This window comes from Carcharhinus amblyrhynchos, chromosome 16 (assembly GCF_965287045.1).
Source record: "Carcharhinus amblyrhynchos chromosome 16, sCarAmb.v2.hapA, whole genome shotgun sequence".
Classification (NCBI taxonomy): Eukaryota; Metazoa; Chordata; class Chondrichthyes; order Carcharhiniformes; family Carcharhinidae; genus Carcharhinus; species Carcharhinus amblyrhynchos.
Window position 1 is genome coordinate 16,466,517 of NC_137339.1, and position 235,978 is coordinate 16,702,494.

The 235,978-nt window shown below is 43.7% G+C and overlaps 1 protein-coding gene across 2 annotated transcripts; it reads right to left on the reverse strand.

The window, feature by feature from the left end:
* Window positions 1–33,233: 33,233 nt before the first annotated feature.
* LOC145353860 (proto-oncogene tyrosine-protein kinase Src-like) lies at window positions 33,234–219,868 on the reverse strand. 2 transcript variants are annotated; one of them, XM_080204760.1, is made up of 12 exons: window positions 219,374–219,863; window positions 129,633–129,902; window positions 101,171–101,270; window positions 90,248–90,346; window positions 79,939–80,042; window positions 61,036–61,185; window positions 56,912–57,067; window positions 55,476–55,655; window positions 51,696–51,772; window positions 47,540–47,693; window positions 42,997–43,128; window positions 33,234–36,572 (listed from the first exon to the last, which is right to left on the reverse strand). In XM_080204760.1, the coding sequence occupies exons 2-12, from the start codon at window positions 129,892–129,894 to the stop codon at window positions 36,364–36,366; spliced, it is 1,623 nt and encodes a 540-aa protein (XP_080060886.1). In that variant the 5' UTR covers window positions 129,895–129,902; window positions 219,374–219,863; the 3' UTR covers window positions 33,234–36,363. The 2 variants fall into 2 exon arrangements, with proteins under 2 accessions (XP_080060886.1, XP_080060887.1); XM_080204761.1 differs by lacking the exon at window positions 90,248–90,346 and having other exon boundaries at window positions 219,374–219,868.
* Between the last annotated feature and the right edge of the window lie 16,110 nt (window positions 219,869–235,978).

Genomic DNA, 235,978 nt, shown 5'->3' on the forward strand with positions numbered 1-235,978 from the left:
AGCATTTGGCTGCTTAATGAGATACAAGATTTGACTGTGCAAAAGAAGGTGGTGGTTGTCCACTGCAAAGGATGTTGATAGGTTTTCAACATGAATCATTTATGCGTCATAAATTATAATGCTATGTTTTGGCAGTGAGGATGGGTGTTTTTCTCCTCCAGTGAAATTAACTTGTTACTTGGCGTTTTCCTGTCATTTTTTTCTCACGGTGATATCTAGATAGTGTTCAGTAGTTTACAAGTGCCAGCATGGGTGTTGCCTATACTCATTTGTGCATTTTCTGCTCCAAAAGATGAAGCGTCCACTCCAGGAGGTGTAGGGTAGACTATTTTTTAATTAGATATTAGATTTGTGGTTTCTGATGCCTCATGGATTTGCCTCTAATATCTTTTAATCTCCCTTCTCAGAATAGAATTATTTTATTGCTGTTACTGAGCACTAACTGCTATGACCTTTCCTTATCTGAAGCTTGTGTTTTTCATCAGTGTATCTGCTGGATGTGCACCTTTGATCTTTTCAGTGTGACGTGGATTGCACAGAAGAGGAGATAGTGTTGCAAGCACAAATATGGATGTTTGGAGGCATTTTGGTCAAGATTGTACATTCTGTCAAGAGGGTTCAAAGCAGACTTGGGACAAATCCAAATACGTTTAGCCTTTATGTTGCTGGTGTACATAACAACTATAGCCGTTAAAATTTAGCTGCCCTCGTGGCACTCTGCATCTTGTGGTGATGATTTTGAGTTGGTAGCACAGACAGCTGTGTGTAGAATTGAGGCTTTGAATGTAGCTTGACGGGTGCATGAAATAACGATTAATTTTGCAATGGCTAAGCAGTCAGCTGCAACATACAGATCAGGAAGTTTCAGCTTTGATTCTATTCGTGTTGAGTTACATACTCTCTCAGTTATGGTCATAATGGTGCTGAGTCAAAGGAAATAAATAGGTCCTGTTCACTTTCAAGCTTATCATCCATTCAATACTTCCTGATTTTACTTTGTCTCTTTCACTGTTTGAAAACTATTTGGTGCCCTACACTGTGATCCTTACTGCTTTTATCTTGGTCTCTGAATTTAAAAAAAATAGACTTTCAAAGACAGAAGATAATATTTTTTGTGAAGCTTGCATCTGACTAGCTTAGTAAGAAGTCTTATTAAGACTTAATAAGTCACAGTAAGATTTCTTACTGCGCTTACCTCACTCCAACGCTGCCATCTTTAAACTCTGACTAGCTTGCCAGTGGCCACCACCTAGCCTCATGTGATTTATATAGTCACTTTCATGAAGGTGTTTTGTAAATGATGCCTTCAGAAAGGGAAGGGAGAACATTGATACAAAAATTACACCAATGTTGCTCTGGTGACCATTTTTAGTGTGATGGGCACTAATCTCAATTCTTCCTTTACCTTTGGAAACAAATGTCTAAATACACGTCAAACCTTGTCAGTCTCTCCTACTTTTGTCCACATGTTGCCAAAAAACCTCATCATGCATTCCTTGCTCACGTCCCACCTTCCATAAACTTCAACTCATTCCAAACTGACCCCAGTGGTTGCTGATCTACATTGATTCGTGGTGAACCATCCTTGCCCTGCCCTGTTAGATTACTTCTCCAGCCTTACAATACTTCCAGATCTCTGGATTCTTAAGATTCTGGCCTCCACTGTACCCTCCACTCCAGTGGCTGGCACAGTGGTTATCACTGCTCCCTCACAGTATTAGGGACCTGGATTTGATTCCTGTCTTGGATCACTGAATGGAGGCTGCACGTTCTTTCCATGTCAGTGTGGGTTTCCTCTGGGTGCTCCAGTTTCCTCCTACAGTCTGAAAGACATGCTGGTTAGGCGCATTGGTCATGCTAAATTCTCCCTCAGTGTACCCGCACAGGAGTGTAGTGATTAGGGGATTTTTACAGTAACTTCATTGCAGTGTGGATGTAAGCCTACTTGTGACACCAATCTATAAACTTTAAAAGATTTTTTTCTAATTGAGTTTCCTCCCTCAAATCTGAAAGACATGCTGGTTAGGTGCATTGAGCAAGCCAAATTCTCCCTCAGTGTACCCAAACAGGCACCAAAATGTAGCAACTTGGGGATTTGCACAGTAACTTCATTGCAGTGTTAATTTAAGCCTACTTGTAATAATAAATAAACTTTAAAACTTTGGAGTGTCAACCTTCGCTCCTGTCTCTGAATCGTTGTGGATTTGAGACCTGTTCCTGTTGAGTATGTAATCTAAGCAGCACCAGGCAAGTGCAGCACTGTTGGAAATGCCATATTCTGGAGAAATGTTACATCAAGTCCCAGGTATTTATTATTCAGCTAACATAACTTAAAACACGTGCTCAGTAAATATTTCATGGCTGTTATAGGGATTTTGTGTGGAAATTTGCTATCATGAGTTGAAAATTACAGTAATGTCCATACCTCAACGTTACTTGAACTGAAGTGTTTCGGAGACGTCTTGACCTTAGCAAAGACTAAAAGGGCAAATTGGTCGTTTCAGTTGGGGAGGATTGCAAACCCATATTCATAAATTATTTAGCTAATGGTCCAATGGCGTACATAAAAATTCTTAACTGGATCAACCACAAAACAAGAGTTGTCTAATACAGGCTTAAACACAGTAAAAAGTCTGACAACACCAGGTTTTAGTCCAACCTATTTATTTGATAATATTCTCACAAGCTTTCGAGGGGACAGCCTCTTCGTCAGGTGAATGGAGAGTTCTGGCCTCAGACAGAGCATATAAAGCACAGACAGTTTAGAGATTACTGATTGTCTATTATTGCATTGTCTACCTGATACGTTGCAAGAAAGGATGTCCCGAAGCATGGTACATTGGGGAGACCATGCAGACGCTACGACAACGGATGAATGAACATCGCTCGACAGTCACCAGGCAAGACTGTTCCCTTCCTGTTGGCGAACACTTCAGTGGTCACGGGCATTCAGCCTCTGACCTTCGGGTAAGCATTCTCCAAGGCGGCCTTCACAACACACGACAGCACAGAGTCGCTGAGCAGAGACTGATAGCCAAGTTCCGCACACATGAGGACGGTCTCAACAGGGATCTTGGGTTCATGTCGCACTATCTGTAACCCCCGTGACTTGCCTGGGTTTGCAAAACCTCACACTGTACTGTCTGGAGACAATACACATCTCTTTAAACTGTGATCAGTGCTCCTACCACTCACATTGTCAGCCACTTCAGGTCTTGAACAGCAGGTTAGGTGTAAGGATTCGCATTTTAATCAGTAATCTCTAAACTGTCTGTGCTTTATATGCTCTGTCTGAGGCCAGAACTCTCCATTCACCTGACGAAGAGGCTGTCCCCTCGAAAGCTTGTGAGAATATTATCAAATAAATAGGTTGGACTAAAACCTGGTGTTGTCAGACTTTTTACTGTGTTTACGCCAGTCCAACGCCGGCATACCCACATCATAATACAGGCTTGCCCAACCTTTGGCCGTGGGCCAGATGTGACCCCTGAGGCTCTTAAATGTGGTCGTACCTGTTGTTTGACTCAGCAGTTTAAGGCTTCATTGATGTAATTTTGAAAAATACTGCAAGTATGATCATCCCATGGTAGGCTTTTCTAATCATGATTTTGTGGAACCAGTACAAGGAGGAACCAGCCTATGATTGGACAAGCCAAATGCAGACAGTCACTAGGTAAGTGATTATCGGTTGCTGCATGGGGAGCTCCAACAGATTGGTGGGGAGCAGGGTGATAATGTATGTGGTTTAACTGGATCTCGTAGACATAAGTGGCCTCCGCTGTAATTTACTCTCAGGCAGAGTAGGGAGGTAGGGTGTTGAACTCAGGATGACATAGGTGGCCCAGGTCATCTCAAGACCATAAGATGTAGGAGCAGTTGTAGGCCATTCAGCCCATTAAGTCAGCTCCACCATTCAATGATATCATGATCACTTGGAATAATCCTCAATTCCAGTTTCCCACTTTATTCCCAAACCCTTGACTCCTTTACTGATTAAAAATCTGTCTATCTCAGCCTTGAACATACTTAATAATCCAGCCTCTACAGCCCTCTGCAATAAAGAAATCCACAGATTCATGACCATCAGAAATTTCTCCTCATCTCTTTTATGCCCTCTGGTCCTAGACTCTGCCACAAGAGGAAACAACCTCTCAGCAGCTACTCTGTGAATCCTATAGGTCTCAATAAGGCCAGCACTCCATCTAAATTCCAATGAGTGGTGGTCCAACCCCTTCAATCTCTCCTCATAAGAAAATCCTCCTATACTTGGGATTAACCGAATGAATCTTCTTTGGACTGCCTCCAATACTGGCATATCTTTGCTTAGAAGAGGGACCAAAATGTTCACAGTATTCTAGGTGTGGTCTAACTAGCGTTCGTGTAGTTTAGTAAGACTTAGCTATTTTTTATACTCAGTTCCCAATAAAGGCCAACATTTAATTTGCCTTCCCTATTACCTGCTCAACTTTAATGCTAGCATTTTGTGATTTATGCACAAGGATCCCCAAATCCTTGTGTGCTGCAACTTTCTGCAATCTTTCTCCATTTAAATAGTATTCAGCTCCTTTTATTCTTCCTGTCAAAGTGAATTAGTTTACATTTTTCTACATTATATTCCACCTGCAAAGTTTTGTTCGTCCATTTGTGTGTATATCCCCCTATAGATTTTTTTTTCTGTTATCCTCATCATTTGCCCTCCCACCTATGTTTGTATTACGATTCCAGTTGGTGTTATGACTGGATAGGAAGGTCCTAAAATTGAATCTTGGCTCAGAAGATCGTAATGTTTTACATTTTTAGGACCTAGAGAACCGCTAATTAGTTTTGGCCAAAAAATTGAATTATGCTACAAAACTCCTTTGCTACACTCCTTACCTTAACAATCACACCCAGCTTTTAAGGTTAACACATTACAAAGTACATCTTAAGCTACAATGGTCTCATGAACACCAAGACCCTTTAAGCATACAGATGGTGGTGAAATACACATACGCTGCTCTGAACCCAAGTTAGTGTGGATTTCTCTTCAGAATCCACCAGATGATTATCAGAAAAGAGTTTCCAAACTCCACTCCCAAAACATGCTTTAAAATCATCTCTGATAATTTTCCTGCTCCACTTCTAACAGTAAATCCAATCAAAGATCTTACACCACCCCATTTAGGATTTCTTTGTCTTGACTGCTGTACAAACTGTTTACAATTACTTTAACTCTTAAATCCCAGTCTCGAGTAAAATGACATCAAATGTTTAATTTACTTCTGAAGTCTGCTGTCCAGTTACTGCAATTGACTCTTTAACCTTGATCAGTTTGTTTGCTCTTCCTTGAATTCTACTCCTGTTGTCTCGACATTCCATCCAAATTCCCTGGTATGTGGACTGTAAATTATTCCTTAGGAAGCCTGCATCTTTATAGTGCCCATCCTGTCCAGTCTTTCTTCTGACAGAATTGAGAGATGTTAACTCCCTTGTGTCGTGTCTTCAACTGCAATATAATCAGCTGAAACTCAGAATGGAAAGCTCTCCTGCCTTAAAGGTGCCTCTGGTTGGTAAGCAATGTGGACATGTTTGTGCCTTTTATTCTTCATGCCATAACCCCCTCTATGCACAACAGAATTACAATTAGAATTGAAACCAAACCTCTTACATACAAATACCTTTGTCCAGTATGAATCTAACTATATGTTTTGCCCTTCGAGACACAGAAACATGAAATTATACCCACTTAATCCTTCAGCAATACACCTTGCTTCATAAGCTTGACAGCCCTTGTGGATGAGGCAGCACCAGGTAGGGTGGTTTTGTGCCAGTGTTTCCCAGGTGGTTGTGTCTATATCAAGCAACTTCAGGGAGGCCTTGAGTGTGTCTTTGTAATGTTTCTTCTGCCATCCATGCAAGTGTCTTCCAGCAGAGAGTTCCCCAAAAAGGAGCTGCTTGGGTATGTGCTCGTCTGGCATACGGATGACATGACCTGCCCACCGGGTCTGCGCTCTCATCAGCAGTGTGTGGACTGATGGTAGACTTACTGTAGAGAGAACTTCAGTGTCTGGTACTTTGTCTTGCCATCTGATGCGTGATTTTCTGCGAAGACAAGTCATGTGGAAATGATTGAGCTGTCTTGCATGCCTTCGATACATAGTCCACATTTCAAAGGCATACAGGAGGGTAGTGAGTACTGCAGCACTGTAGACCTTCAGTTTTGTTGCTGGGCTGATTCCATGATGTTCCCATACAGTGGAGCGCAGTCTACCAAAAGCAGAACTTTTATGGTCAGATTGTAGTGATACATCGTGGTTTATTCTGCAGTAGGATTAATTTAGCTTGGAAGACAAGGATGAATGTTCCAAACTGGCAAAAGATTTTTTTCACCATGTTTGCAGAAATGAACCTTACTAGTGATTGGGTAGGACTATGCACAATGTTGTAAAATCTAGTTCCACAGCATGTACTTGATGGTCTTTTCACACTTCTTTTGCAGGAGCGAATACCTAAGAAAATCAGAATTGCTACTTGTTTAAAAATGCTGTGGGCTGCCTGATACACAATGCAGCAATAGCATAGTCTTTATCAAGTGCAGATTAAGTTGGATGCTCTTAGAAGATGACGATGGTTTCTTTTTATCTGAACTAACTTTACAGGGCAACAGTTTAATTCAGCTAATTGCACAGACTTTCTGGAAATTGGTAGCAGTTTACTGGTTGGCAGCGACTCTGATTGAAGAGACTACTTGGAAATTAATAAACTGAAGTGGGGTTTTATTTCTTGAAGAATAAGCCAAAATTTCCTCTGACAGTTTTTTTAAAAATTCATTTGCAGCATGTGAGCATCGCTGGCTAGGCCAGCATTTATTGCGTATATGAATGGCCCTTCAGAAGGTGGTGGTGAGATGCCGCCTTGAACCGCTGCAGTTCCTGAGGTGTAGGTGCACCCACATTGCTGTTAGCGAGGGAATTCCAAGATTTTGACCCAGCGACACTGAAGGAATGGTGATATATTTCCAAATCAGGATGGTGAGCGGTTTGGAGGGGGTGATGTTCCCAGGTATCTGCTGTTCTTGCCCTTCTAAATGGTAGTGGCTGGGGGTTTGGGAGGTGCTGCCTAAGGAAGTGAGTTGCTGCAGTATCTCTTGTAGATGTACATGTGGCTGCCACTGTTGATTGGCGGTGTATGTATTGAATGTGGAGGGTACAGTAATCAAGCAGGCTGCTTGCTTCGTTGCGAGAGGTTTCAAGTACAGGTGCAGGGATGTGTTGCAATTATATAGAGCCTTGGTGAGGCTTCACCTACAATATTGTGTACCGTTTTTGGACGCTTTTTCTGAGGAAGGATGTTCAAGCCCTCGAGGGAGTGCAGCGAAGGTTTACCAGGCTGATTCCGGAGATGGCGGGACGGATGTATGAGGAAAGATTGACTAGATTAGGATTGTTTTTCACTGGAAATCAGACAAACGAGGGACGGAGCTCACAAACTTAAAATTCTAACAGGACTAGACAGGCTTTATGCAGGGAGGATATTCCTGATGGTGGGGGAGTCCAGAACCAAAGGTTCTGAGGATTCGGGGTAGACCATTTAGGATGGACGTGAGACAAGATTTCTTCACCCAAAGAACGGTGAACTGTGGAATTCATTACCACAGGAAGTAGTTGATGCCAAAACATTGAATGTATTCAAGAGGCAGCTAGATATTGCACTTGGGGTGAACGGGATCAAATGTTGTGGGGAGAAAGCAGAATAAGGCCATTGAGTTGGACGATCAACCATGATTGTGATGAATGGCAGAGCGTGGCCGAAGGACGAAATGGCCTCCTTCTGTTCCTATCTTCTATATTTCTATGCTTGAAATATGCATATATTTTTATGACCTGGATGATGTTCAGCTTCTTAGGTTCAGCTTCAACTACCCATCTAGGTAAATGCAGTGTGTTCCATCATGCTCCTGACTTGTGCCTTGCAGATAGTGGGTAGGCTTTGGGGCGTCGTATCGATAAACATAATACTACTATTTTTGCCTCGTCATATATTCCATTTCCTTGTCATTTTCTCATAAATGGAATTAAGTAACTTCTGGACCCATATCAGTGTTGATTTATGAAGAGTTGGCGGGGGGAAATGGAACATGAAGTATTATCAAGATCAGAAAGCAGCAGCAGGTTAAAAATTAAGTGAGATCTTGCACTGCCATTTTTCCAAATATGTTGATAAAAGCAGTCCCAGCAACAAAATACTGACGCAGGCTTGAAGCTGCAAAGTCGATGCAATAAATCTCAAAAGCATTCCTTAAAATGCTTTTGCTAAATTTGTTTCTGGATTTCTTTCCCTTTTGTAAAGCACAGCTAAATTTACACACACCAGCATCCTGAAAGACCAATGGTCAGGTTTTGCATGCCTGATCTGGATGTGTGTGTTTAGTAGTGCAACTGAGGCGTGTAAGAGGTTATTGCAGAAGGTAAGGGGGCATGGAGTTGGGGGTAGGGTGTTAGCGTGGATAGAGGATTGGCTGTCAAATAGGAGGCAGAGAGTGGGGGTCAATGGGTGCTATTCGGATTGGCGGTTGGTGACTAGTGGAGTGCCCCAGGGGTCGGTGCTGGGGCCTCAGCTATTTACCATTTATATAGATGATCTGGAGAAGGGAACCGAGTGTATGGTGTCGAAATTTGCTGATGACACCAAGATTGGTGGAACGGCAAATTGCGCGGAGGGTGTGGAGAGTCTGCAGAAGGATCTAGATAGGCCGGGCGAATGGGCCAGGAACTGGCAAATGGAATTTAATGTTGGCAAGTGCGAGGTGGTCCACTTTGGTAGGAATAATGGTAGGAAGGACTATTACTTACGTGGCGAAAAACTGCAGCAGGCGACGGTGCAGAGGGACCTCGGGGTCCTTGTGCATGAGTCGCAAAAACCCAGCTTGCAGGTGCAGCAGGTGGTCAGGAAGGCTAATGGGATGCTGGCCTTCATAGCGAGGGGGATTGAATATAAAAGTAGGGAGGTCTTGTTGCAGCTGTATAGGGCACTGGTGAGGCCGCAGCTGGAGTACTGTGTGCAGTTTTGGTCGCCGCACTTACGCAAGGATATTTTGGCCTTGGAGGGAGTGCAGAGGAGGTTTACTAGGCTGATGCCGGAGTTGAGGGGGTTGAGCTATGAGGAGAGGCGGAATAAACTAGGCTTGTACTCGTTAGAGTTTAGAAGAATGAGGGGAGATCTCATTGAGACATATAAGATGATGAATGGGATGGATAGGATAGAGGTGGAGAGACTCTTCCCGCTCAGAAAGGACAGTAGGACGAGGGGGCACAGCCTCAAGATAAAGGGGGGGGCGGTTTAGAACTGAGTTGAGGAGGAACTTCTTCACTCAAAGGGTGGTGAATCTCTGGAATTCTCTGCCCGTTGAAGTGGTGGAGGCTGCCTCGCTAAATATTTTTAAGACGTGGGTTGATGGGTTTTTGATAAGCGAGGGGATTAAGGGTTATGGGGAGAGGGCGGGAATGTGGAACTGAGCCACGACAGATCAGCCATGATCTTATTGAATGGCGGGGCAGGCTCGAAGGGCTAGATGGCCTACTCCTGCTCCTATTTCTTATGTTCTTATGTTCTACTTGATGAGCTGATGTCTGGAGGGAACTCGGAGGCAAGTGCACACACCCTAGCGCAGCACTCTCAGACCCCAATTCAAGGAAGTGTTCCACATATTCAAGCAGTGCCACAGGCAATTCTCCCACATTTCCAAGAGTGCTATGTTCAGCAGCATCGTTGGGTAACTGAGCAAGCTTAAAAAGGTGGCCGTGGACCACTGATGAGGATGCATCCCTAATTTGTTGCTTTAAACTTAAAGTTCACATTGACAATTGCTCCTGATGATCCAAGCAAAGCAGCAGGCCTTGTGCAGGTTAGGATAATGCTTGACTCTGAGATGAGACCTCAGGATACAATCGAGTGAGTGAAACTATCACCACTCGATCATGTGCTGTGGGTTGATGGTGGGGAGGTTTTGATCAACCATCATGTGCACTAAGCATTGGGGATCCGTGTGGTGACCAGGACTCTGCAGTGTGAAGAAAGGTGCTTTGAGAGGTAGTCGCAGGCAATGACTTGACAAAGAGTGATCCTGAACAGACAAGTGACAACCTGTTGTGTCCCTCCCTTTGACACTACAGCAAGGAAGATGGAGCCAGGTGATCTTTCTGCCTGCTTCATTACTTAGAGACAGCAGAGAAGATGGAGAAGTATGTGAAGTTGGCACTCGGCTCACCAAAGACAGGAGCAGAACACTGTCTATTTTCTTAGGTTTTGCTTAAATGTCATCTTTTGTCAGCCTTTCTTAAATCAATTTCAATTTCCAATATTTGTTACTCAAGATTGCAAGAAATACTTTATGTTGTTAACTGAATCTTAATAAAACTTTTTAACTGCAAATATTTTGGAAAGTTCAAACTCAGGCTTATCTTATAGTTTGGGAGCAAACTGGTCTTCACAAACTGAACAGAATCCTTTTGATGCCTAGCACGGTTTGAATTTCTTGTAAACAGAAACTCAGCTTTGAATCTACACCTGTGATAATGCTTGCGAATAATACCCCGCTTTAACAATGACTTGACTCACATGTATGACATTCCTTCAACTGGGCAAACATGTTTGGAGTTAGGGTGCAGAAGTCATGGCTAATTTCACATACCCTTATCACACAGGAGAGATAGAGGAGAGTAGGGAGTGCTTTCAACTATCCTGGTTTTGGAGACTAACTACATCTGCTCACTGGTGATTGATTAGTATCTCAGCTTGTTTGATTTTACCTAAACACGGAGTGGTCTGCTTCAGGGGAAGCACCACTTTGTGGCTGAATTCACTTCCAAGTCCCCATGGCATCTTCTAATTCTTCACTTGGTCTGGTACTTTCTGACTTTAACTCAGTATCTTCTAACAGCAGTATTTTTTTTCTTGGCACTACACACTCTTACATTGGGAACAGAGGAATGTGATACTGATTGTTCAGGATGATATGCTCTCCTGCAATTGACAAGTTCCATTCTGCAGCTTATCTGCTATTTCCCTCAACTCTTTGCACTTTTTACAAAGTTGCAAGTTATGCAAATGTGCACTTTAGGCTAAATTATTCCAGACTATTTCCAATTTCCAAACTCTCTAGAAAACCTATTGAGGATACAATCATTGGCTGGAATTTTACCAGCACACCTGCCCCGATTCTGGGCGGTGGACTAGGCTTGGAGAATGGTATTTAAATAAAGTATACTCACCTGGTCTGCAGAGCCTTTCCCATGATCTAACATGAATATCCTGCTGATTATGCCAAATCGTTATGGTGGACTTCCTCCAACTAAGCACAGGAGACCCAGAGACAGGTTATAATAGTTATTCATGATTCAACCATGGAGGGAACTAGCCCAGAGAAACCTCTGGAGGAGAACCTTCTTGTGATAAAGCTCGAACAAAGATCACTAACACAGCAATCACAGACACAGCATTCTAATATTGCTCTCAGCTCAAAGACACGTAACTTACACTATTATTCAATATACAGAACATGTATTTAAAATTCCAATCTTGCCTATGTAAAAGCTTGTCTGGAATCCAGCTAGCTTCAACTGTTCATCAAACAAGTAGCCAACCTTGCTGGCAAGTTCTGTTCAGGACCTTGAGATGTAAGCATTTGACTAGCATATGATTTGACTCTAATGCAGAGATGTTAAATCTATCCCTCCTTTACTAAATCCATTAATTTACTCTAACACTAGTCAGTGCTGCTGCTGGGGGCTGGAGTCCAGGACCAGGCTCTGTGCCTGTGAAGGAATTAAGAGATAATTAGTACATGGCAGGGGCCTGTGAAACAGGAGATGTCACTCACAACATTGTTGTCCAATGGATGTTGCAGTGTAGGATCTTAATGGGTTGGGTACTGCCAATCTCACTGTCAACACAGGAGAGGTCCATGTCCTCACTGCCCTGCTGAACCACTCTGTCTCCAGTCTGTGAGGGATGAGGGTAACACATGCAAGGAGCTGAAGGAGTGTGTGTGTGAGAGAGTAAGCAGTGGTATCCCATGAGCTGGCATTGGATGAGATCCCTGTGGGTGTGATGGGTCGGTGAGTGGATGGTGAGGAGAAGAGAGACTAACCCTGAAGGAACGGAACATTCATCCTCTTTTGGCATTATATGGCCGTCAGCTCCTGGAGGCTATTGGTGCTCACCATTGCTGCCAGTACTTTCCATGCTGGATTGGTGTCCTTGCTTGGTGGTCTTTGCCTAGAGCAAGTGGGGGATAGAGGACGTTGTAGTGGACCTCCATTGCGTCTAGTAGGCACTCGAGGGAGATATTGCTAAATTGTGGAGACAGAATGTTTTCCAGCTTTGGCAGCCATCAATTCTCAGCAACTTCCTCGCCCTTAGACAATACCAGCTCTGCACAATGACAGCCTTTAAAGAAGGTGCCCAGATTAATGAATTTCTAAGGTCGCATAAGAGTTGGCGAATAGGAGATGGTCCCACCAGTGATACAACATGAAACCTATACCAGTTCATTTAGCCTATTAAATGCTCACAATACAACAAAAAAAATGACAAGGCTGGGTCCAATGCCACTTTCCCTATCCAACATCTAACATTGCTGATTTCTAGCATGATTCCACCCTATGATTTGAGTTTTGTGCTACAATGTACGTCATGCCTTTGGAATCAGATGAATCATCGCAAAGGTGCAAGAAACTACAAGCATTAATCAACAAGCTGAAAGATGATTTAAGGGAGCTTCATATGTTTTCATGTTACAAAGCTATGGAGGGGGAATATGACCCAACTTGTTTAATTATGACAGGAATCACGAGAGTTAGCTATTAGACCATAACTTTCATTTGCTCGGGCCCAGTGAATCACAGACACTGGAGCATTGCCAGGTAGCTCACTGGCAAAGTGAAGTTTAATTTTAAGTTGATACATGCAGATAGGCCCTGAGGTAGGAAGAGGGATCAAGGGGGCAATGACTTCGGACATTTGAGTGTATGGTGTCGAAATTTGCTGATGACACCAAGATTGGTGGAACGGCAAATTGCGCGGAGGGTGTGGAGAGTCTGCAGAAGGATCTAGATAGGCTGGGCGAATGGGCCAGGAACTGGCAAATGGAATTTAATGTTGGCAAGTGCGAGGTGGTCCACTTTGGTAGGGATAATGGTAGGAAGGACTATTACTTACGTGGCGAAAAACTGCAGCAGGCGACGGTGCAGAGGGACCTCGGGGTCCTTGTGCATGAGTCGCAAAAACCCAGCCTGCAGGTGCAGCAGGTGGTCAGGAAGGCTAATGGGATGCTGGCCTTCATAGCGAGGGGGATTGAATATAAAAGTAGGGAGGTCTTGCTGCAGCTGTATAGGGCACTGGTGAGGCCGCAGCTGGAGTACTGTGTGCAGTTTTGGTCGCCGCACTTACACAAGGATATTTTGGCCTTGGAGGGAGTGCAGAGGAGGTTTACTAGGCTGATGCCGGAGTTGAGGGGGTTGAGCTATGAGGAGAGGCTGAATAAACTAGGCTTGTACTCGTTAGAGTTTAGAAGAATGAGGGGAGATCTCATTGAGACGTATAAGATGATGAATGGGATGGATAGGATAGAGGTGGAGAGACTCTTCCCGCTCAGAAAGGACAGTAGGACGAGGGGGCACAGCCTCAAGATAACGGGGGGGTGGTTTAGAACTGAGTTGAGGAGGAACTTCTTCACTCAAAGGGTGGTGAATCTCTGGAATTCTCTGCCCGTTGAAGTGGTGGAGGCTGCCTCGCTAAATATTTTTAAGACGCTGGTTGATGGGTTTTTGATAGGCAAGGGGATTAAGGGTTATGGGGAGAGGGCGGGAATGTGGAACTGAGCCACGACAGATCAGCCATGATCTTATTGAATGGCGGGGCAGGCTCGAGGGGCTGGATGGCCTACTCCTGCTCCTATTTCTTATGTTCTTATTACAGTGCGTTATACAGCTTTTAATTTAAACACCTTTCAAGCATTCCGGTTTAATGAAACAAATAAGGACATAACATTCAAAAAATTCAACAGTTTCTTTGTTTAACACTTCTAGTACCAATTCAAACATAAACAGTTGCAACTCATTAACTCTTCACTGAACTTTAACTGAACAGCAACTTTCAACTGAACTTTAACTCTTAAACGGCATATTAACTTTAACTGAAAATAGATACTATCAAGTTTAGGAAAACCTTGGCCAAGAGATATCCTTGATGTAGAATCTATCTCCTTCTTCTCTGAAGCATCCTTCAGGGTACAGATCACTTTGAGTTATCGCTCAACTTAACTCAAAGAGACCTGTACCCTGAACGATGCTTCAGAGGATGCAAACGAAGGACTGCAGAGTCTTTTATCCACAATTCTCCACTTGCTTCCGGAAGATTTTGTCATCCAGCCAATTGTGTAACCAGAAACCAATCACATTGCTTGAACATCCAATGAAATTACTTTTCGACGACGCTATTACACTTAGTTCATTTGAAATACACCATTCATAACAGCCAAATAAATCGAAGCCGCACTGTCTTGGTTAATGTAAACAACTTCCCTCATTCAGGAAGCTTCAGATCACAGCTGTCAGACCAGAGAAACTTTATGACCTGCATCTGGTTTTAATCTATAAATAGACCAAAAATCTCAGCATTCTTAACTCTCAGCCAAAACAGCCATTTTAAAGCCACTGTTGTCATTATAGTTGTTAAATCATTGTTACAGCCATTCTTTCTCCACCCACAAGTGGAATCTGGAAGAAGCAGGATTTATTTTACAAAATGTACCTTGCAGATACGTAGCATTTCTCCCAGCCTTGGAACGCCCTGAACTACTTTAGTGAAGTACTTATGAAACATAGCCTTCTCAAAGCAGGTCTATTAACAAACCACCTTGCCGCTAAAATCTACCTTAGCTTCATATACCACGGAAACAGGCCCTTCAGCTCACCATGTCTATGCCGACCATCAAATACCAATCTATAGTAATCCCAATTACTAGCATTTGGATCATAGTCTACTATGTCTTGGCAATTTAAGATGCCTTAAATCCTTAATTCTCTATCAGAAAAATCAGCATTATTACGGAAAAAAGGAATCACATTTGCAGTCATAATGTAATCAATTTGTTGTTATTTAAAGTTCTTTTAAACAATGATGTTAGAAGTGAGGATCTACCCCCTTGACCCCATACATAAGTCTTACTTAAAGTGCTAAGTATTATTTTTCAAAAATAGCCAAGATGATTTCACACACAATTAATTGATTTTAAGTTTAGTTAAATGGACAGCAAGGTGGCACAGTGATTAGCAGTGATGCCTCACAGTACCAGGGACCTGGGGTTTGATTCTCAGCTTGGGTCACTGTCTGTGTGGAGTTTCTACGTTCTCCCCATGTCTGTGTGCGTTTCCTTCGGGTGCACTGGTTTCCTCCTACAGTCCAAAGATGTGTGGATTAGATTGATTGACTATTCTAAATTTCTCCTCAACATCAGGGGAATGAGCTGGGTAAATATGAGGGGTTATGGAGATAGAGTCTGGGTGAGATTGTTGTCGGAGTAGGCTCGATGGGCCAAATGGCCTCCTTCTGCACTGTAGGGATTCTATGTAACTGTCATGTCGGCAGACATGGAAACAATTTTATTCACTGTAACATCCTACAAACAGCTATAAGAAGAATGGTCAGTTAAAAACATCTACACAAGTTCCAATCCACATTATTACTAATTCCAGTCAGTCAATGGAAGGGATTGCAATTGCAGAACCGGTGTAACACAGCACAAGAACAAAATGCTGCCAATGCTGAAAGTCTGAAATAAAGACGGAAAATTCTGGAAATCTTCAGTAGGTCTGGCAGCATCTGTGGTGAGAGAAACGGAGTGAAGCTTAGCTGGCTGAGAGGTACCAGCAAGGGCACTGGCAAAACAGCACTGTTGGGAGGGCGAATGCTGTACTCATAAGAGGACAGCAGGTTTTGGGACCAGTATTACTCCAGAGAGTTGATACCTTAACAATTTTAATGATGTGTTGTGCGTTCCTTCTCCTGGTTCTTGAGGCCATTCGGGCAGCAGGTCTCGGATATCTGAAAGCATTCAAAGAGGAGGGAGGAATAGGGTTTGAGGTGATGGAAGGGTTCACAGAATCATAGATCCCTACAGTGCAGAGAGAGGCCCTTCGGACCATCAAGTCTGCACCAACCACAAATCCACCCAGACCCCACCCCCATATCCCTACATATTTTACCCACTAATCCCTCTAACCTACACATCTCAGGACGCTAGGGGACAATTTTAGCATGGCCAATCAACCTAACCCGCACATCTTTGGACTGTGGGAGAAAACTGGAGCACCCGGAGGAAACCCACGCAGACACGAGGAGAATGCACAAACTCCACACAGTCAGTGACCCAATTAGGAAATTGAATCCAGTCCCCGGAACTGCGAAACAGCAGCGGTTGGACAAACTTTGATTGTTTTCACTGGAGTGTCGGAGGATGAGGGGCGAACCTGATAGAGGTTTACAAGACAGGCTTGGGTAGAGTGGATTGTCAGAGTCTTTTTCCCAGGGTCGAAGAGTCAATTACTTGGGAACATAGGTTGAAAGTGAGAGGGGGAAAGTTTAGAAAAGATATAAGGGCAAGTTTTTCCACACAGAGGGTAGTAAATGCCTGGAACACGTTGCCAGAGGAAAGGGTGGAAGAAGATTGTATAACAACGTTCAAGAGGCATTTGGATGGATACATGACTAGGCAGGGAATAGAGGGATATGGACAACATAGAGGCAAGAAAATATTAGAGAGGCATCTGTGTCTGAACAAACTTGGTGGCTGAAGAGCCTGTTCCTGTGCTCAAAGATGGTATTGGAAGTTGTGGTGGGTGAGGTGTAGTATTTCTCATGTCCTCCTCAAGTGAAACAGAGTTTCTCATCCTGGTGTCCAACTTACTCATGATGTGGAGATGCTGGCATTGGACTGTGGTAAACACAGTAAGAAGTCTCATAACACCAGGTTAAAGTCCAACAGGTTTATTTGGTAGCTTTCAGAACGCTGCTCCTTCGTCAAGTGAGAATTCCCACTCACCTAATGAAGGAGCAGCGTTTGCTAACAAATAAACCTGTTGGACTTTAACCTGGTGTTGTGAGACTTCTTACTGTGTCCCACTTACTCACCAGAGCCTCCATGGCTGCATTGTTGAGCCAGGGAACTTTGGTCTTCTGAGCCATTGTCCTTCTTGCAGTCATTTCAAGTTGATTTTCCAGCAGCCTCAATTCAGGTGCACACTTTCCCTTTAACAGGGAGTGAGCCTTTTAGAGAAGCAGATTGCCTGTACCATGTAGGCTACAAACAAGCCTTCCTGGGTCCCCTGCAGAGCGGAGAGGCTGCAGGCAACGTGAAAGAGGCAGAGGTAGCACACACAAGCGAACGTTACAATCAAGTGCACCAAGCTTGCATGATGCCAACCTCAATATGAATGGGAGCTAGCATGTCACAAATCATCACCCATGCCCAAAAATAAACCCAGCACACCAATTTCTGACCCTCAGTCTGTAATGTTCACCTGGTTAGACACTGCCCTGAGACGAATTCATTAAAGTACCGCACAAACAATTAGAATAGCAGAAAATTACAAACAGATGCCTCTAAGATCTGAGAGAAGCCACATGCCATTATGTTAATCTATTTAACCAACTGTTGCCAACATTCTGAAAATCTAATTATAATGAGCCAACAAATTAGATTTTTGGAGGGTAAATAATAGAGAGAGCTTGACGATGTAGAATGTACTGTTGAAACAACACCCTGGAGAATTGTTGCTTTATACTTGGAGTGACTGTCAACCGCAACAATTTAGCCCAAGGTATCATATAAAATGTTAATACTGGGATGATTTATTGTTCAATTTGACATTTTACTGTAAATAATCCATCTTTGTCAAATGCTAATTCATATACTTAAAATCCATAACAGCAGCACTAAAAATAACAGTAATCTCAAGGTTTGCATACTCGGAGAAAGGCATTCAAATGTCTAGACTCATTATCAACTCTGTTTTGTGAAGAAGAAGAGTAAATTTAAATTTATTTATTAGTGCCACAAGTAGGCTGCAATGAATATTCAATTTAATTGAAATTACCTAGTTTTTATATTATAGATTGAGAACTATTGCAATGAACAGATAGAGCAACAAAAGATAAGTCTTTTATCGGATCAAACACAGAACAAAAGGACAGCTGAAATCACTGATGTAAAACTGACTGGCGCTGGTAGAGCAGCCTCAAGCACATATTCCTCCGATATTCATTGATGCGCATGTTATATTAACAGAAGTCCTTATTCTACCATCTGTTTGCATCATGTTTCATTCAGAAGATAAGTTAGAATGTTACCCTAAACGAAAGAAAAGGTCACATTAAAAATGCATTCCACCAGTGCTGAGAAATAATGCAGAATGATCTTTTGATTTACAGAGATAAATATCAGTGCCAAAATGCACAAGGAAAGCAGAGACACACAAAGCACTACATAGTAACAGTCGTGGTGGGTATTAGATGAAGGGCAAAGAACAACACAGCACAGGAACAGGCCCTTTGACCCAGCAAGCTTGTGTCAGTATGTGGTTTCTATCCCTCAATTTGCCTCCCATTCACATGTCTACCAAGATAGTAAGAAGTCTCACAATACCATGTTAAAGTCTAACAGGTTTATTTGGTAGCACAAGCCACAGGCTTTCAGAGCACAGCCCCTTCATCAGGTGAGTGGGAGTTGTGTTCACAAACAGAGCACATATAGACTCAAACTCAATTTACAAGAAAATTATGGGAATGCGAGTCTTTACAGGTAAACAAGTCTTAAAGGTACAGACAATGTGAGTGGAGAGAGGGTTAAGCACAGGTTAAAGAGATGTGTATTGTCTCCACCCAGGGCAGTTAGTGAGATTTTGCAAGCACAGGCAAATCATGGGGGTTACAGATAGTGTGACATGATTTCAAGATCCCTTATGAGGCCATCCTCATGTTGCAGAACTTGGCAATCAGTTTCTGCTCAGCAATTCTGCGTTGTCATGTGTCGTGAAGGCCACCTTGGGGAACACTTACTCAAAAATCAGAGGCTGAATGCCCGTGACTGCTGAAGTGTTCCCCAACAGGAAGAGTGACTCTTGCAACTCGACCAATGTTGTCTATCTGATATGCTGCAGGAAAGGATGCCCCAAGGCTTGGTACATTGGGGAGACCATGCAGACACTACGACAACGGATGAATGAACACCACTCGGCAATCACCAGGCAAGTGTATTCTCTTCCTGTTGGGGAACACTTCAGCAGTCACGGGCATTCAGCCTCTGATCTTCGAGTAAGGGTTCTCCAAGGCAGCTTTCAGGACACACGACAATGCAGAATTGCTGAGCAGAAACTGATAGCCAAGTTACACACACATGGGGACGGCCTCAACTGGGATCTTGGGTTCGTGTCACTCCATTTGTAACCCCCATGACTTGCCTGGGCTTGCAAAATCTCGCTAGCTGCCCTGGATGGAGACAATACACATCTTTTTAATCTATGCTTAACCCTCTCTCCACTCACACTGTCTGGACCTTTAAGACTTGACTACCTGTAAAGACTCGCATTCCAACTATTATCTTGTAAATTGAGTTTGTGCCTAAATGTGCCCTGTTTATAAACACAACTCCCACTCACCTGATGAACAGGCAGTGCTCCGAAAGCTTGTGGCTTGTGCTACCAAAAAAGACCTGTTGGAACTTAACCTGGTGTTGCGAGACTTCTTACTGTGCTTACCCCAGTCCAACGCCAGCGTCTCCACATCATGTGTATCAAGATACACCTTGAACATTGTTAATGTGCCTGCTTCCGCCACCTCCACTAGCAGTGCGTTCCAGGCACCCATCACTCTGTGTGAAAAACTTACCCAGCACATCTCCCCTAAACTTACTGCCACTCTGACCTCTGCCAGCGGGCCACAGTGTCTGTCCTGACGAACTCTGACCTCTGCAAGTGGCTATGGCGGCCGTCCTGATGCACTCTGACCTCTATCAGTGGACCACAGCAATTGTTCTTACAGCTGGTTGAGCAACATGACTCTGTCATCCATTGACTCTGTCTATACGTCCCGCTGCCTCAGCAAAGCAACCGGCACAATTAAGGACCCCGCGCACCCTGCACATTCTCTCTTCTACCTTCTTCCTTTGGGAAAAAGATAGAAAAGTCTGAGGTCACGTACCACTCGACTCAAGAACAGTTTCTTCCCTGCTGCCCATCAGACTTTTGAATAGACTTATCTTGCATTAAGTTGACCTTTCTCTACGCCCTAGCTATGACTGTAACATTACATTCTGCACCTCTCTCATTTCCTTTTCTACGAACGGTATGTTTTGTCTGTATAGTGCACAAGAAACAATACTTTTCACTGTTTACTAATACATGTGACAATAATAAATCAAATCAAATCAAATCAAAATGGGAGAGCAACCAATGAGGTAAAGTAGGACTTTTAATAGAACATTGAGGCCTCATTTCCCAAATCAGTTTTCCAGTTTCTGGAAAATTCATGCCTTCCACCCTGGGAAAGAGCTTCTGACTATCCACACTTTCTATGCCTCTCATAATTTTGTAGACTCCTACCTTTAGTTTCTGTCTTTCCAGTGAAAACAATCTGAGTCATCCAACCTATCCTCATATCTAAAACCCTGCAGACCTTCTCTGCACCCCCTCCAAAGCATCCACGTCTTTCTGGTAGTGTGGCGACCAGAACTGCATACATATTCCAAATGCAGCCTAACTAAAATTTTTTGATGTCTCATAAAAATAATGATTTAATTCCCTAAAGACTGGATTTCCAATGACTTTCCACATCAGAAGATCAGGAGAACCTAAAGTTGGCAGCTGATGCATAACGTCCAGATACACACATAGGACCCCATCTGGAGTCTTCTCAATTAAAGTTCATCAGCTTTCACATCCCAAGTGGTAGCCACTGGGAATACATTTTGTTAAATAATTCAAAGTAAACAAAAACCATAAACAAACAATGTATCATAGAATCTAATGGCAAGACATCTATTGGGGTGAATCTCCGGAATGGGTGGTGAATCTCTGGAATTCTCTGCCCATTGAAGTGGCGGAGGCCACCTCATTGAATATGTTTAAGTCACGGATAGATAGATTTCTGATCAATAGGGGAATTAAGGGTTATGGGGAGCGGGCGGGAAAGTGGAACTGATCCCCTTCAGCCACGATCTTATTGAATGGCGGGGCAGGCTTGAAGGGCTAGATGGCCTGATCCTGCTCCTATTTCTTATGTTCTTAAGGCTCCAGATGGCCTTGTTACAAATGCTTAGCTGAGCTCCATAATTCACTGATGAATTTGCTCAGCAGAGAGCCTGTCTGCATGGGCTGAGGTGGTGTATTTGATTTGATGGATTAATTTCTGCCCCTCTACCAGTGGGCCACAGTGACCGACTGTCCTGATGAACTCTGACCTCTGCCAGTGGACCACAGTGACTGTTCTCCGCAGCTGGCTGAGCAACGTGCTTCAGTGGGAGAGCAGCTAGTGATGTGAAGCAGGACTTTTACCAGAACACTGAGGCTTCATTTCCCAAATCCGATTTCCAGTTTGTGGGCTTTAGTTCAGCCAGGCAGTGCCCTACAGCAACTGTTCTCCATAGCAACATTCAGGCCCAGCAAGTGAAGGGTGCAGGGGATCGGTGAGAGTTTTTTCAACTTCCCTAGATTTGTTTAAAACATGCCAAATTTGTATAAATATAAAAGATGTTTTATATCGCAAAGTCAAACCTATGCCGTAAATTTGATACAGGTTGTCAATTTTTAAACAGTAAGTGCCGTTCATCATAACTTGAACATCGTAATGTCGAGGACAGCCTGATTTTTAAGAGGGTTCTAAGTGCGGCGGTTATTTCAAAGCAGATTTCTGAATGGATTTATTTTTAAATGCATTTCAACCCTGCCATTGTTATTAAATGGCTCATTGCTTTTTTAGTACATACCGGGTGAGTGGGCAAGGGATCATAGAAGTGGCATGTGGGGGACATGGAGGTGCATGGGTAAGACTATTTTTTAAAGCTATCTTTCAAAGGGGTTCTAAATCCAGGATATATTCACGAATCCTGGTTTAAGGTGCAAGGGGCAAGGTTTAAAGAAGATGTAGTAGGCAAGTTTTTTTTTTACACAGAGGGTGGTGAGTGCCTGGAACACGTTGCCAGGGGAGGTAGTGGAAGTGGATACAGTAATGACTTTTATGGGGCATCTTGACAAATAAATGAATAGGATGGGAATAGAGGGATATGGTCCCCGGAAGGGTAGGGGGTTTTAGTTCAGTTGGGCAGCATGGTCAGTGCAGGCTTGGATGGCTGAAGGGTCTGTTCATGTGCTGTAATTTTCTTTGTTCTTTGCTCTTTTTGAATCCACTGAGTGCCTGTGAATCAATTGCACTTGAGAAACCGGCAAAAATGTGACCAAAATTGCAGGGTATAGGGGATGTCCTTCACCACCACAATATATGTTGCAGGAGACGGGTGGGGGGGGAGCTGGTGGTAAAAATCCCACCCCTGTATCTGTAATAATAGGTATAACCCAAAAGAAAACTCTCCCCTGCAATCTATCCCCACAGCAATGTGGCACACCTGGGACCTCCCAGTTAGTGATTTTCATCAATTAACTTTACCTTTGAAACAACCTTTTGATTTGGGAAGTCATATTAATAATTTAAACCCACTATGAAAACAATTGTTGTCATCCTGTCTCTACCAAGACTCAAAACAGGACTGGCCATTGTTTGATGTTTTCCCACTTCCAAATCCAATCTTATTAAATAACACCAGGCAATATAACCAGAATTGTAGTTAATGCACATCTGTTTACCAGCTGCTTCCACAATCTTACTTTTAAAAATTTCAACCCCCAAACGAAATGTTCTATTCTTACAACATGTGAATCATGAAATTAGACACTTTTGCAACAGGCTGTCTCATCAGGAAACAGCCTGTCTATTGTGAAAGTAATCCAACTGTTCCCTTCTGTCATTGAGTGAAATGGTAACCTCCCTGATACAATGGTGAGCAGCAAATCAAGAGACGTCACCCATACCACCTATTGGAATGACTCAATGACATAAAAGTCACATAAAATGCACAACAGTCTAACTTAACCCAATGATCAATTAAATTGATCTAATTAAAATTCAGACTGTGCTGTGCATTCAGCTTGTCCATCTAAACTGGGCATTAGGGTAATCAGCATGTGTAATATAGCTCTTAATGGGGCAAATTAAATGTTCTTCTTTTACGTAATTAATTTCCACTTTCCCATGAAAAGGGTTGTGGACGTAACCCAGTCCATCACGCAAATCGGCTTCCCATCCACTGACTCCATCTAAATTTCCCGCTGCCTCAAAAAGGCAGCCAGCATAATCAAGGATCTCCACGCACCCCGGTCATAGTCCCTTTCATTTTCTTCGGCTTGGAAAACGATACAGAAGTCTGAGGTCACATACCAACTGAATCAAGAGTAGCTTCTTGCCTGCTGCCGTCAGACTATTGAATGAAACTACCATATATTAAGTTGATCTTTCTCTACACACTAGCTTTGACTGTAACACTAAATTCTGCACCATCTCCTTTCTTATTCCCCTATGTACTGTATGAATGGTATGCTTTGTCTGTATAACGCACAAGAAACAATACTTTTCACTGTATCCTTATATATGTGACAATAATAAATCCAATCAAATTATCTTTCTAATGGTGATCTTTCTTCACATTTTTTCTCAACTTTTTTAAAATATAATTTTTAGATTTCTTATAATTTTCCAGTTGATATGAAAATAGAATATTTCAAAGCATCAGAGATCTAGTTGTAATTGATGAATTTACAAGAATTGAGCAGAAACAGAGCTTGTAAAAAGGAGGGATAAATAAAGGGGACTCTTGCCACACATTTCTCACAAGGTCTCACAGGAAAAACAGAAAAACAAAGTGCAAGGTGCGTCTGGCACATTTGCCAAGCCAAGTTACTGTTAATGACGAAGTTTGGTTTTAAAATGCCCCACAGACAGTAGTTTGTAATTAAAAATTGAACAAAAAGCACATCAGGCACCAGAGCTGACTGACCATTTAGCCATCAATAGTAGCAACAAACTGGCTCATCCATCTGGTGATGATGGAGGGCAACTAACCAACTCCTCAGGTTCCAGATGAACGCAGAGCCAGCTGTACAGCTGCATCGTCAACCCCACAGATATCTGTTGTCCAACATGCAGCATAGGAATGGCTGTTAAAGGTCTTACCTGCAGCTCCTTCCCAAGTCAACGCTGGAGTTGTCTGCAGTAAATCTGCTACTTCTGTCTTAAGCATCTTGTCACTGTGGCTACTCAGAAACTTCATTGTTACTCCAAAAACAGAACTTTGGCCAGAGGTACAAACTGGTGAAAAAAATAGTAGCATCCACAGTCTCAGGGCTCCCAGACAGGAAAACCATTGATATTGGAGACCACAATTTGTGCTGTCATTTGTGAATGCTTTCTTGCTCTGTTTATTCCAATATATGTAATCATGTTACAAAAGACAAACTATAAAATCTATTGAATTTCAATCAATTACATTTAAAATCACAAAATTCATCTTTAGTGACACGAAATGTATCACAAAAATAACACGCAGTCAGCCAATTTCTAGAGACTATACCAATGTCTCAGTTTTCTTTCCAAAACATGATGCAATTCAATATATCCACAAGCACAAACCTAACATTAATTCAGGTACACACAAATTCAATGTCTTCTGAAGAGCCGGAGCACTGCATGTGCAGTCCTTATCTGGATAATCTGATGAATAATCTATATTCACTCTTATTCATGTGATAAAATCATAGAATTTCAATTTATAGTATTCTTCAAAAAAAAAGCATGGCTGATGCATTTCTATAGCAAACCTTGTTTCAAACTCTACACGCCAGTCCTGCTTGATGTTTCACCATAACTGATCATTGTCACAAGGTAGATGCAGATGAGGGATTCAATCTCAGGTCATTTGCATAAAATGTTAAAATGTCAGGTTATGGGTAGCATGGTGGCACAGTGGGTTAGCCCTACTGCCTCAGAGCATCAGGGACACGGGTTCAATCCTGGACTTGGGCGACTGTCTGAGTGGAATTTGCACATTCTCCCTGTGTCTGTGTGGGTATTGTCTAGCTGCTCCAGTTTCCTGCCACAGTCCAAAGCTGTGCAGGTTAGGTGGATTGGCCATGCTAAATTTCCCCTTTGTCAGGGTAAATATGTAGGGTTACAGGGATAGGACCTTGGTAAAATTCATAGAATCATAGAAACCCTGCAGTGCAGAAAGAGACCATTTGGCTCATCAAGTCTGCACCAACAACAGGCCCTATCCCTGCTTAGTTACCCTGCTAATCCCTCTAACCTATCACATCCTGGGACACTATGGGTTAAATTTAGCATGTCCAATCAACCTAACCCGCACATCTTTGGACTGTGGGAGGAAACCGGAGCACCAGAGGAAACCCCTGCAGACATGGGGAGAACCTGCAAATTCCACACAGACAGTGACCCAAGTTGGAATCAAACCCAGATCCTGGCATTGTGAGGCAGCAATGCTAACCACTGTGCCGCTCCCACTATGCCACCCCAGAATTGAACCTGGGATCCTAGCGCTGTGAGGCAGCAGTGTTAACCACTGTGCCACGGTGCTGCCTGTTGAATGGACCTACTTTATATTTACATTGATCTTTCTCTTTGTTGTCAATACAGCTTCAATGGGCCTCCTCCTGTACTGTAGGGATTCTATGATTCTAATGTTTTTGCTTCCAACCCATCAGAACACCAGACCAATTGACAATTATATGCTTTACAAGTTTTTGCGGATAGCAGCTTTATACTTTTCTTGAACCAGGTTTAAACTGTGGTTTGTTGCTCTCCCATTCTGACGCAATTTAAAACAGATATCAAATTCTCAGCAAGTGTTCTCATGCTATTTCTCAAACAGCTTTAATCATGAACTTCAACTGAATTATCCACAAAAAGTGTCAATTATAAGATTTCATATGATTATTTATAAATATCACTTTGGTGAAGTGTTTGCTAGGTTTCCATGGAGTGATAAGATGCCTTTAACATCAACTTTTCAGCAGAAATGGTTCATCACTCCCAACAAATGCTAAAATTGGGAACTGATGTGGGAAAGCACATTATGTGTTGGCTGGACAGGATTCAGAGGATGTCAAAAGAATGATCCCAGGAATGAAGAGTTTGTCATACGAGGAGCGGTTCAGGAGTTTAGAAGGGTGAGGGGGAAATCTAATTGAAACTTACAGAATAGAACATAGAACATTACAGCGCAGTACAGGCCCTTCGGCCCTCGATGTTGCACCGACCATTGGAACCAATCAAATGACCCTTAACCTAAACTATTCCAATGTTATCCATATGCCTATCCACTGACCATTTGAACACCCTTAAAGTTGGCGAGTCCACAACTGCTGCAGGCAGGGCATTCCACGCCCTTACTCCCCTCTGAGTAGATACTGAGAGACCTAGATAGAGTGGATGTGGAGAGGATGTTTCCACTAGTAGGAGAGGCTAGAACTTGAGGGCACAACCTTAAAGTGAAAGGAAAATCCTTTAAATCTGAGTTGAGAAGGAATTTCTTTAGCCAGAGGGTGGTGAATCTGTAGAACTCACTGTGACAGAGAGGTATGGAGGCCAGGTCATTGAGTGCCTCTAAGACAACGATAGATAGGTTCTTGATCAACAAGGGGATCAAAGGTTACAGGGAGACTGCAGGAGAATGGAGATGAAAATCACATCAGCCATGATTGAAATGCAGAGCAAACCTGGTGGGCCAAATAGCAAAATTCTGCTCCAGTATCTTATGGTCTAAAACACGTGCAACTATTCACTGTCCACAGAATTCCCAAACATAATGGAATATATACATTGAGACAAATGGGCGGATTTTCCCATCCCGTCCCCCTCCCACAGGAATTGTAGTGGGTGGAACATGGAGCACGCAAAGGTCCATTGATCTCGTGTGGGATTTTCTGGTCTTGGGGTGAACGCGGTGGGAAAATCCAATGACAGTCACTACATAAAGAATGTCCACACATTGAATGAATGAATATTACTGTTCATTTGTCCCAGCACAATAGGTCAATCAAAATGGGCAATGTCCTTAATCAAAACCATTAATAAGGTTCAGTTTATTTTGACAAAACACATTAAAATTTTGAAGGACAGAATTCAATGACCCTCTGGAACTGCGGGAGCTGGGATTTGCATCAATCAGTTGCAAGATAGTACAGGTACCAAAGCTGAAACCTGGATATTTCTTGTTTTCTAGCAGAGATAATAAACAATTTTGTATATTTGTCTGTCTGTGGGCATAGTCCACTTCCACGTTGTCTTTGTAAATGTTCTCCATTTGTTTTAGTGATTTTGTTTCCTTGCCAATTCCCCCTCCTCCCCCTCCCCTCACCTCCTAAGGCCATTGACTCTTGGCTCAGGTGCCTAGATACCAGGCACCTTTAGTCCTTGACCCAAATGATCATTTTTAAGTAAGCATAGTCAGCAGGCAATAGACTACTCATAGTGGGAGCATAATAGAGTCATTGAGGTCATAGGTGTTTACAGCATGGAAACAGGCCCTTCAGTCCAATTTGTCCATGCTGCCCTTATTTTTTTAAACCCCCTAAGCTAATCCCAATTGTCCATATTCAGTCCATATCCCTCTATACCCATTGTACCCATGTAACTATCTAAATGCTTTTTAAAAGATAAAATTGTACCCACCTCTACTACTGCCTCTGACAGCTTGTTCCAGACACTCACCACCCTCTGTGTGAAAAAATTGCCCCTCTGGATACTTTTGTATCTCTCCCCTCTCACCTCAAACCTATGCTCTCTAGTTTTAGACTCCCTTTCCTTTGGGAAAAGATATTGACTATCTACCTTGTCTATGCCCCTGATTATTTTACAGACCTCTGTAAGCTCACCCTTCAGCCTTCTGCACTCCAATTAAAATAGTCCCAGTCTATTCAGCATCTCCTTATAATTCAATCCATCAAGTCCCGGCAGCATCCTAGTAAATCTTTTCTGCACTCTTTCTAGTTTAATACTATCCTTTCTGTAATAGAGTGACTAGAGTTGCACTCAGTATTCCAAGTGTGGCCTTACCAATGTTTTATACAATTTCAACAAGACATCCCAACTCCTGTATTCAATGTTCTGACCAACGAAACCAAGCATGCCGAATGCCTTCTTCACCATTCTGTCCATATGTGACATACAGCAAATCTAGATTCTGTCTTCTTCAAAACGTCCATGCACATATGCTTGCTGCAATTAAGAATAATGGAATAATTTACTTCCCCCCTTCCACCAACTGAAGGTCACTGAATCCAAATGTAGCAATTCTAGCAAAACCTCATAAGGAATTAGCTAACTTAGATAAATAAAGTAATAAATAACATTTATTTATTAGTTACAAGGCTTACATTAATACTGCAATGAAGTTACTGTGAAATTCTCCTAGGTACCACATTCCAGTGCCTATTCAGGTCAATGCACCTAACCAGCACATCTTTCAGACTGGGAGGAAACCCTAGCATGTGGAGGAAACCCACGCAGACAAAAATATGCAAACTCCACACAATGACCCAAGCATCCCTGGCACTGTCAGGCAGCAGTGCTAACCACTGCGCCACAGTGATAGACTGAGCCTTGAGCCCAGGAACATTCCAGTCTGCATGGTTCAGCCAAGTCATTGTTTCTTATAAAAATATTCAGAGCACAAAAAGTCACCGTTGGAAAAGATTTTGGGAAGTAGCGACAGTTGGAAACCCAACAATTTGTTATAAAAGATAATCGTGTGAGAGATACTACATTGGTGCATTCATGGCACAATGGTTAGCACTTCTGCCTTCCAGCACCAGGGACCCAGGTTTGATTCTCAGCTTGGGTCACTGTCTGGAGTCTTCCCATGTCTGGGTGCTCCAGTTTCTTCCCACAGTCCGAAGATGTGCAGGTTAGAAGGATTGGCCATGCTAAATTGCCCTTTAGTGCTAGGGGAACTAGCTAAGGTAAATGCATGGGGTTATGGAGATAAGGTCTGCGTGGGATTGTGTTCAGTGCAGATACGATGGATTGAATGCCTCCCTCTGCACTGTATGATTCTACATACAACAATTATTTGATTTAATCTGCTTGTACTCAGCTGATGCTTTTTAAGCTTTACATATTTAGTTCTTAAAACATTGCTTGAAGATTTTTAAGTTGTCATTTCAAAAAATTAAATCCAGAGAGAAAAAAATGGAATACTGGATTTTTCAGAATGCTGATTGTGGGAAGTGCTACATCAATGCACGTCTTTTCTTTACAAAATATAGTCCGTGCATTTGTCAATCTATGGTTCACAAACTTCCAAATGTAATGTTAAGTTAGCTTTTGCTTGTGACTTACCTTTTACAATGTGTTGGGAAAGAGCTGATGTGATTCCACACAATCTCTGCAGCTGGATAAAGGTGCACAAAAAATCTCAAGAGGAATAACAAAGTTTAGGAAATCTACCAACTAGCCAAGGGTTCCGATATGTGAAAATTGCAAAAAGGTGGAATCCATTTTACACATTCAGCACTCTCTCCTTTCCTTCTTAATGTCTGTATAGCGCGCAAGAAACAATACTTTTCACTGTGTACTAATAAGATGACAATAAGAAGTCAAATCAAACATGTAAGAAGTTGGCAATAAAATTTCTTAAAACACTCAAACAAAACTTAAATATATTAAATTTCATTAATTCTTTCATTGTAAATTGGATGTTGATTTAAGATGATAAGACAATGCAATGAAACATAAATTATTCTGCTGCTAAGATCGAGGCCATACCTAAAAGTGGCTTTCCCTTTAAGGTCACCAAGTTTAATCACTGTTAATCCTGAGGTCAATTAAAGGTTGATGTGAGAATTCTGCAAAGTGGAAAGCTTCAGATTGTGGGTCAAAAGGAACTGGCAGAAAAAGACAGTTATTTCAAAAGAAATTATTTTGGCAATTTATATCATGATATCTATAGTGCGACAGTTACAGATTTTTAAAGACATAGATAGAGTTGTTGTGCTAAAATAAGCTGAGTCCTGCAATATGACAATGCACCAAATAAATTTTAAAATACTATTCAGAGTAACACAGACATGTTGTATACACAAAGGAGAGATCCAAATCGGCTCATTCAGTCAGTATTGTTACCAAAACATTGCCCTTAAAATCTTCAATGCAAATAAAGAAATCACATTAGGCTCTTTGTTGAAGATAAAGTATTTCTTCCCTTTTCTCTTTGAGAGGAGGAGCCCCAGATTTGTACAACATGCATGGATAAGATGGGTATAGAGGGATATGGACCAAACGCGGGCAATTGGGATTAGCTTAAGGGTTTCAAGGAAAAAGGGTGCCATAGACAAGTTGGGCCGAAGGGCCTGTTTCCATGCTGTAAACCTCTATGATTCACAGAATGTGCCATATCACTTCACAATCCATGAATTACTAACTTAGTCACCAGTATGATGTAGGCAAACAGGGCAGCTAACTTTGCCCACAGCTTGGTTGCAGGAACAACAAAGAGATAATTCCTACTAATTTAATCATTTTAATCAATTTATTTAAGAAGGAACAACATGCAGGGTTACAGGAAGAAGTCAGGATTTTGGATTTGATTTATATTATCACATGTATTATTATACAGTGAATTGTTTCTTTCGCGCTATACAAAGCTTACCATTCATAGAGAAGGAAAGAAGAGAGTGCAGAATGTAGTGTTACAGTCATAGCTAGGGTGTAGAGAAAGATCAATTTAATGCGAGATGGGTCCATTCAAAGGTTTGATGGCAGCAGGAGAATAGCACTGAGTGAAATGAGCCAGTGCAGACATATTGGAGTGAATAGCCTCCTTCTACATTGTAACAATTCTGAGGTTTATCAGCTGCTCCACTTTAATAGAACATAGAACACTACAGCACAAACAGGCCCTTCGGCCCACGAGTTGCGCCGATCACATCAACGCCTACCAATCTATAGACCTATCTATAACCCCCAATCCCATTAAATTCCATATACTCATCCAGAAGTCTTCTAAAAGACCCCAGCGAGTTCGCCTCCACCACCACTGACGGCAGCCGATTCCATTCACTCACCACCCTCTGAGTGAAAAACTTACCCCTAACATCACTTCTGTACTTGCCTCCCCGCACCTTCAATCTGTGTCTGTTCAATGATATCGGTTGTGTAATAAGAGTTGGTTTGAACACTGGGGTACTTTCCTTTGAATTCTGAGTGCTATAGAATCTTCTACATTCACATGAACATGGCCAAAAGCCAAACCAAACGCATACATGCTAAAGTGCTACCCTCAAATATTAGCCTAGATTACGTGCTGAGATCTCGGGAGTTGCGATTAACTCCTTGCAGTGGAATTTTGCAAACCCACCCGCAGCTGGCATTGTCATGGGCAGGATGGGAAAATTTGGAAGGTGTCCTTATGACTGGTGGGACTGGAAAATATCCCCGGTAATCTTGTTACAGAGGAAAGCGTTCTAAAACTGAGCCCAGGACTTTGAACCTCTGGACTCAGGAGACTGAATGACGAGGGAAGCCGCAAAAGAGGATGGAATGTTATTGAGATACAAATAAGTGTGTTAGAAAAGGTTAACATTGAGCACTATTTCAGTTTAAACCACGGCTGCAGGGTGAGAAAACAAATCGGTAAAGAACAGGGTCAGAATTGATGTGGGGTAGCATTTTTTTTCATGCACATCTGGAATTATTTCTCAGATAGAAACCATAAATTGGAGATGCTGGTGTTGGACTGGGGTGGGCACAATAAGAAGTCTCACAACACCAGGTAAAAGTCCAACAGGTTTATTTGGAATCATGAGTTTCGGAGCGCTGCCCCTTCATCAAACCTGTTGGACTTTAATCTGGTGTTGTGAGACTTCTTACTGTTCTCAGACAGATTAATAGAGACACAAACTATCAAATTATTCAAGAAACAATTAAATGCAGTGAATAATGCAGCCATATTGTTTATACAAGGATAAGCTAGATGGGCTGAGTGGCCTCCCATATGTGTACATTAAAAACTGTACAAATGCAAGCAGTTATGATTAATTTGGTCCTCACTTCCTGAGTGCATTGATTCCTTGCTAGAGGAGTTCCACAAACATTGAAGACCTCCCACTACCCTGTGCAAATAGTCATCATTCACATAAAAAGCTTATAATCAAGGGCCAGCAGGTTTTTCGGACTCTCTGCTCATACACGCTCACACTTCTGATTTTAACATTGGGTATTCATCAGGCTTGGTACTGCTACCTAATTTTCTTCTCCCTAAATCAGGGGACTGAAGTCAATTATCAGATTCTGCTGCCATTCTGGTTCAGAGCAGTTAATTTAGCAAAGGGCAAGGGCAAGAATTTCCAACAACTAAAAAGTGGTGATGCCACCGTTTATTCTTTGGATGCAATAAGTGGGCTGCACAGCGGCACAGTCGTTAGCACTGATGTCTCACAGTGCCAGGGACCCAGGTGTGATTCCTGGTTTGGGTCACTGTTTGTGCAGATTCTGCATGTTTTCCACGTGTCTGTGTGGGTTTCCTCCCACAATCCAAAAAATGTGCTAGTTAGGGTGCATTGGCAATGCTAAATTCTCCCTCAGTGTACCCGGACAGGTGCCAAAGTGTGGCGACTAGCTGATTTTTACAATAACTTCATTGTAGTGTTAATGCAAGCCTACTTGTGACTAATAAATAAACTTAAAACATAAGTTAAATCGCATCTTCCTCAGGCCGGGTAAACGCAGTACAACAGATGCAGGCACTGCTGATGGCAAACATGTGGCACATCAAATCACAAATCAACATTTCATTCACAACTGCAATTCAACAGGGAAAGAGTTATCTCAACAATCAGGTACAGAAACACTTTGTGCTTTCGTTCGTTTGGAGAAAAATGCAGTGATCTCACCGATAAGTTTAATCATTTTTGTTTAATTGCACAATAAAAGGAACATGGACTTGCAAAACGAGCTTCTTTCCCCACCTCCCCCCAACAACCCCATCCACAAAATTACAAAAAAAAGACTCCATTCTGAACATAAGATTTATACACAGCAGAAAGGTGTGCAACTACATACAAAGGTGACTTTTATTAAGGTTTTCAAAATGCAAAGATTTCGTAAAAAAAACTAACAGAAACCAGAGCTGAAAAATCAATATATTCTCTGCTTAGGCTGTGGGAATGTGTACACCATGCCAGAAGTACCACAGTAACCAAACCATTTTGTACACAGTTTCATTCTTTTTAAAATGAAACAAAAAAATGGTATTTCAGTATATAATTTGGCAATAGAAAAATCAGAGATTCAAAGGAAAGAAATTATTAAAATTATCAGTCTGCTAGCTTTTTTGTTGGTTCACCCAGCCTGAATTTTAAAACTTGAACAGTATATTGTTAACCTAAAATCTTGTAATACTGTATATTATATACAATGGACAAATTGAAACCATTCCACTCCTTGACTCCAGTGTCTTTATATTAATTTGCCCAACAGATTCTTCCCCCAATTTTTTTTTAATAAAGGAAGAATGTTCCACCCCCAATCATTTTAAACATTATCATTCCTTCTCCTCGCACTCTGGCTTTATTCTGTACACCTCCTCGAGATGCGACACAGTCTTGTATTCACAGTGAAGGAAGGGCAAGTGAAAGGTCTGTGATTCCTAGCAGGAGGCATTGGCCAAGTACAGCCTGCGGCTGTTAAATAACAAATTCATTTTGCACAAAATTGCTTATTCACACTCATTAGGACTTCACAGGAAAATACGAACAAGTATTTTCAGTTTTACAATTTCTCACCCGCTTCCCCAAAACGTAAACTCATGCAGTGTTAAATGTTCGCTCACAGTCAGAAGACGGAATAAAAGCCTCTTGAAATGCATTATTCATTTCGGTGGCTGTGTGCTGTTCAGACTTAAACCCTTATTAAAGCATGTAAGCTGGTGTTCACTTTCAACTCGTTAACAGGCAAGATTGCTCAGTTGAAATGGGTGAACGTGTTGACAACATTAAAGAAGTTTGGAATTTTCATTTTCAATAGGAACAATCCTTTCTCAGGTTTCCATTTCAGCTACGGATCCATCCCGTTTCAAGCGCTGCACAACCGAACAAGTGAATATTACACACACCTAAAGAGTTAAGGGTAAAGTCTGCTCTTCCCAACCTACGGCCAAAGTTGCTGAAAATATCTTCAATTTTTAAGATGATAGCCATTAATGCAAGTAATACGTTGACACTGGTGTAGAAACTTATCATCAATAGTTAAAAATCACTGCTAGAGGCACACATCATCCCTCACATGAGTTAAGGGCAGAGGAATTCAGGAACTTAATGCAACCCAAGTGAAAAGGAACCAAGTAGTTACCGCTATAAAACTGCTGAGTATTTTTACTGGGAAGTTTTAGGGTCTTGTATGTTTTTTTTTCCTGAATTATCACAGCATCCAAAATGATAGGGATGTTGCTTATATAAATGCCATGACACAAGTAACAGACAAATTAAAGGTGATTTCTTAAAGGGACAGAAGTAAAGCTGATCTCTACATTGTTGAGTTATAAAAGATCTTTGTTTTCGTGGCGCAGCCCAATGCATCTTTTGTACCGAAAACCAATAGCGTCTAATTGTCCTTCCTTTTCCCCATACCTCATATTTAACAGCAGTGAGTGGGCAATCATAAAAATATGTTGTCATAGCCTATCCAAGAGACTGACAATCACAAGCAGAAACCAATCCTCATCACTTCGGGAAGCATTTGTGAGAACATCCTGCATGAAATAGAAGGGGAGGGGGTGCAGAATCTTAATATACAATTCTAGTACAATGTGCACAGATCCTGTGAAAAGGTTTAACATTTAAAAATGTATAGCTTCGAAATTCCACTGTAAATATTAGTGCTGATTAATTAATTGATTTAGACAAAATTTCTTGTCTAACTGGTTTAAAATAAAGTGGCTAATATCTCCATTTAACCACAGACACGTGGCACAGACGAAGGAATTTCATACAAATGCACAACTTGAACATTCACCCATTGAAATTACAAGTGGTCAAAACTTGACACAATTTGGCTTTAAAATAGGCAAAATAATAACTGGAGGCTGGATAGTTTATCCAATAGTGCTCTGTAAGTATCTCACATGTATAGTCACATTAATTGTGTATCAAGGATACACACAAGTAATGGCAACCCAGTAATTCAGCCGGGGAAACAGGGCAATTTGTTTCATATTCAGGGTGGCCACCAGAGGGAAGCCCTGAGGACAGGTAAATACAACGGGCTAAACGCAAGACCAATAAAGTGAAGTGTGGCATACATCTCACTGTTGGAAAAGTCACCTTCTATTAGCCAACTGGAATAATACTAGCAGGAGGAAATTAACCAACCCACTTTTCTCTTGCTTGTTCACATTATTGCTATATCAAGTCATTAAAGATGGCAATTTAACCAGTGTTTCAGTTCCTCTCATCAGAACCAAGAATTATATACACATCAGGGGAAACACAAAACACTGAAATGGTTCAGGTTTTTACCACCATACCGATCAGAATTAATTTTCCGCCATTCATATCAAATGGATTAAAATATAAATAATGTCAGATGGTAATAATGGCAAATTGTACCACGAGTTATTGAAACGGAAATGTGCAAAGTATCTGAACGCAGTTGCAATTTCCAGTTAAGGTAAATGGTAGATAAATACGTTTTTCTCTTTGTTAAATTCTAGATGAACTAACCTAGCACCACATGCACGAGATATAATTCGGGTTCGTTTTAATCCTAGGTAGGGTGATTATACTTCCTCGAACTACAAGCTTAATTCTTAAAAAAATAACTTCTGGGTAAGACTTGCATTGTTTTCGACTTGCTTTTGTTGTTAAGGTATGGAAGGGACAGTCAAACTCTGGGCACGGTCGAAGAGTATTTACTGAGGCAGAATTCCTCACTCACTGTTTTGCCTTCGTCTACACCAGAAAACTCTTCATTACTCTTTCATTGGAATCTTACCAAACAAAAGGTGGGTGAAATGCAAATTAAATACCTAGAGTGCCTCGTCAACAACATTATCTATACAATCTGTGGAACAATATGCGGGAATGAGTTAGTGCACAGTGTACAGGAATTCCAGTTATTAAGCAGACTTAAGGACTGCGTGCAGCTAGGCCGAGCATACTTCTGCATTCGACAGCCCCACAATGTCTCTGAGGTCGCCTGTATTGGCTGGACCTATAGGTTTTCGCCAGGCTGGTACTGAGGTTCCGTGGAAGTGAAGTAATCTTCTAGGAAGGACTGCAGATACTCAAAGGTCGGCCTCTCTTCTGGCTCCTTCTTCCAACAATGAAGCATGAGCTCATGAAGAGAGTCGGGACATTCAGGCGGGCACGGCATTCGATAACCACGTTCCACCTGGTCCAGCACCTCCCGGTTCACCATTCCTGCCAATCAAAACAAAGTATTAAGAATGGAGAGTTCAAGAATCGAGGACTTTGCTATTGGGAAATAATCTGTCTTCAGAGGGAAGAACAATAGTTACATGAGCTTGCTTTGAACAAGACTCTGGATGGCATGGTGGCACAATGGTTAGCAATGCTGCCACACAGCTCCAAGAATCTGGGTTCAATTCCCGGCTTGGGTCTGTGTGGAGTTTGCACATTCTCCCTGTGTCTGTGTGGGTTTCCTTTGGGTGCTCTGCTTTCCTACCACAGTCACAAAGATATGCAGGTTAGGCTGAATGACCATGTCAAATTGCCCCTTAGTGTCCCAGGATCTGTATGTTAGAGGGATTAGCAAAGTAAGTATGTGCGGTTTTGGGGATAGGGCCTGGGTGGGATTGTTGTCAGTGCAGACTTGATGGGCTGAATGGCCTCCTTGTGCACTGTAGGGGTTCTATTCTATGTAAGGCTTGAGTATTCATAGAATCTTGGAACAGCCACAGTGTTGAGGGGAGATCTCATTGAGACGTATAAGATGATGAATGGGATGGATAGGATAGAGGTGGAGAGACTCTTCCTGCTCAAAGGACAGTAGGACTAGGGGGCACAGCCTCAAGATAAAGGGAGGGCGGTTTAGAACGGAGTTGAGGAGGAACTTCTTCACTCAAAGGGTGGTGAATCTCTGGAATTCTCTGCCCGTTGAAGTGGTGGAGGCTGCCTCGCTAAATATTTTTAAGACGCGGGTTGATGGGTTTTTGATAAGCGAGGGGATTAAGGGTTATGGGGAGAGGGCGGGAATGTGGAACTGAGCCACGACAGATCAGCCATGATCTTATTGAATGGCGGGGCAGGCTCGAAGGGCTAGATGGCCTACTCCTGCTCCTATTTCTTATGTTCTTATGTAGAAGGAGGCCATTCAGGCCATCAAGACTGAACCAAAAACAATCCTACCCAGGTCCTATCCCTGTAACTCCATGTATTTACCTTGCTAAGCCCCCTGACACTAATGGACAATTTAGCATGGCCAAGCAACCTAACCTGCACATCTTTGAAATGTGAGAGGTAAACGGCGCACCTGGAGAAAACCCACACAGACATGGGGAGAATATGCAAACTCCACAGAGGCAGTGACTCAAGGCCGGAATTGAACCCAGGTCCCTGGCACTATCAGGCAGCAGTGCTAACCACTGTGCTGCGTATTGTTTTATAATTCATTCACGCAGCCCTAAGGAAACTCAAAACCACAACTCCCCTGCCCTTCAATACGGGCTGCATTCACCTTGAATCACCATGATTTATCTGAACTGATTGCAGTGTTTGTATGCAATGCCTGGCCAGATTCAGTTCAGTGCCCATTATTAAATAACCAGCCCATCAAAGTGCTTAGTTTTGTTTCATTCATAAAATAAACAGAAGATGTCCATCACAGGTTGATCCAAAACTGATGTGAATCACATGCTTCACTGCTCAGGCTACCTGCAAGGAGAAGAAGTGAAGTTCAAATTTCACCCAGTGACTGGAGAAGGAAGACATGGGACCACTTTACAGTCAGCTGTGTAACTAGGAAATTCAACTGTATGCCAAAAGTCTGCTGGGTTTATCCAAATAACGGTGACGGCTTTTCAAAATAATATGTAATTGCATATGAAGCGCTTTGCGATACCGTGAGAGATGCGAGAAGAACATTGGGTGAGATTTTCCAGCTGTTCCCGCCGGCAAGATTTACCAGTCCCGCTAATGATGATGCCCCGAGCGTGGGTGTGAACATTGGAAAACCCCTCTGACAGCAAAGGGACTGGAAGAACGTGCCATTGGCCAATGGCAGGCCACCTCTGTCACCATAAAACATGCTTTGTGTGTGTTTATGTGTGTGTGTCTGTGTGTGTGTGTGTGTGTGGGGTGCAGGTGGTGAAAATCCCACCTATTATTTTTAACCATAAACTGGAAATTCATAAGTGCAAATTTGCATCAGCAACTTAACAATAATTATATTCTTCCATTCATTCAACTTATCTCAACTAAAAGATTACTTTTGGTCAGCTATGAAACAAGGCAACAATTTCGGGTTGAAGCAGTTAGCAGGGAACTCAGATTACAAATGCAGAGAAAATTGGGCACTGACAGCAAATAACACCAAGTCATTATGGAGCGTAGAGGAGCAGTGAGCAAGTCACTTGTGCTCTAATAGAACATAGAACATAGAATATTACAGCGCAGAACAGGCCCTTCAGTCCACGATGTTGCGCCGACCAATTAAAAAAGCAATGACCCTCTAACCTAAACCAATCCCTTTCCATCCATAAACCTATCCACGGATCTCTTAAACACCCCCAAACTAGGTGCATCTACAACTGCAGCAGGCAGGGCATTCCAATCCCTCACCACCCTCTGGGTAAAGAACCTACTTCTGACATCCGTCCTATATCTACCATCCCTTAATTTAAAGCTATGCCCCCTCGTGCTAGCTTTCTCCATCCGAGGAAAAAGGCTATCACTGTCCACCCTATCTAAACCTCTAATCATCTTATATGTTTCAATAAGGTCCCCTCTTAGCCGCCTTCTTTCTAACGAAAACAACCCCAAATAATGTTACCCCAAAGGTGCTTTATGGTTGAGATGCAGCCCAACCATGATCTCCCCATTTGACTGCGTGGGTTTCCTCCCCCAGTCCGAAAGATATGGGGAGAAAGTGTGGACAGTGATCCAAGCTAGGAACCAAACCCGGGTCCCAAGCACTCTGAGGTAGCAGTGCGAACCACTGTGCTGCCATGCCAGGTATGCCTAATTACTTCCAAGCTCACCACCAGCAAAAGATTCCATCCATAACATGCTGACTTGAAGAGGATGATGGATCTTTATTTATTTCACCAACTGTAAGCCCAGGTAAAACCACTGGTCCCATTCCTTCCCTCAGGAATCTTCTGTGAATCACATTCTTGATTCATATGGCTATTGACACAGTAAAAATGCATTCGTGTTGCTGGTGTGAGAAGGCTGTTGGGAGAGGTCAGGTTCTGGCCACAGATTGTTCACAATGACTCAGATTGATGTGGACTGCAAATGGGAAACATCTTGGACTTAATCTATGCAAGCAGTCTGCCCAGCATCCAGGAGTGGAATGACTCACACGTTCATTCCCTTTAATGACAATGTTACTTCTTCAGATTTATTGCCGGGAACATATGTGATGCCATAAAATGTGTATTAATGTTAACAGCAACAGGGCTGGCACAGTGATTAGCACTGTTGCCTCGCAGTGCCAGGGATTGGGGTTCAATTGTGGCCTTGGGTCATTGTCTGTGTGGAGTTTGCACATTCTCCCTGTGTCTGTATGGGTTTCATCTGGTTTCCTCCCACACTCCAAAGATGTGCGGGTTAGGTTGATTGGCTAAATTGACCCTTAGTGTCAGGGAGATTAGATGGGTAAATACATAGGGTTACGGGAATAGGGCCTGGGCGGGGCTGTGGTCGGTGCAGACTCGATGGGCCGAATGGCCTTTTCTGCACTGGAGAGATTCTATGATAATAAAAAGAATGGAACTGAAAACCACTGACTGCAAAGATACATGAGAGAGTAATTCAGGATAACTCTTCTTTCATTCACGTGCTTTCACAGGCCCCTCGAACCTGAATGAAGATTGCACAGCAATGGGCTTTGACCATTACTGCTCAATATGTGCAGACTCTCATGTGAACACAACACAATTCAGAGCGACTCAGACCAGAGTGTGTGACATGGTTGCAGGAGGGTGTGTCAGCTGTGAGTCATAATGCTCAATTCATGGTTACCGTGTGGGGCAGGCCCGATGGATCGGCTAGTCTTTCCTTGTCCAACTTTTTTGTATTTTGGTCGGTGCATGTTTTAAATTGCAGCCAAAATATTTTTTAAAAAAAACAAATATTTTTCCCCAAGTAATATTCCACCTACTACCACAAACTGCACTCTGTTTTCTATCCATTAGTAAAATGCTGGAGTATCACTGCACGGGTGACGAGTTGATTACGAGCACTATGTCATTGCTCATTTGACCTTAGCAGGAGAGACAATTGGAATGCAGCTCACAGCCAGAAGCCACACAAATGTGCACCAGCAGGGGTCACTGTGTAACAATCCAGACTGGGAACTCAAACAGAGACTAACATCTCCTTTCCCGAGCTCAGGAACTCATAGAATGCCTACAATGCAGAAGGAGGCCATTTGGCCCATCAGATCTGCACAGGGCTCTCCAAAAGAGCATCTTACCCAGGGCCACGCTGCCCCATCCTTGTAACCAGGTGTATTTCCATTAACCAACACATCTTTGGGGACACTAAGAGGCAAATTAGCACGGCCAATCCACATAGCCTGCATATCTTCAGAGTTTGAGAGGAAATCAGAGTACTCGCAGGAAACCCACACGTATGGGGAGAATGTACAAACTCCAAATAGGCAGTCATCTGGGGCCAAAATTGAACCCCGGTCCTTGACACGTCAATGCGGATGAAGTAGGAATGGTTGAAAGCTTCAAGTTTTTGGGTGACTGGATCACCAATAACCTGCCCTGGTCCCCACATGCAGACACTACAGTTAAGAAAGCCCACCAACGCCTTTACCTTCTCAGAAAACTAAAGGAAATTTGGCATGTCAGCTACGACTCTCACCAACTTTTACAGATGCACCATAGAAAGCATTCTTTCTGGTTGTATCACAGCTTGGTGTGGCTCCTGCTCTGCCCAAGACCGCAAGGAACTACAAAAGGTCGTGAATGTAGCCCAATCCGTCACACAAACCAGCCTCCCATCCATTGATTCTGTCTACACTTCCCACTGCCTTGGCAAAGCAGCCAACATAATCGAGGACTCCACATATCCCGGACAATCTCTCTTCCACCTTCTTCCATCGGCAAAAAGATACAAAAGTCTGAGGTCACGCACCAACCAACTCAAGAACAGCTTCTTCCCTGCTGCCATCGGACTTTTGAATGGACGCACCTCACACTAAGTTGATCTTTGTCTGCACCCTAGCTATTACTGTAACAGTGCATTCTGCACTCTCTTGCTATCTTCCCTATGTACAGTATGCTCTGTATAGCATGCAAGGAACAATACTTTTCACTGTATACTAATACACGTGACAGTAATAATCAAATCTGTGAGACAGCAATGCTAACCACCGTGCCACCCAATTCATTCCAATTGTAGCTCTGTGCAATGAACTTTAGCATGGATTTCAGGACCTTTCCACAGACTGAAAAGTGGGTCCAAACCGACACTTTCCAGCAGCTTGGTGATTTTGCTATGGGCAACCCGCAGGCTCGCTGGCGAGCTCCTGATACTGCAGGCCCAATCACAGAGCCATCAGCTCTGAAGCCCAAACAGACTCACTACAATTGGTGGGCGCTGCTGAGGCAGGTCGGGGACCTCAGGAGTGTGTCAAAATGGAAGCGCACTTGATCAGGGCAGCAAAAAAGTTAAAATTTAAGGAGCCAAGGATGGTGAGGCAGAGGGCAAACGTGCCTGGGGAATCACTGGGGGGTGTGGGATCTACCTTTTGGGTCTGCAATCCTGACCTTGACCCCTGGAGTCTGATGCCCTCCCACACCCCCATTTCCATAAAACTGGTGACTTGCCCATGTGACAAGGAACAGCTCTGCCATCAGCACAATGCCAGTGCGGCATTAATATAGCACCTGATTATGCAAATTAACCTGACTTCTGACAACCACTTTGAAAGCACCCTGGCAGTAGGACACTGTAGGGGAGCCATTCCAACACAGCGTTTCGCTGGTTTACCAGCTCCCAACATTTCTTCACACTACCCAGGGATTGGTAAAATTCAGGTCCCTGGTTGCCAACCACAACTGTGGTGAGCTAACCCAATAAACATCAGAAATGTTTTGGCCAGAGCCATGGTATAAGCAATACAAATCAGTCCAGATGTCATTGCTGTTCTGCTATTTTGTTGAGTTGGCTCTATCCAGTGGGTTTAGTGGATAGCATTCTATGGAGATATAGATCCATCACCATCCATACTTAGCATAGGCAACTGTCTGTACCAAGCAAGTAACATTAGCTCATCTAGACTCAAAAGAATGGCTCTATTCTCTCTGCACAGATGCCATCAGACCTGTTGAGATTTTCCAACATTTTCTGTTTGTGAGCACTAGCTCAGTTGGCTGGACAGTTGGGTTTGTGATGCAGAGCAACATCAACAGAACGGGTTCAATTCTCATACCGGCTGAGGTTATTGACAAAGGCCCCCACCTTCTCAACCTTGCCCCTTACCTGAGGTGTGTTGATCCTCAGGTTAAATCACCATCAGTCAGCTCTCCTCCGTTAAGGGGAGAGCAGTCTGTGGCGACTTATCATCAGAGCCAATTAAATAGGCACTGCTTTCAAGATTATCGTGTGAAAAAGCAAGTAAACAATTCTGGAATTTGGAATTTACCTGGATATGGCACTCTTCCCTTTGTAGCAAGTTCAGTCATGAGAATTCCAAATGACCACACATCTGATTTTATGGTAAAACGCCCGTACAACGCAGCTTCCGGGGCTGTCCACTTGATTGGGAATTTTGCACCTGCATCAAATAAAACCAAATGAATAAAGATAATGATTGGAAACGCACCTGTATTTTCAATATGGTATTCCACGTCTAGCTGAAATTGACAAGACAGGTGTTGATTTAACATTTGATCCAAAGGACAGCACCTTGGAAATCCAGCACTCCTCATTACAACATGTTAACTAATATCCTCAACTTTGGTGAGGCTACAGCTGGATGCCTATGTGCAGTTCTGGTCGCCACATGAGAGTAAGGATGTGTTTGCACTGGAGGGGGCACAGAGGACATTCACCAAGGTGTTGCCTGGGATGGAGCACTTGAGTTGTGAAGAGAGGTTGGATAGGTTTTGTTGGTCATGATGTGGAGATGCTGGTGTTGGACTGGGGTAAACACAGTAAGAAATCTCGCAACACCAGGTTAAAGTCCAAAAGGTTTATTTAGTAGGAAGCGCCATCCTCGGGTAAACGTTCTCCAAGGCGGCCTTCACGACACACGACAGCACGGAGTCGCTGAGCAGAAACTGATTGCCAAGTTCTGCGCACGTGAGGATGGCCACAACCGGGATCTTGGGTTCATGTCACACTATTTGTAACCCCATAACTAGCCTGGGCTTGCAACATCTCAATTATTGTCCTGTCTGAAGACATTACACATCTCTTTAACCTATGCTTAATGCTATCTCCACTCACATTGTCTGCACTTTTAAGACTTGAATATCTGTAAAGACTCGCATTCTAATCAGTATTCTGCAAACTGAGCGTGTGCCTTTATATGTTGTGTTTGTGATCAGAACACCCCACTCACCTGACGAAGGGGAAAAGCCCCGAAAGCTAGTGGCACCTGCGACCAAATAAACCAGCTGGACTTTAACCTGGTGTAACCTGAGACTTCTTATTGTTTTTGTTGGAGCAGAGAAGATTAAGGGGTGATCTGACTGAGGTGTACGAGATTATAAAGGACATAGACAGATAGGGAACAGCTTTTCCCCTTGGTTGAAGGGTCAGTCACAAGGGGATAGAGGTTCAAGGTGAGGGGCACAGGTTGGGGGGGGTGGTGCGGGGGAGGTGTGAGGAAAAGCTTTTTTACCCAGAGGGTGGTGACAGTCTGGAATGCACTGCCTGGGAGGCTGGTAGAAGCAGGTTGCCTATCTTCCTTTAAGAAGTACCTGGATGAGCACTTGGCACATCAAAACATTCAAGGTTTTGGGCCAAATGCTGGTAAATGGGATTACGTGGGAGGTCAGATGTTTCCTGCATGTTAGAGCAGACTTGATGGGCTGAAGGGGCCCTTCTGGGTTGTATGATTCTATGATACTAGGTCAGCATTCAAATCCATGATCTTCTAGCTTAGAGATAGTCAACCTGCAGTCCCCAAAACAGGTAACCTATTTGCAGAATATTTATTTTGTCTTGTTTGAGCATCACCTATAGGGTTAACTGCTGATATAGTCATAAAGGTTTACAGTATGGAAATGTGCCCTTCGTGTCCATGGCTCCCAGTTTTTACCACTAAGCTATTCCCAATTGCCTATGTTCGGTCCATGTCCCTCTATATCCATTTTACCCATGTAACTGCTTAAATGCTTTTTAAAAGGTAAAATTGTACCCATCTCCACTACTGCCTCTGGCAGCTTGTTCCAGACACTCTCCACCCTCTGTGTGAAAAAATTGCCCCTCTGAACACTTTTGTATTTCTCATAGAACTCCTAAAGTGCAGAAGGAGGCCATTCAGCCCATCGAGTTTGCACCGACACCAATCCCACCCAGGTTCCACCCCGCTTAACTATTCTGCTAATCCCGCTAGCTTATCACATCCCAGCAGACTAAGGGTTAATTTAGCATGCCCAACCAAACTAACCCACACATCTTTGGACTATGGAAGAAAACCAGAGCACCTGGAGGAAACCCACGCAAACATGGGGAGAACATGCAAACGCCACACAGAGAGCGACCCATGCCAGGAATCGAACCCAGGTCCTTGGAGCTGTGAGGCAATAGTGCTAACCACTGTGCCACGGTGCCGGCCGAAAAGACAACTGCATGTTGTCCCTGAGTCAGATCGAACCACCATCCTTTCAGTAACAGCCGAACGCTTCAAACCTATGCCCTCTAGTTTTAGATTCCCCTAAGTTTGGGAAAAGATGTTGACTATCTAGTTGATATGTTGCAAGAAAGAAGAATGCAGCTAACTTTTTTTATTTGAGATTGGGCCCATTTTGGAATCAGTTTTTATTGGCTGGATATATAGACTTTGGAATAGGGCACAAGGTTCAAATACGAAGGTTCGTGAACACCAAAGCTGGGAAGAAAGAAATTCTACAATATACTGTTCAGACTCTCAATGTATACTTTGTATCAATGATTTATCATCCTTAAATGGAGACCAGCATTTTTACGTTGGTTCATACAACGCAATTTGATTTTTTTTCCCGACAATTGCTATCATTTTTTTTGGAGAGATTATTTGAGCTTATGTGAAATATAGTTGCAGAATCCACAGGTTTTTAATAATTCATTTCATTTTACGTAGTGAAATCTTGATAAAGATCAGGTCATTGGAACAAGACGAAATTGTGGCTTGAAGCAATGTGTGACTTTATCTAGTTTAGTGCCTCGAGGTGAATGGGAATAAAAATTCAGCTTCTCCATCTGGCATATCAACCAACCAAATCCGATTAAGCACAGAGCACTCGAAAAATCGCAACAGAAAGAAAGAACAGAGGGGGAAACTGAGAGAAAGAAAGCAATATGGGGCAAGACTGGTTTAAACCTCTTGTGGGGGGGGGGGGGCGGTCAGAGTTCGAATCCCAGCCAGATCCCTGGAACAAGTGAGAGTTTTCCTCTTTCTGATCCTATACATGAGCTTACCTCATAGCCTCAAACACGTGGATATGGGCAAGTCCAAAGAACAATCTTGCTTATCATCAGTAATAAATTGAGAATCTCATTTAAGAATGCCACAGTGGTTAGCATTGCTGTCTCGTAGCGCCAGGGACCTGGGTTTGACTCCGGCCTCGACTGTATGGGGTTTGCACATTCTCCCCATGTCTGCCTGGGTTTCCTCCAGGTGCTCCAATTTCCTCCCACAGCCCAAAGAGATGCGGGTTAGGTTGGTCGGCCATGCTAAATTGCCCCTTAGTGTCACAGAATCATCATAAGAACATAAGAACATAAGAAATAGGAGCAGGAGTAGGCCATCTGGCCCTTCGAGCCTGCCCCGCCATTCAATAAGATCATGGCTGATCTGTCGTGGCTCAGTTCCACTTTCCCGCCCTCTCCCATAACCCTTAATCCCCTCTCTTATCAAAAACCCATCAACCCGCTTCTTAAAAATATTTAGCGAGGCAGCCTCCACCACTTCAACGGGCAGAGAATTCCAGAGATTCACCACCCTTTGAGTGAAGAAGTTCCTCCTCAACTCCGTTCTAAACTGCCCCCCCTTTATCTTGAGGCTGTGCCCCCTAGTCCTACTGTCTTTTTTGAGCGGGAAGAGTCTTTCCACCTCTATCCTATCCATCCCATTCATCATCTTATACGTCTCAATGAGATCTCCCCTCATTCTTCTAAACTCTAACGAGTACAAGCCTAGTTTATTCAGCCTCTCCTCATAGCTCAACCCCCTCAACTCCGGTATCAGCCTAGTAAACCTCCTCTGCACTCCCTCCAAGGCCAAAATATCTTTGCGCAGGTGCGGCGCCCAAAACTGCACACAGTACTCCAGCTGCGGCCTCACCAATGCCCTATACAGCTGCAGCAAGACCTCCCTACTTTTATATTCAATCCCCCTCGCTATGAAGGCCAGCATCCCATTCGCCTTCCTGACCACCTTCCTGACCATAGAATCCCTACCATGCAGAAGGAGGACATTCAGCCCATCAAGCCTGCACTGACAACAACAGGGCTGTCAGGGAGATTAGCAGGGTAAATACATTGGGTTACAGCCATAGGGCTCGGAAGTGGGGGGGATTTTTGTCAGGGCAGGCTCGAAGGGCTGAATGGCCTCCTTCTGCACTCTTCTATGATCCCAAGCAGCACATCTGAGCAATGGAAAATTCATATTCTTAGGGGTTTTTTGGGGCGGGGGGGGGGCGGTGGTGGGATTGAAAGCCAAGATCAATGAAATATCAAGGCTGGAATTCTCCAGCCATTCACGTCCCTGCCAGGGAGAGCAGAGAATTGGGGGCTCAGCCAAATCTCCATTTACTGCAGGGGGACCGGAGAATCCCAGCCACAAGTGAAGCCGGAGAATCCAGTCCCATGTATTATTATACGTGTCAACATTCGGGATGTTCGTAACTGAGTTTGAATGTCTCAAAGCGGGAATGCCCAATCCTTGTTACATCAATAATCATCCTAAACAACGAACTCAGTATATGATCCTGATGGGACCTTTCAATTACACCAACTTTTAATCATCTGGCACGAACCTTGCCGAGCTGTGTATTCATTGTCTTCAATTAATCGAGCCAGGCCAAAGTCAGCCACCTTACACACCAGGCTTTCACCCACGAGAATGTTAGCTGCTCGTAGGTCTCTGTGAACGTAATTCATCCTTTCTACATACGCCATGCCAGCTGCGATCTGTAAAGTAAGGAGCAATGCAGCATTTAATTCAACACAGAAAATGGAAGGGAATCAAATTTGTGTTTGCTTTCTGGTGTCGCTTCCAATGTCCCAGAGAGGTGGCAACTACTGTGGTGCTCCAAGACCTGAAACACATAAACCAAATGTCCTTCCCTCACTGGACCAAGTGTACCTCCCTCACTGGACCAAGAGTCCCTCCCTCACTGGACCAAGAGTCCCTCCCTCACTGGACCAAGAGTCCCTCCCTCAGCGGACCAAGAGTCCCTCCCTCACTGGGGACACAAAATGAAAAGTCTGATACAAAACAAATCTGTGTATCGATGTGCAAAAAGAAGAATTGCTATCACATTTTGGGTGACAAGATTTCAAAACATATCGGGAAACGTGTGCAGTTCATGGTCTGAAGTTTAGTAAACAATCAATTGCTGTGCATATCTTTGTTTTAGACAATGAGCAGCAACAAGAAAAATCTTGTGACCAGCAAGTGATTAAAGTGGGAGGTGGAAGTGAAGGCATCCTTGGGGTACATTTAGCATGGGGCAGGCATTGGAAAACAGCAATCATTTTTGGCAAACATATTAAATAATTCCAGCTTTGATGGAGGAGGCAGAATGATTTGCTGATGCGAAGAAATACCTCCTGCTTCGAGTGCATAGCAACAAAAAAAAAGGAACTAACTGGCCTTTTGCTGAGCTATTTATTCCGTCTCTTCTTCTCAGGAATATTTTGTGTATTATTGTTATGATCCTTGTACAAGTGCATCTCAGTATTAGCATAACTGCAGGGCTGGAGAACAAACGTTTTATAGCTCCACAGTTTATGAGAGTATATTTAGCACTTACGGGCAATTGATTAAACCATAAACAAAGCTGGGCTCTGCCGTACCTTAATGCGTCTCATATCACCCTTTGAATAGCAGTATTTACTGGATAAATGTGACACTTCTGCTTCCAAGTTCCCAACTTGCTGATTCTATTAATGCCCGTTGGTGAATCTAAGGGCAGCTTTCCCCTTTGAAATCCCAAAGTGGCTCAAGTCCATTTATTTCAGAAAACATGACAGTTATGATCTCCCCACCAATCTGTTAGTTGGTAAATCCTGCAGCTCATACAGACCAAGAAGCCTGCACTGTCTGCCTTATTCCACGAGCCACGACTACCTGCCACCAATCCAAATGGTCGAAAGAGTGACTGTTTATAGAAAACATTGAAGAAAAGTCTGTATCCTATTTTTAATTAATGCCAAGAGGCAACTTGGGATCCTCTTCCTTAGATTGACTCAAACCCAGTTACAGAAGAGGATACCACTTTATTTTTGGAATGATTTGGTTCATCTCACACACAGCTGTAGTTAACTGTAATGGATGCAAATATCAAGCATAGAAACGTAGGAAACAGGAGTAGTTGGCCATTCAGCCCATCGAGCCTGCTCCACCATTCAATATGATCATGGCTCATCCTCCATCTCAACACGATATGCCCCCTCTTTCCCCGGCAGCATTGCTCCAAGCGGGCCATTGCGTATGTGCCGATCTGTCAGAATGTCAAGATCGGCACACACGCAGTAGCCCCACACTGCTGGCTTCCTGATCACTAGCCAGCACAGCAACCCTCCATCGCTGGTCGCAGACACCCTCCGCCACCAGATCACTGGCTTCCCAGACATCTCCGGGCCCGTCCCGACACCCAACTCCCCTCCAGCTCGATTCCCCTGCCCCAGGCAGTCCCGATCTCCTGATTCCCCCGCCGTCCCCACCAGCATCACTGACCACCCCTCTCCCCCTCCCCATCTCCCCCTCCCCCTCCACCCTTCCTCCTCTCCCCCTCCCCCCTCCCATTCCCCCTCCCCCCCTCTGATTTCCTCCTCCCCTACTCCCCTTCCCTCTCCCCCCTCCATTCACAGGCTGAACAGCACAGCAGGCTGGAATAATCACCCCCATGATTTCTCTGATCTTCAACAAGCGTTACGGATCGGTCTGGCCATATTTTCTTTCCACCTGAACTCATCTGATGTCTCCCCCTGGAAAACCCTTCACCACTTAGCTGCACTTCGAGATAAACAGCCGACATTAGATATCCAAATGGCTTGACACTGCTGTTTTGTGATTCCACTGAACCACACAGGCATCCTATATTCCAATAGAGGGCCAATTAAATATGTGAAAATGGTTGCAAATGAGAGAGAATGGTTTTTCAATTTCTGAAGCATGAATGATGGCTGTTAGCTTGACTCACAATAGAACTGATATTTTTGTTCCATTTTAGAGATTCCTTGGTAACTACACCCAACATTTTGATGGCGTTGTGATGATGGGCAGCAATGTCATTCTGTGGTATATTGGAGGAGGAACATTCAACGCAGTTCAATGGGTTGATAATCAGCTCGGAAATCCTTCCACCACTTCCCCCCCCATTCCCCAAAGGGTAACAGGAAACACTATGGGTGTGAAGATAGAACAACAACTGCACTGGCGTATCAGCCTCGATTCTTGTGTTCAAGCCCTGGACTGGGATTTGAATCTCGAGACTCAGGGACGAGAATGCTCCCAACTTGCCATTGCCTTTGGCTGTCCCTCCACTCAAGGATGATGTTTACCCAGGTTCCTAAGTTTCTGCCATGGGTCTTTGACTAGACTGGATAGGCCAATTCACAATCTTTAGGCAGATGGGTGGGATGTTCCATAAGGCAGTGAGACCCAGAGTGCAGGACTTTCTTCCTTTTCTTTCCCTCCCTGCCTGCCTCAGTTTTAAGACATTGCTACCAACCAAGCCACAATTGACACTCAAACTACCTTTGTACCCCCTAGTTTCATAGAAATGAGGTGAGATAATTAACATTCTCTATGAAACTAGCCCATCTTTCAAAATCACGGGCTCACTGGGATAGCGGGGACCAAATGCAGGAAAGCCATGTTCATGAAGCAAATTAGATACTGTTTGAAGTCAAAGTCTTCAATTTTGAGGTAATTTGCACTGGAATCATGGGAGGGACTTTTCTCCCTCTCCACGGCTTGTTTCACGGTGGTGGGAGGTGGCACGCCACTTGCAGGCGTTGGGAGGTTATGATCCCACCATCATCAATGGGGTTTCCCATTGAACACACCCTTCATTGCCAGGAAACCTGCGGCAGGGGGTGTGCCGTCGGCAGAACCATAATATCCTGCCAGCATGAATGGCAGCAAGATTTTGGCACATGTCTCTGAAACCATGGAAGCCAGGTCACTGAATCAGAGGGCCAAGCCACTAAATATACTCAAGAAGGAAATAGATTTCTAGACATTAAAGGCATCGAGGAGTATGGAGAGAGAACAGGAGTGTGGCATTGTGATGGAGGATCAGCCATAATGATGCTGATTGGTGGCGCAGGCTCAAGGGGCTGGATGGCTCACTCAGAGAATCTCTACAGGGGTGAAGGAGGCCATTCAGCCCATTGAGCTGCACCGACAACACCCAAGCCCTATCCCCGTAACTCCACGTATTTACCCTGCTAATCTCCCGGACTAAAGGACAATATAGCATGGCCAATCCACCTAACCTATGCATCTTTGGGACTATTAATCCTGCTCCTATTCTCTATTTTTGACATTTGCATCCATTACATTTAACTACAGTTATGTGCAAAATTAACCAAAAGCAATGATGTTTCAAATATTAAAAAGAAATGCCAAATGGTGGCTTCAACAAAACAAAGTGCACTATTTAACATGGATGCTTGAATTCAGGAAAAAACATAGTCACATTCATAGGTATTTTTTCCCATTGCCCCAGTAACAGCAGCTGGGTGGGAGAAACTGAAGCAATAAGCCCTCCAGCTGTTTTTAGATGCGTAGGGCTGATGTCATTATTGGTGAATTGACCTCAAAATATTGACGTCTATTGTAAGAGATGCTTATCAATCGATCATCAATTTCGATAATATTATGCAGAAAAAAATACCCAAGAGGTTCTTTAATACCTTCAGAAATTATGCATTTCTTGTTGGTAATAAGTTAGCACTAACCTGAGCAGCCATATCAACCAGCTGTGGAAGCCTCAAATATTTTCCCATCTCACCTTTAAGGAATTCCAATAAACTTCCTGTAATAACAAACCATTCAAAAGATAAGAAAGCAGTAAAACCTTCGGTTCCAACTCAATTACTTTCTATGATATGTTCTAATCCTGCATCTGTGCGACTGGCAAAACTGTGTTATCGGGCAACAAAGTAGATTTTTATTAAATACTCAGAGGGGTGTCATTGTCGCGCATTCCCAGGAGAGGCAGAATAAGTACATCTGGACAGAGTCAGGTTTCACTCCACATTTCTATCAGATGTGCTTCAGCCCTCAAACCCAAGAACCCCACTGCAACACTTCCTTCTATGACCCCACACCAAACAGCTTGGGGTCTCTCAGAATATGACTGCTCATCAGCATTCACATTAAGCCTTTATAGACAACAGATTAAAAAGACTTCCATTCCATCACAAGCAGCCTGGTGGCACAGTGGTTAGCACTGCTGCCTCACAGCTGCTGGGAACCAGGTTCAGTTCTGGCCTCGGGTGACTGTGGGGAGTTTGCACATTCTCCCCGTTTCCTCCCACGGTCCAAAGATGTGCAGGTTAGGTGGATTGGCCATGCTAAATTGACCCTTAGTAACCCGAGCCAGGTAAATATGGGGGATTACGGGGATCGGGCCTGGGCAAGATGCTCTGTCGGAGAGTTGGTGCAGACTTGATGGGCCGAACGGTCTCCTTCTGCAATGTAGGGATTCTGAGATCAGCCTAGACTGGATTTGAAACCATTTCAGGAGTCATCGGCAGAAGCAACATTGCACAACCTGGCGGGCATGGCACAAGCACCTTCTTGGCTACGAGCAGAGATTTATAAATGCAAATCCTGCCCCACCTTCTGTTGTTGTTGCCAATATGCAATAATCGCAGAGGGTGGGGGCGCGGTTTCCCAACTCAATGTACCCACCTCAGGGGCAAACATCCAGGCTTAACTATTCATATCCTGCTCCACATCTTAGCTGAACAGTAATAGGCAAAAATACTAGAACAAAATGAAAGTAAAATCATGACATTTCCTAGATCAGAATCATTATGAAAATCAGTTTTGTTTCATGAACGGGATATTATATTCCTAGCTATTAAAACCAAGGTGTCTGATGCAGCTCAAAGGCCCCCAGGTAAAATTTAAGACAGGAGTCAAAATTGATAAAAGACTATTCGATAATTTCAGTCCAAGAAAAAAAGATGATTTAATTCTTGCCTTCCTCATTGTCTTTGGCCTCTTAATTGGTGATCATCAGCAATCATAATATACTCCTAATTGTTCACACTATATGGGACCTAGGCATCAATAATACATGAGCTCTCTCTTTTTGCAATCAATTATTACGTTCTTCAGACGAACTAAGGACAGCAACCATACTTTTGCACTGAAAAATCCAATAAATAAAAGTTGCTTTTACGTTGGATTTAATGAGGCACTAGGGCGGAATTTTCCCATCCCGTCCACCATAGGGATCATAGTGGGTAGGACATGTACCGTGCAAAGATCCGTTGACTGTGAGGGGAATTTTCCAGTTTTGGGGCGAGCGTGGCCAGAAAATCCTGCCCTGGTTTAACCAGACACCCCGACTAAAGGGAGGGATGGGTTGGTAAGTTTGCCGACGACACGAAAGTACATGGGATTTAATAGGATTGAGGGTTATAGGTAGGCCTAGTAGGTAGGGACATGATCAGTGCAACTTGTGGGCCGAAGGGCCTGTTTGTGCTGTAGTTTTTCTATGTTCTAAAGCTTAAAGTTAAAAGTTTTATTTATTAGTCACAAATAGGCTTACATTAACACTTCAATGAAATTGTAGTGAAAACCCCCCAGACTTCGACGCCTGGTCGGGTACAAGGAGGGAGAATTTAGCATGGCCAATGCACCTAACCAGTTTCAGACTGTGGGAGCACATGGAGGAAACCCAAGTAGACACAGGGAGAACGTGCAGACTCAGCACAGAGACCCAAGCCAGGAATAAAACCTGACTCCCTGGCTCTGCGAGGCAGCAGTGCTAACCTCTGCGAGGCAGCAGTGCTAACCTCTGTGCCTCTCTGACGCTACTGACCTTAGTGAAGCCAGCAAGTTTATTTTGTGCTAGATTTGAGTTCCGCGTGCCAGAATCAGGCAACCTTGGCACCCCATGAAGTAAAGAAATGGTTTTAAACCCATTTATTCCTTCCCAAGCATTTAGTATATTTCTCAGAAACATACTCGGATAGAATATTTGCACAGGCCTTACGAAAGAAGAGGCTTGCAAATTTGGACAATTTAAAAAGATCTCTCAGCACTAAAAACATTTTGTGCTTCCCCCACCCCCCACAATCAAATCAAAATTGACTCTGACATCAACAGCCACCATCCCGCCAATACTTTTGCTCCTCACTGTGGTGTCAGGGTTACAAGTCCGACACAAGACAATGAGTTCAGGCTCCTGCTAGTTCATGTTTAATGCATGGCTTATCACTGCTTTTACCATGATCCTCCACGAGACTTTATTTGAAGCGAACCCGCTTTACATATTCATACGCAAAGTATAATCAGGAAATTCTGCTGGTTGCAAGGACAGAACAGAAGCTAAAGGCAGGTGAACTGCTCAGGGCACAGAACTGAGAGCAAATCTTTAATCTGAACAGCATTACCATATTCAGCGAATTTCAAAGCATTTCTGTGATGCCATATTTCTGCAATGTTCATTAAAAAATAATTTCCAGTACACAGAAGTATATTTTCTAGGTATACGAGAACCAAATAAAAGGGGTGCAAGTTTGGAAAAGAATACTCAAGATCTCTTCATAATGTTCCAGCCTCATTGATGCTTGTGGACGATTCTCACACGACCCATCACAGATCCTTAATTAAATTGCCGGATTCACTGAGGCACAATTCAAATTGAAATAATCTTTAGTGGGCTTTTTCTTAGCTGCCAGTTCGAGTGAATTGGAAAAGATTGTGGGCGGCACATTGGCACAGTGGTTAACACTGCTCCTCACCACGCCAGGGACCTGGGTTCGATTCCAGTCTTGGGTCACAGTCTGTGTGGAGATTGCACGTTCTCCCCATGTCTGCATGGGTTTCCTCCGGGTGCTCCGGTTTCCTCCCACAGTCCAAAGATGTGCGGGTTAGGTTGGTTGGCCATACTAAATTGCCCCATTGTGTCAGGGAGATTAGCAGGGTAAATATGTAAGGTTACAGGATTAAGGCCTGATTAGGATTGTTGCCAGTGCAGGTTGGAAGGGCCAGATAGTCTCCTTCTGCACTGTACGGACCCTTCTCCCTATGATTTAGTTCACTATAGCCAGCATGAGTGAAACCCAGCGCCACTATCACAAGAAAGATGCTACAATAACAATGCAATTTGATAAATGTAGATTTTCCTCATCACTCACTTAGTCTGGTGTGCAACCTATATTATTAATGTAAGATATTTTTCATATGATAAACATAATCATGGCCAATTTTGTCTTATTTTAATATTGTCACTACAAAGGAGCACAAGTTCAAAATTCTCCACAGGTAACCATGCCCATTTTCCAGCGGATTTCTATACGAGCAAAGGTTCATAGAAAACATTCAGTGTTTTTTCTCCGAGGGAGATTATCAACTTAGATTTTACTCTCAGACTCCATACTTACTTCAGTTTTGACAATGGATTTTAAAAAGACGCTCGCTCTTATCGCACTGATGTTAAATGCACCAGTGTTTAACCTTTATTGATCCAGATCCTGTTCAGTTCCGTATGTAATTACCTTTGCTCATGTACTCGGTAACAATGTAGATCGGCTCTTCAGAGACGACTGCATACAGCTGTACCAGCTTGTCATGCCGTAGCTTCTTCATGATCTGGGCCTCCTGCAGAAAAGCCTCTGGAGACATCGTGCCAGGTTTCAAAGTCTTAATTGCGACTTTTGTGGTTCCATTCCAGGTTCCTAGAGCACAGCAGAGTACGTATAAAGGGCTGGCACAAACTGAACACCAACTCATACCTTTCGCTTTTTATTCTCCTCTCAACCTTAGTCTCCTCTGCACGCAACTAAAGCTGTACAGTACCACACAAGCATCGCTCCTGCCTTTCCCTCTCACAAGGACCCCTTTGCATGATGAGTTTAGTAAGCAGGGCAGACTTCAATTACTCTAAGTGATTGATCTAATGACAAAGAGCAGGCCATTAACATTCAATGGCCAGATTCAGAGTCTGCAATCCCCAAACCACTGCGAAACACAAATCACAGAATCCCATGTGTTTAAACTGGAATTTCATATTCAGGCACCATACGTTATTCATGGCACCTTCTCTGCAATATATCCAACAGTCCTCCACTTAGTGGCCCAGTGAGAAAACACAAAGCAAAATCCTCTTTTTCCAAATATCCCTTACTTTTATTGCCTCAATGCAAACCACCCCCCCTCCTTACCTGTCACACCAGGCCATTTGTCTTTTGTTTTTAAAGTTGCTATGTAGGGCAGTGGCACAGTAACACAGGGGTTGGCACTGATGCCTCACAGCAATCCTGGGACCCGGGTTTGATTCTGACCTTGGGAGACTGTGCGGAGCCTGTATGGGTTTCCTCAGGTGCTCCGGTTTCCTCCCACACTCCAAAGATCTGACAGGTGGATTGCCCGTGCTAAATTGTCCCTTACTGTCCCAAGATGTGCAGGTTAGGAGGAATTAGCAGGGTAAATATGTGGGGTTGCCGGGATTGGGCCTGGGCTCTGTTGGAGACTCATGATGTGGGGATGCCGGCGTTGGACTGAGGTAAACACAACAAGAAATTTCACACCAGGTTAAAGTCCAACAGGTTTATTTGGTAGTAAAACCCACAAGCTTTCTGGACGCTGTTCCTACATCAAGTGAGAGGAGAGTTCTGTTCACATGCCCTGTATCTGAGCAGAACTCTCCTCTCACCTGACGAAGGAACAGCGTTCCAAAAGCTTGTGGGTTTTACTACCAAATAAACCTGTTGGATTGTAACCTGGTGTTGTGAGACTTCTTATTCTGTCGGAGAGTGCAGCTTGTTGGGCCCAATGGCCTCCTTCTGCTCTGTAAAGATTCCATTCAAAAAGTGACTCATGTAAAATCTGAGACTGAGACAGTGATAGAGTTGAACAATTGTCTATATTTCCCTGTCAATGGAATCATAAAGTACACCATCTCTACGATCAGGCAGAATGTCAGTCCTCTTACCCATCCACACTTCTCCAAAGCAGCCCTGTCCAAGTTTCACTTCCAATTTCAAGGATTCCCGCGGGATCTCCCAAGCATCTTTAGCTAATCCCTGGGTCTGTGGTCTCACAGTCGGACAAACAGTTGTCAACCGATGACACAAGCCATCAGCATGCTCTGGAAAGAAAAACCATAATTCAGTATCAACATCTCATTAGCCTTCAAGGCACTTGACCCAGCACATATTTTGCTAATCCTGTCCATCTCCCATCATTCAGCACGAGTGGCCAAGCTTTTCAACTTTGTGGGCTTTTTCAGACGATACTGAAAGATTTCACAGGTCTTGTGTAAAGTTTAAAATCACCGTGGTCATTAATTTCCATATATAGCAAACCACAGCGACTGATAAAGCCAAAAAAATACCATGCCAAGATCGGTGTCCCCAGGCAACAGACCCTTCAAAGCCTTATGGCCCATGGAAGTTCCTCTGGGTGCTCTGGTTTCCTCCCACACTGCAAAGATGTGTGCATTAGCTGGATTGGCCATGCTAAATTGCCCCTTACTGTCCCAAAATGTGTAGGTTAGGGGGATTAGTGGGATAAAAATGTAGGGTTATGGGGATTGGGCTGGGGCGGGATGCTCTGTTGGAGAGTTCAGGCTCAATGGGCCCAATGGCTTCCTTCAGCACTGTAAGGATTCTATTCAAAAAGTGACCCATATAAAATCTGTGACTGAGACAGTGATGGAGTTGAACAGTTGTCGATATTTGAGATTCAAACTGGACAAGAAGCAGAGAGTGGTTGGGGTGTGGACTGCCTGCTGTGATAGTGGAGTCGGACACTTTAGGAACTTTCAAGCAGTTATTGGATAGGCACATGGAGCACACCAGAATGATAGGGAGTGGGATAACTTGATCTTGGGTTCAGACATAGCCTGGCACAACATCGAGGGCCGAAGGGCCTGTACTGTGCTATACTGTTCTATGTTCTAAGACTCCAAGTTAAGAAATATGGGAATAAGTTTTACGATTTAATGCTTTCTGCAGACAAGAGTTCAAAGTGGGAATTTGAACAGGAGATCATGGAGTCTGAAATTATTGATTACTTTGCTTAAAACCATTTTATGGTCCGACACAAAAATCTACCGGAGGTAGATTCACATGGATTGGCGAAAATCATGCGAATTGGGCCTGGCAACCTCAGAACCAGAATTCCCAAGTAATTCTCCCGTCACTGAATGCTCGGTGAATGTTAAGTCAGAACATTCACTCCATTATAGTGAATGGGAAAGCAGATTCCTGGGTGAAGCGGGCTGAATTACCAGGCTACATGAACTGCATGCAACCTGTTGGAGCCTCTAGACTGCAGTTCAGTAAAGGAGACACAAGATCTGCTTCTTCATAAACTACCTTTATTTCCTTGATCCAACTGCTCACATACAATTGTCCATCAACACCCAGTGCCACCTGTAGCCCCTTTATATATCAGTGACTTCTACTGAATAATTGACATCAAATTAGGACTTAATTAGAAGGTCTGTTCAACTGCTCCTTACACCACCCGCCAACACGGTCATTCTCCATTTAGCAGAACAACGGTTAACAAAAAAAAAACAAAAAGTAAAGAATTCTTACAAAGTAAGGAAACCAGAGCAGCTTTTCTTGTTCTCGTGCCTGGGCATAATTGCACTTACTTAGTGGGGCGTGCAGAGGAAACTCAGGTGGCAAGGTGCCATGACCAGATGTCACCTCCATGTACTGCACACAGATGATCCAACATGACCCACGCAGGAGCGGGGAAATAGATTTTAAGATTTAATTATTGGGACACGCGAGTGTTCGGAATGAGAGATAAACTGCCACGGCATTCTTTTTTCTAAAAGCAGCGTTCTTTCTGTGACAGATGCATGCACAGGAGGGGGTATTTCCTGGCTTTGTGATTTCAGCAGGGGGTCTAACCTGTTGGCAGCATGTAGCGGAGATTTGGATGCACACCATGCACTTTGCCACCAAATTTCCGATATATTCACTCACAAACTTCCTCTGCAGTGAAAGACATACACGTGCACATTTTAATCCACTCTGTTATCTTTCATTCTCCGTGGCTCGGAGAAATGGGAACTCTTTTTTCATTTTTTCTGACAATGTCTTCAAAGGCGGGAGGTGGTGGGAGATTGGGTGGGGGGGGGGGGTAGCGGGGAGCTCTCAACATCAACCACCCTTCCCGATGCAAACTCCCTCAATCTGGCACTGTATTCCTTTGAATAAAGGATGAAGGACTCCCACCCACTCCTTCTCATGCTTACACATGGCAAGCCCCCACAGCGGCAAAATGAGGATCTTGAGTGGGCATTAATCTGGGCAGTGGTGGAAAAAATCGGCCAGGCCCCATTGCTGCCTCACAGTGCTAGGGACCTGGGTTCAATTCCAGCCTCGGGTGACTGCCTGTGTGGAGTTTGCGTGTTAGAATCATAGAAATCATCATAGAAGCCCTACAGTACAGAAAGAGGCCATTTGGTCCATTGAGTCTGCCCCGACCACAATCCCACCCAGGCCCTATCCCCATATCCTTACATATTTTACCCACTAATCCTTCTAAATTACGCATCTCAGGACACTAAGGGGCAATTTTAGCATGGCCAAATCAACCTAACCTGCACATCTTTGGACTATGGGAGGAAACCGGAGCATCCAGAGGAAACCCACGCAGACACAAGGAAAATGTGCAAACTCCACACAGACAGTATCCCAAGCCGGGAATCAAACTCAGGTCCCTGGAGCTGTGAAGCAGCAGTGCTACAGTGCCACCTCTATGTTCTCCCTGTGACTGTGTGGGTTTCCTCTGAGTGTTCTGGCTTCATCGCAGAGTCCAAAGATGTGCAGGCTAGGTTGATTGGCCATACTAAATTATCCCTTAGTGTCCCTAAGATATATAGTTTAGGGGCATTAGCAGGGGTTACTGGGTAAGCCTGGGTATGGGTGGATATAGATTCGATGGGACAAGTGGCCTCTTTCTGCATTGTAGAAATGCTACGTTACCCTCCTGCCTAATTAAATGCTCCCCCACCTCGCCAGCAAACCTGCCATGGGGAGGAAAGTAAATTCCTTCTCACTTCTCAGGGGATGGATAGATGTATGGGTTGACTCGTCATTTTGTAGCAAAACTCGAGAGGGTAAGCTTTGTGGGAGATTCACTTTTGTAAAAACATTATGAGTTCTTATTTTCCTTTACCGATTGTTAAACTGTTAGAAGCTCTGAAATGAAAACTGAACATATGTAAGGTGCTATTAAAAACGATTTTCTTTCTTCAATTAAACATCAATATTGACGTACACTATTGCAGGCAGGCATCTGTCTGCAGTATCAGCAGTCCAAGGTGCACAGTGCATGAACAATGCACTAAACTGGTGCAATATTTTATTCTGACTGCTGTTTACTGCTTAAAGAATAGTTGCAGCAATTTTCTTCTTCTCCTGCAGGTAACATCCTCCAACAGCAGATTATCCGAGGATCACCAAACCAAAGCTTGTGCCACGATATTACTGCAAGGCAAGATGTGGAGATGCCAGCATTGGACTGGGGTGGGCAGAGTAAGAAGTCTCACCTGATGAAGGAGCAGCACTCTGAAAGCTCGTGATTCCAAATAAACCTGTTGGACTTTAACCTGAAGTTGAGAGATTTCTTACTGTGACTATAAGGCAAGACAAGGCACAGTCCTGAGGCTACCTTTGCCAGAACAGACTCCATGCTGTTAGTGTTATTCAGTAAGAAGTCTTACAACACCAGGTTAAAGTCCAACAGGTTTATTTGATAGCATAAGCCACAAGCTTTCGGAGTACTGCCCCTTCATCAGATGATAAAGGGGCAGTGCTCTGAAAGCTTGTGGCTTGTGTTACCAAATAAACCTGCTGGACTTTAACCTGGTGTTGTAAGACTTCTTACTGTGCCCACCCCAGTCCAATGCCAGCATCTCCACATCATGGTGTTATTCAGAACCATGCACAAGTCATCTAGCCAATGGAGTCAACTAACCAGCCACCTGCAATAAATTTCTAACATGAAAATACTTCCTCCATTTGAGCTTGCAATGTCGCATGGAAGGGCAACTCCATCTCTATATTCGTACAGCATTTCTCTATAACTTACTTGAATAGTGGAGTACCAGCTGCTGCAGGTTTTCAAACTGTGTTCGCGAGGTAATGTAGAAGCCACCTTTATCCAGTTTCCGAATTTTGTAGTGCTTCACATTCAGTCCTTTTGCATTGTCGTAGTCAGACACGGAGAGGCAATAAGCACCTTGATAAAAGAAACTAAAATATTACCCTGTAACATTTGAGGAACTTTGTATAACACTACAGTTCCAGTTTAATGTTCATGAGATACCTGTATCATAGAATCCTACAGTGCAGAAGGAGACCATTCAGCCCATCAAGTCTACACTGACCACAATCCCACCTAGGCTCTATCCCAATGACCACATGCATTTACTCCAGCTAGTCCCCCAAACATCAAGGGGCAATTTAGCATGGCCAAGCCATCTAAAACACACATCATTGGACTGTGGGAGGAAACCCACACAGACACGGGGAGGATGCGCAAACTCCACATAGACAAGCCAGGAATTGAACTCGGGTCCCTGGCGCTGTGAGGTAGCAGTGCTAACCACTGTGCCACCATGCCTCCCTGTATGCAATCATTGCAGCTACCAATGTGAACCGAAGCAGACAAAGGTCAGCTTGATTTTCCCATTTTTGTCCACAATGAGTTTCTGGCTGGTCATTTGTATATTTGATATTATATTGCAGCTCAGGTCTTCAAAGAATGAGTTAATGGAGACAGTCTCCTTTATTGTTGATAATACATCCATTAAACAGGTGCACCAGGAATTAACCATTCTGTGTGAACGCAGACTGCCAGGATCCTTATCCAAGGCACAGTGACACAGTGGTTAGTGCTGCGACTTCACAGCGCCAGGGATCTGGGTTTGATTCCCAGCTTGGGTCACTGTCTGTGTGGAATTTGGACATTCTCCCCGTGTTGGCGTGGGTTTCCTCCCACAATCCATAGATGTGCGGGTTAGGTGGAATAGCCACGTTAAATTGCCCCTTAGTGTCAGGGAGACTAGCTAGGTAAATGCATGGGGTTATGAGGATAGGGCCTGAGTGAGATTGTGGTCACTACAGACTCAATGGGCTGAATGGTTTCCTTCTGCACTGCAGGATTCTATGATTTGAGCATTTCCAGTGCTTAAAATGAGAACATGAGCTCACTACAGAAAGAATGGCTCTGTGTGTGTGTGTGTGTGTGTGTGCGTGTGTGCGTGCGCATGCTGGTGACATAACATCAATTACACATTGGTAAGTTGACTGGTCCCAGGAAGGCCAGTTGTCCTCGAGAAGTCCTAGCTTTTTAAAAAAATTGCTGCTCTGAAAAAGAAAATCCAGAGAGTACATTGTGCTGTCATCAGCAGCTGCAGGCAGCCAGCACTCGGAGAGAGCCAGGGACCAACACAGCAGCAGGCCTGGGGCAATTTAACTTCCCGTTTAGCCGTGCTAAGAAATAAAGGAATCTGTCAATTTGTGAAGAAACTCCTACTTATTTATTGATTGCACTTCCTCCAATCTTCTCATTGCTGTTATGGCAAACACTCACTACGTTTCAAAGTTAAGCAAAGTATATGGAGTCATTTTATGAACCTGAACACAAGCCTTCCTTTATTATTGGTTTATTTATTGTACCTCACCATGTGCAGATTGTAGCTCTTCTCCCAGCCAAATCATAGAATCCCTACAGTGTAGGAAGAGGCCATTCAGCCCATTAAGTCTGCACCAACAACAATCCCACCAAGACCCTAACCCCATAACCCCATGTATTTATCCTGCTGCTCCCCCACTACTAAGGAACAATTTAGCGTGGCCAATCAACCTAACCCGCACATCTTTGGACTTAGGAGGAAACCAGAGCACCCAGAGAAAAACCACGCAGACACGAGGGGGATGTGCAAACTTCTCTCTCTCACTCACACACACACACACACACACACACACACACACACAGTCACCTGAGGCCATAATTGATCCTTATTTGATGGCATTGTGAGGCAGCGGTGCTAACAACTGTGCCACCCAAATGATGAATTCCTCATCAATACCTCATGTTTAGATCCCAGGTTCACCATGTGCTGTTATTAGATGAAATTTTACCTGCGCAAAATCATTAGATACCTCAGGTGCCCTGGGCACTACCTGCACAGACAACCCAACAATTTACTGCCCACCACACTGAAATGTATTTCTTGCCAGCTTACAACCAACTTAAGAACTGGGGAGACTACACACTGACTAAAGCTGCTTTTCTTCCTCAATATAACTGGTTAAGAACTGTAATTATACATTAGGATCATTTTTAACATGTCCATGCTTGATCCAAATTCCAGATCTGTGCCAATTTTTTGTTTATCAACTGAAATCTCTTGCAAACGCAACATTAAGACACTTTTTTTTCATTCGGTCACAGCAAGTGGGCGTTGCTGGCTAGGTCAGCATTTATTGCCCATCCCTAAGTGTCCCTGAGAAGGTGGTGGTGAGCTGCCTTCTTGGAACTGCTGCAGTCGCCCAAATACTAACAATAAATTATGCCGGACAGTCACACTTCCTCACCTTGAAATCATCCCCATCGCTAGAGTGCTCATTAAAGAATGTGCAATTTATAAAGAGACATCACGGAATTGAACAATTCATTGCCAATATGAACAATGTTCTGCTTTTAATGCAGCATTTTAAACTCAGCATGTATTTACAAAGAAGCTGTTCTCAAGAGCATTAAATTAGTTTCAGTACAATCTGTCTGCTGCTACATTTTACGCGATCCTGTTGATAGCTTTCCCGGGATCATTGCAGAATCCAAAACCGAAGCCAAGATTCGTGACAGCACAAGGCTTTTTGCCTACCGGGTTTGTAATACTAGACGTTCTTTCAGTATTTCGCAGCTGTTGTCATTCTGCCGATTTTGGGTTTCTTTTATTGAAAAAAGCCAAGAGAGGCTTCCTTTCAAATATTCTCCAGAGAAGTTGCCTCACCTTTCTTTCTCCATGCTCAGTATGTTTAAAAGCTTAAGCTTCATTTCAATTCTTCCCCTTCTCTCTTAAAGGACACAATAAGTTGTTGGGTTCAGGTCCATGGGTATTAATGCCCCACAGGTATCTCAGTCAAGTAGATGTTGTGTAACAGGAAAGTAAGGGCACCGTAGTCCCAGATTACCATAGGTTGCTCTCCCCCTTTTGAGGGAGACAGCTGACAGGTGGTGATTTAACCCGAGGATCACCACACCTCAGGCGACGGATAAAGTTGAGAAGGCAGGGCCTTCATGAATAACTTCAGCCAGTGTGAGAACTGAACCAATGCTGTTGGCATTGCTCTGCATCACGAACCAGCCATCAAACCAACTGAACTATTGTGTATGCCTATAAAAACTGCCAAACTGCGATGGCCTAGTGATATTATCGCTAGGCGATGAATCCAGAAACTCAGCTAAATGTTCTGCCGATCCAGGTTCAAATCCCGCCACGGCAAATGGGGGAATGTGAATTTGTTAAAAAATATCTGGAATTAAGAATCGACCGATGACCATGAAGACATTGTCGATTGTCCAAAAAACCCATTTGGTTCACTAATGTCTCTTCGGGAAGGAAATCTGCTGTCCTTACCTGGTCTGGCCTACATGGGACTCCACAGCCACAGCATTGTGGTTGACTCTCAGCTGCCCTCTGAAATGGTGTAGCCAAGGCAGCTATAGATAGGCAATAAATGCTGGCCAGCCAGTGATATCCATGACCCACGAATGAATAAACAAAACTGAGGGAAGAACAACATTACAGGCAGACTGCATTGTGTTCCCAGCAGGTGGACTTAGACAACAGGCAAAAGCAGGTGCCTGGCATTCACAGCTCTTTTAGACATGTTTTGTTCCTTTGCGTGTTCCATTACAACTCCATTCACTCCTGCATCAAGAAACCTTTTGCCAGTTAATCTCTCCTGCCCTCTACTTCATCACAGACTTTCCCTGTGTTATTTTTCTCCATCCTTTCCACTTCTGCAAAACCTATTGCATTTCCAGTTTTTCCCCCGCTCTGAAGGGCACAGATCTTAAAACTCTGCACAGATGCTGCCAGGTATTCCCAACACATTCAGGTTTGAGTACCAGCATCTGCAATTTTTTTTTTAGAAGAGCAGACCCCTGGTTGGTTTCTTCCCTCATGGCTCTCCCCCAGTTGATAGTGGCCATGTTGTCCCCCCAGTTTGAGACAACTGCAGCCTTTGTCACTAACTGGCTTAGATCAGGCGAGTGCGGACAGATCAGGAACGGCACTTTGGTAGCTATCTGATCTGTACAACTGAAAGCTGAAATGAGCAGCAACTTAATTGAAACATATAGGATTCTTAAAGGGCTTGACAAAGTAAATGACAAGAGGATGCTTCTCCTCATGGCAGAGAATAAGACCAGAACGCATAGTCTTAGAATAAAGGGGAGTCAATTTAAGACTGAAATGAGGAGGAATTTCTTTTCTCAGGAGGGTTGTAAGTCTTCGGAACTCCTTGCCACAGAAAGCTGTGGAGCCAGAGTTCTTGTACATTTGGGCTCTGGGCAACAGAAAACTAAACTTGTAACTAAGAGCCATCTTCCTAATACGATCGCAAAAGTAAAATCCATAAGACTGTACATGAAAATATTTTGCAGTGGATATCCAACGACTATTTACAGGAATTGAATTTTTTGAATTAGGCCAAACCACAAAAATTGCTGCACAATACAAACTCTGCTTTATTGCTCACATGCTAAACAAGCATTGTTGTTGTGGGTCTCTCTTTAGCTCTGTCAGGGTGACAGCACAAGCACTTGGAAACCAGGTTTCTGTACCCCAGACTATTCTTCCCAATGCCGCTCTGCCCCCTTCCCACCCCCTTAGAATGCATGGAAGTTTTAATGTGCAGAGCTTTGCACACAATTTGTCACACAGAATTCTGCCCATTAATAATTCACTTGAGAGGAGAAGAAATACCAGGAAAACTACAGCACAGCAGTACTTATTACATCTCAAACCAGCATTAGCCATGATCCATTTGAGATCTAATTTTGTGGTGCAAATTGCAATCCGCGCACAGCTCAATATCATCAATCGTTTTGGAACTGGAAGCATGCACGGCTGTCGATCAGATGTATCAAGTTAAACCTCCCACCTCCCGGTGGCTTAGTTACAGTGAGCCATACAAAAAGGAAAGAGCTGGAATAAATATAGAATCCCTGCAGTGCAAAAGAAGGCCATTCGGCCCATCGGGTCTGGACCGACTCTCTTGACAGAGCATCCCACCCATGTCAAAACCAACCCCCCCCTCCACCCTATTCCCTTACCCCCAAGCATTTACCCCACTGATCCCCCTTACCCACACATCTTGGGACACAGAGGCATGGCCAATCCATCTAATCTGCACATCTTTGAACTTTGGTAAACAAGTGAATTGATCATTGTCCAGCAATCACTGCTGGAGACAGACAACTTGGTGTCAAATTGGGATGTTGCCAAATTTGGATGTGATGCCCCACCCCCCAACCCCCACCCCACCCCCTTCACCCCCACAGTTTGCTAACATTCACTGTCTAGTTTCAAATATATATGGTTGGTCACTTAGATGAGATATTGGGCAGCTTTCCACAATCATAAGTGCATATCTTAGTGAGATTAACTGGGCGGCACGGTAGCACAGTAGTTAGCACTGCTGCCCCGTAGCACCAAGGACCCGGGTTCGATTCCAGCTTGGATAACTGTCCGTGCGAACTTTGTACATTCTCCCTGTGTCTGCAATGGTTTCCTCAAGGTACTCTGGTTTCACCCCACCATCCAAAGATGTGCAGGCAAGGTGGGTTGGCCGTATGAAATTGCCCCTTAGTGTCAGGGGAAATAGCTAGGGGTAAACGGATGGGGTCGTGGGATAGGGTCTGGGTGGGATTGCAATTGGTGCAGAATGGGCCAAATGGCCTGCTTCTGTACTGTAGATGATTCTACAGTGCAGAAGCAGGTTCTATGATTCTAATTAACTGACTCAGGAAGGAGAAAAGGTGAGGGAAGTAAATTGGTGAACATCTGCTTACATCGTTGTCCAAAGCCAAGCATCATACATTTCAAGTGTCAGGTGTACAGCATTAGGCGTCTCTGGGCGATATAGCAAAGGCACATTTGAGGAGCTGAGAGGTAGTTTGACCAGGCAACCATGCTAACTACCAAATACTTAACTCAGGTACTTATGGTTCGAAGGTTCCAACATGCTTCAAAAGAGAAATCCAGACTAAGTGCAGCCGTGTTAAGGCCCATTAATACCATCTGTGCCAGACTCTAATGACTATGGACAGACATGACTTGCATACTGGAGGACCAGCCTCACCATAACATAAAATAAACTGGGACTGGGACAAACCTGTGATGCAGACTGGGGATTTGACCTGCGTACAAATTAACTGCACAGTTGGATTGGCAACCTCTGCATTGTTTGAGAGTTCCAAGGCCTGAAATGCTAAATTTCACGCTATTTTGATTTGGAGCCCAAACTAATTTGGTCTTTAAAAAAAAACAACATGCTGCATCAGTGAGAAGGTCTGTCAGGGACGAATTATACAGGCTTGTATATTCATGTTAAGAAGGAATCGATATCCCATGGCACTGGTCACTGTAAGCAACTTTTATAATACCGAGTTAACCACTTAATGGAGCGGCACGGTGGTTAGCACTGCTGCCTCACAGCGCCAGGGACCCAGGTCCGATTTCCGGCTTGGGTCACTGCGTATCTGTGCGGGGTCCACACATTCTTCTCGTGTCTGCATGGGTTTCCTGTGGGTGCTTCGGTTTCCTCCCACACTCTAAAGATGTGCAGGTTATGTGGATTGACGTGTTAAATTGCCCCTGACTTCAGGGGGATTAGCTAGAGTAAAGTGTTGGGACCAGGGTGGGATTGTGTTCGGTGCAGACTCGACAGGCCAGGTAGCCTCCTTCTGCACTGTAGGGATTCTGTGATACCCAATGTAATGTACATATATGTTGCAACGTATTAACCTTCAGCAGCAAGTATCTAATTTCATCTATTGTTTCTTCTTTCTTTAAGATTAATTTGATGTGTTATTTATAAAGAGAAAACTTATGAAAACTTAATATGGAGGAACCTCTCTTCACATTGTATTCATACTGGCTTTACAGACCTCCCACTACCAGCGTGTGTGATTCTGATAGTTACACAGGCACAACTATTTTTGCTGAACGACCCATGTGATCTGTTTGTTGATAACCAGTTTGAATTATGAGATAAACACACTTTCCCCTCTGATTCATTTCCTTTCATTGATAGTCGACTTGCCTCAGGCCCTATGCTTGAGACTATCCAGAGTCTGACAGCCAGACTGATATTGGACCCGCTTGTACCATGTCTTTCTTAGTGGTGATTAAGCCTTTGTCTCTCCCACCTTCACATTTTAGTCCTCAATTTGACCTCTGAGCATTCGTATTCATTAACCTCCTTCCTTCCCCCTCGAAACTCTCCTCTCAGCAGCCAACCATTGTGCTAACTAAACCAGCATTGAACTTGACAAACATTATTGTACATCTACTAACATAATAGTATCAACTCTTTCTGAGTATGGTAGAATAGTGGTTATTTTACTCAACTAGCAAGCAAAACGCCTAGTCTAATGATCCAAAGACACATGCTCAAATCCCACTACATCAGCAAGGGGAATAAATTCAATTAAATAAGTCTAGAATAGTATCAGTATTGGTGACCATGAAACTACTGATTGCTGTCATGACTAATCTCGTTTCCTATTGTTCTTTAGGGAAGGAAATCCACTGGCCATACCCAGTATGGCCTATATGTGACTCCAGGCACTCAGCAACATGGTTGTCTCTTAATTGCTCCTTGAAATGGCCCAGAAAGACACTCATTGTATTCAAAAAGAAATAGCTTCAACTTCTCAAGGGATGGGTAATAAATGCTGGCCTTGCCAGCGATATGAAAATCCAGTGAATGTATTAAAAGCGAAATGCCTCAACAAATGAAACTGAGTCAAAGAGGCAAATTGAAGGTCTAGGTCTAGACTTAGGGAGAGAGATATGTCTGGGCAAAGAAAAAATGGTGTGGAGGATTTCATAAGAACATCAGCACCGGGTGCAGGAGTAGACCATCTGGCCTCTCGAACCTACTTGTAATAAATAAACTTTAGAAATGGTTAGTTTAATAAATGGTGGCAATTTGAAACACTTAGGCTGTGATTTTCCAGCCCAGCCATGAACCCACTGCATCAACAATCCATTGACCTTTGGAAGGACCAGCTGACCCTGGTGTCGGGCAGGGCGAGAACATCCTGCCCTTGGTTTTTTTGCCTCATGGATAATGTGGCACCTTTGGATTTGGTTGGAACACTACAGCCATGTGTTATAACACAGAATTTTAATGATTTAAATAATTAATTTTAATAATACTCAATAATTATTTAATTTTAAGTTAGATTTTAAATAATCAGTGGAATAATTTATTTATCTCCATTCTTTGATATACCCTTATATATAAAATTAATAGGGCACATCCTTTTTCCTTTGTTTGCTGCACTTCATGGCAGTGTCATTAATACTAATATATTAATTGTGCTGCAAAAGTGACATCCTGCTTTTTTTGCGCTAAAAGCAATTATTATTTTTTAATTACTTTACAGAACTGCTAAGGACACAGTCATGGAACCAGGCCCAACTTGTCCATGCCGCTCATTTTTTAAACCGCTAAGCTAGTCCCAGTTGTCCGCGTTTGGCCTATATCCCTCTATATCCATCTTACCCGTGTAACTGTCTGAATGCTTTTAAAAAGACAAAATTGTACCCAACTCTACTACTACCCCTGGAAGCTCCCGTTTCAGCACTCATCACCCTCTCAGTCAAAAAACTGTCTGCCTGGACCCTTTTGTATCTCTCCCCTCTCACTTTAAATCTATGCCCTCTGGTTTTAGACTCCCCTACCTTTGGGAAAAGATGTTGACTATCTAGCTGATCTGTGCCCCTCATTATTTTATAAATCTCTATAAGGTCACCCCTAAGCCTCCTACGCACCTGGGAAAAAAGTCCCAGTCTATCCAGCCTCTCCTTAACTCAAACCATCAAATCCTGGTGGCGTCCTAGTAAATCTTTTCTGTACTCTTTCTAGTTTGATAATATTCCTTCTATAATAGGGTGGTCAGAGCTGTACACAGTATTCCAAGTGTAACCTTACTAATGTCTTGTACAATTTCAACAAGACGTCCCAATTCCTGTATTCATGTTCTGACCAATGAAACCAAGCATGCAGAATGCCTTCTTCACCACCCTGTCCACCTCTGCCTCCACTTTCAAGGAGCTATGAACCTGTACCACTCTTTGGTCTATAACTCTCCCCAACACCCTACTAGTAACTGGTATAGTATCAAACATTATCAAACTAGAAAGAGTGCAGAAAAGATTTACTAAGATGCCACCAGGACTTGATGGTTTGAGTTAAGGAGAGGTTGGAAAGACTGGGACTTTTTTCCCAGGTGCGTAGGAGGCTTAGGGGTGACCTTATAGAGTTTATAAAATAATGAGGGGCACAGATCAGCGAGATAGTCAACATCTTTTCCCAAAGGCAGGGGAGTCTAAAACCAGAGGGCAAAGGTTTAAGGTAAGAGGGGAGAGATACAAAAGGATCCAGATGGACAATTTTTTCACGGAGAGGGTGATGAATGCTGGAACAAGCTTCCGGGGTAGTAGTGGAGTTGGGTACAATTTTGTCTTTTCAAGCTACCAAAATGCATCACCTCGTCTTTGTCTAAATTAAACTCCATCTGCCATTCATCAGCCCACTGGCCCAATTGATGAAGGTGAGGCTGGCAATGACAACGTATGAGAATCATCAGCAAAAAAGTTAACATATAGCTTGGGTTAATTCGATGGATCAGTACATTGTATTGTTGTTTGAAAGAACAAAGTCCATTATCCTTTCACCTCTGCAAAAACCATTCGAAGGCAGCACAGACTACGGCCGGATTTACTGTTCACTGGTCATGGAGGCACCTTGTCATTGGAATCTAGTGGGACCTTTTGGTCTTGCTGAAGTCTATAATGTTTTGTATGGCTCGTCAATCCTGCTGCCGTGGAACCCGCGCAGGGTGGAAGGGTCATCTTTGGCAGGATCCCACCCATGGAAACTGCTGGAAAATCTCACCTTATACCAGTGTCCTAGTTCCACTGAATCCTTAAAAACCCTACAGTGCAGAAGGCCATTCGTCCCATCGACTCTACACCGAATCTCCAACGGAACATCTCACCCAGGCTCTATCCCCATCACCCTGCGTATTTACCCCACTACACATCTTGAGACACTATGGGATAAATTAGCATGGCCAGTCCACCTAATCTGCACATCTTTGGACCGGCATTCCCAGCCAGCCAAGAGAAAGAAGTCCTGCACGTCAGATGTCATCCAAAGTATCACTGTTGACAATTTCCAACAGACTAACGCCCTCATTGCACAACTCCATTGTTCTGTCAGTGAGTTCAGTGGGGGCCTTCTATTGGAAACTGGTAAGTTGGGATTCTGCTTGGGGACTCGTCAGTTCACATAGATCAATGGGACAAAAACCTTCCTATCTTCTGATCACTGGCAGAATTCAACATAAAATCAACCTCAAACTGACTATGATGTAGAGTTGCTGGTTTTGGACTGGGGTAGGCAAAGAAAGTAGTCTCACAACACCAGGTAAAAGTCCAACAGGATTTTTTTTCTTTGTTCTTTAATAGAGGGATATGGTTCCCAGAAGGGTAGGGTTTTTAGTTCAGTTGGGCAGGATGGTCGGTGCAGGTTTGGAGGGCTGAAGGGCCTGTTCCTGTGCTGTAATTTTCCTTGTTCTCTTTCTTCTTTATTCTTTTGTAGAGGTTTATTTGGTAGCATGAACTTTCAGAGCCTGATGAAGGGGCAACGCTCTGAAAGCTCATGCTATCAAATAAACCTGCTGGACCTGGTGTTGTGAGACTACCTACTGTGTCAAACTATCAGGCCATAATAGGAAACCATCCCTAATTTGACAGCCTTACTTCAAAAGGCTGGTGTGGAAACCAAACTGACAGTGTAACAGTGCCCTGAGCAGATAAGCTTTACAACTTACCTGCCCTCTAATGGATGCCTGAAATAAGGAATCATTCCATCTTTCAGCACAAACACCCATCATTTTCCTAAGCCCAGGAATTAAAAAATAAAACAACAAATAGTAACATGATGCAAGCAGATTGAGGCCTCCATCTGTCCAACTCTCAGTTTGGTACACAAAAGGTTGCCTTTGGCAATAGAACAGTTGCCAGTTGATTACGGTGACCTCACTGGGTTAACAGTTGATTAAGAGGCCAAGTCAAGAAACCATGCAGGCAGAGTGGGGACTAAATTAACTCTACTCCGACAATCTTTATACTCTTCAAGGGATCTACTTGATCCCAGCTGCCTGTGCATGTCATATGCCCCCTCCTTCTTTATGACCAGGGCCTCAATATCCCGAGTCATCCAGGGTTCCCTACTTCTACCAGCCTTGCCCTTCACTCTAAAAGGAATGTGCTTACCCTGAACACTGGTTAACACACTTTTGAAAGCCTTCCACTGACTGGACATCCCTTTGCCTGCCAACAGACTCCCCCAATCAACATTTGAAAGTTCCTGTCTAATTCCATCAAAATTGGCTTTGCCCCAGTTTAGAATTAATTGGCTGCTTGCAGCAGCTACTGGCTCAAGATTGCAACTAGTTCTTAAAGCTAAATTGTAGTGCTTACTACTGTCGACTGCATTGCTTAATTGGGTGGTGCGTTGTGCCTTGGCAGTCAGGCAGGAAGTGACTGAGAGCTGGTAAACAATGGTGACAAATATGGGAGAGAGCAGGCTGCAAGGTATTCAACTGCTGCACCTTGGTAAAGGAAATGGAAAATAGGGTAAAACATCCTGTATCATTCCCCCCATGGGTGCGGAGGCTCTCTGGACATTAATCAAAAAGGCAATGAGAATGATAGCCATGGAGGTCAATGCCAGAATCTAACCCTGAGGAGCTGGAGTAACAAGCAGTAACAAAGAGGATCACTGACTTTACACAATTGTTCAAGGTCAGTGAAAACACTTTCAGCTACTTTTTCCTCTCAACTGCACAACTAGCTGCACATTCACGTTGAATCACCACACCCTCACCATTCGCCTAGCAACAATCCCTATCAGGACTCATACCTAACATTCATATGCATCACCTCACCCTCCTACGCTCAGCACTGCTGCAAGTCTCACACCCACATCCCACAGCTTGGACACACTGCTAGTTATACAATTGAGGCAGTCACATCACCCAATTTCATTGCACCCACACACTGGCACATTTCCCTCTCTCTCTCTCTACTGCAGGAGGTGGTGGTGGAGCAACAGGAACTAACTGGAGGCGAACAGATGTGTCTGTATATCTTCACCCTAATGGAGGAGGTGGAATTGACCATTATTAGAATGACAACCACTGAACCCCATGCTCAGTGGCAAGACTGAATCAACCAAAGGTGGCACTTCCTCACTTCTAATCTTCCTGCCCCCATCTCACTTCCTCCTCGTTCTGTAATCTCTGCTGATTTACAAGCTGCAGGTGGTGTTAACACCAAATACTCCCACCCAATCCCTCATCACAACCTTAGCCCCATAGTTCAGTGGAGAGTGCAGGAGGGCGTGCCAGGCTCAGCATGCTGCATACCTAAAAATGGGGTGTCAATCTGGCGAAGCTACAACACAGGACGACTTGTGTGCCAAACAGCATTAGCAGCAAGTAATAGAGCTAAACAATTCTAAAACCCAATGGATCGGATCTAAGCTCTGCAGTCCTGCCACATCCAGCCATGAATGGTGGTAGGCAACTAAGCAACTCAACAGAGGAGGGGGCTCCCCCCACGGATATTCCCATCTTCGATAATGGAGGAGCCCGGCACATGAGTGCAAAAGATATAATTTGCAACAATCTTCAGCCAGAAGTACCAATGGATGATCCATTTCAGCCTCCTCCAAAGGTCCTCAGCATCACAAGTACCCATCTTCAGTCCACAGGATATTAAGAAATGGCTGAAATACTGGATACTGCAAAGGTTATGGTCCCTGATGATGTTCTGCCAATAGAACGGAAGACTTGTGCTCCAATGTCCCTAGCCAAGTTGTTCCAGTACAGCTATAGCCCTGGCATCTAACCGACAAAGTGGAAAATTGCCCAGGTATGTCCTTTACACAAGAAACTGGACAAACCCAACCTGGCCAATTACTGCCATATTAGTCCACTCTTAATTATCAGTAAAGTGATGGAAGGTGTCATCAACAGTGCTATCTAGCAGCACCTGCTCAGCAATAACCTGCTCAGTGAGGGTTTTGCCAGGGTCACTCAGCTCCTGACCTCATTACAGCCTTGGTTCACATATGGACAAAAGAGCTGAATGCCAGAGGTGAGGTAGAGTTACTGCCCTTGACATCAGGACAGCATCTGATTGAGTGTGACATCAAGGAGCCCTAGCAAAACTGGAGTCAATGGGTATCAGACAGAAAACCCCTCCACTAATTGGAGTCATACCTGGCACAAGGAAAGATGGTCATAGTGGTTGGAGGTTAATCATTTCAGTTCCAGGAGTCCCTCAAGGCAGTGTCCTTGGCCCAACCATCCTCAGCTGTTTCATCAATAACATTCCTTCCTTTATAAAGTCAGAATTGAGGATGTTGTTGAAGATTGCACAATGTTCAGTACCATTCGCGATTCTTCAGATACTGAAGCAGTCCACGCCCAATATCCAGGCATGGGCTGACAAGTAGAAGTAATATTTGCACCACACAATGCCAAGCAATGATCATCTCCGACAAGAGAGAATCTAACCATTGTTCCCTGACATTCAATGACATTACCATTGCTGAATTCCCCACCATCAACATCTTAGGGGTTTCTATTGACCGAAAACTGAATTGGACTAAATACCACGGCAACAAGAGCACGTCAGAGGCTAGGAATCCTGCGGTAGCTAACTCACCTCCTGACTCCCCAAAGCCTGTCCACAATTTACAAAGCAGGAGTATAATGGAATATTCGCCACTTGCCTGGATGGGTGCAGCTCCAACAACACTCAAGAAGCTTGATACCGTCTAGGACAAAGCAGCCCACTTGATTGCTATCACACCCACAACTGTTGACTCCCTCCACCACCGACACACAGTAGCAGCAGTGTGTACCATCTAGAAGATGCAATGCAGAACTCACCAAGACTTTTAAGACAGCATCTTCCAAACTTACAACCAGTATTATCTAGAAAAACAAGAACACCACCACCTGAAAGTTCCCTTCCAAATCACACCATCCTGACTTGGTAATATGTCACCATTGCTTCACTGTCTCTGGATTAAAATCTTGCAACTCTCTCCCTAACAGCACTGTGGGTATATCTACACTAGAGGGACTGCAGCAAGGCAGCTTGTAAAGGAAGCAAATAGTATGTTGGCCTTCATAGCGACAGGATTTGAGAGCAGGAGAAGGGATGTCTTGCTGCAATTATCCAGGACCTTAGTGATGCTGTACTTGGAATATTGTGTGCAGTTTTGGCCTCCTTATTTGAGGAAGAACGTTCTTGCTATGGAGGGAGTGCAGAGAAGGTTTACCAGAATGATTCCTGGGATGGCGGAATGACGTATGAGGAGAGATAGTATCAGTTAAAATTATATTTGCTGGAGATTCGAAGAATGAGGGGATTTGTGTAGAAACCCATAAAATTCTAACAGGACCAGACACAGTAGATGCAGGAAAGATGTTCCCAATGGTGGGGGGTGTCCAGATCCAGGATTCATAGCCTTACGATGTGGAGTAAACATTTTGGGACTGAGATGAGGCGAAATTCCTTCACCCAGAGAGTGGGAAGCCTGTGGAATTCACTACCACAGAAAACAGTTGAGGCCAAAACATTGCATGTTTTCAGGAGGGAGTTAGATATAGCTCTTGGGGCGGAAGTGATCAAAGGAAGTGGAGGGAAGGCAGGATCAGGCTATTGGGTTGGATGATCAGCCATGATCATAATGAATGGTGGAGCAGGCTCGAAGGGTCAAATGGCCTCCTCCTGCTCCTGTTTTCTTCGTTTCTATGTGGACTGAAATCAACACCTTGGAGAAATCAAGCAGCAAATAAACTAGTAGTGTCTGATCCCACTGAATATCTCTTGGTTGGCGGGATGCCTTCTTGCTGTTCAACACATTCAGCTGTCTGAGGTTAAGAGAGGGCATTGGCTGGAGAACTGCGCTCCAACCGGCAGTGCTGACCTCAAATCTGTGTTGCACACTGGGTTCACAATCCACCTACTTAGCATACTTCCAGCAGACGGTAGCTGCACACAAATGCCTGTGCCAATATGGCACATGGCAGATTTCACAACAGTGCGAGTCATAGCAGAAGTGTTTGCATGTGCATTGGACACCATTCTGGTCCCCAGACAGCAACCACAGTGCTCAAACAATGGGTGCTACTGAGCCGTATTCCAGATGCTCAGAACTTAGCCCCCACGGAGATTCCTGTTAACGATCCTAACATTGTTCCTTCTTCCAGCAGTATATCACCTCTAAGTAATCAGGATGATTAAACACAAATGTTTGTGTTTAATTTGGAAATGCAACATTGGACACTGGATTGAAAATCTCCCTTTCCCCTCAGCTGGAGAGAGAGCTGCAATGCTACATTAAATTAACTATCTAATTTACTTAGCTGTTTATACAGTAAAGGGTTACGATATTTTGTGCATGGTATTTATTAGGCTCTGATAATTGAACGTGCTGCTGGGATCTGAAGGCTGTCTGTTGTGTTACTGCCTTGAGAGCAAGGAAAAGCACTAGCTTTTATCTATTCAGTGACCTACTTTTCACACTGCTGTGCCTCTGGCCACAATGGGATTTCTCATTCTGACTGTATCTCACGATCCCTCTCTCTCAGATACAGATGTCTGACCCTAACTAACAACTTCAGCATTTTCATTAATGACCTTGGCCTTTCACTTTCAGTGTGTGGTTTTTTTTTGCAATAAAAGAAGCCATTTAATTCTGATAAAATAAATCCTCTGAATCGCATCCAAGGATCCAGATTTTTACCCAGGGTTGAATGTTTAAAAAGCATTTGTACGGTTATGAACTAGGGGGCTTCCTTTTTTGTTTTAAATTGATGAACTCATTACAATAATCAATCATTGTTAGCTACAGCTTCAGAGCCTCAGGGAAACAATTCCAAAAAGATGCCATGTTTTAAAACAACGGGGGCAATCAATGCAAAATGATGCAAACTTATCACCTCTCTCCAACATTATTTAGTTGTATCCCAATTTCAAACATAAAACCAACATTATTTGGGCCTCCTCAGCATCAGAAGCCATTTAAAGAACTTCTCTGTGCTTGTACATTTTGTGTAGCATCAGATGACAGCACCATATTGGGGAACAGTACGGTGGCACAGTGGTTAGCACTGCTGCCTCACAGCGCTAGGGACCTGGGTTCGATTCCCAGGGTCACTGTCTGCGTGGAGTTAGATGTAGCTCATGGGGCAGAAGTGATCAATGGAAATGGAGGGAAGGCAGGATCACGCTAATGAATCCCCGTGTCTATGTAGGTTTCCTCCCACCGTCTCAAAGACGTGCTAGTTACGGGCACTGACCCGAACAGGTGCCGGAGTATGGTGACGAGGGGAATTTCACTACAACGTTAATGCAAGCCTTACTTGCGACTAACAAATAAACTTTACTTTTACTTCACACGTTGAGATTGGAGTCTAATTAGGCCTCCTTCCCATGAATTTTGTCCTCATGCTGCAGTGTAGATAAGATCCTCATATTCAATGTCCAGTGGGACATTTCAAGTCTTATCTCTGGCCCCTTATCTTCATGTACGCAATTCGTAAACCGTTACAATGAAACAGGGCACATTCTACACAGGAAAGCTTTTTGTTTCTTACTGTGAACACCTTCTGCGTAACACTCTTAATGTTATCACTACATTACGCACAACCATTGTTCACAAAGCAACACTGAAAAGGAATGCAGCAACAGGAATCAGAGAACACATGGCCTGAGGGCACCAAATTTCCACATCCGACATTTTTGCATGCTATGTGCAAAGAATTCCTCTATACCCTTCATTCAGGGAAGACAAAACATATTTTAAATTATCGCAGCAAATTGAAACAGTTTACTTGCAAGTTTACGAAAGATATAAATCATTTAACATCAGGTTTCTGACTGCAACTTGTGGTGGATCACCACCCAAAAAAAAACCCCCACAGAAATTAATTTGCAGCATCCCACTCCCCCTCACTGGCTCCAATTCCACATTCCCTCATCTCAGGTGTTCTCGAGCCCAGCTCGAATGAGAATTTATTCAGCAAATCCGACATCAACCTGTTGCAAAAAAGGATTTGTCACTACAGGAAAGACAACTTGACAATCTCGGCGAGAAGCACAAGTATCGCTTCTGGACTACGCTGTCTTGTCTTGTCCTATTTAGCACTGATTTGTTACTTGGGTCACCAGCCTGGCTGTTTGGTCAGCAGCTCCACCATGGCGGCACAGTGGTTAGCACTGCTGCCTCACAACACCAGGGACCTGGGTTCGATTCCCAGCTTGGGTCACTGTCTGTGCGGAGTCTGCACGTTCTCCCCATGTCTGCGTGGGTTTCTTCTGGGTGAATTGTAGAATCATAAAGTTTATTTATTAGTCAGAAGTAAGGCTTACATGAACACTGCAATAAAGTTACTGTGAAATTCCCCGACTCGCCACGTTCTGGCGCCTGTTTGGGTCAATGCACCAAATCAGCAGATCTTTCAGACTGTGGGAGGAAATCGGAGCACCCAGAGAAAACCCATGCAGACATGGGAAGAACGTGCCGCTCTACAGTCCCTACAATGCAGAAGGCCATTCGGCCCATCGAGCCTGCACCGACCACAATCTCACCCAGCCCCAATCCCTATAACCCTACTAACCTCCTGACACTAAGAACCAATCTAGCACAGCCAATCAACCTAACCTACACATCTTTGAAGTGTGGGAGGAAACCAGAGGAAACCCACACAGACACAGGGAGAATGTACAAACTCCATACAGACAGTAACCCAAGCCGGGAATCAAAACCAGGTCCTTGGCACAGTGAAGCAACAGTGCTAACCTCTATACCACCGTGCCGCCCAGTGCTCCAGTTTCCTTCCATAGTCCAAAAGACATGCTGGTTAGGTGCATTAGCCACACTAAGTTCTCTCTCAGTGCCTCTGAACAAGTCCTGGACTAGGGAATTTTCACAGTAAATTCATTGTAGTGTTAATGCAAGCCTACTTGTGACACATATAAACTCCAACTTTTGCTGTAAACATAACTAGTTCCCAAGTAGCCACAGTGTTAACTGGCAACCCTGTATTAAATCTTGCACGTTAAAACCTTCAGCCAATATTACTGAACAAAGAATGCCGTTTTGACTGAAGTAGTGTACTAAGAGACCCATGTGGGCCAGTGAAAACCTGGGCAAAATATCAACCACACTCCACTGCTTATCTGACAATTTCCCCAAGCAATTACACTGCTTAAAGGCCAAGAAGGTTTGATCCAAGACCTCCACAGTCACTCGCTTACTAGTCGATGGACGAGAACACCCCCAAGCAATCTTATTTCCAATTTTTCAGCTTCTGCGATGAATGGATTTCAGCTGATTTTGGTTCATCTCCCCAAAGGTATTGTCGAGACGGAAAACCCGACAGGTGGAAAATTGCAGATTTAAGCCGACTTGTTCCATGGCACATTAATACACGGATACACTGCATTAGTAAAAGCTGTGTGCACCATGCCGTATCAAAAAAATAAAATCAATTGTTAACAGTCTGAGCAAGCAAGATGCACAATCCAGGCATCCAGTTCATTCGATTTATAATAGGAATTGATTTCATTTAATTTTCGGTCATAATTACCTTTTGTGGTCTCACTTTCCCTGACCAAAAAGGTACCTCGAGGATTTTCTGGACTTAGCAGCATGCGCTCCGATTCTCTCCGAGTAATCTTCCCAAAATACCACCTGAAAGAGTAATGGTCAATAAAAACGGCTATCATTTTTAGTATGCAAAGATCAATGCAAATTATCTGTGCACTTCCTGAGATTAACCCTCACATCGGAACCCAAAACCACGTCCATTTTCCTGGAAAAGCATTAAAACCAGTCTCAAATGAAACCAGCCTCCCATCCACTGACTCTGTCTACACTTCCCGCTGCCTCGGAAAAGCAACCAGCATAATCAAGGACCCCACGGACCCTGGACAGGCTCTTTTCCAAATTCTTCCGTCGGGAAAAAGATACAGAAGTCTGAGGACATGTACCAACCGACGCAAGAACAACTTCTTCCCTGCTGCCATCAGACCTTTGAATGGTCCTACCACATATTAAGCTGGTCTTTCGCGTTACCCTGTCAGTAACTGCAACACTATATTCTGCACCCTCTCCTTTCCTTCTCTCCTATGTACTCTATGAACGGGATGTTTTGTCTGTAAAGCGTGCAAGAAAGAATACTTTCCATTGTATCCCAATAGATGTGACAATAATAAATCAATTCAATTCAATCAAGATGGTCACAGGATTTAAAGGTCATCATTTCAACTGACCTGGTCCCCTTTATTCTATTCTGCTGTTAACTCAAATGTATTACACAGAACAATGATAGGAACCATTTGAGGCAAAGGGAAGCATTCTCTAATTAGATTAACAATCTGTTGGATCAACTTTGCTCATTGTCCTTATTGAGAATTCTGCAAATTTTGCAAGTTATTTTTGCTGATGTGGCATTAAATGTTTTAATAATTAATCCCACAATTTTCTTTTTTTTTTGCCAAGACTTGACTTATCATTTTCAAGCTTACAATGGATTGAAGATCACTTAGAAAAGAGCTCAATCCCCATTGCACAGGACAAGGATCTTAAAATTCATCTTTAATTCAGGAAACATTCCTTTTGTATATCAAAGAAAAATCTTTTTTATTTTTGCCCGAATGGCTGAACAAGTATCTTAATTTAACTCAATAATACAATAACAAGGAGTTAGCACTCTCCTGTCAATATCTTTATTAACAATGTCAATAGCATTAGCATATTAAAAAAAATCTCATTTTGTGCAGACATCGACTTTTCCACTAACATTGTTAATGGCGAATTTCACCCCGAGAATTGTTTCCCAGGCAGACTCTGACATCGAGGTCTGTCAATCCCTTGGTGATTATGTAAAAGAAATGGGATCAATGGGCTTTCTTTCATGATATCGTGCATGATTTTCAGAGAGCATATGGGTTTTTGATGTGTACGATTTGGTGACCTACTTGGAAATGTTTTCAGTCTCTCGATGGTTAGGAGGCTTCAGGCTTTTGAGAATAGTTGTGTTTCTATCAATATTCCCAGCTCATCTCTAAAATTCTGGGCCCCAAGCCCCATTCCAGGACTTGAGCACATAATCAACGCTGACACTCTGCAGGCCAGTACTGAAGGAGTGCTACATTGTTGGAGATGCCATCTTTCACACTATCAACGTGGGTTATAATTCAGGAAGATCAGTGGGATTTTCCCTTGGGTCCTGGTCCACATTCAACCTTTTAACCCACACCATCAACTGGCAGTTAATCTCTTACGCATTTGTGGGTCACTGCTGTGCAAGCACCGGCTGCCCAGTTTACGACACAACAACAGTAGGCTGCAGTTGAAAAATAATTCATTGACTCTCACTCAGCACTCTGAGATGTCCCTCAGGATGTGAGAAGAGAAACCCGCATGTTTTTCCTTCTATCGAAAACAAATCATTTAAAAAATGTTTTCAACACATCAAAATACTCTCGAGGGGGCTGGGGGGGTGGCTAAGGTCCTTTAAAGGGATAGTTACTGCACTTTGTCTGTAGCTTAAAAACTTGCTACAAGTCAGCTTCAGCACCTCGCTCAATAGTGAGCGTATTTTTCCCAGTCTTTTTGGGAATGGGATTAGGGTATAGCAGAGTGGCAATATCTGGGCCAGGATTTTACTACCCTGTCACAGCGTGTGTGACCTCCCCTCTCCTCCCCGTGGCGGATGCAGTGGGCCATTTAAATTGCCATTTACTTCAGCTGGACCACACTATCCCGCCAGCTGGAATCCTGGCCCTCTTGTCTTCAAAGCTGCTAACTCTGCAATAGTAAACACAGAAACATGGAAACTAAAAGCAGGAGTAGGCCATTAGGCCCTTCCAGCTTTGATCATGGCTGATCATCAATTCAATCTCCTGATTTCCCCCTTCCCCCCAATATCCTTTGGTCCCTTTAGCCCCAAGAGCTATATCTAATTTCTTCTCGAAATCAGACAATGTTTTGGCCTCAACTACATTTGGTGGTAGTGAATTCCACACATTCACCATCCTCTGGTGAAGACATTTCTCCTCATCTCAGTTCTAAAAGGTTATACTCAAACTATGACCCTTAATTCTGGACTCCCCCTCCATTGGGAACATTCTTTCTGAATCTACCCTGTCTAACCCTGTTAGAATTTTATAAGTTTCTATGAGATCCCCTCTCACTCTTCTAAACTCCAGTGAATATAATCCTAACTGACTTAGTCTCTCCTCATATGACAGTGCTGCCATCCCAGGAATCAGCCCGGTAGACCTTTGCTGTACTCCCTCTGTAGCAAGGGCATCCCTCCTCAGATAAATTCACCAAAACTGCACACAAGACTTCAGGTTTGGCCTCACCAATGCCCTCAAATGACCAGAGCAACCCTGGAAGAGTGGGTGGCATGGTGGCAAAGTGGTTAGCACTGCTGCGTCACAGCATCAGGGACTTGGGTTCGATTCCTGGCTTGGGTAACAAACTGTGCAGAATCTGCACATTCTCCGTGGGTTTCTTCCGGGTGCTCCAGTTTCCTCCCATAGTCTGAAAGAAATGCTGGTTAGGTGCACTGGGCGTGCTAAATTCTCCCTCAGTGTACCCGAACAGGAGTGTGGCAAGTACAGGATTTTCACAGTAACTTCATTGCAGTGTTAATGTAAGCCTACTTGTGACACGAATAAATAAACTTAACAAACTTTAAGCTGGGCTGGTGTTTGTCTTGTGAAGTGCTTTGGGACATTAAAGGCACTATATAAATGCAAGCAATTTTTTTGAGTGTTGTGTTTTCCATAAATAATTGGCCCTGATAACGTGCATTACCAAATCATTCCCCCGGGTAGGTCCACAATTTGGTCACCGACAATGCCAGTTAAAGTGAGCTGCTCCTTTAACATTTTGATTTTTTTTTTGTAAATTACAGACTGAACTAAGCATTCGCATTTGTGTGTCCAAACGAGCAACTTGCAGACCCTGCACCATCAATAATACATACGCCCCCTAGACAGCAACCTCAATTATTCAGGAGGATTTAGAAAGACTTTGGAGCATAAATTTTCCTCTCTGCTGGTCAGAGGGAGACGGTTTTCAGATGATAATGTTTTTCACCAGCATCCCAGTAATCCTTCCACTCTCCCTCCCCCCCACCCCTTACCATTCTGAAAACTGGTGCTGCAGGTTCCTTCACCGCGTTCCCATTGTGCTAACCCCAAGACCACCAGCTGCGCAGGCACCAATAAGCAGCTGTGTTCAAACAACTGAACGGATCTTTTCTCAGGAGTTGCAGCTCATTTGAGTTCAACCCCTAAAGTACCAGCCTGCCTTTCCTAGCTTTCTGAGGCACATTGTTTTTTCAAATGTTCCTCTGCTTAAATTACACCCCACCCCCCAACAAGTACATAAATAATCCCCTGCACCATCCTCGCTCCCCCCCCCACCCACCCACCCACCCCAGCTGCCACCCCCCCACCCCCCCCAGCTGCCACCCCCCCAGCCCCCCCGCCGCCCCCCCTCCCCCCCAGCTCCCCCGCCGCCCCCCCCCTCCCCCCCAGCTGCCGCCCCCCCTCCCCCCACACACAAACCTAGTAAAGACACTTGGAGAGAGTTTCACAGTTACTGACACGCTCATAGATCACAGAATCCCTACAGTGCAGAGGAGGCCATTTGGTCCATCAAGTGTACACCAACTCTTTGACAGAGTATCTTACCCAGGCCCTCTTCCTCGCCTTATCCCTGTAACTGCACACATTTGTGATATGGAGATGTCGGCCTTGGACTGGGGTAAACAAAGTAAGAAGTCTCACAACACCAGGTTAAAGTCCAACAGGTTTATTCGGTAGTAGACGCCACTATTTTTCGGGGTTTGCCCCTTCGTCAGGTGAGTGGGAGTTCTGATCACAGACAGAATGATAGTGGCGTTTACTACCAAATAAACCTGTTGGACTTTAACCTGGTGTTGTGAGACTTCTTACTGCACATATTTAGCATGACTCATCCCATCTAATCCACACATCTTGGAACACTGAGGGGAAACTGAGCATGGCCAATGCACCTAACCAGCACATCTTTCGGACTGTGGGAGGAAAGTGAAGCACCCACAGGAAACCCACACAGAAATGGGGATAACATGCAAATTCCGCACAATCACCCGAGGCCAGAATTGAACCCATACTTGAGCTGAATCCAAAACAGGGAGTAGCAGATGTTTTATTTAAATGATAGCCAAGGTTTTGTGGCTTCAGATGGCTGGATAGCTCCATTGCACAAAGAATTAATATTTAAATTCAAGCTCCTATTAATTCTCCTGCATCTTAATTGTCAGATTACTCTCAGATCTCAGCATTCCAATCGATGATTCATTCAACAAGGAGGTACAGGCCTTGATAAACGAGCACAAACTCTTAGAGGCAAGTCGGAAGAGAGGATTGAATAATAGCTTAAATAATGGCATTGGTTTAAATACTCTGGCCGCAAGATCCACTGTTGGAGTCATATCACAAAGAGAGATGGTTGTGGTTGTTGGAAATGAATCATCTCAGTCCCAGGACATCACTACAGGAGTCCCTCAGGGTCGTGTCTGAGGCCCAACCACCTTCAATTGCTTCATCAATGAACTCCCTTTCATCCCACGATCAAAAGCAGGGCTTTCTCCTGATGCTTATACAACATTCAGCACCGTTTGTAACACCTCAGCTACTGGAGCAGCAGTAGATGCTGGCCCAGCTAGCAACATCCACATTCTGCGAACGATTAAATTAAAAAAAAGGTGTTTGGTCTCTGAAAGCAGATATGACAAGGGAATGATTAAGGTGAAGCATGGAGAAAGAATGATTGGCAGAAAGCTAGTGGCACACGGTCACACTAACTGCAACTTGCATTTCATATGATGTGAGGGTAAAGTGAGATTCGAAAAGGTGCTTAAAGAGAGAACATGTCACTACCCTAAACAGTCTCAAAGGTAACCATTGCAATAGGCACTGTACCAATAATTGCACGTTCCAAGGAGCTCAGTGAATGCAGCTTTGCAGATCCTTTGCCAATCTGTCCTGTTTTTACTTATTTACTTTATTAGTGCCACAAGCAACCTTACATTAACACTGCAGTGAAGTTACTGTGATAAATCCCTAGTCGCAACACGCCAGCACCTTTTGGGTACACCGAGGGAGAATTTAGCATGGCCAGGGCACCTAACCAGCATGTCTTTAGGAGAAAACCGGAGCACCCAGGAGGAAACCCATGCAGACACGGGGAGAACACGCAGACTCCGCACAGGCAGTGACCCAAGCTGGGGTCGAACCCAAGTCCCTGGCGCTGTGAGGCAGCAGCTCTAACCACTGTGCCATTATGTGCCACCTAGAACTGCTTGAAAAATGTGAGGCAGGTCGCGGAATGTGTTGCAACATGTCTGGGTGAGATGAGTGGCATGGTTGCTACACTGGAAGCAATATAAGGCTTGTAGCAATGAAAAGCACCTGAGGATGAAAGCAGAGCGTATGAATGTTAGGTAAGAATCCCGATTGCTGATGGTTGCAAGTGAGGGGTCATTTGGTTGAAGACGCATTCACTGATCTCAATCACTCATGAGATCATTGAACAGCCTAGGGGTGAGCCTCCAGGAACTGACATGCTTGGCAACCTGCTCTCACTCCCTTTGCTGTAAATAAACGTCTTCAGGGCATTCTCACACTCCCATTAGAAAGGCAAACTCTCTTCTTTGCACTACTTAAAAATGTGGCCTACAGAATGCTGAATTGGTGAACCTCTGGCCTACAGCTCCAAACCCCTCCACCTTCCCCAACCTTTCCTTTCTCCTGGGAAACATTTTCAGAACCACCTCCAACACCTGAAGCAGCCGGAATGTGCCTGCACTTTAACAGGTGCAGCCGGATTTGAGAAGTGTTGGCTTGGTACAAACCTGAGCCTCCTGTTGAGAGTGTAGTTAATCAGCAGCAATATTTAATCGCTGGACTGTAATAGCATGAAGATAAGCAACAGCAAGAAGTGTGACTGCTACTTGCATCAATTCCACTGGGGTAATCGTGCATCACTATTACCTCACCTAATGGGCCATACCCAGCATCTCATAGTTCACCATGGAGAAACGTCACAGCTGAACTCAATGTTGCCCTCAGCCAATGTTCACAAGGGCATGCCTTGCAGCAATGGTCATGGAATAAAGATCAGTAGCAGGGACCTTGCCTGATTCTTCTGAACAGCCACTGGCACCGCCCCAACAGCCAACCTCAGAAAACACATCCTGGGCAGGAGATTGAACCGGTTGTGTTATCACTCAGTTCCACACTGAGCAAAGCTGTTACAGACAGAGCCAACTGTTTAATGCGCGCTGTTTCATATCAGGAAAAACAGCACTTTCAATGCTGTCATGGGGTTTAATTAGGACATTGAATAACACTACAGCAGCACACTACATATAAAACAAAATCACACTTAGCCAATGGACCATAAGACACGGGGGCAAGAAGTCGGCCCATCAAGTCTGCTCTGCCTTTCAATGAGATTATGACTAATCTGATAATCCTCACCTCCACGCCCACCTTATTCCCATAACCCTCGATTCCCTTACTGATTAAAAATCTGCCAATCTCAGCCTCGAACATGCTTCACAAAGCAGCCTCTACAGTAAAGAATTCCATAGACTCTCTATCTTCCGGGAGGAGAAATTTCTCCTCATCTCTGTCTTAAAGCAGCAACCCCTTATTTTAAGATTATGTCCTCTGGTCCGAGACTCTCCCACAAAGGGAAACAAACTCTCAGCATCTACCCTGTCAATCCCCCTGAGAATTCTCTATGCCTCAGTAAGGTCACCTCTCAATATTCCAAACACCAACGAGCACAGACCCAACCTTGTCAACCTCTCCCCATAAGAACATCCCTCCATACTCAGGATCAACCCAGTGAACCTTCAGGAAATGGAGGGCTTTTCTTATGAGGGGGGGTAGATACTCGTGCAATAAATTTTCATTTATATCGGTGCCGTTTGATCCAGATTCTGGAAGACTCCAGTTGAGCCAGAGCCTGTGTTTATGCCGCTTTTGAATCCAAGCCTTTATCGCACCAGCAGAATCACAGACGCAGCTTTGTTTCTGACTCTGCAAATCTGCCACTGAGATAAAAGGGCCGGGAAAGCTGGAAGCCAGCTGAAGAATGCCAGTCTTTGACAATTGGAGTGTAGTGTGGATAAGGAAAGGATGCGGTCTGCCCCAGCCACTCCCCTCCCCCACCCCTACCAGTTCAGTAGCCAGCGAGGCTTACTGTGTGCAGTTTTGAACATAAGAACATAAGAAATAGGAGCAGGAGTAGGCCATCCAGCCCTTCGAGCCTGCCCCGCCATTCAATAAGATCATGGCTGATCTGTCGCTGCTCAGTTCCACTTTCCCGCCCTCTCCCCATAACCCTTAATCCCCTCTCCTATCAAAAACCCATCAACCCGCGTCTTAAAAATATTTAGCAAGGCAGCCTCCACCACTTCAACGGGCAGAGAATTCCAGAGATTCACCACCCTTTGAGTGAAGAAGTTTCTCCTCAACTCCGTTCTAAACCGCCCCCCTTTATCTTGAGGCTGTGCCCCCTAGTCCTACTGTCTTTTTTGAGCGGGAAGAGTCTCTCCACCTCTATCCTATCCATCCCATTCATCATCTTATACGTCTCAATGAGATCTCCCCTCATTCTTCTAAACTCTAACGAGTACAAGCCCAGTTTATTCAGCCTCTCCTCATAGCTCAACCCCCTCAACTCCGGTATCAGCCTAGTAAACCTCCTCTGCACTCCCTCCAAGGCCAAAATATCTTTGCGCAGGTGTGGCGCCCAAAACTGCACACAGTACTCCAGCTGCGGCCTCACCAATGCCCTATACAGCTGCAGCAAGACCTCTCTACTTTTATATTCAATCCCCCTCGCTATGAAGGCCAGCATCCCATTCGCCTTCCTGACCACCTGCTGCACCTGCAAGCTGGGTTTTTGCGACTCATGCACAAGTACCCCGAGGTCCCTCTGCACCGTCGCCTGTTGCAGTTTTTCGCCCCGTAAGTAATAGTCCTTCCTACCATTCTTCCTACCAAAGTGGACCACCTCACACTTGGCAACATTAAATTCCATTTGCCATTTCCTGGCCCATTCGCCCAGCCTATCTAGATCCTTCTGTAGACTCTCCACACCCTCCGCACAATTTGCCGTTCCCCCAATCTTGGTGTCATCAGCAAATTTCGACACCCTACACTCGGTTCCCTCCTCCAGATCATCTATATAAATGGTAAAAAGCTGAGGCCCCAGCACTGACCCCTGGGGCACTCCACTAGTCACCATCCGCCAATCCGAATAGCACCCGTTGACCCCCACTCTCTGCCTCCTATTTGACAACCAATCCTCTATCCACGCTAACACCCTACCCCCAACTCCATGTCCCTCGACCTTCTGCAATAACCTCTTGGTCGCCGTACTTACGACTGTGTGCAGTTTTGGTTGCCGCACTTACGCAAGGATATTTTGGCCTTGGAGGGAGTGCAGAGGAGGTTTACTAGGCTGATACCGGAGTTGAGGGGGTTGAGCTATGAGGAGAGGCTGAATAAACTGGGCTTGTACTCGTTAGAGTTTAGAAGAATGAGGGGAGATCTCACTGACACGTATAAGATGATGAATGGGATGGATAGGATAGAGGTGGAGAGACTCTTCCCGCTCAGAAAGGACAGTAGGACGAGGGGGCACAGCCTCAAGATAAAGGGGGGACGGTTTAGAATGGAGTTGAGGAGGAACTTCTTCACTCAAAGGGTGGTGAATCTCTGGAATTCTCTGCCCGTTGAGGTGGTGGAGGCTGCCTCGCTAAATATTTTTAAGACGCGGGTTGATGGGTTTTTGACAAGCGAGGGGATTAAGGGTTATGGAGAGAGGGCGGGAATGTGGAACTGAGCCACGACAGATCAGCCATGATCTTATTGAATGGCGGGGCAGGCTCGAAGGGCTAGATGGCCTACTCCTGCTCCTATTTCTTATGTTCTTATGAAGAAAGATGACTGGGATGCAATATCGGGAACGAGTGGCCATCACCCACGCCTCAGCTTTAAACAGTGCTCCTTAAGTGGTATGGTGGCACAGTGGGTTAGCACAGCTGCCTCACAGCACCCGGGACTTAGGTTCGATTCCCGGCTTAGGTCACTGACTGTGCAGAGTCTGCACATTCACCCAGTGTCTGTGTGGGTTTCCTCCGGGTGCTCCGGTTTCCTCCCACAGGCCAAAAGACGTGCTGGTCACGCTAAATTCTCCCTCAGTGTACCCAAACAGGCATCAGAGTGTGGCGACTACGAGATTTTCACAGTAACTTCATTGTAGTGCTAATGTAAACTTACTTGTCACACTATTAAATAAACTTTAAAAGAGATTAGAGAGGAAAATGAAAAATGAGATGACATGCTCCTTGACCACATCGTGCTAAAGTCAGAACTGCCCGCTTATATCTATAAAGCCAAACAAAGCGATTTAAAGTGAAATAAAATCTACCAAAATAATTGAGTTTGAGAATGCTATCGATTTTAAAAAGGAGATGATTGTAGAGAATGCGGATCTCATGCTGAAGAAATAGCACTGCAGTTCTGGCAGAATTGATGGAGGAAGAGACAGACAGACAGGCAGACAGACACATCGTACAGCGAGCCCATTATTCAAGCAAGCAGAAAGCCTAGTCTCTGCCAAGCGTCGAGCCTGCAGCTGGAGTAGTGGGAGGGGACTATTTACTGCATTACCACACCGTGCTATCACAACAGAAAAGAGACAGGATCTCTCCGTGAAATATTTCAAAGCATTCTCCTCTTCAGAAGAATGTCACTTTGAAGGATTAAAAAAATAAACTGAATTGATCATTTCTGAAGCAAATTATTTACTCTTCAGCCTGAATGGAATCAGAAGGTGCAACATAATTGCTGGGGATATATCCAGTGTTTCCTGTCACGAGGGAACGGGCTAACCACCAATCTCCTTCCCTGCAAAATATAAAAGAGACACAAAACAAAAAGCTGTTAACCATTTCTGTCCAAGTTTCAAGCAAGTGTTAACATGAACATAGCTGACCATCCAGCTCCCAACGGCAGATTCACATCAATACTGTGGGCTTTTAAGAAGCCATTGTGAAGAAAGTGTTGAAATTCAGAAAACGCTGAGGTAAATTTCGGTCAGAATCTAGAGAGGGTTTCTTTTCTCCATTCTCCTTTCAAACACACACAAGGAAAGCTTGTTTTCTCGCCATCCAATTGGAGGAAAATGCTCACAATGGCGTAGCAAAGAAAATCATAATTTTGTTGAGAATTGGTTTCTACATCTTTACGATAGAAGCAAACTCTGACTGGATTAAGTGCACTTTGATTACAGACAAGCAACTAACTTGAACATCAATATTCATCATTGATTTCAGACTGTGGACACACTAGGCATTCAGGTGGCCCCAGTGCAACAAGAAAAGATCTGCCAGCTCAGCAGAAACAGGTGTTAAACGAGTATTTCCTTCTTGCAGAGAAACTTTGAAATTTGTAATTGGAAAGTAATTGGATTCAGCGCGAGTAACATTTGGTACTTTCTGTGACACGGACATTAGCCGAAAAACCCCTGGAAATAAAGTACTCAAGGTGTCGCTAGAGATGCTTGTACTCTTTGAACTGTTTCACAATCAGTTCTTCTACCTTTCCAAGTTCTTGAAAAAAGTTGCCTTCTCAACAATAAAGTTAGACAAAGGCCCTGATTCTTCTGGCACGTTTGCCCCGGGGCTTGCAGAATGACGTTCTCCATTAGCCTCGGACACGATCTTACAAGCCTCGGGCAGGCGTGCTGGTAAAATTCCGGCCAAAATATTACACAAAGCACAAAAACAAACAATTTCAAGTCAAAGCTATCCCAAATATAAAAATGAGTATCCCACACATTTGCTAGCAATTAGAACTCAAATGAGATTAGGTCTATAAAGTTGGATTTCAAGGATTTAAAGGGCCACTCTCTTCATTATTGTGTTCCTCCATGGAAAGGAAGAAAAGCCAAAATTGGTTTCACAGCAATATAAAAAATTATGTCCCACACAAGTGCCTGGGTGGCACGTTGGAATGAAATTGGAGTCTTGATATTGTGTATTTAGAAACCAAACAGGGAAAGGCTTGCCTATCATCGCTTGATAAAGATTCTAACCTTTCCAATGATCAACTTTGTCCTTTTGCAACTCAGGAAGAGGAGCAAATAGTAACTTGGCTAAAGCTCCATTCAGGTACACAGGCAGAACAATACAAATACAATTATGCATCATCTGTGGTGGCAGAGTGGTTAGCACTGCTACCTCACAGCTCCAGGGACCCGAGTTCGATTCCCAGTTTGGGTGACTGTCTGTGTGGAGTGTGCACATTCGGCCCATGTCTGCATGGGTTTCCTCCGAGTGCTCCCTTTTCCTCCTACCGTTAGGTTAGGTGCATTGGCTGTGTTAAATTCTCTCTCAGTGTACCCAAACAGACGCCAGAGGGTGGTGATCAGGGGATTTTTCACAATAACTACATCGTAGTGTTAATGTAACTACTTGTGACACTAATAAATAAATTAACCCAAGTTAACTGGCCAATGCAGTAGCTTACTAGTGTCCCAAAAAAAATGATTGCTTTTTGAGTCATTTGTGAAGAAGTGTTTTGAATGATCTTTCCTAGCCTTGGGTCACTTTGTACAACTGCTTGAGGCTTTATCTTTCTCTTCAGCACCTATTGAATCAGTGTGCCACATGTTTCCTACACACAACAATCAGCTTGTCAGATCCAGCTACAGATATTGGATTCCTTCCGAATGTCAGTGAATAAATGTCATTTACAGCGGCTTTAACACTTGTCCTTTCTAATCTAAAGATGCATGAGATTCAACGTGGCTATGAGTGAACCCGACTGCAGTATGTGGGCATGCATAATTTATCTGCCCTGTTATTTTTCCATGATTTCTTGCTCTGTTCCATAAAGAGAAACAGAGTTCTCTGACACCAACCCTGAATAAAAGCAGCTGGGCACATTCAAGCTCTTGCATCTCCATTGTAACACACAGTAAACATAATCATTCTTAATGCAACAGTAATAATCTCCACCTAACATTTGAGCAGCTTTACTATTACAATACTGGATCCTGCTTGGATGTCACAACATGCATTCTATTCAAGCTTACGTATCCAGTTGACTCAGAGAGACAAGTCAGTCATTTCCTTTGTCTTACGCTACAGAATAGTTGAAGTAGCTACCCGTTCGGGATACTCTCACTGGACAAAGGGCTGGTCATCACATTAAGGCTATTACAATGCAGAAGACGAAATATGTAGAAAGATGCTTGACCCTCTGCCACGAATAGTCAGCCTAAGCCCAGGGTCCCAGCTCCTTCCCACTTTCGCCTTGCAGGTTGGGTCCCACCTTGTTTACAATCCGTGGGAAGATATTACAGAGAATATATAGGCTGTTCAACCCAGACAGTTTTACTCCACTCAAACCTCCTTCCATCCTTCCTTGTCTAACTCCATCAACACAACCTGCTGCTTCATTCTCCCTTATTCATTTATCTAGTTTCAACCTTAAATGTTATCTATTCGCCTCAAAGAACAAGAACAAAAAACTGTACAGCAAAGAAACAGGCTTTCAGCCCTGCAGGGCTGCATCAATCATATTGTCTTATCTAGACCGTCTGTATCCCTCCAGTCCCCGTCTCTTCATATGTCTATCCAGATAAGCCTCAACTATCTGCCAGCACGTTCCACTTTCTCATATTCTGAATTCTCTATTTGCATTCTCAGTGGCTAGCAGACAATGACAGTCTCTGCTCTTCTCCACAAGCGGAACTAATCTATCCCAAGCTTTCATACTTTTAAAGTTCTCTATTAAGTCGCTCCTCTGCCTTGACTATTCAAGAGCAAAAAGACCCAGCCTAATCATCATTTCCAGACACCAGACTGCTGACCTTCGACCTGGAGTTGGGTGATAGCAACCCATCCGCAAGCCATTGGGAGCCATTGGGACAATTAGGGCCACTTTTCCACAGGTTGACTGTTGCAGCCCTCTAGCTGAGGCCAAGAACAGACTGGGGGAGAGGCAGGGGTGTACTGGCGGGGAGGTGGGAGAGGGGGAACCATGGTCCAGCCAGCGAGGTAACGTTACATTTACCACAACAAGAATGCCACAGCTGCAGCCACCGGCTGAGCAGCAGAGGGTAACCTCTTAGATTTGAACGAGGTACCTTGCCTTTCTTACAAACATCCACACCTCCCATCTCGGACGCTGGGGCTGCTGATCCCTCAGGGCTGAAAGGCCTCCTGTTGGCCTCTCCAACCTCAAGAGCCTACTCGCTGCCTTCAATTGGACAGGGCTTCCTGAAGACAGCCATTTAGTTGACCGCTGCCTCAGAAATTGCCCTCGGGCTCCCAACCTACGTTCCTTCAAGATTAGGACTCAAGTGAATTCCAGTCCAATATTGTCTGGAAAGAAGATGGAGACTGGCAACAGGAAAAAATAACTTTATCAGAAAAACAATGAAAGCTTGAAGGGCGAGGAGGATGGCAAATATTGGTTGCATTAGAAAAACATGCAAATCTATTATTTTGTAATCTATTAAGCTGAAGTGAGATAGAGACATGTTCTGTTGCTGTCAATCTTCAAATAAATAGCAACTGCACTACGCTGGCTAATCTTTGACTTTGAGAAAATAAGCATGGGCAGGGTGTTTGCTTTGGCTGTATACAGTAATCCAAGCCCAGATTGCACCCAAAATTGTGCCCGTTTGAAGCTTATTTGCACATTGCCAAAGGCATTCAGGCCTTTTAAAATGTAATTTTAAAAAAACACAGGCTTTTGTTTTAAAATGTGGAGATTCCAGTGTCCAGTTTGATTAATACAGCTAAAAATGATCCCACCATGAAAAAAAAATTACATCACAGCATTGATCCAAGAGTAACCTGATTTTACATGACTGGAAAAAAAGGACTCTGTAAAAGTACACAGAATCATTATTTTATATTAGGGCACGGCAGGCAGTTTTTAAGATACGTACTCAAAGCTTTTTAAAAATGCTTTATTGATGCCTTTGCATATAATTTCTGGTGCCTCCCTAAAGGCCTGAAACACAAACAGGTGTTACTATCAATGGTGATCAGAATTTCTGCAATATTTTGCATTTATTAATATGCCAAGAGCAACTAGTTTGAGCCTGGGGGCCTAGTTAATTCTGTGGACAGAGCTGGCTCCAGGCACAATACTTCTAGGTGGCGATGGGTGGCAGGGTGACACAATGGTTAGCTCTGCTGCCTCACAGCTCCAGGGACCTGGTTCAATTCCAGTCTTGCGTGACCGTCTGTGTGGAGTTTGCCTGCTCTCCCAGTGTGTTTCCTCCAGGTGCTCAGGTTTCCTCCCACAGAAAGGTGTGCAGATTAAGTGGATTGGCCGTGCTAAATTGCCCCCTTAGTGTCCCGAAATAGATAGGCACAGTAAGCAGTCTCACAACACCAGGTTAAAGTCCAACAGGTCTATTTGGTAGCACAAGCTTCCAGAGCGTTGCCCCTTCATCAGGCAAGTCGGGTGAAGGGGCAGCACTCCGAAAGCTCGTGCTACCAAATAAATCTATTGGACTTTAACCTGGTGTTGTGAGACTGCTTACTGTCCATCCCAGTCCAACATCAGTAATTCCACATCACAAAATAGACAAGTTTAGGGGATTAGCGGGGTAAATGCATGGGTTACACGGATAGTCATGATGTGGAGATGCCGGTGTTGGACTGGGATAAACACAATAAGAAGCCTCACAACACCAGATTAAAGTCCAACAGGTTTATTTGGTAGCAAATGCCACTAGCTTTCGGAGCGCTGCTCCTCCATCAGGTAAGTGGAAGTTGTGAACTCTATCCCTTCAATCCTCAAATGTTTAAAATCAGTAAATAATAACTGCCTTTTCGATGGCTGCAAGTTTTTCTGTGTCCAGTGAGGTGTGAAGAACATGTAGCAGAACTCTACTCCTTGCTGAGACTTTTCCCTCCCAGGAAGAATAGAAGTTACCAGAATGTTCCCTTGGAAAGAGCCACCATTTGCAAGAAAGCATTTGTGAATTTTCAACACGTTCTTCAGGGTTGTCTCTGTACAATCTCAGCTATTTCAGGCAGGCAGCCAGACATTGTGAACACAAAAACAGATTAAAGTGAGGCCACACATCAGGTTTATTTATCTGCAATAATTGTAAATATAGCATCCTATTCACTGACATCACGTGCAGGGAAAGTTTTACTAACAGCCAGCTCGAGATTAATCGTCTGGACCCCGACTTGGTTGGCTGGTGAGATTACAAGAACTTGGAGGCGTAATGTATGTTCACGCACCATTTTGAAAGGAAAAGAATTGATGGTAGTTTACATATTTAATTAAGGATATTTAGGGGAGGCAACGGCCCAGTATTATTGCTAGACTATTAATACAGAAACTCAGCTAATGTTCAGGGGACCCGGGCTCGAATCCCACCACGGCAGATGATGGAATTTGAATTCAATTTAAAAAAAACTAGAATTAAGAATCTACTGATGGCAACGAAACCATTGTCGATTGTTGTAAAAAGCCATGAATGGTCCTTTAGGGAAGGAAACCTGTTGTCCTTACCTCGTCCGACCTACATGTGACTCCAGAGGCACAGCAATGTGGTTCTAAATTGCCCTGGCAAGCCACTTAGTTTCAAGGGCAACTAGGAATGAGCACGGCTGCCTCACAGCTCCAGGGACCTGGGTTCAATTCCCAAATTGGGTCACTGTCTGTGTAGAGTTTGCACATTCTCCCTGTGTTTGCGTGGGTTTCCACCGGGTGCTCCAGTTTCCTCCCACAGTCCAAAGGTGTGCAAGTTAGGTTGATTGGACCTGGAATGTGATAGGTTAGAGGAATTAGCAGAATAATTAAGCCAGGATAGGGCCTGGGTGGGATTGTTGTTGGTGCAGACTTGATGGGCCGAAAGGCCTCCTTCTGCACTGTAGGGATTCTATGATGATTTCTAAATGTTGGCCAGTCAGTGATACCCATGTCCCACAAATGAATAGAAAGAAACTTAGATGTTATAATTCAAATTGTCTGATAAACTGCTTTCTCCCAGGAAGCTTTTTTTTGCTCTTAAATTGACAGCAGCCCTCATGGAAAGGCACAGCAATAAATACATGCCTCCGAAACCAAGGAGTTCAACTGTGAAATCTATTAGGTTATAGAGTTCTGGTTTTCAAACCAAGTCCCTGGACCCTAAGGGCTACATCAGTATCCTCAGAATCTGTGGATTTCTGCCCATTGTCGGTCTTCTGTACTTGTCGAATGGCTTGAACAGTCGCTAAACATCAATAAATATGGTTTACTGCAATGATAACACCAGGGTCTAGCTCTGCGAGGTGAACAATGCAGTGTGTGTGGCAGATCAGCAGCCCTCTGAAGCTGACGATGATCAAGTAGAGGATATACGGGGTGGTCGATTCGTTGCCCTCCTCTCATACACCCAGCGTTGAAATGAAAGACCTTCTGTCTGAAGAATGGGTTGAGGTTGAGGGAGGTACAAAAAAGAGATCCCCTCACTCTGTAAAGTCTGAATCCTCCCCTACTGCTTTACCATTTAAAATTAGAAACTGCATTGTAAACCACGGGAGAAGATATCGACTACTGAGCAGTTGTATAAGTTCATAAAGGGACAACATAATATGAGAGGATAAATAGAGATAACAATACAGACCTGCCATCCAATCTCCTAAATTTAATCAAGGTTGCATGTGGAAAAAGAAAAGGGGATTAGATTATACCCTTGTAACACACATCATATTTTTAAAGATAAGCAGTAGTTACAACTTCTCATCATTAGGGCAATGCACAAGCTTCTGGAGCGCTTCTTTTCCAAACAATTCCGACCTGGAATTCTGTAAATCTAACAAAATTAGTGCATTAGCCATTCGCAGAGAGCAGCCATTAACAGCAGATGGCCACAGCCTTTCCTTCTCATGATTTAGTGTCACACTTCTTTGGAAATACCAACACACGGGGCCAATTTTGACTGGGGGGAGGTGCGATAAGAGAGGGTGCTTACAGGTTCAGTTGCTCACTGCAGAACCCCATTTCCATCAACTTCAACTGGGAGACTTGGATAATAGACTGTTCAATCAGTGCCTTCTATCTCGCACCAGTGCTGGAAGTCAAAAATCATCCCCATGCTGTTGTTCTACATCTTTAAAAAATCTTAAATTTCATTTCCTTCAACACATCCATAAGAAGTGAGGAGTCAATTTAACTCAATGTCATTAGAATAGTGGGGAGGGAGTGAAAGGGGTAAACAGGAATAGTACAGAATTCTGACCTTCTGAGAGTTCCAGAAAAAAAGAATCTTTTTTAAAAAACCAAATCATTTGTTTGTTATATTAGGATATTTGTTATATTTGTTATATTTCACCTGACAAAGGGGCTAACCCGAAAGCTTGCGAGTATATTATCAAATAAATAGGTTGGACTAAAACCTGGTGTTGTCAGACTTTTTACTATATTAGGATATGGCAGGCAGTTTCTCAGTAAGTTTAAAATATGTATTTAAAGCTTTTTAAAAATTAACATTTTATTAATGCTTTTGCATCCGATTTTTAGCACGTCCTCAAAGGCTTGAAACAGGAGCATAGAATCCTACAGTGCACAAAGAGGCCATTCAGCCCATCGAATCTGCACCGACCACGATCCCACCCAGGCTCTATCCCCATAATGTTATGCTCTTACCCTAGCTAGTCCCCCTGACACTAAGGGGCAATTTAGGATGGCTAATCCACCTAACCCACACATCTTTGGACTGTGGAACCCACACAGTTACGGAGAGAACGTGCAAACTCCACACAGACAGTGACCGAAATCAGGAATCGAACCTGGGTCCCTGGTGCTGTGAGGCAGCAGTGCTAACCACTGTGCCACCGCAACCGCAAGTAGTGATCAGCATTTAAAGCAATTTAAGCAGCTAAATGCATTTATGGCAGTCCAGAACGTCCCTTTCAGCTCTCCTTAAAGGAGCAGAATCTACTTGCATGACTCTGGGAGCTCTGATAATCTCTGGAGAGGCAAATCAGGCCAGCATCGTGTTATCTATTATCCCTTTAAAATGTTATTTTTGCAGCACTAGTATATATTTACTAATATATATTTAAATGTCTTCCTGAATGCCTAATTGTAAAGGGTGATTTAAGCTGTGAAGTACATTAAATCTTTCATTCACCACATTCCAGCTGAATTTGCACTGTTTCGTGAATCCTGGGGATTTAAAAGTGAAGATTAAAGAACTAGGAGTCCAATCATTTTCCCCTACCCTATCCAAAAATCCATCAAAAATGATTTACACTGAGATAGAGGAGGATGATGAGTGCACAGTGACATTCTGTGGTAAATTGGCCTCACTAGTCGTCTCTTTGCTGACAGTTATCACCATTGTTGCACAGAATGAGTTATAATAGTTAATCACCAAATTAATTTTATCTTCCTACACAGCCAGTCATTTTCCATTACTTAAAATTGACTTCCTAAATCGTACCACGGCAATATAACCTTTGAAAGCTGAGTGGAAGGATGATTGTGAGGCTGTTCCTTCCACTTGACTGAGTCCTTGCTTGCGATTTGGGACGGAGGGGTTAAGTGGAAGCCAGAGGACTCCATTAAGGCAGTGTGGAAAAACTCAAACTGAGTCATCCCAGTGGTATGAGGAGTAAGTTAGTCACCACCCTGTTGAATACCAAAAACATAAAACTTGTGTGGACATGCTTAGAACAAAAGGAAAATATGCCTACCCTGCCCTGCTTACTTGCTCACGTATACACAGAATTATTCGAAGATGGGCAGCTGTAGGTATAATCTCCCTGAACAGCTAAGCACTTTCTCTTTGGATTACTGATCAAAGCACAAAGGATAAGATCTTTTTCCCCAGACTGGCCTTCCCTGTCTTCTGGTGGGCCATCCTACCAAGCAAGTCAGGCAGGGTCTAAACTCAGGTTTTTTAGTAGCATTGGTGCTCTTACTGTCACTTTAGCATCTGCACAGCTCAGCTGGGAGTACGCGCAACTCTCAAGAGAGTTGCATTTTCAAGTCCCGCACCAAGGCTCGAACATCTAAGCTGACATTTAATTTTATTTTATTTATTAGTCACAAAAAGGCTCATATTAACATTGCATTGAAGTTACTGTGAAAATCCCCCAGTCGCCACACTCCAGCACCTATTGGGGTACACTGAGGGAGAATTTAGCTTGGCCTATGTGCCTAACCAGCACATCTTTCGGACTGCTGGAGGAAACCAGAGTACCCGGAGGAAACCCTTGAAGGCAAGGGGAGAACGTGCAAATTCCACACAGACAGTGACCCAAGCCAGGAATCGAACCTGGGACCCTGGCGTTGTGAGGCAGCAGTGCTAACCAGCATGCCACCGCGCCGCCTCTTTCAGTACAGTGCTAAGGGAGCACTGCGATTTGAGAGCTGTAATCATTAGAGAGTTCAACTCCCTGTCGAGGCGGAAGTTAAGGATCAAAGATACTATTCAAAAGAGAAAGGAAGCTCAGCATTTAGCCACCGCCACCACCACTAAAACAAGCGACTCATTTAACTGGTACTTGTGGGGTCTTGCTTTGGGCAAATTGGCTGAAAATTTCACCTGCAGCATCTGTGTTTCAAAACTGTTTTCTGCATGGTTTTTAAGAGAAGCTTTTCAGAGACATGATAACGTGTTGTCCAAGTTAGGTGGATTGGCTGTGCCTAAATTCTCCCTCCGTGTATCCAAACAGACGCTATAATGTAGTGACTAGGGGGTTTTCACAGTAACTTCACTGCAGTGCTAATGTAAGCCTGCTTCTGACACTCATCAATGAACTTTAAACATGGGGTTATGGGGATTGGACCTGGGTGGAATTGCTGTCAGTGCAGCTTGATGGGTTCAACAATATCACTGTTGGGATTGTATGATTCTAAGTATAATTTCTATTAAGCAACATGTTCAGTTATAATTTTAGCTGATATGGTTTGAAATATATTTTAAAAATCTGAAAACATATAAACGTATAAAGGATGCTTCCTTAATACAAGGATGTTGGAAAAATTGTTATAAGTTGACCCCAGCATTCTTATGTCGAACAAGGAATTGGATTTCTGAAATATTCAACAGTAAATTACACAGCAGTAGATTGAATGTTTAGGTAAAATGATAGAGAAAGGCACAGAGGGATTAGAAAAATCATTAGGGATAGATGTTCAGATTAATTCTGACACTAAAGCCTTGATCACGTCAAGAAATGGTACACTAATTGCAAGGTTAGCAGGCACTGGGATAAATTCCCTGCAAGGCAAGTGAAAGGACAGCCAGGGACACAAAGTTCCTTTGAGGAATGGGTTGGATGCCAAAATAGCTTTCAAGTAAGTACCTTTCACTTGTCCACCAACTTAATGTACTTTTGGCAGGACCCGATGTTTGCTAATGTGGAGGTGCACTGCTATATATTTGACAGGCTACTTTGTCAAAGGAGGCAGCATTTGGCAAACAGTTTCACTCCACCTCAGCAACACCTTCCCTTAAAGTGATGCAATTGTCAGACCCAAGGGACTGGGTTTCTGCAAATTGGTTGAATTTAGAGTCAGAATGATCAGTTTGCAACTTAATCTTAAATAGTCACATTAATCTAATCCAGCTGAAAGGTTCACAGTAATCTCAGCCAGGTTAGCTGACTCGCCTTGGATAATAGTATTTGAGATGACAGGGGGCGGGTGGGGAGAATAACCTGAACAAAACACGAATACCAATTTCATACTTACGTGTTGTTAACAATCTGTAGTCTCTCCCCTTTATTGAAGGAAAGGTCACTTGCTGTCCTGGACTCATAATCATAGAGTGCCACAAAGGTGGTGACGCCACCTGGAAATAAACAGAGGCACAATCTGATAAAATCAGCACTTTGTGGAAAATCTGTACAATTGGCAGCCCATGTTATGGGCACAAGAGTGGAAGAAAGATTATTTGGCTCTCAAGCCTGCTCTGCCATTCTATCCGATCATGCCATCCTAAATGCTGGTTGCACTTCAGAATTGATATGGCGCAGAAGGAGGTCATTTGGTCCACTGTGTCCACACTAACTCTCCAAATGACCTTCATGACATCGTGCCATTCCCCTGCACATTGTTTCTGTTCAAGTAAACATCTAACATCCTCTTGAATGCCGCAATTGAACCTGCCTCCCCAGCCCTCCAAGCAGAGCATCGCGGACCTCAACCATCCGGTGCGTGAAAAAGTTTTTTTCCTCGCATCACACTTGTTTCTTTGGCAAAACACTTTAAATCTGTGCCCATAAGGGAAAATACTGCGGATGCTGGAATGTGAAACAACAGAAAATGCTGGAGAAACTCAACATCTATGAAGAGAGAATAGAGCCAATGTTTTGAGTCTGGATGACCCTTCGCCAGAGCTGTGCCCTCTCATTCTTGATCCTTCTGTGAGCAGGTAGAGTTTCTCTCTATCTACTCTATCCTGCTCCCCGGATGAATTTGAATATCTCTAACAAATCCCCAGGTAGCCTTTTCTCTCTGAAGAGATCAAACCTGTCCAATCAATCCTCATAACTGAAGTTTCTCACCCCTGGAGGTATTCTTGTAAATCTCTTCTGCGCTCTTGCCAATGCATTCACATCCTTCCTATAATGTGGCTTCCAAAACTGTACACAATACTCTAGCTGATATCAAGCACAAGTTCAGCATAACCTCTTTGCTCTATGCCTCTATTAATAAAGCCCAGAATACTGCAATGCTTTATAAACCGCTCTCTCCAGCTGTCCAGCACATGTACACTGAGGTCTCACTGCTCCTTAAGGATTGTACCCCTTATTTTCTATTGCCTTCCAATGTTCTTCCTTCCAAAATGCATCATCTCTCACTTCTCCACACTGAACCTCACCTACCACCCATCTGCCCAGTTGACCAACTTGTTGATCTCCCCTTGAAGTTCCACACTGTCCTTGCCACAGTTTGCAATATTTCCAAGTTTTGTATCATCCACAAATTTTGAAATTATCCCCTTCACATTAATATTTAGATCTTTAATATATATCAGGAAAAGCAAAGGTTCCAATACTGACCCCTGGGGCACTATTACAAACTCTCCTCCAGCCTGAAAAATATCAATTGATCATTACTGGCCGCTTCCTATTATTTATTGAATTTTGTATCCCTGTTGCTGCTGCCTCTCTTATTCCACGATCTGTATCCTTTCTCACAAGTCTGTTGCGTGGCACTGTATCTAATGACTTTCGAAAGCCCACATCAACTGCATTACCTTCATTGACCCTTTCTCTTACCACCTCAAAAAACACTAGCAAGTGACTAGTGGAGTGCCCCAGGGGTCGGTGCTGGGGCCTCAGCTTTTTACCATTTATATAGATGATCTGGAGGAGGGAGCCGAGTGTAGGGTGTCGAAATTTGCTGATGACACCAAGATTGGGGGAACGGAAAATTGTGCGGAGGGTGTGGAGAGTCTGCAGAAGGATCTAGATAGGCTGGGCGAATGGGCCAGGAAATGGCAAATGGAATTTAATGTTGGCAAGTGTGAGGTGGTCCACTTTGGTAGGAATAATGGTAGGAAGGACTATTACTTACGGGGCGAAAAACTGCAGCAGGCGACGGTGCAGAGGGACCTCGGGGTCCTTGTGCATGAGTCGCAAAAACCCAGCTTGCAGGTGCAGCAGGTGGTCAGGAAGGCAAATGGGATGCTGGCCTTCATAGCAAGGGGGATTGAATATAAAAGTAGGGAAGTCTTGCTGCAGCTGTATAGGGCATTGGTGAGGCCGCAGCTGGAGCACTGTGTGCAGTTTTGGGCGCCGCACCTGCGCAAAGATATTTTGGCCTTGGAGGGAGTGCAGAGGAGGTTTACTAGGCTGATACCGGAGTTGAGGGGGTTGAGCTATGAGGAGAGGCTGAATAAACTAGGCTTGTACTCGTTAGAGTTTAGAAGAATGAGGGGAGATCTCATTGAGACGTATAAGATGATGAATGGGATGGATAGGATAGAGGTGGAGAGACTCTTCCCGCTCAAAAAAGACAGTAGGACTAGGGGGCACAGCCTCAAGATAAAGGGGGGGCGGTTTAGAACGGAGTTGAGGAGGAACTTCTTCACTCAAAGGGTGGTGAATCTCTGGAATTCTCTGCCCATTGAAGTGGTGGAGGCTGCCTCGCTAAATATTTTTAAGACGCGGGTTGATGGGTTTTTGATAAGAGAGGGGATTAAGGGTTATGGGGAGAGGGCGGGAAGGTAGAACTGAGCCGCGACAGATCAGCCATGATCTTATTGAATGGCGGGGCAGGCTCGAAGGGCTAGATGGCCTACTCCTGCTCCTATTTCTTATGTTCTTATGTTATGTAAGTGAGTTAAACATGATTTCCCCTTTAGAAATCCACACCAGTCTTTCTAATCAACTCACGGTTTTCCATAAGGCTACTAATTCCATCCCAAATAACTGAGCAGCACAGTGGCACAGTGGTTAGCACTGCTGCCTCACAGCTGCAGGGACCCAGGTTCTGTGCGGAGTTTGCACCTTCTCCACATGTCTGCATGGGTTTCCTCCTACAGTCTAAAGATTTGTGGGTTAGTTTGATTGGTCATGCTCAGTTGACCCATAGTGTCAGGGGGAATAGCAAGGTAAATACATGGGATTAAGGGGAAAGGGCCTGGGTGGGATTGAGAATGCTGCCAACCTGATGGGCCAAATGGCCTCATTCAACACTGTAGGGGGTTCTATGATTCTACGAACTACTTTTAGAAGCCTGACCATCACTGATGTTAAAGTGACTGGTCTGTAATTGCTAGGGCCATCTTTGCAACTTTTTTTTTGAAGGGCATAACAACTTGCGTTCCAACTTTGTGTTCCTTTTATGAGCAGGACGAAGTCTGTTTCAACATCAACATTTACAAGTTTTACACCTTTCTGCTTTTTTATTCCTCGGACTAAAGTAAACAACTTTGTGCTTCTCCACATTATACTCTCCATCTGCCACCTTGTTATGCACTCACTTGACCTGTCCACACCACCCTGGAACCTCCCCCGTTCTCCCCAAAGCCCATCCCTTCAGCAAGTTTGGTATCATCAGCAAGGTAAGAAGTCTCACAACACCAGATTGTTTCCGAAAGCTTGTGGGTTTATTATCAAATAAACTGGTTGGACTTTAATCTGGTGTTGTGAGACTTTTTACTGTGTTTGCCCCAGTCCAATGCCAGCATCTCCACATCATAATCAGCAAACCCAGACACATCACTCCACGTCTCTTCATCTAAGTCGTTATTATAAATTGTATCTACGTTCCAGGGAAAAAAAAATCAAAATCAAATTTATTTGCTTTCATGTCGTTCTTTTCTCAAGCTCCCTTTTCAAGATCCCAGCCAGGATTCTCCGATCTCGTTCGCCCCGCCACCTTTGTCAGCGAGGATGGAGAATTTGGCGCTCAGCCAAAACTCCATTTGCTGCAGCAGGACTGGAGAATCCCAGCCGCGGGCAAATCGGAAAATTCCGGCCACTACCTGCTCCGCAAAAAATCTGGTAATATAGTGTATGTGACCACTGATGGTCAATCAGCAGGGACCGAGACATTTGTCGATCAGCTGGCTTTATCATCCTCAGTGAGCGATCACCTACTTTATTACCTTAGTGCTGCTGGATCTATCAAAGGGTATTCATCATCAGAATTGCTTGGCTTGCAAATGAAAAATAATGATACATAAAACATGACTGAATTCTTGGCAACAATGCACTAAAACAGGGGACATGGCAGGAATACAGTCACAGTGACCTGAAGATATTGCCGTGCCCAAAGACAGGAGGAGGGCCGTGATTCCAATGCCGAATACAACGCATGTTTCAAATCATAGAACTCCCACAGTGCAGAAAAGGCCATTCAGCCCATCAAGCCTGCGCCAACAACAATCCCACCCAGGCCCAATCCCAATAACCCCAAGTATTTACCCTGCTGGTCTCCCTGAAACTAAAGGGACAATTTGGCATGGCCAATCGACCTGGCCCACACATCTTTGGAGAATTATCCCGGTAAATTAGGCTACCAAATTCTTTAAGATATCCATATAGCAACCTTCATGACATCAGGACATCCAGAAATGTTTGACACCCCATGGAGATTTCTGAAATGTTGTAATGTAGGAAACAAAACAGCCAATCTGTGCACAGTAAACTCCCAGGAACAATAATGTTGTTAACAATAATTTCTCTCAACCAATGTCAAATGATAATAATCAGTCAGTGCTTCCAGGGATAATTTCCTTGCCTCTTCTTTGAAAAGGGCCATCCAACAGTGCAGCATCCCCTCAGCACTGCGCTGGAGTGACAGCCTAGATTTTGTGCTCACGGAACTTGGAACACGTAATCTTCTGATTCAAAGAGAGAGATGCCACTGCTGAACCACATCCATCACCAGGATAAGGTTGATAGGCTGAAAGGACCATTCAGAAGCCCAAAGGCAGGGTCGCAAGATCAGAATAAAAAGGAATTAAGAATCTAATGATAACCATGAAACCATTGTCGATTGTTGTAAAAATCCACGTGGTTCACTAATGCCGTTTAGGGAGGGAATCTGCTATCCTTATCTGGTCTGGCTGACCCCAGGGCCACAGCAAAGTGGCTGACTCTGAACCGCCCTCAGACAACTAGGGATTGGCAACAGATGCTGGCCAGTCAGCAACACCCATGTCCCACAAATGAATAAAAAAGATTAAAAAATGAAAAGATCAGCTAAGTGGCTCTGGAAAGTACAGGTGAGGTAACAATAAGGTGAGAGCAGTAGCCTTCAGTTATAATTTGAGTACTCCTGCTCACCTTGGTTTTACAGCAAGGCAACTAAAACAAAATTGACATACTGTCTGAAGTGATCCCTTTAACAACAACTGGTTTGGCTGCTCGCTGAGAGAAGGGGCTGACCACAATCTGAACAGCGTATGCTACAATCATTCACAGACACAGTTGGCAAAGGGGCTTTAAATTACATATCACAGTGGGCACATGCCCTGAGCACATACAGGAAAACTTGAAGCAATACGGCAGCTGGCACAGTTCTGTTGCAAAAAGCACAACCTTTCCTTCTCTAGGCAACTTTGTTCATTGTCGAAGAAAGAAAAGCTCTTCAGCTGAGAGTATTGTGAAACCAGATTGAGACACCAACCCCCGTAAACAAGTGTAAATATGTATTTGAGGGAACAGAAACACATAGCAACAGACAAGTTTAAATGCAAACACTACACAGAAATAAAAGAGTGGCTAGCAAATGTAAAAACTGTATTTTCTCATTTACAGGGCAGCATGGTGGCACAGTGTTTAGCACTGCTGTCTCACAGCACCAAGGACATGGGTTCGATCCCCAGTTTGGATCTGTGTGTGTGTGTGTGTGTGTGTGTGTGTGTGTGTGTGTGTGTGTGTGTGTGTGTGTGTGTGGAGCCTGCACGTTCTCCCCGTTTCTGCGTGGGTTTCCTCTGGGTGCTCGGGTTTCCTCCCACAGTCCGAAAGGCACGCTGGTTTGGTGCTCTAGCCATGTAAGTTCTCCCTCAGCCGTACCCGAACAGGTGCCGGCGTGTGGCGACCAGGGGATTTTCCACAGTAACTTCATTGCAGTGTTAATGTGACCCTACTCATGACTAATGAATAAATAAACTTTAAAAGGGCAAGCAGCAGATAATGTGGAACAACTGGAGAACAATTTAAGAAAACGGATTATTGCAATTCCAATTTCTCTTGGCATAGCATCCACAATAGCATGTGTTAATGTGGGGCATTGAGACAAAATACAGATGTTGCAGGAAACTACACCAGGAGAGGCTTACATCAAAGTTTAAAGCTTCTTGCACGAGTCATTCAGTTTGGATTTGTAGAGCTTCAGTGTGTTTAACCTTTCAGAAACTGAGGAAGGACAAATTCTAGTTCTAAAGATTTGAAAAGTCACCCTGCCTTCTGTACAGATCACAGGCGCAGGTCACTGGCAGCATAATCCCTGTTCGTATTTTCCCAGAAAAGCTGTAGGCAGCAAAGCTAATTAATTCGCAGTCCAAGCACACTGGGGCAAATGGAACATTTCCTTTCACACCTGTGGTGGTGACATTTACTGTAGAAAAGATGCTAGTCGGGATAACGCAAAAACATCGGTTGATTTCTGTGGGGTGAAGGCACTGTGCTGCATTGGTTAAAACTGCTGCCTCACAGCACCAGGGAACCCAGGTTCGCTTCCAGGCTCGTGGAGTTTGCACATTCTCCCCGTGTCTGCGTGGGTTTCCTCCGGGTGTTCCCGATTCCTCCCACAGTCTGAAAGATGTGCTGGTTAGGTGTATTGGTCGTGCTAAATTCTCGCTCAGTGTAACCCCATCAGGCGCTGGAGTATAGCGGACTAGGGGATTTTCACAGTGGCTTCATTACACTGTTAAGGTAAGCCTACTTGTGACTAATAAATAAACTTTAAAAGGTTGGTGCTGATGGGGAGGAGGTGGGGGGTGGAGAAGAAGGAGGAAAGGTTCCTCCTCAATCCTCAAACCAAAATCAAACCTGAATTTCAGGCGTGTAAGCACCTTTGGGCAACAGAACTTCCTTTTTGTATTCCAGTTGTACTCCTCAGCTTGAGGATGAATGAACTGGAGCAGTGCTAGTGCTCAGCTTCCACGTGTCCCCCAGCCTTTGAAATATTAATGCTGTCAGATGGCGCTGGGACATGACAATAGTCTCTCTGCTCGCCAACAGAAACTTTTGCATTGGTTTTCTGCCAGTGCTATTCGAGGCAAAAAAAAAACCTTCCTCACAACTTCTCAGCAATTATTTGTACACTTCAGAGGCCTCATTCTTCTGACTCATGCCAGTTATCATTTCATTTAATTAATAACACTCAACTCAATCACAGGAAATCTCTGAAAATGCAATCTCATCAGATAGTTAATTACGCCAACAAAAAAAAGGCAGTAACATTTCCAGGACCTCACTGTCCAGACAAACATTTGTTTTCTGCGTCGATGAACAATATCGCCTCGAGATTAAATTGTGCTGATCCTCCTTTTGTAATGGAGACATGCCACCTGCCATAGTCTCAAAGACGTGCTGGTTAGGTGCACTGGCCATGCTAAATTCTCCCTCTGTGTACCTGAACAGGCACCAGAGTGTGACAACTAACAGATTTTCACATTAAATCCATTGCAGAGTTCATAGAAACCTGACAGTGCAGGAGACCATTCGGCCCATCGAGTCTGCGCCTACAACAATCCCATTCAGGCCCTATTCCCATAACCCCACATATTTGTCCCGCTAATCCCTCTAATTTACGCATCCTGGGACACTAAGCAGCAATATAGCACAGCCAGTGCACCTGACCCACATACCTTTGGAGGAAACCGGAGCATCCAGAGGAAATCCACACACTCACGGGAAGAACGTGCAAACTGCACACAGATAGCGACCCAAGCCGGGAATTGAACCCAGGCTCCTGGCACTGTGAGGCAGCAGAGCTAACTAGTGTGCCACCGTGCTGCCCATAACAAGCAAATTTACTTGTGACACTAATACGTTTTTTAAAAATTGGTTATACTTTCCCTGCATGCACCAGGGCATGTGCCCACTTGATAAGTAACTTAAAGCCCCTTTGCCAACTGTGTCTGTGAATAATTGTAGCATACGCTGTTCGCGATGTGGTCAGCCCCTTCTCTCATCAAGCAGCTGAACCAGTTGTCTTTAAAGGGACCACATCAGACAGTAGGCCAGTCAAATTACTTTTACTTGTCTTGTTGTAAAACCAGGAAGATCAGGAGAGTGCCTGCCAGTTTCTGAATATAACAGAAAGCTACTGCTCTCACCACTTCCACCTTATTGTTACCCCTCACGCACCTTCCAGAGCCACTTAGCCGATCTTTTTATTCTGATCTGGTGACGCTGTGAGCTGCCTTTGGACTTCTGACTGGCTCCTCCAGCATATACAGGCGATACGGTAGCACAGTGGTTAGCACTGCTGCTTCACAGCTCCAGGGACCTAGGTTCGATTCCCGGCTCGGGTCACTGTCTGTGTGGAGTTTGCATGTTCTGCTCGTGTCTGCGTGGGTTTCCTCCGGGTGCTCCGGTTTCCTCCCACAGTCCAAAGATGTGCGGGTTAGGTTGATTGGCCATACAAAAATTGCCCCTTAGTGTGTCCCGGGATGCGTAGGTTAGAGGGATTAGTGGGTAAAACGTGTAGCGATATGGGGGTAAGGCCTGGGTGGGATTGTGGTCGGTGCAGACTCGATGGGCCGAAGGGCCTCTTTCTGCACTGTAGGGTTCTATGATTCTATATCAACAATATCCTGGTGTCGGATGTGGTTCAGCAATGGTGTTTCCCCCCCCCTATGAATCAGAAGATTGCATGTTCCAAGTCCCATCAGCACAAAGTCAAGGCTGTCACTCCAGTGCAGTGCTTAGGGGGTGCCGCACTGTTTACTTTGTACTGCACCACAGTTGTCAATGTTTGCAGGTCTCGCATTGCGACATCAAAGGCTGGGTGCAATGGATGTTTCTGGTCTTGGGCATCGCAGTCCAGAAGATCCATATCTATTCGGAGACCGCCCGAAATACCATTATGCTTCTGGGGGCTGATAAATACACTGATTGATGGCCGCAGTGCAATTACTTGTAATGGGATCATGAAACGGTGTCACAAGGACATCACATTTGCACACACCGTGACGCCTTGCAGTGGCATTACTCTTCAACTCTACCAGTAATGAGAGTCAACTGGGACCTCAGTGAGCAGTAGCACCAACAGTCTATCTTCTTTAATCAATGAGCTTTAACAACAGAGAATCGAATAGACAGGGAAATAAAGTGAATTACAGTCAAATTAAATACAGAAAGCAAAATACAGATAAAAAAAGATTGATTGGATTAAAACACAGAGAGAGAGAGGGAGGAGAGGGCAAAAGCAAGATTTATTTTAGTTTACATTTTCCAGTTTAAGAAACTTGCAGAAACAATTTGCTAGCTGCAGGAGTGAGATTTCACAGTGTAAATTTTTCCCTCTCTGGGCCACAGAGAGACAACGGCATTGCAGGAACAGAAATCACGTAATTAAAGGGTCCTTATGCAGTAAGCTCTGGCACTTATTTTGTGGTCATGATGTGGGTATGCCGGCGTTGGACTGGCGTAAACACAGTAAAAAGTCTGACAACATCAGGTTTTAATCCAACCGATTTATTTGATAGTAAACGCACAAGCTTGTGCGTTTACTATCAAATAAATCGGTTGGATTAAAACCTGGTGTTGTCAGACTTTTTACTTATTTTGTGGCACATTTAATTCATACTTACTATGCAAATGCAGCAAAGTTGTGAAATTCGCAGGTGCGAGCTCCTATTCTCCTGAGGTTAAACGTAGAGCGTGGCAAACTTGCCAGAAACTTGTGGCCAATTACAACTCAGAGTATCTCTTCTTTGCCACAAATTTGTGGGTTATTTCCACATTAATAAAGTCGTGGGCATTTATCTCATTATTATTTGCATAGAATTCCTACAATACAGAAGGAGGCCATTTGGCCCATCAAGTCTGTAGTGACCACAGTTCCATGCAGGCCTTATTCCCATAACCCTCATTTACCCTGCTACACGAGGGCCAATTTAGCATAGCCAATCAAACTAACCCACAAATCTTTGGATTGGTAAATTCTGAACACAGCAATGGGAGAGGGGGAGACACACACACACAGGTGAACTCTTTCACAGATTTCGGGACCCCGATGTCAGGACCAAGCCTGCACTTGCAGGCGGCAAGACCAGCTCGGCAATGTTACTGGAGATTACCTGCTAATTAGACACTTCCAGGTCCAAATGAAGAGCTCACAGACCAGTGACAGGTGGGTGCTGCTTAATAAGGGTGGAGAACAAGGAGCGTCTCTCTCTCTCTACAGACATGTTCAAATAAAATATTCAGGGTGGCCAAAGGTGGCATACTCTGACAACGAAGAAGGGAAAGTAATTGTGGAGGGGGGGATAATTAGGCCACAGGGGCTGAATTTCCTGCCTGCAGCCTCTTCTAAGTTATGTAGTCCTTGGCTCCAATGACCATGTGACTGCCTCAGTGAGGCCACCTCGCATTAAGCTGGCAACCTCCTTAAGTGGCAGAGGGCCGCCCCACTCAAAGACTTCAATTAGGACCTTTAATGGTGCACAGTGGTTAGCACCGCTGCCTTGCAGTGCCAGGGACCCAGGTTTGATTCCCAGCTTGGATCAATGTGTGTGCAGAGTCTGCACATTCTCCCTGTGTCTGCGCAAGCTCCCTCCAGGTGCTCCGGTTTCCTCTCACAGTCCAAAGATCTGTGGTTAGATAGATTGACCATGCTAAATTGCCCCTTAGTATTAGGGGGACCAGCTAGGGTAAATGTATGGGGTTATAAGGATTGGGCCTATGTGGGATTGTGGTTGGTGCAGACTTGATAGGCCAAAGAGCCTCCTTCTGCACTGCAAGATTGTACTAACTCAGTGGAGTGGGTAGCCAATCCATACCCGCCCCTTGTCCATTGCTGGGAGACTTCCCTGACAACAGGTAGGTTTCAAGGAGCCATGCCAAAGTGGCTGCACATTGCTTCACTTCCCACCACCCAGGCGCCAGTAAAATTCAGCCCACAGTACCCAAAACAACAATGGGCAATTTTAGTTACATATGTGCCACAAGCAGAGATCTTGGTGCAGTGGTTAACATCCCTGTCTCTGAGCCTGAAGCCCCAGGTTCAGTTCCCACCCCAGGATCTGATGACCATGGAAAGTGTGTTAATAACTCAGCCAGATTGATTGTGTTAACCTACAAATCCTCCCAACACAACAATGGCTGGTGGTAAGAGTGGGAGTGTCTCCTGGTCAGCTGCACTTGATGTGGAGCAGCACCCCTCAAGCTATAAGCCCCTGGTGACAGATTAGTAACCTGTTTCAGAAATTACTAGCTATGGAAAGTCTGCCTTAATGCATCACCAAGTATGGGAAAGAGAGTTGGAACATGTGGCAAACTCTGCTTTCTGGCCTATTTTCAGAAAGGACCGCAGTGGAGAAATGAAACTTGCTTTGAGAACTGAAATACACTATAGATTGTTCACCTTTCAAGGATCTGCCTTGTTCAGCTAGTAATATTGCGTGTAGGAGACAAGAATTATTCTGTCAACTTGTTCCAAGGGGGACGGCATGGTAGCACAGCGGTTAGCACTGCTGCCTCACAGCACCAGAGGCCCGGGTTCAATTCCCAGCTTGGGTCACTGTCTGTGTGGAATCTGCATGTTCTCCACATGTCTGCATAGGTTTCATCCGGGTGCTCTGGTTTCCTCTCAAAGTCTGAAAGACGTGCTGGTTAGGTGCACTGGCCACACAAAATTCTCCCTCAGTGTAACTGAGCAGGCACCAGAGTGTGGCGACTAGGGGATTTTCACAGCATCTTCAGCGCAATGTGAATGTAAGCCTATTTGTGATGGCACTGCCATCACAAGCACCAGGCCCATGCCAACCTGGCAGTGTTAACTTGTGCCAACAGGCATTGCCAGGGGCAGGTAGGATGCCTCGGAGTGGGGAGGGGGGGGGGTATTCACTTGTATGTGCTGGCAGGTCGGAGCAGGCAGTAGAGCAGGGGATGCCGGCGGTGTTCATCTGGGGAAAGGGGAGCTGGTGCCAGCTCCAACTCCGAGGGGCAGGAGGGCGGGATGGAAGGCAATGATCGGGGCCAGGGAGGGGTGGAAAGATCGTGGGTCGGGGGAGTCGGAGCCCCTGACACCTCTGCGGGGGGGGAATGTGGAGAGGTTTATTGCTGTTCTGATCAGGGCGCCCTTTAAATTTGGCACCCCTCTGTGCAGCCAGGCTTTGGTGGCGTGTTGAGGCCCCACCCCGCTGCGTGACAGCGTGAAACATGCCCCCTCCCCTTGATTTTTTTTTTGGCAGCGCATGGTGAGATCTGGAGAGAAAACCAGCCGGTTTTGCTGGAGGGAAACACACTGGTTTTATCGCCAGAAACAACATAAGAAATAGGAACAGGAGTAGGCCATCTAGCCCTTCGAGCCTGCCCCACCATTCAATAAGATCATGGCTGATCTGAAGTGGATCAGTTCCACTTTCCCGCCCTCTCCCCATAATCCTTAATTCCCTTATCGATCAGAAATCTATCTACCCGTGACTTAAACATATTCAACAAGGTAGCCTCCATCACTTCAATGGGCAGAGAATTCCAGAGATTCACCACCCTCAGAGAAGAAATTCCTCCTCAACTCTGTTCTAGACTGCCCCCCCCCTTTATTTTGAGGCTGTGCCCTCTAGTTCTGCCATTTCTTGGCCATTTTTTGGTAAGATTTCACCCACTAACTGGCAAATTCTCCACAAGCACAGAGGGAAGTTTTCATACAATTTTGGCCTCTGTCTTCACTGGCATCAATAATAATCTCTATCTTCAATCTTCAGGTGACAAGTAGTGATTTGATTATAGCTAATGATGGCCTGTGCTCAGTGAATGCTATCTGACGGTCGTAGCTGATGTTGCTCGCCACTTGATATATACTAACATTACTCCAATGGTGAAATAGTGAACTGTGATGTTTCGTCTTGGAGATACCCCATCATTTAGACAGCTCACTTTCACCAGTACAGCCGTCCACATGTTGCTCCTTGGCTGCACATTTGACTTCTGGATTGGATTTTACACAGGTCCAAATTTATTTATTGTGTCACAAGCAGGCTTACATTAACACTGCAATGAAGTTACTGTGAAAATCCCCTGGTTGCCACACTCTGAAACCTGTTCAGGTACACTGAGGGGGAATTTAGCACAGCCCATGCACCTAATCAACACATCTTTAGGATGGTGGGAGAAAACTCACACGCATACGGGGAGAATGTGCAGACTCTGCACAGACAGTGATCCAAGCTGGGAATCGAACCCAGGTCCCTGGCACTGTGAGGCAGTAGTGCTACAGAGTCGACCAAAATAAGTCATTTGAGATGAGGGGGAATTTCTTCAGCCAAAGAGTGCTGAATCTGTGGAACTCTTTGCCACAGAAGGCTGTGGAAGCCAGGTCATTGAGTGTCTTTAAGACAGAGATCGATAGATTCTTGATTAATAAGGGGACCAGGGGTTATGGGGAAAAGACAGGAGGTTGGGAATCAGAAAAATATCAGCAATGATTGAATGGTGGAGCAGACTCGGTGGGCCGAGTGGCTAATTCTGCTCCTATGGTGCTGGCTACTGTGCCGACCAAAATCACAAAATCTTTCTACACACGGAGGTATGGTAAAGGTAAGGGTCATTACTCATGGTAATGGTAAGGGTCATTACTCATGCTACCCCACGAGGCAGTTGCAAGTCTCTCCCTTCCCCCGGCCTCACATAGTGAACCTTAGACATCTCAAGTCATCAGCTCCTGCAGCTCTTTTTCCATCTTGTGGCTATCATACAGAAAGTCATGTGCATTTCTATAGCACTTTTCATAACCTCAGGGCTTCCCAAAGTATGTTCCAGCCAATGAACACTTTCGAATTGTCGTAATGTAGGAAACTCATTGGCTGTGTGATCCCCTGACGACGGAGCCGACCAAAATAAGTCATCTGGAAACACTTCCTGTATTGTTTGCCACTCGATCCATGTTGATTACAGTCAGTACTTTAACACCACCATTAAATGTAGAAACATGGGAATGAAGTAAGTGGTGAATAAATCTGCATGGTTCTCGCTAATTACTGTTTATAAAGCAAATATCAAGCAAAATGTATACGCAATGGATTGGTGCCAGAGAAACATTTACTCTCAGGAGCAAGTGTAAGAGAATGGGTAAAAGTTAATATCTAATTAATGGGCAATCACAAAATCATTACTTGATACCACAAACCTAGCTTCTCGATGAGAAGACAGATGTATTGGTACTGCCAAAACGTTTGGTTAGAATGCATCGTGGATGTGTTCTGAGTATCTTAAGCAATTATAGCTGCAACTGTGTGTCTTTTCAGGTAATTTGCAAGCAGCAGAAAACTATTACAGCCACATCTGTTGCACCAATTTTCTCCTCTTGGAGGCTGGCCGATTACTAAAGAGCAGGAGAGAACATCTGGGCCAGATAAGACAACATTTTTGTGGACTTTGTCTTCTATTTATGGTATCTCCCCAGTGCCTGGGTTCCCTCCCCGGGAAATGCATGCCTCCAACTTACGGGACAGCAGAAGAAACAAATGCCAGCCCCAAAACATTGCTGACGTGTTCATTTGGGCAGAGATCAAGGAAGAATCCAGCCACATCCTCCCGATTCATAGTTAGCTCATCTGAGCAGATGGCAAGGTAATTTCATCAATTTGAGCCCCAACGAAAAATAGCAGAGGATACAACAACATACCGCAATAAAAATAGTGACATTATTGGCCAAAACAACACCCAGGCCAATTGTACATAGAAAATTCGGCCCGTCGAGCCTGCTCTGCCATTCATTTTGATCATGGCTGCTCATCAGATTCAATAACCTTTCCCCCATATCTCTTGGTCCCTTTAGCTCCAAGAACTATACCTGATTTCTTCTTGAAATCACACAACATTTTGGCCTCAACTACTTCCTGTGGTAGTGAATTCCACACATTCACCACTCTCTGGGTGAAGAAATTCCTCCTCACCTCAGTTCTAAAATGTTTAACCCTTATCCTCAAACTATGATCCCTAGTTTTGGACTCCCCCACCACTGGGAACATTCTTTCTGAATCTACCCTGTTAGAATTTTATAAGTTTCTACACAATCCCCTCTCACTCTTCTAAACGCCAATAAATATAATCCTAACCGATTTAGCCCCTCCTCATTTAACAACCCTGCCATCCCAGGAATCAGCCTGGTAAACCGTCACTGCACTCCCTCTATAGCAAAGACATCCTTCCTCAGATAAGTACACAATACTCCAGGTGTGGCCTCAACAGCAACCTATACAACTGCAGGACAATTAAATCGATGGCAAGAAGTGCTATAGAATCTCTGTGGGTAGAGTTGAGGAATTGCAAAGATAAAAAGACCCTGATGGGAGTTGTGAACAGGCCCCCTGGCAGTGATCAGGATGTGGGACAGAAAATAAGTCAGGAGATAGAAAAGGCATTAAAAAAAAGCAATATTATAATAATCATGGGGGACTTCAATATGCAGGTGGACTGGGAAAATCAAGTAGGTACTGGATACCAAAAAAAGGAATTTGTGGAATGTCTAAGAGATGGTTTTTTTGGAGCCGCTTGTGACAGGCAATTCTGGATTTAGTGATTCGTTATGAGGTAGACTTGTTTAAGGAACTTAGGGAGCAGAGACCACAATATGATAGAATTTACCCTGCAGTTTGAGAGGGAGAAGCTGGAATCAGATGTAATATTATTACAATTAAATAAAGGTAACTACAAAGACATGAGGGAGGAGCTGGCCAGAGTTGATTGGAAAGGGAGTCTAGCTGAGAAGATTTTGGAATAGCAATGACAGAAGTTTTTGAGCGTTATTGGGAGGCACAACAGAAATTCATCCCAAGGAGGAGGAAACATGTTAAGGGGAGGACGAAGCATCCATGGCTGATGAGGGAAGTCAAGGACAGCATAAAAGCAAAAGAAGAAGCAAACAAAGTGGAGAGGATTAGTGGGAAGCCAGAGGATTGGGAAGACTTTAAAAGCAAGCAGAGGACAACTAAAAAAGCAATAAGGGGGGAGAAGATGGAATATGAGTGGAAGCTAGCTAGTAATACAAAAGAAGATAGAAAGAATTTTTCCAAAATATGAAAGGTAAGAGAAAGGCAAAAATAGACACTGGACCACTGGAAAATGAGGCTTGAGAAGTAATAATAGGAGACAAAGAAATGGCAGAGGGACTGAATATTTGCTTTGCATCAGTCTTCACGGTGGAAGACACCAGTGGGATGCCAGAATTCCAGGAAAGTGTAGTGGTCATCATTAAGGAAAAGGTTCTGGGGAAAGTGAAAGGGCTGATGGTAGATAAGTCACCTGGACTGGATGGACTACGCCCCAGGGTTCTAAAGGAGATAGTTGAGGAAATTGTGGTGGCAATCTTTCAGCAATCACTGGAGACAGGGAGGGTCCCAAAGGACTAATGTAACAGCTAATGTAACACTGCTATTTAAAAAGGGAGGGAAGCAGCAGTCAGGAAATTATAGGCCAGTTAGCCTGACTTCAGTCCTTGGCAAGATTTTAGAGTCCATTATTAAAGATGAGATCGCGGAGTACTTGGAAGTGCATGATAAAGTAGGACTGAGTCAGCACGGCTTCATCAAGGGGAGGTCATGTCTGACGAATCTATTAGAGTTCTCTGAGGGGGTAACAGGGAAGTTAGATAAAAAAGAATCAATGGACGTGATTTATTTAGATTTCCAAAAGGCCTTTGAAAAGGTGCCACATAGGAGACTGTTAAATAAGAGCCCATAGTGTTAATGGTAAGACTCTGGCGTAGATAAAGGATTGGCTGACTGGCAGAAGGCAGAGACTGGGGATAAAGAGATCTTTATCAGGATGGCAGCCAATGACTAGTGGTGTGCTTCAGGGGTCAGTGCTGGGACCACAACTTTTCACAATATACATTAGCGATTTGGAAGAAGGAACTGAAGGCACTGAAGCTAAGTTTGCTGATGATACAAAGAAACGTAGAGGGACAGGTGGTATTGAGGAAACAGGGGGGCTGCAGAAGGACTTGGACAGGTTAGGAAAATGGGCAAAATGTGGAAAAGTGTGAGCGTGTACACTTTATAAGGAGGAATGGAGGCACAGACTATTTTCTAAATGGAGAAATGCTTAGGAAATCAGAAACACAAAAGGGACTTGGGAGTCCTTGTTCAAGATTCTCTTAAGTTTAACATCAGTTGACAGTTAGGAAGGCAAATACAATGTTAGTGTTCATGTCGAGAGGACTAGAATATAACAGCAGGAATGTATTTCTGAGGCTGTATAATGATCTGGTCAGAGTCTATTTGGAGTATTGTGAGCAGTTTTGGGCCCCACATCTAAGGCCTTGGAAAGGATCCAAAGGAGGTTCACAAGAATGATCCCTGGAATAAAGAGGTCGTCATATGAAGAACAGTTGAGGACCCTGGGTCTGTACTCATTGGAGTTTAGAAGGATGGGGCGGGGGGGGATCTTATTGAAACTTACAGGATACTGCAAGGCCTGGATAGAGTGGACATGGAGAGGATGTTTCCAAGATAAGAAAAATTAGAACCAGAGGGCACAACCACAGGCTGAAGGGACGATTCTTTAAAACAGAAATGAGGAGGAATTTCTTCAGCCAGAGAGTGATGAATCTGTGGAGCTCTTTACCACAGAAGGCTGCGGAGGCCAGGTCACTGAGTGACTTTAAGACAGAGTTAGGTAGGTTCTAGATTAATAAGGGGATCAGTGGTTATGGGGAAAAGGCTGGAGAATGGGGATGAGAAAAATATCAACCATGATTGAATGGCGAAGCAGACTCAATGGGCTGAGTGGCCTAATTCTGCTCTTATGTTTTTGTTTCTTAAAGTACAGCATCCCTATCTCTATACTCAAACCCTTTTGCCATGAAGGCCAACATAACATTGGTCTTCTTTACTGCCTGTTGTATCTACACACTTACTTTCAGCAACTAATACATGAGGACTTCAAGGTCTCGCTGAGTATCCACCTCTCTCAATTTACACCCATTCAATAATAGCCTGCCTTACATGTATTTACATTATATTGCATTTGCCATGTACATGCCCACTCATTCAGTCTGCCCAAATCACACTAAAACATCTCAGCATCCTCCTCACAGCTCACCCAACTTTGCATCATCTGCAAATTTGGAGACAATATATTTTGTTGCTTCTTCCAAATTATTAATATATATGTAGTGAACAGTTGGGATCTCAGCACAGATCCGTGCAGTACCTCACTAGTCACTGCCTGCCAATTGGAAAAAAGACCCATTTATTCCAACTCTGCTTCCTATCAGCTAATCAGCATTAGGCTCACTGATTTATAGTTTCCTGTTTTCTCACTACCTCTCTTTTTGAAAAGCAGGCTTATGTTAGCTACCCTCTAATCCGTAGGAACCATTCCAGAGTCCAAAGAATTTTGGAAGATGACCACCAATAGATCTACTATTTCTAAGGTCACTCCTTAAGTGCTCTGGGATGAAGATTATTAGGCCCTGAAGATTTATCTGCCTTCAATTCCATTAATTTCCCCAAAACCATTTCTCTACTAATACCGATTTCCTTCAGTTCCTCACTGAAACTTGTGTTTCCCAGAACTTCTAATGCATTATTCACATCTTCCTTTGTGAAGACAAACGCAGAGTATGAATTTAGTTCCTCAGCTATTTCTTTGCTCCCTGTTATGAATTCCTCTCTTTCTGAAGGTAAGGGGCCTAACATTTGTTTTTGACAATCCTTTTCTCTTTACATACCGACAAAAACTTTTATAGTCAATTTTTATGTTCCCTGCTAGCTTACTTTCACACTCTACCCCCCGTTCCTTTTTCATCATCGAGTGATTGACATGTATTCTGGATGCTTAACTTGCTTGGGGTCAGAATGTGAAAAGACAAAAGCTTCCTAACAGCAAATCTTTTCTTCAGCAATCTTACTTCACACCATTTCACTGAAGATGGTGGATAATCCATAGTTTGCTTATTAGAAAATAGGAACATTCAAGAACTTTAAAGAGTAAAATTCAATAATATTGCACAGCAATGGCTCAATTGGCACCATTTGGTCTTCTGAGTCAGAAGGTGTGGGTTCAATACCTAAGAACCCAGGACCGAATTGAAAAGCTGAGGCTAACACTTTACAGCAGCATTGACGGAGTGACGTCTGTCAGGTAGGACATCAAATCAAGGTCCTGTACCCTCTCTCACGTGGATGTAGAAGTTCCCATGCCAGTATTTCAAACAGTCCCCTGGGACTTGAGCCAACCCACTGCGTCAGCAAAGCAACCAGCATAATTAAGGACCCCTCGCACCCCGGATATTTTCTCTTCCACCTTCTTCCTTCAGGAAAAAGATACAAAAGTCTGAGATCACGTACCAATCAACTCAAGAACAGCTTCTTCCCTGCTGCTGTCAGTCTCTTGAATGGACCTACCTCGCATGAGGCTGATCTTTCTCTACAACCTAGTTATGACTGCAACACTACATTCTGCACTCTTTCCTTTCCTTCTCTATGAATGGTATGTTTTGTCTGTATAGCGCAAGAAATAATACTTTTCGCTGTATATGTGACAATAGTAAATCAAATCAAAATCAAACATTTATCCCTCAATTGACACTACAGATTATCACACTGTTACTTGTGACAGTTTGCTGTGTATAAACTGGCTGCCTCCCTCTCCTACATTATAAGAATGGCTACATCTCAATACTTCAATAGAATGCTTCTTTGGTTGTAAAGTACTTCAAGATGTCCAGTGATCATCAAAAGCAGCTCATGATTGGATGCAAGTCTTTCTCGCTAAGAATTCTTCCAACAACATCTCGCACACTGCCCTGTGGTAAAGTAACTCGAAGCAAACCACATGAGCATCATCAAACAAAATTTGAGCCAAATTAGGAGATGGTTGCACAGGGAACCAGAATCACGGAAAAAGAGAGAAATTCGGAATTTAGCTACCATTCAAGAGAAGTGGCTTGCCTGCCTGTCTCAGAGGTCATCCATTTCTCTTTCACTGAAATCACAGGAACTTTCAGAAAGACAACCACTGACATCAGAAAGCTTGCACTGACATAAAGTTGTTACTGGCTGAAACACTTCATCCACCAGGAATGCATTTCAGGAATCTGGGTGTACAATCACCCCCACCCAGCACAGCCCCCATGATTTCTCAGTGTAGTCATTGCTAATAAATGTTGGTCATGCATGAAAAGCTTAAGCTGAAGTTAATTTATTAGTCACAAGTAGGCTTACAGTCACACTGTAATAAAGTTACTGTGAAGATCCCTTAGTCACCTCACTCCAGCGCCTGCTTGGGTACACTTGAGGGAGAATTTAGCCCTGCCAATGCACCGAACAAGCACGTCTTTCAGACAGTGGGAGGAAACCACAGAACCTGGAGGAAACCCATGCAGACATGGGGAGAATGTGTAGACTCCGCACAGACAGGATCCCTGGTGCTGTGAGGCAGCAGTGCCAACCACTGTGCCAACTACTGTGCCACCTGTGAGGCATGCAGATGGGGATTGATTTGTGGAATGACTTCAACTTGGCCATTGAGGTTAGCCTCTTAGAATATGAACTCCCTGATTGAGCTCTTTATTGCTTGTCCAACTAGGGGGCCTTTTTTGTATATATAACTGGGAGTGGCAAGTCTACTGGTATTCCGGATGCTGTCTTGGAACTTGAAAACACTCTTATGAGCTTAAACAGAATTTGCAAATAAAAGGGAATCCAGTGAATGGATACTGGCCTCTGCTGACTTATTTCAATTGTGAAATGGCAGCCCAGTGTCCAAATTCAGGGTGTTTATTCTTGTGGGTGATGTTGATCACTGGGATGACATTTTCGGAAAATTATCCTATGGGACTTGTGCTTCTTGCCCTTTCCTGTTATGCTTTAAAACAGCTTTTTTACTTCATTCTTGAAGTTACAAAGCCAATGCTTTGATTGGGGGATTGGGAGTAATTTAATTTACATTTTGTAAAATTACACTTAGCACATCAGATGTACAAGTTTCAAGTATCATTTCAAACATTATACAAGTTCAATGCAGTCTACTTCTTCATACAGTGTAATTACAAGCACTCATCACAGTGAATGACTTATTCCACTATTTCTGTTCAATACTTACACACAGATGTCCATCAAATACTTATTTTCAGGTGCCCATTTTTATAGAAACAGATACGTAAAAAATGCTAAGTTAAGTTTATTTATTAGTCACAAGTAGATTTACATTTACTGTGAAAGTTCCTTAATCACCACATTCCGGTGCCTGTTCGGGTACACTGAGGGAGAATTTAGTATGGTCAATGCACCTAACCAGCACGTCTTTCAGACTGTGGTAGGAAACCCACACAGACACGAGGAGAATATGCAGACTCCACACAGACAGTGACCCAAACCGGGAATTGAACCTGGGTCCCTGGTGCTGTGAGGCAGCAGTGCTAACCACTGTACCACCAGTGGAGTATCAAGCTATATCTGTGCATTTATTTTCTCAAATCCATTCCTTGTTGTCACTACCCTGACAATTACTTCCAATCCCCCGATCTCTTTATATCTGGCAATGTTTAAGCAGAGGCAGGTATCGCATTTCGAACGCAGGCTGTAAAATCACATTTGTGCTGAAAATATTAAACTGGGAGGAAAACCAAAATGAAGCAAAATCCCCAGCAAGAACAAACTGTTCCAGACGTCTGAGCCTAATGTGAAATCCCAGACACAACACGCTGCAGTAGAGCCAGGGGGAGGAGAACAAAATCAATATGGAATCTACTTGTCCGATTTGCTGATGATCTATTAACTCAATGAGCTGCTCAGCAGCTGCATATTAATTCTCTCTGCATCAAAAGATGCGTGGGGTTAGGTTGATTGACCATCTAAATTAGTGTCAGGGGGATTAGCAGGGTAAATACATGGGTTATGGAGATAGGGCCTGGGTGAGATAGTTGTCAGTGCAGGCTCAAAGGGCCAAATAGTATCCCTCTGCACTGTAGGGATTCTATGATTCCATGAAATCCTCAGCAACTGCATGTTCACTGTGCTCCATCACAGATTAGGCTGATGGTCACCACGCCGTGAACATCGCTCATTTTAAAACTTTGTCCTGAAATTTATCTCTGTGCAAAAATAAGCTGCTTCCCTGCTATTACCAAAAGGTGTTTCCAAGAGTCCTATGAAGATGGCACGCACGCAAACAATGTGCACCTCACCCAAAAGACCAAGCTGAGAAAATATGAAGAAATTTTAAGTTTACTTATTACCGTCACAAGCAGGCTTATATTAACACTGCAATGAAGTTACTGTGAAAACCCCCTAGTCGTCACATTTCGGCACCTGTTCCGGTATACTGAGGGAGAATTTAGCGTGGCCATTGCAACTAACCAGCATGTCTTTCGGACTGTGGGAGGAAACCGAAGCACCTGGAGGAAACCCACGCGGACACTGGGAGAACATGAAGACTCTGCACAGACAGTGACCCAAGCCAGGAAGTGAACCTGGGTACCTGGCACTGTGAGGCAGCAGTGCTAATCACAGTGCCAAATGTTTGCTTAATCACCAGAAGCCAATTTTGCGCAAGCATGTCTTTCACTGTGAAGATTTACGATCTTCTGCTCAGTGGGCTAGCACAGGAATTAGAGAGCATATTTCGACTACAAACAATGGTTTCCAGTTGAGTCATGGATGTGATGAGTTAGATTTAATGCTTTTGGATTATGCCTCAATAATGTGCTTCAATCCCAACCATTACACAACTGCAGTACATCCAAAAACGCAAAATACTGCGGATGCTGGAATCTTAAACAAAAACAGAAAAATGCTGGAAAATCTCAGTAGGTCTGACAGCATCTGTGGAGCGAGAACAGAGCCAATGTTTCAAGTCTAGAAGACCCTTCATCAGAGCACTGAAGAACATCACAGTTCTTCACATTCCCTTTAAGAAACAGACAGGACCTTGGTTTGTTTCTCATTCTGAGACTACTATTTCTGACCATTCAGCACTCCCACCGTGCTGCACTGAAGCATAAAAGAGCTACCAACCGGCAAAGCCCACTGGTACTAAATTGGGAGCGTTTTTCTTCCCGTCAGCCGAGAAAACTGAAGAAAAGGAGTGCGACAGCCAACAGACGAGGGAAGATTTGCACCTCGTTAGGTGGTAGAAGTTGAGACAACAGCGTGTTAATCAACCACACCACTCATTCCCGATATTTAATAATTGGTGGTAAGTAATTTTTAGAAAATCATATCAACACTGCACAGCCAGACAGCAAACCTTTTCTTTCAAGGTATTAAGTAAGGTTACTGGTGGAGCAGATTGTGTCCACTGTATATCGATCGCTGTACAATTGTGTCATCGATCAGACAGACAAGCATCTCTTGAAATACAAAATCAATTTGATGGGCGCAGTACTCTCCAACAGATCTTCATTTGTACAGGACATATTAGAATATCAATGAAACAGGGGTGGTGGGGGTTGGGGGGGGGGGGGAACTACTTTTCAGGTTCCACTGCCTGTTATTTCCCGTTGTAGTTCATCTAAAATGAAGAAAAGCTGCAGCGTCTGCTCAGCTGTGCTTCATCCTGCGCACTTCAGACTCACTTGGTACTACAGGGCAAATTAAATGGATCAAAATTGCTCAACACGCAGAGATCCGTAACCACACAGCACATGCGTCGACTGACTGGTACTGAATTTTTATACACGTCAGCTGTAGTCAATCCTTTCGGCAAAAACAACTAAGCTAAATCAAATTAACTGAGGGGTGAATCAAAAAGGGGCAGTCCCCAAAAAGAAGGGAAGCAATGTGGAAAGGAAACCTCAAACATCAAACTAAAATGGGATTGAAAGGGGTCAATAACGCACCCCAGCCCCTGCAGTGCCCAGTGGGCACTACGTGACATTAACTTGTACACCAGCCATGGAATGATGCATACCAATTATTCGGGGGCACGTGTACACTGTTAATCACAAGTCAATTAATATTTTTAAGGCGGCATGGAACAGGAAGATTCAACAGCCCCACATAAGGGAGGGAGAGTTAAAAGAACATAGGGTGCCAATTCCTGGTTACCATTCAGTGCTTATCGATAGAAAAATTGTTCATTGGGCTTTGACAGGATTGGGCTCAGCTGTGATATCCCATGATTCAAAAGGCTGTGGCATCCACTGTCCGGGTTCACACATGAAAATCTGCATAACCCCCTAAATCTGACTATCCTTTCCTCTCATGAGGCCAAAAGTATGAAAGCTGCTATCACTGCTCGTCCAGCTGAGAGCAGCTACTTCGGGGGGGGCGGTTTAAACTGATTCAGAGGGGGGTATGGGAACCTGAATTGTAGCGCCAATGTACAGGAGGATGAGAATAGGGAGGTCATGGATAAGGTTTCTAGGTCACAGCAGTGTATTGGCAGGCGGGAGGGTGGTTTGAAGTGTGTATACTTTAATGCGAGGAGCATACACAATAAGGTGGACGAATTTGCAGCCTGGATTGGTGCCTGGGACTTCGATGTTGTGGCCATTACAGAGACATAGAGCAGGGACAGGAATGGTTGTTGCAAGTTCCGGGATTCAGATGTTTCAGTCAGAGCACAGGAGGTAGTAGAAGAGGGGGAGGCGCGGCATTGTTAGTCAAGGACAGTATTACGGTGGCAGAAAGGACGTTTGATGTGGACCTGTCTATTGAAGTAGTGTGGGCTGAGATTAGAAACAGGAAAGGAGAGGTCACACTGTTGGGAGTTTTTTATAGGCCTCCAAAAAGTTCGAGATGTAGAGGAAAGGATTGCAAAGATGATCCTGGATAGGTGCGAAAGTAACAGGGCAGTTGTTATGGGGGACTTTAACTTTACAAATATCGATTGGAAAAGCTATAGTTCAAGCACATTAGAGGGGTCAGTTTTTGTCCAATGTGTGCAGGAAGGTTTCATGACACAGTATGTAGATAGGCCAACAAGAGGTGAGGCTACATTGGATTTGGTACTGGGTAATGAACCAGACCAGGTGTTAGACTTGGAGGTAGGTGAGCACTTTGGTGATAGTGACCACAATTTGGTTACGTTTACCTTAGTGATAGAAAGGGAAAGGCATATACCGAAGGGCAGAAGTTATAGCTGGGGGAAAGGTAATTATGAGGCTATTAGGCGAGATTTAGGATACATAGGGTGGAGTAGGAAATTGCAGGGGCTAGGAACATCTGAAATGTGGAGCTTATTCAAGGAGCAGCTACTGCAAGTCCTTGATAAATACGTACCTGTCAGGCAGGGAGGAAGTGGTCAAGCAAGGGAACCATGGTGTACTAAGGAAGTTGAATCTCTGGTGAAGAGGAAGAAGGAGGCTTATGTAAAGATGAGACGTGAAGGCTCAGTTAGGGCACTGGAGAGTTATAAATTAGCCAGGAAGGAGCTAAAGAGAGAGTTAAGAAGAGCTAGAAGAGGACATGAGAAGACTTTGGTGGATAGGATCAAGGAAAATCCTAAAGCTTTCTACAGGTATGTCAAGAACAAAAGATCGGTTAGGGCAAGATTAGGGCCAGTCAGAGACAGCAGTGGGAAGTTGTGCGTGGAGCCTGAAGAGATAGGGGAGGCACTGAGTGAGTATTTTTCGTCAGTATTCACGCAGGAAAATGTCAGTGTAGTCGAGGAGAATACTGCGATACCGGGTGGTAGACTAGACGGGATTGAGGTACATAAGGAGGAGGTGTTAGCAATTCTTCAGAGTATGAAAATAGATAAGTCCCCTGGGCTGGAGGGATTTACCCTAGGATTCTCTGGGAGGCTAGGGAGGAGTTTGCAGAGCCTTTGGCTTTGATCTTCTTGTCATCATTGGCTACAGGTATAGTTCCGGAAGACTGGAGGATAGCAAATGTTGTCCCCTGGTTCAAAAAGGGGAGTAGAGACCATCCTGGGAATTATAGACCGGTGAGCCTTACTTCTGTTGTGGGCAAAGTTTTGGAAAGAATTATAAGGGATAGGATTTATAATCATCGAGAGGGAAATAAATTGATTAGGGATAGTCAACACGGTTTTGAAGGGTAGGTCATGCCTCACAAACCTTAGAGTTTTTTGAAAAGGTGACCAAAGAGGTGGATAAGGGTAAGGCAGTTGACGTGGTGTATATGGATTTTAGCAAAGCGTTTGATAAGGTTCCCCATTGTAGGCTATTGCAGAAAATGCAGATGCATGGGATTGAGGGTGATTTAGCAGTTTGGATCAGGAATTGGCTAGCTGATAGAAGACAGGGGGTGGTAGTTGATGGGAAATATTCAACCTGGAGTTCAGTTACAAGTGGTGTACCTCAAGGATCTGTTTTGGGGCCACTGCTGTTTGTCATTTTTATAAATGACCTAGATGAGGGTGTAGAAGGATGGATTAGTAAATTTGCTGACGACATCAAAGTTGGAGGAGTTGTAGACAGTGAGGATGGATGTTACAGTTTGCAGAGGGACATAGGTAAGCTGCAGAGCTGGGCCGAGAGGTGGCAGATGGAGTTTAATACGGAAAAGTGTGAGGTGATTCACTTTGGTAAGAATAACAGGAGTACAGAATATAGGGCTAGTGTTGACGAGCAGAGAGATCTTGGGGTACGCGTGCATAGCTCCCTGAAAGTTGGCACCCAGGTTGATAAGGTTGTTAAGAACGGTGTGTTAGCTTTTATTGGTAGAGGGATTGAATTTCGGAGCCATGAGGTCTTGTTACAACTGTACAAAACTCTGGTGCAGCCGCACTGGAGTATTGTGTACAGTTCTGGTCGCCGCATTATAAGAAAGATGTGGAAGCATTGGAAAGGGTGCAGAGGAGGTTTACCAGGATGTTGCCTGGTATGGTGGGAAGGTCTTATGAGGAAAGGCTGAGGGACTTGAGGTTATTTTCATTAGAGAGAAGGTTACGAGGTGACCTAATTGAGGCAAACAAGATGATCAAAGGATTGGATAGGGTGGACAGTGAGAGCCTCTTTCCTCGGATGGTGATGGCTAACATGAGGGGACATAGCTTTAAATTAAGGGGTGGTAGTTATAGGACGGATGTCAGAGGTAGGTTCTTTACTCAGAGGGTAGTAAGGGCGTGGAATGTCCTGCCTGCAGCAGTTGTGGACTCGCCAATTTTAAGGGCGTTCAAATGGGCAGTGGATAGGCATGTGGATAACATTGGAACAGTTTAGGTTAGAGGGTCATTAGACTGGTTCCACTGGTCGGCGCAACATCGAGGGCCGAAGGGCCTGTACTGCGCTGTAATGTTCTATGTTCTGTACAGGTCACCCTCGCTTGCAATTAAACACTTTCTAAAGGAACAAATTCATATTTACATACTTCATCACATCTCCCAAATATCACCAAGTGATTTATGAGGAATTAGTTACATTGTACACCTACTTTTCTTACCTGCACAATGAAATACATTGTAATTTGAATTCAATAAAAAATATCTTGAATTAAGAATCTACTGATGACCATGAAATCATTGCCAGAAAAACCCATCTGGTTCTCTAACGTTTTTTAGGGAAGGAAATCTGCCATCCTTAACTGATCTGGCCTACATGGGACTCCAGAGCCACAGCAATGGGGGCAGCACAGTGGCACACTGGTTAGCACTGCTGCCTCACAGCACCAGGAACCCAGATGAGATTCCCGGCTTGGGTCACTGTCTGTGTGGAGATTGCACATTCTTTCCGTATCTCTGTGGGTTTCCTCCATGTGCTCCGGTTTCCTCCCACAGTCCAAAAGATATGAAGGTTAGGTGCATTGGCTATGCTAAATTCTCCCTCAGTGTACCCGAACAGGCGCCAGAACGCGGCAACTTGGGGATTTTCACAATAACTTCATTGCAGTATGAATGTAAGCCTACTTGTGATGAATAAATAAAGTTTATGTGGTTGACTGACAACTGCCCTCAAACAACTAGGGATGGGCAGTAAATGTAGACCAGCCAGCGATGCCTATGTCCCAACAATGAATAGAAAAAAGCCTGAAGGGCAGCATCTTCAAGAAATGTCCTAGGAGTAATCTACTGGGCCTCTTTGAGCCTGATCCGCCATTTTGGCAGATTATGGTTGATCTGTACTTTAACTTCATCTACCTGCCTTGGTTCCTGAACCCTTAATACTTTTCCCAAACAAAAAAATTATCAACCTCATTTTTCAATATGATCTACCCTTTGAGTGATGAAATCCTTTCCAAAATCATTCCTGAATGACCTAACTCGAGTTTTGAGGTTAGCCTCTGTTGTTTTGGGCTGCCCCACCAGAGAAAATATTTTCCCTCCACCTATCAATCTTTCAAGCACCTGAAAACCATAATTAGAGCACCCTTTAGTCATCCATATTCAGCAGGCCCAGTTCCTGACAATCCTCATAATTTAACTCTTGGTAGTTAGGTGAATTGCCACACACCACCTCCAAGGACATCTTACCTACATTGAGCCAAAACTATATACTGTATCTTAGCTTCAAGAAGTTGAGCATTTAGACTATCGGTAGGGAAGCTCCCCGATTTATAACAAATGGTAATTGTGATGTTTTCAAATTAATTAAGGGTTGCTAATGTATGAAACGTTCTCTCTCCTTCTCCCACAACCACCCCACAGCTCCAGTGCCCTGTACTAACCTGCCAGTTGGCCTGTTCGTTGTGATGGTGAAGATGCATTTGACGAAATAACCCCACCAAAGAGCGTTGATTCTGTGGTTCCCCCAAATGGTGTAACATTGGCACTGTTCTTATCCAGGCCTGAAGCCTTTGCGGGAGTTGTCTGCGATTCTTGCGTTGGATCAAGTCCGTAACGTAGATTCTGTGTGCTGGACAGAATGCTGTTCTCGCCAGTCTTTGGCTTCAGAGAAGCATCTTTCAGCTTGCTCTTACTGCTCCCCATTGTAAAACCTATGAAACAAGGGTCAAAATTACTCATAATCAGAACTGTTCTTTTAAAAAGAAAAATGTTCACCATTAAATTTGCTATTCTTTCTCTCTGATCTTATGGACAATTTGTGTTTCAATGACAGCGAAGATTAAAAATTTAAGAAGTTATAATAATAGAAGAAACTTTGTAATATTGTAATTCTACAACAAGAGGTCTTAGGTATAGTTTAAGAGGTGGTAGATTTTAGTCAGAAGTGAGAAGGAACTACTTCTCACAGAAGGTGGTGAATTTGTGGAACTCACTTCCCCATGGTGTGGTGGTATCAAAATGGTTTCAAGAAAAAGGAAATAGATATATTTCTGATTTTAAAAATGGATTAGCGAGATATGGCAAACAGGCGGGAAGGTGGATTTAAGACCAGGGAGAGATCAGCCATGATCTGATTGAATGGCAGAGCAGGCTCGAAGGGCTGGATTTGCCTACTTCTGCTCCTAATTCCTATGTTCCTAAATGTTTCTATGCCAGGAACCATTAGATTTTCACATAGGTTGTTTCAGGAAATGGAATGATTTGCCATTTCTACTACCATGACCAGCATTAATACAGTGCCTTTAACGGAGTAAAATATCCCAAAGCAGTTTGCAGATCTGCTAACAAAATTTAACACTAAACCACATAAAAGATTTTAGAACAAGCGCAAAATACTGCAGATGCTACAATCTGAATCAAACACAGAAAAATGCTGGAAAATCTCAACAGGTCTGACAGCATCTGTGGAGAGAGAACAGAGCCAACATTTTGAGTTTAGATGACCCTTCATCAGAGCTGAGAGGAATGAGAGTCAGCGAAGAGTTATACTATGGGAGTGTGATGGGGTGGTGGAATTGGACAAGGGAAATGTAAATGAGAAATTTTCGGACATCTAATTAAAAGCTTGTTCAAAGAGGTAGCTTTTAAAGTTTTGCATACAATACTCAGGTTCAACACCTTAATTTTGAAGGTTAAATCCTGGGTCAAGATAGGGTCAAATTTATACTTTGCAGCCTGTACACCTTATGATATCACTCTTCGCACAAACTGCATTGCCAATCTTCACTGGCATTCGCCCAACCCAGCATAAAAGGCATTGCAAGTGGGGCACTTTAAAAGATCTAAGATAACTTAGTTGTCGGCAATTTCACAAACCCAGAGCAAAATTATGAAGCGATGAGCAAGGATTCTGAAGAGCATGCTTCCAATTTGGTACTAGAGTAAGAGATAATCCCGAGGCAGGCGGGGAGGAATTTGGAAAGACAAGGATAAGTCATATTCCATGTTCAATCAAATGATACTAGATAGGAACAAAGAGGAACTCCGGCTGAGGGGTCCATCAGAATATATAAACCAATCTGAAAAGCGAGACTTCAAGCTTCCTGGATTATTTGCCAAGACACTTTCACACTGGTACTGAGACAGATCAGGCAAATTCTCTCTCGTTTGTCTCTGGAGGTAAAGATGGCTGTATTCATCATCATCGGGTCATCTACCCACCAGGGTTGACCAATAGTTTCAAGGAATTGCTGGGGGAAAATTATCGGGATGTCAAAAAAATTGTTTTTTTTTTAATCTTTCTTTGAACATTTCTCTTTACCAGGTATGAGAATGGTGAAAATGGGGAGAAAAGACTGTCTGGCTGACAGTCAAATGTCATTCAATTGGCATAGGTCAGCAGTGCATCATGTTAGGGCTCACACAGTGGTTAGCACTGCTGCCTCACAGCACCAGGGACCTGGGTTTGATTCCAGCTTGGGTCATTGTCTATGTGGCGTTTGCACGTTCTCTCCATGTCTGTGTGGGTTTCCTCCGGGTGCTCCGGTTTCCTCCCACAGTCCAAAGATGTGTGGGTTAGGTTGATTGGTGATGATATATTGGCCCTAGTGTTGGGGAATTGGCAGAGGAAATATGTGGGGTTATGGGAATTGGGCCTGGGCGTGATTGTGATCAGTGCAGATTCGATGGGCCAAATGGTCTCTTTCTGTACTGAATGATTCTAAATACTGGTAAGTGGCTGGAGCATGGGGCATGTCACGCGGTGACACCTCTGGGGATACATTTAATTACAGTTGATCACCTGAATCATCTAAGAGGGTGTCTGGTAGAGTTTTAGTGGGTATGTGGGTGGCCTCTAAGGCCTTCAGACCCTTCAGCCCAACTTGTCCATGCTGCCCTTTTTTTTAAAACAACTAAGCTAATCCTAATTGCCTGCATTTGGCCCATATCCCTTTTAAACCCACCTTACACATGTAACTGTCTTAATCCTTTCTAGAAGACAAAATTGTACCAGCCACTACTACTACCTCTGACAGCTTGTCCCAGACATTCACCACCCTGTGTGTGAAAAAATTGCCCCTCTGGATACTTCTGTATCTCTCCCCTCTCACCTTAAACCTATGCCCTCTTGTTTTAGACTCCCTTACCTTTGGGAAAAGATATTGACTATCTAGCTGATCTGTGCCTCTCATTATTTTATAGACCACTATAAGGCCACCCCTCAGCCTCCTGCGCTCCAGAGGAAAATAGTCCCAGTCTACCCAATGAGAAGTGTGATGTACAAAATATGGGAAGCAAAATAAGGAGGTGATATGTTACTTAGAAGACATGAATCTTAGCAGGCTGAAGGACCAAAGTGATCGAGGATTACAAAAAGGATCATTAAAAGTAGCGACACCGGTCATTAGGGCATTTTGAAAAAAAGCAAACCAAGCTCCTGGTTTATTTTTAGACAGTTAGAATTGATAAGTATAGAAATCATATGAATAGAGCTGCAAAATACAGCAGATGCTGGAAATTTGAAGTAAAAATAGAAATTGCTGGAGACACTCAGCCAGTCTGGCAGCATCTGTGGTGTGGAAGTTAACAGTTCATTAGAACTGATGTGCTAAACTTGTATCGAATCTTACAGTACAGGAGGGGCTGTGCACAGCTATGATTTTTTTTTAAATTCACTTTATGGAATGTCAGCACTCATTGCCCATCCCTAACTGACCTTGAGAAGGTGGTGGTGAGCTGCCTTCTTGAACCGCTGCAGTCCATATTATATAGGTGCACCCAGTGCTGTTAGGGAGGGAGCTCCAGGATTTTGACCCAGTGCCAGTGAAGGAACGACGCTATATTTTCAAGTCAGGATGGTGAGTGACTTGGAGGAGGAAATTATGAAAAAGGACTGGACAGGGTAGATGCGGGAAGGATGTTCCCGACGGTGGGGGAGTCCAGAACCAGGGATCACAGTCTGAGGACACAGGGCAGATCATTTAGGACAGAGATGAGAAAACACTTCCTCACCCAAAAAGTTGTGAGCCTGTGGAATTCATTACCATGGAAAGTGGTTGATGCCAAAGCATTGAATGTATTCAAGAGGCAGCTAGATATAGCACTTGGAGTGAACAGAATCAAAGGTTATGGGGAGAAAGCAGGATTAGGCTATTGAGTTAAATGATTATTCATGATCGTGATGAATGAGCTCAATGGGCCAAATGGCCTCCTCCTATCTCCTATGCTCCTATGATACAGAAATATCAGAGTGCGGGAAAGATTTACAAAGAGGAGGCCAGAACTGCAAGATTCGATCTACTGGGAAAGGATGAGTTAGGGTAGAATGGCCCATTTCCACACTATTTATTACAAGTCTATATAATCACTCTTTTTCCACAACCTTTTTTCCAAAAGAACTACTGACGTGTAGTTTTATGAAAAAGAAACGGTTGGTAGTTAGGGAATTCAACCACCAACATAAAATTCTCAGAATCTCATCCAATAACATGGAATTTGATTTAACCACTGACCAATTTGCCATGTTAAAGACTGAGGAATAAAAACCATAAAATGCCAATAAAAACCTTTCACTGCATTGCAGTTTAAAAGAATTGATTTATTCAGTTACCATAACCCACTGCTTTTGCTCGTGTCTCCCCACTAGGGAAAAGTAAAACTTGATAATTCCTGACTTCCATCATAAGTTCAGATTCTTTTCCCCCCCAGAATGGTACATTATTTTCTTACCATCTTGCAATTCAAAAGATCAAGGGAGGCAATGGCTAAGTGGTATTATCTCTAGACTATTAATCCCAGAAACTCAGTTAATGTTCTGGGGACCTGGGTTTGAAGCCTACCATGGCAGATGGAATTTGAATTCGATTAAAAAAAAAATCTGGAATTAAGAACCTACTGATGAAACCATTGCTGAGTGTCGGAAAAATCTATCTGGTTCATTAATGTCCTTTAGGGAAGGAAATCTGCCATCTGTACCTGGTCTGGCCCACATGTGACTCCAGACAATGTGGTTGGCTCTCAGATGCCCTCAGGCAAGTAGGGATGGGCAATAAATACTATAAGAAGTCTTGCAACACCAGTTGAAGTCCAACAGGTTTATTTGGTAGCAAAAACCACTAGCTTTCGGGCCTCTGACCCTTCGTAAGGTGAGGGGAGAGTTCTGATCACAAACTCTCCATTCACCTGACAGAGGGTCAGAGGCCCAAAAGCTAGTGGCTTTTGCTACCAAATAAACCTGTTGGACTTTAACCTGGTGTTGTGAGACTTCTTACTGTGTTTACCCCAGTCCAATGCCGGCATCTCCACATCAATAAATACTGGCCAGCCTGCAACAACTGTATCCCATGAATAAATTAAAAACAATCATATTCTTTGTGGTTATGAGATGGGAAATGGAGACCCAATAATAATCCAGAATAATCCTAATTCAGAATAAATAAGCAGGGGCACGAGTAGGTCATTTGTCCCCTCTTCAATAGGATCATGGCTGATCAATGACCTCAATTCCACTTGCCCACCCTTTTCTCCGATTCAATTCCCTTGGGGCCCAAATCTCTCTCTGATTCAGCCTTGTATATGCTGACATCCATAACTCTCTGGCCAGAGAATCCCAAAAATCACAACTGTCAGAGTGAAGACGGTTTTCCTCATCTCATTTCTTAGCCTGTATCCCCGGTTCTGAACTCTCCAACCAAGTGAAACATCTAGCATCCACCCAGTCAAGCCCTCTCAAAATCTTACACTTTTCAATTAAATCATCTCTCATTATTCTGAATTCCAGAGACTGTACCATTGTACCCAATCTCTCATCAAAGAACAAATTTTTCATCCCAGCGATCAATCTATTCTTCCTACTTCGTATCTTGCCATATCATTGGCCACCTGCTATCCTCATACAACTACTATATGTGGTTCATTTGTGGCACATCCTGGCTTCTGCAAACATACATATATTAATAACACAAATTGGTGAATTTTGGGAATCTATTTTCACTATCCAAGCTTTTCGAAAGGATAACAGAGAGGAGTTTAGATTCAAACTGTAGCAGCAAGGTGAAGTTCTATCAATAGGTTAGCTTCTGATTGTAATGTGATAAATCGCTGCTACTTATGCTCTTGTATTTGTTGAGGGGGTCAATGTCAGTGAAATGAAAGAGATAGTCATCGACTTCAGGAAACATAGTGGAGAACAAGCCCCTGTCTACATCAGTAGTGATAAAGTGGAGATAGTCGAGTGCTTCAGGTTTCTAGTTGTTCAGATCATCAACAATCTGTCCTGGTCACTCCATGCGCCACCAACATCTCTACTTTTTCAGAAGACTAAGGAAATTCATCATGTCTACTATGATTCTCACCAATGTACCATAGAAAGCATTCTACCCAGGTGTTTCACAGCTTGGTATAGTTCCTACTCTGACCAAGGCCATAAGAAACTACAAAGAGTTATGAACATAGTCCAACTGATCATGCAAACCAGCTGCCCATCCATTGACTCTGTCTACACTTCCTTGGAAAAGCAGCCAGCATAATAAAAGACCCCACTGACCCCAGACATACTCTTTTCCACCTTCTTCCATCAAGAAAAGGATACAAGAGTCTGAAAACAGATTCCAACAGATTCAAGATCAGCTTCTTCCCTGCTGCCATCAGACTTTTGAATGGACCTACCATATATTAAGTTGATCTTTCTCTTTGCCCTACCTGTAACTGTAACACCATATCCTGCAACTCTACATTCCTTCTCCCCTGTGTACTCTCTGAACGGTATGTTTTATCTGTATAACACGCAACAAACAATATTTTTCACTATATCCCAATACATGTGACAATAATAAATTAAATCCAACCCTTTAGCCTAATGCTCACTCTCATTTTGCTTCAACTTGTACGTGGCTCTTTCCCTCCATCCCCATTAATAATTAGTGCAGTGGCAGTGAATAGAAAGACTCCATTTGGTCATGGTCTAAAATTCTATTTAATATTTCTTTTCTCCCTTCCACAGCCTGAGGTTATCTGGAAATTCCTAATGGATTATTTTGACTACAGAAAGTTTTATTTAGGTACCAAAGAGGATGAGATATGAGAAAAAATTTATATTTCAAACAACTCATGCGTGTAGACAGATTCTTTAGCACTTACGTCACACTGAAATTGATTAGTGACCGTTTAAAGACTTTAAAGTCTGATTCTTGCCCTTATAGATTAAGAGGTTTTTCCGATATCTGTTTGTTTCCTTGGCTCTGTGCTTTCAAAGTATCCCCAGGACACAGGAAATGCAAGTGCTTTCAAGGGTGTAATTTTCCACCACTCTCCTAACTAAGATTTTCCCCAGTTTTCTGACCACAAGATAGGCAGAGATAGCACTTTTCACAACCTATGGACAGCCAATGAAGCTTTTGGAATACAGTCACTGTCAAAATGTAGGAAACGGGGCAGTCAATTTAGCAAACACACAAACGTGCTAACCGCCAAATAATCTGTTTATTTTGCGACACTATTGGTAAACAGGCCAGGACACCAGGGCCCTAACACCCCTAACTCTTCTCCTAAATAGTACCATGTACCTTTTATATCCACTTGAGCTCAGTTTAACATTACGTCTAAAAGACAGCACCTCCAACAGTACAGTACATCCCCTCAGTATTGCCCTGAAACATCAGCCTTGATTTCTGTGCAGTAAGAAGCCTCACATCACCAGATTAAAGTCCAACAGGTTTATTTGGAATCACGAGCTTTTGGAGTGTTGCTCCTTCATCAGGTGAGCAGAGAGGTAGGGTTCACAAACACGGCATATAGAGACAAAGACTCAAAGAAGAAAGAGCAGCACTCCAAAAGTTTGTGATTCCAAATAAACCTGTTGGACTGTAACCTGGTGTTGTGAGACTTCTTACTGAGCCTACCCCAGTCCAACGCCGGCATCTTCACAGCTGCATTTCTGTACTCAGGATCTGCAGTGGGACTTGAACCCTGAACCTTGTGACTTTTGAGACAAAAGCGTGACCAACTTGGTTGCAACTGGTCACAAACTCTCCAGTTTCCCTTTGCTGAGCAGAATTTAACCGAAAAGTATATATCTACGGCAGCGAGATGGATGGAAAAGCGAAAACGGAATTCAGGAAGTAAATCTGATCTCACTTTGAAATTGTGGGTCATTAGAGGTTGAGGCGAGGACTGACTCAGCTGTCGCCTGTTTTTGTTGAAGGACAACAGAAGTGTGTGTAAAGTGCTGATCTTCAGATTCATGCCACCAACTGCCAGTAGACCAAAGGTAGCTTTGTCAGACTCGCTAAAGCTGGTGGCCAAGTCTCACCACTTGATGCTGATCTTAAAAGTAGCAGCCGAACTAATTTACTGAATGGTTATGAGACAAGGGTGTTAGAAGCTGGCAGCACCAGCCCAGTAAAAATAAAAGGAGGAATGTTTCCCCTTATTCCTTCATGCATGGAGACCTCCAAACACCCAAAGCTGCTTCGAACCTATCAGAGGAAGGACTTTCAGTAAGGGATGCACTAATTTCCCTCATTCAGGCACAAATATCAAGCACAGTCTCTTACCCCCAGAGGAGATGAGGAAAGAGGCAGGAGGCCCCGAATATTTGGTGGGTTGATATTGATCGATGCCTTCCTGCCTCCACCACAATTAAGTCTTGGATGGGAAGGCCTATGGTCATCTTCATGCGAGGCCCTGAAGTGACCAATCAACAATCACTTAACGCTGACAGTCACCATCCTGCCCTTGCTCCTGACCCCCCACTTTAAGGAAACCACCCCCGCCCACGATTAATAAATTCTTCTGAACTTCTGACTCAAAGAAGAGGAAATATAAATTAAAGATTGCATTCAGAAAATTCACAACGTCCCCAAATGATTCAAAAAGTAACCACAGTGAACAACTGTTCTGTGTAGATAAAAGCCTCAGAGGTGCAATCCCTTGTGGTGACTCATCTCATTTTAACTCAGTTGGCAATGCCAAGGTCAGAAGGTTGTGCATTCAAGTTTGACTCCAGAACATGAGTACCTTAACTCAGTGCATCATCTTTCAAATATGTGTAACTGTTCCGGTGTTTGTAGAAATATTCCATGGCAACACTCGAAGTACAGCAAGCTGTTCCCCAGGTTCCCTCGGTCAAGATTCAGCTGCAATGGCCAAAACCAAGATATTCAGGGCTGAATTTTCCCAACTAATTTTGGGACCCTGACATTGAGGCCCTAAGTTTGTACTTGCTGGGCAGCAGATCCTGTATCAGAATATTCCAGAAGCGGTCTTCGAATTAAAGGGTCAGTTCGAGGGCTGTCAGTGTAAAGACCTTGGCATCCCCATAGGGCTGAAGGAGGTAGGAAATATAGGGGGCACCTCAAAACGGAGGCACTGGAGGAGGCTTACCTGTAATAAAAATAACAAGCAGGTAAGCCCTTCCAATCAGAAAGGAAACTCTTCCAGTGGCAGCATTGGGACCACCAGGGGTGGCCCCCTCTTTGAGGTGATGGAGCCTCTGGTGGCAGTGGCCCTCTCAACTTGCCGAGACTCCTCCCATTAAACTGTCGGCCTCTGCACGTAATGAGAGTCCGATTCATCGCAGACACAGCACCAGTGTGTGTGTGAAAGGTCGCCCCTAATGACTTCAATTAAGTGACCACCTCCGTTGAGTGGGCAACTGATCCAACTGCCAGCTCAACCCCAGGACCCTGCCCTATCAACAGGAATGCATGGGGAGATGGTCCCCACGTGACTCCCATTATTTTGTTGGCCCCCTTTGCATGTTAGCTCACCATTCTAGGGCTGAGAAATTCGGCCCTTACTTTCTGTCACTTCAATCTCTCCCAGACGTGATTTGTAAAACACACCCTGAAACCTTCACTTTAAAATGTTGAAATTTAGGAACATAAGAAACAGGAGCATAAATCGGGTCATTCTGCCCTTCAAGACTGTTCCACCATTCAACAAAATCATCACTGAGCTGAACTGCAGTCTCAATTCCACTTTCCCGTCTGCCTCCCATAATTCTTGACTCTGTCGTACATCAGAAATGTGTCTAAATCCATGACTGAATATCTACAATCAGCCAGCCCCCACTCCTCTATGAGGTACAGAATTCAAAAGATTAACAGCCCTCTGGGAGAAGGAATTCTCCTTGTCTGAAAAAGAGAATCCCTTATTCTGAAACAGCTTTCTCTATTCTTTCTTGAGATGTGGGTGTCACTGGTAAGGCCAGCATTTGTTACCCATCCCTAATTGTGCTCGAACTTCTTCCCTCCTGCCATCAGGCTTTTGAAAGGACCTACCATATATGAAGCTGATCGTTCTCTAAACCCTAGTTATGACTGTGACACTACATAAAATCTACAAAAGGTCATGAATGTAGTCCAATCCATCACACAAACCAGCCTCCCATCCATTGACTGTCTACACTTCCCGCTTCCCTCAGAAAAGCAGCCAGCGTAATTAAGGACCCCACACACCCCGGACATTCTCTCTTCCATCTTCTTCTGTCAGAAGAAAGATACAAAAGTCTGAGGTCACGTACCAACCGACTCAAGGACAGCTTCTTTCCTGCTGCAATCAGACTTTTGAATGGACCTACTTCGCACTAAGTAGATCTTTTTCTACACCCTAGCTATAAATTTAACACTACATTCTGCACTCGTTTCCTTCTCTATGAACAGTATGCTTTGTCTGTATAGTGTGCAAGAAACGATATGTTTCATGGTATATTAATTGAACATAGAATCCCATAGAATCTTACAGTGCAGAAGGAGGCCATTTGGCCCATCAAGTCTCCACTGACCACAATCTCACTCAGGCCCAATCCCCATAACCCCGTGCATCTACCCTAGCTTGTCCCCCTGACACTAAGGGGCAATTTAGCATAGTCAATCCACCTAACCTGCACATCTTGGGACAGTGGGAAGAAATTGGAGCACCTGAAGGAAACCCATGCAAACACAGGAAGAATGTGGACAGTCCACAGAGTCACCCAAGCTGGGAATCGAACCCGGGTCCTTGGTGCTGTGAGGCAGCAGTGCTAACCACTGGGGCACCATGTGACAATAATAAATCAAATTAAACTATATTCTGCACCCCCTTCTTTCCTTCTCCCTCTGTGAACAGTATAGCATGCAAGAAACAACACTTTTCATTGTATCCCAGTACATACGACAATAATAAATCAAAGTTTAAAAGATGGTAAAGGGAAACATCCTCTCAGCATCTATCGTGTCAAGCCCCCTCAGAATTTCATATCGCGTTCACCTCTCATTTTTCCAAATTCACAAACCTTTCCTCTTAAGACAGCCTCATCATCCCAGGAATTAGACCAGTGAACCTTCCCTGAACTGTCACCAATGCGCATATTCTCCAGCCTTTAATTGCTTAGTCATGCTGGGCGTGCAAATATCTAGCAATGACTGGGTGCAGCTGTCACCATGCCAGTGAGATCATTTTCTCGACCCCACCTGGCTTCGTAAACTCTGGCAAGATTGATCATTAAATTCTCTTAGCTTTTCTACTGCCCAGGTTGGCCGACTGTTTTGTATATTCGCTACTTCACTCTCCGCAGAAGGAAATCTGAACAAGGTGCGAGGATGGAGAAAAACCAGTGAATAAAATTGAGAGTCAGCACTCGTCAACAGAAGAAATAACCACTCCTGGTGCACCTGGAAAAATAGATGCCGCACTTTGTCCCACACTCAATAAATATGCTGATAAATCTACACCCGTGACATGCAAGCCTACTTATGACTAATAAATAAATAACAAATGTGCAGTAAGGTGTGTAGTGACACAGTGATGCAAATAAAAGTTTATTTATTAGCGTCAAAAGTGGGCTTACCTTAACACTGCAATGACGTTATTAGGCTTACCTTAACACTGCAATGACGTTACTAGGCCTACCTTAACACTGCAATGACATTACTGTGAAAATCCCCTAATCGCCACACTCTGGCGCCTGTTTGGGTAAACTGAGGGAGAACTTAGCACCTAACCATCTTTCAGATTGTGGGAGGAAACCAGAGCACCTGGAGGAAACCTACTCAGACATGGAGAAAAAGGTGCAGACTCCACACAGACAGTGACCCAAGATGGGAATCAAGCCCAGGTTCCTGGCGCTGTGAGACAGCAGTGCTAAGCACTGTGCCACCGTACCTACTTCACAGTAAATCTATTGCTTTAATTTTTTTTTTAGGGTTCGCTGTATCACAAACCCACCAATCTTAACATGCGTCATTCCGCAGTTTTTTTTAAATCAGAAAACTAGTACTCAGCGATTGATGATTAAAAAAAAGGAGACCAGCCAAATGAACCAATATGCAACAAGTACGTGTTTTTGTGGGAATGGGTATCTATGTTGTGGACAAATTATCCTTCTAGTTAAGAGTGAGCATTTATATGTGCTTGAGAAAACATGGGAGGACAAGCAGTAGATGTTACACGGCCCCAAATCACACAACTGCACCACAGGCTTCCCACAGAGAGCCAGTCATTTGGGAAAGGTTTCTATTCGCTTCCCTTGTGATCGCCCTTCGGTGATGGAAGATACACGTGAGGCAATCATCTTTTCTAACGTACTGCACATGCTTGTGAGTTTTCAGTCGAGCTTTATCTAATTCCCAAAAAGACAGGGAAATGCAACTATATCATTTGTTGGCAGTGGACCAAAATAGTAAAAAAATACTGGAGCAAGAGAACCTTACCACAGAAAAATTCATCATCTAGTCATGTAACATTTCAGCATAATCAGTCATAACAGCAATACTTGATTATTTCTGAGGATAGCCTTACTCAATGTCAGCACACAAATGCATAGATATTCAACCAGACCACTGTTGATTCAAAAAACACTGAAGGTGGTGGAGGTAGCTCCTCTAATCCATTTTAATTCAAATTAGAATCCCTACAGTGTAGGAGGAGGCCATTTGGCCCATCGAGTCTGCATCGCCTGTCCGACAGAGCATCTTACTTAGGCCGTAAACCGTAACCCCACATATTTACTGCATTAATCCCCCTAACCTACATATCTTGGGGCACTAAGAGGCAATTTGCCATGGCCAGTCCACCAAACCTACACATCTTTGGAGTGTGGGGGGAAACTGAAACACCCAGAGGAAACCCAGGAAAACAGGGGGAGAATGTACAAGCTCCACACAGGCAGTGGGAAAGCAATGGCCTAGTGGTATTATCGCTAGACTGTCAATCAAGAAACTTAGCTAACGTTCTGAGGACCCGGATTCGAATCCTGCCATGGTAGATCATGGAATTTGAATCCAATAAAAAAAATACCTGGAATTAAGAATCTATTGATGACCATGAAACCATTGTTGATTGTCAGAAAAACCCATCTGATTCACTAACATCCTTTAGGGAAGGAAATCTGCCATCCTTACCTGGTCTGGCCTACATGCGACTCCAGAGCCACAGTAATGTGGTTGACTCTCAACTGCCCTCCAAGGGTAACTAAGGATGGGCAATAAATGCTGGAACGCCTATGTTCCACGAATGAATTAAAAAAAAAGTCCACAGAGCTGGAATTGAACCCGGGTCCCTGGCGTTGTGAGGCAGCAATGAGAGACACTGCACCACTGTTTCCCAGGTTTACAGTAATTTCATCAAACATGGCTACTATTACAAGGCAGTCTAGGAAGGTTCTCATTGCTTTGAATGTCACATCCTGTGAATCTTCCCACAGGAACCACAAAATCAGTAGCCCCGACAATAATAATAGCACCAAGCTCTTCCTGATCACACCAATGATGAATTATACCATGATACAAGGCAGACCAGATACTGGTGAAATAAATGATCCTTTCCCCACGTCTTTGGTACATGTTGCTCTGGACCTCTTGGAGGATTTCTGGATTAAAGAATGGGGGGGCATCTATTATATGTTTGCTTTTGTTGGGAGGTGTGGGATGGTTTGTTGGCACAAAGCTATTGGAGACCAGAGCTATTTTGGAAGCCAATATTGGAAACAACTACCCACTCCACCATAGGCACAGCATCTTTAACAATGTGCTTCTGATCAGCCCCAATTACAGAAGGTTGCATTTGTATTGCAGTTCTAGGTCCCTTCCCCATTCCAAACTCTTTCAGCCTCTCAGAGTAGGATTGTCGGATTTAGTTCCAAGTTAGAAGTGGCTGAGTGTTGAAGATGGATTCCTATCTCCCAGGTTTCAGGTTGCCCCAACTTAATCCACCCAGAACATTCAAGCTGCCAAAATACTTCTAGGGAGGTCAATTCCTCCCCCTGAGACCAGGGCTGCAAGGTCAATTGTGGCTGCTCACTTCTGCACCTGGTTGGGGTTGACTAACAAGGCCTGGCATCGATCCTCAAACTTTCCTGGCTTTGAACTCAAATAAATGGCCCAGTGTACTCAGAAACTGAGTCTCCACACTGTAGGTCATTGCTTGGTGAGGGCAGCATGGTGCACAGGGCGGCACAGTGGCAAGCACTGCTACTTCACAACTCCAAGGGCCTGGGTTTGATCACGGCCTTCAGAGACTGTCTGTGTGGAGGGGTGGGATGGGCCTAGGATAAGGGGTTCTTTCAGAGAGTTGGTGCAGCCTCGACGATCTGAAAGGCCTCTTTCTGAACTGCGGGAATTCTATGGCTTCCCGGCGTCATGACTTTGGGGCTAAATCCACTTTGTCATGGAAGAGGCTCAATGACCAAAGACGTCAGTGCCACTGTGCCCTAGGCCCCATGGATGCACGGATTCCCCTCCCTTTGGCTTGCACTCTATACAACTAGAATCCCTATAATACAGGAGGAGGCCATTTGGCCCTTTGTGTCTGCACCAATCCTCTGGCGAGAGCATCTTACTGAGTTCCTATCCTCATAACCCCACATTTTTACCTCATTTGTTCCCCTACCCGACACATCTGGGGTAGCAAGGTAGCACAGTGGTTAGCACTGCTGCTTCACAGCGCCAAGGACCCAGGTTCAATTCTTGGCCTGGGTCACCGTCTGTGTGGAGTTTGCATGTGTTCTTCCTGTGTCTGCACGGGTTTGCTCCGAGTGCTTCAGTTTCCTCCCATAGTCCAAAGACGTGCTGGTTAGCTGCATTGGTCATATTAAATTCTCCCTCTGTTTACCCAAACAGATGCCGGAGTATGGTGACTAGGGGATTTTCACAGTAACTGTGAAATGTAAGCCTGCATGTGACTAATAAATAAAATTTTACATCTTGGGGTGGAGGGGGAGGCAACTGTCCACAGCCAATCCACATAACCTGCACATCTTTGGAATGTGGGAGGAAACCAGAACACATGGAAGAAACCCAGGCAGACACGGGGAGAATGTGCAAACTCCTCACCTATAGTAATCATAGTCAATGGTATAGCCAAAGGTTAAACATCTTTTTGTTAAGTGAAGCTTCGTGCAATGCACGATTTGAATTAAATAAACTACTGAATAATGAAATTCTAGCCAGGCTAAAGACAGATCCAGCAAGCTGAATCCCACGAGCACAAGATGCCCAAGTTAAAACTCAGCCATAAATCAGTTTTTCCAACTCCGTGTTGGTAAGTAATCACTGCACGGGTCATTCCTAGTAAAACTTGAAAACTGTAGTAGGGTTCTACAATCGTTACATTTTTCAAACAGTGAAACATGTAATACCAGTACTACAGCACCGCAGTAGACACTCGAAGCCTTCGTGACCAGGGCCACTGACTGACAGGATTTGGCAATTCTCAGTGCAGCCATTGCCTTAAAAGAACAAACCCCAATTGTGGAGTTCTGACTAACCTCTTTGTCGGTCTGCTTTCACAGACACTGCAAGCTTTGTTGTGAATGCAACTATACGGTATACTACACAGCATTTCCTTATTGCTTTAACTCAATTATGCCACAGAAAACTGAACAACAAAGAAAAGTTGAAGTAGATACTTTTGAAGGAACTTTGTGATTTACTTCAACTTCCTCATGTAAAATGCAGTTACTTCACTTTTATGAAGCAATTCTTGCAAAGTAACTTCCTCCACGGCTGTGAAGGCCTATCAATAACAGTTAAGGACCCAATTAATTACCACAGACCTGCTTTTAAGAACCGCTAGCAATAGAGACACAATTGGGCATTTTTGCATATGTATATCATTAAAAGATATTCTCCATTGATAAATTACCCACAACTGCGGCAGATCAAATCGCTTTCTTGCTCAATTCTACCACTGCAAAAATTTCTACTGTGAATGTCAAGTTACTTTGGCTGATGTTCAGGTAACATCTTGCGTTGGTATGGCATCCTTAACTGAGTTAACCTTCCAAAGGCACCACACAGAAGAATGCTCTCAAATACAATGTGACCACGTCACAAAAGCAGTCAAGACCCAGACTGCCGTGTAACATAAATCACATCAAACCTTGCATTACAGCTGCCTGGATTGATTTTCCAGCCAAATAGCAGCTGCAAAAGTCTGAGACTTCAAACGTCAGAAGGAAACAAAATCAAACAAGCCCACTCGGCCTTGCAAGCATTAAGCAGAGCTGGGAATAGGTACATAGATTCATACAGCACAGAAGGAGGCCATTCGGCCCATCAAGTCTGCACCACCCACAATCACACCGAGACCCTATCCCCAGAACCCCGCTTACTCGAGCTAGTCCCGCTGACACTGAGGTGCAATTTAACATAGTCAATCCACCTAACCAGCACATATTAGGACTGTGGGAAGGAAAGCCAAGCAGACACAGGGGAAAAAGTGCAAACTCCACCCAGTAACCCAAACTGGGAATTGAACCCGGATCCCTGGCACTGTGAGGCACCAGTGCAAACCACTCTGCCACCGTGCCGCCTCATTATGAGGTATGGATTAGTAAGCAATATTTATTACTTACATCTGGAGATGGAGAACTGCAAGATAACTACATGGAGAACTACAAATGAAAGAGACATGGGGTATGCATCTTGCTGAGGTCTGCAACTTTCAGTCACCATTGTCTGCAAGAAGGACTCTGACCTTCCTGTCACTTGCCACTTCAGCACACCACCCTGCTCTCCTGTTCACATGTCCATCCTTGGCCTTTTGCAATGTTCCACTGAAACGTAACGCAAACTGGAGGAACAGCACCTTATCTTCCCATTGGGCACTTTAGGGCCTCCCAGACTTAACAATAAGTTCAACAACTTCAGAGCAACAACTGTCCCCTCCACCTCCACTCCAACTCCTTTACTTAATTTCTTCTTTTCATCTTATTCACTCACATTACTTTGTATTTTTATTTTTAATTTTCCACTTCTAGCATCTCGCTTTCCATGTTGATGCCCCCCCCCCCAACCAACTCCCCCACCCCAATGGGGCCAACTGTCGACTTTGCACCTTTGTTCTGCTACTTACACGTTCCGATCCATTAAATGGACGCTCTTAGCTCCATTCTCAGTCACCATTTACATTCTCTTTGCCTTTTTGTCTGTGCCATCCCTATCAATTACAGACCATCTTCCCCCAACCCTCACAGTATAAATCTCATCTGATTTCCCTTGTCTTCGGCACTGACAAAGGGTCATCCTGACTCGAAACTTTGACTCTACTCTCTCTCCACAGATGCCGTCAGATTTGCTGAAATTTTCCAGCATTTTCTGTTTTTGTCGTTAGCATCTCGCTCTCTCTGTCTCTCTCTCTTTCTTCAGGTGTTGTCCAACCTTTCCATCGAATCTGCTGCCAGCTTCCCTCTTCTAAAAAAAGATATTCATGACCTCTTTGCAAACTGCCACTCTAATGCCAATCTATTTTCCTTGACAAGGTTCTAGAATGTGCTGCCAACTCACAAATTCATGCCCATCTTTTTGGGAATTGCACGGCTGAATCCCTCCAATCAGGTTTCCTCTCCTGCCACAGTTCCAAACAACTCTTATTAAAGTTACAAGCGACATTTAACGTGACTGTGATAAAGATAAATCCGATGGCAAGGCGCCTCTGTTACAAGACAGTTGTGTATGATGGTCAAGAGCTACCCACTCTTGGATAGCTGGAAGTGGAGTTAGACATCAGAGGCACAGCTGCAAAGCCAAGGTTTTCATTTGAGGAATACTAACATTAGTATTTTTCTTTCTGGATTTTTGGAAGTTGAAAGATTTGTCTCGTCTTTTTAAAAAATTTTAATGTGTCAGCAGTTTGCAACATATTTAACTGCACCATCCTCCTCCAACGCATGCCTTTCCAACATTATTAAACTGGGTCAGGCCACACTCACCTGCTTTTATTCTTATTGATCTAGTGGTAAGCAAAGAATCACCAGCATTGGTTTCTCTTCCCACTCTCTCAGATTTGAAGTTCCGCAAGGACCTTTCCTTGGCCCTCTCCTATTTCTCATCCAAATGTTGACTATGGTGACAGGATGCAAAAACAGAGCATCAGTTTTCACTTGTAGCCTGAAGACAGCCAAGCCTACCCTCACCACCACTCTCTTAGCCCCTAAAGTTCTCGTTCCACATTCAGTACTGGATGACCAGAAATTTCCTCCAACTCAATACTGGGACGACAAAAGTCAGAGTTTTCGATCCCAGCCGCAAGCTCTATTCCCTAGCAACCAATTCCAGCCCTCTCCCTGGCAATCGAGAGGCTGGAATGGTCTGTTCCCAACCTTGGTGTTGTATCTGACCCTGAGATGAGTTTGCACTCACACAGCCGTTAGTAAGACAGCCAATTTCACTTCAGTACCATCACCCGTCTTCACCCCTGCTTTAGCTCATCTTCTGCTAACACCCTCATCTTATGTTTTCAATACTTTTAGATAAAATTAATCCAACTCGCACCTGGTCACATTCAATTTTCTGTAAACTCGAGGCCATATAAAACTCTGCTGCCTGTATCCCGCTCATACGAAGCTTGCAAACCTACAATAGCCCATCATTTCAATGATGGCTTGATTCTAACATTCTCATCTAGTTTTCAAATGCCTCCAAGATCTAGTCTCTCTGCAATGCCCTATGATCCTCCGAGATATATGCATTATTCTCATTCTGGCCTCTTGAGCACCCCTGATTTGTAAAAGCTCCAGCACTGGGACCTGAGCTTTCAGCTGTCTAGGCCTTATTCTCTGGAATTTTTTTCCCTGAACCTATTTACATCTCTTCTTTGCTTTGCTCCTTAAAACTAACTCCTTCGACCAAGCTTTTGGCCCTCAACCCTAGAGTCATCTTTTCTGGTACATTGTCAAATTTTGTTTTGTGTAATGTGCCATGGGCTATCTTAGCATGTTAATGGTGCTCTACAATTACGACCTGAATTTTCCATCCCCAACCCTCACCGATGGATTTTTCCCCCACAAGCAGGATCTTACAGTCCTTTTGGCATTGTGAACGGCTCATCTGTCCCACCATCGGGGAACCCGCAGCAGGGGTCACCTTCAGCAGGACTGCAAGTTCCACTGGCAGAAAGGACCGGTACATCCCACCGCACAGGTTGTTATTGTTTACCGATAGGTGTTGCGATCAGAATTCCTGGATTCCACAACTCCTAGCTACTGGAATGAGCGTGAAAAGCAAGAGGGCGATAATATCCAACTTAGAAAATTTACACTATGGGTTATTTGCCCCATATATATCGTTAGACGTGATGGCTGCAATAATAAACATAAATTAAAACATAAAAACCAGGAGCAGGAGTCGGCCATCTTGTCCCTTGAGCCTGCTCCGCTATTCAATAAGATCATGGCTGATCTTATTGTGGACTCAGCTCTACTTACCCACCCGCTCACTATATCTCTTAATTACTTTACTGTTCAAACATTTGTCTATCCTTGCATTAAAAACATTCAATGAGGTAGCTTCAACTGCTTCACTGGGCAGGGAATTCTACAGATTCACAACCCTTTGTGTGAAGAAGTTCCTCCTCAACTCAGACCTAAATCTGCTCTTTCTTATTCTAGTTTCACCTGCTAGTGGAAATGACCTCCTGCTTCTATCTTATCTATTCCCTTTATAATCCTATATGTTTTGACAAGATCTCCCCTCATTCTTCTGAATTCCAGTGAGTATAGTCCCCAGTCTTCCTCATAAACCAACTCTCTCAACTCGGAATCAACCTAATGAATCTCCTCTGCAACCCCTCCAGTGCCAGTATATCCTTTCTCAAGTAAGGAGACCAAAACTGGACACAGTACTCAAGGTGTGGCCTCACCAGCACCTTACCCAACTACAACATAACCTTCCTGTTGTTAAACTCCATCCTTCTGGCAATGAAGGACAAAATACCCCACTGGGTCTTCACTGTATAACAGTATATATTCCAGTTCACTTAATCAGCTAAACTGCCCTAACGTGGTCACCTCCTACCCATCAGTAGTTAAACTGGACGAGAAGGGCCTAATCAATTCACTCTTCACCCAATCCAATCTGGATTAAGGAGAATAGCCTTGGAAGGGACTCATGAGTTATTCATCAAGTGTTAAGGCTGGGTTGGTGAAAGCCCTCTGGAGAAACATAAAAGGCTATCCCAGGCTTCAGCAGTTTTGTGCTTCAGCAGAGCACAAAAGGTATTTAGCAAATTGAAGTGCTCCCAGGGGAGGCACAATTGTGAAACTATTAGATGGAACAAAATTAATCTCAGGTTTCCTACGAGCCAACATTAAAACAAAAGTTCCGAGGCAGTCTCACATCTGCTAATTTGTCACTAGTTTTGCTATGCTGAACATTGGTTTCGAATGTAAAACGCAAAAGGTCATTCGGGTCTTATAACCATTGCAGTCATGAGTTTCCTTTACAACTTCCAGAATATGCACACTGTTGTTACGGGATTTCCTTTCATGCATATCTTCACTTCTCCCCACAAATACTGTAGGATAGAATGGGAGAAGCGCAAGAGACAAAGACATTACTTTTTACTATCATTGAACTGTTGCCAAACCCAAGACTCTAACCAGGTACATCAGAATTGGTCATGGTAGATCAGAGCAAACTTGGAAATATGCCACAAAGTGGTCTCCACACTCCAAGTGGCAGTGAAAATCAAGGATTATACTGTTTGATTTATCTCCTCGCTCCTCGTTCAAGTCAAACTACCCTTCAGGCAGGTATCAGAAACGGAGTCAACAAGTTTGAACAGCTCCTATGATCCCTGCTGAGCAAACAAACAATCCTCTGACCAAAATCAGAACCACAGCCACAAAAATTAATACTTACATCGTGTCTCAAACATAGAAAATGGCAGCAAGTAGTGTCAGTCAAGCAAAATAATAGCACAGAGAGTTGAGGAAAGATTTTGATGTGATTGTCACGTGTACAGTGAAAAGTAATGTTTCTTGCACGCTATACAGAGAAAGCATACTGTTCATAGAGAAGGAAATGAGGGAGTGAAGAATGTAGTGTTACAGTCATAGCTTGGGTGGAGAGAAAGATTAACATAATGCGAGGTAGGTCCATTCAAAAGTCTGATGGCAGCAGAGAAGTCGGTTGGTATGTGACCTCCAGCTTCTGTATCTTTTTCCCGAAAGGTGAAAGATATGGCTAGATGTTTTCAGCATGCATTTGGAAGCTGATCTTCTGCCACTAATAATGTGTGTAAGAACGATATAGGAGCAGCAGTAGACTTTACAGCCTGCTCTGCCATTCACTTCACTTTGACACCCATTCCCTATGTCCCTTAATTCCCAAGAATCTGTCTATCCCAACCTTAAATATATCCACAATGGGCATTCACAACTCTACCATCTACAGCCCAGCAGGGTAGAGAATTCTAAGGATTCAAAAGTCCTTTGAGTGTAGAACTTTCTCATCTCAGTCCAAATGTTTGCCCCTCTCATCTGGAGACTGTACCCCCATGTTTTAGATTCCCCCAGTCAACAGAAATAACTTCAGTGTTTACCTTGTGAAGCCCCTCCACAATCCTCTGTGCATAGTGTAATTGAAGGCAGTCTAGGTTGTGCATATTCCAGTGTAAGTAGGAATAAAATTTGCCACACATTACACTTCTAATTGTGATCGAGTGATTCACTACAGGATTTGCAATGGGATCTTGATCAATTGGGCCAGTGGGCTGACAAATGGTAGATGGAGTTTAATTTAGATAAATTGAGGGGATGCATTTTGGTAGACTGAACCAGGGCAGGACTTACTCAGATAATGGTAGAACGTTGGGGACAGTTACAGAACAAAGAGATCTAGGGATCCATGTTCATAGCACCTTGAAAGTGGAATTACAGGTGGACAGAGTGGTGAAGAAAGCATTCGACATGCTTGGTTTCATCGGTCAGAACATTAAATATAGTAGTTGGGATGTCTTGTTGAAGTTGTACAAGATATAGATAAGGCCACACTTGAAATACTGTGTGCAGTTTTGGTCACCCTATTATACAAAGGATACTATTAAACTAGAAAGAGTGCAGAAAAGATTTAGTAGGATGTTACCGGGACTTGATGATTTGAGTTATAAGGAGAGGCTGGATAGACTGAAACTTTTTCCTCTGGAGCGTAAAAGGCTGAGGGGTGACCTTGTAGAGGTCTATAAAATAAGGAGAGGCATAGATCAGCTAGATAATCAATATCTTTTCCCAAAGCTAGGGGAATCTAAAACTAGAGGGCATAGGTTTAAGGTGAAAGGGGAAGGATACAGAAGTGTCCAGAGGGGAAATTTTTTCACACAGAGGGTGGTGAGTGTCTGGAACAAACTAATAACAAGAAGTAATAGTAGAGGCAGGTACAATTTTGTCTTTTAAACAGCATTTAGACAATTACATGGATAAGATGGAAAGAGAGGGACATGGGCCAAATCGGATTAGCTTAGGGGTTTAAAAAAAGGATGGCATGGACAAGTTGGGCCAAAGAGCCTGTTTCCATGCTATAAACCTCCATGACTGAAAAAACATGCTGGAGTGAAGAGGAGATTGGGCTGGATCAGGACTTCCCAAACTGGGAACTGAAGAACCCGACCCCTCTGGAGTGAAGGCGAGCCATGGAGACCCTCCAGGACGTCAAGGATAAGGTGGGGGGGTGTCCCCTGGGCATTGCTAGGGTCAACCTGCCAGGGGGGCTAGCCAGCAACTGGGAGGTCAGAAGTGTGGGATTACTGCACATCTCCATCTGACACACAGTGGCCCACTCTGCGCAATGCTGCCAGCCTCTCCAGCAGGAATAGAATAGAAGAGGGTCTCCAGATTTTTAATGATATTCACACTAATGCACTCTGCAGTGCACAGGCTAAGGGAGATTCACTGTGAAAGTCCCATTGCAAAAACCAACGTGATTTACTCCAATCTTTATGCAAATTTGACAGTTAGAATTTTCTGGAGAGAACCCACCCAAGATCTGTGCATTAGAAAATAAAGATTATCCAAAGCCCAACACTTAAAATTCACTATTGCAGAAACAGGGGATGAACACACGCACAGCACTTTCTCAAGACTTGCATCAAACTTACACAAACCAATACCAGAAGGAGATGGAACATTGTGGAATAAATCCAAGTCAGCCCCTCTGAACAGAGATGAATACTGAATCCAAACTTGAAACAATGCAGATGTAAATGTGAATAATCTATCACTGGGATTTACGTCATCATCAACCACTAAGCTGTTCACTCAATTCATCAACGCATGACGGCAAGAAAAGGAGGTTTTAACAAAAGAATGGTTGCCAAGGTGCTTTTACTGTCTGGAATGGATGAGTTTCTGCCTTGCGAGTTCCTGCAGTGCATCTTGTAGATTGTACACACTACTCCCACTGTGTGTCGGTGGAGGAGGAAGCCAACATCTATGGATGGAATGCCAATGTAATGGACTCTTTTATCCTGAATGGTGTCAAATCTTTTGAGTGTTGCTGGAACTGAATGCATGCAGGTTAAGTGGAAAGTATTCCATCGCACTCCTGGCTTGTGCCTTGTTGATGGTGGACAGGCTCTGGGGTGTAAAGTGAGTTACTTGCCACAAAATTCCTAGCTTCTGATCTGTTCTTGTGTCCACAGTAATTGGACACAGTTGAGTTTCTGGTCAATGATAACCCCCAAAATGGTGATAGTGGGGGAATTTGGCGACAGAAATATCATTGAATGTCAGGGAGCGATGGTTAGATTCTCTTGGTGAGGATGGTCATTGTCCGGCACAAATATAACTTGCCAGCTCAAGTCTAGATATTGTCCAGATCTTGTTGCATTTGGATATGGTCAGTATCTGAGGAGTCAACAATGGCACTGAACATTGCGCAATCAGCTAACTTCCCCACTTCTGACCTTATGATGGAAGGATTGTCACTGGCACAGCAGCTAAATCGGTTGGGTCTCGGGCACTACCCTGAGGAACTCCTGCCATGATGTCCTGGAATTAAAACGATTGCCCTCCTTTGTGGTCAGTATGACTCCAAGCAGTGGAGTTTTCCTCCCTGATTCCCATTGACCAGAGTTTTGCTATAGCTCATTAAGGCCACATTCAACCAAATGCCAGCTTGATGTTAAGGACAGTCATTCTCATCGTATCTCTGGAGTTCAACTCTTTTGCCCGTGTTTGAACCAAGGCTGTAATGAGGTCAGGATCTGAGTGGCCCTGGTGGCACCCAAACTGAGCATCAGTGAGTAGGTTATTGCTGAAGAAATGCTTGATAGCAATGTTGGTGACCGCCTTTCATCACTTTACTGATGACTGAGAGTTGGCTTGTGGGGTGGCAATTGCCTGGGTTGGATTTGTCCTGTTTCTAATTTATAGGAAACACCTGGGCAATTTTCCGCATTGTTGAGTAGACGTCAGTTACTGGAAGAGCTTGACTAGGGGCATAGCAAGTTCTGGAGCACAAGCCTTCAGTACTATTGCCAGAATATTGCCAGGGTTCATAGCCTTTGCAGGACTGAATCAAATTGGCCAAAAGACTGGCATCTGTGATGCTGAAGATATCCAGAGGTTCCGAGATGGATCATCCACTAGGCCCTTCTGGCTGAAGATTGTTGCTAATTCTTCAGCTTCATCTTTTGCACTAATGTGCTGGGGTTCCTCATCATGAGGATGGGATAATTGGTGTTGTCTCCCCCTCTAATGAGTTGTTTAATTGTCCCCACCATTCACAACTGGATGTGCCAGGACTGCAAAGTTTAGATCTGATCCACTGATTATGGAATCACTGAGCTCTGTATGATTGAAATACTTGGATACAAAGATTGTTTTTAAGAGCAAAATCATACAGAATGTTTCCTTAAATAAAAGTGCATTTTTATATTCAATTCATTGATCATATGGAGCTGTATTCACGGGGAGCACAGGTCACAAAAAGCTGCATTATAATTTTGTAGTCCTATCTCTGATCCACACTCACTTTGATCACAGCTTCCTGCTGCGATAGTTGCATTTGTTTGCCTGCATTTCAAACATTAGGTAGGACTGTTGCCTATAAACTGCACGTAATGGCTCCTGTCCTTTCTCAACACATAACTGATTCTGACAATTATCTGGCACTTCAACCCTACACACAAAGCAATTTTCATCGAGACACATAAGGAAAACCTTCAATCCCAACATTGTATTAAAGTCGTAGAGGTTCACTGCATGGAAACAGGCCCTTTGTCCATGCCGCCCATTTTTCTTTAAGCTCCAAACTAATCCCAATTGCCCACATTTGGCCCATAACCCTCTATACCCATCGTATTCATGTAACTATCTAAATGCTTTTAAAAAGACAAAATTGTACCAGCCTCTACTACTACCTCTGGCAGCTTGTTCCAGCCACTCACTACCCTGTGTGTGAAAAAATTGCCGCTCTGGACTCTTTTGTATTTCTCCCCTCTCACCTTAAACCTATGCCCTCTAGTTTTAGACTCCCCTACCTTCAGGAAATGATATTGACTATCTAGTTGATCGAGACCCCTCATTATTTTAAAGACCTCTATAAGATCAGTCCTCAGCTTTCTATGCTCCAGGGAAAAATATCCCAGTTTATCCAGCCTCTCCTTATAACTCAAACCATCAAGTCCCAGTAAGTCTTTTTTGCACTCTTTCTAGTTTAATAATATCCTTTCTATAATAGGGTGACCAGAACTGTACACAGTGCCCCAAGTGTGGCCTTATCAACGTCTTGTACAATTTCAACAAGACGTCCGAACTCCAATATTCAATGTTCTGGCCAATGAAACCAAGTATGCTGAATACCTTCTTCACCACTCTATCCACCTGTGATTCCACTTTCAAGGAGCTATGAACCTGTATCCCTAGATATCTTTGTTCTGTAACTTTCCCCAATGCTTTACCATTAACTGAGTAAGTCCTGCCCTGGTTCAATCTACCAAAATGCATCACCTCACATTTATCTAAATGAAACTCCATCTGCCATATGTCAGCCCACTGGCCCAATTGATCTTGCCATAACATTATTAAATTGACTTTTTAAAAAAACATTGAAGAACATTGTGCACAAATGCCTCGCTGCGTAATTGCAGCAATCACCATGAAAAGGAGTTTATTACATCAGGGATATCAAGTTTAGTAGTGGCAGGGGTTCCATAATTGGATGCAGCTCTCTTCAATTGGGCAGCAGAGACACATAGAATCCTACGGTGCAGAAGGAGGCCATTCAACCCATCATGTCCACATCGACTCTCTGATAAGGCATCTATCCCCCATTACCCCACATATTTACTCTGCTAATCCCCCTAACCTATACATTTTGGGCCACAAAGGGGAAATTTAGCATGGCTAATCAACCTAAACTGCATTTACATCTTTTGACCATGGGAGGAAACCAGGGGAGAATGTGCAAACTCCACACTGACAGTCACCAATCAGAACTGAATGAGGATGGTGCTGTGAGGCAGCAGTGCTATCCATTGTGCCACCATGTCGCCCTCTATAATTACGGTCAAGACTTCCCACTTTTGATGAAGATGTGCTTCCAAATGTTGGTTATGAGGACTTTCTACTCCATTGTTAAATCGTTTGACAGGATCATCTCATCCCTAAGGTGATTCATCAAAGATAGTTCCTCAGGTGAGGTTGGTACTTGCAACCTGTATATGTAGGCTCTGGGTTTCAGGAAAGGAGTGGGGAAATAAGTTTGTGCTACATTTGTATTACTTGTAGTAAGTCAGCAATGTTAACACCACTTTCCATCTAAGATTGTGTAAAGCTTTGTTAATTATTTTCGCATCATATCACAGACAAGGTCAATTTAATTCATAGTGAAATTGAAGCTTGTATAAATAGTCAGATTTTCAAAAGGACAGTTCTCTCATTGCAATAAAAGTCAAGTTAAAGCCAAACTAAATGGGATGAATAGCAATGCATATTTTTATTGTTTGTAACAGGATCTTAAATCAATGACAGGCTAAAAAGATGGACAGTGAACCTTTACAATAGGTTTGCTTGGTCCTCACTAAATCTGTCTGATTCCTTCACTGTGGTGGTCGGTCACACCAGCCATTGAATGGGTTTCCATTCAATACCAACTAAGGTTAGAATCATAGAATACCTACAGTGCAGAAGGAGGCCATTCGGCCCATCGAGCCTGCACCAACAACAATTTCACCCTGGCCCCATCTCTGTAACCCCACACATTTACCCCTCCACTCCCCCGACACTAAGGGGCAATTTGGCATGTCTAACCAACCTAACCCATGCATCTTTGGACTATAGGAGGAAACTGGAGCACCCGGAGAAAACCCATGCAGACATGGGGAGACTCTGCACAGTCACCCAAGCCGGGAATCGAACCTGGGTCTCTGCTGCTGTGAGGAAGTCATGCTAACCACTGTGCTATTGTGCCGCTCTTAGGGTATGGTGGCTAGCAAGCTCTTTACCAACCAATTTACGCATGTCAGAACTGGTCATTCATAAATATCAGACAGCTGCAATAAATAAAGTTCAGAAAAGATATTACTGCCGCAGAGGGAGTGCAACGAGAGTTCACCAGACTTGTCATGGGGATGGCGGGGCTGTCTTATTGAGAGAGATTGGGTTAACTAGGCCTGTATTCTCTAGAGTTTTGAAAGATAAGAGATGATCTCATTGAAACTCACGAGATGAGTTAAAAGGAATAGACAGGGTAAATGCAGGTCAGATGTTTTTCTTGGTTGGGGAATCTAGAACCAGGGGGCACAATTTCAAAATAAGTGGGCTTTCCACTTAAGAACATAAGAACATAAGAACATAAGAAATAGGAGCAGGAGTAGGCCATCTAGCCCTTCGAGCCTGCCCCGCCATTCAATAAGATCATGGCTGATCTGTTGTGGCTCAGTTCCACTTTCCCGCCCTCTCCCCATAACCCTTAATCCCCTCTCTTATCAAGAACCCATCAACCCGCCTCTTAAAAATATTTAGCGAGGCAGCCTCCACCACTTCAACGGGCAGAGAATTCCAGAGATTCACCACCCTTTGAGTGAAGAAGTTCCTCCTCAACTCCGTTCTAAACCGCCTCCCCTTTATCTTGAGGCTGTGCCCCCTAGTCCTACTGTCTTTTTTGAGCGGGAAGAGTCTCTCCACCTCTATCCTATCCATCCCATTCATCATCTTATACGTCTCAATGAGATCTCCCCTCATTCTTCTAAACTCTAACGAGTACAAGCCTAGTTTATTCAGCCTCTCCTCATAGCTCAATCCCCTCAACTCCGGTATCAGCCTAGTAAACCTCCTCTGCACTCCCTCCAGGGCCAAAATATCCCTGCGCAGGTGCGGCGCCCAAAACTGCACACAGTACTCCAGCTGCGGCCTCACCAATGCCCTATACAGCTGCAGCAAGACCTCCCTACTTTTATATTCAATCCCCCTCGCTATGAAGGCCAGCATCCCATTCGCCTTCCTGACCACCTGCTGCACCTGCAAGCTGGGTTTTTGCGACTCATGCACAAGGACCCCGAGGTCCCTCTGCACCGTCGCCTGCTGCAGTTTTTCGCCATGTAAGTAATAGTCCTTCCTACCATTCTTCCTACCAAAGTGGACCACCTCACACTTGCCAACATTAAATTCCATTTGCCATTTCCTGGCCCATTCGCCCAGCCTATCTAGATCCTTCTGCAGACTCTCCACACCCTCCGCACAATTTGCCTTTCCCCCAATCTTGGTGTCATCAGCAAATTTCGACACCCTGCACTCGGTTCCCTCCTCCAGATCATCTATATAAATGGTAAATAGCTGAGGCCCCAGCACCGACCCCTGGGGCACCCCACTAGTCACCAACCGCCAATCCGAATAGCACCCATTGACCCCCACTCTCCGCCTCCTATTTGACAACCAATCCTCTATCCACGCTAACACCGTACCCCCAACTCCATGTCCCCTGACCTTCTGCAATAACCTCTTGTGAGGTACCTTGTCAAACGCCTTCTGAAAATCCAGAAAGACCACATCCACCGGCTCTCCTCTATCCACTGCCCTAGACACATCCTCATAGAACTCCAGTAAATTTGTCAGACACGACTTCCCTTTAATGAAACCGTGTTGCGTCCGCCCTATCAAGCAATTCCCTTCAAGATGCCTCGCAATTTCCTCCTTAATGACGGATTCTAACATTTTACCTACCACAGACGTTAAACTAACCGGCCTATAATTCCCCGCCTTTTGCCTGGCACCCTTCTTAACTTAGGACCGAGATGAGGAGAAATTTCTTTACAGAGAGGGTTGCGAATTTCCAGGAAGCTGAGGAAACTCAGTCATTGAGTACACTTAAAGCAGAGATTGATAGACAATTGAATTGTCTGACAGCTGTAATCATACTGAATGGAGGAGCAGGCTTGATGGGCCGAATGGCCTACTCCTGTTTCTACGTTTTGAAGTAATGAAGTGAAAAAACACTTTTCATAAAACCAATAACTATCCATGAAGCCCCCATATACAAGGTGTTAAGACTCTTTGAAGCTTATATCTGGTAAGGGAAGGGGAAAAGAGAGCTTTGGCCATTAAGGAGTTCAATTAGAAAAATAAACTTCTTTTCGCTGGGTTGATTTGTTCCGAAAGTTAATTGGCCAAGCACTCCAGTCATCTTAGTGTACTTTTATTCCGATGTCTGGAAGTACAATCTTTGAGTGGATTAACAAACAAAAGCCCCGTTTACACTGAATTAAGACCACGGCTCAATCAACACTTCCTAAAATTTTCCTCTTCTCACAAAGAAACTTTATGAGATTGGGTCATACTCTCGGCACCAAAAGCAGCTTATTAGTTTCAAACACACAAAAGACCAGGATCAACTAAAACAGCATTTTTACGGCTTTAAACATGTGTACATCATGAAAGGAATGTATGGAATAAGACCTGGAAGAAGAAGTTCAGAGATGTGGACTATAGCCTGGTCAAAGAGTTGCATTTTCAGAAGGGTTTTTTTAAAAAGACAGAGGGGGGTAAATAGAGAGATGGTGCTCTGGAGCTGGAGGTGATTCAGAATTTGTCATCAGAGGTCAGAAACACAACAGGAAAGACACATAATGGGTAGAATCAGAGGAACTTTAAAAAGGTGTAGGAATGCACACAAGGCTAGAGGAGGGTGAAGAGGCAAATCTATTGGTGGATTCAAGGGTGAGAATGAATTTTAAAAGTAATGCATGAGGTTGGGGGAAGGAAGCAATGTATGTTACCATGCGCAGAGGCACTACAAAATCTATCCAATGAGAGACAGAGTGAGAGCGAGAGGGGCAAGGTGGCACAATGGTTAGCGCTGATGCCTTACACTGCCAGGGATTCAATTCTGGCCTCAGGTCTCTGTCTGTGGGGAGTTTGTACATTCTCCCCAATCTGCGTGGGTTTCCTCCAAGTGCTTCGGTTTCCTCCCAGAGTCCAAAGATGAGCAGGTTAGATGGATTGGCCATGCTAAATTGCCCCTTGGTGTCCCAAGATGTGTAGATTAGAGGGGTAAATGGGCTAAATACGTGCAGGTAACAGGGATAGGGTAGGGGAGGGTGTGATTAAGATGTTCTGTCGGAGAGCTGGTGCAGACTTGATGGGCCGAATGGCCTCCTTCTGCACTGTAGGGATTCTATGATTCTATGAGAGAGATGTTATTGTGGACCACTGTACTTAGTGCTGAGGACAGCTCTGACAGACAAAAAAAGGGGGAGTAGAACAGGGTCAGAATTTTGGCAGTCTGCAAACCCTGAAATCATTTCTGCAGATTTTACATACGAACAGCCCTTTTTACAAAATGAACTCCACATTATCCACACATTCTTTTAGCTGTGTTTAAACGGCTGCTAGTTGACATTTTAAATCGTATTTTGATTTCACTAAGGCAATGGCATAGTTAGCAGTCAGTGCATGAATTTACTGAAGGCAGCACCTTAACAAGGCTGAAGATCTCAAAGCTCTTCACACAGTTAATAACTTGCGAGGTAGAGTGCCTGATCTTTTTCTCTTTCGCTTCATTGCAGCTTTCTTATTTTTTTTAAAAGCCCCAGTTCCAGAATGTTCTGATCCACTGACACAGGGAAATTGAAAGATGCAACATTCCCAGCCTGTCTTAGCAACGGAATGGGCTCCAGCTGCCGTGGGCGTGGCACATTACAGCATTTGTGTTGAGGCAAGTCAGTCGGACAAAATTCATACCAGAGGATCACAGTGACCTCCCAAATACCAAGCGCTGCTCCCAACATGTTGGGATTTGATCAGGATATCAACATCAGCTGAACTAGTCACAGCGTAGGGATAGCGCAGGAAGCTGGAGTTCAGACTGCAGAGCAGCCAGGACCATTTTGAATAGCAGAGCAGGCTCCAAGAGCCAAACAGTTTACTCCTGTTCTCAAGTGCTTACCTTCTGCTCCCTTGCAATGACCTGGGTCAGAAGCAACTTATGGTCTGATAAGGGTGGTAAAAATTGGTGATTTTATTGAAATCTGCAAGGTTAATCGCTCCTTTTTAAGGACTATTTTCCCCAAGGGGCAGAATCTTCTGGATGGGGAATTGAACCCGTTCGTGCCAACTCTCAGAAACCTGCTGTCAGTTCACAATCAAGTCCTGATTAGCCGTAGGTGGGGATTCGATCCACCCCAGGAAAGTCGTCTCACCTTGGATTGGTCAACAGCTCTCCAACCCATCCAGGCAGAATAGAGTTGCTGCAATGTTCGGCCTGGTACAAAGTCCTTGGATTGCTCTAGGGCAGGGTGTGGAGGGGTGGGGGGGATTCTGAAAGGGTTTTCAGATTGAGGCACCCGCTCAACTCCAAGATGGAGTTTCATCCATTTCTCGGTTGCCCCACTGTGCTCTGACCCAAGCCCCCCAGCCTAAAAACTGAGGCTGAGAGAGAAAGGACCCTAAACTGCCCATAAAATGGCCACTCAAGTTTAAAGCCAGTGTCATAAGTAGACTTACACCAACACTGCAATGAAGTTAGTGTGAAAATCCCCCAGTCACCACACTCTAGTGCCTGTTCGGGTACACTGAGGAAGAATTTAACATGTCTAACACACCAAACCAGCACACCTTTCGGGTAGTAGGGAGGAACCGGAGCTCCTGGAGGAAACCCACAGAGACACGGGGAGAACGTGCAGACTCTGCACAGGGAGTGACCCAAGCCGGGAATTGAACCCGGGTCCCTGGCACTGTGAGGCAGCACTGCTAAACACTATGCCACTCTGGCCTTAATAGGGGAAGGGTGGGCTTCTTGCCCACCCAACCGTGAAATTGGATTTGGGTAGGGGTGCATGGGATCTTGGGGGAATCCCATCATCAAATTTTACACTCTCCTCATCACCTCAGAGCCCAGCTCGTTGGGGGGTAAAATTCTGCCCATGCATTTCAGCTCAGAGGAGACTCCAACAACTGAAGATTGATCTCCTGAACACTGTTACAAGCAGCTCTCGATAAAACCATGCAAGCATTAAAAAATATTGTCTGTGTGCTTTCTCAAATTCTTTGAATACTTTGTTGACAGGGGCAGGGGGAGGCTTGAACAGCACCAACTTATCAGTCACTGAAACACAGAGCTGCAGTGAACGCAGTCCAGCACATCTGCATTTTGCCCTATTTGGTTTTATTATTTAATGAACTCAAATATGGAGCAGCAGGTGTGATTATCACATCACTGAGTCCTCTTCACTTCCAAACCTGCTGCCAGGTAACAGGACACTTGTTAATTGTGCTAATCATCCAAACGAAAGCTCTGCCCACACATGCTTTAACTCGCGATCAGATGGAATCATTTTCACTGGCAAAAACCTTTCATGGAAAACTTCCTTCTAGCCGATTAAACATTTTCACAGCCCTGTGTGCTTGCAACATCATTCTGGCAAATGAAACATGGTCTTCCCAAAACAGCCTCCGGCAAATATTTATCAGAGTTCTCGGAAAAAATATCAAAAGTTAACAGCTTGACAACGAATCTGCCAAAGTAAAATAAATGCAATTTTTCTTCCCCCAGTAATCCTGATCGAGATCTTCTGATGTGCTTTGTGCACTGTCCAATCAGCCACACAGACATGGAAGAGCCCAGGTTTAGATCAGTGTTGAGTCAGGCTTGAGTCAGGCAATGAGAATTAGCTATGGTTCCCTGTCTTGCTGAACTGGTGATTCGTAATATCAAGTGTAAAATGATAAGATTTGTGGGATGAGAGCAGACTAAGGCTCATTAAATGATGACAACCCTGCGTCCCCCATGGGAAACTGGCAATTAGGATCATGTTAACAATGGTCATTTTGGTATAATATTGAGGGGCACATTAACATACAGCAACAGGGATGTGATCAGTAAAAGTATACACAACCTTTTTGATTACAGCCTCCCTCTCTCTCTAATGCACATTGTTTGCAATCCCCATGCCCAAGTATGGGTACGCAAGCTTTGCAAGTTCAGAGCCACCAGCGCAACAACTACAGTGCCTACACATTCCATGCCCGAATTGGCCTGATCAGTCACCTTTGGACACACCGCAACCAGCCTCAAAATGACTAATGGTGTTGAGGTTCTCATCAATGACAATGGAGGAACAATGACGACAACCCAAGTATTTGGGCTGGAGTTAATGGAGGTGATGGGGATCTTGTTCACTGGCTGGGTGCAGGTAGGAACCTCACATGGGGTAAACACAGAAACAAGAAGCAGGAGTCGTCCTGCTCCACCATTCATAATGATCATCGAATTCAATATCCTGATCCTCCCTTTAGCCCCTAGAGCTATATCTAATTTCTTCTTGAAATCACACATCATTTTGGCCTCAACTACTTTCTACGGTAGTGAATGCCACACATTCACCACTCTCTGGGTGAAGAAATTTCTCCTCAGTCCTAAAAGGTTTAACCCTTATCCTCAAACTACGACCCCCTAATTCTGGACTCCCAACCTTCGGCAGCAATTTTTCTGAATCTCTTAATTGCCACTCAAGTCTTCCCCATGATCAAAAATCCCAGAAAAGGAGGTCCTACCCTCTGAAAGCAACTGCCCAGTCAGAGGTCAGCAGTTCGATTGCACAGCAGTGCCACTGGGAGGCAGTGGCAGGTGCCAGCATGACACCCACTCACTTCCTATTGAAATTGCCCTGAAGCAGGTGAATGGTGATCTTGAGTTAAAGCATGTGTGGGCAGAGCTTTCATTTGGATGATTAGTTCTGTTGCCTGGCACCAGGTCTGGATGTGAGAGGACTCAGTGATGTGGTAATCGCACCTGGTGCTCCACATTTAAGTTAATTAAAAAATAAAACCAAAAATGCATTTCTGTGACAAAGTGATGGTGTTCAAGGTCAAACTCTGAGTACATTCCTGGAGGGTGGATGGTGCGATCTCCCAAAGCTTTTCCCCACCATGCCCATCAATCTTTTTTTTTATAATTTATAAGCACCAAGAAACTCACTGCACTTGCCACATAAACACAATGGCTACAAGACCTGGTCAGAAACTAGGAATACTGCGGCAAGTAACTGAGTTCCTGACTCCCCAAAGCCTGTCCACCATCTACAAGGCACAAGTCAGGACTGCTATAGAATACTCCCCACTTGCCTGGATGAGTGCAGCTCCAACAACACTCAAGAAGTTTGATACCATCCAGGACAAAGCAGCCCACTTGATTTGCACCACATCTACAAACATTCAATCCCTCCACCACTGACGCTCAGTAGCAGCAGTGTGTACTATCTATAAGATGCACTGCAGCAATTCACCAAAGATCCTTAGCCAGCACCTTCCAAAGCCATGGCCACTACCATCTAGAAGGACAAGGACAGCAGATACCTGCAAGTTCCCCTCCAAGTCACTCGCCACCCTGACTTGGAAATATGTCACCATTTTTCACAATTGCTGGGTCAAAATCCTGGAATTTCCTCTTTAACGGCATTGTGGTCAACCCACAGAACATGGGCTGCAACGATTCAAGAAGGCAGCTCACCACCACCTTCTCAAGGTGGCAACTGGGGCGGGCAATAAATGCTGGCCAGGCAGTGATGCCCATGTCCCACAAATTAATTTGTTTTTATAGTATTCAAAGGAACTGAGAAAGCGCTCAGACAATATTTTTAAGAGCCTGGTATCACTGCTGGATCCATGGCCACAGGTGAGTGAAGGTTGCAGTGTTGTTCTGATGATTCAACATTGAAAGGACACTGTTGTAAGTCAAGGGCCCACTGCTGGGCTCTACTTCAGTAATCACTGTATCAATGATTCATGCTGAAGTCTAGTGTAAGCTCTGTGACCAATTATTTCACTATTAAATATTGCACAACTAAGAGTTTGTTGAAATGAGCTGTAAGAGTTTGAGATCCTTATTTTCTTCTCAGTAGTCACATGAGTTTATACATTGAGTAATGTTGGGTTATTGCACTATATTAGCATTTTGGGTCCTTTTAAGATTTCCACATGAAATTTGATCTGCAAATAGGTCCATTTTCAACCTTGATGTCAAGGTCTCTACCCCCTTGTGGCAATGGGGAGATAATAGTAAGCATCCATTGTATTCTGCAATCATTTACCATGGCCGGGATTTTTTTAAAGTTTATTTATTAATCACAAGTAGGCTTACATTAACACTGCAACGAAGTTACTGTGAAAATCTCCTAGTCACCACATTCCGATGCCTGTTCAGTTACGCTGAGGGAGAATTTAGCATGGTCAATGCACCTAGCCAGCACATCTTCCAGACTGTGGAAGGAAATCGGAGTACCCAGAGGAAACCCATGCAGACACAGGGAGAACATACGCCCAGACAGTGATCCAAGCTGGGAATCGAACCCAAGTCCCTGGTGCTGTGAGGCAGCAGTGCTAACCACTGTGCCATCGTGCTGCCCCTCGTTGGCCCCATCACTGCTGCAGTCAGAATGGTGAGCTTGACACTCAGTCAAAACTCCATTCACTGCAGCAGGACCAGAGGATCCCAGCCATAAGGCAAGGTTGGAGAATTCCAGCCCATGATTTACAGTTAATTGATTGACCTGGGTTGTTCTGTAACTGGCAAACAATAACAACACAGATCTGCTGCTTAAAATACTGGGCTTGCCTTTAAACTTTCTAGTCTATGAAGAGGAGAAAGATGGTACAGGGAAGTTAAGGTTGTCAAAAGATTTTGACATGAATTGCAATCATATGTCACAGAGCCTGACTTTCAAATACAACAAAAATTACAATCTACAGTAGTTTACAGATTGCGATACCTTTTATGAAATGGTGGAGAGCAAACTCTCAGAGTAGTCACTTAAGAACTGTACTGCACAATGGCCAGTAACTATATAGCTGGACAGTACCAAGAGCATCCTTCTCATTGCAACACATGGAAAGGGAGCAAGTTTATCTGCGCCAATCATTGCAGAATATCACTTCTTCCAACGGCAGGACAGATGTTTGCAAAAGTTATTCTTAACTTTGTGTACCCAGAATCACAACATGGCCTCCGAATAGTCATGACGTGGATGTGCTGGCGTTGGACTGGGGTAAACACAGTAAAAAGTCAAAAGTCCACTCACATTGTCGGCCACTTCAAGACTTGAACAGCAGGTTAGGTGTAAAGATTTGCATTCTAATCAGCAATCTGCAAACTCTCTGTGCTTTATATGCTCTGTCTGAGGCCAGAACTCTCCATTCACCTGACAAAGGGACTAACCCGAAAGCTTGTGCGTTTACTATCAAATAAATCGGTTGGACTAAAACCTGGTGTTGTCAGACTTTTTACTGTGCCTCCGAATAGGACAGGGAACAGTCAGCTTGATATTTACAACATGTCAAATTCAAGAAAAGAATAAGGACATCTATATGGCATAAGGTGACCTGACCAAAATTTTGACACATTAAACAAGGAAGGCCCATATAAATATGGCTGCCCTAAAAAGATGGTTAGTTCACAGTGACATGGTGGCCGATATAATACAAAATGGTAGGTCATCAGATATTTTTCCTGTCATCAATGGTAGCAAGCAAGGATATGTATTGGCTTCAGCTCTTGCTTGCCAAATACTCCTTGGCCTTGCTCCACTACGCACTCAAAGATCTTGACACAGGAGTACACGTTCAATCCAGGACAAAACGGTAACCTTGCAAAGGGTGAAGACTTGCACAAAAGTTACTGAATAGCAACTCACTGAACTCTTGTTCATGGACATGTATACTCAGTGTCTCAGAGCACATACTCCAGAGTACATGCAGCTGCTTGTCCATCACTTTGTCCTAGCCTTAGAATACTTTCACCAATAAGTTCAGTACAGAGGTGTTGCTGTCTGGGGAACGTCCTCACTAAGCTGGATGACTAAATCACAACACACTTTCACGACACACAACAATGCAGAATCGCTGAGCAGAGACTGACAGCCAAGTTCCGCATACATAAGGACAGCCTCAACCGGGATCTTGGGTTCACATCACACTATCTGTAACCCCCACAACTTGTCTGGGCTTACAAAATCCCACTAACTGTTCTGGTGGGAGACAATACACATCTCTTTAACCTGTGCTTAACCCTCTCTCCATTCATATTGTCTGTACCTTTAAGACTTGATTAACAGTAAAGACTCGCATTCCAACCATTATTTTGTAAATTCAGTTTGTGTCTTTATATGCCATGTTTGTGAACAGAACTCCTACTCACCTGATGAAGGAGCAGCGCTCTGAAGGTCTGCGGCTTGTGCTACCAAATAAACTGTTGGACTCTAAGCTGGTGTTGTGAGACTTCTTACTAACTAAATCATTGCCTGGCAAAAGTAAGCTAAGCATTTAGCAGACTTGCTGACAGACTTTGGAATGAGAATGGAGTTTGTCTCAGAACAAAGATCAAAATCTACCAGGCAGTGGCTCTTACATCATTTCTTTGTGTGTGCATACACGGACAACCTATCGGCTACACGTAAAACAACTAGAAGTATTCCATCTTCGCTGTCCAAGATCTCTTCACAAGATCAGGTGGCAGAATCCCCAACATCAGGGTTCTCACAAAGTGCTAGCATTGAGACATGCTCATCAGAGTTCAGCTTCACTGGGCGAGTCATGAGGTTCACATAGTTGGTTCCTACATACTAAACATAAAACATTACAGCGCAGTACAGGCCCTTTGGCCCTCTGTATTGCACCAACGTGTGAAAACCAATCTAAAGCCCATCTAACCTACACTATTCCAATATCATCCATATGTTTACCCAATGACCATTTAAAGCCCTTAATGTTGGCAAGTCCAGTATTGTTGCAGGCAGGGCATTCCACGCCCTTACTACTCTCTAAGTAAAGAACCTACTTCTGACATCTGTCCTATGTTTATCACTCCTCAATTTAAAGCTATGTCCCCACATGCTAGCCATCTCCATCTGAGGAAAAAGGCTCTCACTGTCCAGCCTATCTAATCCTCTGATCATCTTGTATGCCTCTATTAAGTCACCTCATAATGTTCTTCTCTCTAACAAAAACAGCCTCAAGTCCCTCAGCCTTTCCTCATAAGACCTTCCCACCATACCAGGCAACATCCTGGTAAATCTCCTCTACACTCTTTCCAATGCTTCCACATCCTTCCTATAATGCGCCAGTATTCTACAATCATCTGAGCATGGAAACCCTCATCAAAAACTTAGATACAAGGACAATCTGGAAGCTAACTTTGGGGCGTGCAAGATGGATCCCAATACAAAACAACCTTGGACAGATGCAAATGGAAAAGTTTCTGTCATCAAGCGATTCCAACGTTTGAGGAGAAAACAAGTCAAGTGCCTTCAGGACAAGTGAACATGATGCAAAGTCTGTCCATCCCTCCAACACTGACTTCATGTGCAACATTTGCAATCGGTTATGCAAACCAAGACATGATCTAACATCACACACAAGATGACACCAAAATAGACTGCCAACTATTTTTTGGGGCTAAACACGTATCTGTTTATGTGACAGCAGGATCCATCATCTAAGGGCAATAAACGTAGGAGATTTGAGGACTCTGGGTCTGTACTTGTTGGACTTTAAGGATGGGGGGAGGGGGGATCTTATTGAAACTTACAGAATACTGCGAGGCCTGGATAGAGTGGACGTGGAGAGGATGTTTCCACTCGTAGGTAAAACTAGAACAACTAGGCACAACTTCAGGCTAAAGGGACGATCCTTTAAAACAATGACGAGGAGGAATTTCGTCAAAGAGCGGTGAGTCTGTGGAACTCTTTGATGCAGAAGGCTGTGGAGGTCAAGTCATTGAGAGTCTTTAAGGCAGAGATAGATAAGTTCTTGGTTAATAAGAGGATCAGGGGTTATGGGGAAAAGGCAGGAAAATGGGAATGAGAAAAATATCAGCCATGATTGAATGGTGCAACAGACTCAATGGACTGAGTGGCCTAATTCTACTGCTGTGTCTTATGGAAATTTAGACAGGCAAATTTTTTTAAAAAAACTGCTGTAAACATTGACAAATTTAAAACTAAAACAGAAAAATCTGATTTTTTTAAAAAACTTTATTAGTATCACAAGTAGGCTTACATTAGCACTGCAATGAAGTTACTGTGAAAATCCCCTAGTCACTACACTCCAACACCTGTTCAGGTACATGCTGAGGGAGAATTTAGTTTGCCAATGCACCTAACCAGCACATCTTTCGAACCGTGGGAGGAAAATCGGAGCACCCCGAAAAAACCCATGCAGACACGGAGAGAATGTGCAAGTTCCACACAATCAGCCCAGGTCCGAATGGAATCCTGGGTTCCTGGCGCCAGGAGGCAGTAGTGCTAACTACTGTGCCACCTTGCCACCCCAAATGTATCTCACCAAAAACTTTAAATCAATTCCTTACTTTATTTTTATTTGAAGGATTTAATGTGATACATAAAATTGCTGTCATACTTACTTACATAACAGTCACTGCATAGCAAAGTCGCTCACTCTACACGCTTTGAGGAGATGCAACGTAAATCCAAGTCAAAATATTGCTTTACTCAGCAAAATCCTATTATATCATTGCAGATGTATAAGCCATGCGACTGATGTGTGAAACAGCAGGCAGATTGAAGATTGCAACTGCTTTCAGCTGCCTCAGACCCAAGCTCTGGAATTTTTCCCGAAATCATTTTGTCTCTTCAAACTTCTCTACCACTTCCTACTCCTTTTAAGATGCTTCTGAAAACTTACTTCATTGCCCAAGATTTTGGTCACATCCTTACATGATGGACGTCAAATTTTGTCTAACTATCCATGTAGTGTCTCTGGACATTTACCACATTAAAACATCATATAGATGAAAGTGAGATAAGATCTACCAATTCACACTTGAAGGAGATAAATTGCATTTGATTTTATAAGTTTGTAAGAAATATGTTTAAAAGCAAATTATTTAAGATTCAAAAATGTTATATTGAGCTACATTTTTTTCCCCTAAATAATACACAATAAATCTTTAGGGTAAGATCTTTTAAAGATTTCACCTTCCCTTTCCCTTAGGGTAGTACCACAAGTTGATTCTACAAATCGACAATTTTGAAACAGGTTGATTTGATCTCTTGTATCAATGTGGATTTAAGGCTACATTGTATCGTTTAGTCAATTTTGAACAATTTACTTTGCATTGATACTGCAGTGTTGAGTGAGACAACAGTTTCACACATCATCAAACTGTGGGAATGACATTGGATTTGTAATGCACAAACCGAGCTTTGGTACACTGCAGTCAGGTAAACCTGCCTTTCCGTTGGGCAAATCCATTCTAAAGACAATCTTACGAAATGAGCAATGTACATCTAGGATTTTGGTAACAGATTATGGGAGCAAACAAGAATAATGCATCCTTGGAGCAGCGTTTCATTCCACTTTGACTGGAAATCTGATAGGCCTTAACTTTGGTTCATTACATAGAATCCCATAGAATGCTACAGTGCAGAAGGATGCCATTTGGCCCATTGAGTCTGTACTGACCACGATCCCACCCATGTCATATATGTGTGACCCCACATATTTACCCTGCTAATCCCCTGATACTAGGGTCAATTTAGCATGGCCAATTAACCTAACCCACATATCTTTGGGATGTGGGAGGAAACGCACGCAGATACAGGGAGAACCTGCAAACTCCACACGGACAGTGACCTGAGGCCGGAATCGAACCCGGGTCCCTGGGGCTATGTGGCAGCAATGCTAACCACTGCGCTACCATGCCCCGGTTATTACTTCAATTCAGAACATTTTCTGGTCTCCCACAGATCTAACAACATTTTAAATGGGCAAGACAAATCAGTGGGGATGAGGAAGAGGAATTAATTTGGGAGGCCAACAAGGAAGGTGTTGGAGTGGTAACATCTAGGACTGGGAGAAGCGTGTATCAGATTTTTAGGATTTTTGGGGTTGAAATGTGGAAGTGGATTCAAGCAGTGCTTGTGATGGTGAGAAAACAACATCTAAACTGCAGCTCGTGACTGAACAGGAAGTTTAGTTGTGAATTAATTAGTTCATTCTCAGGAAGCTATATGTCCTAGGTACACACTTGGAAATAGGTCTGACGTCTGATACTAAAGCACAGCATGTAGATGAAGAGAAGGGGATTAGGTTACATTTTTGAGGGAATCTGGTGCTGGCTGTATAAGAGAGGGAAGAGATGTCATGAGAAGATGTATTCAGATTACATTTCTCAGTCCAGTTCTCTCACTGCTGGCTTCACTGGAAGATATAATGGTCCTGATTTTAGTCATCTTGAAATTATAAATATTCTACCAGATTCACTGGCCCACTCCTTGCTGGTAAACACAGAAGTTTAGTTTAATCTAACATTATGGCATCAGTAGAATCAATGTTGTCTTCAGGTTGAAACCACAGAGATAACATGCAGAGCACAGATCTCTTTTTTCCCAATTATCACGTGAGAGAACGAGAGAGAGCACAGCACTGGAATAATATGCAAGCTAACAGCAATGGCAGGTTTATTCTATTTTTAGAAAATAAACTTGTCACTGCTCTTATTAAATCAAAACCAAACCAAATTATTTTTATTTATTTATTTGTCACAAGTAAACTTACATTAATGCTGCAATGAAGTTACTGTGAAAATCCCCTAATGGCCACACTCCACTGCCTGTTTGGGTACACTGAGGGAGAATTTAGCATGGCCAATGCACCTAGCCAGCACGTCTTTCAGTCTGCAGGAAGAAACCCATGCAGACACGAGGAGTCCTGCGCAGACAGTGACCCAGGGGAATTAAATCTGTGTGCCTGGCACTATGAGGCAACAGCGCTAACCACTGTGCCACCATGCCACCCTCTACAGAGTAGACTCTATAAAACAACAACTTACATTTATATAGCACCTCGAACATGGTAAAACAACCCAAAAGCAGCCCTCGTCATGAGAGCAAAGTAATTCATTCAAAACACTAGTTCAGTTAGTGAGCTTGCTCCAATGATCATATTACCTTTATAAATCATACAGTGCCTTACAAGTTACTCTTACATGTCCCACATCAGGAACATTTGTACTTCTATCGCTTAGCTTTCAGAATTGATGAATGGCTGAATGTAAAACATCCCACAACACTATTTCAACATCAACAACACAAGAAAACATAGCCATCACACCAAACATTTCTCCTTTGCTGTTTGTAGGCTTTGCCACACGCACATTGTCTGCCATAATCAGCCCACATGGAAGTCAGTCTCAGTGACATGGTTAATGTTGGTGTCTGTTGTAGCACTGTGACATTAAGGACAGACTTGAGGCATCAGTTCACGACTATCAGTATTGACTTTCCATAACATTAACACAACCAGTTGGGGGGTGTGGGCGAGGTAAGAGCAGGGGATCGGAAGGGCAGAGGATGGAAGAGACATGGGAGTTTGCCAATTATTCAGTTGGATTCTCTGCACACAGGCTTTCCATTCTGATGACAATCTGCTGCTGATTAGAATTAGCATTCCTTGTGAAGCAAGGAGCTTTTCCTGTACAGATAAATCCTCATTAAGCACTGCAGAAACCTGCTGCCACAAGGAAATCTCTGGAATGTAAACCCTTTTCGAGACTCCCTGTAATGTGAAGCCAATTTAAATTTTTGGGTGTGTCTTTTCTGGGCAAAATCCACAGCAAACTGACCCGCATTCCTTACCATTTGTAAAACCTGGCCCTGGCTATTAGCACTGGTGTTCACAATACCTCACCACCCACCCAACACTGCTCATACACTGCTCATTAACACAATCCTGAAAAGGCGTTTATCATCCAGGATTACTGACATGGTAATCGCATGACGGATCGCTTCTTAGATGACTAAAAATTGTGCATAAATAGGTAATTAAATCTAGCATTCAGTATCGCTCTTCACAGCATTTGCATTCTGCATGCTGAAGACTCCACTACAGACGCTGTGACATGTTACTTCCATCTGTGAAGAAGCTAATGATTTAACCCTCTCAATTCGGATTTGAAGCTGGGCACATATATACATATATTTTGCAAATTCAATTCATAGAAATGTAGAAATCATAGAAACCCTACAGTGCTGAAGGAGACCATTTGGCCCATTAAGTTTGCACCGACAACAATCCCACTGATGCCTTATCCCTGTAACCCCACATATTTTCCCCCGCTAATCCCTCTAACCTACACATCCTGGGACACTAAGTGACAATTTAGGATGGCCAATCCACCTAACCCGCATATCTTTGGACTGTGGGAGGAAACCGGAGCACCCGAGGGAAACCCACACAGACACGGGGAGAACATGCAGACTCCACACAGACAGTGACCTAAGTCAGGAATTGAATACAGGCTCCTGGAGCTGTGAGGCAGTATTGCTAACCACGGTGCCACCATGCCATTTTTAGTTTACTTATTAGTGTCATTAGTAGTCTTACATCAACACTGCAGTGAAGTTATCATGAAAATCCCCTACGCCACACTCTGGCACCTGTTTGGATACACTGAGGGAGGATTTAGCATGGTCAATGCACCTAACAAGTACGTCTTTTGGACTGTGGGAGGAAACCAATGCAGACACATGGAGAATGTGTAGACTCCGCACAGACAGTGACCCAAACCGGAAATCGAACTCGGGGCCCTGGCACTGTGAGGCAGCACTGCTAACTGCTGTGCCACCATACCGCACAGGAGTTACTATCCACAAATACTGTGTGAAAGAAAAACATAAAATGTTCTTCAATTGACTAAAACATTAATTTTAATTCAAAGGTAACTTTGATTAGGAGTTACATATCATTAGCGATAATTATTGTGTGTTCCTATGGCAAAGCCACGTTCTCCAGCAGTTCACATACTGTCAAGTGATACATCCATTATCTAAGTGCTTGGGCTTCCAGCTGCCTCTCTCGACTTGCGAAGAAATTATATCTGGTGTTTACGTATAAAAAGCACTCTTTTTCCGGGGGATTGCTGATAATTTCTTGGCAAAATAGCAAGAGGTGTCCCTATTTCCATGTCAATATTTTCAGAGGTTAGCCCACAAGGAAAAAGGTGCAAATTACTAAAAGCCTTCAACACTCTGTTCAAAAGGTCATACAAATATATGAATTAGGAACCGGGGTAGGCCAATTGGCCCCTCAAACCTGTTCTCCCATTCAACAAGATCATGACCGATCCCATTGGAATCTCGACTCCATATTCCCTCCTGTTAGCCTATCATGCTTAAAGTGAATTTATCTACCTGTGCCTTAAAGATTCTGCTTTTGAAGGAGGGCATTTCAAAAACTCACAATAATCGAGAGATAAAACATTTCTCCTCACCTGTGTCCTAAATGGGCAACCCTTTATTTCTAAACTTTGACCCCCCGAGTACAAGATTCTCCCACAAGAGAAACATCCTCCCTCGTTAAGCCCCTTTGGTTCTTCTAAGTTTCAATTAAGTCACCTCTTACACTTCGAAACTCCAGTGGATACAAGCCTAGCAAGTCCAACCTTTCCTCACAAGGCAACCTGCCCAATCCAGGTATCAGTTTAGTAAATTTTCTACTTTTAATGCATTTACATCCTTGCTTTAGTAATACTGCACACAGTACTCCAGATACACTATTACCCTGTATAACGAGAGCACAACCTCTGTACTTTTGTATTCAATTCCCCCAACCAGCAATAAATAATAACACTCTATTAACTTTCCTGATGACTTGCTGTAACTGCGTACTAGTCTTTTACGATCCAGGCACCACATTAACTTGATCCTCCTGCCATAACTACCTAACAGAATTGTCCACCTTGCTTCCACAAAATAGGGAGACAAAGGGCTCGATCTTTTTTGTGGAAGAGGTGGGAAGGTCAAATCAGGAAACTCCCCAACGTGGCAAGCTCAATATATTTTAGTTCCGTGTAGATGGGGAAAGGATGAAGTCAGGCTTGCCTCTTCCTGAGGTGATTTAGAGTGGGCCATGCAGGCAAGTGGGTGCCCAGGTGGATAGATTAGAAAGTCCACTTTGGTTCTCTCGGCCACAAAGGCTGTTAAACCCTCACCCTTCACCTCTCCTCACCCCCTGCTTATTCCCATGCCCTCTCACATTCTCCATGTTATCTCCAGATCCCTATATGGATCCTCCAAGCTCCTCACCCAGTATCCACTAGGGACAGACCTCAAGAGCCATGTGAGGATGAAAGTCTTCAGCTTCTAACTACTTAATAGCATTCTCACTCAAATACACCTGATACTGAAATACTCTAATTCATGAAATGTATTCAAAAAATGCAAGTCCCTTCAAGTGGTCAATCTTACACAAAAAAAAATCACTAACCGCATCAAAGACAGCTAATAACTGGTTTAAAATTTAAAACTTTACTAATTAGCATTAAAATTTGTCGCTGAAAGGTATTTTATATGTTGCACATATATCCTTTAAAATCAACATTTTCTCAATGTCAAGAGAATTGGATGGATTTTACAATGGACAAGTAATCCACTTCACCAGGTTACTTGCCCAGTCACTCAATTTGGCAGATGGTGCTGAGAGATAACAGGCCTCCCATGCCTCACCCAACTGGGCTGCTTCTCCTTGGGCTTGTACCTGGGGCTATCAAACTCCTTCAGAGGTGGCCCCTACAGGTATGTCTGATTGTGTTCAGCTCTGACCTCCAGCCTGAGTTCCAGCACAATGGGAAAAAGGAACCAAATTAGTATTTCTTTGGTGGGCACAAGTGCCAACAAGCACTCTGTGCCTCATGTGGTTGAGAGCCGAGTGCCTATTTGCCTGGGAGAAACAAAAACTCAAATCCAGCTGTTTCCCCTCTGACAAGAATCAGTCTGTTTTCATTAAAAAAAATCTGCCTCTTCTTTAGTTGTCCAAACCGTTTCCAAAAGCCCTATGGTCCTCCAACTAGAGATCGGCATCCTTTAATTCTTTACTTACTGGCCTCCTGAGGCATAGTGGGGCAGGAGGGCCATTGAAGCAGCTAATCCTAATGCAAAAAGTCTGCATCCCCAACTCCATGATCCCAGAAGACATTTGTTCTGTAAGAGGCAAGCACAGTTAACTCGATACAAGGCAAGTTGGCATCTTCTGAACATGATTATAGACCTGGCACAGCCAGGTTCCACAGTGGAAAATGGCATGTTCAGCTGCCTTCCAGAGTTTAGTGGTGGGCCAACAGAACACTTAAAGATTTAGCCTTGCATCAGGTACACCAGGCACTTTCCAACAGAAGTCATGATGTGGAGATGCCAGCATTGGACTACAGTGGGCACAATAGGAAGTTCTCCCAATACCAGGTTAAAGTCCAACCGGTTTACTTGGTATCACCTAACTGATTCTAAATAAAGCTGTTGGACTTTAACCTGGTGAGTACAGAAGTCAATTAGAGGTGAAACCATCCAACCTTTCCTCATCAAACTCTCTTCCACTTTCTTCCATCGGAGCAAAGCTACAAAAGTCTGAGATCACATGCCAACTGACTCAAGAACAGCTTCTTCCCTGCTGCTATCAGACTTTTGAATGGACCTACCATATATTAAGCTGATCTTTCTCCACATGCTGGGTGTGACTGTAACACTACATTCTGCACCCTCTCCTTTCCTTTCCCCTATGTATTCTATGAACCGTATGCCTTGTCTGTGTAGCAGACAAGAAAAAATACTATATCCCAAAAATGTGATAGGGCAGCATGGTGGCACAGTGGTTAGCACTGCTGCCTTTCAGTGGCAGGGATCTGGGTTCAATTCCCAGCCTGAGTAACTGTCTGTATGGAATCTGCACATTCTTCCCATGTCTCCATGGGTTTCCTCCAGGTGCTCCAGTTTTTTCCCTGGTTAGGTGAAACTGGGTTAGGTGCATTGGCCACGCTGAATTCTCCCTTGGTGTACCTGAAAAGGTGCCAGAGTGTGGCAACTAGGGGATTTTCACAGTAACTTCATTGCAGTGTTAATGTAAACCTACATGTGATAGTAATAAATAAATACAAATACCATAAAGTAAATCAAAGTCACCATCCAGATGTGCCAGGTCAACTGTAGGAACCCTGCTGCAGTCCCAGCTCAGATCAACTAACTTAGAAACAAAACAATTTAACCTGGGAATATCTCACTTGGATAGTGAACTAGCTAGGAGTCAAACTGATTGAAACATTCAGGCATCACAGAATCCCTACAGTGCAGAAGGATGCCATTTGGCCCATCAAGCCTGCATCCTCAACAATCTTACCCAGCCCCTATCCCCATCACCACATATATTTACCCACTAATCCCCTAACCTACACATCTTGGGACACTAAGGGGCAATTTAGCATGGCCAATCAACCTAACTTGCACATCTTTAGACTGTGGGAGGAAACCAGAGCACCTGGAGGAAATCCACGGGGAGAATATCTGTGCGGAGTTTGCACAGTCACCCAAGGCCGGAATCGAACCTGGGTCCCTGGAGCTGTGAGGCAGCAGCGTTAACCACTGTGTCACCCCAGTTTCAAATAATACTTCCAGAATTGCTCTTATTTCTGACAACATGGAAGTTGTTGAGATCCACAATGGACTAACATTGCTCAGTGGTGACACTGATCATGTTTGCTTTGGTTGATTAACTTTAACTGTCTATATGAATGATATAATCCAGTGTCATTAAATAAAATCTTTTTTTAAATCACACCCTGTGTACTTGCCTCAGCCTGCCCAGCTTCAAGACCAAATGTTTCCCAAAACTCTGCTTCGTGTGGCTTAACTCACATCATCCCGATCTTTCATCACCCTCTGATTTTTAATCGGCATTAAGCAACACCTTGGTTTTGAAATTCTCATTCTTGTTTTCAAATCATATCCCTGAGCTTCATCTCTTCCGGTCTCTGTAATCTCCTTCAGCTTCACAACCTTTAGATAATCAGCACTGTTCCAATCCTGGTCTCATCATCGTCCCTAATTTTAATCACTCCATCATCGACAGGTGTACCTGCCAAACCGCAGTTCTGGAATTCCCTCTCTAAACTTCTCGATTTCCCTTCCCTCATTCAACACGCTGCTTAAAACCTACCTCTTCGACCAAGCTTTAGATCATTTGCCCTAATTTATCATATAAAGGCAGAATACCGTGGATGCTGGAATTGGAAACAGAAACAGAAACAGAAAATGCTGGAAACTCTCAGCAGGTCTGACACCATCTGCGTAGAGAGAATAGAACTAATGTTTCAAGTCAGGATAACCTTTCATCAGAGCTGAGAGAGATGTCACGGGCGTCACGATGGCACAGTGGTTAGTACTGCTGCCTCACAGGGACCCAGGTTCAATTCCCGGCTTTGGTCACTGTCTGTGTGGAGTTTGCACGCTCTCCCTATGTCTGTGTGGGTTTCCTCTGGGTGCTCTGGTTTCCTTCCACAGTCCAAAGATCTGCAGTTTATGTGAATTGGCCATGCAAAATTTTCCTTCCATATAGCCAAACAGGCAACAGAGTGTGGCAACTAGGGAATTTTCACAATAACTTAATTGCAGTGTTAATGTAAGCCTACTTCTGACTAATAATAAATAAACTGTATATCAAGTTTGTGCGTATGGTAATGCACGACACTGAGTGTGGACCTCAGGGTGCCGCAGGAAAAGCAGAACCAAGGAATGTTGTATGTCCTGGAGATACTTGTAATCCGGGAAGGATTTGAAATAGGAGGGGTGGAATTACAATTGGAATCCATGTGGGATGGAATCCAGAGACGGAAACAGTCGCTGAAGAAGGAAATATAGCTGTGAGCGCAAGTTTTAGTAAACAAAGGTCATCTAGATGCAGAACATTGGCTTTATTCTCCCTCCACAGATACTGACAGACCTGCTGAGATTTTCCAGCGTTTTCAGATTTTGTTGCTGGAGTAAATAAATTCCTACGTGGCTGGGTGTCAAATGCTGAGTGATGGTTTCCCTGGACAGCACATTGCCTCATTTTAAAAACACTGTATGATTATGTCATTATTGTTGTTATGATTCAGTTCCAAACAAGCAACAAACACAAATCCTAACAAAGTATTTTGGAGGTGCTGATCCTATCCCTCAGTTTCCTTTCAGATTTCGCCTTGGATCACGTTATTGGTCTATCCAATTTTAGAGTGTTGGGACGCTTGGGCAGACTTGAAACTGGAAGTATTTCAAATCTGACTTTTAGGCCCGTTCTCAGGCGCCCTCATGCTCACTCTGCCTGAAAAAAGTATCAGCAATCCCGAATCACACTGCATAAGCGGGGCTTAATGCGCCCAAAACTCTGTAGCTCCTATCGGCACCTCCAACTGCGCATGTGCAGAAAAAGAAATGATGGGAATGTGGCTCCACTGCCACATCACTCCTGGGCCGGATAATGCCTTCCCCTGGTCCCCACAGACACTGCTCTACCCCCAGAACATTACTGACCCCCTTATCCCCCCATCCCCTTTGCAACCCTTACCGATCACGGGCCCCTCCTCCTCTCCCCCTCACTGATCATAGGCAGATTGCCAGAGGTAGAGGCAGCGGACCACACACACCACCCCCCCCCCACCCCCCCACCAATCTCAAGCAGAGAGCTGTCAGATGCTCGACACTAACCTCCTCTCTAATTGGAGTGCCCAAATCAGACTTTTATGCAACTGTCATGCTCTGCAGGATCTGGTTCAAATCCCACCATGGTAGATGGTGAAATTTCAATTGAATTAAAAGCCTAATGACAACTGTGAACCCATAGTCAATTGTTGTTTACTTTATTCCTTGATCTACCTCAAAATAGGGTGTTGTCACTGGACGAGTAATCCAGAGACCAGGGCCAATATTTTGGGGATCTGGGTTCGAATCTTATGTTCTTATGAATCCCATCACGGTACGTGGTGAAGTTTGAATCCAATAAAATCTGGAATTAAAAAGTCTATGATGTCTGTCTCCCGCCAATTCTGGATTGGCGAGCGCGGTGGTAAAGGGGGAAGCGCCGGTAAGGTTAGGCTTGCAGCCTATTAAGTCAACTTAAATGCATACAAATGAATTTAATTGGCCATCACACCCTTTTTGGTGCAGTCTCAATCACAGCCATTTTCAGGCCTTGGTAAAGGGGGGAAAAAAAAAAAATCGGTGCAGAGGTGGGTGCAGATCACACTACACGCCTCGTGCCCAACTTTAACAAGTTTTCACACCCGAAAACGGGCGCAACTTGATGGTAAAATCAGATTCATAGAGTTATACAGGTTTACAGCATGGAAACAGGCCCTTCGGTCCAACTTGTCCACGCCACCGTTTTTTAACCTCTAAGCTAGTCCCAATTGCCTGCGTTTGGCCCATATCCCTCTATACCCATCTTACCCATGTAACTGTCTAAATGCTTTCTAAAAGACAAAATTGGACCCAACTCCACTACTACCGCTGGCAGCTCGTTCCAGACACTCACCACCCTCTGTGTGAAACAAATTGCCCCTCTGAACCCTCTCACTTTAAACCTATGCCCTCTAGTTTTGGTCTCCCCTACCTTTGGGAAAAGATGTTGACTCTCTCGCTGATCTATGCCCCTCATTATTTTATAGACTTCTATAAGATCACCGTGCAGTCTCATGTTCCAAGAAAAAAAAGTCCCTGTTTTCCTTATAACTCAAACAATCAAGTCCCGGTTGAGCATTTTACATATCAAAATCCGAGTGTTTCTGAAGGGTGTGAAATTGTGGTTGAGTGAAGCCAGAATTTTAAAATCATAATAAGTACAGGCAAAATTCATTCTGCCATAACAGAAGCTTGAAATTCTGAAAATGTGTACAAGTGATTGATCTTTGGCCTTGCATTTACATGTTATTGAAATGCTTCAGAAGTTTGTTTAATGCCTGATGCAAAAAAAAATCACTTCAAGATGAAACCACGCATTTTGAAAGATTCGGAATACCACTTTCAAGGCTGATGGAAAGGACTGGCAGATTGGTGCACGGAGCAGAAAAGAACAGATTGATCCTGAATAATAATGTCAGGAAAGGACAAGTGACAATTAAAAGAAAAAGCTTATAAATCAGAGAAGGAAAAAAGTAAATGATAAAGCTGCATACTGAAGTTACTCTCACCAAATTTTTCGCTATCTATTCATAGAATCCTCAAATGCAGAAGGAGGCCATTCAGCCCATCAAATCTGCACTGACCACAATCCCATCCAAGCCCTAACTATCCCACTAACTATGTCCAACATGACAGCAATACAACCCTAGTTGGAGGAGGATGGTACTGGAATGAAGTATTGATGCAGGAAAGAACAGACAAGGATCAATCTTATGGAGAGGGGAAGAAGCTTGAAGGGTCATTTTGAAACATCCACTGTCAAGGGTTTAACTTTTTTTACGCCCTTAGACTGAGTGGCTTGCTAGACCGTTTCAAAGGGCACTTAAGAGTTGCATGTGGACCAGACAATATTCCCTAAAGAATTTCAATGAACCAGATGTGTTTCATCACTAGACTTTTTAATTCCAGACTTTATTGGATTCAAACTTCACCATGTGCCGTGATGGGATTCGAACCCAGATCCCCAAAACATTGGCCCTGGTCTCTGGATTACTTGTCCAGTAACAACACCCTATTTTGAGGTAGATTAAGGAATCAAGTAAACAATAATCGACTCTGGGTTCACAGTCATCATTAGGCTTTTAATTCAATTGAAATTTCACCATCTACCATGGTGGGATTTGAACCAGATCCCGCAGAGCATGACCCTGGGTCTCTGAATCGCTAGTCCAGTGACAATACCACTATGCCAACACACTCTCTCCACCGCACCCCCCACCCCCCTCAACCCGCCCACCCATTCATTTCTCAGTTGGTGAGTGCACTGTGCAGAGAAATGGAATATGTAATAATAATGGGATAACTCACTTTCACCGTGTTTGAGGAAACTTTTTAACAGTTGCCCACAGTGTCAAATAGATATTCCACTTATGCCTTTATCACACTAAGTAAAACACACAGGCATCCTGAATGACAGAAATGTTTTGCTGTGTCAGTAAGAAACCACAGTTATTAAAACATAAGTATGCCCCTATCTATGACCGCACCACAAAATGCTGTGATCACATAGTCATGGGGTTTTATACTGGTGACTTCTGGCAAGGTTGTCAACAGAACATTTTTTTTCCCACAAAGTTGATTCTTCCTCACGTGCCATGGGCAGTAACCTTATGAGAGCTGTCTTTGTCCATCAACTAAGGTTGCACAGTATGGATGGTATGGTTGAACAGTGGTCAGCACTGCTGTCTCACAACGCCAGGTGTTAGAATGTAACTAGTGACAACTTTGTATTGGATGCTATGTGACCAATGGGAACAAGATGTAAGGACCAGTAAACCATGGAACCAATTACAGTGACGTAATAGTCAGCTGACTCACTACAAATAAGGAACTATGTAGAATTGTGGGGAGCTTGGATTGGCCCAAGGTGAGGTCCTAAGTTTGGAGTAATGACGTTTCTTTATTAAACCCTTTCTTTGAGTTTGTAAGTTAGACTAAGTTTTGTTCTATTTTTATTGTCTGTGTTGGAGGAGTTACTTCTGATGAAACACCAGGGACCAGGCTTTCGATTCCTGACTTGGATCACTGACTACATGGTGTCCACACATTCTCCCAGTGTCTGCGTGGGTTTCATCTGGATGCTCCAGTTTCCTCCCACAGTCTGAAAGACGTGCTGGTTAGGTGCATTGGCCATGCTAAATTCTCCCTCAGTGTATCTGAACAGACACTGGAGTGTGGTGACTGGGGGATTTTCACAGTAATTTCATTGCAGTGTTAATGTAAGCCTATTTGTGACACTGATAAATAAACTTAAACAGTATTACATTATATCTACAGCACAGTTTGGCTTTCTGAATCTGATATATTTCAAAAATATCGTAAGATAAATCTCCACAGAAAGAGTTGAGGTGCAAAGAAATTTGTTCTTTTAATAAAGGATGCTTACTAATTTACTTTTGTTTCTTCCACATACTTAATGTTTTGGAGAGTGCAGTCATCCAGTAACGAATGTTGCCCAATCAGCCAGACTTCCCTCAACTTAGATTGTGCCCTTAAAGTCCATTGCTCGAAATATATTCAGGGGGGTGGGGCACTTCCCAATTGTAAAATGTTGTTATAGACAACTCCCACAATATAGAGCAATCAATGGCTCTTACACCTAGGTGTCGGTACTCTGTACTGTGGGCAAGATGATATTCTACCTCTGTATTAGTCCAGGACCAAAACTACAGATGCCCAAATCATACCAGCAGAAGCACAGTTGCTAATGAAACTGGTGAGTCTATTGTACAAATGCTGTGTTCATTTTCCATGTGGAACCACATAAAACCCCTGCAGTTGGGCAAATAAACCAGAGACTGTTTTGAGAGTTCTTCACACACAGAACAACACTGGAAATGGATATTCAGGTGCAACAGGGGATTTGTTTAAATGTGTTTACTGTGCTCTTTCATTTTAGATTTCAAGAACCTAGCATCCTAGCTGTTTACAGTTTTGCTGTTGTTCTTCCTCATCTACGAGTCTGTCCCCAAGCTATAGAAAATACACTCAACTCGAGAGTCAAGCAGCAGCTTGTGAGTGTTGAGTTCCTGGAATTCAAGTTAAAGTATAAACAGTTAGACACTAGAGTGAGAGATTGTAGATTCAGATTTATTTTCCCAGGAGGGGATACATTAAAATGAGCTAAATGGCCTTCTGCATTAGTTTTTATCTTGCAATCTGACTGAGGATGCAAGCTGCTGTGTGCAGTGTTGCCCTAAGATTGGGGATTCTGTCCTTTCTTTGACAGCAATGTTACCTTTTTCTGGTTCTGATGGACAACAGGAATGAATGAGTGTTGACGGCCTGCAAATGGTGAGGGCATGAGTAAATCGTAGCCAAACATATCGCTGTCATTTTGCCTTCAATGACATGCGTATGTAGATTTATTCTTTGCTGGCAAGGCCATTGTTTGTTGCCCATCTCTAATTGCCCTCTAGAACGTGGTGATAGTGGTGAGCGATCTTCCTAAACTCCCCACAGTCCATCTAATATCAGTATGCTCGTGGTGCTGTTACAAAGGAAATTTTTGACCCATCAATAGTGAAGATATAGTGATATAGTTCCAAGTCACGTTAGTCAGTAGCTTTGAGAGGAACTTGCAGATGGTGATGTTACCATGAGCCTGCTGCTCTTGTCCTTTCTGGCAAGAGATCAGAGATTTGGAAAGTGCTAATTACTGAAACACTTCTGAAAGGCAGAACAACCAGAGGTATGTACCAACATCAAATGGCCACCAATTGTTGAGACAACATCAATGGAAAAGAAAATAAAAAGTGTAATATTGGCCAACCATCCATTGGGTACTGATGAGGGCAAGACAATTTGCAACAAGATGCTAGATATACCATAAGACACAACGGTGGTAAAAGCCATGCAGTTTACACAATTTTCATAAAGTTTCTAAAAGCCACTCGGACTTGTACTACGCAAACTGACACGTCAAAAGAGAAAGTCACAAAAAATATGATCAATGATAACAAGTTAAGTAGTACTTCGCTGGTGGCCATGCATTTTAGCGCATCCTCAGGTCCTGAATGCAACGACTTTTGTTCTTCCAGTGAAAAAGCCAGTTTCCCTGTTCACGGTTCAGGCATTCTGGCTTGGCTGGAGTTCTCAGTATTGCCCAGAAGTCCTATAACATACTATTCTTACAGTGCAGAATGAGGCCATTTGGCCCATCAAATCTGCACTGACTCTCCATGTACTATTTGAAACCAGTTGGAATTAGCAAACGCTGACATTCTCGTGACAAAACACTGTTCCCGGGCCAGGGGTGGTGGTTTGGGAGAGTGCTAGCTGGAAGGCTGGAAGGGGTAAAGGATCCTACGGTAGTTCCAAAACAACATTTATACGGTGGGATTTCCCTTTCAGATAGCACCTGCTCCTTGTCAATGAAGTAAAGGAGTTCCCACCATGAAAGATCAGGAACCCCATTAGCACACATTTAATATGCCATTAGTGGGCCACCTCCCCCCCCCCCCCCCCACCGCAAACAAGGAAACCCCCCCCTCCACACCAACCCCCAACTGACTTGATGTCATGTCACGTCACATATTGGCAGCGTTTGCAACAGGTCTGGACAAATAGGGAAAAAGAGAACTTACGGGGGGTACACAGCTCCCTGGGATATGGGAGGAATGAATTCCCCACTCACCTGACGAAGGAGCTGTGCTCCGAAAGCTAGTGGCGTTTACTACCAAATAAACCTGTTGGATTTTAAAATGGAATTTAATGTTGGCAAGTGTGAGGTGGTCCACTTTGGTAGAAAGAATGGTAGGAAGGACTATTACTTATGGGGCGAAAAACTGCAGCAGGCGACGGTGCAGAGGGACCTCGGGGTCCTTGTGCATGAGTCGCAAAAACCCAGCTTGCAGGTGCAGCAGGTGGTCAGGAAGGCGAATGGGATGCTGGCCTTCATAGCGAAGGGGATTGAATATAAAAGTAGGGAGGTCTTGCTGCAGCTGTATAGGGCATTGGTGAGGCCGCAACTGGAGTACTGTGTGCATTTTTGGGCGCCGCACCTGCGCAAAGATATTTTGGCCTTGGAGGGAGTGCAGAGGAGGTTTACTAGGCTGATGCCGGAGTTGAGGGGATTGAGCTATGAGGAGAGGCTGAATAAACTGGGCTTGTACTCGTTAGAGTTTAGAAGAATGAGAGGAGATCTCATTGAGACGTATAAGATGATGAATGGGATGGATAGGATAGAGGTGGAAAGACTCTTCCCGCTCAAAAAAGACAATAGGACTAGGGGGCACAGCCTCAAGATAAAAGGGGGGCGGTTTAGAACGGAGTTGAGGAGGAACTTCTTCACTCAAAGGGTGGTGAATCTCTGGAATTCTCTGCCCGTTGAAGTGGTGGAGGCTGCCTCGCTAAATATTTTTAAGACGTGGGTTGATGGGTTTTTGATAGGAGAGGGGATTAAGGGTTATGGGGAGAGGGCGGGAAAGTGGAACTGAGCAGCGACAGATCAGCCATGATCTTATTGAATGGCGGGGCAGGCTCGAAGGGCTGGATGGCCTACTCCTGCTCCTATTTCTTATGTTCTTATGTTCTTATTTTAACCTGGTGTTGTGAGACTTCTTAATAAGGGGGGTGGGGTGGGGAGGGAGAGAGAGAGAGAGAGAGAGAGAGAGAGAGACAGAAAGCGTGTCATGCCCGGATAGTACCCTTTGCTTGGGGGCACTGCTGGGGGAGTAGGGGGGAGCCTTTCTTTTCAGATCAGGGCACGCTTTTGACACAGTCAAGAAAAGAAAATATTCCACCCATAGAGTAGAACTGTTTCCAGTTTGTGTGTTTTCTTAGATGCGAATGACCTTGCCTCTGCATGTTGTCAAAAAGTTGAAGAGAGCCAGGACAACAAGATAAGTTTCAACTGGATTAAATGGATGTGCATGAGTCTATATAATATCTTCTAACATTTGTACAGAGTGCAAAGCAAGGCACGAACCACTTATCTCATCAGTGGTAGAGCTTTAGGTTTTCCAGTATTCAGTATCATGGTGCACACTGCTTCCTCTCCCTCCCCAATCTACCGAAAGGAAAATAGCCCTCGGAAAGTTTGAGATTAGTTTATTTATAGTAATGCAATACAACACCCCAATTGCCGGAAGCATTAAAAGCCTTTCTACTGCTCTGTAAAGAAATATGAGCACTTTTCCATCTAAATTAATCATAGCCAATTTTGTTTTTCAAAATAATTGTCTCCGAGCTATAGATTTAATTAGACTGTCAAATTATGGAGCAGATCACATAAATACGTTCAATATAGTAGCAAACAAACATTTTAAAAATTGCCTGAAATTCAATGGATTAAAATTAACCAATATTTGTTAATAGAGGCGGAAGCCTCATATTGGTCACTAAATCACATCTGAAATTAGAATTCTTTTATCATCCTACCAGCCCTCCAATCAGGACTTTGCTGGTGAGAAATTGTTTTCATGACATGAGTTCTCTTTAAAAACATTAAGATACAAGAATGAAATAAGATGAGAAACCTTAAGGTAGCCCTCTGTTCCAGTTGAGGAACTGTCATTAGGTTTTACAATTTCTTTTTAAATTATTGCATCCCCCCACTATAAAAGAATTCAAGAATTCACTCTAGCACTGTGCATTTTACATGGGGATCCACCGCATTTTGTACAGCGGCCAACTGTTGCGCTTTACATTATTTGAATCCTTGCTCATTAAGAGTCAGAACCATTTCCCCCCAGCCCGTACCACCACCCCCTTGCTAAAAACTGCTCACCATACATCTAGGCTATTAATCCAGAAACTCAGCTTAATGTTCTGGGGACCCAGGTTCGACTCCTGCCACGGCAGATGGTGGAATTTGAATTCAATAAAAAATAATCTGGAATTAAGAATCCACCATGAAACCATTGAGACCAGATCGTTTTCTGGTTTGGGGAGTGGGGTGGGATGGGAAGGCAGGTAAAATGTACCTCTGGTGGCGGGGGACAGGGGACAGGGGGCAGGGGGGTCATGATCAGTCTGGGTATCAGGGGGAGTGGATGCATAAAAGGAAACAGTTATGTCTAGGGGATGGGCAATGTCTGTGGGGGCCATTGCTGCCGCTTTTTGCTCCCGGGCCGCTTTCACGGCTTTTTGCGGCCCCGGGAGCGATCTGACATGGGCATGCTTTTTCAAATTTGTTTTCTAACTGCGCATGCACAGTTCAGAGCTCTGATCGTTTCAGGCGCGCTAAGCCCCACCCACAGCACGATACAGACCAGCAATTCTTTTTTCAAGCTAATTGTGTACGGGGGTGCCTGAAAGCAGATTTCCAAGTCGGATTTTAATTGCGTCCAGATTGAGCACTTACAATAAAAATGGTAAAATCAGGCCCTCGGTTTCCAAGAAAAAGGTTTTGTCAATTTGCTGTGGTTGCTTTGTTAGCCATCCCTCCAACAGTAAGATCTGCCTGTGCTATTCCCCCATTAAGCGAGCAAGTAGCTAATTTGCCAATGCACTCCCCGAGAATGCGCAAGAAGAACCTGGGTGGCTTTTCACAACACTCTATCCTCTCCTTCCTGCTGGGACTCTCTTGCTGTGCATCTTTTAAGAACCAACATATGATCTCTTATAAGGAAACTGTGGGCAAAAACCAATATCTGTCCATTTCCACTAGCCCACTTTACATTGCAAAGTGTAAAGGATACAAAACATATCCACATACGAATTAAGAGCAGGAATATGCCATTTTTCCCCTTCAAGCCTGGTCCGCCATTCAGTTAAGTTTATTCATTAGTCACATTAGGTTTATATTAACATTGCATACATAAGAACATAAGAACATAAGAAATAGGAGCAGGAGTAGGCCATCTAGCCCTTCGAGCCTGCCCCGCCATTCAATAAGATCATGGCTGATCTGTTGTGGCTCAGTTCCACTTTCCCGCCCTCTCCCCATAACCCTTAATCCCCTCTCTTATCAAGAACCCATCAACCCGCTTCTTAAAAATATTTAGCGAGGCAGCCTCCACCACTTCAACGGGCAGAGAATTCCAGAGATTCACCACCCTTTGAGTGAAGAAGTTCCTCCTCAACTCCGTTCTAAACCGCCTCCCCTTTATCTTGAGGCTGTGCCCCCTAGTCCTACTGTCTTTTTTGAGCGGGAAGAGTCTCTCCACCTCTATCCTATCCATCCCATTCATCATCTTATACGTCTCAATGAGATCTCCCCTCATTCTTCTAAACTCTAACGAGTACAAGCCTAGTTTATTCAGCCTCTCCTCATAGCTCAATCCCCTCAACTCCGGTATCAGCCTAGTAAACCTCCTCTGCACTCCCTCCAGGGCCAAAATATGTGAAAATCTCCTAACTGCCACACTCCGGCACCTGTTGGGTACATGGAAGGAGAATTTAGCATGACCAATGCACCTCGCCAGCATGTCTTTTGGACTGTGGGAGGAAACTCATGCAGACCAGGGAGGATGTGCAGACTCTGCAGAGACACTGACAAAGACACTAAGGGAATTAAAGGGTTATGGGGAGCAGGCGGGTAAGTGGAACTGAACCACAACACGATCAGCCATGATCTTATTGAATGGCGGGGCAGGTTCGAGGGGCTGGGTGGCCTACTCCTGCTCCTATGTCCTTATGTTCTGACCCAAGCTGGGAATCAAACCCAGATCCCTGGCACTGTGAGGCAGCAGTGCTAATCACTGTGCCACCATACTGTCTCAATAAGATTGTGGCCACAACTCCATACTTACCAGCCCCCAATAGCCTTTGACTCCCTTGTTAGTCAAGAATCTATCTTCCTCTGCCTTAAAAATATTCAGTGAGCCTGTCTCCCCCTCCCGCTGGGGAAGGCAGATCTGAAGATTCTCAAAATTCTAAGAGAAAAATACTTCTTCACATCTCAGTCTTAAATTTAACCGTGTAACTGGTTAAAAATATTTAATATTTCTTTCAACCTGGATTTCAAGCCTCCCAATCAAAATCTAATATATTTAGAATCATAGAATCCTTATAGTGCAGAAGGAGACCATTCGGCCCATTGAGTCCACACTGACAACAATCCCACAGGCCCTATCCCCATAGCCCTATGTATTTATCCTGCTAATTCCTCTAACACTAAGGGGCAATTTAAAATAGCGAATTCACCTAACCAGCACATCTTTGGACTGTGGGAGAAAACCAAAGCACCCGGAGGAAATCCACGCAATTGCGGAGAGAACGTGCAGACACCACACAGTTACCCGAGGGCAAAATTGAACACGGGTCCCTGGCTACACGAGGCAGCAGTGCTAACCAACTGTCACAATGGAGGCAGGAGATTCCTTTCATGTCACATACCCTTTGATCAACATCTATGTAAATGTATTTCTCTAGTGATGCTTACCACCTGTGGAGATAACTGAATTTTTGTAAAACCAAGCTGTCAAAGAATTTTGCTAGAACTACTTAAAAAACGTCGACATCTCCTGGATGCAGGCAAAGAAAGGAAAATCTCAGCAAAATATAAGTCACATTTCAAAATTTTCTTTCATACTTCTAATCTAAAGGAAGCTCAATTGTTACAAAATTGCATCCAAATCACTAACATACATTTTTAACCTTGAACTGCAAATGCTAACATTTTACCCATCTTTGCATACCACAAATTATCGTCAGACTCAAGAAAGCCAAAGGCTTTCAGTTTTACAAGTCTCAGCTCTGAAGAATGCAATTTAAGGTGATGGCCTAGTGGTATTATTGCTGACTATTAATCCAGAAACTCAGCTAATGTTCTGGGAACCCAGTTCAAATCCCGCCATGCCAGCTGGTGGAATTTAAGTTCAATTTTAAAAAATCTGATGACCGATTGTTTAAAAAACCCATCTGGTTCACTAATATCCTTTACGGGAGGAAATCTGCCGTGTTTACCTAGTCTGGTCTACACGTCAGCTCTGACCAAGGATCATCTAGACTTGAAACTTTGGCTCTATTCTCTCTCCAAATATAGCAAGCTTGTGAGGACACAATCAAAGTTGCCCTCCAAGCCACACACCACCCTGACTTTGAGTTTTGTCACATGTATTAACATACAACGAAAAGTATTGTTTCTTGCACACTATACAGACAAAATATACCATTCATAGAGAAGGAAACAAGAGTGCAGAATCTAGTGTTATAGTCATAGCTATAGTGTAGAGAAAGATCAACTTAATGCAAGCTATGTCTATTCAAGTCTGACAGCAGCAGGGAAGAAGCTGTTCTTGAGTCAGTCGATATGTGACCTCAGATTTTTGTACTGTTTTTCCGAAGGAAGAAGGTGGAAGAGAGACTGTCTACACTTCCTGCTGCCTCGGCAAAGCAGCTAGCATAATTAAGGACCCAATGTCCGGGGTGCGTGGAGTACTTAATTATACTGGCTGCTTTGCTGAGGCAGCGGGAAGTGTAGACCGAGTCAATGGATGGGAGTTTGATTTGCATGATGGAATGGACTACATTCATGACCTTTTGTGGTTCCTTGCAGTCTTGAGCAGAGCAGGAGCCATACCAAGATGCAATACAACCAAATATATTACCACTGTCACTGGGTCAAATTCCTGGAACACCCTCTAGAATAGAACCGTGGATGTATCCACGTGGGAACTACAACAGTTCAAGAGGGCAGCTCACCACCACCTTCCTATGAGTGCTGGCCCAGCCAGCAATGCTGACATCCCATGAACAAATAGGGAAAAAAAGTCATTTTGGTGAATGAGAAACAGAAGTGATCCTAACACCAATCCTCATAATGCTGACCCACTCAATAATCAACAGCATGCCTGACATAGCTATTTTTGATCCTTCAGCCAATCCTGTGACTTATCTTGGGTTCTGAAAGCTATGGCATGGAACTTTGTCAAAAGCCTTTTGGAATTTATGATTGTAGACTTTTCCAAACCAGCTCAGTTGTTAATTTCACTGAGAAATCAAGGAGGTTTGTCGGACACAATCATTTTTTTAAATCCATGTTGACTACTGTTTCCTAGGTTATTTTCATAAATATATTAATTTCATTCCTAAAAATGCCATTATTTTACATAGAATTGAAGTGAGACTAATGACTTTTCTTGTCATTATTTTTTGAACATGCGTACCATACTTTGCAAGTTTTCAATGTACCTCAGAAATGTCCAGTGACTAACTGCAACGATGAAAGACAATGCCTTACCAATCTCCTCACCAATCTTTCTTGCCTCTGGGGATTAATTTTGGGTTATTTTGGTTCATCCTATACTTCTATCTCATTCATATCCAAGTCATTAATTTTGCACATTTCATTTTGTTCGGGTGAAGAATTTTGCTCATGTCACTCAAATAACGGGAAGTAATCTTGTGTCCATCCCATGTTTCAAATCAATTAACATATTTTATGGCTTTCAGCTGTTTTCTGACTTTTATCTTAATTTAGAAGCACTGAAAAAAATGTCTACTATCATATTTTTGCCTCTTACAGATAGATTTTGCCCCTAGGTCTCTCTCTCTCATTGCCTCTGTGAACACCCTGTTAATGTATTTCTTCATGTTGCTATAATTATTACAAAGAATTTCTCCTACTTTCTCCTTGCAGGATTTGTAGAGGTTACACTTCCTCTTTATTTCGCCTTCGATTTATATGCTAATCTATTTAAGGCTACATTTGTGGAGTTGTTTCATTCAAGGTTTGCATTTATCTTGTAAGTTCAACATTAGGCCTTGAAAAGATGTCCTGTTCTCCATGAGTTGCTGTCAGGCAGTTCCTTCCAACCAATTTGTTTAAGATATTCTCTCTTTTTTGAATACTGTTGTTTCAAGATTTACCTGGCTTCTGCTTTCCAATATTTCTGAAACCCAGATCTTAGAAAGTTCAATTATTTAATGTGCACAGGCTCCCACAATTTGTATTTTCCATATTTTAATCCAGATCACTTAGGAACTTGAGAAATAGAAGACTTCAGCCCCTCAAGCCTGCTCCGCCATTCAAATACATCATGGCTGATCCTGTACTTCAATCCTATTTTCCCACATTATCCTCATTTCCTTTGATACCTTTAATAGCTAGAAATCTACAGATCTTTGACCATCTAGTACTCAAAGACTAAGATGCTACTGCTCTCTGGGGTACAGAATAAGTGGTTAGCAATGCAGTGAGAAGTGGTTAGCACTGCTGCCTCACAGCACCTGGGACCCAGGTATGATTCCAGCCTTGGGTGATCCTGTGTGGTTTTTGCACATTCTCCACATGGGTTTCTTCTGGGTGCTCCAGTTTCTCCAACACGCCAAAGACGTGCAGATTAGGTTGACTGGCCATGCTAAATTGCCCCTTGGGTGTCCAAATATGTGTAGATTAGAGGAATTAATGGGGAAAATGCGTGGGTTACAGAGGATAGGCCAGGGAGGCTTTGTTAAGATGCTCTGTCGGATTGTTGGTGCAGACTCGATGGGTTGAATGGCATCCTTCTGCACCATAGGGATTCTATCTTTCCTGCTAGATTTTTGCATCTCGAAGAATGCAAATTTGGAGTAAACCATGTATTAATTGTTTAAATGCTAACCCTTTGTATGTGGGTTCACAATCTACCACATCCAATTTGATCCTCTACACCTTCATAGTTTTCTTCGTTTAAATTCAATACCTTTGTTTCGGATTGAACTACCTCACTTTCAACCTTACTGTAAAATTCTTCTTATCAGTCTTTGACACTGAATTGATTTATTATTGTCACATGTATTGACATACAGTGAAAAGTATTGTTTCTTGCGAGCTATACAGACAAAGCAAACCGTTCATAAAGTACATAAGGGAAAGGAAAGGAGAGTGTGCAGAACATAGTATGGCATTACCATCGCCATGAATTCCCCACTATTGACATCCTGGGGGTTACCAGATACTGAACTGGGCTCGCCATATAAATACTGTGACTAGCAGAGCAGGTCAAAGGCCAGGAAACCTCCCGACTCCCCAAAGCTTGTCCATCATTTATAAAGCACAAGTCAGGACTGTAATGGCATACCCTGCCCAATCTGCCAGGAACCAAGGCACGTTCTGCCAGTGTGGCGTTGTGAGACATGCCTCTGGGATTTCTTGACGATGTATCAAAATATACGGTGGAAATCTGGCAGGCTACATCCTAGCAAGCAGGGAAGTAGAAAATGCAAACGCAGGCCCCCAGATGGGGGTCCCTCCTTCAAAGGCACTCCATGGAACCATAGATTCCCTACATTGCAGAAATAGCCATTTGGCCCATCAAGTCTTTATGAACATCCCACCTATGCCCTCTGCTCCACCCGATCCCCATAACTCCATTCTTTACCATGGCTTATCCCCCCTAATCTACACATCTTTAGACACTAAGGGCCAATTTAGCATGGCTAATCAACCTAACCTCCACATGTTTGGACTGTGAGAGAGAACTAGAGTACACAGAGGAAACCCACGCAGACAAGGGGAGAACATGCCAACTCCACACAGGCACCTGAGGCTGGAATCGAACCTGGGTCCCTGGCGCTATGAGGCAGCAGCACTAACCATTGTGCTGCACTCAGTGCCCGATTGAGGGAGCTGGGATCAGGAAGGGCCAGTGTTTTACTAACAACCACCTCCTTGCCCTTGTCGACGACACCCTCAGCACTCTCCCACCACTCTTGACCCATCCCACTCTCACTCACCTTTGGCCTGGGGTACTTTGGTCATCTGGGGCCCTGTTTGCCACAAATTGAATACTTGCAGCAGCCGGATGAGACCCTCAGGTGGGCATTAATTGCCCATTTATGGCCCTCAACTGGCAGCAGGGAAAAAGAGGCTGCCCATAGGCTTTCCTAACCTGCAATTGATCGGAACAGAAGGCAGAGGGACCCCAGTTGCCAAATGTGAAATGGTCTCTCAAAGCTTCTGCGTCTTGCTTATTCTCTGTAAATATTATTTTCTCTCAGTTGCACAAAATTTATTTTATTTCTCTCAGACACTCCATTTACAATTCTATTCCCCCCCCCCACCTCACCACCCTTTTTAATGTAAGATTCCCTCTTTAATTTACATCCTTTATATTTAATTTCCCCAGGCGTCCCATTGTAATTCTGGCTCATCTCTCACCAAGACATCCCCTTTCACTTCAGCATCAACCCACTGCTCCCCTTTGACTTTCCACTTGAACTTCTGCCTGGCACGCTGCTTTCAAACTTATGTCTGCTTGTACTGCCCTTTTCAAAATTTGTACAGTTGGTGGCCCCTTTTTGATCCTTCCATCTGCTTTCAAATTGTCTGGCCCGCTTGAAGCTTCAGCTCATTCGCGAGGTTTTGCAGAATGAAGATTTTCCATGGTGAAAACACTGCACTGTTTTCTTTAACATTTCTGTTTTTCCTTCGCCACCACCGGGGTGTATTACCCATTTCTTATTTTGCCGGCTGTTTAGTTATTGGCAGTCGCGTGTTTTGATCTCTGGGGACTTTAATTTAAAGGAACATGGGTGACCTTCTGAGACTGGTGTAAATGCAAGTGCTGAAGTGAATGTCGAGGATCTATGCAAACAGGGAGGTGGGTGGGGGTGGAGGAGTGAGTGAGAGAAAGTGCATGACAGCATACATGAGAGCAATCAAAAAACAAAGCCAAGTTATTGCCCAAAACACAAACTTCAGCAAGAATTAAGGAACGAGCTCTCCCCACCATTCCCCTGGGTCAAAAGAAGCCAAGACTAGTTGGGAAGCATGGTGTATCAGGGACCCGGGTTCAATTTCGACCTTGGGTGACCCGAGTTTATTTTTATTAGTGTCACAAGTGGGCTTACATTTAACACTTCAATGAAGTTATTGTGAAAACCCCCTAGTCGCCACACTCCAGCACCTGTTCAGGTACACTGAGGGAGAATTTAGCATGGCCAATGCACCTAACCAGCATATCTTTCAGACTGTGGGAGGAAACCGGAGCACCCAGAGGAAACCCATGCAGATATGTGGAGAATATGCAGACTCTACACAGACAGTGACCCAAGCCGGGAATCGAACCAGGATCCCTGGTGCTGTGAGGCAGCAGTACTAACCACTGTGCCATGTGTGACATCTATGTTTTCACTACCACAAATGAATAACCTGTACTTGATCCTTGTGACATAGTTATTCACTAGTGAGATGCAACTTTCAGACACCCCAAATCTGAAATGACAGAACCCAAGGAAAACTTGAATCCAGCAGAATAAACACATCATTTATTAAATTTTACTCACTAGAAAACAGCATTTTCAGTTACTACAAGAGTTCACCTGAAGTTAAATTCCTTATGCTTAAATAATTAACATACAAGCTTTTTGTAAGTTGTATTTAAAGCGGCAGAGACTACATACACTAAGACTTGTATCTGTCTATACATTCAGAAACTGCTGTGGTTATTGTGCAGCCCTCAAAGGTTAATATATGTAAACTTTTACCCAGGGTTTCTTATAATGGACTATGAAATAAATGCCATCTCTCTTTGCTTTGGATTTCCCTCAGAGTGACTGCCGTTCAAACACAGAATGTCACTGATAAGGAAAGATAAAAGGGGGCAGCACAAGGGGGCAACACGATGGCACAGTGGTTAGTGTTGCTGCCTCACAGCGTCAGAGACCCAGGTTCAATTCCGGCCTCGGGTTACTGTCAGTGTGGAGTTTGCACTTTCTCCCCGTGTCTGCGTGGGTTTCCCTCAGGTGCTCCGGTTCCCTCCCACAGTCCAAAGATTTGCGGGTTAGGTCGATTGGCCTAATGTCAGAGGGATTAGCAGGGTAAATATGTGGGGTTACGGGAATAGGGCCTGGGTGGGATTGTGATCGGTGCAGACTTGATGGACTGAATGGCCTCTTTTTGGATTGTATGATGCCATGAAAACGCAAATATCTGTGACACCCAGATCTAAGAAGCAGTGCTAAGATGAGCAAATTTAACTTTAGCATTCATATTGTGAACCCATGGCGCTGAAGAAATTCTGAAATTTGCTTATAAAGAAAACTAGAAAACCCATCAGCGGAGGCAGAAACAGACTGCGGAGTATTCCGGCCCCTATCGCCGGCAGGAACTTCCACTCGAATCCAGATCAACATACAGTTGAATGGCTCACTGCACGCGCCACGAGGGGGATCCCACCATGAGGGAGGAGGGGACCTGTCTCAGTGAAACCAGAAACCCCAGCCAGAGTTACTGCTTCAGGTCAATGACTTACTATAATTACTGTGTTTAGAATCTGAAATACTAAAACAGACCAATAGTTTCTGTAGCCATACAGGTTATAAGGGATCAAATGATGCCTTTTATAAGGAAGGTAGATAATAAAAGTTCGACCGGCAATTTTAAGTCATTTCAATAAAGTACCATCACTCAATTTTGTTAGTACAATATACACCATGGATTCACCAATTTAAATTTATTTGAAGTTTTATTACGGAAACGTCTCAAAGTGCTTTAGTCAGTGAATTATTTTTGGAACGCAAACGTATGCAAATTTAGACAGGTCCCAGTGACGCAAAGCTAGAGGCCGGGGATCAATTCCAACCTTGGGTGACTGTCTGCATGGAGTTTACACATTCTCCCTATGTCTGCGTGGGTTTCCTCAAGGTGCTCCGGTTTCCTCCCACAGTCCGAAGATGTGCAGGTTAAGTGGATTGGAAATGCTAAGTTGTCCCTTAGTTTCCCAAAATGCCTAGGTTAAGGAGACTAGCCAGGTAAATGCTCAAAGAATTGGAGCAGGCTTGATGGGCTGAATGGCCACTTTCTGTATTGTAGGGATTCTATGACTCTATGTGAGACTCTGGTTAGTTTGCAATTTTAGCCAAGACCTAGAGGAAAGTTGTGCCTGATATTCAAACAGAGTTATGCCGAGGAATATTGGAAATAGGAGGAATACGCCATTCAGCCCATTGAGCCTGCACTTCTATTTACTTTAATCATGGCTAATCATCTACCTTTGTGCCATTTTTCCCACAATGCCCATATTCCTTCATGTCATAAGTATCCAGAAAGCTAACTGATTTCTGTTTGAATGATTGAACCTCCATAGCTGTCCAGGTTAGAGAATTCCAAAGATTCACTACCCTCTGGGGAGAAGAAGTTCCTCCTTGTCTCAACCTTAAATGCTGTACCCCATATTTGGATGCCGTGTCATCCGGTTCCAGACTACGTCTACCCTATCCACACTGTAAGGATTTAGTTTCAATTAACTCAGCTCTCATTCTTCGATACAAGGAGAGTACAGCCCCAGTTTCTTCAATCTCTCATTGTACAACAATCCCGACACCCCAGGAATTAGGCTGGCAAACCTCCATTACGTTCCCTCTACGGCAAATACATCCGTCCTCAGAACAAAACAGGACACAATACACCAGATTCACTCATAACAAGGTGACATCTTTACTTATGCACTCAATTACTTCTCCAATAAAGACCAACATACCATTTCTAAATGTTAGTTGCACCTATGCTGGTTTTCAGTAACTTGTGGACATTCAGGTCCCCTTGGACCTCAACACTTCCCAGTCGCTCAGAAACATGCTGCCTTTCTGTTTTTCCTAACAAAGTGGATGACTTCACAACGTGAATGAATGCAAACTTCATGAACATGTAAATTGTAGTTAAATAAAAGCAAAATACTGCAGATGCTGCAAAACAGAAATAAAATCAGAAAGTGGTGGAAAAATACAGCTTTTCTGTACAGAAAGAGAAACAGAGTTAATGTTTCAAGTCAGATATGGCTCTTCTACAGAACTGTAAGTTATGGGCCTATTATCTGAATATCTGTAATAGGGATTACAATAGACAAAAATCATATAGGACATCACAAATGCTCATAATGATGATGCAGATGTATTATTAAGAGTGGCACAGTGGTTAGCACTGCTGCCTCACAGCACCAGGGATCCAAGTTCTGTTCCAATCTTGGGTGACTGTCCATGTGGAGTTTGTATGTTCATCCAGTGCCTGTGTGGGCTTCCTCCGGATGCTCCAGTTTCTTCCCACTGCCCAAAGACATGTAGGTTAGGTGGATTGTCCAAAGATGTACAGGTTAAGGGAATTAGCGGGGTAAATGACCAGGGTTACGGGGGTAAAATGGTATGGTCCTGAGTAAGATGCTCTGTCGGAGGGTCGGTGCAGACTCGATAGGCTGAATGGCCTCCGTTTGCACTGGAGGGAGTCCATGATTTTAAACTGATTGATTTACAATGGCACAGTTCAAAAGTAGACCATAGCAATAGAACACAGGCCGATGTATAGCTTTTCAATGGAGCTGTGCTCAATATGGCCTGACCCATTATAGCCACTGGTGCATTAATCTCTCTAAGGAATTGATTTAAATCAACAGATTCTACAGTCATCCAGAGGTTAGGTGCTGTTGCTGAAGAAAGTTTCTGCAGAAAGATTAGCAGTTAGGTAAATCCCTGCCTCTTTTCTTTCTTTGTGGTTAATACTGCTGCCTCACAGCACCAGTGACCCAAGTTCAATTCCAGCTTTGGGTGAGTTCTGTGTGGAGTTTGCACATTCTCCCTGTGTCTGCATGGGTTTCCTCTGGGTGCTCTGGTTTCCTCCCACAATCCAAAGTTGCGCAGGTTAGGTTGATTAGACAAGCTAAATTCTCCCTTAGTGTCCCAAGATGTGTAGGTTAGGGGAATTAGTGGGTAAATATGTGGGGTTATGGGGATAGGGGCTGGGTAAGATGCTCGAGTGAAGGGTCAGTGCAGATTTGATGGGCTGAAAGGCCTCTTTCTGCACCAGAAGGATTCTATAATTTTACTGTCGATTGTCAACAAAACTCATCTGATTCTCTAATGCCCTTTAGGGAAGGTAAGGGTGGCAGCACAGTAGTTAGCACTGCTGCCTCACAGCACCAGGGACCCAGGTTCAATTCCGGCCTTGGGTCACTGTGTAGAGTTTGCATGTTCTCCCCATGTCTGCATGGGTTTCCTCCAGGTGCTCTGATTTCCTCCCACAGTCCAAGAATGTGTGGGTTAGGTTGAATGGCCAAGCTAAATTGACCCTAGTGTCAGGGTAAATATGTGGGGTTACGTGAATAGGGCCTGGTTGGAATTGTGGTCAGTGCAGACTCGATGGGCCAAATGGCCTCCTTCTGACTGGAGGGATTCTATGATTCTAAATCTACCATCGTTACCTAGTATAGCTTACATGTGACTCCAGAACCTCAGCAACGTGGTTGACTTTTAACTGAAATGGCCAAGTAAGCCTCTCAGTTGTATCAATTACTTAAAACGGCAGCTCACTACCACCTTCTCAAACGATGGGCAATAAATGCTGGCCAGCCAGCGACGCCCATGCCCCATGAATGAATAACAAAAAAAAAATCCCCTTGTGGTTTATGAAAGCCAAAAGCAATTAAATGAAATAACTAGTTTCTTTCATTTCAAACCTATTTTAAAACCCTGGACTCGACATTTGAGCCAAGCAGGTGAAAGTGTAACAGATACTTTGCCTTTGTGACAAAGTGTGACATTTCCAAATACACCATTTCTGATACATGACAGGCATGTGCCATATCTCCAAGGCTGCAGACCAAGAGCTGGAAAATGGGATTAGAATAGATAGATGGTTGATGGGCAGTGCAGACACGATGGGCCGAAGGGTCTATTCCTGTGATGTAAAATTGTATGTCTATGACTCTTTCTTGGATGGACAGACAGACCTGAACACTTGAAAAGCCACCTTTATACTGGCACTTAGTTAGCTCAGATTCCAAACGATTAGCATCCACGCGCAAACTCTTATTTAACTTGCTAAATCTGGCTCACTTACGCAGGGGCAAGATCTATGGACTCAGTTATCTGTGGGTGCGTGAGTCAGCTGCTGATATAAGAGAGATAGATTTGACAGCATAAACGCAAGGGCTGGCAGGCGAGCTCCGACTTAAACAAGCACCAGTTTAAAATGCAGCTCAATGTCTCAACTGCCAGTGCTTGGGAGTCTGCCCTTTTTGAATTATGGCACAAATTCCACAGTGCTGCCAAACACAAACAATGCATCGGCTCCAAAACAAAACGGTAAGAAGCCATGCAGCTTGTGCTTGCTGTCAGAAGGTTCGGGTTTAGAATCAAATGACTGGAATTTACTTCCACCGGGTATGGTTAATGCAGCACAGCGATCTAAAGCAACAAACAATTGTCAACCCGAAAATACTGCAGGACTCCCAACGGTTTTGGAATCAATTAATTGTGGGAGAGGGGCGGAGGGAGCAAGAGGCAGGAAACAGAAAGAGGGATCATATTACTTCTGTGTGCCCTGTAGCAGCTGGTTATCAGGTAATAACTTTAGAAAGGCAGAGGACTGTGGGGGTTCTCACACAACACAGACTGCAGTATTAAGAGAAGACCGCATACCACCACCTTCTTGAAGGTGACTAAGAATAAACAATAACTGCTGGCCTTGCCAGCAGTGCATACATCCTGTGAAATAAGCAGAACAAACAAAAACACAGCGGTAAGTTGATGCCAATTTCTTTTGGGCGTTGATGCTGCATGTTTTTGCTGAAAGGGACAATTTACTGTACATCACTTTACCCAAAAGAATTACAAGTATTTTTGCTGTATACAGCTCCATACAACACACAAGGCTTCGTAGTTTATTTATTAGTGTCACCAGTAGGCTTACATTAACACTGCAATGAAGCCACTGTGAAAATCCCCTAGTTGCCACTTCTGTTTTGGGTGCACTGAGGGAGAATTTGCAGTGTTAATGTAAGCCTACCTGTGACTAATAAATAAACTTTAACCAGCACGTCTTTCGGACTGTGGGAGGAAAGTGGGGCACCCGGAGGAAACTCACGCAGGCACGCGGAGAACGTGCAGTCACAGGCAGTGACCTAAGCTGGGAACTGAACCTGGGCCCCTGGCGCAGTGAAACAGCAGTGCTAACCACTGTGCCACCGTGTTGCCACAAGAAGCAAAGTGGAGAAGGTGAGCAACTTAAAACATTTGTATAAATAGTCTCTCTGATCGCTCCAACTTGCCCATTTCCTCTTTTGAGTTCTTCATATAAAATGTAGCATAAATAAAAATTGGAATTCCCCAAGAGTTTCAGAAGATTGACTTTCATTTAATACCGTGCTTGAAATCATACTCAAGAATATCAAAACAAACCCTAGAATGGGAAACAGCACTTGGTTCTCATTCTCCACCCGGAATTTTGTATCATTTGCATTGGCACATCTTTGTATCTTCTTCAATAATCGCTTTAAAATTAGTATAGGGGCGATTTTCCAAATCTCATCAATCCCAAAAAATAGCATGTGAGCCTAAAAATTGGTTTTGTGCCCGCCGCCAAATAGTTTGCAATCATCCCAATCCCTTTCCAATGGTGCAAACTGGATTGCTCCCAGGGCTTTCCAATCTTCGGACCGGCAAATCCGGTGAGAATCACTACTGGTCCCCACTAGCAGAAACCAGGTATGATGGCCATGCCTGGGCGGAGGGGGGGGCACCTGAAGTCCCAGGTGGTCGGGAACATGGCTGAGCATTGCACATCTGGCACCCTGGCAGTGCCCTTCTGACTGCCAGTGGGGCACTGCCAGTATGATGTGAAGATGCTGGCATTAGACTGCCAGTGTGCCAGAGCATACCAAGTAGGTGCAGTCTGAGTGTGAGGGGGTGGAGCCATGATGGGGAAGGGGGGTTACTATGCAGGAGGGTCCTGAAAGGTTGGAGCACAAACTGGGGGGCGGTGGGGGGGGGGGGCATATCACAGGCCACGAAGGAGCAGCATGACAGATCACAAAGGGGAACCCACTGACAGGGCCCCAGTAGCCCAAAGCCGCATCTCATGTAATGGAGAGGGTGGGGGGAAACATGTTGCCAATGTGGGGGGGTTCCCAGTGTTCATGGCAGAAGGGAGGGGGAGTCTCCCAATGCACACCATCAAGTTCAAGTTCCCCTTGACTTGAAACTACGGGTGATATTTAACGTAGGGGACAGGGTTTTCACTGTCCCACTACAGAGCCATCAAGTACCCTGCATTGCTCCTTTAAGAAAGGCCTGTCATATTAAGCGCCATGATGTGGAGATGCCAGTGTTGGACTCGGGTAAACACAGTAAGAAGTCTCTTGAGACTTCTTACTGTTATTAATAAGCATCAGCCAGACATATAAATGGGGCCTCGCCCAGGGGCGGCATTATGACCTCAGAGATCTCAGGGCCAATTCACAGGCAGGCAGTGTAAGCGGTGGCTGCTGTCAGTAATACACACACCCAGAAAACAAGGATCAGTGGGGGAGCCAGGCCACAGGAGAGGGAGAGAAGGTGGGTATCAGTAAGGCTCGGGGGGGGGGGGGGGGGGGGGCGGTGCTCACAACAGAGCACCTTGTTCCCAAAGCTAAGTGCCTTTGAACCAGGCACTACGGCCCCCTCCCTCAGAGCCCGCACTTTTCAGACTCCTATCATGGAGGTTCCCCCACTCACCACTGGTTAAGCACTAATGATGGATTGAGTCCCTGATGTCAGCAATTAATGTTCACCAAGGGCCTCAAATGGTGGTGGGGCAGGAATTCCCTCCTCGAACCTTCCCACCCCTTACTTAATTGGGGCAGAGGTGGGAGAATGACAGGGCCACCAACCAGCACCATTCCACCCCTCCCCACAACCCCCATTTACATGCCCCTCTCTGCGCCTCCCTCTTGGAAAAGCCTAAAATTCCACCTTTTATCGTCACTGGGTCATGAACCTAGAAGTCCTTTCGAAACAGCAACACTAGTGTTTCACACACACACACACACACACACACACACACACACACACACACACACACACACACACACACACACACACACGCGCATCAATGGTTAAAGAGGACTCCTCAATGCCATCTTCCAAAGGGCAGTTAAAGACTGGCGATAATTGCTGGTTCTTGCCAGCGATGCCCATATCCACAAAGTATGAACAGTAGCGATTAAGCACAAGTCTGTGCCAAATACTCTCACTATTCTTCTTAAATCAGCATGCAACATTTAATAATCACTTCAAATGAGGCACAATTAAAAAGGAAGCCTGTGCCTTGCACAGACTTCACGTCTACACTGATAATTTGGCACAATGCTCAGCAGGATACTGAAGTGGCTTCATTTGCAATCACTAATTCAATTACTGTTGGAATATACATACCGAAACTGTGGAAGAGTTCCTGTCAAAATAATGTTGCACCATCTATCTCATTCACACAGCATCATGTGAAACAAGCTTTTATCAGTCTTGTTCCAGTTTCTCAAGGGTGTGGTCACACAGAACAAACCCTTCATAATTCTGATAGAGTCTCCAAGTACAGCTGGTGCTGAAAGCAGAAATCTTACACTGGTATGTGGGGGGAGGTAGAAAATCTGAAGCAAGGATAAAGGCGCCTTGTTTGGCCATTGAGTAGAGAAGATATTTTGTTTAACTTTGTCTGGGCAGCATTAGCCTGAACTGAGAGTTCTTGCTGTCAATATTGGGTGCAAAGGGGCAGCCCTATGGCACAGTGATTAACACGACTGCCTCACAGCACCAGGGACCTGGGTTCGATTCCCAGCTTGGGTCATTGTATGGAGTCTGCACATTCTCCTCCTGTGTGGGTTTCCTCCGGGTGCTCCAGTTTACTCCCATTGTCTGAAAGACATGCTGGCTAGGTGCATTGGCCCTGATAAATTCTCCCTCAGTGTACCTGAACAGGTGCCAGAGTGTGGTGACGAGAGGATTTTCATGGTAATTTCATTGCCATGTTAATGTAAGCCAACTTGTGACACTAATGAATAAAACAAATCAAAGTCACTTATTTTGTTTCCCCAATTTTGTATTTATCGAACAACTAGAGCATGTGACGATGACAAATGCTGACAATTCTGACATATTTTCCAGGCCCACAAAACATGCCACACCCTTTAATATATATTAATTGACACTGGGAGTTTCGACCAGTTGGAGCCCTTCAGAGAGGTTCTTTAAGCTGATTCTTCTGAGCGCAAGCATATACATAGAAACATTTAAAAAGCTTTTGAATATAACTACCTTGTTTAATTCAAGAAACTGACTACTTAAATCCAAATATAACTAGGAAATACTTCTGTATATTCTTTTAAAACTATTTTCAAACATTTAAAATCAGGTGGCAAACATATTGACACCATAGATAACAGGATTTCTGTTATGAACGTACAAATTAGGAGCAGGTTCTTGGGGTCAGACAGAGAGAGGACATGTCCCCTTTTCTACTTGCTCTGCTGCCACTTATCATTCAGCTCACATCCAAACCTTGTTGCCCCTTGTGACGCCTTGCCCTTATATTGTGGCTTGTTGTCTTCGTGTTCCCTGGAGCTTTTCCATTTTTAAAATCATAGAATCTCTACTGTGCAGGGGGATACTATTTGGCCCATTGAGCCTGCACCGACCACAAACCCATCCAGGCCCTATTCTCATAAGCCCATCCATTTACCCTGCTAATCCTCTGACATAAGAGGTAATTTAGCACGGCTAATCAACCTAACCTGCACATCTTTAGACTGTGGGAGGAAACCGGAGCACCCAGAGGAAACCCACACAGACACAGGGAGAATGTACAAACTCCACACAGACAATGACCCAGAGCCAGAATTGAACCCGGGTCCCTGGTGCTGTGAGGCAGCTGTGCTAACCATTGTGCCACCCATGTTCGTCCTTTTTTGTGTGGAGTAATGAACAAGGCAGCTTGAAGGAGGCGGGGGCTTGTGTACTGCATTGCATAGAATCCCAAAATATTCTGTAAATGCCTAGAGCAGGAGTGATCAATAAGGGAAATGTTCAGGCCCTTGGACGATCAGAGGAGCAAGGTTAGGCCATTCGGTCCCTCATGCCTGCTTCACCATTCAATACAATCCATGGTCGATCTGATCAACCCCTCATCTCTGCCCATCTTTGATAACCTTTCATCTCCTTGTTAATCAGGAATCAATCTAGCTCTCCTCATCTGCCTTAAATGAGCAAACCCTTATTTTTAAAAAGTGACCACTCATTCTAAACTAACAAAGGAAACACCAGCTCCTCATCCAGCCTGTCAATACCCCTCAGAATCTTAAAAATTTTCGATCGCGTCGCCTGTTACTCTTCTAACCTCCAGTGGATACAAATCTCAGCTCTCCAACCTTTCCTCATAAATCATTGCAGGGGGTGGGAGGGAAAAAAGTCCATCATCTTTAGTTGTATTAATCAAACTAGTTATCACTCTTAAACACAAAGGAATATATTTCAAAATTGAGATCTTTGAAAAAATTTACAACAATGCCCAATTGTAATGGCTCATGACAGAATTTGTGTTTAGTGATATCATAGAATCCTAAAGTACAGAAGGAGGCCATTCAGCCCATGGAGTCTGCACCAACCACAATCCCATCCAGGCCCTATCCCCATGCATTTACCCTAGCTATTCCCCCTGACACTAAGGAGCAATTCAGCATGGTCAATCCACCTAACCCACACAACTTAAGTGTGGGAGGAAACCCATGCAGACATGGGAAGAATGTGCAAACTCCACACAGACAACGAGCTGAAGCCGGGAATTGAACCCGGTCCCTAGGCACTGTTAGGCAGCAGTGTTAACCACTGGGCCACTGTGCCACACCAGGCAAATACATTCAAGAAAAACCTAAGTGGAGGGAAAAAAACTTCTAAAAAAAAATCAACATAATCTTGGGTGTAATTTTCACCATCCTTCCGAATGGACCCAAAGCAGAAACTCTACCTCATTTACTAATATGCAACGTTTATCCGGAGGGTTAAGATGCTATCAGCTGGAATTTGGTCGCCCCAGCCACCACGGGAATCGATGCGGGCAAGGGGCAGAGCATGGGGAGGTCCGTTGACCTCGGGCAGGATTTTCCGGTTTCCAGACAAGCGAGGCCATAAAATCCCACCCTGCAGAGTCTTTGTTATTAAAATCTATATCGTCCAGATCCAAAAAAAGCCAATAAATTATTGCAAGCCCGATTCATTCCTTCTGAAATAAATTAATTGGAAACCTGTCATGGTTCACCGAAACATGGGGTATCTGCAATATTTCAAATGAACTAATTTCACCCAGTTTTGACTTTTAATATTTAATATGATAGAAACTAAATTAAAATACAATGAAAAGGGATTTGTTCTGGTCAATGGAAATTAAAAAACAGCCAAGCTGATTGAAGCAGTAATTCATCTGTTCCAATTGCAACATTTTGGTAAAATAACATTAAAAAAATTGACATTGTAGAAATCTCTTTTAAAAGCGTCAAACATTTTTTGCAACTTTTTTTCCTCTGTTCATAAAGATCCAGTATATTAAAAAGCGACAATGGGGAACGCAGTAGACAGGATCCGTTGAATGTACATCAAAATATAGAACACTTTGCAATCAAGCTGAAAGTGATAAAAGTTACAGAAAGCTGGAGTAGAATTGATAACAACAGCAAGTCTGAAGTAAAATCAATCTAAACATTTGCTCCAGTTATATAGAAATCTTGACAGAAACAGAACCCCAATTTAAAATATCACCATTTCTTGACAAAGGGGTTAGACATTCAATTTAAGATTCCAGCAATAAGCGTCTGGCTACATTCCACATAACATTTCTTTCTGAGCCACAGGAACATGAAATAAAATACTACAATGAACAGAAACAGATCCCACCTGAACATTTATTCTACAATCTGTAGCCTATGACGGCTCAGTGCTGCGCTGTCTCATCTACAGAAACAACTTGCCTCTTGATCTTTAGACAATGGGAAAAAAAAGTTTCTTTAAAAATCTCAAAAGGTGACCAGTAAAAGTTGGTGGTTTTACATTCTTCCATCACTTATCAACTGGGGTAAAAGAGGAGAGATTACAATGCAAAAACAATGAGGATAAGGCTTAAATTTTTTTAACTGATTTTCTATTCCAACAATAGAATTCAGCGCAGCATTAACTAGATCTCATCTCAGTATGGTGTGTGTAGCCCAGCAGATTTTCTCTCCTAAAGTACTTCCAATAATTATCATAGACTCTCAACTCCCTGGCAGAAGTTCAAAGAATCTGAGGTTACAGCACTTCCACCAGCAAATCACTTCTGCTTCAGATCATTTAAGAAATGCCGAGCTCCAGTAGCCCCATTGTATTCATAGTAGGATAACAATCTGTTTTAAAATGGGGACTTTTCTTCCCTTCCCATTCTGGTCTCTGGAATTATGACCACAGCACAAACTACTGGGGCAGTCAAAAGAGAAGTTACATCTCTACAATGTCCTGGAGGAGGAGGAGGAGGAGAGGGGGGAGACCATAACTGAACCAGACTAGCCATATAAATGATATGATAAATAAATAAATACATACATACAAGAGGCTAGGAATCGTGTGATGAGTAACTGACCTCCTGACTTCCCAAAGTCTGTCCACCATCCACAAGGCACAAGTCAGGAGTGTGATGGAATACTCTCCATTTGCCTGGATGAGTGCAGCTCTAACATGACTTAGGAAGTTCAAAACCATCCAGGACAACACAGCCCCACTTGATTAGTAACCCTTCCACAAACATTCACTCCCTCCTCCACTGACGAACAGTGGCAGCAGTGTGCACCATCTACAAGATGCACTGCAGGGCCTCACCAAGGTTTCTAAGGCAGTACCTTCTGAACCCACGACCACTTCCAACTGGAAGGAAAACAGCGGCAGATATTTCGGAACATCACCATCTGGAAGTTCCTCTCCAAGTCATCCACTATCCTGACTTGAAGATAGATGCTTGTTCCTTTGCGGTCACTGGGTCAATATCCTGGGACTCTCTTTCTAACAGCACAGTGGGTGTCCATACACCTCAGGGACTGCAGTGGTTCAAGAATTCAGTTCACCACCATCTTTGAGGGCAACCAGGAATAGGCAATAAATGTTCGCCTAGCCAGTGACACCCACATCCCATAAATTAATTTAAAAGCCAATATATAAAATGTTACAAAACCATCAGCCAAAATTCCAACAATGCAGGATATTTGGGGCATATCGTGAATTCAGAGCACATAACCCAAGCTGGCACCACAAGGAGAAGAGATGCTCAGATCAAATATTGGGATCTGTTGATCACTAGTATTTTACAGCATATTTTTCCTGCAGCCCAGAACGAAAGCTCACGTGGAACTTAACTAGACTCTATTTGCTAGAACTGTAAACTGAATCAAGAATGAATGCATTGAGAATGAATATTGAGAAATTGTAACTTTTAGATTGTGATTCAGCTTCACTCAGGATTTCTATATATCTAGACTAGACTAAAATGTTATGTTTACGTTGATGTCTAGCTGTTGTTGGAGGCAGTCATTTTTCAGTCAAGAAGTTAAACCATGTCCCCTACTGCTCTGTCAGGAAAATGTAAAAGATGTCAGGTCTGCATTGTTTAAAGTTTATTTATTAGTGTCACAAATAGGCTTACACTAAAATGAAGTTACCTCAGTCGCCATACTGCGGCGCCTGTTAGTGTAAAGAGGGAGAATTTAGCATGGCCAAATGCACCTAACCCCACATCTTAGGGACTGTGGAACGAAACCAGAGCATCCAGAGGAAACCCACGTCAAGACGGGAGAACGTGCAGACAACGCACAGACTAAGACCCAAATCTGGAACTAAACCTGGGTCCCTGGTACTGAGAGGCAGCAATGCTAACCACTGTGTCAGCCTGCTGCCCCATCATGTTGCACAAAGAACATGGGAGCAAAACCTCTTCATGACCTCCCTGAAAATAACCGTCTCCTTTCCTAAATTAAAATAGTGATGATACAAAAATTGTCTTTAAGGCGTTCAAGACATCCCAAATTGCCCACTTGTTGATTATGCCACAGGGGTTTTGTCATTTTTTTCCAAATTTAAAGATGCCAAATGAATGCTTGGATGTTATTTTGAAAGCAACTAAATGTTGTATTCAAGTCTTCTCCCGAGACTAATACAAGAACAGCTCCAGACTTTCAATCCAAATGCTTTCCACTGTGTAACATTTCATTTGGACATTCAGAGCACATCAGCCTCAAAAGGAAAGCAACGTGGCACAATGGTTAGCACTGCTGCCTCACAGCCCCAGGGACTTGGGTTTGATTCCTGGCTTAAGTCACTATGTGTTGAGTTTGCACATTCTCAACATGTCTGCGTGGGTTTCCTCTCACAGTCCAAAGGTGTGCCGGTTAGATTGATTGGCCATGCTAAATTGCCCCTTGGTGACCTGGGATGCATAGGTTAGAGGGATTACTGGAATAAATATGTGGGGTTATGAGGACAGGGCCTGGGTGGGATTGTTGTTGATGCAGATGGGCTGAATGGCACTGCACTGAAAGGATTCTATGAAACAATAAGAGAAGGATCTTTGATGCTTAATTTACATTGTCTATTTTCAATAATTCATAAGTACTAGTTAAAACATGATAACCTAGAAATCACCATTCAAACATAGCAAACAAAAGCAAGTTATACCAGTAATCAGAAATAACAGTACGCCATTCAGCTCTTTGAGAGTGGTCTGCCACTCAGTGAGATCATGGCTGATCTCCAATTTCAACACCATTTCCCCACACTATCCCCATTTTCCCTGGATGTTTTTAAACATTAGGAATCTATCAAACTCAGCCTTGAACATATCCAACAACTCAGCTTGCACAGCCTTCTGGGGCAGAGACCCCTCAAGATGAAGAAATTCCTCCTCATCCCAGCCCTACTCCAAAAGAAAATTGCATATACTATAGTTGAATTCTGTTTATTAATTTCAAGTGTTCTCATTCTGTCCATGGCAATTTGTTCAGAAAAATAAAATGTTGATAGTCCAATATATTGTCCAAGGATCATTTGTAACAATAAGTTGATCAAAACACCAATTAGAAAAATCAGCATCTTAATGTTTTATTTATGGAATGTGGGCATTGCTGGCAAGGCCAGCATTTGCTACCTCACACTAATTACCCTCAAGAAGGTGGTAAGTGAGTTGGTTTCTTGAACTGCTGTAGTCCTGTAAGTGCACCTCCGATGCTGTTAGGAAGGAGGGTAACCAGGATTTTGACCTAGATTAGTGAAGAAGCAGTGGCATAATCCCACGTCAGGATGGTATGTGACTTGGAGGGGAGTTTGTGTGTAGAGTTCCAGTGCAGCCCTGGCCCTTGTCCTTCTAGCAAGTAGAAGTCACAGGTTTGGGTGGTGTTGCTGAAGGAATCCTGGCAAAGAGCTTCGTTGTAAGAAGTCTGACAACACCAGGTTCGAGTCCAGCCGATTTATTTGATAGTAAACCCGAAAGCTTGCGAGTTTACTATCAAATAAATCGGTCGGACTCAAACCTGGTGTTGTCAGACTTCTTACTGTGTTTACCCCAGTCTAAACGCCGGCATCTCCACATCAAAGATCTTCATTGGCAGAGGAGTTGCAGGTATTTGGAATACAATGGAATCATCACCAAAGATCCCCATTTCTGGCCTTATTATAAGATAGGGCGACTGATGAAGCAGCTTGAAGATAGTTGGGCCTAGGACACTATCCTGCAGGAATTTCCTGGTCTTCCAACAACAATAACCAACTTCCCTTGTGCTAGGGATGACTCCAACCAATGAAGAATTTGTTTTTGTCACACCTTTGCAATTCTGTTTTCTTGTCCATGTTTGGACCAAGGCTGTATGAAGTCAGTAGCTGAGTGGCTCTTGCAGGATCCAAGCTGAACTCTGGTAAGTAGATTGTTGCTGAGTAAGTGGCACTTGATAGCACTGTCAATGACAACTTCCATCGCTTTGCTGATGATTGAGGAAACTGATGAGGTGATAATTGGTCGATGGGATTTATCCTTCTATTTTGTGGACTGGACATATTTGTGTAATTTTCCACATTGTCAGGCTGTTGCCTGTGGTGTAGCTGGAATACCTTGGCAAGGTGAATTTGGGAGCACAAGTCTTCAATACCATAGCCAGGATTGTATTAGGTAGGGCCTACAGCCTTTGCAGTATCCAATGTATTCAGCCATTCTTAAAGACATGTGGAGTGAATCCAAAAATTGTTTGAAAACTGACAGTTAAAGATGAATGCAGGCGGAGTACATCATAGAATCCCCACAATGCAGAAGGAGCCACTCGGCCCATTGAGTCTGCACCAACTCTCCAGGGCATCTCACTCACTCAAAAAAGTTGGATATCACTGAAGGTGATCAAATTGGATCATCCCACAGTCCCATCTCTCACCTACATCACTAAGTAGTTTTTTTAAAACTGCTTTACATATAGCTTTAAACCTTTTCCTAAACTTTTTGCAATGAAGTAATTGGTAAGAATTTAATAGTATTAAATATCGAGATTTTAACTGCTATTCAGTGGTCAAACAAATTTGACTCAATCTACTTGGTCACCTCTTGAACATTCAAAACTAAACAGAAAGTTCTTTTACAAAAGGATATTACACAGCTTGACAGATAATATATTTTTTTTAAATACCAAAGTGCAGTCTCCCTCTAAAGTTGAAATGAATAACAGACAAAGTCTGAATGGTTAACCAAAAAAGGTGAGGTTCCGTGTGTGGAAATGGCAGCCAGAGTTACTGTTGGATGATGCCATCAGATGATAAAAGATGTATGACACAAATATCTTGTTATTTCATTTTGAAAAGCTGTCTCACTGCCTCAGTACAAAATATATGGTTGTCGACTGCATTCTTTGTTATTTCACTGTCTGGACATTAGCTGCAAATGCCTCTCTTTTTTTGTTCACAAGGGAAAATAGAAAACAAGAAACCCATTTAACTGGGGAAGAATGTCAAATGCAATCCAAAGCTTGCACTCATCAGACTTTTAGCCTAGACGGTGGAAATTATTGATTGAACCTAGTCATTGTGCTGCCAGTTCAGCATACAAGTCCTTCAGTCGGACACACATTATGTCTCTCCTCTCATTTTAATTTATTTTCCTGTCCTTATTTTGTGATCTTTTGCTCAAAATGTCGGGTAAATGTTACGCTACAGACAGAGAATCAGTTCTTCTCTCCACCCCATTTGCAAGCTCCCCTCCTCCCCGCCACTGCAGTTGTGTTTCCAGGAGATAAGCTAGTCTAGGTTGTCATTAATGCTGCTGTACAATTAAAAGACTCACAAACACACCACAGGTTAAGTCTCTTCCCCTCCCCTCTGTGGATGATTACGCAGCCTGGCAGAAATTTGTGTTTCAGGGCTCCACAATTCTCATTGCCATTTAAAGTTCTGAATGCACACTGCAACTGACGTGGGAAAGAAAAATGAAAAAGCAACTGGAGTCGTGCTATTATTGTGCTTTGTCATATCCTTAGGAGATCCCGATGTACTTCGCATCCTATTACTTACTGTTGTGTCAGTAAACATGGCATTGAAGCTACTTGCTCGGAGCCTGATGTTGCAATGCAAGTCTCAGCAATTTCAGACCTGCATCCAAGGCTGTCAATTGCTATGCAGAATCACAAGATTTATTCAAAACAGGAATGACAGAACGCATACCAACTAAGTTGCACTACATAAACATAAGGGAATTAGTAATTCCAGGTTATGCAACTATGGCTCTAGGATACAAATTTGTGCACAGCGCAGTAATGTTATTAAATTATCACGTGCACAGCAACACACAGCAACTAGTCAAGTTTAAAAGGTCTATAGATCAGGTAGAGTGCAGCAGTAAGGAAAACAACTACAGACCTGGAATACCTGACTTCTTACTTGGAAGACTGGCTTCAATGGACGTGAATTGCAATACAAAAAGGAGTGGCAAAGGAAATCTTCAGAGAACATGTTTTGTGTCAGTGCTTGGACTAGAATTATTCAGTGAAATATTATTTAGAGATTTTGTTGTCCAGAAATGTGTTGGAATGTGGGCAAACAACATATAACATTTGTTATACAACGAAATGGCTGTGTGCTACCATTCAGCAATCAACAGGTTCTGCTCTGAAATGCTCACTGAAATTCTTAAATCCTTACTGACAAATGTCAAAGACATATAAATATGATCAGGGATGAATCACTTCTTCAATTCCACCCCTCCTCCCCACATCATTATATTGCTCACCACATCCAGGTCCACAGCAGACACCATCTCCCTGGCCCTGCATTCGATCCTGAAACACTTGATAACAAAGACACCTATGTCAGGCTCCTATTTATCAACCACCGCTCAGCCTTCAACACCATTATTCCTACAAAATCGATCTCCAAACTCCGTGGCCTGGGCCTTGGCTCCTCCCTCTGTGACTGGATCCTGAACGTCCTAATCCACAGACCGCAATCAGTAAGGACAGGCAACAATACCTCCTCCATGATCATCCTCAGCACCGGGGCCCCACAAGACTGTGTTCTCAGCCCCTTACTATACTCCTTATACACCTATGACTGTGCGGCCAAATTCTCCTCTAACGTGATTTTCAAGTTTGCTGATGACACCACCGTAGTGGGTCCAATCTCAAACAATGACGAGACAGAGTACAGGAATGAGGTAGAGAATCTGGTGGACTGATGCAATGACAATAATCCTTCCCTCAATATCAACAAAACAAAGGAGATTGTCATCGACTTCAAGAAACGTAAAGAAGAACATGCTCCTGTCTACATCAATGGGGACGAAGTAGAAAGGGTCGAGAGCTTCAAGTTTTTAGGTGCCCAGATCACCAACAACTTGTACTGATCCTCCCATACCAAAACTATAGTTAAGAAAGCCCACCAACGCCTCTACTTTCTGAGAAGGCTAAGGAAATTTGGAATGTCGGCCATGACTCTCACCAACGTTTACAGATGCTCCATAGAAAGCATTCTCTCTGGCTATATCACAGCTTGGTATGGCTCCTGCTCTATCCAAGACTGTAAGGAACTTCAAAGGGTCATGAACGAAGCCCAGTCCATCACTCAAATCAGCCTCCCACCGTTGACACTGTCAACATTTCCCACTGCCTCGGAAAAACAGCCAGCATAATTAAGGACTCCATACACCCCGGATATTCTCTCTTCCATCTTCCCCCGTTGGGAAAGAGGATACAAAATCTGTGGACATGTACCAACCAACTCAAGAGTAGCTTCTTCCCTGCTGCCATCAGACTTTTCAATGAACCTACCCCACACTAAGTTGATCTTTCTCTACACCCTAACTATGACTGTAACATGACATTCTGCACTCTCTCCTTCCCTTATCTGTGAATGGTATGCTTTGTGTCTATTGTGTGCAAGAACAATACTTTTCACTGTATACCATACACGTGACAATAATAAATCAAATCAAAGTCATACATTGTTTCCTGGGTTAAAAGCAAAATACTGTGGATGTTGGAATCTGAAACAAAGACAAAAAGTGCTGGAATGTCTCAGCAGGTCTGACAGCATCTGTGGGGAGAGAATAGAGCTAACGTTGAAAGCCTAGATGATCCTTCGTCAGAGCCACTCAGAGGAACCCCACACAGACATGGGAAGAATGTGCAAATTCCACACAGACAGTGAACTGAGGCCAGAATTGAACCCAGACCCCTGGCACTGTGCTGCCCTTGGATGTACAGTTGGATGAACCAAGGATCAGATATTGGTGGAATTAAGAGAACGGAATTTAGGAATCTCATTACTTTGAAACAGAGGTCTCACCTCAACACTTTTAAAAAGATATTTACATTTCACCAGATAACATTGGACTTATCAACAAAAACACAGCTTTCCCATCAAAGGGGGAACAAAACCTAACACAATGTCCTACTACAAATACTTGTAGGTGGGAAGGAATACAAGATAACCACTTCAAAATCAACAATGTGTACATTTTATATTTTCAACAAAAGGCCATATCAGATAATTCTCTTGTTTACCAATATGAATCCTTTAGTTTGAATATCAAGTAGCACCTACAGCACCAAGACTGAGCCCAAGTGGGCCATGCCAGCAGAAAAATTCATTATTCAAATATAACAGCAAATTACTGAGAATGCTGAAATCTGAAACGAAAACAAAAAATGTTGGAGAAACTCAGCAGGTCTGATAGCATCTGTGGAGAGAGAATGCAGCCAAGATTAAATCTGGAAACATTGGCTCTATTCTCTCTCCACAGATGCTGTCAGACCTGCTGAGTTTCTCCAGCAGTTTCTGTCTTTGCTTCATTCATTATTCCGCCAGGGATTAAATATATTTCGCACAGTGTTGATCAGAACCACACACACTATTTCCAGTTTATCACTGTCTAAAGGAACATCCATGCTGAATATTCGCAATTAACGCTTCATACTATTGACACTCAATGTTGCTTACACCATTAGACATGTCACTTGCTTTTCTATTAATGTTTAAGACACAATTAAGTAAAGTATATTTATAAGTCACAGGTAGGCTTACATTAATACTGCAATGAAGTTACTGTGAAAATCCCCTGCTCGCCACACTCTAGTGCTTGTTTGAGTACATTGAGGGAGAATTTAGCATGGCCAATGCACCTAACCGGCACCTCTTTCAGACTGTGGGAGGAAACCAGAGCACCTGGAGGAAACCCACACAGGCACAGGGAGAGCGTGCAAACTCACACAGACAGTGACCCAAGCCGGGAATCAAATCCAGGTCCTCAGCGTTGTAAGGCAACAATGTTAACCATTGTGCCACCGTGTGCTGTAGCTGCAATGAGGTGTGAAAGTTGTAGTGAGGCAGACTGTCCTACGTGATATGATAAATAAGTGCCACGTATTAATGCAATTCACACCCAGTTGTATGTCTAGTCAAGTTACTCAGAACCTGTTCCAAATGAGAATTTAGTGACAGTCATTCTAAAATGAGTTATGATGGAGGGGGCAGGGGAATCAAACACTGTTTGACCAGTGTATTCCAAGCAGCTATAAATGTACATTATAAAGTTTCTGGTAATATTGGTTCCTCTTTTGAAATGACACTTCAACTATTAACTTCCCCAGTGGAAATAACATCTCTAATTCTTCAAACAAGATTTTCAAAATGAAATTTCAGTGCAACTTATAATACTTCATTCTGAAATTGGTGAAATAAAAGAAAAATGGTGTGGGATTTTTTGTTGCTAAATTGCAACTTTTGACTCTAGTGGTTCTTGAAAAGGTGCCCAAAGCTGCATATGTGAATCAAAGGACAAAAGGAAATTACAGCGCAGGAACAGACCCGTCAGCCCTCCAAGCTGCTTCACTGAACTAAAACCCCTTACCCTTCCCAGGCTCATATCCCTCTATTCCCATCCTATTCATGTATTTGTCTGGACGCCCTTTAAAACTCACTATCATATCTGCTCCCACTACCTCCCCCAGCAGCGAGCTTCAGGAACCCACCACCCTCTGTGTAAAAAAACTTGCCTCATACACATTCTTTAAACCTTGCCCCTCGCACTTAAACCTATGCCCCCTAGTAATTGATTCTTCCATCTGGGGAAAAAGCTTCTGACTATCCACTCTGTCCATGCCTCTCATAATCTTGTAGACTTCTATCAGGTCATCCCTCAACATCCGTCATTCCAGTGAGAACAAACTAACTTTCTCCAACCTCTCCTCATAGATAATGCCCTCCATATCAGGCAACATCCTGGTAAATCTTTACTATACCCTCTCCAAAGCCTCTACAAGTAGTGTGGCGAACAGAATTGAAGACCATGTTCCAAGTGCAGTCTAAGAACATAAGAAATAAGAAATAGGAGCAGGAGCAGGCCACCCAGCCCCTCGAGCCTGCCCCGCCATTCAATAAGATCATGGCTGATCTGTCGTGGCTCAGTTCCACATTCCCGCCCTCCCCCCATAACCCTTAATCCCCTTGCCTATCAAAAACCTATCAACCCGTGTCTTAAATATATTTAGCGAGGCAGCCTCCACCACTTCAACGGGCAGAGAATTCCAGAGATTCACCACCCTTTGAGTGAAGAAGTTCCTCCTCAACTCAGTTCTAAACCGCCCCTAACTACAGTTCTATAAAGCTGCAACATGCAATTTTCAAACTCAATGCTCCACAGTGAGCATGAAGCACTGATTGTTAATGTAACTGATGCCACAGTATAACAAATACTTCAATGTTGCTTCACCATTCTCATAATTCCTACACCGCAGAATGAGGCCATTCAGTCCATTGAACCTATACTGATACTTTCTGACAGAACATCCTATCCAGGCTCATCCCCCATCCTATCCCTGCAATCCCAGGCATTTATCCCGCTTTTTTTTATTAGTTGCATTAACACTGCAATGAAGGTACTGTGAAAATCCCCTAGTCGCCACACTCTGACACCTGCTCGGGTACACTGAGGGAGAATTTAGCATGGCCAATCCACCTAAGCTGCACATCCTTGGACTGTGGGAGGAAACTGGAGCACCCAGAGAAAACCCAAGCAGACATGGGAGAATGAGCAAACTCCACACAGACAGTGAACCCAGCCAGGTTCTCTGGCGCTGTGAGACAGCAGTGCTAACCACTCTGCCACCCTGTAATCTCCTTAATCCAACATCTAGCAAAGTAGTCCAAAGGCAAGGGAACCAATTCTTCCAGATGGGTTTCAAGGTCCCATCTGCCTGCTCAGGTGAATGCTAAAGGGTCCCATGGCATCATTTTTAAGAGCTTATCCCTGGTGTCCTGGAGAACAGTTATCCCCTCCCCCTATTATCTACACCACAAAAACAGACTATCTGGTCATGACCACATTGCATTTTTGGAATTACAACAGGGACAACACTTCAAAAGTAATGTATCGGCTGGGAAACATGTTTAGATGTCCAGTGATCATATAAAGCACGATTTAAATGGAAGGTTTTCTATTACTGAGTATAAATACTCGGTTAAAAATACCGTGTACGCTCAGTTTACCCAGGAACGTACACACAAAACGTGTCAAGCAATAAAGATGTGAGCTTCTTGTTTTTCCCAATAACAGTCATAGCTACCCCAAAGAAAGAAGTGACATGACTTGAAAGGATGTTTGTCACAGACAGCACAAAAATAAGACGACAAACGCATTTTTTTTAAAAAAAGATGAATAGAACATTGCAGGAACCCCCGGCTGAAAACCTACCAATGGTTCCACGGACTGAGCAAATGTGAGTTGCTTCGCAAGCAGCAAGCTTCAAAAGCGAGGCAGAAATATTGCCTGCCCCTCACAGGATGACGAACCTTAGGAGAAGTGGCTATCTAGAATTGTTTACACGATCATTGCCATCCTCCCCCCCCCCCCCCGCTTCTTTTGCTGCACTTGTGAAATTGTGAATCATGTCCAAGTATGGAATCAGTGAAGTGGGATGCGACTATCTTTCTCGCTGTGTGTACTGGCCCGTTGCGTTGGGAGACTTGGGGAGTCATGATATGGAGATGCCAGACTTGGGGAGTGCCAGAGCTTTGGATACAAACGTGCACCGCCAAATACAGTCGATCAGACCGGGTCATTACACCGACCTGCCGGCCGCAGCATGCGTGGGCATCTATGGTCCAGTGTTCACGCTTTTGTTAGCGACACTAATAACCATTGCAAGCCGGTATCACAACTGGGCTGTAACAATTGGGGCTGTATCCAAGTGGCTGTGTTACAATGTTGCAAAATATCCTCATCACAACCGTGAACTAAAAACAAACAAAGGAAGATTTCTGAAAGTTTGACGTTGTAACCTTTTGAGGCGGATAGGAAAACCTTCCTTGTGATTCAATGTCTACCTCCCTCACCTTTGTGAACGGATTTTATTAACCAAATAGATGCTGGGGGTGGGCTGGAGAGATATCAGTGGCTTTCTGTTTTATAGAGGAATCGAGAAATAAAACTCACAGCAAAAGAGATGTTAGCCCCGGTTTCTTTCTCGTTGACAATCGAACCACATTCCGATGCAGAGTTTAAAATAAGCAAACTAAACTTTAACAGCACAACGAGAGGGGAGAATGTCTCGCTGGATGGAAAGAGTGATGTGGAGATGCCGGCGTTGGAAGGAGTGACCACAAGGAGTAAATGAAGAAGGGTTTTCTCTCTACTATTTTTTAAGTCAAAGTCGAGTAGAAAGAAGGAAATAAAACATTGATTCAGAGGCTGAGAGGTGACGGGGCGGGTGTCAGTGGGTGGGATTTTTGATGGCGAGGGGATTTCAGACAGAGAGTTGATCAATTTCACCCCCCACACACACAATGGGTCACTTACCTCCGCCTCCGGACCCCAAGCTACTGCTGCTGTTGCTGCTGCTGTGTACACGTGTCCCCTTCCAAACCTCTGCCAGGAACGATCATTGAATCAAAAAAAACCCCCGAGAGATGAAATGTGTGGGGAGGGGGAGAGCTCACAAACCAGACGCCATCTGCCCCTGGCAGGAGTAGGGAAGGTGGGGGAAGCTGGAATATTTCTACACCTCCTCCAAACGGTGAAGAAAGCAGCAAACCTCCTCTGCCAGTCCAGCCACAAGATCGCCACCGCCCCGACTGCACTAGCAGCTGGACTTGCGATGATTTATTTGTCCTCCGGCGCTTCCGCGGGTATAAAAGTCGAACCGGTGCGAAGGCATGTCACCACTCCACCTTGGAAACTGTTTCTTTTTTGTGTGTGCGTTAAATCCTTTCCCCCCTCATCCTCCTCCTTCCTTCCTCCTTCTCCTCCCCTGTTTAGCAGTGAGTGTCAATCTGACAATCCGGGGTGGGTGCAGCAAAACTGGCGAGAGTTGCTCCGGAAACGCTTCACAGCAGAAGCCACCTTTTTTGATCCTCGAAATTAAAGCGAACAGCTCCACTTGTGGCTGAGGAGAAATCCACTAGAATTCAGGACATGGTAAAAAGCCTCATAGCCAGACCCTAAAGCCCGGTCAGGGACAATGTAACATTTGTATTCTTTGTGTTCCTGCATCCGTTCACATTCTCCCAATTGCTCTGGTCATCTTTTGCTGATGCTCCATCCTACGAAACCAGTTCCCTTCTTATTTCTTCCAATTCCCCCCTTTGCTATCTTTTCCTTTCCCCTTTACCCATTCCTTAATTTTTTAGTCACAATTTTTCCCACTATTTTGTTATTTTTTTCTCATCCTGATTAGTAATTGACACATTAAAAATGCAATAAATAGCCCGATCACCCTCACTACCTCTTTTGGTTTCATCAATATGTAGCTGCCATCTAAAGTTCAATATTTTTCTCAAAAGCCAAGTCACTGAATGATTATTATTCAAGCCCATGTCATGGGAATTTAAATTGGCACTGGAAACGTTATGAACCAACAAGACAGGCAACCCAAAGAAATAATTTGCAATTTATATAGCACCTGTCATGATCATTAGCCATGCTAAATTCTCCCTCCGTGTACCCGAATAGGTGCCGGAAGGTGGCAACTAGGAGATTTTTCACAGTAACTTCATTAACGTAAGCCTACTGGTGTCACTAATAAATAAACTTTAAGAAACATCTCAGGACGTCCCAAAGTCCAATGGAGTGCTTTTGAACAGTAATTACTTGAGAAATGCAGGGGATTTTGCAGCCAATCCACCCACGGCACACTCCCACATCAGTTGGATCGTAGGCAGATAATCTGTTTTGGCAATATTGGGTGACTGATGAATATTGGCCAGGGCAATGAGAAGAACTGCCCCCTCAGCCAACAACCCCCCCACCCCTCCACTCACACACACACACACACACACACACACTTTGCCTGCATGATTGTGCTGTGAGTCTTCTTGCATGCTTATGAGAGGGCTGACTGAGTTTCACTGTAACATAGAATCCTACAGTGCAGAAGGAGGCCATTTAGCCCATCGAGTCTGCACCAACCACAATCCCATCCAAGCCCTATCTCCACAACCCCGTGCATTTACCCATGCTAGCTCCCCTGACACTAAGGGGCAATTTGATTTGATTTATTATTGTCACATGTATTAGCATATAGTGAAAAGTATTATTTATTGCACACTATACAGAACAAAGCATACTGCTCGTAGAGAAGGAGGCATAGAATGAGAGTAAAAGATAGAATTTGAGGGTATGCTGGGCACAGCTTGCAAAAAGTCACCTCGTTCCAGTGCCAATCTTGAATTTTTTAGCAATTTAGCATTGGCCAATCCAAAGAACCTACACATCTTTGGACTATCCTAGTCCATCTTTGGAACATCCTAGCCAAAATCACCAGCCCTGGCACTGCAGCACTCCATCAGTATTGCACTGAACTGCCAGCCTTGATTATGTGCTCGAGTCACTGGAGTGGGGCTTGAACCTCTGACCTTTTGACTTGGAGGTCAGGGTGCCACTGAGCCACAACTGACACGTCTTCACTGCTCTTTGACCTTCCATTCCAGCTCTTAATTATCAGGGGCCCAAGAGTGAAGAACGGAGGTCAACTGCATCATGACACTAGCTACAAATTCCAGAAATTGACCTCTTGCTAACACCATCAATATTTCATACTAGATTTTTAAATTGTGCTTGAAATAAATCATTTGTAACAGCTGACCCATACAGGCACTTGACAGAAAGAATGAGTGTGCGCTGACTAGTACAAATGGAACAATGTACCTAAACAATATTCTGCTCATGAAAAAAAAGGTTTTCAATGATATTTCATAAACAGAGAATATCCCAGTCATCAATCTGGTGCTGTTACCAATTTAGCACATTGTTAATTATTACATACAATGAAATAATATGATACAGTTAGAACAGGAAAGGCCACTCAATTCAACCTAGTTAATCCTGTTAACATACAACAACTTCATCCACTTCGTAACAGTCATTCACTCATTGTCTCTCTAAGAAACTCATCGGTTTGAGTGTGGTCTCTGCTATAATGACCTCCTAGACACCTATTAACCTCCGGGTGTAAACAGTCCATCTGACCTCTCTTCTTACTCATAATTCCTCATTTGTAATTTTTGTTACAATTCAATGCAAGAATTCTCATCCAATCCATGCATCCTCACATTAACCACAGATGATGCAGGATAATGAATAATAATATTAAAAAGTAATTAGAGAGTATTTTAGAAAAGCAATCTGGAAATAAAATAATTCCCATGCGATTGAAAATATTAATGTTGGCAGAGACTGGATGATAGTACATGATAAACCACTTTCCTGTTTTTCTTTTATCCCCATCTTTAGTGCTGCATAAAAATTCTTCCAGGAATTATTCCATGGCTTCCTTAGGCTTTTAATGGACTTCAGTCCTACTGTTGATTCATTACCTGTTTTAACAGACTTCCACCAGATGATAGCATTCCTGTGTGAAGAGATTTCAATTGATGATGAATAGCCGAGATATGTCATCTTATTATAAATACACTGCTGGTTACAGTCCACGTATTAGTATCATGATTACTGGTCCGAGGTATGATATTGATAAATGTATGATGCACAATCTCGTGGAATCAATGTTAATAATTGTCACCATTTTAGTTTCCAAGGGTGTTGCAAGTTCACATTTTCAGGAGTTTTTTTTCTCATACTCTCTCTCTTAAAGAGAAATTCTTCTCTTAAAGTGACCTCTGGCCGTAGTCATTCTTATATTACCAGAACTGTCATCAGACAAGTCCATTAATGAGGCAGCGCTTCATATAGATAGGCTTAAAAGTAACATTTGACATTTTAGCACACTGCGAAAATGATTACCTTTCATCTGTTTGTTCTTTAGATAGGATAAAAAATTTAAGAAAAATATTATGGCATGGCACGGTATTGATATTGGATACTTTCAACTAAAATGCTCTACTGATCATATCTAAGGAGATTCCAGGCATAAGGCAATAAGTACTGTCCCAAAGCACATTAGATATTTTGAACTGTAATGCAAGAAAACAATGTATTCATAAACAATGTTATTTTTCATGTTTTCAGATTCCGTACTGTAGAGATTTAATCTGACACGAAGTGCAGTTATAAGTAATGAAACTATAATAATATAATATTATGAAGCCATAATACCACATGATCTTATGGTATCTTGTATCATAAGATACAAAATTCTAATTGATGAACAAATCCTTTCCTTGTCAGTGTTGAGTTCCATTATTGCTGGCATAACTTTGGTGATGTGATATTCTAACAGGAACCACTTCCTTTATGTCCATGAGTTATTAATAATAGTTGATTCTATACTAGGCTACACTAAAAAAAAGGCCTTATCAATTACAAGAGCTAAACAAGAAAAAAACTAAACTGTGTAAGCAATATATAGTTTTACAAATTAATTAGACAAGCTTTGACAAGTGATGCAATAATGAAGGGTCCAGCAACACCCTTTACAATTAGCTGTGGAGTGACCCATGTTTGTTAATACTATACTGTTCAATAAACTGTCACCACATACTGCCATTAGAACGTGCATGTCGGTAAGTGATCAATGTACATAACTAATACACCTCCAATATGTGAAAACAATTTAATATGATTTGAAATATGACATTGGTTTGAATTTATGAAGCAATCGAGTTTAATTAAAGAAGGCTTAAGTGCTGAAATAGGGACTCATTAATTTTCCAAATATGCATTTGTCACAGAATATTTACTATTAATATTAGTATTATAAAGTGAAGAGACATTGAGCATTATGAGCATTTGTCGGGATATGATTTAAAGCTCCAGTAGGTTGATCGTTTGTATGACACCAGAGAAGAAATTCGGAATGATTTATGGGCAGTGTCATGAATAAGATATAGCTCCTCATCTGTGTTCTGTGTGTGTCACCTGTTAAGTAACTGCTTATGATGAGAAAATGAAGATATAAATTCTCATTATAACTTACGGAACCATGGAATGAGAAGGCTATTCAGCCCATTGTGCCTGTGCCAGCTCTTGATAAGATCTGTCCACTTGGTCCCATTCACTACCCTATCAAATTCTAAGTGGTATTGAAATTGATGCAGCCTTTGAAATGAACCTCCTGTTGTCTGCTGGACACAATGCTGTTACATGGGTTCAGACTTTTTAAAGTTTATTTATTCATGTCACAAGTAGGCTTATGTTAACACCGCAGTGAAGTTACTGTGAAAATCCCCAAAGTTGCTACACTCTGGCGCTTGTTTGGCTACGCTGAAAGAGAATTTAGCATGGCCAATGCACCTAATCCATGCATCTTCTGGACCATGGGAGGAAACCAGAGCACCCAGAGGAAACCCTTGCAGACACAGGGAGAACGTGCTGACTCCGCACAGACAGTGACCCAAGCTGGGAATCGAATCTGTGTCCCTGACACTGTGAGGCCGCAATGCTAACCACTGTGTTATCCTGCTGCCCTACATGTTTTATCTACTGTAGATGAACATCAGCAAATATATGAAACCAAAAGAGAAAAGGCTGAAAAATCTCAGCAGGTCTGGCAGCATCTGTAAGGAGAGAAAAGAGCTGACGTTTTGAGTCCAGATGACCCTTTGTCAAAAATGAAAACAGCTTTGACAAAGGGTCATCTGGACTCGAAACATCAGCTCTTTTCTCTCCTTACAGACGCTGCCAGACCTGCCGAGATTTTCCAGCATTTTCTCTTTTGGTTTCAGAATTCCAGTATCCACAGCAAATTGCTTTTATATAGGGCTGCATTCTCCGACCTCACTGACAGCTGAAATTCTCACTTCAGTGAATAAAGATTTGGCTAATGGCAGGTGAAACTCAGCTGTTAGAAGATTATTTCAGTCCTTTAAAAAGAAAGGCTCATTTCTGGGAGTGGCAGAAGGAAGGGGTCCTAACATTTCCAGTGTTCAAGTTGCCAATCACTGGAAATTTTAATTTGGATAACTTCTGCTGAGCTTAAACATTTTGGCAGACTTAATGTTAGTCATGTTGTAGAACATTGCTGTGATAAGGAGGGTGTTGACTTGTTGTCTCAGTATCTTTGTGTATGTAGCCAATGTCATCAAAAAGTTCACCCTAAATAACAGGGTGGCATGGTGGTTAGCACTGCTTCCTCACAGCACCAGGGATCTGGTTTGATTCCTTGCTTGGGTCATTGTGTGTACGGAGTCTGCATGCTCTCCCCATGTCTGCGTGGGTTTTCTCTGGGTGCTCCAGTTTCCCCCCACAGTCTGAATGACGTGCTGGTTAGGTGCATTGGCCATGCTAAATTCTCCCTCAGTGTACCCTAACAGGTGCCAGAGTGTAGTGACTAGGGGATTTTCAAAGTAACTTCATTGCAGGGTTAATGTAAGCCTACTTGTGACACTAAAAAACATTTTTTAAGGTAAGTGTGAGGGAGAATAATGGAGATGATATGAAAAATAAAACATAAGTTATTGCCATCAAGAAACTATTATAACCTACCAGCAGACCAAATTTACCAGTTATTTTATACGAAGTTTTCTATTTACATGACAGGTAGATGTTGATAACTTGCAATAGTGATTGGCATGTAAACTGGGGTTTGATCATTTTCTATGGATTCAAATGCTCATGAAATCAAATAAGTCACTGCAAAAAAAAGTTTCTTCTCATCTCTCTTCTGGTTCATAAGTCTTTGCTTTCTGGTTACAGAACCTCCAGCCAATGTTAATACTTCCTCTTTAAGTTCTGTATTACGATCCTTCATGATTTTGAACATTTTTTACTAAATGACCCCTTAGCCTTCTCTTGCACCAAATCAAACAATCTCAGTTTTTCAGTCTCTTCACATAACTGAGCATTTTCTTGGTCAATAAAAACTGACAATGATTTGAACAATTATTATTATTTCTTTTATGAATAATGCAGGATCACGCATTAAAATGAAAGTATTATGAACATACACTTTCTGTTGTTAAAAAAACACAATGAGACAATTACACATATATTTTAAGGCCTTTTGAGATATTGCATATTCTTTTAGTTAGAACAAAGGAACAAAGAACAGGAATGTGCCCGTGCTGACTTTGATGCCCTAACTAAACTAAAAGAAATTCTGCCCTTACTCAGACTGTATCCCACTATTCCCTCCCTATCCATGTACCCATCCAGACGCCTCTTAAATGTTGCTAATGTGCCTCTTTCCACCACCCCTTCTGGCATCCACCACTCTCTTTGTGAAAAACTTAATCCACACATCTCCCTTAAACTTTCCCCCTCTCACCTTGAATCTTGTAATGGTTGTATTACAATTCTGGTTTCCACAGCTGCAGTCCCAGACACACTGCCAGCTCAAGACGCCTCTGTGCCAATTGAATCAGCAGAGATGATTGGCGTCTACTGTATAGCTTTTATCCTTACCTTTCAATTTTGCAGACACAGTATACAAACATTTCATTAAATTTATTGATGCGGGGAGGACTGAGGGCTATTTTCTTTTGGTGGCTAATTTAAAAGTGCACTTCACAATTGCACAAATGGTATTTCCAATATATATATATAGTTGAATGGTGGCGTAGAGTGGATTCCATCGAGATAACAGTCAGTTTCTGCTTGTGCCTTTATTACTTTGATTGGCTGTAATGATAACCTGCATCTAGAGCTTTCATAAGAAGCGAATGCAGCATCAACATCTCAGAAATAAACACAATCACGAAAACCTCTGAAATTCTGACCCTGAGTTAGAACATTCTCAAGCATCCGTCACATTTGCTTCTCACCGCCAAAGGTCTTTTAGTGTGAGCAGTCTGGATTCCCAGAGGTTGTTTCTGAACTCTCGCAGTAAATTGCCAATCCACTCAGAAACCTATTACCTTATTATCTTCCATAGCGTCTAGGGCCAAAAATGTGAACATCCCTTTCAATTTACAAATACATAACGGGAGATACCCAGTCACGTGACTGGATAGTGGCAATTGAGCTTCAGGTAAAGTTATGAAGTCGAAAGTCCATAAAATAAAAGTGAAACCAGCCTTTTTTCCGTCAGCATCTCGATCAAAATCACCACGTTCAACAGGAGGTCACAGAAATGGAATGTAGGAGAGCTTTCCAAGAATGGATCATGACAAAGAGAATGAAGGTTACTACTTTTCAGTTGCTGATTAGGCTTTACTTTATAACAAAGTTAAATGTGCTGAAGTTGAAGTACCTCGGTTGTATTTATGAAGACTGCATAATTTTTTTCAAAGTTTATTTATTAGTATCATAAGTAGGCTCACATTAACACTACAATGAAGTGACTGTGAAAATCCCCTAGTCACCACATTCCGGCATCTGTTCAGGTACACTGAGGGAGAACTTAGCGTGGACAATGCACCTAACCAGCACGTCTTTCGGAATGTGGGAGGAAACCGGAGAACCCGGAGGAAACCCATGCAGATACGGGGACAATGTGCAAATTCTGCACAGACAGTAGCCTAAGATGGAAATCGAACCTGGGTCCCCAGTGCGGTGAAGCAGCAAAGCTAACCACTGTGCCACTGCCTTGTTCAATTTGGATATTGAAATCACACTTGTTGCCTGGTGGATGTGGAAAGGATGTTTCTTCTTGTGGGAGATTCTAGGACCAGGGATCGATGTTCCAAAATAAGGGATCACCATTTAAAAAAGATGACGTGATTTTTTTTTCTCTCAGAGGCTTATGAGTCTTTGGAAGCAGAGTCTTTGAAAATTTTTAAGTAGAGGTAGATAGATTATCGGTAAGCAAGGGGGTGATCGGGGGCAGGCAGGATACAAGTTTATTAACAGGTAAGCCGTGATCTTATTAAATGGCAGAGCAGGCTCGAGGGGCTGAATGGCCAACTCCAACTCTTGATTCATGTTAAACATTGTAAGAAGTCTCACAACACCAGGTTAAAGTCCAACAGGTGTACTTAGAACCATGAGCTTTCAGAACACTCCTCCGTTATTGGGTGAATGGAGAAGTAGGTTCACAAACGTGGCAAATATATGCAAATATATGCCATGTTTGTGAAACCTACCTCTCCACTCACCTGATTTCCACTTTAACCAGCTTTGACAAAGAGTCATCCGGACTCGAAACGTCAGCTCTTTTCTCTCCTTACAGATGCTGCCAGACCTGCTGAGATTTTCCAGCATGTTTTTCTTTTGGACTTTAACCTGGTGTTGTGAGACTTCTTAATGCGCCCACCCCAGTCCAATGCCGGCATCTCCACACCATGTTAAATATAAACAGATATGTTTTTCCTCCCTTGTGACAGGTTCCCAACGAACCACGTGCTCTTTAAATTGTGACGATTGTTATGTTTTTGACTCTTTTCCACCTTCTCATTCTAGAGTTGTATTCACACAGGGAACAAACAGAATAGATCAATTGTACATTTCTCTCAATTTTTCTCTATGGAGAGGGAAATTGGGTGAGGGTTAAAAATAGCTAACTGACTTGTCACCCCCATTTCTCAACTAGTGCAAACAATTCACTTCCAGGTTTCAGAGAGAGATACCTCATTCTCCATACTCCCGAGAACATCTAGGGGAGAAAGTGGTATGAAGGACTAGTAAGCCAGGGGCCTAGGCTAACAGTCTGGAAACATGAGTTCCAATCCCACCATGGGAGCTGATGGTATTTAAAGTCTTTTAATTTTTTTTGAAGTCTGGAATTGAAAGATAATCCCAGCAATGGTGATTATCAAACTTCTGTAAAAAGAAAGCCCATCAGGTTCACCAATGCCCAGTACTGTGCTCAGTTCTGGTCGCCTCATTACAGGAAGGATGTGGAAGTCATTGAAAGGGTGCAGAGGAGATTTACAAGGATGTTGCCTGGACTGGGTGGCATGCCTTATGAGGATAGGTTGAGAGAACTCGGTCTTTTCTCCTTGGAGAGACGAAAGATGAGAGGTGATCTGATAGATGTTGAGAGGTATTGATCGGGTGGATTCTCAGAGGCTTTTTCCCAGGGCTGAAATGGCTGCCACAAGAGATCACAGGCTTAGGGTGCTGGGGAGCAGGTACAGTGGAGATGTCAGGAGTAAGTCTTTCACTCAGAAGGTGATGGGTACGTGGAATCAGCTGCCGTCAGTGGTGGTGGAGGCAGATTCAAAAGGGTCTTTTAAGAGACTTCTGGGTGAGTACATGGGACTTAATCGGATTGAGGGTTATCGGTCAGCCTAGTAGGTAGAGATATGATTAGCGCAACTTGTGGGCTGAAGGGCCTGTTTGTGCTGTATTTTTCTGTGTTCTACGTTCTATGTTCTAATGCCAAATCTGGCATTGTTACCTGGTCTGACCTACATGTGATGCCAGATCCCCAGTATTGTGGCTCACTCTTAACTGTCTTCTGAAATGGCTTAGCAAGTGACTCAGGTCAAGGGTAATTACAGGTGGGCAACAAATGCTGGCCTTGCCAGTGATCACAGTAAAAAGTCTGACAACACCAGGTTTTAGTCCAACCTATTTATTTGATAATATACTCGCAAGCTTTCGGGTTAGCCCCTTCGTCCCATTCACCTGACGAAGGGGCTAACCCGAAAGCTTGCGAGTATATTATCAAATAAATAGGTTGGACTAAAACCTGGTGTTGTCAGACTTTTTACTGTGTTTACGCCAGTCCAACGCCGGCATACCCACATCATGCCAGTGATGCCATGAAAGAATAAAAAGATTTCAGTTATAAAGAACAAACTTGCATTTATCTTGTGCCATTCAGGGCATTGTAAAATGCTTCACTGCTAACTAAATACTTCTGAAGCATTGCAGTAGTAGAGAAAAAGAACAGTCAAATTGGGTGTAGTAAAATCCCACACTGCAATGAAATTATTTGACCTGATTATAGGTACCCGATGGTTAGGGAGTCCAGAACTAGGGGTCATCATTTGAGGATAAGAGATAAACCTTTTAGGACTGAGGTGAGGAGAAATTTCTTCACTCGGGGAGTGGTGAATGTGTGGAATTCACTACCATAGAAAGTAGTTGAGACAAAAATGCTGTGTGATTTCAAGAAGAAATTAGATATAGCTCTTGGGCAAAAGGGATCAAGAGATATGGGGGGAAGGTGGGATCAGGATATCGAATTTGTTGATCAGCCATGATCATAATGAATGGCAAAGCAAGCTCAAAGAGCCAAATGGCCTCCTCCTGCTTCTAGTTTCTATGTTTCTATTACCTGAGGGTTTTTTTAATGATTAATACAAAAGCGAAACACTATAAATGTGAAGAAATCTACAATAAAAGCAAGTCAGGCAGCATCTGTGGGAGGGAAATAGAATTAATAGGTTTTGGGGGGGAAGGGCGGGGATGGTCCTTCTCACCTTCCCCCAGCTAAAATGTTGGAAAGGGTGCCAGCTCACAATCCTGATGACTGCCCCACAGCAATTCTACATTGGGAGCAATGCTAATTGCTCCTATCCAGGGAGGAAGTGCTGCATTAGAGAGTTGCCAGCCAATCAGACACTCACATCCCATGAACGAATAAAAAAAAAGAAACTGCACCAAGAAGGCCACCCATTGAATTTTATGAGTCCCTGCTCCCCCCCCACCCCACTGCCCCAACCTCATACCTGTCAATGGGGGCACTTCAATCCAGCCCAATGTGTCAGGTTGATGGGGGGTTTTAGCACAAAATGAGCTGAGGCAGGGGCAGTGAGTGGTGATATTGCAGAGGAGGAAGTAGAGAGGATGTAGGCTGGAATTCTCTGGCCGTTCAAGCTAGTGGGGTTCTCTGATCCTGCTGGCAGCGCACCCCCACCTGTGGGTTTCCTGCAGGCGTGGGCTGACCTCAGTGGGAATTCTCCTTGTCAGCGGTGGAACCAGAGAACCCCACTGCTGGTAAACACCTCCCACCGGCAGGAAACACGGGGCTGGGAGACTCGAGAATCTCGCCCATGGAGATGGAAACTCCGGTCATGGTCACATAAGTCTCTAACGTTGTGAACAATCAGTTTCAGCTTCAGGCAGTAGCTAATGAGAAGGAATGGTTAGGGCTGGGATCTAATGTAATGGCATCAGAATATTGTTGGAGGAAACAGCTGCTTAGCCAGTGCTGGAAGTCAGAAAAACAGTACCACAAATCAGAGGGGGCGAGAGAGGTGGTGCTGTGAAAGGCATGGTAGAATTGTGTGTCATGTGGAACCTGACACTATGTTTTTGGATACTGTCACTAAGGCGTAGCATGTAAAAAAGAAATACCAGAGGGTGTTATGTGAAAGGTACTTGGTAGACACCAGGCATAATGGCATTGGTATGGGAACAGAAACCTTTGCAGGTGATTCTCTGGATAGGAATGAAATAGGCAAAGGCAGCCCCACCCAGCTAGATGATGAACAGGTTTTGGAGGAGGATATCAAATAATGCAGACAAGTTGAAAACATTGAGGAGGGATAATTTATCATACAGCATGTCACAATCTAATGCTAAACTACTCGTTTTATGAAAAAAACTTTAATATATGTACTATTTCCTTCTCATCTTGGGTTTCTTATTAATGTGAAAGTTGAGCTTGTATGGGCTGTAATTCTTGGATGTTCCAAACTGGAGAAACGTAATTTGACAGTCAAGGAACATCCATTGGGTTTTCCAATTAACAAAGGCAGTGTACTATGAGGATGGATATATTGGCCACCCAATTGGAGGAGTGTGGTAGGGGGGATGGCATTTGGAGGCAGGAGTTTGTGATGAAACCTGTGGAGTTGTGGCCTTAAGATTGTATCTTGAATTAGAATCTCTGGAGTTTTATTTACAACACCAACACTGACCCCTTCCTGAAACTGGTGAGATTGAGAGTTCTGGGAGATATGAATCAGAATTGATGGTCAGGCTACCAACTAAGGACACTTGCTCCTCCTGTTCCACGCAGAACCTTAAGTTAAAAAGACTCATACTTCATCTCCTGTGACCAGGATCCTGGTTTGCCAGTAGTGGTTGCTAGCAGGTTTGAGACCCTCAATCAGGTCTGCAGTTAAAGTGGTTGCCTGTCCCAGGGACTGAATGGAGACGTGACTTCGCCATTGCATTTCAGCCCCTCTCCTTCGAGGCTGGCAGCCTCTCCTTGCCTGACCTCTGACTAGATAAAACTAGGTAGTGGAGGGCTGGGAATGCAAGGACAATCTCCGCCCTCCAATCGTGATCTTAGTTTCCCCCACCCCTCTTCCCCATCCACATCAATCTGACTGGGAGTTAAATATCCACTTTTATTTCTGGAGCCCGGTGTCACACAAAATGATGCATTCATCAGCAGAGTAGACCTCGATTATTTTCCTCATAGTGGTCAGTGCACAAGATGAAGCTATGTCCAAAGATATGCAGGCTAGGTTGATTGGCCATGCTAAGTTGCTTCTCAGTGTGCCAAGGAGAAAGGAGATGGTGCTAGAGTGAGGCAATTTCTTGTGAGCTGTCCCCAGTACACCTTCTAATTCCATCTTTGGCTTCCGTTCTACCCTCTTAAAATTGAACTCCAACTCTTCTAAATTTTCTAATAATGATCATATATTAAGCTGATCTTTCTCTTCACCAACTGTAACTATATTCTGCACTCTATCCTTTCCTTCTCCCCTATGTACACTATGTATGGTTGTTGTTGTTCGTCCATCATTGTCGATGAGGAACTCGACACCATTAGTCATTTTGAGGCTGGATGCGGTGTGTTCGAAGATGACTGATCAGGGCAATTTGGGCACGGAATCTCCTGGCACATATTGGGCAGACTTGTGTAGCATTGTAGTTGTTGCACTGGTGGCTCTGGACTTGCACAGTTCGCGGTTAAGTTGTGCTTCAGCATTGCACCTTGCTTTGTAAGCTTGACAGCCCTTATGGATGAGGCAGCGCCAGATCAGATGGTTTTGTACCAGCGTTTCCCAGGTGGTCATGTCCAGGTCAAGCAACTTCAGGGAGGCCTTGAGTGTGTCTTTGTAATGTTTCTTTTGCCCTCCATGCGAGCGTCTTCCGGCAGAGAGTTCCCCAAAAAGGAGCTGCTTGGATATGCGCTTGTCTGGCATATGGATGACATGACCTGCCCACCGGGTCTGCACTCTCATCAGCAGTGTGTGGACTGATGGTAGACTTGCTCTAGAGAGAACCTCAGTGTCTGTTACTTTGTCTTGCCATCGGATACGTAATATGCTGCAAAGTCAAGTCATGTGGAAATGATTGAGCTGCCTTGCATGCCTTCGATATACAGTCCACGTTTCACAGACATACAGGAGGGTAGTGAGTATCACAGCGCTGTAGACCTTCAGTTTTGTTGCTGGGCTGATTCCTCGACGCTCCCATAAAGTGGGGCACAGTTTACTAAAGCGGAACTTGCCGTCGCTATTCTGCAGTTAACTTCTGTGTTAATAGTCACTGCTCGGGAGAGAGTGCTGCCAAGATAAGTGAACTGGTCCACTGCCTGTAGTTTCTGCCCTTTGATCGTGATTATGGGACCTGTGTACGGTGCATGAGGAGCAGGCTGGTACATGACTTCAGTCTTTTTAATGTTGATGATGAGTCCAAAGTTGTCACAAGCTGTAGAAAATTTATCCATACAGACTTGCATCTCTGGCACTGAGCCAGTACAGTAAAAAGTCTGACAACACCAGGTTTTAGTCCAACCTATTTGTTTGATAATATACTCACTAGCTTTCGGGGTTACCCCCTTCGTCAGGTGAACCTGACGAAGGGGGTAACCCCGAAAGCTAGTGAGTATATTATCAAATAAATAGGTTGGACTAAAACCTGGTGTTGTCAGACTTTTTACTGTGTTTACGCCAGTCCAACGCCGGCATACCCACATCATGACTGAGCCAGTATACAGGGCGCAGCCATCGGCAAAGAGGAAGTCTCTCAGAACAGTCTCTTTCACTTTGGTAATAGCTTGAAGTCTCCTCAGATTGAACAACTTCCCATCCACTCTGTACTTGAGGCTGTTTCTAGCAACACTGTCCTGGAAGGCATCATTCAGCATGGCAGTGAACATCATGCTGAGCAGTGTGGGTGCGAGCACACAGCCCTGTTTGACACCATTGGTGATTGGGAATGCCTCAGAGGATTCTCCACCATCCAGTACTCTGGCCATCATGCCATCATGGAACTGGCGTACCATCTGAATGAATTTGGGAGGGGCAGCCGAACTTTGACATGATCCTCCACAGGCTTGTTGGCTGACAGTATCGAAGGCTTTTGCGAGGTCAACAAAGGTTGTGTAGAGCTCGTGATTCTGCTCCTGACACTTCTCTTGAAGTTGGCGCGTGGCAAAAATCATGTCAGTAGTCCCGCAACTTTTGCGGAAGTTATACTGTGACTCTGGAAGCAGGCCAGCTCCAGATGAGTGACCAGGCGATTCAGCAGGACTCTTGCGAGGGTTTTTTCCTGTGATGGAGAGCAGCGAGATTCCTCGATGGTTGTCACATACTTGCCAATTGTCCTTCCTTTCGCAGAGGTGTATGATGGAAGCATCTTAAAGTTCCTGAGGAATGGATCCTTGCTTCCAAAAGACTGGAACAACTCGATGAGCTTTCGATAAGTACAGGACCAGCAGCTTTGTAGATCTCTGCGGGTATGGCATCTGTCCCTGGGGTTTGCCACTGGATAGCTGGCTGACAGCTTTTGTAGAGGTTTTGCTTTGCTTTTGCTTTGCTTTGTGGTCTGCTTTGTCTGTATAGTACACAAGAAACAATACTTTTCACTGTATCCCAATACATGTGACAATAATAAATCTAATCAAATGTGTAGGTTTGGGGGATCAGTGGCGTTACTGTGTGGGATTCGGGAATAAAATTGGGATGGGCATGGGTAAGATGCTTTGTCTGAGAATCGGTGCAGACTCGATGGACTGAATAGCTTCCTTCTGCATTTAGGGATTCTATGATTCGATTACTCCAGAAGACAATACAATTGAATGCAGCTCCTCACATATTATAAATTAGAGATGAGTGTCATAATTTAGGAGTAAAATAATGGGTACAAAACGAGAGCAGCAATTCCAACAACAATGTGATGCGTCCGTATATGGAAGTTGATGGAAAAGTATATGACGCTCTTCTGTTCAAAAGATTGCGGTGCTAGCTAGCAAGTTCTGAAGGCAAAGTGTCTCTTATGAATTGAACACCAGTTTATTACAACCATGAGCTGAATTAGTCCTTCAAGCATTTGTATCCGAGAGTCAAATTATTTGTGAAGGAGGTTACAATCATGAGAAGCTCTTAATATCCATTTCATGAAAATCTGGCACTTCTATTAACATCCAACAATATCCATCTGAATTTTACCACTGCAGTATAATTTTTATGTTTTAACAGTTTACAAAATAAAGAACAGATTCCGCAGACTTTTTATTTTCTTTTATTCATTCATGAGACATGGGTGCCGCTGGCTGGTCAGCATTTATTGCCCATCCCTAGTTACCCTTGGAGGGCAGTTGAGAATCAACCACATTGCTGTGGCTCTGGAGTTACATGTAGGCCAGATCAGGTAAAGACGGCAGATTTCCTTCCCTAAAGGGCGTTAGTGAACCAGATAGGCTTTTCCAACAATCGTTAATGGTTTTATGGCCATCATTAGGTTTTAATTCCAGATTTTTATCAAATTGAAATTTCACCATCTGTCATGGTAGGATTCAACCCAGATCCTCAGAGCATTAAACTACATTATGAGCCCAGTGACTATACCACTATGCTGCCACCCTCCCCGGTGTCAAAACCCTCATTACTGAAAATACGACCGTTACTGATCATTCTCTGCAGACATTCATTCATGGGACATGGGTGTGGCTGCCTGGCTAGCATTTATTGCCCATCCCTAGTTGCCAGAGGGCAGTTGAGAATCAAGCACATTGCTGTGGGTCTGGAATCATATGTTGGTCAAACCAAGTAAGGACTTGTCATTATTGCAAAGCATCAGACCCCAATGAAGTTACTTCAACAAAACATAGCTGAGCTACCAGGAGTTAATAAAACTGTAAATCATTTCTCTCTCTCAGTTCATTCAAAGGAAATTTTTGTATCCTAAAAGCTGAATTGATGTAGGTGGATTGCTGTGCAA

Bases quoted from the DNA above. Each gene is read 5' to 3' on its own strand.
- LOC145353860 (XM_080204760.1), bottom strand. From the start codon at position 129,894: ATGGGGAGCAGTAAGAGCAAGCTGAAAGATGCTTCTCTGAAGCCAAAG. The intron at 61,186-79,938 runs GTAATTATGACC...TCTTTTATCAAG, and splicing joins GGAAAGTGAGACCACAAAAG to GTGCTTATTGCCTCTCCGTG. The intron at 51,773-55,475 runs GTAATTACATAC...TTGTTATTACAG, and splicing joins TACCGAGTACATGAGCAAAG to GAAGTTTATTGGAATTCCTT.